The sequence below is a fragment of the Cryptomeria japonica genome, chromosome 9 (genome assembly GCF_030272615.1).
Source record: "Cryptomeria japonica chromosome 9, Sugi_1.0, whole genome shotgun sequence".
Taxonomy (NCBI): Eukaryota; Viridiplantae; Streptophyta; class Pinopsida; order Cupressales; family Cupressaceae; genus Cryptomeria; species Cryptomeria japonica.
The window spans coordinates 127,169,951-127,458,308 of NC_081413.1; the positions used below are offsets into that span (position 1 = coordinate 127,169,951).

The following is a 288,358-nucleotide window of genomic DNA, read 5'->3' on the forward strand; positions in this document are numbered from 1 at the left end:
GAAGCTAACATGATATTGCTAAATGATATGCAAAACTAAATGATCTAATTATTGATATATTTTAACAATGCTTGATGAAATGAGACTATAAGTTTGATACACAAAGACTTGGATATCTTAAAAATGAAGAATGAGAGCTCTATTTATAGGGAAAACAAGGCAATGAAGGGTTGAGATTGAATAATCTCAACAAGGGCTAGAATTGAAAGTTACTCAATCCATGTTTACAATTTTTACCAATGAAATGGTAACAATTGTCAACAAGAGGTTGCTTAAGAGGATATGCAAGAGACATTAAATGCCCGAGAAGACATGAAGATTACCTTAGGAGGTAAGGGTTAATGTTAAGTTATAGTTATCCATTGGATAAAGTTTTTATCCAAGAGGTAAACTCTTGTGCAAGGGTTAATAGAATAACTATGGTCAAAACCATAAGTGCTTGATGAGATCCTTGGGTTAGATGAGGGTTAAGCTAGAGGGAAAGTCTCTAACCATGTGGGAAGGGTTGAGTTAACCATTAATGGTTTGGAAGACTTTAAAGGTTAACTTGTCGAGGACATAAAACCTTTAATGTATTTCAAAGACTTTGAGACATTTTTGAGAAGTGACTTCTCTTAAGGAACGTGCAAATGTTTAAGAGATGGATTAGGTTAATTAAGATAGGATTAGAAGAATATAGAAAGCTCTAGAAGAGGTTTAAGAGGCAAGTGGGAGATGTAGGATTTTGCAAGTGGGTGAGGGAAAAAAATAATTTAATTAAAATACCATTAATTTATTTTAATTATTGGTTGCAACTTGCATGTGATTTTTAATTTTTGCAAGTGGGTGGTTTTAATTAAATGTAAATTTAACTATAAATGGCTAGAAGATGGATTTTAATTAAATGTAAATTTAATTAAAATGGCTAAAAGGGGGATTTAATTAAATGTGAATTTAATTAAAATGACTTAGATAGAAAAAAGGGAAATATTAATCAATTATTTGATTTGATTAATGGTTAAAATAGAAGAATAGGGATATAATTAAATCTTCGCTTAATTAAATGAAATAATTAACAATAATTAAATGAATAAAATTCACTTAATTTGTTGTGCAACTTTTAGTATCTACATTTTGCCCCTCTTTGAATTAACGTGTGACCACATGTTGATTCGAAGTAAAACGCTCAATTTGTCATCAAAATTTCACGATATGATATTGTCAAAGTTGTCGATTTGATTCTCTGGATATGAAAATTGATTTCGATATGAGAGCTATTGTGATTTTGTCGATATGAAGCTAATATGAGACTGATGATGATATGCCCCCTCGGGTGATAAACTGAGAAAAAATATGTTTTTCGAGGAGATTTTTATTTTTTTAAAATTTTTATTTTTGATATTTTTTTAGGGGATTTTTTAATTTTTATTTATTTTTTTGGATTTTTAAATTTATCGCCCAATAGAATTATTAAAAAGGATATAGATAAATGAAGTGAAGACTACGTGGGTGTAGCGCACACATGTCCCACATGTCCACTGAGGCATCACAACAGCCTGCGTTGGCATGGGCTATATAAGCCTCCAAGGACCCATTTCTAGCTCAATTGCACACTTGTCTTTGGAGCATTGGAGCTTGGAGGAGAGAGAGGAGATGGCACCCCTATCAACGTCACCGTTTTGAGCAAGTTCGTTGATTTGAGAGGCCAACAGAGTATGGCTCACCGATTAGTTCAATTTTCTAACCCAACTTGTAGATTTTTAGCTTGGTTTTTAGGCATTTTTGCAAGATTTTTTATTTTTTCGGGCTAGTTAGGGTTTTTTGCGCATTTTCTTTTTTTGCCACTGTTTTCATGCATATGATTTTTCTTTTAGCGCATGCGATAAATTTTATTGTGCATTTGATTTTTATTGTAGCGCATTTTATTTTTCTTTTTACGCATATGATTTTTTGATTAGCGCATAGGAGTTGCAGATTAGCGCATATGTGAAACAGTATGGCGCATATAACATGTATTTTAGTGCATTTGATGAGTTTATTCATGCATGTGATAGATCAAATAGCGCATATGAAATTGCGCATTTGATGATTATTTTGGCGCATATGAGACAATGAGCATTTTTTGTGATTTTTGAAAAAAAATTAACACGTGCAATTGGATTTTTAGTTTTGTTATGAAGTTTTGCACCCTGTCAAAGTGTCATTTTGGATCAAATGTGTTAATTTTAATCGTTAATTGATGTTTATCGTTATGAGTCTGTTGTGTCAATTCGATTGTTGGTCTAGATCAGTCTAAGGTCAAAGTCGATATGGTTTAAAGTCGATATAAGTCTGCTTGCGATATGGGTTCGATGAGTGTTGATGTCATTATGAGTCATTTTTTCATTATGGGTGAATTTTTCATTATGAGTCAACTTCTCGTTATGGGTCAACTAGTCGTTATGGGTATGATTTCGATATGGGTCTTGATTCGATATACGTCTGATTTTAATATGGATCATTTTTTGTTTGATATGGGTTTGATTTGATATGGGTCCTAATTCAATATGGGTCAGAGTTCGATATGGGTCTTGATTTGTTGTTTGATGTGATTCTAATTTTGATATGAGTCAATTGTTTGTTAGATATGAGACGAATTTGATTGATTTGTGACATGAGTCTGGAATGATTGGAACTTGATTGATTTGTTTTTTAGATCGATTATCGATATGGAACTTGTTCGTTTGTAAAATTGTATTTGATTTTCGATATGGGTCTGATTTCGATATGGGTCATGATTGATTGTTTGGATACTTGATTTGTTGATTGTTGGATCGCCTAGGATAGATGTATATGGTAGGACGATATCCATGTATTGATATAGGTCCATCGAGGAGTGCTCATGCTTCGGGAGAAATTCTCAAAGACTTTTGTGATGCAAGATCAATTGAGTGTCGATGATTTAGCAGTCATAGAGGCTTGCGGTCTTATCCACTTGTCACACATGTTGTCCTATCGGAAGAATAGGGCACTACTCACCGCGTTGGGTGAGAGATGGCACAATGAGCATAACACTTTCCATTTACCAACGGGTGAGATCACTGTGACGTCGGAGGACGTCTATGGGATTTTGTGGATTCTGATCACAGGTGAGCTTATGAAGTATGATGTGGAGGAGGCCGATAGGACCGATGCTCTATAGGAGGTGTTTGTCAATTCTCATATTGCAGGCTACTCAATGGCGCGACAGGACATGGTAGACAGTTATGTCGCACTCCCTTTAGTTTTGGCAGGTTTGATTGGCAGCTTCCTGACTCCGGACAAAAGGTCACATGGGTTGTCAGTTGGACAGGTTCAAGTGCTTCGATAGATGGTGCAGGTGTAGACACGATATGCATGGGGTATTTGTTTGCTTTCTCATTTATACCATGAGCTCCATTAGGTGGTTTACGATGATGCAGCTAGTCTAGTCTCTAAATGCACTTTACTGTAGATTTGGGCATGGGAGCACCTAGCTGTGACCCGTCCACTTGGGCCGAGGTTCAAACCAGCAGGGGCAACATTTGTGATGATGTACAACTAGGTTGTTTCCCAGTCGATGCTCCGAAAGTTAGAGTTGAAGAGGGAAAAATAGATTTGAAGGTCAAATGATCAAAACCTAGCAAAATAAACATGCAGAATGCTAAAATAGAATGAAAAGACCATTTCACCTTGCTATTTTACCTTCTCCTTCGGATTGAGCTTGATGAAGTTAAGGCACCCCTTGATAATGCTCCACTTGATATGCTCCTTTGATTGCTGGATGTGGATGGCTCTCCAATGTTGTGCACAAACAGAATGGATTTGAAAAATGATAAGGATGAGATGATCAAGTTGCCAAGATGATTTCCTGGGCTCCAAAGGGCAGCATAAACTTACTGGATTTCAAGATGTTTTGAATGAAGGGATGGAGCCCTATTTATAGGAAGAGGAAAGAAAAATAGATGGTTAGGATGGATTCGAGATGAAGGGCTAAGATTTACTTGTGAGCTCACACAAGCTCCAAGAGAGGGTGTGGAGACCAAGAAATATGCTTTAAAGGCATTTCGTATCTCCACACTCCACAAGATGCATTGGAGGAATTAAAAAATCTCCAAAAAAGGATATCATGGGGATTGGAGGAATAAAAAGGAATTAAAAATTCCTTGGGAAAGGGGATGCCTAGAGGAATGTATGATTTCGAAAATCTTACATTCACCTAGGAAAAGAGCATTTAAAGCTAGTGGCTGGATGAAAAGGACAAAGAGTTGACTTTGTGGCTAATCATGATGATTAACCATTAATGACTCATTAGGAGGGGGATTAGAGGAAATGTTAGGTGGGATTAATATTTGTAGGAGAATTTGACTAGGAGAGAGAATGAGTGGAGGGAATAAAAAATTAGAAGAATAATGTTAAGTGAGTTTAGGGAGTTTCTAGAAGAATTTATTAAGAAGATGATTTGTAGGAATCATGTAGGCTAACTAATTAATTGAAATTAATTAGCTAAGAGGAAGATTTGTGAGGATTTGATTTTTTTAGAAGAATAAAGAAAGGGATTGATTTATTAAATAAATCAATCATATGCTATAGTGACAATATTAATTATATTTAATTAATATTGAGAGGAATTTGGATTAACATAATTAATTAATTAATTATGCGAGGATTTAAAAGTGTCTACATTTTACCCCTCTTTGAAGCGAGGTGTGACGTCACATTGATTCAAAGAATAATCTTGTTTTGATGCTGATATTGGTTTGATAGGATGCCCCGACTCTTGATTGATAGATTATGGTATGGTGATGCCCCCTCGGGAGATCAATTGAGGTATTTGATCTTTGGAGTTTTGCGAAATTGATATCCTGATAGATTTGATTTGATTCGATTGATAAGATCTAGATTCAGTCTGGTTTCAAGAAGAATTCATCCTGTATAAGACAAATATGATCAAAGTGTATGGTTTCAAGAAGGATTCATCCTATATAAGACATGATTGAACACAATATATGGTTTCAGGAAGGATTCATCCTGTATAAGACATGATCGGAGTGTCTGGTTTCAGGAAGGATACATCCTGTATAAGACATGACTGATCACAACGTCTAGTTTCAGGAAGGATTCATCCTGTATAAGACATGATCAGAGCACGACGTCTGGTTTCAGGAAGGATTCATCCTGTATAAGACATGACTGATCACAACGTCTGGTTTCAGGAAGGATTCATCTTGTATAAGACATGATCAGAGTGTCTGGTTTCAGGAAGGATACATCCTGTATAAGACATGACTGATCACAACATCTGGTTTTAGGAAGGATTCATCCTGTATAAGACATGATCAGATCACAACGTCTGGTTTCAGGAAGGATTTATCCTGTATAAGACATGATTGATCACAACGTCTGGTTTTAGGAAGGATTCATCCTGTATAAGACATGATCAGATCACAACGTCTGGTTTTAGGAAGGATTCATCCTGTATAAGACATGATTGATCACAACGTCTGGTTTTAGGAAGGATTCATCTTGTATAAGACACGATCAGATCACAACGTCTGGTTTCAGGAAGGATTCATCCTGTATAAGACATGAATCAGAATCAGAATTGATTATGTGAGGGAAAAAAAAAATAGAGGAAGAAAAATTAAGGTGGAAGGGATAGATGAGGAACAAATATGAAGCAGTCGTGAGGTATTTGGAAAGAAGAATACGAGATGCGAGACCGCAGAGGAAAATGGGGGCAATTGAGAACTCCATGGGATTATTGAGTTTGGGATTTGATAGAATGATGGTGAGATTTTGTGCACAACAAATGTGGAGAGCCAACCTAGTTTGATGTTGCCCTGAGTGACTTGCACCATTGATTATAGAAATCAGGATGACATGAGAAACATAGGGCATGGACTGACTCTGTAGACAAACGAGAATTTCTTGCACACAACAATGCGAGTGTTAAGAAACACTAATACAGAGTTGTGGGTTCATGCAAGGAAACCCTCAAACACACCGATACCTCTTGTACACGAGAAGGTAAGTGTTGATAAACACTAGTACCAGGTCGCCGATTTATACAAGAAGGATCCAAAACATGTCATACTATGAAATATGCCCCAGTATGCACCTATCATAACGTACCTGGATATGGAAGAACCCAGACAGTCGTAAATAGTGGTAGTCGTAGGGCAAAAGATGCAAGCCTATATGAAAAGATCTAACAAGTCTCTTCCTCGCGACCACATGATACCTCTTGCCAAGAGTAGAACTAGGATGGACTTGGGATTGTTTCTCAAGACTTCTTGAAGCTTACACACAGAGGCATAAAATCGCAGTTTCAATGGGACATTCCTTGTTCATGACTCATGCAAAGACTTCATCATCATACACATGTTTTATTGGGAGGCGGAAAAGAAGGAATGTTGCGCATGGGTGGGCTGGATGGTAGATGACTTGTAGTGTAGATCTGATAGACAGTGGATCCGGTTATTTACCTTGGTGCCTGCACAGAGGTTTTCACCAAGATACTTGCCCATAGCGCCACGAATTGTTTTTCTTTCTTTTTCTGATTTTAAAAAAAAAAAAATTGTATCATAAGGTGCTTGTTTGCTAGGTTTGCACCAAAGTGACGATTTTTTCAAGTTCTTTTTTCTCATTTTTTTATTTTTTTGACAATTTAAGACTTTCTGAGGACTAAGCATAAAACCTTTTGAGGTGCATGATATTCATTGGATCATCCAAAGGATCGCCTTCAAGAGTAGCCAACTGATAAGCTCCTAATCCATATTTCACTGTGATTACATATGGTCCAAGCCAATTAGGCTCGAACTTGCCTTTCTTTTCTCTTTCTTGTAGATTTTTCTGATTCTTTATGAGGACAAGATCACCAACTTGGAATTCTCAGGTTCTGAATTTTTTATGATAACTCATGCGCAGATGGTTTTGATATACCCAGAGATGATTCAAGGCCTTGAGGCTCCTTTCATCTAACAATTATAGCTCTTGTAAGCGAGCAATTCTGTATTCTTCCTCTGGTAGGATGTTTTGCAGCGATACCCTTAAAGAGGGGATCTCGATCTCAAGGGGAAGGATAGCTTCAGAACCAAATACTAGGGAATAAGGAGTGGCACCTGTGGGGGTGCGGATGGAGGTGCGGTAGGCCCACAATGCATAATGGATTTGGAGGTGCCAATCACGACCTGCTTCATTGACTGTCTTTTTGAGGATTTTTATTAGGGTTTTATTAGAAGCCTTAGCTTCACCATTGCCTTGGGGATAATATGGAGTGGAGAAGCGGTGTTGGATGTTGAATTTTTAGCAGAGTTCTTTGACATCCTGGTTTTTAAATTGTTTACCATTATCTGTGATGATAACTTTTGGGATGCCATATCGGCAGATTAGGTAGTTCAGGATGAATTTGGATATTTGGTTGCCGGTGGTGAAAGTAAGAGGGATAGCCTCTACCCACTTGGTGAAGTATTCGGTGGTGGTGATAATGAATTTATGTCTGTTGGAAGATGAAGGATGGATTTTCCCAATGAGATCGAGCCCCCACTGCGAGAAGGGCCATGGTGTAATGAATGGCTGCAATTCTTGTGACGGTGCATGAATCTTGTCGCCATGCTGCTGGCAAGAGATGCATTTCTTCACATAATTGTATGCATCTTCTTCCATTTTAGGCCAATAGTATCTTGTTCTCAAAAGTTTTTTAGCCAATGTGAGTCCACTTGAGTGTGCCCAACAGATGCCCTCGCGTACTTTGCGTAATGCCCATTCGACTTCTTGTTTATCTAAACACCTTAGGAGAGAACCATCAAAATGCCTTATGAATAAGGTGTCTACAAGGATGGTGTAATGGGCAGATCGGCGGATGAAAGTTTGTTGTTGGGTTTTGGTGAGATGTGGGGGAATGGTGTTGTCTTTGAGGAAAGCGAAGGTTTCTTGGTACCAAGGGGACTCGGGACCAACGAGAACACACACCATTTCAGACTCTGGTAGGTCGTATGCCGGTATAAACAATTGCTCGACCAAGAACTCGCACTTCTGACTATGTGCTGGCATTTGAAGGAGGGAGCCAATGGTGGCCATTGCATCTGCAGCCCTGTTGTTTGTTTGTGGGATTTGGTCAAACTTGATTGCCGTAAAATATTGCCTAAGATCTTCAACCATGGTATGGTAGGGAAGGAGTTTATCATCTTTTGTCTGGTATTCATCATTAACTTGTTTTATGATGAGTTGGGAATCGCCATAGACTTGTAATTCCTTTATTTTCTAGTGGATAGCCAAGCGTAAACCTGTGATGAGGGCCTCGTATTCTGCTATGTTATTGGTACATGCAAAGGCTATCTTGTATGATTTGGGGATGCCATCTCCTTGAGGTGTGACCAATAATATTCCTGCCCCCGATCCATTTTGAGTGTAGGAGCCATCAAAATACAATTTTCATGTGGAGGATGTGGTAACAATCGTAATGAACTCATCAGGTAATTCTGTGAGAAGAGGATGGTCGCTTGGAAGTGGAGCTTCAGCCAATTGATCTGCAATGACTTGTCCCTTGATTGCCTTTCTGTCCACATATTCAATGTCAAACTCACTTAAGAGCATGACCCATTTGGCGGTTCTACCAGTGAGAGCAGCTTTGGACAAGAGATATTTAAGTGGATCAATTTTAGCAATTAATTTTGTCTTATTATTTAGCATATAGTGTCATAGTTTCTGTGTGTTGAACACTAATGTCAAACATGCTCTTTCAATGGGGGTGTAATTGAGTTCATATCCTACCAACGTTCGACTAATGTAGTAAATGGCGTATTCCTTCCCTTGATCATTTGTTTGTGCCAATAATGCCCCCAATGCCACTGCAGTAGCACATATATACAAAATAAGGGGCTTTCCAAGAGTAGGAGGCATCAATACAGGAGGTGATGCTAGATATTCTTTTAATTTCTCAAAGGCCTTTTGACATAGGCAATCCCATTTAAATTTTGTGTCTTTACGCAATAGGTGTGCAAATGGATGGCACTTGTCTGCTAGCTGTGAAATAAAACGCCTGACAGACTGGAGTTTTCCCTGGAGACTGTGCAGTTGTCTGAGAGTTTTTGGTGGAGGCATTTCCATGATAGCTTTTACTTTTGTAGGATCGACCTCGATGCCTCTGCGGGAAACAATGAATCCTATTAGTTTTCTCGATGTGACTCTAAACACACACTTTTTGGGATTAAGGCGCAGCTTGTATTTTTCCAATCTTTCAAAGATCTGTTTTAGAATGGGGATGTGTTCTTGTCTTGTCTTGGATTTTCCTAGCAGATCATCCATGTAGTCTTCCATAATTTTGTGCAAGAGGTCATGAAAAATTGTTGCCATTGCCCGTTGATACGTAGCTCCAACATTTTTAAGGCCAAAAGGCATGACCCGATAATAGAAGGTAACCCATGGTGTTGTGAATGCAGTTTTATGCTGATCCTCATCTGCTATCCTGATTTGGTTGTATCCAGAAAACCCATCCATTAGCGATAACATTTCATGTCCTGTTGTAAGGTCCATAATCATGTCTATATTGGGGAGCGGGAAATCATCTTTAGGACAAGTTATATTTAGATCTCGAAAATCTGTGCAGATGCGGATGCCCCCAGCAGGTTTGCCGACAGGTACAATGTTGGAGACCCATTCAACATAATCTATTGGTTTGATAAATTCTGCGTCTAACAACTTTTGAAGTTCTGCCTTGACCAGGAGTGCAATATGTGGGTGCATTTTGCGCAATTTCTGTTTTACAGGTTTTGCATCTGGGCGGATGGCAAGATTGTGAACCACCAAGGCAGGGTCCAACCCTGGCATATCAGAATAGGACCATGCAAAATTGATTTTTACCGTTGTAAGGAAGTTGATAAAGTCTTGTTTCTCGATTTCTGTGAGGGATTTGGCAATGAGCACATTTTTCAGAATGACTTCGGTGCCCATGTTGATGCTGTCTGTTTCTTCTATCAACAATTTTGATTTGTCCTGTGGAAGGTAACCAATGGTAGGGAGGTCAAATCCCTCATCGTCAAGTGCCTTTTCTAGGTTTTCACTTTCAGATACGCCCTTTGTTTTTATTTCTTGCTCATCCAAAGGTGCCTCGGGGAGGTTTTCACCTAGGGAATCATATCTTTTTCTTTTATTATCTTTTTTGGGCCTAAGGGCATTGACTTGACTACCAAAGTATCCATTTTCGTGTAGTTTAATACCCTCGATTCTACTACAATCTTCCATATTTTGCGTTGTTAGGAGAGCAATGAGAGCATTATCGTCGGTGCAGATATCTAAAGTGGGTTTGTCTCATTGGCCCCAGTCAATGAGTTCAGGATGAACAAGATGTAGCTCATGTGAAGTGGGAGGGGTTACGAGGGTGATGGTATTGATGTAAGCGTCCAAGAAGATATCTTTCTCATATTCATAAGGCATTTCGTGGAATTCCTCTTCGTCAACGCTTTCGATATCCGAAGAAGGACTAGAAGGGGCACCAGCGATAGTAATCTTAGGCACCGGGGTGTACCCCAAGCCTCTGTTGTATCTGTATGAGATATGATTTATGGGTGTTTTTCTTCCTTTCTCCTCTGGTCCCAGGCCGTGTCCTTTGTAACCCATTTTTTCAACTATGGCAGATGCTTTTGGGTACATTTCTTTGGATATTTTTGTTGGATCTTCATCTTCTTCCCGGTACAGCCATGAAGAGATATCTGCTTCGAGGCTCTCGTTATCAAGTGGGCCCCATTGTTGGAAGGTGGTGTTTTGGCATTGCATGATTGGTTTTGGGTCCTTTTTTTAATCTCTTTTGGTTTGCCAAATGACTTAGGAGAGAGAGGGAGGTTGCCTATTAATAAGACGTCCTCCAATTTGTATTCTCCATAGCCATTGTCCAAGATCTTGATTTGATTATCTGGTTGGGATGATGTGGAGGCAACATTTGATGTGTCAGATGGAGGCGTTGGCGAGGGTCTATTTAGTGGGCAATGATACTGATGCTTCCCCTCTAATAGTTTGCAATATTGAAAAGGTTGGGGATCACCTTTGATAGTGATCTCTCTTCCGTTATAGGGGAATTTGATGCATTGGTGATAGGTAGAGGGTACGGCCTGCAAGGAATGAATCCATGGCCTCCCAAGGAGAATGTTGCAGGGGAAATCAAGATCTAGTACTTGGCAAGGGGTTTCAATTGTAATGGGGCCCACTTGAAGAGGTAAGGTGATCATGCCCTTTGAAATTCTTTCTACATCATCATATGCCTTTATTGTGATCCTTCTTGATGTGTCTATTAGATCCTCAGAAAGTTCCAATTGTTTTATTAATTTGTATGTACATAGGTTGAGCCTGGACCCACCATCTATCAGGATACGTTTGACCTTGTGCTTGTGGATAAGAGCTTCGATGTGTAAAGGTTTGTTATGGTCTTCATCTGCGGGAGCATCTTTGGAGTTAAATACAATGTGTTGCTGGGCAGCAAGGTTTCCTATGAGGGCTTGGAATTGGGTGGCGTTGATGTTATTTCGAATGCGTGATTGGAGAAGGGCTTGTTCCAAAATTTCTTTATGGACCAGGTAGGTCTTGAGAAGTTCCAAAATGGAGATCTACGCAGGTGTCTTCCCAAGTTGATCAAGGAGGTCATATCGGTGGGTGGAAGACATGGGTGGGGGGTTTGGTGGGGGAGGGACTCCTTGGATGGTGACTCTTCCTCGGCGTGTAGTTGCATTGCAGTCATTCTGGAAATGGGAGGTGGAAGGCGTGGTGCCTTGAATGACTATCCTAGCAGGATTTGGTTTGCTTTGGGAAGAAGGAGGATTAACTCCTTGGATGGTTATGACATTGACATTATTGTCTACATGTTCAATGCGACCTACCGAAAAATCAAAATTGGTTACGTGATTAGCGTAGTCATAACCCATTGCGTTAGATGATGAGCCTTTTCCTTTATCATACTTCGGGAAGGGTTCCTGGTAGATTTTGATTTTGTCATTATTATTACCAGGTTTTGTATTCGCTATCTCAATCTCACCTCTATCAATAAGATCTTGTATGTAGATCTTTAGTTTCATACACTTTCGTGTATGATGTCCCTTGATACGATGGTATTCACAATACTCATTTTCATTATACCATCTTGGTTTAGGTTGATTGGGGTCAAACGAGCGAGTGATTGGAAAAACCACTATACCTACTTGGACAAGTTTTTGAAACACCACTTCAATAGGCTTAGCCAGAGGAGTGAAATCTCTTGGAGTCTTGTTATTCGATCGGGGTGGTCGTCCCTGGATTGAGACATTGTTGTGAGGTTTCTGTGATTGATTTTGGTTGTTGAATTGATGATTGTTGGTGGTGGATTTTGGGGGAGCGGCCATGATTTGGACCTGCTTTGCATCAGTTATGCCATCATTGACCACATTTTTGTTTTTGGACCAGAATTTTGGCTTGTCGTTATAATAAGAGGAAGAACTTTGTGGTGATTTCTAGTAATGTTTCAAGGTTCCTTCCTCCAACAAGACACGTTTGAGGGCAAGGCCCTTATCTGTCAATTTTTGGAAGGATTTGATACATTGAGATATTAAAGGTCTTGAAAGTTCAAGCACCAAGTTCTTTTGGAATAGCTCAATTTGATGTTGTTCTGGCATGTCCCACTGGAATTTTTTGATAAGATGTCACCATCTTTGTAGGAAATTGGCGAAGGTTTCTCCGGGCCTTTGTTTTGTATTACATAAGTCCATCATAGAAACATCATTACCCATGTTGTATGCCTAGTGGGCGACAAATTTTTCTGCCAAGTCTGGAAAAGAGACAATGGAACCTTGTGGTAGAGATGAGAACCATGCCAGGGCGTCTCCCGTGAGACTCTTGGGAAAGAGTCTGCGAAGATAAAGGTCACTATAGGAGACTTCTTGGCATAAGATGTGGAATTCTCGAACATGATCGCAAGGGGTGAATTTAGGCATCTCAAATCCTGGGGGATATGATGCAACTGATATAGACGGGTCGTAAGGACAAGGGCAAAACTCTTCGAATGAGTAAGTTTTCCTTTTTTTAATCCTTTGTTTCATGACCTTGATGAGGTCTTGTTGTGGACTTTGATATTGATGAATTGTATTTGCCCCAAGAATTGGATGAACCAAAGAAGGTGCACCACCACCAATATATTGATATGATGAGGAGATGGGAACGTGGGATGTGATGACTGATGTCGCTGGGGTTTGAGGGACAGTTGGTTGTGGTCCGCCAACTGTTGTGACGGGATTGAATACGGCCCAGATAAAATTTGCGACATTGTTGGGAGGAAGGGAAGTTTGTGGAATAGAAATTTGTGGTTGAATAGAAGGAGGTGGTATAGAAGTTTGTTGGAGAATGGATGAGATTGGATTTGATAGTGGTATGGATGGTAAGGAGGAAGAAGGTGGGATGGAGACCATGGTGGGAGGTACCGCAGGTGGCATTGATTGAGCTTGGATGATTGATGGGGCTGTAATTGATTGAGTTTGAATAGTAGGTGCAACACTTTGTGTGGGAGTGAGGTCTCCTTGTGGTTGTTGGGTGAGAGCGGATCTATTGAATTCAGATGGAAGTTGAGCTCCATGTTCAAGGAGAGTTTTCAGAAGTGCAGTAGGATTGTGTTTAATAAACTTTTCCATCATCTCTTGGTTATAAGAATCCGCTAGGAAAGTTTGCACTTCCAGACAAAGTTCATCTTGGTTAACCATATCAAGATTTTGACTTTGATCTTGATCGCTAGGTTGCCCACTTTGTGTATAATCTTGTGTGGGATCTTCATATAGGACATCAATGTCCGGCATGCCATATTGTTGTTCAGCCATCTTTTTCTTTTGGGATCGAGTTGCGACCATACACGATATTTGTGATGAAAAGACTTAGAAAAAATGTGATGAAAGGACTTAAGAAATTTGCGATGAAAGGATTTAAGAAATTTGTGATGAAAATATTCGAGAAATTTGTGATGAAAGGATTTAAGAAATTTGTGATGAAAAGGATTTAAGAAAATTGAGGATGAAAGGATTTAAGAAATTCGAAGATGATTGATGAAGAAGGTATGGTAGTGATGGTTTAGAAGAAACTTGATGACTAGGTTGTCTTTGGTATGAACATCAAGGATCAATTCGAATGGCAAGTTGTATGAAGGGATACGACCACCTTGATTTGGATGATATTTGGTGTTTCAAAGGATAAACTTGAATGTTGATGGAGATGACAGACTCTAAGCTTCTCTCTTAGGCTTATAAAAAATGGGACGGACAGAGTTTTGATGCAATTTTGGACTTTGTGTAGGTAATGACTTGGACAATTGTTTGTCTTGACAAATGTTTTTGCAAAGTGTTTGGGGATAGTGATGTGTTTTTAGTTTACTCTTGGCAAGTATGTATCAAACAAAGCAAACACAGTGATCAAATGCATATTATATCAAAGACACTCATGCTCATATACAACATTCTTAAGGCTGGCAAGGACAATAGTCATTGAATCCCAATTGGTTTCCCATCTACGCTTACCCAGAGCGGACACTTAGATGCTTGACCCCACTGGCTCCCCTCCAGGACACTCACTTCTCGGGGCAGCCAAGCATCAATTCCCATGAAAACTCCTCATGGCGAACTTTGTGTCTCTACTAAGGGCCGTAAGAATATGGGCCGCTTCAGAGGTCCGACCTCCTGCACCAATGACTAGAAGGTTTTTGGCCACTATGAACAAGGTGTTTAGTAAGTCTTCCCGTTAGGAGCTACCCTTCGAAGTTGCGCAAGCGCAATTGAGGCCTATAGCCCAATGAAGCACCAAGAACTTAGTAGTCACGCCAGCGTGATTGAGATCTCTAGAATCCTACTAAGCACCCAATGTGAGAATGAACTCTCATATAGCCCCAACCATTAACCCTTTCATAGTCAATGGCCTATTTATTATAGTGAGTTGGGAACTCCAGTTCCGGGTGTACTCACTTGGGTCGTTCCCCTCTTACCTTCTCAAAGAGCAAGTTGGGAGGGCAGGCCCGCTAGAGGTAAACACACAATCAAACAAGAAAAGGTTGGAGGGTCTGGATTTCTGATCGTCTAGTAAGACGAGAGTATACTTTCCTATCTTTACGCTTTTCTTAAAGACATATAAGACAATGGTTCATTCCATTTTAATTAATATCTAGGTGCCTAATTTAAATAAATGTACAATATTTGGTTGAATCAGCTAAGCAACCTGCAAAACCACTTGATTAGTAGTTTGAAAAATGGAGTCTTCAAAAAGCATCCTACAAAACAACTTGATTAGTAGTTTGGAAAAATAGAGTCTTCAATAAGCGTCCTTAAAATTATTTTTTTAAAATTTTTTTGGAATGAATAGAAAAACATGAATAAAAACTTTTTTACTAATGACAAATGTGGATTTGAAGAAAACTTTGATGGGTAAATGGGGTTTGACTAGGTTTTTGCCACTTTCCAATGGATAGGCATGCGAAAAATGGGGATTTTGGAGGAGAGATGAAGAAATGAGAAAATTTGTCCAAGAGGGACAAAAAAACAAAAGTTGGAGATGGATAATATGAGAAAAATTTGGAGGTGATTGGATAAAAGGGGAAGGAGTTATGACAAACCCTAAAAATAGATAAATATGAGATATTGGGCTTCAAAAAGTGGTTTTTTGGGATAAGGCCTCCAAAGAAGGAAATGTGGAAAATGGAAATGCGGAGAATCTAGTGAAGTTTGGAGGAAAATGGAGTCGAGATAAATAAGATATGGCGAAAAAACAAAGCAGAAACCCTAAATTTAACAGAATAAAAAAGTCAAAGGTTCGGATTTCTGGTTGTCTAAATAGACAAGAGCATAATCTCCTACTTTCACACTTTCCTGCAGTCAAACAGATTATATTTAAACAGAGCAGATAACAGGAAATGAAAAAAAAAATGCAGACTACAGTTAGCACCTAAAAATTTCAGACAGATTAACAGAGCAGACAGTAGCACTAAACAGATAGAAAAGTGTCAAAGGGCTGGATTTTCTGATTGTCTAGATAGACAAAAGCATACTCTCCTATTTTCACACTTTCCTACGGTCAGAGCATACAGTCGCGCTAAACAGAATAGAAAAGTGAAAGGTCTAGATTTCTGATTGTCTATATAGACAAGAGCATACTCTCCTACTTTCACACAGATTATAATTAAACAGTGCAGATAACAGAGCAAATAACAGATCGGATAACAGGAATTCAAATTCCCACAAAAACGCTCGTGCTAATCGCAGAGCTATCGTGCTGAAACTGAAACTGAAACAGAAAAAGAATAGAAACAAAAACGAAACAAAAACAAAAAAGAAGCTGTTGTGCAGAAATACAGAGCCGCTATTCTGGAACCTGCAAAAAAGATTATTTTTTTTTGCAGTCGCGCTATTCTGGAACCTGCATCTCACAACTCACAAAAACCTAAAAAAAAAAACATTAGTTCTTAGGGACGTGGGTCCCACCGGGCATGCCAAAATGAAGAGGGAAAAACATATTTGAATGTCAAATGATCAAAACCTAGCGAAATAAACATGCAAAATGCTAAAATAGAATGAAAAGACCATTTCACCTTGCTATTTTACCTTCTCCTTCAAATTGAGCTTGATGAAGTGAAGGCGCCCCTTGATAATGCTTCAATTGATATGCTCCTTTGATTGCTGGATGTGGATGGCTCTCCATTGTTGTGCACAAATGGAATAGATTTGAAAAATGATAAGAATGAGATAATCAAGTTGCCAAGATGATTTCCTGGGCTCAAAAGGGCAGCATAAACTTACTGGATTTCAAGATGTTTTGAATGAAGGGATGGAGCCCTATTTATAGGAAGAGGAAAGAAAAACGGATGGCTAGGATGGATTCAAGATGAAGGGCTAAGATTTACTTGTGAGCTCACACAAGCTCCAAGAGAGGGTGTGGAGACCAAAAAATATGCTTTAAAGACATTTCGTATCTCTACACTCCACAAGATGCATTGGAGGAATTAAAAATTCTCCAAAAAAGGATATCATGGGGATTGGAGGAATAAAAAGGAATTAAAAATTCCTTGGGAGAGAGGATGCCTAGAGGAATGTACGATTTCGAAAATCTTACATTCACCTAAGAAAAGAGCATTTAAAGCTAGTGGCTGGATGAAAAGGACAAAGAGTTGACTTTGTGGCTAATCATGATGAATAACCATTAACGACTCATTAGGAGGGGGATTAGAGGAAATGTTAGGTGGGATTAACATTTGTAGGAGAATTTGATTAGGAGAGAGAATGAGTGGAGGGAATAAAAAATTAGAAGAATAATGTTAAGTGAGTTTAGGGAGTTTCTAGAAATATGTATTAAGAAGATGATTTGTAGGAATCATGTAGGTTAACTAATTAATTGAAATTAATTAGCTAAGAGGAAGATTTGTGAGGATTTGATTTTTTTAGAAGAATAAAGAAAGGGATTGATTTATTCATATGCTATAGTGACAATATTAATTATATTTAATTAATATTGAGAGGAATTTGGATTAACATAATTAATTAATTAATTATGCGAGGAATTAAAAATAATTAAAATAATTATTTTTAAGTGTCTACAAGAGTATTTGAGGCGGGCCCTATATGATATGGATATAGTGGTGTGGAGGCCCTATTGAGTGTGTGAGCCATGGTTGGAGGATGCTTTGAGGTGCCCCACTTATTCACGAGTAGATTCCTTTTGGATCGCACCTCGTATGTGATAGAGCGGTTTATCCTTCCTCGGGTTTACCAACAGTTTGGACGCGTGCAGTCGATGCCGCTGGGGATGACTATGTACGCTCGGGTACACAAGGAGAGGATAGATTGGGTGCCTACTTTGGATTTTGTGACAACCCGAGTTGGGTTGTTTTCTTTGCCCTTTTGCATATGGAGCATGTATGAGGATATAGCGGATGCAGGGATGACTGCAGAGTATACGCAATACTTTCTGACACATAGGTTCCCTCGATTAACAGGGTCAGGAGAGCCAATTCCTACACTAGAGGAGGTTGATGATGATTGATGAGCCAAAATAATGGTTCTGTTTTGATAGATTTTTGTCATAGAATTTTTGCTTAGTTCTTGTGTCTGGGTAATATTTGGGTCAGAAGACTTTCCTAGTTGATGTCTTTTTAAGTATTTCTAGAATTGATTCATCATATACCTAGGGTTGTTATCTTATTATTTTTAATGGTTCATCTATGCAAATTATCTAAATCAATCTTAGAATGTGGTTTAATTTATGTTATGTTAACATCAATAGATACACATGCTTTTGTGCACATTAACGCCATGATGCAGGGTTAGCCAAGATGAAAGAAAGATTAAGCTGGTGGTTAAGAGGAACATCAACATGCTGCTACGATGCAAACCCAGTCAAAGTGGAGCAGCATTGAAGAAGATCATAACCACTTGATCGCTTCCTCAACAGAGCGGTTTGTGGGACATTCATAATTATACCTAATGTGAATATTTCTTGGCGATTAACAGGGGATATTCTACCTGCGGAATACAGGAACCCAAAATTATTGGTTCAGAGACCAAACTCCATGCTAAGACAGGATGGAGCAGGTCGGAGACCTGCTGCAATAACAACCAATCCTCCTCAGAAGGTAATGCTTTCCCATCCAGATTCTAATAGTGTTGATCCAAGCAGATGACTTCACCGAACGACAAGCCTACGAGTTCATCATTGACCAACTTCAAAAGAGCGTAGAGATGGGCAAGGGGATGTAGAAGACGCTCTACGTCCTTGGCTGAGACAAGGTCATTCAAGTTCTAGATGAAAGATCTATCTTGATGTAGGTTCTCAATTTGATTTGATAACTGTTCAACCCCTAATACAGAACCATCAGCAGAGAAAGGGGAAGGCAAGCCTAGTGAAACAAACCTTTCCATACGTTGCTTGATGTCCGAGACAACGATTTATAATGGCTCTAGTGTGGCTGATATATGCATGACCATTCAGTGGTGATTGATGAAAACATTCATCCTTTTGATCATCAGCTTACGATCGGTTATTCTCTTCTCTCTTAGTTCATCATCTTGAGCTGCATACAACATTTGGATCAAGTCCTGAGCCACAGGGATCTTGGGACCCAAGACAACCATCAAACTATTTATTAGAGCTTTCGCTTCCACACAAAGGGATTGTGCTTCTCAAATGAATCTCAACACAGGCTACAACGAGGGGCCATATTGCTTAATCTTCTCCTAGTGTGAAACATACAATTCTACTAGAATTGTCGAAAAGTCCTAAGAAACCTGCACCAGGGGTGGAATTCTCAGCAATCGCGAGACCTCATCACCTTTTGCAGTCACTTCTTGATGCAGCTCCCTACATTTATTCTGTTCAATAATCATCTGATTCTCTAGGGTGAGGATTCTGGCCTCTCCGTCTCGCACCATTTGTTGAAGCTGCGATGTTCGATCTTGTTCATGTCGCAAAATAGCCTCCACCTCTAGAAGGCGCTTATTAGATTGTCCAAGGCTAGCCTCTTTTGCTTTCATCTTTGCCTCAAATCTCATCGTTTCCTCTGACAACAACACTTGAGCCTCACTCAACTGTCGGGCATAACCCTCCTTTAAGTGAATCTCTTCACGCAATTGCACTTGCATCTGAGTAGCATCTCTAGAAGTCGCCTTTAATTGCTGAATCTCTGAGTCCTTCTCTTGCAACTCCTTCAGAGCCGTGTTTCTCGTCACCTCCTGGCCCTTCAACTGAGAGCTTACATTGTTAAAGGCTGACTACAACTTCCCTTTTTTTCGAATTGGCTTGGGCCAGCAGACTTTACAGGCGATTGATTTCTGAGCTCCGGGCCTTATCTTCTTTTCTCTATTGGGTCAGGGATTCTCGGAGATTGGAGTTTTCCACTTGGATCTTTTCTAGATGGCGGCTCTTTTTGATGAAATCCAAAGATACAGCTTTTGAGGTTTCCTCCATCATTTCTACCTTGTCTGAGGCTGTGACACTTTGAAGGCTAACGTCGATAGCATGTAATGTGTAGTCATTTGGTTTCATCTGAGACTTTGGCTTGTCAACTTTGGGGAAAAGATTTGCAAAGAAAAGAAAATCTTTCTCCTCACTAAAATGCGTCTGTAGATGAGGATGGGCTGGATGGACGCCCTCCATTTCTTTTCACTTGCTCTTCTTACCAAGGCGAGCAGTCTTAGAACAAACAACTTATTGTTGGAAAACATCTGGGTTGTTAATAACCCGACCTGCAAAAGCTACGCTGGGGGGGGCCATGAAGGGAAACTGTGAAATAGGCCCAGTGAAAGTAGTTTGGATGGGATGAGCCAGGGCCGACGGGGAAAATAATGGGATGAAGGGGGAGCTCCCGACGGAAAAGGGCTGTGGATGCTATTCCCATAACCGGAGGAGGGGACTCTCCAAAACCCAACCTATGCGACACAGAGGTTGCTTTAGACATCTGCGTGGGAAAAGTTGCGGGGATAAAAGCAGAGGCAGGGAAAGGAATGGAGGCCTGCGGGAATACATTTTGGGGTTTAATCGGTGTCCCAGCAAGGGCCTAGGTGAGGGCAGTAGGAACTGGGGCTTGCATTGTGGCGATGAGGACAGGTGAAGAAACAACCTGAGAGGAGACAAGGATAAAGGAGGACGTACCTGAGTCGTGGAAGGCACTGACTGTTGAAGATCTGAGGAAAGCTCTAGGATTTGATAAGGTGGACTCCTCCTTGCTGCACTAGGATGTTGCCTTTTCTTCAGAGGGGAGTCATGCGACTGCTTCTCAGACCGCCTTTAACCCACCTAGGAATGAGGCCTATGAGCTGAACTATCCAAGGGAAGGAGAATTTGAGGCTCTAGATCTTGCCCTTCAATGCTTATAACCTCTACCCTCTGTTGCAGGGCCACCTCGAGGGATGAATCTCCGCGTGAGGAGTTGTCACATGTCTCATCATTGGATTTATTTAACTGACACCATTTCCGCTCAAACCGCTCGTCCAAAGGGGCATTTCCAATGTTAGCTCTAGGGTGACTCACCTCTTGCCGGTAGACCCAAAAGTCTTCCCTCTTTTTCCTGGGTTAGGCTAAAGTTTTCATACTTTCTAGCATCGCCCGGGGGATAGGCTTTGTGGGATTGAATCTTTGCAAGGCGAATGAAAACTCAACCAAGGGGGGCATCTTAAGACAGGAAAATCATTAGGGCCCACATACACACTCGGGTCATAAACCCAGGGGTTTGTACGCTCCTCCCATGAGTTATGAGGCTCGTGCTTTACAACATTCTTTCTCTTGCTGAGGCAGCCATCAGGGTCATAACTCCAGGAGTCATCAATAACTACCAAATTGAGTTGCGCCATCTTAGACGTCGGGACCTCCTTCGCAATGTTTCTCTGTACTAGAGTGATTGGGCCAATGGTCTTAAGATCTTCAGTAATGGAGGTATCATGCTTGCCTGCGCCAATAGCCCTTTCAATCATCACCAACTGCCATGTGAGTTCGAGAGCCAGGGTTCACTCGGTAACATAGGTAGGCAGACGAAATGGCTCTTCAGAGAACCCATGCACTCGAACGAAGGAAAAGTTGTGACCTATGAACCAGTCGCAAGGGGGACACTCATTTTGCATCCAGTTCATCTTAACCCGGGAGAAGAAAGCTAATGGTTCATTGGGGATTGAACCGAGATCTTTGAGCGTGGGATTCAAGAAGAAGTCTAAAAACTGATATGTATCATAAGAGGCTAGCAAGAGGGGTGTCCAGATGGACACCGACATTCTATTCCCTGACTCATCACAAATAACTAACCACATGAACTGGCTGAAGAAAGCCTCATTTTGGTGCAGGAGCAGATGGACTAGAACCAAAGAAAACCTGAAGCGTCGCAACTATTGGAATTCTGATAATTGCTTAACTATGGACCTAGCCATGGTGATTGAGAAGTCAAAATGGAAAGGTTCCCTTTGTTTCCTACACTTAAAGAGAAATCCCATCATTGCGACTAAAATATCTCGGTCATTATCATAACCACACAACCAGGCAAGAATAGAAGAAATGTCCTTGAGATGTTCTTGCCTCGGGTCACTATATGACAGGGGAAACTTCGAAAGTCTGGAAGACAAACTTCAATTGAGCATGTTTTGATAGAAGGTCAATGTGTCTCGCCTAGTGCCTCATAATTCCTCCATTGAACTTCCTGAGAAAACCTTCGTTCCTTAAAAAATAGGGCAGCACATCATATCTCTAACAGCCTTTGGAGATATCACCACCTTCAAGAGGGAGTCATTGATAGAGCAAGTGGTGGGGTCGAAAACATCAACGCAAGCCGCTATGAGCTCAGGGCAATATGGGACCATGGGAACCACGAATTGGGGGGCGCCAATATTCCAGAAATGAACTGCCATGGATTGAGGCTCTGTTCTATGATTTAGCATTCTGCTGCATGAGGCCTCTCTGAGGCTTTTAGGCTACTTATGAACCTCGAGCTCGAAAACATTCTCCAAAGAGTTTAGAACAACGGACGCATTTCGAGTGGTTGTTTTGGTCTTGATCTTCGTTCTCGGATACTCTGCCTTTAGGGGAATGGCATGTGAAGAATATGAGAGTTCTTCGAAGACGTCCACATAGAAACCTCCATGGGTGGAGCTTGAAGGTGTTCCTTCGGTCTCCATTGTAGGCTGTGACTTTCCTTATGTCAAACTTTTCAACAATCTGAGGGGGAAAACACTTAGGTTACAAAAAGATGATGAAATAAAGAATAAGGAGTAACTTTGCTCTTTAAATGCACTGCACACCTAGATTTTCGTAAAAGCAAATGCTTAATGGCAAGCGTCCGCCTACATGCATGCCAGCTCATTTTGCAACTGCAATAAACTCCTGAGGAGGACGAGCGCTATCATTCCCTCTTCCCAAGATTGCATTTAGTTAATCTGCCATTGCTCGAGTCTGCTTGAGGGAAAAAGCATGTTCGGACATATCTTTTCTTTAATCTAGAGAATCGACAGGCAATGAAGCTTGCTCAAGCTGAGACAATCCTGCGGAGGTTGAGATTTAAAACGCAATGTATTTGTACATACGTGTGACATCCGCTTGCATCGGCTCCTTCTTCAAGGTACCTGGCAGGACATTGCCAACTCTGAATCCAGGCTCATTTGCTTGATGTGAATTAATGGAAACATGACAGGAGCATTAGAGTTTGGGAAGGTTGGCGCCTCAAGCATTCATCATCTTGAGCTACAATTTTGCTATAAATATGTCTTTTCAGACATTCCTTTTATACAGTGCAAGCTTCAATGACAGATTTTCTACAGTCATGGATACTCTAGTTAGGCTTGTCAGCAGCAAAATGCAGGTCGCTTTCTTAGGGAATATCTCTGATCGGAGATTGCAGTTGATGAAGAGGAGAAAAAATCCTCTGATGATTGCTGCCATTAAGTGGGTTCTCGGAGAGGATTTCATTGATAATGCAAACCGGTACCGAGTGAACATAGACATCTGCTCATGTTTTATAGCTTCACTACTGGATTGTGGTCAGCATGGGCTGCTAGATTCGCAGCTGACCAGGGCTCTCTTTTCCCGAGACTTCTTGGGCAGACAGGAGGATGTGGTTGCATATCGTGTCCCTTTCTGAGGGCTCCCACTACCATTTGACCTGGAAAGATTTATCACTCACAATGAGGAAGTAGCTTGGCATCCGCTTGTTAGTGGGCTGAAAACAATGACATTGTCTTCCCATCGACATCGCGTCGAGCTTGCTGCAAAATTCCTTTTGCGTGTCAATCTGATAGTCCCTGTCCCTGAAGATACCAAATGGTATATTGAATTCAGGGACTATATCTTCCCTCGAGTTTTGACACCGCATAAACGATTGAAATTTGTTGTTGTTTTCCTGCCTGGGGAGCCTAGAAGCGATTCTGACTCTGAGTGGTCCGAAGGAGGGGACTCTTCTAATGATGGTGAGGATTCAGACTTCCTCATGGATGAAGATGAGGATGCGGAAGGTAAATGAACCAGTGATGATCCACCGCTACTTGACTTTAGCTTTATCGCTTTGTAAAAAGGAGGGGCCAAGAGCCTGCTCTCTAATTGTAACATAAATACTAGAATGCTTAATATAACGAACTTTGTTTTTCTTTGCTCAACTTTGGCATTCTTTGCAATTTCTTTTACTTGGCACTAGCTTGGGGAATAAATGAAATAAATTAGGCACTCAAAAGAACTATTCACAATATATACAATATATACATTAAACGAGAAGAGAAAGCTTAGTGAAATGGCTTGAGGTGGAAACCATTAACCGAAATCCAGAGGGGGTCTCCATTCATGTCTTCGAGTTCGAATGTGTTGAAACCTTTGCAATTTAGAATACAAAAAGGCCCTTCCCATAGGCAATCAAACTTGGCATGTTGGTCGGGCTTCGCCACCCTTTCATCGTACTTCAGCACAAGGTCCCCAGGACTGAAAAACCAGATTGGAGCTCTTTTTACTGTCAAACCACCTTTTGATGGTTTCCTACCTGTCTTGGAGAACCGCAAAGGCTGTCTCCCTTGCCTCTTCTAGCTCCATAATCTCTACTAATCTTATAGCCATAGGGTCATTCTCCGCCACCTCCATGGACTTCAGTAGTTGTAGGGCTGGGATCTCTAGAGACGTGGGGAAAGGTGCATCTTTTCCATATACCAGCTTATATGGAGAGTTTTTTAGGATTTATTTAGGTGTTATGCGGTCTGCCCATAATGCGCTTCTCAAATGATGATGCCACTCCCTCTTATATTTAGAACCTATCCTTTTAATAAGTTTGATCAAGTTCTTGTTAGTGGACTCAACAAGTCCATTCCCCTGAGGATAGTAATTAGAAGAGGTTTTAAAATAGATAACTCTGTCGAGGGCGAATTGGGTAATCTGCGAGCCGATGAATGCGCGTGTATTGTCTAATATGATGCTTTTAGGAGAACTGTATTGACATGTTAAGTCCTCTAGGAAAGCCAACACTTCAATTTCTGATGAGTTCCTCAAAGGAACGACTTCAAACCATCTGGTGAAATAGTCGGTGGCGGTCAGGATCCACTTGTGTCCGGCCGAACTGGGGGGATTGATCATTTCGATAAAATCAAGACCCCACTGGGCAAAAGGCTCTTCTACTGACACATGCCTCAGGGGCATTGCAGCTCTTTTGCTCTTGCTAGTATAATACTGGCACTCCTTGCATTCCCTTACCAAATTGTGCATGTCCTTGAACATAGAAGGCCAAAAATATCTGGCTTGGGTAATTTTGATAGCAGTTGTAGGTGCAAAGAAATGGCCTCCCGAGGAGTCGTAGTGGAATTCATGTAAGATTTTATTCACTTGGCTCCGACCTACACAGCGGAGCAGAATTCAATCAAAATTTCTCTTGAAGAGAACTTCGTCTATCAAACAGAAATTGTTGTTTTGGAGTCTATAAAACCTTCTCTTTTCGGGAGGGAGATCCTCGAGAAAAATCCTGATCTTCATGAATTACTTCCTGGCCTCGATCCAACAAGCTTGTGGAGCATCAGGTGAAAACATAACAACCTCCTCTACAACCATTCCATCTTCACTAGGTTTGCATCCTTGAACTATATATTCGCAAATGCCCCTCCCGTGAACGAGCTTTGTTGGATTGACGTCGACATCATATTCTAGGATCTTGGTGATCCAATTTGCCCTTTTTTTAGTGATGTCACCCTCCATAATGTATTCCCACACTGTAGGATGAGCTACGTACACCGTAGTTTTATTACAGGCGATGAAATGCCTAAATTTCTTCAGTCCTTTCACTGCGGCTAAGGCCTGTTTTTCAACAAAGTTGTATTTGGTCTCATACTCTTTGAGGGTCTTTGCATGGAAAGCTATGGGATGTTCACCCCCCTTTTTGACATTTTTCTGGGTCAGGACCATGACGATGCTATACTGGCCAGAGAAGACATACATTATGAAGTCCTTTGACATGTCTGGGTTAGACAACATGGGGGCTGAATAGATAGCATCTTTGATTCTATCAAAAGCTCTTTTGGCTTCAGGAGTCCATTTGAAATGTATATCCTTTTTTAGCATTAGGGTGATGGGTCTTATAATTCCGGCAAAGTCCGAAATGAAACGACTAACAAAGTTGACTTTACCTAAAAAAGACTGGACTCCTTTTTTGTTGACCAAGAGGGGGAGGTATTTTATGGCTTTGAATCTGTCTGGGTCAATGGAAACACCTTCTTTTGATACTATATGCCCAAGTAACTTGCCTTGATGGACACCGAAGATGCACTTCTTTGGGTTCAGGGAAATCCCAAATTCAAGACATTTTTGGAACACTAGTTCGAGATGGTCAAAATGATCCTCTCGATGTTTAGAAAATACGGTTAGATCATCTAAGTATATCAAAATGATCCTTTTAAGGAGTTATTTGAAATCCAAATCCATGGCCCTTTGAAAAGTCGCTCCAGCATTTGACAACTCAAAAGGCATCTTTTGGTATGCGAACATCCCCCATTTGGTGGTGAACATTGTCTTTTGCTGGTCTTCTGGTTTTACCAGTACCTGGTTATACCCCGAGAAACCGTCGAGCATCGAGGATATTTCTGACCCTGCCACTGTGCTCAATAATTGCTCCATTGATAGCAAAGGGTAGAGGTCTTTGAGGGACACTTGATTCAAATCTTAGAAATCTACACAGAGTCAAATAACTCCATTCTTTTTCCTGACGGGCACTAGATTTGATACCCATGTGCTACGCTTTATGGGTTAAACGATCCTTGATTTGATCAGCTTCTTCAGCTCCTGAGCCATGAGGGACTCAATTTTTGGGTTGACTGACCTTCGCTTTTGTCAAACCGACTTAGGTACCTAGGTCGGTTGCGTGGTAGTTAGAAAAAGGATCAGAATCTATGAATTAATTTAGGAAAACTTCTTGCTCGGGTGGAATTGCCCCAGTCACTTCTTCATCTTCTAAGAGCTCTACCACTTTTCTTTCCTCGTTTGATATAAAAGTGTGAGTAGGCTTAAAATTAATCATGGCCTGGTGAGCTACATGCTCAACGTGGAGGGGTTCTGAGAGGATTTTTAGCTTGGCGTCGTGTTGGGTGTGGAGGATGAGATGGGACCAATCTAAGGACAGATAGCCTCCTATTTTAGCAGTGAAGTCTTGGGAAAGACAGAGCCCAAAAATAGGACATGTGAATAAGGTCAAAGGAAGACTTTTAATAAGACCTACGGTCTGGACCCCATTCCTGTCAAGTCGCATAACCCCCTTAGTCAAAGGTTTATACCTGATGTTCAACACCTCGGCGATTTGCTTAGGCATGACAGTGGTGCTAGCTTTGGAATCTATCATGGAATTATTTAATAGTTTATCTCCAACTATAAGGGTAAGGTAAAATGGGTTTGGTTTAGGCTTACCTTCTAGTTGAACTTTAGGGGGCGGGACCTAATTAGTCAACACAGGCGAAGAGTGTGACTTGCCTACTACGGGTTGGAAACCCGTTTCGTTGATCTGTGGAGATTTGGGGGCGCTCCCACTTGCATCTTTTTCGCCATTAGATAGGGCCTCTTTTAGCCGATTCTTTTGCTCAGGAATACTCAGGAGGTCCCACAAAGAGACATGAGCCGAAGCTTTCTTCAATTGTTCCACCACGTATACTATTTGAGGTGTGGGAATCTTTGGCTCCTTCGGCTTATAGGGGATGAACTCTTTTCTCGGATAGGGAGAGCTGATGACTGGTCATTTAGGAGATTCGTCCATGGGAGTTCCTCTTGAAATGTTGGCATTCTCATCGATGAAACGCCTTTTGGAGTGGAGGTTATAATCCGATTGCACGAAGGGGGCTCCATCCTTTGAAGTGGATGTGTTGTTGGTGAGCATGACATCCTCGTCCTCCATCCAGGAGAAAAGCGCATGGTCTGGGGCGATCTTTGTTTCTTGCTGCAACGACATTCCTTGCATTTGAGCAACAAAAGCCGCATAATCCATACCTGGAGATGTATACACAGACTCATTTGGCAACACGCCTAGACTTCTTTGTTCTACGACCTTCTGCTGCAAGTTCCCTCTTGGGCAATTTCTCGTAGCACGAGCATTGTTACATGGAAAGCACCAGGAATTGGTATCATCCACTAGGTTGTTTTGACCCACTATTAGCTCCTTACCAATGGTTGGATGGATAGTTTGCAATATATTTGGAACTGGGACTATTTGGCCATTCGGCTGGGGAGGTTTGTCAGTACGGTGATTCATATGTTGGTTATGTTGGTATGGAGGTCGATTCCCTTGGAAACTCTGCTGGAAGGGAGGTTTTGCAGGTGAGACCTAGGCTCTCTTTAGATTAACAATCTCATTGGAGAGTATCTCAGGAGATTCTTCATATCATTGACCTCGGCAGCCAAAGAGGATGGCGGGGGAGTGAGATATGAATATATAGACTGTGGAGCAGATGTACTAGGAGCGACTTCTTCCAAGACTTGAGGAGATATCTCAGGAAAAACTGGCATGATAGAGCGGGGAGCTAGCTTCCCGTCATCGTTAGGTTGTTTTTCACTTGGATTGCTATGTTGAATGCTTGCGAGAGCGTATTGCCTCCTAGGGACTGAATCATCATTGATATGTTAGAATTGAAAGCTTTCAAGTAGAATACAAAAGCCATATCCACCGGGGGCCGAGCAGACAAAGGTATCCTCTGCCAGATCAACTGAAACCTTAGATTCAAATCAGTTAGTGCTTCCTGAGGGGCCCTCTTTATTATGATCAATTAGTGCATCAAAGACGATCTGTCAACCTTATCAGAGAACCTCTGGAAAAAATAGTCTCCCAGCTGATCCCAATCTCCTATAGTGTTAGGGCTCAACAATCTGAACCATTCCAAAGCTCTTCCTTTGAAAGAAGCTACGAGCAATCTTAAGGCCACATTTTGTTTGGTAATTCCATGGACAGTGCAGACAGTGGGTACATCTTGTAAATGCTCCCCAGGTTTTTTATGATATTCTCTAGTGAACTTGGGTATGGATTTTAGTGCAGCTGTAGGGATAGCTCCCTAAACCACGGGTGGAGTTGGGGGAATGAGAGGGCTCCCGTTATCCCAGGTCACAAAATTTCAAGGGGAATGTGTGCCATTGCTGCGCGGGTGACTGCAAGAAAAGTGGGAAAGCTCTGTGAGGATGAAGATGCAGTTGAATGAACTGTCACTAGAGGTGGTAAGAGAAGGTGAGGATTTAAAGTTGTCTAACTCCTGGTGATAGGCCTATGACTCATAAACTAGCTCAGATTTATATTTGAACTTGAGGTCCCACCGAGCGTGCCAGAAAAAGAACTGTTAACTCTAAATTTTACTTTGAAAACAAACAACCTTATGGGAAATTCAGTGATGGGGGACCTCTTGCACAAAATTTACTGAATAACCTCTGGATTGAGAAGCCGACTCTTCCTTGGGGGGTTTGGGAAAAGGGAAAAGAAGGAAACTTAAAATAAAATGATCTATACTATGGAGTCAATGCGCCAGAACATCTCATAAAAAGAAGATAGCATATAAAAATAGGAAACACATGGTTTTAAAGCCCATTAAACAATCTACATGCCTGAACAGAACTGAAATTAATATACAATTAAGACTCCTTTGAAGAAACATATATCATGCATCCACCAGATAACAAGTGCGGAACATAGTTTAATCGATAGAGTATTAGATAGTTATCTCTAAAGTCATCAAAATACAGGAACAAAGCACAAAAAAACCTATTTAAGCATCCAAAAAGAGGTAATCACAAAGGTCGTAGGCACAATCTTGATTGACCTTCCTCTTGAGAAACTATAACAGTTGAAATTATCTAAGATCCTTAATTATTTTTCTTAAAAGTTCCGAACCCCTACAATAGGGAAAAAACAAGCATAAATAGAGCTCGCAGCTCTGCTAACAACTCCAAAATACGCCAAACATGCATAACCGCCCCTTAACGGAAAAACGAAGTTGTGTCATTCCGCGAGGTCACACCTAGAAAAATGGCCCCGAGTCTCTGATTCTTGCATGCGATGATCTTCATACCGACCCAAACAGAAAAGATTTTGCTAACCGTAGAAGAAAACACAACAAGCAAGGAGACCTCTTCTGAATAACCTCTTAAAAAAGAAACGCATCTGCCAACACGAAGATGCTAGGCGTCCCTTTCCTGTTTGTGCTACAAGGTGGGCCTTGAAAAAAGGCCCAGTCAAGGAAACCTTTCCATTTGTCATCATTGCGCTACTCCAATCCTCAAACGCAAAACACAGACCGCCAGGGGCAACGCCAAGCTGACAATTGTCCTATATGCCACGCATTGCTGGAAAGCTGAGGGGGAAAAAGAAGATACTCTGGCCGAAAACTTGCCCCGAGGATTTTAATGTGAACAAAAACTACATTCAATTGTTCCACATTCGGTTACAACTAAAATCTACACCCAAAGGCTAAATTTATAGAACGTCAAGAGATCCAAACCCACCAATAAAGGTTCCCAAATAATAATCTTCATTCCTCAGGACCAAAACCCTTGGAATGCCTCCACAAAACTCAAAAAGACATCGGTTTAGCTTCCATTACCTTCCCTCCAACATGGACACCTATACTTGCAAGATAAACATTGCATTAAATGTATCAATGACCAAAAACCAAGAGACATTTGTTGCCTCTTCCATATTCCCACGTGGAGAAGCCTATAGGTCACTCTTTTTCCACTTTCTTAAGTCATTAAATATCCTATTCTAAACATCCACAAGTGGGTAAAACAATATTAAATATGTGTTCACAACCCACTTTTACTGCTTCTAGTGTAACCTATCACCCCTTATGAATCTACTAAAGACTATGGTGAGGATTAAATATTATAAATTATTTTCCCAATACATCCTAAGTGCCTTAAGTCACTTTCCAAGGATTTTGGAATCATAGGATATACAAGGTGTATGACACCTTAGTCCTAACAAAATTCACATGCATTGTCTATGTTTATATGTTTTCATATATATTTACCATGAGAGTTGTAACTATAACATTTGAATAAATTCATCCATACTTTATACTTTAATGGATGCCTATGACTACTTCAACTTTAATTTGACTGTAGAGAAAGTAGTATGGATAAATCTCAATTAGAAAGGATTCATCTTTGCCCAAGAAAGGGCTTTGAATGTACTGATAATTTTTTTGATATATAATGTATGGGTGTGGCTCCAATAACGCTACATTTACCGATCAAGATGAAAAAACATTACATGTTTTCTAAAATTATAAATGCAACTACATGTGTTAAATTCTATTTTTAATTATGACCGTGTAATGCAATACAAGGTTGGGGGTTTTATCAAACAAACCATCTCAACAACTATTAAACACATGAACCTTCATTCCTCCAACAAGAGTTCAATTTAAATATACTTTTCAATAAAAATATGCTTAGATTTACAAATCCTTACAAGATTCCACAAAAGTTTGTAGGCAATTTATTGTATTTCACATAACAAAGGCTTTCCTTACAAAAATTACACCAATAAACTTATGAAATCCCTCTTCTTATGAACACATTATAAATCTGATGCAAAATAGTAAAATAACTAAAACATTGGTGCCTCAGACACCTTAAATCTTGTAGAGTGGCATTTGAAATTCTTTTCTCCACAAATGGTAAATAAAAACCCACCTTTTTTGCCACTTCCAACAACATTTATTTATGATTGTGTAGTTCTTTTAAGGATTGTGCCTATTGGGCTGGCCATTGCACATTGGTGTCATTGCTATTAAATAAATATTAAAAATGGCTGCAAAAAATCTATCCTAGTGTATAACTAAACATTGAAAATGGCTGTAAAAATAGGATAGTAATCTTCTCTTTCAAGTGCTTGGGCATTTGTTTTACTTATGCCTAGTCTTTTTTATTCCTAATCAAATCTACCTTAGTGAGGTGTTGAAAATCTCTAACAACCTCTACTTGCAAATCTTGCCAATCATACTCATGAATAATAACTCTGGGTGCTCAAAACTCCTCTTGCAAATGGATTCTTGTAACTCATCTACAAACCGAGTGCTAAGTATGAATCCACTAGGCAATTGGGTGTTGCATTTTTGTGATCACATAAAATATTTCAAAAAGTTATTAAGTTGGTTTTTCAATTTTCACAATTTTGCTAAATTTGTATATTAAATATGCATAAATCAACAATTGGATTTTTTATGAGTCATACAATAGATTAACTTTTACGTAAATTTAGATCTTGATATTTGACCAACAGAATTAACATCTTAGCACTATAATGCTTGGTCAAATTATATATTTAATTTGTTGGTTTAAAAGTGCATTGACCTACATGTTAAAGATCTTGCCTACAACAAGCCAAAAATCTAACAAAACAAGCATGAAAATTAACAAGTTTGTTGGGTGATGCAAGATTTCCACAACCCCTGAGTGCTCCTACATCACAATGGACATTCATAAATATGTAGGTCTATGGGGGACATCAAGTCAAAGTATGCAAAATCTAGTTTTACACATGCTTATTGCATTTGCTTTAGAGTTTTTTTACCACTTTCAATGAATTCATTGTGTCCATATATTTACCTAGCACATGTGGTGTTCCAAATTAAATCTTCAATGAGATCCATTCTTTGTCAGCTTTTAGGGATCCCATGCACATTTGCACACACCACTATCATACACACAAAATATGAAAGGCCATTGTCCAAAACTTTAATGGTTTTCTTGTTTGTAACACTTACACAAATGGCTTAAAAACCTAGATTCCTACTTCATTAATATTATTTGAGGTTTTTGAGTTTTGTGTGGGCTTGCAAATATTAAAAGATTGTTTGAATTTCTATATCCTTGTGTCTCTTGTAGTAGTTGTCTTTTTAAAATTTTTTTTTACTATTTTCAAAATTTGTAATGATGTACAAAAGCCTTGCATCTCCCATTCCCCACGGTTTTAAAATATACCCAAAAATACATATTAAGATGCACTTTCAAAGGGCAATAATATGATGTTTAAAAAATATCTTCAAATAAAAAAGTCTAAGACTATAATTTATTAATTGCTTTTTGTGACCATGTATATTTTCATATTTTCGATAGATGCTGGTAAATATGGCTCCAACAAATGTTTGCATTCTTGCATAGTTATTTTGTTTGATCTTTTCAATTATAGTTGCAAAAATAACACCCCCCTTGTAGATTTTTCTTGATATTTAACTCAAGAGTGTAAAAGAAACTCATTTCGAACTCATATGCGAGTTTCAATTTTGTATCAACAATGCTATTTCAAACTTGAATTTACTAAAAAAAACAAGGATTCATGCAAAAGCCCTAATTATACACTAGTGGAGACTTAAATATCATATTTTTAAATTTAGATCATGACATTTACAGTCTCTCCAAATTTAGTATGTACACTATGCAACTTGATTGTGTAAATGTGCCTAAAATTTCACTTCCCTCCATTCCATACCTATAGGATTTATAACCACTTTTATGAATAATGAATTTAGTTACAAAGTTTAGTTCTCTACCCACATCATTATTCAATCTTTTAAAATATTTTTGCAAGTGTGAATCAACACCATAACCTCATTTGCAAATTATAAATTTTTTGATACGTGAACAATTAAAATTCTTGAAATATGCCATACCGTCACATTTGGTGCTTAATTTCCATGATCTTCAAATAACCTTTTTTTTGGTCGGTAATAAATATATTTTATGAATATTATGAAAATATGATAACAATAAGCATTACACATCCACCCTGGCCATCCATAAAATAGATCACACACCTGATCGAAATCTGGAAGTACCACAAAATAACCCCCCCACAAAATTCTCCCCAAAAACATCACAACGAGCATGTTAGTTGCTCGATAACAGTCGTAGTTCAAACTTACATTGAAATACATATTCACAACCCTAGAGATCAAGACTACTAGCATATCTAAGAAACACTAAAATAAACATTGCATTCAACTATTTGAATCAAAACCTTCTTGAAACCTGGACAATGCAAGCATTGCGTCCATTGTTCTCTTCCTCGACCTCAGATCTCGACCCACCTCCATCCTGGTCATCTCATTCTTTGCCCTTAACACAACTTCCACTCTCATCAACGCTGCAAAAGTCTTTAAAGCCTCCCAGCCTCGTCTTGCCAAAGCCTTGAATCTTGCCTTCATTTCATCTTCTTGCCATCAAACAAAAGGTATGTAATTCACTGGCTCAGCCACACCTTCAGAGACATCAATTCCCACTCCAGGGGTAACCCATTCAAAAATAGAATCCATGCCCAAAAGATAGTTTTCTGATATTAGATCTCTCAAAACCCTCTTCACCATGTCCATTGAATCCTCAAACTCTAAACCCCATGTTGCAATTAGGGAGAATATCTCCATATTTGTCCTATACCTATAGCCTATACGTGCAATCTCCTCCCCAATAATTAACTTCATCACCTGTACCAATCTTTCATCCTTGAACAAAAAAAGACCATGCGGTCGTCTATCTATGACCCTACCCACAAAAGGCACTAGTTTCTTCTTTGTTTTCAATGTAAAGCTCGCCTCCATTGCTCCAAACACCATAGTATCATCACCTTTGCAATCTTACCTTGCTCACACTTCAACCCAACCTCTAAAGTAGACAATAAACACAAACACAACAGACAAACAATAAAATGGCAACAAAGAAAAATATAACCATCAACCCATCTCCACCAAGCCCAACACCCTCGTCCTTCACCACCGACAATTTCCATTTTCATTAACGAATTATCATAAATGCATTGTCCTTGCTTTTAAAATCATTCATTTCCACTCGATGCGACATTAACTCCACCACCATACCAAGCCAATTAGCTTGGCCAACTTCCACCTCTTCGTACTTGCATAAGATCTTCAAATAACTTTTACTTCATATAGCAACTCATCTTATGACTTATCAAATATCTTTGATAACTTAAAATTACTAGGTTCATTTTTGAAACATGAGTGATTTAGAGTAGTTGGCATTGTTAAAATTTGACTTTATCAAGTGAATGATACAAATAATCTTTATAGATGACTTGAAGTACTGTTATGATTTATGAGAAAGCAATTTGATAGGTGTATATAAACTTGTAGTGTAAAAGTTTAAAATTGCGATGGTAAAACATGGGATAAAATTGCCTTATTCTTCTAATATTTAGAATCCATGTAAGGGTTGGTGGTGTTTATGAGCACCTTTGAGAATCTATTGAATTTTGAGGGTTATGTTCTCCTTAGTCAAGTTCATTTTATGGCTTTGAGTAATTCTTTGAAGATTACAAGCAAACGTATGATACAAATAGAGTGATGTGTGCTAATAAAATACTTTGATAATGTTACTATATTCATTTTATTCCCCTTGCAAACTGAACTTTAGATGTGCTTAATAGATTTCAAGGTGATTTTAAAATGAGCAAATGGATATTCTTAAATACAACAATTAAGTACACAAATCAAAACAAAAAGTTTATTATATCAACTCACAATGATTAGTGGAAGGACGTCGACAATAACTATTTTCAATTTTAAATTTAAAAGTCTAGCATTGAGATTTATGATTGCAAAAGTAACATATTTCAATTGTACATTTGTAAATCCGATCCAAGGTGATAAATGGAGGACTTAAAGATCAATACCAAATCTTTAAGAATGTGTGATGATAGGATTGAGATCTAATAACGTTTTGAACTAAATTTATTAAAGAAAATGCCACTTGTACAATTATTATTACATTTAAAATACTCCAATCAAAGTAGCCTAAAACACATAGAAAAAGTGCCTAAACATATAGAAAAAGTGTGTGGGTATGCAATTTTCACAAGTACAATACTATATCTTAGATTAATTTTATTAATATTGATACTCAAAGTGGATAGATTTTTTTTCCATTGACTCCCTCTGGTGTGACCACCAACTATATTATAATCCTAATCGACCAAATCCACATATCTTAATCGACTAAATCCACATAAACACACAAGTAATGCATGTAAATGGAGAAAGAATACATATTACCTTGAGAAATTTACCCCCACTCTGAAATATAAATAAAAAACTCATTTAAAGGTTAAAATATCTGAAAGATTAAATTTTTTTATTGTCTAGTTGAGAATAAATTCACTTGTTTTAGTATGAAATAGGTAAATGAAAAACACCAACTGAAATATGATTAGAAAAAAAAGTGTTGCTAACAATTGAAAAAGAAAAAATATTTGTAAAAATTTCAAAGACATCTAAATCATATATGTAAATAATTTAATCAATAATTTTAAATTTAATTTGATGAAAAAATGATTGAAAGGAAAAAAATCATTATCAAATTGAATGACAAAAAAAAAATCTAACACTATAGAAAAACAAAAATAAGAAGATCTGCTACCTATCTTTGCCCTGGTAAACGATAAAAATCTTCAATTTCTGTTGTATTCAATTCATATGAGGTGAACCGTCAGACGATACCTTGTGGGCCACCGAATTGTGTAGGGATACCCTAGATATTTTTGCTTTTGGCCGGCCCAAGTTACTGGGGTCAGATATTTTGCTATTTGGTAGACAAATAATGTTGATCAGCATTAAGTATTAATGCAAACGTTAGTATATCCATTACGCTAACTACAATGAAGGACGGGAATTCATTTTCCTCAATTCATTCATGTTAGGGTTTCAAAAACATTTTTGTTTACTCTTTTTCTTTTCTTGTTTTGGGTTGAGATTCGCGGCGCCTTCCAACTAAAGTAGCAGAAGGCGATTCATATTTAAGAACCAAGAAATTGGTCGGTTCTGTTAAAAACTTTGGAGGGATATATTTCATAAATTGCCCTCAGAAGAGGTTTTCTCAATTATTTAAAAATTTTTTCTTGGGAGAGGAGGAAATGGGTGTCCCTGCATTTTACAGATGGCTGGCGGACAAATATCCGTTGATCGTGGTGGACGTTGTAGAAGAAGAGCAAATGGAAATCAATGGTGTCGCCGTTCCAGTTGATAGCAGTAAGGCAAACCCTAATAATATGGAGTTCGACAATCTATACTTGGACATGAATGGGATCATTCATCCCTGCTTTCACCCTGAAGATCGGGTATTTATTCTAAGGTCTTATTAATTTCTTCTCGTTCGTTTTATTTGATGGGTTTTCTTGAATGGATGAACATAGCTCACATTGTCAAAAAGGAAACATTTCTGAACGATATATTTGTTCTGGATCCGATGTCAAAAATATGTAGTTTTATCTGGCGAGTTTTGTGTTCTGATGCCACAAATATAGTAGGTATGTAATATTTATATATTCAACGATAGGATATAATACTTGTTCGAGAATCGAGTGTAGTGTGCAGAGAGTTGGGATTCGAAATATTAAACTTGTTTTATGTTCACTGGTTTATTTGGTAATTTATGTTGTTTTGAAATGATAGATTGTACAACTTCTTTATACGATTGCTACCAAAAGCTGAAGAGTTGGGTACAGGAGAAATTGGTCACTGAGAAATTGTGTAACTTGTGTAATGGACTACAATTTATTTACAGGATTCGTAGAGATTTTAAACATCAAATATGAGGGAATATAGGGCAAAGGATTTTGATGTTGCCGGTAAGTGCATAATAGGACTAACGACAAAAGAAATGAGCAGTCCCCGGAGACAGAGGATCTTTAATGCCCATATATTGCTGCTTTTAGAGGGCTGACGATTAAGTTTATTTTTTTGGTAGAGGTTCCATCTGCGCTCCTGCATATCGTTTCCTGCCTTTCACCTCTTTTATCTGTTGTTTTTATAGAAGTGTATCTTTAAACATCTATTTTTAAATCTCTTGCTCCTGGAGGTCAGAGGTACCTCTTTAATTTTTTATAAAATGAAAAATGGATATGGTGTTCAAAATATGTGTAAACAACATACAGTAGCATTGGCTACGCATGTGTACAAATGTTGCTACTGTATTCAAATCACTCCAAAGATTTTTTTTCTCATAGTGTAGCTCAATAGGCAAAGTGACCTTTTTACTCCCAAGCTTGGTAAATGAGGTGAAGCCCATGGAGTAAAATTCGAGCAATAATTTAAGTTAGATAAGGTCTTCCACCTTCCAAAATGTACTCTGCAGTTTATTGAAAAATCTGTGAAGTTTTTAAAATCAATGTTCCGTACCACTATGCAATCCATCACCAGGCTGAATCTTATTGTTGACTTTAAGACCTTATATAGACAGCTCCAGTAATATAAGATGTCCATTGGGTTTATATCATGAGAAAGAGGCGATTGCAAACAATTAATTTTCTATAAGTATTTAATTTTGCAGCGTACTAAGTAAAAAACATAAATACATAACTTGTAAAGCTAAGGGTCCTCCTCTAATTTAATGATAAGTGGTTGCCACTAGAAAGCCTTAATTCATGCTAAAATTTTTGAGGTTATATTCCAATCATCATAGTCTGCCTGAAGCCTTCACCCTTCAAATTATAGTATCCTTGGGTTTAGGAATAATACATTTGATGTATTTGAGTCATGTACAAAATTTAAATAATTATAATGGCTAAATTGTTTGTATTTATTTCTCTCCTGTAATATAAAACCAATGGACGTATTTATTTCAATTTAGTTATCTATATAAGGTGCTATAGTCCACACTGTGGACATATAAGTCATCTTAATGTACAATCCAAACAGACAATTTAAAAAATTTCAAATTTTTTCCTCCAAAAATTGCATTGTTCTAGCAAAGTTGAAAAGTTGGGTTTTGTGTTGTGCAGGCCTTGACCAAATATCACATACCTAAACTATTGCAATGTACATAGTCTACCAACAACTGGACAACTGCATGATTTCATTGAAGGAGTCCATTTAATTAAGGCCATTCTACTATTTCATAATGTTTTCTTTGTAAATGTGCTCTATTTTTTTTTTTCTTTCCCTATCTTTTGCAATCCCTGTTAGACATCTTTTTGTTTTCATAATTTATAAGTACCCATTTTATATTCCTTTTGAATTAGTTTCCCTATAATTAGACAATTTCTCAATTCCACCATAGCTTCTTTACCATTTGTTGCTTGAGGGGATATGGTCTTATGATTTTGGGTTACCATTTCCAACCATCATCTTGATATTTGGTACAACCTAAAGGCCTATAGAGGCACCACAAAGTAAGTCAAAGTGTGCTAGATGGATTTGGTTTTGATGAAAGTGTAAATGTATGTGCACCTACTATATTGTGGAAACTTTTTTCCATACATACATATCTGTATTATCAATTGGTAGCCACATTTATGAATAAAAGATATTTTTTCTTAACTTTTGAGTTTGTACCATTGAAGTTGAGGCTGCATTCCTTACAATCAACCTTTTGGCAATGTCATTGTTGTTTGCAGCCTTCACCAACAACTTATGATGAAGTCTTCAAGACCATGTTCGATTATATAGATCGGCTCTTTGTGATGGTACGGCCCAGGAAGCTTTTGTACATGGCAATTGGTGAGTATTTCAGTGATGTGGAACACTTTTGGCAATTTTTCTTTTGATATGATGAAGTTTTGGGTGATGATTATTAAAATTTAAGTAGAAATTGTTTCTTACTCTTGCAAATATTTAATGTTACTGATTATAATTGGAATTTTTTTAGGTTTAAGATGGTTTTGTTATTTATGCAATAGGGATTTCTGTTTGAAAAGGCATGGAGAAGCTAACTTGTTCTATAAAGATGGTTCAAATGCTCACAGGACTGGACAGATTTGTCCAGTTCAGTTCAGATATTTTTTATCACCGTTAATTTTTTTTCCAGATTATGGTTCCTTTTGAAAATTCTGCATTTCCAAGGTTTTTACCTGTCAAGCAAATTGAATTTGTCAAACTTAGTAACCATGCTCTGGATTATATAGTTCTAAAGGTGGTAGTTACTCAAATTGCTGGGCATGGTTTTGTTGATTATTTCTTAGCCAAAAGTTAGTTTCTCAGAATACATATGGTGTGAGACTATATTCTCTTATATTGATTGTTTTACTTTAGTACCATTTTACATTTTATATATTATTTTGCTTAGATGAACTTTTATCAAGAGAATGAAGACTTTATTTCTGTCGCAGATGGTGTTGCACCAAGAGCTAAGATGAATCAACAGCGTTCACGACGTTTCAGAGCTGCAAAAGATGCAGCTGATGCGGTGAGTGTGTTGGAAGTTGAAACTGATTCATGCAAAGCACCTCCTTCATGCATAGCATAAAATCATAATATATAGCACAAGAGTGATAATTCCAACTTTTTACTTGTATTGATCAGGCTGCAGAAGAGGAAAGATTAAGAAGAGAGTTTGAAGCGGAGGGTAAGATTATACCCCTGAAAGAGAAGTCTGATACATGTGACTCAAATGTTATCACTCCGGGGACACAATTTATGGCTACATTATCTGTTGCCCTTCAATATTATATACACTTGAGATTAAATTATGATCCTGGTTGGCGAAAAGTCAAGGTATGTCTAATAATGATCATTTAATTTATATTCACTAATTTTATAAATAGGCACAATATTTAATCTCTTAATATTTTTCTGGACCTTTTGAAGAGAACTTTGCAGTATATTGCTTTGTTTTGCTTGTGTTTGAACTTTTTTGTACATAATTTTTGAATGTTTCTTCATTCTAATCATCTCCGAGTCAACCATTGAAGGTCATCCTGTCTGATGCAAATGTTCCGGGTGAAGGTGAGCATAAAATCATGTCATACATTCGTGATCAAAGAAACCTGGCAGGTTTTGATCCAAATACTCGACATTGCCTGTATGGGTTGGTATGTCCTTTCTTATGATACCAAGTGATAAACATTTTAATGGCTAGTTTGGATTTCAAATCAAGTATTTTCATGTACCGACTTTTTTTATTGCTTTGGAATTTTTGAATGTTTTCATTTGGATTACTACAGGATGCTGACCTAATCATGTTAGGACTCGCTACTCATGAGATCCATTTCTCAATTTTAAGAGAGGTCAGTACTTGATTCTCTACATTTTTTTTCTAAGCTATTGCTATTCTTTACTGTTATGTACTTCTTATAACACTCGAATGACAATCGACAAATTAAAAATGCTTGACAATCAATTAATGACCAGGCGCCAAGCTATATTTGATAATATGATAAATAAGTTTAATTCAAGCGATTATGCCTATTTTGTATTTTGTTCGCTGTTATCTTTAATGGTTGTGCTGCCTAAGGGGGGTGTTTATCTCTTCATCTACAATCTTTACTGAAAAAGTGCTTCCATATTGCAATGACAATTATCCTTAAATGAATGTTGCAAATGACATCAAGTGACAGTTTTATTTTTTATGATTATGATATGATTCCTTTTTCTCTCCCTGGAAGCTCAGGTTGTGTTTATGCCTGGACAAGAAGACAAATGCTTTATATGTGGTCAGATGGGTCACTTGGCAGCTGCATGTGAAGGTAAGCCAAAAAGAAAGCATGGTGACTTTGATGAGAAGGGTGGTGAACAGAATATTATTCCTAAAAAGCCCTATCAGGTTAGTCAAACTCTTTGATATCAGATTGAGATTGAAGCTACCCTTTTATGCAAACACAGGTCCTTTTTTCACTTGTAAACATTAGTGCTCCTTTTATCGAGTATAACTTCTATATGAGTAATTAGTGTTGTTTTTAATGTTTACTATTCTGATGTTTATTTTGATGTCTTGAATGTTTGGCAGTTTCTTCACATATGGACTTTGCGTGAGTATTTAGAGTATGACATGAGGATTCCAAACCCTCCATTCCAGGTTGACTTTGAACGGCTTGTGGATGACTTTGTCTTCATGTGTTTCTTCGTTGGCAATGATTTCCTTCCACACATGCCTACATTGGAAATTCGTGAGGTTTGTAATGATTGTAATCTGAAAGATTTACTCTGTTATTCTGTTTAGCTTTTTTAAAACATTTTCCCTTCTATAACAAATAAGCTTTTACATTTTATTTTAGAAAGAATAGATGTTAGTTGCATGAATAACTGATCACTGTTTCAGGAAGATTCTGTTCATAAAAAGTAAAGTAACACAGATTCTCTGATTTTCGATAAGATGTAACAGAAAGCCAGCACAAACATGGCTTAATAAAGTGGCCCGGAGTAGATGAACTGGGGTATGATCTTACATGAAAGACATCTCCATACAAATATAGAAAGTATATAGATCGTAGAGGCAAAGGGGCTGCATTTACCAAGAAATAAGTTTTCCAGTTTTTACAAAAGACATCATACTGATTGTAGTCTGTGGCTATGCAAATAGTTAGGATGAATATGCTACCTGCTCTGGTGAAACTTACTGCAGGAATATGCTACCTGCTCTGGTGAAACTTACTGCAGGAATATGCTACCTGCTCTGGTGAAACTTACTGCAGCATTGAGAAGTGGCTAACTACAAGAATCTCAGTGTACTCTAGCACTGCCTGTTTACTCTTCTATTGACATTGCCCTCCACTTCTCTTCTAGTATCTTTCCTTAACTACTCACGCTATTCCTTCATAGGCAACCCCAGCTAATGCATGGGTCATAATTATTGAAAAAACATAATTGACATTTTTTGCTCATACATTGGTCATCCTTATTATTTCTGCGAACTTGTTAAAAATGCTGTTCACCTGATTCACTCTATGGGCCATCTCAAGTCTTTGGTTTACTTATGATTATTGATTTTGAATACCACACATCCCCATTAATAGTTGACCATTTATTGGATTTGGAAGTATAAAATCTGCTTTGTCGACTTCTATATCAATATCTTAGTTTCACTCATCCAGTTTCCCAAGCCTTGCAACGTTGCATCACAAACCTCCACCCTTGTTCTTAAATCATGACAGGTTATATTGCATTATTTCAGGCAATGTAACTGGACTTATTGAAGTAGGCCAGCCATAAAGTGTCAAGATTATGAAGCTCAATTGTAGCTTCATCCTCTGAGATAAACTTACCTTGATTTGCCAATATGATATCTCTTTATTGAGGTGGAGCAGGGTTTTAAATATACCCCCAGCCCCTACCCAGCTACCACTATCATCCCCCAAAAATGGATTCAAGTGCTTAGTTTTTACAAAATTTTCATGATTTTTCAGTTAAGAAGATTATTTTTGCTTTACAACATTTATGCATGCAAATGTACTGGTTCGTTATTTAGTTTTTGCTTACGTTTTATACATCATTATTCCTTTCAAACAGAAAAAAATGAAAACCTATCTAATTTATTAAAAGTTAAAACTCAATTTTGATATCTTATATTGTATAAACATAATTAGGTCCTTTTCTCTTCCTGATAACCTGAATTACGAAGTGCTTATAACTGTTTCTTGTGTGCAGGGTGCAATTAACTTGCTTATGGCTGTGTACAAGAAAGAGTTCTCGGCAATGGGTGGCTATTTGACAGATGCAGGCGAGGTAACTGTTTCATTGATTGCCTTTTTTCTAGTTTTCAATGTTTAATTTTTTTTTTAGCTATGTGAGTCTGTGAGTTTCTTCATAATTGCAATTTGAAAGTACTGCTGGACTTAATGGTGTGTCAGAATGGCTTTATTAATGATTTCTATTTATAGCATCTGAGTCTCAATCAACCTGGGACAAAGATAAAAACAATCATTATTTTAATGAACCTATAATTTTTGTGTTTTCATTAATATTATTTGATTCTTTATTGTACTACCACCACACTTTTGAGAGAGATGATGGCAACCCTACTTATAAGAACTTTGCATTTGACCCCAATTGTGGGAAACGGTAGTTCATATTTATTATGATGACTTGCTTGCCTTTAAGTATCGACTTCGGACATATCTGCAGTATGCTAAACTCGTGACAGGATTTTAGCAGACTATTTGCATACTTGAAATAAATCTAGTTAAGTTATACCATGAGGGGGAATTAATGTTTTGATCCACACATCATTCTTTTGTACTTAGCTTTAGTTCATGTATGTTTCGTAAATGCTTGACATTTGATCATATGTGAATGGTCATATGGTCTAAATAGAGAGTTATCTCTATTATCTATACATCAACACAGTGATTTTCAAAGAACTATTTAGGGTTTCCTTTGTTGTGTTTTATAAAGTTATTTCTTTTTTGTTTGATTGTAGTTTATACTATCCTAAAACACTTGCAACATTTCTATGCTCAGGTCAGTTTGGACAGGGTTGAGCATTTTATTCAGGCAGTTGGATCACATGAGGACAAGATATTCAAAAAACGATCTTATATACATCAGGTATCTGCAATCTTTTCTGCTGACTCTATGAAGTATTAATTTAGTCATGTTTTTTACCTTCATTTGCTGAAGACATATTTCTTTTTATTGTTAAGTATTCAGTCATAACTAATTGCACATAATGACAAGATACCTTATAGGAATTGCCATTCACAGACATGTTTAGTTGATAGCTTTCTGTGTACAAACTTGAGATAGAGAAACATTTTACATTTGTGTATCTATATACTGAAATTAACTGTGCCATATGTGATGATGCCATCTATATGCCATAATAGACTTCATTCTTAATTGAACTGTGGCTGCTGAGCATAGTAGTTTAAAGTGCTTTCTATTGATGATTGTGAGTTCTTGCATAAATTATTCTATGGACAAGATGATGAATAGGAGTTTATTTATTCAATAAACTAATCTGGACATGTTGGTTAGCTTTTCTTTGTTTGTGTTATTTCAAAATAAATTATACATTTTGAGAATGATATAGCTCTAGGGAGTTCATGTTGTGGTGCCCCGAAGACCAAAGAATATGTGATGGTGTCTAGATAGGATATATTATTTGTGTATAACCAATCAAATGAATTAATAATTATCATGTTATCAAATATCACAAAAAGGAGATGCTGGTATGCCATCATTTCTACTAGCACAACCACAATTTATTTAATCTTTGTTTCGTTATTCATGTAAATTTGATTTATTTTCTGAAGGGTTGGATCTCGGTCAAGGGTAGCACCTTAGATAGGATAATATATATACTGTGTTTATACTCAATGGAACTGTCTACTGTTTGATCTCTATTTATAATGTGTTGAAATACTTCTAAATAATGTTTTATAAATTATATGCACTAAAAAGTCCGATCTATTTTTGTTTTTTTTCAATTGCAGAAACAAATGGATAGACGAAAGCGCACAAAGGGTAAGATGAATAATGGAGATAATATGAGACCCAATGTTGATCCTGAGTCCATAATTCCAATCATTCCATATAAGGACTCTCGCCTAGCTGGCCCTTCTCAGCGTTCTCCATATCAGTCAGATGTATCTAAGAGGCCTGCAAAGCTTAGGAGAGTGAATGAACAAGATGCAAGTATTGCAGCAGCAATTGTCAATGTTGAAAAGGAAATTGCTGATGAAGCCGCAAAGGTTAGTGCTCAAATATTCTTCAAAATCCATGTCATTTGTAATGCAATTCTCAACCACTGTTTAATCATTTGTATTTTTGGACAGATGTACTTGAACTTCATCCCAAATGGTTCTAGGAATGAAGCTTATACCTAGGGATATACATTTAGAACTAAAAAACAAGAACTATTTGTTAATTGTTTTTCATAAATTGTCAGATAAATCCAGAGTTCCATTGATAATTGTAGTGGAGTTCAGTTTTTTGCAATACCATCTCATGTTAAAGTTATTTTGTGTTCTTATATTTGGCATTTTCTTTCAGGAACAACAGAAACAAGAGAATGAGGAAGAACTGAAATTTAAACTGAAAAATGTGATACGTGAGAAGTCAGACCTTTTTAATTGTGATAAAACAGAAGCTGACAAGGTTTGTAAAGAGAATTATTTGTTGTAGAAGCTTGCTTAGAATTTTCTGTAAGTTCTGTTATTTAATAATAAATTTTCTTGAATAAGTGAGATAATGAATAGTGAAGCCTGTGTGTTATATAGTCATCCGTTACTAAATTTAAGATTTATGATCTTAGATGTTGTGCTAAAACTATCGGTTCCCTAAGAGATTAGTAGATTACTTGAAATCACAATTTTTTATAATAATGTGCAAAAGATAATATTTTGGATTGGGACAGTGATGAAATCATATACGGATACATTGTGGAGCTGAGATCAGTATTGTCTGTTGCCTTTCTATCATGTGTTCGATCTTAATTTGAGTTGGCAGTATGTTATGTGCAGTCCACTCCTGTGTTCTGTCCTTATGTATTGGAGAGGGAAACTAAATCCATCAATAAATGCTGGGAGCACACATTGTCTGTTGCCTTTCTATCATGTCTTCGATCTTAATTTGAGTTGGCAGTACGTTATGTGCAGTCCACTCCTGCGTTCTGTCCTTATGTATTAGAAAGGGAAACTAAATCCATCATAAATGCTGGGAGCACACCTTTTGTTAGAGTTTCCTCTGATTTGAATTTCCAGACCTTACATTCTCATTCCAAATTTGCACTCTCCTTAATTTATGGAAATTATTAGCCTTGATGCCCTAGGAACTCTTGGTGATATGAACATCTTTATTGGTTCATCTTTTACTTTGCATTTCTCATTCTTCCTATTGTTGGCGTTTCTCAGATACTGATTTGCTATCTGCAATATGTTTTGCTTGGTATAACAACTTTCTCCTTATCATACTGATGGACACTTTTTTATTCTACTACAAGCTATATTCTTAAAGTTTAATAGGACTGCGTTGGGATCCAAACACTGAATTATCTACCGTTGCTATAGGATTCAAAATCAAATTATCAAAGGTTTGCCTTGAAGTAAAATGTTGCTGTTTCTGACTGCAAAGTCTCTTTTCCATTATCTGATGTTCTCATCAGTGATATGTGGAATAAGTGGTTAAACAGCAGTGGCATAAGCATTTAGTTTCTTGCCTTTTTTCCAGATATCCAGTTAATCTTTGTTCTGAGGAGTAGTAGCTTGGAATCCCTTTGAATTTCAGGCTCGTTTGTTGATGTAGGAAGTAGCTTTCAACTTTACTAGAACTCTTATTCCGTAAGAAATAATTGAAGAGTGTGTTTTCTGATTGTAGTGGTCTGGAGCATCTTTCATGCTATAAAACAAAATGATAGTGAGATAGTATATCTTACTAGAACAAAAGATTGATAATGAGATCAATAGTCTCTGGAAATAATAGAAATTCAAAATTACAGCTTTGCTTTTGTGCAGGTTAAACTAGGAGAGATTGGCTGGAAGGAAAGATACTATGCTGGAAAATTTGAAGTACATACAGAAGAAGCTCGAGAGCAACTTGTGAAAGATGTTGTGAGTTCCTTCTCTGCTTACAGATACTAAGAAAAGATTAGAGTGTTCTTACTGGGTATTTATGGCTAGTGGCATGCTGCACATTTATCATTGTTTTATCATTAGTTTCTGTTATACTTTTTGTTGGACTTTAATGACATGCATGTAGAGGTTTCTTTTTTGCATCAGGCTTTATTGCAATGTGAAGGTTTGTTTGACTATTTTTCCATGACAGGTTAGGAAATATACAGAAGGGCTTTGCTGGGTGATGCGATATTATTATCAAGGAGTGTGCTCATGGCAATGGTGAGTCTTAGTTTTGAGAAATACTAGTGTAACTTGATATGGCTCAACCTATGAAGACTCCTATACATCTGCTTTTTTAGAATGTCGATATGTTTATACATGGCCCCAAAAACATTCTCAAAAATAATTTTAGTTGGAGTTGCATTACACTTTTGTCATGGTAGAGTGTGCCTGTACAACTGTGATAGTTGTGTTTCTGCCTTTTCTCACCCAGGGTGACAATTAAGACCCTTACTACAATGTTTCTGTTTGAAACTTTATAAGCCAAGACTGCATTCTGCGAGGTTGATGAAAAGTTTGGGTGGTTGTTGTATAATTTTAAGCTTTTGTTTTGTGTCCTGCCTATGGCTTTTTTTAGATTTTTTCATTTCGTAGTTATGTACCTCTAATTATAAGTAAATTTTTTTATTTTTTGAAATAAGCTAATTTGGTTTATAAATTACGGATTTGTACTAATCTAAGTAATGGATTAATAGGAAATGAGAAGAGAATAACTGATGGGTAGATGTTTTGTGCATTTGTTCTGGAATTCTCGCACCAGTTAGTCTGAAAATGATATATTGAAAGTGCATCTGAGCCTAGTGCATGCTGAACTTGTGCAAAAACAAATAACTCTGCACTGTAAGCAAATTTTATATCTAAATGGATTTCTGTCTTTGTTTTATTAGGTATTATCCATACCACTATGCTCCCTTTGCCTCTGATCTCAAAGACCTCGATCAGTTAAAGATTGACTTTCATCTTGGAAACCCATTCAAGCCACTCAATCAGTTAATGGGAGTCCTTCCAGCTGCAAGGTAAAATTACTTTCAAAAGCAATTGCAATGTTTTCTTGTTTTTCTTTTCCTAAAATATAGTGCCTGACTCATTGTTGCTTCTGAAGCTCAAATGCACTTCCTCAGCAGTACAGGCAACTAATGACTGATCCAAAATCGCCTATAATCGACTTTTATCCTGTTGGTCAGAATTGCTTCTATGTTTCAAGTCTAGACTACTTTTTTTGTTCATTATTTAAACTTTTGCTTGCAGAGGTTTACAATCTTTGGTCATTGACAAACATAGTTTTTTTGGGTGACAGATTTTGAAGTCGACATGAATGGAAAGCGCTATGCATGGCAGGTATTCATTAAATTAATCTGCATGCTGTACATAGGCTAAGATTATCCTTTTGTGTTTGAGATCTTTTTGAATCGTCTGTTTGAATTATACCAATATAGATGCTTGTAGCCAGTATGTTTGGAGTTAAAATTAACATTTTTTGTACAGGGTGTTGCTAAATTGCCTTTCATTGATGAGGACCGTCTTCTTGCAGAAATCAGCAAGGTTGAAGGCACATTAACGGTATTGATTCTATTCCAGCTTCATAGTTAGTTTACACTAAAAAATGATATTTTCACCCATCCATGATTTGATATGATATTATGCTAAAATACTTATTGGTTTTTGGTGGCAGGAAGAAGAGAAACTAAGAAATATGGTTAGGTTTGACTTGCTTTTTGTGACTATAAGTCACCGTTTAGCCCCATCTATTTTTTCTTTTTATGACCGTTACAGGCATCTTATGGGCGAGGAGAGAGCTAACATCAAGGAAATGGTTGATCCTGATGCAAGGTATGTCAAAGTAGTGTGGCATTACTGTTCTATTTTTAGTAAGTTCCTACACATGCATGCAATACACTTTATTTCAAGCTCCAACTAGTCCCAGAGGTATTGCTGTATGGGTAATCTGCTTCGACACTATCTAGTAGCTTAGCCAAGTTCCATCAGTCTAAATTCAAAGCGCTATGACATGAAATGCTGATTTATTGCCAATAGAGTTGCAAACAGTTTTTTTGTACCAATAAATGAATACATTTGATGCATTTTTCAAAATTTTCTGTTTGTTTTCCTTGTTTTTGCTGTATCAGTTGAAAGATGGCACACATCTTGTTGTCTCAATGTGAGATGTTGGTATCAAATGAAATTAGATAGAAAATTTATTTTTGAGTTGTTACATTTCTCTAATCTGTGAAAGCCATTGCAGCGGTGGATTGAATGGATATTTTTCTCTGTGTAATGGGGATGCTTGTCCCCCAATTTTCACTTCGCCTATTCAGGAGATGGAAAATATCATAAACAATCAAGTGCTGTAAGTAATTTTTATTTAAAGGTCCATAACTGCTTGTTTGGAGATACAGCGTTATTTTGATTCTTTAAATAAAACATAATGCAGGTCAGTTATTTACAAGTGCCCTCAACCACACAAGCATATAACAAGACTACCTGATGGTGTTGTCATGCCCAAGAAGGTCAGTAGGATGGTTTAGATGCTTGGAAGAGTTTATCTCTGCAATTTCCTCTAGTAAACCACTAATTGATTGAATTAATAACATAAATTCTCTTTTAACATTTCCAAAATTAGTTGCTTCTCAATTTCATTATTAAATATATTTAATGTTTATTACATGTCTTTTTTTCTGTATCGTCTGGCAGACTGTGAATGAGCAGGATGTGAAGAGTCAATCAGGTTTGTGGCATGAAGAAAATTTTGACAGAAGTCGCTTCCAAGAAAGGTAATAATATGCTCTTTGGCTATATATCATGCTACAAGCTCTGTTGAATTATACTTATCCAATCTTCTGTTTTCTCAGGGCACCTGTTCGTGGAGCTATATCAGGGCCTCATCTTGGAGCGGCAGCTCATCGTCTTCTTGCCAACAGTCTACAGCTGCGGAATAATGACTCAGAAAGATCTTTCTCACCCCATGAGAGTTCAAGTCATTGGATGAATTCAAGGTCCACCCCAGCTGGTCCTCAAGGGTATGAACGAGGTTTTGCTTCTTCTCGTTCTCAGGTTTCTAATGGTCAAATGTATAATGGCAGCATGAATTTTCATCAGAATAGTTATAGGAATGGTCAACATGCAATACCTGCTGTACCAATGGATGATCATTTGAGCCCCAGGTCTGTCCCAAATAGTTATAGAAGTGGTCAGCATGTAATACCTGCTCTACCAATGGATAATCATTTGAGCCCCAGGTCTGTCCCAACTGTGCGAAATGGGAATTCAAGTTTCATCAATCAAGATGGTCACAGGACATATCATCAGAGTAATCAGAGAGCAGAACAGCTTTCAAGGCCTTTTGTACCAGTGAATAATTATTCTAGCTCACGGTTGGTTCCAGTTACTAACTATGGTGGGTCAAATGTCTCAGTTGGTGATGGTCATAGTCAAGCTAATTATCTGGCAACACATGGTAGAATAAATGCTTATCCAAATCAGAGAGGTCTGGTAGAAGATAATGGTCGCCAACAGTATCCAAACAGAAATGTTACTGCACAGCAATATTATCAGCAACCATATGCTAATGGGCTGGATCGGCACCCAGTGTCATTGGAGTCGCAGGGAATTGGAAGAGGGCATGGTCCTAGTCATGCATTTCAAGCCACTCGATATGCATCATCTAATAATGGACGATATGCACCCAATTCAGGAAGGGGAAGAGCTGATTCAACTCATTACATAAACCATGGTTATTATTAATACCAGTGTTTCTATGGCACTGTAGTTTTTTCAAAATTGTATTTTTTAGAAAATCTAAATTCTTTTCCAAGGCCCTATTGGGAATTCTTAATTACTGGCTAAGGCTGGTTTTGTACTATAATGGGTCATTTTGCATTTATTGATGTTCAAAAGAAGAATTCTTAGTGAGGTTTTATTATAAAAGTGTACGAGAGTATGTGTGGATTTGAGTTGAGGCCTTGAGCATCAAAGCAGTAGCAGGCTTCTGAGAATTCTAATTTTCTGAGTGAGGTTTTATAATGAAAAGTATTAGAAATTGTTTGCTTTGAGTTAGGGTCAAAAGCATCAACGCAGATAATCTCTTTTTTCTGTATTGTATTGTATTGTATTTGTTGATTTGCATGATTACAAGTCCATAAGAACATGTTGAATAGAATAGTCTGGTTAACAAAAAGCTTTATTAAGAAATCCAAGCTAATCCGCAATTGTGTGCATCTCACACACTTCATCTTTCAACAAAAGCGTTCATTCTCACAACCGAAGAAATAGAAAAGAAAATATAGTTTCATCCAACCAAAATTCCTATAGATTTAAGGATCAACTCTTAATATACCTTAAAGTTATTATGAGCTGCAAAGGCAAGAAGTATATCCTGATAGCCTCCATCCTTGCAAGCGAAGCAAATGTTTCTTTAAAATTTATACCTTACACTTGTGAATATTCTTTGCATACCAAATGAGAGCACAATTTTTAAGCAGCACGAACAATTTGCCAATTCCTAATCCAATGCAAGACTACTAACAAAATTTCTCCAAAAATCCACTCTAAAATCTCCTTTCCAAAAATCAAGTTTAGGCAAGGTTTTGAGAGCTCAAAAATTGTTATCAATATATCTATAGCAATTTGCTTCAGTGGTGAAACTATCTACCCCAGTTGGTTACAGATGGAGTTAATTTAGATTTCACACTTGTATTAAAAAATTAAGGGTTATGAAATTCTTGAAGTCTTATTCTACTAAGAATTTGTAGGGGTTTGAAGATTTTGTAAGTTACCTGGATAAGTTGGATGTCATTGATGAAAATATCTATGTATGGGAAATTTGGTATATATGATATTTTTGAGATTTTTGCATGTATAGGAAATTTGGTATATGATATTTTTGACTAAGTAGTGAAGTTTAGTAACATAAATAAGCTTGTCCTTTGACCAATTTGCAAAGTAAAGTGGTTGAGTCTTTTGGAGGACAAAAGATTAGTACACTACCTTTCTTTAAGCATGGAAATGATAGGGGACTAATTCTGAAGCATAGGTGCTTATCATATCTTGACCAGAATTGATGATACTTGAAGAGGCATCAAACAGGTTCTTAACATCTGCTTTTGGAACCATCTTGCTGCTGTCATCTATGAGCTCGCTTATGCTTTGGTACTCATGAGTTTCCTGAAGATGTTAAACTCTGGCAGAAAACCTTTTCCTAGCGATTCTTTTTCAATGACCATATTATTGTCTTCTCTTGGCCGTGTTTCATTGGGTGTTGGCGTGAATGGGGTGGGTTAAGGTATGTCTTTTGTAAAGATCTCGAGTTCTACAGATTTTAATTCTTCTATTTTATACCGTTACTGCCCAAACTGATAACAAAATATAAAGCAGTAAATATAAGGCTCATGATAATAATATCAGACTGTTATAGGTTCAGACAACAATCATTTCAATAGTTTCAGAATAACATCAGCATAGTGCTCATTAAAATTGCCATTCCAGAAGTCTGTTCAAGCACCTTAATCGAATCACACAAATAAATTATCTCAGACTATAGACGACTTACAGGCTCCAATCACGCAGATACAATAGTGTTTGTTCAGGATATCAAACCTGACTTTTATTAGATTCCAGAGGCTGCCGCTTAATGTGACCTGGAGGTCAACAAATGATGATGCACCTCGGAAAAAATGCATCCACGGGACTGCTATGGTGCTACAAATAGTCTTGCTGTTTACCCAGGTAGCAGAACTGAGTTATGCCCTATCTTTCCCGTGATGATGATGAGGATCACTCTTTATGAACTGCTTCACTTCTTCTGATCTAGGAACTGTGAAGTCATGCTGGGCAGTCCACTGACATACATTTGTAGGATGCCATGCTGATTACATAAGTGGATAGCAGGGGAATAAACTATCGCTATAAATAGATGATCAGGCAGGGGTATCATCCTACCTGTAGGATGCCACCTGAGGATTTTGTCCCAGGCAGAAAAATCGTGAAGTTAATTTCAGTAATTTCGTGATGATTAGATTTAGGCTCTAGCACATTCATCCACCAAGTTGGCCCAAGTCCCCAAAGGAAAGATAAAATTGTGTCATTCATTTTGGCCCCCAAAACAGAAAGATAAATTTGCATCATTCAAGTGGGCCATGTTGGTGTTTGTTTTATCATCTACCAAACATTAGATTAAAGTACCCAAAGATAATTTATTCTCTCTTGAATGCTGGTAATACACAAAGGGACTTAAGTTTGGATTGTTGTTCGATTCACAATGAAAGTTTAGACAATGAAACTCTATCATCAGGTCTTGGATCATGGAAAAACTGAAAAGGAGACTAGGGTTTAGAAGTTTTAGTCTATTCCTATGAATTCAAGAGATGGTATTGATTCACTTAGGACAACTACACAAAGTGGGTGCAATCTTCAAGGGATGTGCTTATGATCGGAAGTTAAACATACACAAAATGGAAAACGTAGACTAACTTTGCACAGTGAATGAAAATCATCCATTCACCAGAAGTATGAGCGGAGAAACACCACAAATCAATACTTATCAAATCTTGCATTCAATCTAACAACATGAAATAAAATCTAAACTATTGTGTTGAAAAAATTGAAAATCTTGCCAATCATTCAGATAAAAGAGATTACAAAGCCTCAAGAGAAAGCACACAAGTAATGCATTATCTAGAAATGACCTCGTAGCAATGTTTCAAAAACTTCACCACTCTTCAAATGAGAGGAGACAACCTTACATAGGAGTCCAAACTTTTTGAATGGCTGAGATCGAACATTGATCAAGGGCCTAGATTAAAAGATAAAACCCTAATTAGAGTTTCCTAAAATTAACTACCCTTCGACCAATGAGAAAATTACATTTGGGGACACTTGTCCTCCTTGCTAAATATGAACCAACAATGAAAATAGAAGGTTGTTGCATTGTGAAGTGTGCCCTCTAGAATCTTCTGTGGATAAGTCAGGTTCATTGAACCTGGACATGTTGACTTGGAACAATCTGATTGGCTGGAAGATGATGAGGCGCCACCTCAGTGTGTTGGATGTCCTCTCTGAATTCTCCAATTTGTGCGAAGAAATCATCCAAGTATGGAAATTTGTTTGTCATCATTTGATTATGATTGGGTGCTTAATTCTTCAGGAGATGAAATCCTTCAAGAAGTTGTCTTGATTGCTCCAATAGGTTTGGGATTGTAGATGAAATTTCCCAAGAAGTCTGAAATTCTTTTCATCAAGCCTGAGGACTTTCTTCTTGATATCTTGAATTTGGGGAAGAATTCTTCTATGCCTTCGCCATAATAGAGGAATTTGGAATTTTTCCTATGAAATAGTTTTTCCCATACATAGCCAAATTTTGACCATCTTTATGCTCGGACGAACCTCGCTTGTGGACTTGTCTTCAATTCTAAATTTGACTTGAAACTCCATTTGTGTTTTCTGCGATGATCCCACCTTTAGCTGCCGTTTATGATTTGCAAAACCAAAAGAAGTTAAGTTAAGGTTCAATATTTGAGTGTAAATTTTGAAGGTTTGATGGCAGAGTGCTCTGATTTTCCACTTCCTCAACACTTTTTAGCTTTCAACAAGCTGCAAACACTTAGGAATTTTAGAAATCCTTGAAAACTCAATCTGATTTGAAGGTTTGGGAGTGAAATTTGTCTTTGATTACTTTAAAAACGAACAACTTAATCCCAAAATCTATGAAATGAATGTTGAAATCAGATTCGAATCCTAGAAAATATGTGAAAATCAGGCTAAATCCCTGAAAACTCCATCCAAAACCTCAAAAAGTAGATTGAAAACTCAATAAATCTGCTTTGAATACCTCTGTCACCTTCAAAATTTAGGGAAGAAATGAATAGAAAGGATGTTTGGTGTGAAAATCTTCATTTCTCCCTCTTGTAAATGCCTTAGCAAAATCCCTGATATGTTCTTGAAGCTCTGAAATAATCTTCTCTTCAAGTGTCTTGCTTTCCAAACTCAAATTGTTGAAATGAAAGAAATGAATGAATGATTCATTCTTAAAGAGTTTGAACCTCGCAATTAGAAACCCAATCAATCCTTCCAAATTTGAACTAGATGTGTTTCTTAAGAAAGTTTCTAACCTAGACATGTCTTGTTTATTTTTTGAGTTCAGTCTCTTAAGAAAGTTTCTAATTTCATTTTTAGTTGAATTCAGTCACATGGGAAAGTTCTATTTTTGTTTCTAATTTGAGTTTAATTCCTTGAGAAAGTTTCCATTTTGATTTGAGTTCATGATTCAAACTCAATCTTCAATTTCTTCCAATTTTCTAAAAATGCTTTCCCTTTGTTTTTCCAAATTTTGGAACTTTCTAAAATTAATTCTTTGTTCAAACTTCAATACTTGATAGTTGGACGGGTTTCATGTGATTCTTTCCTCTTGCCCAACGGACTTCACCAAAATATTTCCTCACTATTTTTGAGCTTGGGCGGACTTCAGCCCTTTCTTTCCTCATTCTTCATGGTGGACTTGAAGAACTTCTTTCCTTGCTGATCAAATTTTCCAAGGCAATGCGGACTTCAGCAATTGTTTTCCCAATGAGTAGGGTAGACTTCATCAAGGTTGTGCACTCCATATACCTCTAGGCTGACTTCACTCATTCTTTGCACCTAGGTGAAGGTGGACTTGAAGGAATTCATGACCCATCACTTTGCAGATTAAGTGGACTTTGTCTATTTCATGCACCTCTGACTTGTTGTCTCCACACACTTCAAGGCGGACTTGAATTGCTTCTCTCCCTCTTCTCCTTGTACATGGCGGACTTTGTGAGTTTCTTTCTCCATCATGGGGCGAACTTCATCAAATTTAGGAACTGCTGGTTGCAAGGTAGGACAGACTTTGTTGATGTTATGCATCAAGTGTATGCCGATGTAGGGCGGACTTCTCCACACTTAGGCACCACGTGTTTTACTTTTTGATCTGATTCTTGACACTTCACTTATTACCTTGGGTGAACTTTCTTAACTTCATGCACCTTGTACTCAATCAAGGGCGGACTTGGGGAACCTTAGGAACCATAGAGAGTGGACTTCATCAGCTTCATGCCACATTGCTTGTTTGCTAGGCAAACTTTACTTGAAGTGTTTCTATCTTATCAAGCAATGAGGGCGGGCTTGGAAGAACCTCTTTCCTTTGATCAAAATTTCCAATGCAGGGTGAACTTCATTAAAGTTGTGCCCTCCTTACTTACCATCTCCTTTAACCTCTTTCTCTCTTTTCATACTTGCAGATTTCATTGGCTTTGTTTTCACTTGCAAGTGATGTAGGGCAAACTTCACTTGAGTTGTGTATCTTTCTTCATGTTTTGGGAAGACGTTATCAACTTGTTGCACTTCAACTTGTAGGGGAAGGACAAACTTTGTTGAAGTTGGGCACCATAGACCTGTAGGTTAGGCATACTTGATTGATGTCATGCACCTTGATTTGAAGGAGGGCGGACATGGGGAGACTTGAGAACCTTTCAACCTTGTTATTTCCCTCACTTCTTGGGCGGAGTTTGAGATACTTAGGCACCAAATGATATCCTCTTGAGCGGGCTTGGCTTGATCCATGCACCATTACTTATCACCTTGGGCAGACTTCCATGAGTTTGTGTAACATCATGTTAACTTTGCAACCATTCCTAGGACGAACTTTGAGAAGGTCATGACCATGCTTCCCTTCCATGAGGGCGGACTTTGCTCTTTTCATGCACCACTCAATGCATAGTGGGCAGACTTTACCAACCTTGTGCATCAAAACTTATGGCAGACTTTGTTCTTTATGTGAACAAGGAGGGCAGACTTTCTCAAACCTTTGCACTTCTCCCACATGCTGCTTCCTTCACCCTTAGGCGGACTTCACTATCATCATGACCCACTGCTTCATTTTCAAGGCAAACTTGACCAAAATCAAGAACCACAGGATCAAAACTTAAAATCTTCATAACTTGTGTAATTCTAGTCGGATTTGCTTGAAATTTGAAATTCGTACATCTTTCATCCTTTGAATTCCTCGGGATCCCTAAAATTTAGGAGATTGGCTTTTTTGATCAAAACTTGAATTTTGGAGGATTTGACGATTGTTTTCAATGCATCTTAGTGTAAATAGTGCAAACCCTAGATCCCCTTTCCAAAAATAGAAAAAACATGTATCCCTAAAAAATAGGAAAAACTTTCTAAAAATAGCCATTTTGGGGATCGTGCTCAAAATGCCAAAAACGAAACTTCCTAAAAAATAGGAAAAAAGCAAAAAAAACAAAACTTAACTTCCTAAAAAATAGGAAAAAAGCAAAAAAAGCAAAACTTTCCAAAATAGAAAGTTGTCAAAATTGATCCAAATCAATTGCAATTTTTTCATCCTTTGGGCTTTCTAGACACATTGGCGACGTCTAGACTCCATTCTAACCATGGCTTGCACAAACCGACTCATGACTTCAAAACTGACAAACTTTGGCAACACTGATGCAGGAAAGTCAAAAAACCCTAGAAAGCAGGAAAAAGGGAGGGTCCCCATTTGCAATAGGGCGATGTGTGAAAAAAGGTCACAACAGGCCCCAAAACAACAATGATACATTATTATTTTTAATATTTTTATTATTAAATTGAATTTATTGAATATTATTATTAATATTATTTATTAATAGACAATGTTTTAAAGAAAAACACTTTGGGGACCAAATCCCCTGTTTGTGGCCTCTCAGATTCATAGCTTCGGGTCAAAAGCGTGTCGTCTCGCATCACCGATCACATTAAAAAGTTCACCAGACATTTAAAAAAAAACTTTATTTACTGCTCCAAAATAGACAAACTTTTTTTTTCAGTTCGAAACATGACAATCCTTCCCTCCAACATGTTGATGGTCCTCAAACAATTTTAAGTTCGGATGCTCAAAAGGGGAGCCATGAAAAATCAAACACCATGCAATGCTTATCTAAGATAGACCAAGCATAGCCATCAAAAGGTGTCTCCTCTAAGGTGATGATGCTCCAGAAATCCCCTGGATCCCATATGCGAACATAATCTTGTACTTGAATTAAGCAGCACATATTCCTTATACTACGTGTTGTATTCCCTTTTCTAACATCTTGATGACAAGTAATTAATCATGACATAGGGAACAAGAATTCTAAAGTGTTTTCATACCTTAGACCATATAGACAAGATGCTGAACTTCTTTCTTTAAAAGAGAATTTATTGAGACATCCTCAACACCTTCAATCGCCATAATATTTTTCTCCAAGGCAAATTCATTGATCAATGGTCCACCATTTGGTATTTCGAAGGCTTGTGCATGATTCTTTTCCATCTTGACTTCATCAATCTTTTGCTTACACATGCAGTCATTAGATACCAATAAAACATCATCTTCTAATGAAGGATCTTGTATGTTGGATCTTTGGTGTTCCTGCCCAACAAATTTGCCTTGGATTAATGTCTTGTGGCTGCTCTTGATACCTTCTCCTCCGACGTCCATTTCTTGTTTTTATCTCATAATACTCAATGAAGGACATGTCACGTTGGATAGCCGGGTTTAAGGCATTCTATTCAACATGATACCTCGCCATTTCGTCCTCCTGTCATGGTGGTATGAGTTGTTCTCCCTCAAAGGGGCCTGCCTCTTCTCTTTGTAAAAAATTGGCTTTGAATGTCTTCTCAAGTGGGTTACTTGAAACTCTACCATTAGCTGAGTTACTTCTTTCTACAAAACGCTGATTGGATCTACCAACATTCCGTCGTTGAATCATCTTTCTTAAGATGCGAGCTATTTCTGCCATAGAATCTCTCATAAAGGATTGAAATTCTCTTCTTTCCCTAATAACTTCTTGCATATTTTCTTCTTTCCTATCCATGAATTTGTATTACGGCAGTTCCCAAAGGCTAGCAAGAACAATGGCTCTAATACCACTATAAAGATATTGAGTTCTATAGATTTTAATCCTTCCTTCTATTTTATACTGTTTCTGCCCAAAATGATTGCAAAAAATATAAACTCAGAAATAGAAGGCTCTTAATAATAATAACAACATCAGATAGTTATAGTATCAGACGATAATCAATTCATAGTTTCAGAATATCATCATCATAGTGTTCATAAAAATTGCAATTCTAGAAGTCTGTTCAAGCACTTTAATTGGATCATACAAATAAATTATCTGATTCCATAGACAACTTATAGGCTCCAATAATGCAGATACAATAGTGTTTATTCATGATATCATATTGACTTTTGTTAGACTCCAAAGGCTGCTGGTTCATTTAATCTGGAGGTTAATAGAAGATGATGCACCCCAGAAAAAGCACATCTACAACATTGCTATGGATCTGCAATGCTACAAATGGTCTTGTTCGCCCAGGTAGCAGACCTGAGTTATGCCCCTATCTTTCCAGTGATGATAATGAAAATCACCCTTTATGAACTGCTTCACTTCTCCCAACTTAGGAACTGTGTAGGCGTGCTGGGCAGTTGGCTAAAGGAAAGATAAAATTGTATCCTTCAGGTTGGCCCCCAAATAAAAAATATAAAATTCCATCATTCAGGTCGGCAGAAAAAAAAAAAAAAAAAAATTATTATTTTTAATAATTTAATATTAAATTAAATTTGTTTAATATTATGATTTTTTTAATTGGGGACATGACATCTTTTGTAGCTATGGCTAGCATTGGAGCCTCTACAGATTCCTGTTCGCCTCCTTTTGTGTGGTAAAGTTTGGCCCGTTGTTCACAACCTTCACCTGTTGTGGTTTGTGGATTGGAGGTAGTTGACAATGAGTCTTAATACATCCATCAAAGTCTAATCTGTAGATTTAATCCCCGCTGGTCTTATATTTTGAACTTGCATATGTGGGTTTGGAGTCTTCAAGACCTCCCATTGATGTTGCAATCGAGCCTTTTCCTTGAGCTAGAGGTTCCTTTGTACCAGGGTTTCCAACAATAGAGGAATTGGAGTTGGAGTTGGATTGCTAGTTGCAGATGTAGGCGAGCATTTCCCCTCTAAAATTATGTTTCCTTCTTTCAACCATCTGCTAAGTTTCAATATTATGCTAATTTGGGTGAGGTTGCCTAATCTCCCTCTCCAATTTTGGGAAGATTCTTGCTTTGAGGATATTGACAATGCTTAGGTTGTTTTCTAAAGGTGGATTTAACTATCTCCAACATTGGTTAGTCTACCTTTGCTTGTATTTTGTGGGACAAATATTTTTATTTCCTTGAGCTAGAGGCTCATTTGTACCAGGGTTTCAAACAATAGAGGAATTGGAGTTGGATTGCTAGTTGCAGATGTAGGCGAGCATTTCCCCTCTAAAATTATGTTTCCTTCTTTCAACCATATGCTAAGTTTCAATATTATGCTAATTTGGGCGAGGTTGCCTAATCTCCCTCTCCAATTTTAGGAAGATTCTTGCTTTGAGGATATTGACAATGCTAATGGTTGTTTTCTAAAGGTGGATTTAACTATCTCCAACATTGGTTAGTCTACCTTTGCTTGTATTTTGTGGGACAAATATTTTTAACATGTTTCATAGAGATTTATTAATGGATAGATGATGGATTTAACTGCTTGATTAAAAGAGCCCACCATTTTAGTATATGCAATGCTTTGCTATTGCATGTCTTGCTTTTTTGACAATAGGATTGCGGGCTTGAGCTACATAGTGGAGGAATGTCTTCCTTGATTTGTAGATTGTGGATGTTCCTACAATTCTCAACTCTCTAGTGGATGGATCTCATTGTCTAACCCCTTGATTGATCATGTTGTGATCTTGGAGGCTCCTCTTTAGGTTACTTTCCCTAGAGCTGGTGGGATTTAGGTGATTTCGTCACTCTTGGTTAGGACTTTGCTTTCTAAGCTTGTTCAAGCTTCTCAATCAATATGATCCCATTGCTTAGTAGGTTTTTTTGAGGGGTGGGGAGGGAAGGGGTGAGGTTGGGGATGCAGGTGTGCAGTGTGTAGTGGGTGTTAGAGTGGGATTCTCACTCTTGCTCAATATGTAGTTTTTGTGCAGTGTATGGCATCTTTGGATAGACATTCTTCCTCTTGAGCAAGGCTACCTTGGTTGAGGTGTTAGTTCAATAATGTATTGCATTGGACGATTTTTTAGTGAAGATAAGGTCTTCATACATCTATTTTGGATTCCCATCCTCGGATTAAGGGTGTGCAGATTACATGGAAGAGGTTAGATATGATTTAAGTTGGGTTAGGTGTTTCCCAATATCAAGTACATTGCAATTGTGTTGATGAGGTGCTTTTGTTTATGGTTTGAGGCATTGTTCTATTTTGTAGTTGAATTGCCTTTTTTTTTTCTAATTTATTGCTCTAAAAGGGCTTTAGGAGCCCGTTGAAACTTATTTGTCCTTTAGCAAAAAATGTAGAAGATCCATTAATGAAGAAGGGATTTTCATAAAACATGGTTATAAGCCCAGATTGTCTAGTAGTTGAGAACCATGTTTGAACCAACACGACTAACTAAGATTAATTGAAGTACAACTTACACAACATGCACCGAATTTTGGTAGATGACCAAATGTTTCTAATCATATGCTTCTAAAAAAATACAAGATGTGAAGATTATGCATCCATCTAGTTAGCATAGATGGTTCAATAGTGGTAATTTATGTGTTAATAGTTTGCATAGCAATAAGACATTTTTTTATTGTTAATTGTTACTTGATAAGGATTAGTAATTTTTATGTTTGTACCTAAAAAAAAGGATTAGTTATTTTTTTCTAGGATCCATTGCTTCTTTTGAAAGACCTAGGGCACACACTAAACTCAATGCACAAATATTTAAGCCTGCTCCTCCATCTATGAGAACATGTTTGATGTGCGTTTTGTGAATGAGAACTTCAATGTGTAATGGAGCGTTGTGGGGATGTTGCAATGACACATCATCATGTTCTATGAATGATAGGAAATGAGGAGCTATGAGGTGTCCCACCATGGTTTGGAACTAATCAACATCCAAATCTTTGGAGACTGTGGTTTCAACTAGAGCTTTTTCTAATATTTGCTTATCCATTGGTGAGATATTTAGGAGCTCTAGTATTGATATCTATGCAAGGGTTTTCTGCAATTGATCCACTATGTTATATTGCCTTGAGCTAGATGTTGCATTATTTGTCACACTAGGGAATGCTACCTTAGCCTTACTTCGAGTAATGGCATGTGCTGGTTCTACTGGCATTTTCTCTTTGACGATAATGACATTTGCTACATTATCGTAGGCGTGAGCATAGTTAACTTTTGCTTTCCCTTTGTCATTTTGAGTATTTGATGTTTCACCTTTTTCATAATTGGGCAGTGGAGTTTTTGAAGGTCGTATGCGATTCATTTGTTTTGTGCCCATCCACTATGATGACCTCATTGCCTATTAAATCTTGAATAACATGTTTAAGTCTCTGAAAATCATTGGTTTGATGCCCTTTGTTCCTATGAAATTCACATAAATGATTTTCATTCCACCAACTTGGTTTAATTTTGGGCTCAAAATCTCTTGCTTCTGGTAATGTGATTAATTTGTTCACAAGAAGAGTTTTTAAAGCTGATTGCAATGGTTCACCAATGTTGGTGAATTTTCTGCGTGTATTGGGAAAGCATGATTTTGGTTTAGTGTTGTTGTCTTGATTACTCACTGGTGCTCTACTTGATAGATTGAAAATAGGTTGTTGTGGTTTAATGTTATTGTCACCTACTCCATCTTTCACAACATTTATGTTTCTTGTCCAAAATTTTGGTTTATCATTATTGTTATTATTGTTGTTGTTATTGTGGAAGGAGTTTGAGGAATTATTTCCTTTTTTATAGAGTTTCAATTCTCCTTTCTTAACCATAGCATCCTCAATTTTAAGGCCATTTTCAATCATCTTTGCAAAACTAGGAGGACATGGTAATTTGAGCCTATAACTCATTTCACTTGTGAGATTATCGATGAATATGTCCATCTTTTCATGATCAAGTATTGGTTTAGGATATCTATTGAATAAACGTCTCCATTTCTATAAGGTCATGAAAGACTCTCCACTCTTTTGTTTAATATTCCACAAATCCAACATCGTTATCTCATGCTGTATGTTGTAAGAGTATTATGAAATGAATTTGTTTACCAACTCTTCAAATGATCTAATCCCATGTGATAATTTAGAAAACCATTCCATTGATTGTCCACTCAAACTTCTAGGGAATGGCCGCATGAGATATGTTTCATTGTGAGTGAATTCCATGCTCATTGTGCAAAATTATCTAATGTGATCTTGTGGATCAGTTTTCCCATCATATTTATCATATTTTGGTATCTCACAATGTTGTGGAAATGGTACCATGTTCAAACTCCTGTCAAAAGGATATGGACAAATGTCTTCTAAAGAATATCTTTTGGCACTTGTTCCATTTTGCATATCCTAAATCTGTTGTTGTAGAGTTTGTATTTGCTGAGTGAAATTTAAAAGGGGATCATCGACATGATTTCTCCTCATATAATCATGAGTTCTTCTTGTATCATCATGAGTCCTTATTTTGTCATCACTAGTTCTTTGTGTGTCCTCAAGAGTTCTTGTGTCGTCATGAGTTCTTCGTGTGTCCTCAAGAGTTCTCGTGTCATCCTTCCTGCGATTAAGAGTTTCCTCATTTTTCTCATTGTCATTGTAAGTGTCACTTGATACTTCCTTTTGTCTTAAGTTGTTTATGTCAAAATCTTGGGGAAGTTTAGCACCAAATTTTGCTAACATTAGGAATTATTTTTCTTTTTCGCCCTCCAATATTTTCTTCATGAATTTATCAAATTTATGATCTTGTTGGATTTCTCTAATGTGTTGATCAATTATCTCTTCTTCTATTTCATTTCCTTGTGTCATTTCCTCGTGATCTTCTACCATTTCAAGTGTTTCTATTTTCGTTTCTTTGGTTTTTCTTCTCCGAGCCCTGGTTAAAACAAGCATACACGTGTTTTGAATATTTTGTGAGGTTTCGATTTTCTGTAATGTGTCTCAATAAGTGATCAATTGTTGAGGTAAATATGATAAACTGATACAACCACTTCTATTGAGAGATTGGGATAATCCTGATCTTTGTTACAAGGTCTACGTTCTCAGAGGTTCGTTGTCAAACTCGTTTCCACGACCGCGTAGATAATAACAATAGCGGTGTAAGAATACATGATGTTTCAATGAGAGTTGGCGATTGATGTACATAAATCTTCTCCTTTTCAAGATTGCTTTTTGAATAAGCTTCCTCTTTTTCAGACGACACAAAATGGTCATTCAAGTATTTGCAAGTTTGCAAGTTTTTTGATCCTAGTTTGGAGTGCAAATTTTGGGGTTTTGATATGACCACATTCAATAGGAATGATATATCCTATGATAGAGAACGAGGTTAGTTTGATCAAGCATTGTAGTTTCATGATAAAGGATGATAGATCCTGATGAGAAACTATGTTTGAGAGATCAGTTTATTAAAGAAAATGTGATGATGCACTTTGAGATGCTCGATCTTGAACTTGTTAGAGATAAATACTTGAAAACCTTAGTGTATCTAGTTTTGAATCTCCTTTGATAGAAGATAACATGAGTGAGTACCTCGAGAAGATGACTTAATCACTATGTTTGACTGCCTAAGAAATGGGTTGTTTTTGTTTTCTGATTTTGGTGCACTTTACCGGGAACACTGACAAAATGACCAAAAACGTTGCTATACTGACCAGAAATGCTGCTATACTGACTAAAAACGCTGAGGAATAGACAAAAAACACCGAGGAATAAACTAGGAACTCTGAGACAGAGACCAAAAATGCTATCAGACATACCAGGAACTCTGAGACAAAGACTAGAAATGCTATCAGACATACCAAGAACTTTGAGACAGAGACCAAAAACACTATTATGTAATTCAGTGACTAAAAAATCTCAAATAGTTAAATTTAGACTTAGAAAATGGTTGTTTGAACTTAAAAGATTGTTGTTTTGACCCAAATATTTGATTTTCAGACTCAGAAAACTGATATTTAGACCTAGCAAGTGCAAATTGGGAGATCCAGTGTTTAAACATGAGCAAGTTGACATTCAAACCAAGAGAGCAGTAGTTTAGACCAAGAGAGCTGTAGTTTAGACCAAGAAAGCTAACATTTGGAGCATAAGAGCTAATGTTTGAACCAAGAGAGTTAACATTTGGACCAAAAGAGCTCAAGTTAAAACCAGGAACTTTGAAGTTTAAAATATTGATGTTGGATTTCAGACAATGGTTCTTTTGAATCCAAGAGTTGATGTGCAGACTTAGACAACTGATGCTTAGACTTAGAAAGATCAACCTTGGAGAGTTAATGTTGAAATATGAAAAAGCTAACATTCACACCAAGAGAGCTGAAGTTTAGACCAAAAGAGCTGATGTTTAGATTGAGAGAGCTACTGTTTGGATCGAGAGTGCTACTGTTTGGACCGAGAGAGCTATTATTTGGACTGAGAGTACTACTGTTTGGACTGAAAGAGCTATTGGTTGAACCAAGAGAGCTACTATTTGGATTGAGAGAGCTATTGTTTGGATTGAGAGAGCTACTGTTTGAACCAGGAGAGCTAATCTGCTATGAAAATTGTAAACTTTGACAGTTTGAAGTTTGAGTTTGCATTTTTTATCGAGTTTCAATGGGTGATATCTTGACGTGATTTACAAACACATAAGCCAGATTGTATTTTGTCCCAAAGGACACATAAAGTGTATGTTCAAGAAGCTTTAAAGAAAGTGCAAGTTTTCACGGGGTTTGAACAATTGAAAACACAACATTCAGTGTATCCTAAGGGGATTGGATTCATTATTGGTTCTCAGGCCACACTTAGTACCCTGTCAGCTCACACAACCTTGTCACCCCCTAAAGGGTGCTCATGTTTTTGCTTTTGTGAGAGCTAGTGGAGTCCCATTATGAGCCTAGAAATAAGGTCTCAAAAGGGGAGTTCGTACATATGCTCAAGAGGGACATATGGTGAGTGTCTTCGGGAGATATTCTTCCCCCTCCCTGTACTGAGAAGATAATAATGTTCGGAGGTAAACCAAGTAGCTTCTAATTTTAAATGGAACTAGTAAGGGATCCGTTCGACGTGTCAGGGTATAAACTCAATTAAGAGTGTAGACTTATAAATTTGACCATCCAGTTAAATAAATATTTAATATTTATTTAAACTACATTCCTTTATTAATTAAATCTTATTTAATTAATTCCCCACTTTCATCCATCTTATTAGATGAATTATTCAATTTATTTAATTAAATTTATCTAGCCACATCCAACTCTTTAATTAAATAAATCAATTTATTTAATTAAATATCCCTTTCCCCTTTAATTAAAATTACATTTTAATTAAAAACCCTCTCCAATTTAAATAAACTAATATTATTTAAATATCTTAAAATAGGCAAGTTGTCATCCACTTTTTGGAATAAATCACTTTATTTCAAAATTAAAATCCAAAAATACCTCCCACTTGTATTCTCCTAAAAAATCCACTTGCATGATTAATCTTCTTCTAGAGTCTTCTAGATTCTTCTAATCATCCTAAATTAGCCTAATTCATCTCTTAAACATTTGCACATTCCTTAAGAGAAGTCACTTCTCAAAAATCCCCCAAAGTCTTCAAAATGCATTAAAGGCTTTATGCCTTCAACAAGTTAACCCTCAAAGTCTCCCAAACCATTAATGGTTAACTCAACATTCACTCATTGTTAGAGACTTTCTCTCTAACTTAACCCTCATCTAACCCAGGGGTCTCATCAAGCACTCATTGCTTTGACCCTAGTTATCCTATTAACCCTTGCACAAGAGTTTACCCTTTGGGTAAAAGCTTTATCCACTGGTTAATTCTAATTAACTCTAACTAGACTCTCTTAGGGTGACCCTCATGTCTTCTCAGACATTTAATTCCTCTTACATCTCCTCTCAAGCCACCTCTTGTTGACAATTGTCACCATTTCATTGGTGAAAATTTTAAACATGGATTGAGTGACTTTCAATCCTAGCCATTGTTAAGATTATTCAATCTTAACCATCCATTGCCCTATTTCCTCTATAAATAGAGCTCACATTCTTCATTCTCCATATCCAAGTTTCATGTATCCACATTATAGTCTAATTATATCAAGCATTTTAGCCTCTCTTTGTTAGAATAACATTTTAATATTTAGAAGCATTTCATATCATAACATATCCATGTTAGTATATCATGTTAGGATAGTTTGTTAATATCTTTATCATATCATTATCTTCATCCTAGCTTAATGTCATAGTTTGAACATATCATATAGATCTTAAAATTCATTCATGCATGTAGATCACAATATCACTCATTCTTGGAGTTGTCATTCCTAAGTCATTTGCTCAATTATCTGAGAGAAAAACATTGAATTTTGGGATCCTATGAGATAGAGAACAATGAGACATATCTTGAAGAAGTTAAACTAGTTTAAGTTAGTTAATCTTTACACTCAAAAGTCTGATTGGTATGTTGGTCTTTTGATCTCAATGTTGATATTATGATCACCACATATTCCAACAGACATTTTTGCCGCCTACCGTGGGGCACGTCCCCAAATCTAATATTGTTTTTATTGCAGGTTGAACACAAAGATCGCTTCAAAATATCAGAATAGTGCGTCAGAGAGTTATTTTAGCGCATCCATATCTTATTTTAGCGCATCCATGGCATACTTTAGCGGATAAATACCATCTTTTAGCGCATTTGATTTGCTGTTTAGCGCTTAACCCTCTCTGATATTTTAGCACATAAGAACACCAGATTAGCGCATCCAGGCCTTAGAGTAGCGCATCTGCCTAATCTTATAGCGCGTAGGCATAATTTCTTAGCGCATCTATTCCACAGTTTAGCGCATAGAGCTGACATAGGAAAAAAATTGTAACAGAGCTAAAAATTAGTCTTGTGAAGCCCACCATTAGAATTAGATTTTGCCTAACTGGTTTGGTTGCAGGTTCTGACAGTATTTGCAGGAGGAGTTAGAATAGTTTTCTTTGCTTACTTTTGAAGTTGGTAAAAATAACTCACATTTCTTGGAAGAATTTAAAACAAACATCAGATTTTATTTGGAAGCTTAAAAAGAACCTCACATTGCTATCTTAAAAGCTTTCAAAGTTTGCAATCGTTGTTGATTCATTTGGCGAATTTATTTTGGTTGACCAGGATCTTATTTGTTCAAAGTTTCTTTTCTATCTTCACACATTTCTATCTTGGGATAAAAAGAACCACATGTCTTTTGGAGCAACATCTCCAAGATAGTCTTTTAGAAAACAATTGCGATATTGGATAAAAAGAAAGTGTGTATTCCGTGTTTACCATTTTTAAGCTTTCTTTTGATTTAAGCAATTAAGATACAACCTTTAGAGGGCCTGCCTTTTTGAAGCCTTGAGGGGGCTAGTGAGAAGGGTACGACCCAAGTGGGCAATGACTTTATCGCCAAGTTTACCAACCCACTATAATCAAATGTGGAGGCTGATGAAAATCCCCTCCAACGACAGTGTGTATTTGATAACCTTCCCCTAGTATCCTTGTGATGCAAAAAGCCCTTGTTCTAAAGGTTAGGAAGTCTCTTAATTGAGTTTATCATTTGTTGTGCCGAACGAAACATTTTATTACAAACCATAGAAGCAGAAACTTTGAGCTGAGTCAGTTTCCATACATTGGCAATATCATAGTGCAAGGGTGGGGAATAATTCGCCCCCAAGATTACTCACCATACATCTCCCAAGATAACTACTCAATTGAGGAACAATCCTCTTTGGGTTAATTTCTAGACAAAGGGAAAAAAACAAGCACTTTCTAGGGGGTGACACGATTGTTTGAGATGAAGGGGTATTGAGTGTGGGCTATGATATTGTCAATGACCCTTGAATAAAGAGTCTACTTGATATGTCTTATTTGTATCCAAAACAATGAAAACATCAAGGATTTGAACACATCCTCAAAATAACATACACTATTTGTTAGCATAGACAAACTGTTATTGCTTCTGTCTACCGTGTTTTCAAATCATCTCTCAGAAGATCATCCATAAAAAACACAAAGATCATTTTAAAAATTTCAACAAAATCATCAAACTGAGAAAATCAGGACACTTAGCGCATGAGAGTATAAGTGTAGTGCATCTCAACCATAAAATAGCTTATACAAACCAAATCCTAGTGCTTAAGCAGATCAAATTAGCGCATAACCAAAAGAACATTGGCAAAAATTAGATAACGCTTGTAAATATCAGAATAGTGCATCTCAACATCAGCATAGTGCATAGCAATCATCAAATAGCGCATACCAACCAAAACTTAGCGCTTGTGCATAAAAAAATAGTGCATTGCAAAATAAACATTTGTATTACCAGACAACACTAGATAGAGCATTTCAGGGGCAGTATAGTGTATCTGATCAACCTTTTAGTGCTTTGGAGTCATCCTTTAGCGTATCAGAGGTCTGTTTTAGTGCACGACCAAAATTTTCTAAAAACAAAGAGCAATCTATCAACCTTTTGGGAAATTTTATAACCAGTTCCAGATACCCTTTTGGGTCTTTTGACAAATCCAATGCAGACAAGAGAAATTGGATCAACACAATATCAGTTAGTGATCACGAGTTTCAGATCAAACAAATCCAAACATCAACATACCTAGTTAGCTTTCTAAAGTTGGTCATATTAGCTTAGTTTCCAATATCGGGGAACTATATCATATCATTTGACACACTTGGTCATATCAATAGAGGCATATCTAACTCTCTATTCAACTGAGTAGACTTAGAAATCAAAACAAAGTATTCATCCAACTAATCTATCAATTAAAACTTTGATCACTTGCATGAACACCTTTCAACATATCAAGAAGAAACATCCTTGTCTAAAAATAGGTTTGAAAAAGAAACAACCTAGTCCTAAATCGCTTATCAAGAGAATAAAGTTTCTCTACATCAACCGCCAACTCTTTATATCACACTATATTTACCTGCGTCATATGCAATTGTATCTTCAAGAAAAAACCAAGGAGTTTGATAAAGAGCCTTTAAGAAGTAGGTATTTTACATAGAAAACAACATTCAACCAACGTCTTAACAAAGGGGGAAAGATCAATCCCGCTTTCTTTCCAAGAATTTGCATCACTTACAATGAAGCTTGACCTGAGCCACCAACTCCACCAAGAACCCCGCTAGGAGAAGAGGAATTCACTACTTTAGAGGTATATTGATGTCCGCTGTCACTAGAGCTTAGAAAAAACAAAGAAAAGGATCCACAACCAAAATCAAGCATGAGTCGTAGGGAGTCCAATCCTTTTGATGAACATATGCATATGGGGGAAGAGGAGATCACCAAGGAGCTTATCCAATAATGTTAAGAGAATGCCGCTTTCCAAAAACTCATGGAAAGGCTTATAGAATCGGATAAACAAAATTACCTCCTCATGCTAAATAGTAAAGGAGTCGGGATTCCTGAGGATTTTGACATAATTTTTTTAAGGAATACCAATGAAAGGATCCTGAGAATAAGGGCAAGGAGCTACATATCCCATACTCAAAATCAAGAGCACTTGGGAGGAGATAACACCTATAATCAAGGTAACACCAGCAACCGAGATGATACTCAGAATCATGATAACATTATTGAACAAGGGGATGCCCATCATAAAAAATTCAACGAAGAAAATGCCCCTTTAGCTAACATAACACAACAGCTTCAAGCACTCCAATGACATATGCAAGATATGCAACAAGGGTCCACAACAAGGTACTCTTTGGAGGACATTTGTCCTTATCCTTTTGATAGAAGGTTAAACATGGTGCCTTTTCCTCCAAATTCAGACATACCAAAGTATGACAAATACAATGGTAATAGTGATCCCCGTGATCACGTTAGAGAATTTTGCACTATGAGCTTGGAGTTTTCCCATAACGACACTTACATGATGAGGTTATTCCCAAGAAGCTTGGGAGGACAAACAATGGAACGACTTTCAAGACTCACACATGCTATCAAATCATTTGATGAGTTAGTGAATAAATTCATTTCACATTACTCCTACAATATCCAACACGAGGTCACCATGCTAGACACCTATAATACAAAACAAAAGAACAATGAAACTTTCATGGTGTTCTTACAATAATGGAGACCCATGGTCTCAAGATACCCACGGGATGTGCCAGAGAAGGAAAAAATGGAAATTTTCATAGACAACTTGAATGATGAAATGAGTTATCAACTCAAAATGCAATGTCTACCTAATTTCCAAAAGCTAATCGAGAATGGCATATGTTGGTTCCCAAATCAACAGGTCCAAGTCGTAGAGGAATTGCCACTAACTCATGGTCAGACCTAGAAAAGGATTTTGCCAATGAACAAGACTCAATCACAATGACTGAGATCTCCTACACTTTTGGCTCCGCAAGACCGAGGCGGGTGAACCTATGCAATGTCCTAGTAACTTTCAGCTTCAACTACTCTTGATATTACACGCTACAAGGGATCATCTCAATGAAAATATACCAAGGAAAGATGGATTAACTACTGGTTATGGATTTAACCTTAGTTTCTAAGCACCTATGAACTTCATTGAGGGAAGGGGGAGGCTCTACACTAATCCTACTCCTAATGTAGAAATAAATGTAGAAAATAAAGAGATTTTGATACTGAAGAGATCCTGAAAAACTGAAAGCAACAACCATGACCAGTGCCTTGTATGGACATTAGAGTCAACCTTACAATATGCAGACTTAACATTCAAATAGGGAAACATGCAACCTTTGAGCTTTGAATGTTAATGCATTACATCAACATTCTCCCTTTTGGTTTCCTCAACAACCATACTGAAGAATCTCGGATATACACAATACTATTTCTGTATGTTGAAGTAGCAAATTAATCTCTTCCTTGAAGTGAAGCAAACAACAAGATATACACCTGACTTGCAAGGACAAAACAAAAGATCCTTGATCATTTTATTTCATAAAATAGAGCACACATAAGAGACAACTACAAATAAAACCTCTGAAACTATTTGTATTTAGGTTACAAACTATTTGAAACATTAAGAAACTACAGACTGAAAGAAAACTAAGCTATCATGAAAAAAGATGCACTATGCACATAGAAGCCTTACTTCCAGAAAAATTACAAGCAGAGTCATCTTTCTCACTGGCCCTGAATTCCCTTTTATAGACCAAGGGAGGAAAACAAGCTACAAGATAGGCGATACACACTTATCAAAATTTGATTGCATGTGATAAAATACACAATGAGGTGTCCCTCTTCCTACTATGCACACAATCCATCTAGATGCAATCAATGCAAGAAACAATGAGTATAGCCTCAAGGATCTGGGACCATGAGCCTCAGGACAATCAATAGGGGTAGGTGTCTCGAGCCACACAAAATTTTCCTTAAGTTCATCCCCTTTTGCACCTTGACTGATCCTTGAACCTGGATTACTACATTTAGTAATCCACACCTGCTCTGTGTCTTTTCACCTTCTTGGTCAATGATCCCTTGGCGCACCTGAAGCCGTGAAATCCCACTGAAAGATCTTCTGATTCATGGAGCCACTCAACCATATTTTGACTGATCCTCATTCAATGCAAGCTCCCACTTAGGCTTTGTCATTGTGATCCAATTTGATTTGGTCACAAAAATATACCTGCAGCGTCGACACAACAATTCTCCATCGGTAGCATCTCTCCCCTTGATAGTTAGAATCTGGCCAATCTGCATGTGCAATGTCCTCAAAATACTCCTCTCTATCCTTTGGTTAACCTTCGTCAACCCTCCATGTGGATAATTTGACCATTGGGCTGTGCTTTGCAAATCGCATAAATCACGTGTTATGTGCCCCCGTGGTTCCATCATTTGGTCTTCAGTGTCATGGGATAATGGGCTGCATCGTTCTCTCTTTGTGTTACTTATCCCGTGACCTTTTCCTTATCCTCGTGGGAATGTGCAGGATAAGGAAAACCTTCTTTCTCCCACTTCATCTTCTTATCCCGCAATCCCATTTGAACTGGTAAGAATGTTGGCAGGATAAGATTTCATTGGTCTCCTTTGTTATTTCTTATCCCGGAGCATCGAAGGATGCACCTCCTTGCCCCCCGGGATAAGCCTTCCTTTGTTTTATTTTTGTCTTTTTATCTCGGGCCTCTTTTCTTTGATGTTCGCGTCCCTCCAAGATAAAGATTTCATTGCTCCTTTACTAATTTCCTTATCTCAGAGCCCAAGTGTCTATATGCATATTCTCACAAAAACCCAAAGTATTGCTCCGTATACACCCTCTATTCCTTCGAGATAACTTTTTCTTTGTTCCATTGCGCTTCCTTATCCCAAGACTAGAAGAGATGCATTGCTAACCACTGTGGGATAATATCTTCTTTGTTTCTTTGTAAAATTATCTTGGGGCCTTTCAAGCTAACTGGAAACATCCTAGGGGAAACTTCTCTATGATGAATTTACTCTTCTTAAGTTACCCCGGGATAAAGCTTTATCCCCTTTGCAACTCTTTGCTAGGAGTTGTCCTGAGCGATCTTTAGATGCTGCCTTCTACTCCCTGGGATAACTTTTCTTGTCTTTGCTGCTTCACTTGCCTTATCTCGCGTGACTCTTTGGTTGGTCACCTTTCCCCATGGGATAAAAAATGGTCTTACTGCCAACCGGTAAGAATGAACCATGGAGACCGGCCCGCCAACGACATGGAACCCTCCAGCCAGTGAAACCTAAGTGAGTTGACTGGCTGGACCAGTCAACTCAAAAAAATAATTTTTGATTTGGAAAAGACTCCCTCCTGCGCTGCAAAATATATAGCCACCTATTGTTTCCTTAGCGGTCAATAACATGACATGTTATTGACGTGAGATGCTTATGTTAGGTACGGGGTCAATAACACATCATGTTATTGATACTTCATATAATCCTCATGTTATATGACCATTGTTGCTTGCTGCAGTACTATAACTTGTGTGTGATATGATACCTTTGGACCTTTGTCAATTCTTTGGCTCAAAACTGCAATCTCACAAAATGAGGTACTCAATCCTTCTCTGAAAGGCGATTCTAAATGCAATCTGCAAAATTTTGAGCTTAGGACTTCAAATTTAGACAAAATATTTGAAGTCCCAACAATGGCTCTAGCTCAGGGATGCATGCCCCCAGCGGGCATGACAAAATCCTAGATCTCTGTGGAGCATACTAGGTGCCTACTTCCTTGGAAACAAAGTAAAAAAAGGTCTTCTCTGCCCCAAACTTTTGTGGCTTGAATATCAAACCACATGTGATGGCCCAAGGCCACTTGAAAAGATCAACACATGCTTTCCTCTGTCATACACACTGTTCTCCTCAGACTGCATTGAAACCAATTTGAAAGTATAGCTGAGATGCCACTGATCGAACATGTTGGCATATCTTACCCAACTACCAAACTGAAGACTATCATTGCACCCACTGTCATTAAACATGTGAAACTTGTGCAATGATTGAAAATTTAAATTACTGTGTGACAAAAAGGTATTTTGTTCACTGAAAAACACACTTCCATGTTGAACATAACATTCATCATAATTCAAATCATTGTCACACCCAGGAAAGGCCCCTCCCAGCTGAAAAAATAAAGGCTCACATTCTGACATACAACTGGGAGTATAGGCCTTATTCAAATCAATAATTTCCCTAATCCGAAAGAAAGTTCTCAAAAGAACATACCTTCATATTGTCTACACGAAGCAAACCATTATCAAGAAAAGATAAAGGATCATTTATGATCCTCTTGTGTAACTGCAAATCATGAAGTTTATAATAAACTTCAGCCTTTGGCTCTAAGTCCCATTTGATGTCACTCAGATCAGAAACCTCCCCCCTATGTGCACCATCATCCTCACAAGGAGTGTCAACATTAACATCCATACACATGCTGTTAAAAGAAAAATCTGATTTTTTATTAGCATGCAAATCCTCATCAGCAACACATGTGTCATAATTGAATCCAAAGAATCCAATGTCCTCAATCTCTTTGTCCTCTTGCATATCAATTGGTTCAAACATGGGATAGGGATTAACGACAGGTACATTTTTGAAGCTTCATAAGAGACAACCTCACTGTCAAAATCCAAATCAGTAGGGTGCAAGAATTGATTACTCTTTCCTTGTGCATATCTCAGGTACTTCATTGTTAGCAAGTCTGAGATGCCTTCACTGCTGATAGAACAAGTGTCATATTGTTCATTTCTTTGTCCCATACTACTATCCTTTTCAAATAAAAGCCCACTAGATTCATAAGAGCATGTTTCAGTCATCTTATGTGAGATTGCATCTCCAATAACCTTTTCAAAGTCACCATCCAGGAAAGAGTGCCGAATTTCAATATGTTCATCTTCATCTTCACTCAAGCTATCATAACACTCATTCTCAGGTTACAACTCTTCAACCAGTTGCTGTTCACATATGTTGTCACCTTCACCATGTTGATCATATGATTTATCTTCTACAATGTAGGGAGAACTAATGTCATCTTGTGCATTCTCAACATGTTCTTGCTCAACCTTGACATTATCAGCATGCAAGCTTTCATTACCAAGATGCACCTTAGACTTGACACCCTCAAATAGGTCAATCCATGCAATCATTTGATTCATACTTGTTGGTTTTGATTTTCTTGGCCATTGAACAACACTAGGTTCAAAGACTTGCAAAAATAAGTCTATCCAATCGGACTCTTGAAGCATGATTATCATAGGAATGTTTTGTAATGCCTTCAAGAACCGTAACAATAGTGCATAAGGTTGCTCACCCTCTTGTTTCTTCATTTCGAGTTGAGTGCTAACATACATCATTGGGTTCTCAACATATAAGCTTTTTTCTTGTGTTATTTGGGGCTGATATAATTGCCCATATTGCTAAAAAAGTATAAGCTGGGACATCAGGGACATACATGATTTGAAATCCATATTCAACACTTGACATTTGATGCTCTTATGCATACAATGCATCTTCACATGGTGGAGTATTTTGAGAAATAAGAGGTTGCTCATAACTAATTGTATCATCACTGAATCTTTCCAAGAACAAGCTCCTAAAGCAATCCCACGAAGACACACTCTCTGTTTCCAGACTCTCATACCAGTCCTTTGCACCATCTTTCAATGACCTCACAAATAACTTCATGACTATATCTTCCTTGCAAAACTAAAAGTCTTCAACAAACTCACTGAATGTGTGAACATGGTGGACTAGTGATTCAGATTCTTGTGCATGAAACAAACACACTTGATCTTTAAACTCAATGGGGAAGGGATGCAGGTACCCCTCAATGTTGCTGAAACTTAAAGGCGTATATCTCTCAAGGATGAACACCTATCTAGGCATATCTTCAAGTTGCTGATTATTCGTTATGCCTGGGACAACACAATGACTATAAACCTTGCTTGTTGTTACAAGCTTCTCATACAAGTTTCATAGTCACACATGACTTGATACATTTTACAACAAGACTTTAGTTCTATAAGCGTATTAAACAAATGAGAATCAGACCTCAAGTCCTTGAATGGACATATTACAAAGATAACATAATTCTCTTGATATTAAAAAATGATTGAAACATACAACTGAGAAGTATGACAACTAGAACTATAAAACTTTCCCTTCTAACAAGTGCTACGACACTGAATAAGGGCATATTACAAAACTTTAAACTTTTTGGTTTTCAGAAAATTCTTCAAAAGAAGAATACCTGGAAAAGTTGCAGCAGCTAGTCTCTTGCATCTGACTGAGAACTCCTTCACAAGTGGAGCTCTTTTTGCTTCATTATCAGGTTCTTTTAAGACAAAGTCTCCACCTACTTGCAGAGGATCAAATTTTGAACAACAAAAAGCTATTCAAAGTATTTTATCATTTTGGGTCTTCTCTATCAACAGAATCACTTGAATTTCCCTTCACACAAGCTACTACAAGATATCTTCAAAGATGAAAACCATGCAACCAAAGACTCATGGGCAGCTCAATAAACTTTAGACAAGCTTGTCCCCAACAGAGTCACCAATCTGTTGGTTCCCAAATCAACAGGTCCAAGTCCTAGAGGAATTGCCACTAACTCATGATTAGACCTAGAAAAGGATTTGGCCAATGAACAAGACTCAATCACACTGACTGGGATCTCCAACACTTTTGGCTCAACAAGACCAAGGCGGGTGAACCTATGCAATGCCCCAGTAACTTTTAGCTTCAACTACTCTTGACATAACATGCTACAATAGATCATCTCAATGAAAATATACCAAGGAAAGAGGGATTAACTCTTGGTTATGGATTTAACCTTAGTTTCTATGCATCTATGAATTTCATTGAGGGAAGGGGGAGGCTCTACACTAATCCTGCTCCTAATGCAGAAAATAAAGAGATTTTGAAATTGAAGAGATTCTGAAAAATTGAAAGGAACAACCATGACCAATGCCTTGTATGGGCAGCAAAGTCAACCTTACAATATGCAGACTTAACATTCAAATAGGGAAACATGCAACCTTTGAGATTTGAATGTTAATGCATTACATCAACATTCTCCCTTTTGGTCTCACCAACAATCATACTGAAGAATCTCAGATATACACAATACTATTTCTATACCTTGAAGAAGCAAATTAATCTCTTCCTTGAAGAGAAGCAAACAACAAGACATACACCTGACTTGCAGGAACAAAACAAAACATCCTTAATCATTTCATTTCATTAAATAGAGCATACATAAGAGAGACAACTACATATAAAACCTTTGAAAATATTTGTATTCAGGTTGCAAACTATTTAAAACATTAAGAAACTACAGACTGAAAGAAAACTAAACTGTCATGAAAAAACATGTACTATGCACATGGAAGCCTTGCTTCCAGAAAAATTACAATCAAAGTCCTCCTTCTCACTGGCCCTAAATTCCCTTTTATAGACCAAGGGAGCAAAACAAGTTACAGGCCAGGCGATACACACTTGTCAAAATTTGATTGCTTGGGACAAAATACACAATGAGGTTTCCCTCTTCCTACTCTGTACACAATCCATCTAGAGGCAATCAATGCAAGAAACAATGAGAATAGCCTCTAGGGTCTGGGACCACAAGCCCCAAGACAATCAACAGGGGTAGGTGTCTCAAACCACACAAAATTTGCCTTACATTCATTCCCTACTGCACCTTGACTGATCTCTGAATCTGGATTACTGCAATTAGTAATCCACACCTACTCCGTGTCCTTTCATCTTCTCAGTCAATGATCCCCTGGTGCACCTGAAGCTATGAAATCTCGCTTACAGATCTTCTAATTTCATGGAGCCTCTCAACCATCTTCTGATTGATCATCATTCAATGTGAGCTCCCACTTAGGCTTTGTTGCTGTGATTTGATTTGATTTGGTCACAAAAATATACCTGTAGTGTCAACACAACAATTCTCCTCTAGTAGCGTTTCTCCCCTCGACACATGGAATCTGGCCAATCTGCACATGCCATGTCCTCAAAATACTCCCCTCTGTTCTTTGGTTAACCCTTGTCAACCCTCCACATGGACAATTTGACCATTGGGTTGTGCTTTGTAAATCGCATAACACGCATGTTATGTGCCCCTGTGGTTCCATCATTTGGTCTTTAGTGTAGCGGGATAATGGGATGTATCGTTCTCTCTTTGTCTTACTTATCCTGCGACCTTTTCCTTTTCCCTACGGGAACACGCAGGATAAGGAAAAACTTCTTTCTCTTCTTCATCTTCTTAACCCACAATCCCATTTGAACTGGTAATAAGCTTTCATTGGTCTCCTTTGTTATTTCTTATCCTAGAGCATCGAAGGATGCACCTCCCAACCCCCCGAGATAAGCCTTCCATTGTATTCTTTTTTGACAATTTATCTCGGGCCTCTTTTCTTTGACCTTTGCGACCCTCTCGTATAAAGATTTCATTGCTTCTTTACTAATTTCCTTATCCAGGAGCCCAAGTGTCTATATCCATATTCTCACTCAAAACCAAAGTATTGCTCTGTATACACCCTCTATTCCTCCGGGATAAATTTTTCTTTGTTCCATCCCACTTCCTTATCCCGTGACCACAAGAGATGCATTTCTAGCCATCGTGGGATAATATCTTCTCGGTTTCTTTGTAAAATTATCTCGGGGCCTTTCAAGCTAACTAGAAATATCCGAGGGGCAAATTTTCTATGATGAATTTACTCTTTGGAAGTTATCTTAGGATAAAACTTTATCCCCTTTGCAACTCTTTGCTAGGAGTTATCTCAGGCGATCTTTAGACACTGCCTTCTGCTCATTGGGATAACTTTTCTTCCCTTTGCTGCTTCGCTTTCCTTATCCCACATGACTCTTTGGTTGATCATGTTTCCTCATGGGATAACAAATGGTCTTACCACCAGCTGGTAAGAATGAACCATGGAGACCGGCCCGCCAACGACATGGAACCCTCCAGTTGGTGAAAGCTATGTGAGTTGACTGGTTGGACCGGTCAACTCAAGAATAGAATTTTGGAGCCTGAAAAGTCTCCCTCCTGCACTAAAAAATACATTGCCACCTATTGTTGCCTTAGCGGTCAATAACACATTGCCCAAATTCTCAAGGCGGTCAATAACACGATGTGTTATTGACGTGAGATGTTGATGTTAGGCATGGGGTCAATAACACATCATGTTAATGATACTTCATATAATCCTCATGTTATATGACCATTTTTTCCTGCTGTAGTACTATAACCTGCGTGTTATATGATACCTCTGAACCTTTGTCAATTCTCTGGCTCAAAACTACAAGCTCACAAAATGAGCTACTCAATCTTGCTCTGAAAGGCGATTCTAAATGCAATTTGCATAATTTTGAGCCTAGGACTTCAAATTTAGACAAAATATTTGAAGTCCTAACAACATCCAAGTGTAAGAAGCCTGAATCACGAAAGGAACTTTGAAGTTCTCTAAAGAGGGTGTTAGCTCATAAAACAACACCTATAACAACAATTGCTATAACAACTCAGACAAATCCAAGTTTTGGATAAAAAATAAGAATGTTGTTAATGATGGTGTGGTGGACAATGTTAAACCAAAACAACCCGTGTTAAACCTATCTGACATTACTCCACCAACCAATCGTCAAAGAAATAACAATCAAAGAACCAAAAATCTAGGAATGATCAATTAAGGAAACATCAACCAAGGGACTAACAATAACGCTAATCCAAAACCAACACCATATCGATGAAAGTTCACACCTTTAGGACAAACCCTTGAATCCGGCATTTCGAGAACCATTGGCAAATAAAGTCATTACTGTTGGTGTAAATAATTATTCATCATGGATATTATTACACTTACTTAAGTTTACTTAGGATAATGCATTTCATAGTAGTTTGGATATGAGACACTTGGGTGTTTGTGCCACATTGGGATAGTGTGTGTAGGAGAAATTCCACCTCTTTTGGTGTTGATCTTGTTATTACACTATCATATCCACTTATTGTGGAGTGATAATTCCACCTTCGGTGGGTGATCCACCTCATGTGGAATATTATATTATTTCTCCTACCTACCCACACCTATTTCCTACCTACCCTTGTTTCTTATTGAGCCACATGTCATGTTTGTGTGCTCATACATATCCCTAGCCTTGCCTATATAAGCAGGCTCATCTATATTGTATGTAACTATTGAACAAGATAATCCAGTTGATTATTGATCATTTTCTATTAATGAGAATACAGTTTATTCTTATCCCATATTATGTCTCTTTCATGTACATTTCAATGACTTCTTGATCTTGGCAAAATCCAACATGGTATCAGAGCTTTTGGAGTCTCATTGATTCGTCTTGAAGAGGCATTATTGTGACGTCAAGAGGCAGATCTAAGGAGCATCGTCATTTGGAGGCGTCCTAGACCAGATCCGACCTCTCCATTGCGTCCGGAAGGCCATTTCCATGAATTTTGGTTATAAAGTTGGCCTATTTTGGTGAGGAAAATTTTTTTCCCCAATTTTGCTATTCGTACGGATTTTCGAATTTTATATATATTTTTTCAAAAAAAAATTTCATTTTTCAGAAATTGTTTTGAAAAAATAAAAAATTTTGAAAAAAATTGAAAAAAATTCGAAAATATCAAAAAAAATTTGAAAAGAGAAATAAAAAAAAAAGAGAGATTTTTTGGTTTGGGGGTCCGCAGACCCCTGTACCCCCGTACTCCTGCCTGCAGGTCTGTCGCAGTGTACCCTCGGCTTCCGCTCCATCTGCTCCGTCCTCGCCGTACTCTGTGCGCGTAGTTGGACGAACGTACCGCCTGTCGTGCGCCGTCTGTCTGCGCCGCCTCGCTCCCTGCAGGTACTCCACGCTAGCTCCGCTCCCGGGCTCCCGCGCCCGCCGCTCCGCCAGCGACCGCGACCACCACACTCCAGCGCCCGCTGCGGCCTGCAGCGCCGCCGCTGCTTGGCTCCGCTGCCTCCTTCTTCCCTCAGACAGTCTCCGCCACATCTCCTCGGCCTCGGTCTCGGCTCCAGCCACCGTGCAGCGCCAGCTCCTCCGACACGTCAGCCACGTGGAAAATCGTGCCACATCATCGCCCACATCAGCTGCCACGTCAACTATTCCGTACAGTACGGCTTTATCCAGTCAGCTATCCACGCAGTCATCCGTACGGTACGGACGCCCAGTCAGCCAGACAGCGAAGTTTTTGCGACGGTCATATGGCCGTCAAATTTAACCTAGTGTTTTGCTGACGTCAGTGCCACATCAGCAGGGTTTGGAAATTTTTTGACCCCCTCTCATTTGCATTTTTGATTTTGCAGTTCAACTTCAAATGGCCATAACTTGCTCATTTTTGCTCCTTTTTGGGTGCAATTTTTTTTGAAATGGGCTAGAATTTCGTGCTCTCCGCAGTGGTGAAAGAATTTTTTTATTTTGATGCACGGATTTTTCAGAAAATGCAGTTTTTGGTGACTGTCCCTGAGTAATCCCAGTTTTTGCAACTTCAGAGGCTTCGTTTGGGGTCATCCGACCTCCTTTTCATGTGCCGTTTTTTTTGAAAGTGCGTATTTTTTCGTCTAATTTCACATGATGCTATCAGATTGATGTCATTGTAAGTAGAAATTGTACTTTCAGATTTAGGCCATTTTTGGCTCTCTTGGTACTTGCATATTTGCTTGAATCTCAGTTAGATTCATTGCACTATTGATTGAAGTCTCTTGTATCTCATTTGATAAGTTGTAAAATTTGCATCATAAGTCCACTTTGCCTTGTTTTGCAAGTGGCTCATTGTAATCGCACTAAGTATAAAGTGCCAAAATCATCACTTTTGGGGGGGTACTTTGATTGATTGAATTTGGGGGGTGTCTCTTGTGCTTTTGTGCTCTTGTGTTCTTTCCTTTTTTGCTGCTATGAGTTCTTCTAAGTTTCCTCTCTTAACTCCACATAACTATGCTACTTGGAAAATTGATGCATGGAGTAAACTTATGGAAAAAGGACTCACTCATTACATTGATGGAACTATTGTTGCTCCAGCTGATCCTAAGGCTGATCCAGTTGGTCACTTAGATTGGCTCACTAAAAATATCATGGCAATTGGTACCTTAAGAAAGTATGTATCAAAGGATCTCATTTTTCATATTGAGAAATGTACTCTAATCAAGGATGCTTGGCAAAAGTTTCAAGACTTGTATGGTCAAGTTGATGAGATTAGGGGATATCAAATTGATAGTGATCTCACCATGTTAGATCCCAAGAACTTTGATACTATACAAGATTATGTCACTAAGGCAAATGAGTTGAGGGCACAACTCAAAGATTGTGGCATTGATAAGAAGGATACTCAATTGATATTCAACTTGATAGGGAAGCTTCCACAAGAATATGCAACATTTGTTTCTAGTTTCCAAACTCATAGAATGACAATGGGTTCAAGCTACAAAATGCCTACATTTGATGCTTTCAATGAAATGTTGATGATGGAACAAACTAAGTTGATAAGCATGGGCATTCTTAAGACTTCTTCTAAGTCTCAAGCACTAGTGGCAAATCAAGGAAACAAAGGAAATCAAGGAAAGGACAACTCAAACAAGAAGAAATGGCAATCAAAGCCTAAGGAAAAAGCACAATCTTCTCCACAACAAGGAGATTCATCTTCTTCCAAGAAAGATAATTCACCAAAGAGAGAGAGACCTACTTGTGCTTATTGTAAAAAGATTGGTCATGAGGAACATCGTTGCCATACTAAGAAGATTGATGAGCTCACACATATCCTCAAAAAGCATAACATTGATTTGCCTAAAGTCTACAAGAAGGATGATTCATCAACTTCCACTTCCTCGCATTCAAAAGGAAAAGGGCAAGCATTCATGGCTTCTACAAGTGGAAAAAATCACTCTTTTGGAACAAGAAAAGGACAAGCTCTATGTGCTACAACAAATCATACTTCAGAGAGATGGCTTCTAGATTCAGGGGCTTCTCATCATATGGCATCTTCACAGTCTATGTTCTCTACATTTGAGCCTTGCACCATGCCACAGATTTTGATGGGCAATCATACATACATGGATGTGATTGGGAAAGGATCTATTGACATTGGGGATAACTCCTTCAATGATGTGTTGTGTGTACCCCACTTGACAAACAATCTCCTTTCTATCTATCAAATCACACATGGCGCAACTAAGAAAGTTGTGGAGTTCACACCTGACTCAGTTTTTATTAGAGACATGGAGACTAGAGCTATCATTGCAACTGGGGTGGTTGATCATGCATCTCGGTTATACTCCTTTTCAGATTTTGTTGATGATGATGATTACACATTTGATGATTCTACACATGTTGATCACAATTATTGTGATGGTTCAGATTTTGAGGAGAACTTTGGACACTTGAACTTGGGGATTCTCACATGTGACCCCGTTCTTGAGTCTTCTATTTCATCTCCTCATATTGATATCACATCACCTATTGTACCTGATGATTCAGATAGTGCGACAGTTTTGCCTACATGTGATTCAGTGCAGCGGGATATACATTGTCTTCCAGCTTCAGATTCATGGGATGATTACATGACAGATATTGCAGGTTTGTTTGTGGAATCCTAAATTGCAGATTTGGGAGACATCATTGATGACATACATCTTCTCTTTGATGAAGATGATCCTTCTTCGATTGTTGCGAGGGCACACTCTGACCCTCTTGTTCATTCTCTACATGATCATTCTTTCGAGGTTGACATGATTGTGGATACTTATGTACAGCAGTTGGAGGAGGTCTCTTTATTCTTTGAGGAGACACATGAGTCTTTGGACATTGTTCTACATCCATCTCCACTAGATGTTGGAGTTCCTTTTTCAGCAGTATGGCACAGTTTACCATCTTTGGAAGGGGTATCTTTTAGCATCGACATGGGGACACTTGAGCAGTTTTCAGAGATTCCTTTCATCATGAGTTTTCTTCATACATCTTCCCTTCATGATTGGGGAGACTTCATGGATACACCTTTGGTTTTGTTTCTTCCTAAGGGAAGGAATGTTGTTCGACGATCGTGGAGCAGTTTCTTCATACATCGAGCTTCTATCATTGGTGCAGATTCTTCATTGAGGGATGATCACAGTTTGACTTCTCTTCTTCTCTCATATGGGGGGGACTTTTTCCTCACATGGGGTTTTGTTCCTCACATTCTTCTATGAGAGTTTTCTTGTATAGCTTTCATCTCTTTTTTGGGGGAGGGTTTTTTCCCATTGGGTTTTTCTCTCTTTCCCCACTTTGTGAGAGATTTCATTGGTTTGCATGCATTTGCATTTGTGCATGGGTACCTAACATGGCCTCGTAGCCGGGACCCATCTTGCATTGCTTAGTTGCATTGTAGACTTAAGTGCATTCCCCTAAGTTGCACTTAAGGGGGGGTGTTGGTGTAAATAATTATTCATCATGGATATTATTACACTTACTTAAGTTTACTTAGGATAATGCATTTCATAGTAGTTTGGATATGAGACACTTGGGTGTTTGTGCCACATTGGGATAGTGTGTGTAGGAGAAATTCCACCTCTTTTGGTGTTGATCTTGTTATTACACTATCATATCCACTTATTGTGGAGTGATAATTCCACCTTCGGTGGGTGATCCACCTCATGTGGAATATTATATTATTTCTCCTACCTACCCACACCTATTTCCTACCTACCCTTGTTTCTTATTGAGCCACATGTCATGTTTGTGTGCTCATACATATCCCTAGCCTTGCCTATATAAGCAGGCTCATCTATATTGTATGTAACTATTGAACAAGATAATCCAGTTGATTATTGATCATTTTCTATTAATGAGAATACAGTTTATTCTTATCCCATATTATGTCTCTTTCATGTACATTTCAATGACTTCTTGATCTTGGCAAAATCCAACAATTACATTACCAAACATGAGGTATTTTGAGCCCCAAATAAAACCACCATGGTGGAACAACACACACTATTGTGAATATCATAGAAACAATGGGCATCACACAAATGATTGTCTAAGGTTGAAGAACTTGGTTCAAGATCTAATTGATAATGGTGACATAACAGTAGATGGTCATAAGACCAATGATGATCATGTAACCTTTAAGAATCCACTCCCAAATTATGACAAAGGTGCCTCATCATCCTCAAACAACAAAGGAGCCCATATGAATCACGTATTTAACAATGTTATCAATCACATATCGGCATCCGACGATAAGATTAACGTCATTACCATAAAAAAACAAGAGCATATCCCTGTCAATGTAACTACTTGACCATAAAAATATGTCTTGAAGGGAAGCATATATAAAGAAACAACATCCCCAAACAATAAATACAACTTTATAGACCAATTGAAGAAGACACCCACTCACATATCCATATTAGAACTTCTCAAGATCTCACCATCACACAAGGATATTTTGGAAAAGGCTCTCATGGACACTATAGGTTCGAATAACCTGGATATTGACTGATTCCAAGCCATGGTGGGACATTTAACTATGCCTCACAATCTATCATTTTCAGAACATGATGATGTCTCTCCTAATCATCCATATAATACCCCACTCCATATCGAAGTCCTAGTCTACAAACATGGAGTGAAAAGAGTACTAATAGATGGAGGAGCCGGTCTAAATATTTGCACTCTAAAACTTATCCGTGCATTGGGTTTCTTATAAATGGTGATTAATCCAAAGAAAAAGATAACAATCAAGGCAAATGACGATGAGGAAAGATCATCCAAAGGGCTCATGATATTACCCATTCAAGTAGGTCCAATTCAGAAAGATACTCTATGTCAAGTCTTGGACATGGACTTATCTTACAACATACTTTTGGGTCGACCTTGGATCCATGAAATGCAAGCAGTACCATCCACATATCATCAGTGCCTAAAATTTCCATATGATGAGGGAGAAATTACTATTACAACAGACACCAATCCTTTCTAATATTGCAATAATCTCAAAGAAGTTCAGAATGCTCTTGTACCACTTAACAGGGAATTTCCCGCTTCCACATTGACAAACAACAAGGATCAACTCAAAAATCCATCTATAGATTATGAGAAAGGTATGAAATTAAAATACAAAGGTATGGGGGAATACTCTTTTCAATCTCTATGTCTATGAAAGTTGAAGATTTCACCAAGGTCTCATGGACAACCATCAACTTCCAAACAACAATCTTCACAACCTATCAAAAAGTTTGATGGCATGTTCATTCAAGCAGGGACCCTAGCAGATGAAACCGAAGACAAAGATGTTTTGAATTGGCTCTACCAAGATGAAGAAAATGTAAGAGAAACAACTATTAACATCACTATTCCCATAAAATAATATGGAAAAGGATTTACAATCATGCAACAGATGGGATATGAAGGAACGGGTCCGTTTGGCAAGCGTTAAGAAGGCATCACAGAACCAATTGAACCCCATTCACAACTTACCAAAGATAAATCAGGACTGGGATATGATCAACATCTTCCACCTAAACAAAAACAAGATTATCATCAAAATCCTTGATGGAAAAGACAGGGAACATACCAAGAAGACTCATGGAAATAAGCACTACATCAAGCAACTGCAAGGATTATCAAAGAACAAAAAGATGAGGAATATGAAAGGCAACAAGAGGAACTTGCTATTCAAAGAGAAGAAGCTTCTTAAAAATAGATACATCATGTGCAAGCATTGACAAAACCCGATCAAGCCAGTACACAATCAGTCACAAAAGGAACAATTAGAACACATCGAGAAGATGAATCTGAACCACCTTAAGATGAGCCTGCTAGTCCAATAAGAGAAATTGTTTATGAAAAAATTCAAAGAATACAAGCAAGCACAAAACCCGAATCAATACAAGCCACACAACTTGTATCAATTATCAATGACCTCTTCTCGCCTTACAATATTTTTGTAAGATACATTGCTATAGCCTTGGAAAGTGATTCTGAGACAAACTCAAAATAATATGAATGGGATACTTTCTATGTGAAGATACAATCCACACATATACACCCATACCCTATGATGGAAAAAATTTAGGGGCTAGACCAATTGAAGCTGGATGACAACAAATCAATGTTTCCAGTGAGGACGATCAGGTTTCGAGCGAAATCGATTCTGAAGAGGGTATCATCATAGAATTTGGCCTAAATGATGCCAATTTTGACAATGTATCCATCATGACCTTGACTGCTATGGACCTTAACCCGCCAAACTATCCCTTACCCCTCATACATCCCGAACTCATAGACTGGGAACAACCTGAACAACTTAACATACCTATCTTCCTAGATGATGACACCATTGTCCAATACCTTTGTTCTGTAGACCCAACAACATGTTCCACCAGTGACACTCATAAAGAAGTTCTCAATGAGGAGAGTGCCAAGTCTCTTAGTCGCAAAAGTAAAATAAAAAATTGATCTAATGGTGAAAACCATTTAATGGTAGTATTAGATCATAAAAAAGTAAAAACAAAGGATGTGTCTGATGGTGAAAACCTCTTTGAGGTGCCTGAAGATGAGATACTTGACACTCTTCCTGAACATTATCAGGAAAGATCCCCAATTTTGATTGAGCCAACTCAATGAATCAATATCGACATTGAAGCAACAAAAAGAACCATACATTTGGCAGAATCATTAACAGAACAAGAAAGACCTGACTTTATAAAATTCTTCAAGGAAAAGACAATCAATTTTGCTTGGTCTTATGCAGATATGCCAGGGGTAGATCTAGATCTAATCATGCATCACTTATCTATAGCTCCTAGAGCTAAACCTGTCAAACAAAAACTAAGAAAGATGAACCCACATGTCGCTATATTAGTCAAAGTAGAGCTGCAAAACTTACTAGATGTAGGATTCATCCGACCTATGAACTATGCAGAATGGATCTCTAACATTGTGCCAGTATCTAAACCAAATAAAAGTAACAAAATTTGTACAGACTTCATGGATCTCAACAAGGCTTGTCCGAAGGATGAATTTCCTTTACCCAACATCGACACAATTATGGATCTAACAACATAACATGCTATGTTATCCCTTATGAATGGTTTTTCTGGCTAAAATCAAATCAAAATAGCACCAGAAGATCAAGATAAAACAACATTTACTTGTCCATGGGGTACTTATTGCTGGAATGTCATGCCTGTTGGCTTGAAAAATGCAGGAGCAACTTATCAAAGAGCAATGACCACAATATTTCATGACATGATGCACACATTCATGGAAGATTATGTAGATGACTTATTGCCTAATTCATTCACAAGAGAAGGACATCTGGAAATTCTGGATAAAATCTTTCAAAGATTGGAACAATTCAATGTATGACTAAATCCTAAGAAGTGTGTCTTCGGTGTAACATACAGAAAAATTTTGTGATACACAGTCTCAGAAAAAGGAATCAAGGTGGACCCCACAAAGGTATAGCGATCATGGAGATGCCACCTCCTAGAAATATCAACCAATTAAAATTTCTACAAGGATGACTACAATCCATAAGAATATTCATTTCTTATCTAGCCGACAAGTGTCTTCCATTTACTCATCTACTCCATAAGAATGTAGCTTTCAGATGGGAAGACAAGTGTGCGGAATCATTTCTTCAACTCAAGCAATATCTGATGAATCCACCAATCCTAGCCACACCAATAGCTAGCAAACCACTTATTCTTTACATATCAACAACATAACTGTCATTGGGGGCATTACTAGCACAAGAAGATCCAATAGGCAAAGAAAGGGCAATATACTACATCAAAATGACATTGAATGGATACGTGCTTAACTACACATTCATTGAAAAGGCTTGTTTGGCAGTGGTGTCCACTTCTCAAAAGTTTTGCCACTACATGCTAGCCCATACAATAAAATTGGTAGTAAAGATTGATCCTTTAAAATATCTACTCAGCAAAGCTTCTCTCACATGTAGGTTAGCTAATTGGGTCATGATTCTAAGTGAATTTGACATTCACTACACAAACATAAAGGGTATAAAAGGGCAAGATATAGCTGATCAACTAGCAGAGGCTCCCCTACAAGACAATCATCCAATCCATGTGGAATTCCAGATACAAATATTATCACAATATCAATAAAACCATGGATCTTATACTTTGATGGATCATACACACAACATGGATCAAGTGCCGGTGTCCTATTTATCACTCTAGAAGGCAACACTATCCCTAAATCTTACCGATTAATGTTTCCTTGTACAAATAACATTGCTGAGTATGAAGCTCTAGTCACAGGCATCAAGATGACCATAGAGTGGAAGATCACAAAATTGAAAGTCTTTGGAGACTCCCAATTGGTCATTAATCAAGTTAATGATGACTATCAAACAAAGTATGACAAGATGCCCTATAAATGCATGGTGGATGATTTCAAGAAGTATTTTGTGGACATCACATTTGAGAAGATTCCAAGGCTAGACAATAGAGCTGCTGATGCAATGACCACCATTGCCTCCCTCCTACAAATACCAAACAAACAAAATCGTTATGAGTTCTTAGTGGAACAATTGTTTTCTCCAGCCTACGATAATCCTGAACCCAATTCATATGGCACCTAGTCGGTTCTGACTCACCCCTCTATGGAAAGATCTACACCTACCTAAAAGACAATATCCTTCCATTAGACCTATCGCAAAACCAAAAGTGCAACTTTATACAACAAGCGACCCGCTATACCTTAACCACTGACATGCTTTACCACTGAGGTCTTGATGATACTCTTCTTCGATGTCTTGATCATAACGAATTTGAAACCACCTTGCAAGAACTTCATGAAGGTATTTGTGGAACACATGCAAGTGGTCCTACTCTTGCCAAGAAACTTCTAAGGATGGGTTATTATTAGCCAACCATGGAGAAAGAATCATATCAGTTTGCCAGAAAATGTTCAAAATGCCAAATTCATGGCAATCTTATTCATGCGCCAACCCAAGAGCTACAACCATTCACAACATCATGGCCTTTCTGTCAATGGGGACTCGACCTAGTAGGCAAGATTCATCCTTCCTCATCAAATGGACATAATTTTATCATATCATCCATTGAATACTTCACAAAGTGGGTAGAGGCAATTCCATTGACTACTGTTACTGATAAGCAAATATCCTGTTTTATCCTTAATTATCTCATTTGTTGGTATGACATTACTAGTTCTATTATCACTGATAATGGAAGACCTTTCAAGAATCAAGATGTACAAGAACTGTGTAAACGGTTTCATATCCAACATCGTTTCTCTACACCATATTATCCACAAGGGAATGGCCAAGCAGAGGCCTCAAACAAAAAAAATCCTCAAAATCCTCAAGAAAATAGTGAATGATGCTAGCAAGGATTGGCATGTCCAGCTTAATCCTGCACTTTGGGTATACAGAACAAGTATCCACACACCCACAAGAGATACACCATATTCATTGGTGTATGGATTAGAGGCTATCCTACCTATTGAGGTAGAAATTCCATCACTCAGGGTATCATTAAAAGGCCTCATTCCAGATGAGGAGTATTAGGTAAATAGACTACAAGAACTGGAACTGCTAGATGAGCACCAACAACGTGCTTTTGATCATCTCAAAGCATATCAACAATGCATGTGCCAGAGTTATAATCACAAGGTAAAACCAAGGGCATTTCAAATTGGTGACTTGGTACTCAAGGAAAATCCCCACAATCAACATGATCAGGAAAAGAAAGGCAATTTTGAACCCAATTAGCTAGCTCCTTTTGTCATCATATCTGCTTACGAATCAGAGGCATATCAGTTATTGTAATGGTGAAAAAGGTGAATGATGGAGAGATCAAGAGGAAAATTTTTCTTCCCTCCAAGGAGAGATGAAAGTTTCACTGCAAATTTCCCTTCAAACACTTTATCCACATTACATTAAAAGAGGGGGGAAATTCGCTAGATCCAATCCCTTAGGAAAGAGATTGAATACTAAATTAATTGATAATGGTATTAAAATGACAATCTAACCCCTCTTTTAGAATGGAAGATGATTTAATTATGTGTTGTGAGACTAAGTGTAAAAGTAGCAAAGAACTGATTATAACTTGAAATAGAAGCATGAGATGAAGCTGTGCACCTAGATCTGGCTATAATATGTCGAGACGAAACTGCCCTGCGAATTTGAGGAAAAGTTGCCGTGATTATGTTGAAAGTGCACACGGTCCTTCGAAAAAACCGCGAAACAAAAAGGGTTTTTCCGCCTCCGCAAATGGAGTCTGAATCTGCAAACACAGCTGTGCACCTGCAACCTACACATAGAAAAGAGATGAAAAGGGTTTGGGATTGGGGGTTTGTCTTCAGGTCAAACCCTAGTTTTGGAATTAACCAAACGATGAAAGAAAGTACTTGCAAGTAAATGTAAATGAAAGACTAAAATGTAATTCACCTCAAGGAAGGTTGTAGATAAAATGTAGGTAGATTTTCTTGTATTGAATTGAATGTTGAAAGAGATCTCCTCTTCAATGGTTGAATCCTTGACTTGAATGCAACACCTAGCCTTGAAGGGAGAATTGAGAATGCTCAATGTTGGAAAGGAATGCTTGAATACTTGAATGCTTGAACTTATGCCTACCTTATCGCTTATCCAACTGATTGAACTTTTGCAAATGGGAGGGAAAATGCGACTTATATACTTGTCAATTAGGGTTAATTGACTGATTTTTTGTCATAGGCTGACACAGGGAAAGTTTTCCCGCTTTAATTGCAAAGTCCAATCCAAAGATAGGACAGAGGGGGCCCCAAAATAGGGCAGGGAAAAGGGTGCCACACTCCTGTCCTATGGGGTATAGGGGCACCACATCCCTGTCCTGCCCTTGTCTCAGGACAAGAAGTAGGTTCAGTCAGTGCGAAGGGCATAAAAAGTGCAGTGCCTGAGGATGAGCAAGTCTCGGGTCTCCAATCGGGCTTGGGGATTCAAATCGCCAACGTGAAGACCCTAATGTGGTTGCAAATTGCAGGGGTCACAATTTTTGGACACTACATTTAGCCTCCACTTTAGCGAGAGTATAAGCGTACACCAATACTATCGATAAAGTAGAAGGAAAAAAAATTGAAAGACTTCTCCCACATCAAGGAGGCAAGATGCACCAAGCCCCCAGTGGACTAAGGATCTTACGACATCGATTGAGAAAGTAAAAAAGGAAGATCAAGAAGGGAAAACCATGATTGCAAGTAGTAAGGTTCCCCTCACTATGAGTCATGAAAAATGTACCAAAATTATAAAGCAAAGACGAGTTCACCAAATAACTCAAGTATCAAGAAGGAAAATATGATTGGAGTGTATGCCCCCACATTAAAGTGATCGCACACGTGTTATCAGGAGCACGTTATTGCAAAGATTTAGCCCCCAATTGAGGAATAAACCCAAGGATAATGAACACAAAACACAAGGTATTTTTTCTTTCCTCAGGGTTAGTATGCTATATGATAACTCGTGTATATCATATATGTATATGTGCATATAATAATTGTCATTCCCCAAGGAAAGGACACTACCTTGGAAGAAAGGGAATAGAGGATGTCTTTCAAGTCAACATGAAAGAGACCCAAAGTGATCTCAATGCTTTGTATCTTCCTCAAGTATATATTAAAGGAAAAATAGAAGAATAGGGATACACATAGAAGAATAGTCACAAAGATCAAGAATGGAGAGAGAGAGAAGATCTACAATGCTAATATTGGTAATCTAGCACGACATTTGTCTCCCGATCTTTCTGATCACTATTTTGGGAAGGCGAGAAACATGCCAGAGGAGAGACATTGAGCACAACAAATGGAGCTAACACAAGATCCAAACAAGGACTATGCTCATGGGATAAGTTGCTTTGTTCGATTCTAGGAGCTAGGATTAGTGTTTTTGAAAATTTAGTTGATAAATGCTTGTCCACATCAACATATTCATTGTCACTATCAGAAGCATTAGGAGTTGTATTTCTATCATGAATAAAATTTTCAATCATTTCTTCATCAATATTTATAGAAAGAGGAGCACGAACACGAATAGGAGTAAAACCATCACATGTTTTTTGCAACTTATTATTTAGAGATTTAGGTTCAACATCTTGATTAGGAGAAAAGGTAATCATGTCAACTATTGGAGTCTTGGTAGATTGAATGTTTTGAGGAAAAAATTCACGAGCTTGAGTAGGACGCCTTCGTCGGTGGTCTCTCGCACAATTATTTCGTCGAGACTTAGCAGAAGACTGAGAAGGATGAGGAATATTATGAAAGAAATAAATTTTGTTTAAGGAGGAATAGTCTCCTCTTTGATAGATGAAAGTTTAGGTTGAGGTCTTTTAGGTTGGACAAGAGTAAAGGAAAGACTCTTCTCTCTATAAGAGCAAGGAGGTGGAACTAAGCCATATAAAGGAGGAATATTAGGTGTAGGAAGGAGACCGGGTCCATCACGGGGAGGTGGTATGTGTCTAACCCTAGGAGGAATAATGTTGATCTTCTTAAGAGAAGTCATAGTCACATCCATAGGAATAGGTTGAGGAATATTAGTCCTATCTGTGAGGGGAAGGATTTCATCTTCAATAAGGATGGGGATATCAATTGTTGGGGATCTAGATTGATTGAAGAATGAGATCATATCTTTCTTCCATTTTTGATAATATTGGAAAAGAGCATCACTCCTTTGTGGAAGAGATTGAAGTTGCTTAGGCCAAAAGAGATCAATAGGAACACTTGGGCTTCTTTCAGATGGTCAAAATAAGCTATGGTTAATAGTTATGGTTTCTCCATTGTTGGGAAATTTGAAACACTTATGAATTGGAGAAGAGATAGCCTTCATGGAATCCAAGGATAGCCCAACTTCACACGGAATTGCTCGGAAGAAGGAATGATAACAAAGTTAACATCCATATATTTAGTGTGAAATTAAACATGAAGGGTGATAGAACCAATGGTAGGACAAGAGAATCAATTAAATATCTTCACAACCACATTAGTTTTGTTGGGTCTCAAATCAACAGATTGGATAGGTTCTAAGGAAATTCCAACTCTTATGATCAAACCCCCTAATTGACTTGGCCAACTTATAGAGTGAACCTATTTGGTTGTTAACTCTCTCACTTCAGGCTCTGCAAGACCTAGGCGCGGGGTATACCTGTTCACTAGTGGCTTTTGATGACTAGTGCCTTTTATAGTAGATTGAGTATCTTGATCTAACTTCCTCCTATCTCAGAATGGCATAAGTTCCTAGGATAGAGATATAGAAGATGAGTTCAAGATTGTTGTTTGTAAAGCGGAAAAATCGAACCCTAGTCGTTCTCCCCTCCCCAACTCCAAGGAGAGAGAAGGGAGAGTCACTAGGGTTGATGGTTTTCACTTAGGAGGGACTTTACATTCAAAAGAGGGGTTGAAACCCACAAGATCCAATCCCACGCAATGCAAGATTGGATTCTATATGAGTTTCAAGGGTTGTGATAGCAAGGATACCCTCTTTTGTAAAGAATGTAGATAGAAAGATTGAGCTAGGAATACATAGAAAGTGAGAAAGATTCGCTTATAAACAGAGATAGGAATATGATATGAAGTTGCGGACCTGGAATTAGCAGTAAAATGTCGAGACGACACTGTCCTGCAAATTTGAGCAAAAGTTGACGGGACGATGGCGCCCGACGTGCACACGGTCCTCTGAAAAATCCGCGAAACGAAGGGGGATCTATTCGTCCTTGCACAAGATTCCAGATCTTCAATTTCAGCCGCGTACCTGCAACCTACACACAAAAAAGTGAAGATGATTGGGGGGTTAGGGATTAGGGGTTTGCCCTTAGGTAAAAACCCCGGTTTTGGAATTAACCAAGAAATGAGAAATGTTGTAAATGTAAATGACTGTAATGTAAAACAAGTACTAGTACCTTGTTGTAAGGATGTTTGTATCCTTATATGCGAAGGTATAGATGTTGTTGTTTGTTGTATGTTGTATGTTGTAGTACGTGATCTCCTCTTCAATGGTTGAATCCTTGTCTTGAATGCAACACTTAGCCTTGAATGGAGACTTAGAATGATCAATTGCTTGAAGGAATGCTTGAATTCTTGAATGTCGTTTCCACCTTTTTCCATCCTCCCCAAAATGAGAGAGGAAAAGTAGTTTATATACTTGCCAATTAGGGTTAAAAGACTGATTTTCCCGACCTTAGGCCGACCAGGAAATGTTATTTTCCAAATTGCAAGCAAAAAGACCCGAAGTCCCATAGGAGACCGGGCCCAAAATAGGGCCAGGGACCAGGGCGCTGGGCGCCCTGGTCCTGAAGGACCAGGGCACTGGGCGCTCTGGTCCTACCTCCTGGGACAGCAGGGTGCAAGGAGGATCAGGCTAGGGTGCTGAGAAATGCAGTTTTTGATGTCATGAACAAGTTTTGGGGTCTCCATTCAGGTTTAGTGTTGCGTCGCCATCGTGAAGACCCAAATGCGACTGAAATTGCAAGTGTCGCAATTTCAGGACGCTACATTATTGTGGAAGCTATTCAATCTTTGTGCTTGAAATTTATGTGTATACACTATTGCTAATCTATTCTATATTTCCTACTCAGCTACTCCTATTGCTTTAAAGTAAAATATGAACTAATATGGTGATAAATTATATTTTATAGATGACCAGTGTCTTCTTCATTGTTTGGGCTACAAAGTCTTTATATTTCTTTAGGACTTATTGTGTAAACTTATGAGATAGTTTTTAAACCCACCACTTTTGGAAAGTCTATCAGTTATTGTTTCTTATGAGCTTTACTTTGATGTTTATATTGTAAACCACTTGAATGAATTTAACCCTAACTTGAAGAGACCATCCAAGGAAGAATTACATGGAACAATTACAATTCATAAGTAAATCCTTTTGATCCAAATGTACAATATGGAACACAAAATTTCACTGGAAGAACACAAATAACCTTATCTCCTTTAGATAATATCACAAGCAACTGCCTGCAGAAAATGTAGTAATCCACAACACATACGCAAAATAAAATGATTGATTATATTATATATTTTTCAAAATGGTACAATGGTGAGCCCGGGGCTATCATCTATCTCTGTCTTTTAAATATTATAAAAATTCCCTCATTTATATGAGAGTATACAATTTCACCAAGAGGTGTGACTGTTCAGTATGTAACTACTAACTAGTGCTTTTGTTAACAAAGTGAAAGATAAACAAATTTAATATCCCCACATGTTCTATGTATTTTTCATCTTTGTACGCTACAATATCATTATTCATTCTCCTCATGTCGGTTTCTATCAGGAAATAATTAGAGAGAATGTGATTCACATAAGGTGATACATCTTTGCCTTGGTCCAATCTTGCTACTGCTTGATCCTTGTCACTAATGAATTCTTGTCTCCACTGCTCCAGCGAAACCACTTCACCATCATTGTAAAAAGAGGGCACCCTAGGGGTATTCCCATGATCCAATCTTTGAAGCTTATTTCTTAATCGGTCTGTAAACTCATCATGTGACTTCAAGTAAGTCTCTACTTCAATCCTCTCACTAGGAGTCATTAAACTGTCATCATTCATCATCTCCTGCAACCGTGATATGAGCCTTTCATGTTCCCTCAAAGATTTGGTTGTCCCAGTGTATGTCTTCCAATAATTCTCTGCAACTAGCATCACACTCCTGAATCTATGCTCAATGATTTCATAAACAAAATTATCCATCTTCTACTGCATCTTTTCTATTTGCCGAGATGATTTTTCTGCCTTGCTCCTCCAATATATTGCATCCGTCCAGGCATCCATAGCATCTTGGTCAATACCATATGACATTCCTATTTTACTGGTGCCTGTCTCAATCTGTAGTAATCATGCTTGCAGTCCTTGTCTCTCTTCATCAGCCTTTTCATACAGGTTCTTATATGTAGAGTTTTCTCTGACAAGAAACTCTATCTAATCCTGATTTAGCTTGGCCACATCCAAGTTTAGTTTGGCAGTGATTCTGGGATCTGTCCTCCCAACTTGTTGTATCATCAAATTTTCGAAAGCTTCTTCTGTGTCAACCAATGTGGGCCTCTTATTTTTAGGATAGATAGCCCATTGTAAAAGAGCCTTTTGATCTGGATCATATCCTAATCCCCTGAAGAGCTTATCAATTTCATCTAGCATCATTTGCTTACTTGGATCCTATTTTTTGATAAAACCATCAAATAACAGGGCAGACTTCATATCCCATCTAGAATACAATAGCACACCTGCCTCCTTAAGCAACTATCTCCCTTTTTCAGGTGTCATTTCTTTCATTGCGAGGGCCATTTCCTCCTGTAGCTTTTCAACCTGCTGCTCTTCATTGCTATCTTTCATGATGTTTCTGATCTATAGTCCTTTATGTTGATACAGGAATGTGGTAAACTCTTGGAGGCAATAAAATCTCTATCATCAATGAAATCCTCATGTTCCTAGAATCTAATATCAGCAACCTTTTGGACATCGAACTATCCTTTTTTCAAATCTATATGTGTACCCTTTTCAAAACCAGGAGGGTAGTTTTCTCTAGGAGAAAATGGAATAGCACCATATGTAGAAGCATGGGGCATATGAGCTAATGGCTCTATACTTTTAATGGTATCAATATATTCCCCAAAGACATGAAGGGGAACTCCTTCAAGTATTTCCAAGTCATGCTCCATAAGTTTGTAGGCCAACTCCAAAGGGTCCTCAATCTTTTGCAATACATATTCATTCATTTTACCTCTGAAAAGCTTCCATCTGTAGGCTTGCATCACCTTCTCAAATCTTCCTATTTTTGCTTTAGCCTCTTCTCTATCAATGTTCTTAATGAGATCATCTGGCAAATATGACTTATATTCTCCAGCCTTTAGCTTCTGTGATGACCGGGCTGTCCTTATATATCCCTCAGGATCAAAATTTGGACTTGGATCTCCTATTGCCATCCCATAACAATTCAACTTTGTCTGCAGCAAGCCGTAACTTTTGGAACTTTTCACAATAAAGTCTGAAAAAACTAACAATCCAGGCACAATTGGCTATTTCCCATGGTTTGTCAGATGCTCTGCACTCACAATTGACAGTTGCCTCACAATTTCCAGGCAAGCCACTCTGTTAGGTACCATAAGTGGCAATTTATATGGTCTTCCTTCAAACCCATACACCCTTATTTGTGTGCAATTTGAAAAACAATACCAATCTCCCCAATTGTGGTCCATTGAGGAATCTTCACCAGAATCCTTAGGTCTCAAGAATCTCTGAGTTTCTGGTGCAAGGGCATGATCACATGGACAACCCAACAATCTGTAGAATGTTTTAACAAAGAACTCTTCAAAGTACCAATACTGATTATTGGCATATCTCTGGTCCCATTAGGAAACCCACAATTGAAATGGTTTTCTCACTCCAGCCTTGTCATAGGCTTTGACACATAAATTTTCTGGCCACAATCCTTCATCTTGTCCAACATATAATAGCATATGCATAAGAAGGGAATAATGCCTAAAGTGCACATTGATCACATCCCCTTTCAAATTCTACAATCCATTATTTAGGGCCTCAACGAGGTAAGCAGTAAAATCAAAGAAGCGGGGGTCTCTAGACTGCAAGTCAACACAAATGACCATGGCTGCAATATCCATTAAAGGATAGGATTTTATCCCTAGAACCTGAGCAACACAACAATAGGTATATTTTAAGTAAGGGTGGAAGGAGTTGACATCATAAGGGGCTTTGTCATCCTCACCTGATGGCACTAAAGACCCTGCATTTCTAGGCTTGTGTATGGGGAGTCTCCATCTTTTGTAAATGTGTTCTAGGTTAAAGTATTCACTCGTCAATTTCTTGAGGTCAATTGGTTCCTCAAACCCCCAATCTAACTCAAACACGGTGTCAATAACCTCCCTTGAAATTGAAAGAATTGGCTCACCCATATAATTATATATGGTTTGGATTTTAGGGTCATAGTTGTTTGCTAGGGCTTTCACGAGTTCTACATTTACAAAAACATTAGCCACAACCAGTTTGCCTAGGTATAATAACCATAAATTATTTATAGGCCGAGGAGCAACTCTTCTGGCATATCCATATACAAACAACTCATATCCCCTTAATTCAATCCATGTGTCTCAAAGATCCTCAAATCTATCCTCCAGACCTTCCTCATCTACCTTAACCTTTTTAGACCTTAAACTGGATGATGGCCACTAATCAATCAAATCTTGGGCCAAGGAACGCCCTTCCTTCTTCTGTCTTTTGGGTTTTTCTTCTATGGTAAGAGTTTCCTTTCCCTTTCTAGTTTTACTAGCTTTAGAAGATGACTCCATTTGAATTTAAGAAGAAGTTATGTATATGGATAACTTACTTGAAATTTGTGAGCCTTCTATGTGAATTCGTCCGATTTCTATTTCTGGTTTGTTGCCTGTGGATTCTTTAGTACTGTGTCCTTCGTTACCAATTTATCACTTATGGCGAGTTGAGTAGTTAGTAATGGCAATTAAACAATGGTCACTTAGATATACATTTGAATTAAATGGTGATGTGACCTAGCCGAGATTTGATTATAATCTTCGCGATAATTAATAATCACTTCGATGAAAACATGTTTTTCGATCACTAGTTTTTTTGGTCCATCGATCCCTTTATTTCCATCGAAAATGCTCTTGCCTCAAATATCGCATCGATGAGGTGTTTTCACCTTTTATCAAAATACTGTATTTGATGAGAACGTCTACCTTTTCATCGATACATATCCTATACCAATCGGCTTCCATGTCGAAGAAACTTCAGGCTTCGATAACTCCCTCTATCTTTCCATCAAAACATATTTCTTATCGATACCATTGTACCCTTTTGATGAATGAGTATATCATTTCGTTGAAGCCCTTCTTTATTTGATGACCTACTTTTATTAATATCTCTCATTGATGAATTCATTAATGGTTTCTTTGATAAAATTCCCATCGGTGAAACAACATGTATCGGTGACTCATCTTTTGGTCTCCTCGAAACTCATATCCTATCGATATATTTCATCGATGGAACTTTATTTTGTTTGATCGACATCACTCTTTCGATAAGACTGTTGTTTTCGGTGAGTCTCCTATGTGTTGAGCCGATATCATCACTTCCTCAAAAGCCTTTTCCCGTCGATGAGACCATTTCCACTTTCTTCGATATTCTTTTGTCAATGGAATCATTGCTTTCGGTGAGTTCCTTTTTAAGTTCATCGATACTCCTTTTTCTTTGATAGCCCTTTTATACCGATGAGACATCACTGGGTCTCATCGATACCGATTGAATTTGAATCTTTCGATAGGATGCCATCACATTTGTTCGACAACTTATAAGATACTTTGTTTTGGTAGGAAAATGATGGTTTTTTCTTAAAAATGGAGGATTTTAAGATTTAATTTCACAAATCAAGAAATTTTATTTAATTTAGATTTGGTACTTGTATATGGTGAAAATGGATAATAATAATAACAATATTGAAAGGCAAAATGAATTCAACCACAAAACCCTAGCCTAACAACAACAAAGATCCACCATAACATATGAAGATTACCTAAGACAATGCAAATCACATGAAATCACAAAGATTATACCATCACATGTGCAATAGGGTTTTGATCTCCATTCTTCCTATCTCCATTGATCTTGCTTGATATATTTGCTCTCAGATTTTATGTGCACAAGAGCTCAACAAAGAACGGAATGTGGTTGCAAGTAGAATCGTAGTGTAATCAAGATGATCATTAGGTCATTAGATCATTAGGGTTTGATAATGAAGGAAGCATCTCCTTAAATAGAAGACACAATATGAAATGGAGGGATAAGATTAAGAGGTGTAAAAAGGAGGTCGGCTAGGATTAGAGGGTAGGTAGAAGAAATAATAAAATAATGAAATGGGTAGGTAGTGTATGAATTAAGAGATGAATGACATATGTCATAGGTAGAAAAGGCTAATGAATTAATTAAATAAATAAAGATTTATTTAATTAATAGAAGAAGTGGGATCAATTAAATAAATAAAATATTTATTTAATTTAGGAAAAGGATAATTTAAATAAATAAATGTATTTATTTAAATGAGAAATAAGGCTAGAAGAGGATAAATGAATCAATTAAATAAATAAGGATTTATTTAATTAATAGAAGAATTAAGCTTAGATAATTAAATAAATAAAATATTTATTTAATTAGACTGGACAATTTTGGGTGTCTACATTTTGCCCCTCTTTGAGACAATGCGGCTTGTCGCGTTGTTTCAAAGAAGATAATATGAACTGATACAGAGTTGCCCCAGAATGGGAATGATATGCCCCCTCGAGAGATTGGATGAAAATGTCTGAAAAGATTGCAGACAATCTCTCAATAAGAAAGAAAGGCTAGAATGGACTGACCGGATAAAGTGACAAAGTCATGGGATAAAGAAGACTGACTCAGGAAATGAATGCGAGGGCCAGGGTAGGCTATAAGATAGACCATGGGCAAAAGACATCCTCATTGTCATCTACACCCTCACGAGATCAAAGTGCAGAGCGAGAAAAGAGCAGGAGCAGTCAGCAGCAATGGCTTTGGTTCACAGATTCGACCGCGTTCGCCGATTCCAGAGGCCAGCAGAGGCAGGAGAGCCGGTAAGTACCATCAAACCTCCTCGTATTTTGACGCATGTATTTTTGTCATTAATGCATGCTAGTTAGAGCAATAAATGTGCTTAGGAATAGGGTACAGAATAGTCTAAAATCGTGCAACTGCATCTGTGTCGGTGCGAGGCGCGTCTGTGTCCGACAGGCGCGTCTGTGTCGGTGCCAGGCACGTCTATGTCTGGAACCGTGTTTGTGTCGAATGCGGGTGCGTCTGCGTTGTGCAGGGGCGTCTGTGATGTGCAGGGTTGTTTGCAATGTATAGTCACGTTTATGCACCGCCTAGGCACGTCTGTGTTTTTCAGGAGGGCTTGTGCAGTCTGTAGGTGCGTTTGTGTCAGTCAAGCGCGTTTGTGTTGAAAAATGCAAGTTTTGGTCTTCGAGGTCTTCTGTGATGAACATACGCTGTCGATTGGATAAGCTGCTGAGAGGATACACTCAAGCAGGTCCTCTAGGAAGACTAGGATAGATCAAGGCACTTTGTGATGAAAAGTGAGTACCAAGATAGAGTACTTTGTTATGAACAGGGAGTACCCCAAAGTATGAGCAACACTTTGTGATGAACAGGGAGTGCAAAATGTGAGTAACACTTTGTGATGAACAGTGAGTGTCACACACGTAGTACTTTGTGATGAATAGGGAGTACTACTAGAATAGAAGTAACACTTTGTGATGAACAGTGAGTGTCATTAGGATAGATAACCATATGCATTTAGATAAAAGAGTAGCATTTTGTGATGAACAGTGAATGCCACCATGACTGACATGATTAATTTGCTTGACTGTAGGAGTACTTGCCTATGCTGGAGTCACGGGAGAGATTCCCGTCGACACAGAGATTGCGACCTGAGTTGTCATTTCAGGATAGAGCTGCCATCGAGGAGATGGGTTTGAGACATATATTGTATGTGCCTGAGTTTCGGGCAAACATGGGTTTGCTGACTGCGCTGGCTGAGAGATGGCACTCAGAGACGTGCACCTTCCATTTGCCGATGGGTGAGATGACAGTCACCCTTGAGGATGTCTACAGGATTCTGCGGATACCGATTGATGGAGAGTTGATTCCATATGATCGAGATGGTGACAGAGAGGCATTGAGACGAGTGTTTTAGGATCCCGGCCTAGAGATGAGGGTTGGTCATGTGGCATGGGACACCATGACAGCCACAGGGTTAGCGTTGCCAGCTGTGATCGGAGGAGTGATTAGTGGGTTCTTATGTCCGGATAGGGCGACATGAGGATTGGCAGTGGGCTGGGGTGGAGCATTGGAGACACTGGTGACACAACACACCAGATATGCTTGGAAACCATGTGTGTTGGCCCACCTGTACTATGAGCTTCACCAGTTTGTCTACCATGGGTCAGTTGGATTGGGCTGCGGGGTGACACTACTGCAGGTTTGGGCCTATGAGCATTTGCCAGTGACGAGGCCGATACACTTCCGAGGCAGGGGACATGGACGCAACTTTGTTCATTTGTACGACATGATCACCTCACAGCCTCGGATTAGCAGGTTAGAGCATTGGCAGCGAGTGCTGGATGATATTGATGTAGTCATCTGGAGACCATATCTAGGATGCGAGGAGTGGGAGGATGACGCAGTGGAGTTGCCATACACCTTCCGGAGCAGGTATCTGATTGGGCGGATGCCCTATTTGTTAGAGAGGTAGCTTGTGGACAGGGTTGGCCGACAGTTTGGCCGGATTCAGAGGATGCCATGAGGCTCGGGTATGTATGCCCATACAATCAGGGATCAGGCGCAGTTTGGGCCGCTACTGTCATATGATCAGACAGTGACACAGTTGATAGAGATGATACCTCTACCCTGGGACATGTGGCCAGAGGTCGACGATGCTGGGATGGATGCTGAGTATTTAGCATATTGGGCGGAGCATCCATTCCCATGACTGACAAATCCAGGGGAGCTATTGGATGGAGATGGAGGAGGAGATGATGATGATGATGGCGGAGGTGATGGGGGTAGAGGCCGACAAAGGCGAAGGGGAGTAGTGGGAGAGAGGTGAGTTGCACCTCGGAGAGAGGGTGGAGAGGAGCGGCAGGCTCGGGTGGTGAGGGGTCGTGGTGGATTACCCCTACAGGTACCAGCATCACAAGATCCCAGGCAGAGACAGGGACAGGGATAGGTGCAGGGACAGAGGCATGCACAGAGACAGGTACCCATATAGGCACCAGTACAGGTACCGATACAAGGGCAGGCACCTGCAGAGGGAGAGCCACAGGACGAGGCAGAGGGTGGGGATCCAGAGGAGGATGAGCTGATTGAGTTCAGGGAGATCTGCTAGGGTCAGGCAGATGAGATACAAGAGTTGGAGAGGGAGAGAGACCGACTCAGGACGAGGCTCAGGGATACTGAGCGGGAGAGAGATCAGGCGATTCAGCGCTACATAGAGGCTGAGACAACGCTGAGGGCAGGGAGGCAGGCGGCGGAGGACACAGGGGCAGGCTATGCATATGTCCTGTGGGCAGGATAGGAGATTGGATACTGGAGGGACCTCTACTATGGTGTAGTGCCAGCAGATCAGCGGGCGAGGAGCTTCCATAGACCGTCGCGCACAACGACAGCTACGGGAGGGAGTCGGAGGAGGCAGGCATCTAGCGGTGTGGTTATGGGTCCTCCACCACCACCAGATAGAGGGGGCAGGTGGGATGATCCTGGGGTGGGTCCTTCAAGGGCTCAGATTCCATCGAGGTCAGGCGGCTCCGAGGGAGGGAGTTCATCATAGCCTTAGAGGGCTCCCATTGTATCAGTGTTGTACCATTCTTTTGTATTGTAGACACCTGCGGGTGATTGTAGCCATATGATTTTGACATCATTGTATCATGACACTTTTGATTATATATATGAGATGATTCATCTTTGCGGCAGCTATATGCATGTGTACCTATGTGATGAGATGTTCTTATGTAATGCTTATGATATGGATGCAAATATGTATGTAATGTCATATTTTTGTTCTTTTATGTTTTAAAATTTTATGCCAATGCAAATGTAAATGTATGTAATGCAGATGAATATGATAATGCAAATGTAAATTGTGCTAACAGGTGTTGTGTGTAGGATGTGATGCAGTTGTGATATCTATATGTATGTATGAAATGCTTATATGTGGTAATGTAGGTGCAACTACATGAAATGCAAATATTTTTGGTGTGTCATTATACTCAGTCATGTGATAGCAGGCTACGCGGACTTGAGAAGGACAATGGAAGTCAATCAAGAAAGGGGAATGGAAGACAGAAGATATAAAAGTGAAAGAGCTTCTTGTGCGTTATCATCATTGAGCTTTATTATGGCAAGTAGGCTATGACAATCGAGGCATATGTTCGACCTAGAAAGTCATTGTACTTGTTTGCATGGAGATAAGACAGTCACAAACAAGGAATGCCCCAGTTCATACTAGACTCACAGTGTCCTCATATCCTTGGACAAGTCATAGCATTACTAAGAGACAATCCACAGACAGCAAAAGAAAATGGGTGACGATACCCCATCCTTGCCTTTCTAGTCAAAGACATCCTGGAGATAGAATCTCTAGTCAGAGACATCCCAGAAAAGCTAAAAGACATGTCACCAAAAGATAAAATCAAAAGAAAACCAAGACTCGACACCAACATCCACTGTAGTCCTCAAGTTTAGTGTCTCTTGTCACTTGTATAAGTCTTATTCGATTGTGGTCACAATGTTTACTTTCACAAAAAGGATAGATAGCACTGAACCATATGTTGTCTGAGTCTGTTGAAAGATTTGATTTGTTGAAGCCCATTGTTGCTGCTGTGTCTCATCTGAAACTGACTAAATCCATGAAACTGATACTTTATTGCGGAGAAGATGAAACTTTATTGTGGATCTATGATGCAGATGTTGCTTTATTGCGGATTGTGCGCGAATAGACTGAAGAAAGCTGGAAGAAACTTTACTCCTTGAAACATGTGATGTTCTCAGTTCCACACCCATCACTAGACGTAGGATTTGCCTTAGCCATAGATAGGGTCTGATTTGTTATGGATGGAAAGGGATGTGAAAAGGGAGGTTTATTATGAATGGCTAACTAATCTTAGGTAGATCAATTGACAAGCCATGATGGGAATGGGTAAGTTTATTATGAACGAATAGGTTGTGAGTGTGTGCAAAGTGAAATGATGAAGAGAATCCTGAAGGAGGGAGGAGCAATGTCTCTACACATGGTGCTGGTGACCCAGTTTTCACCATGGTACTTGCCCAGGGCGCCACCGAAGTGGTTTTCACCGTTGGACGAAATTATTTCTCTTTACTTTTTTCGATTTTTCAATGTTTTTTGTGTCACAAGGCGCCTGTTTGCCAGGTTTTCACCAAGTAACGATTTTTTTTGTTTTATAATTTTTTTTGTATTTTTGAATTTTTTTGATTTTTTTTGTATTTTTGAATTAGGATATTCCGACGAGCTATGTATAGAACCTGCGAAGGTGAATGCTGTTGATAGGATCCTCCAAAGGTTCACCTTCTATAGTTGAGAGCTGATATGCCCCAGAGCCATATACTGCTGTGATGATGTAAGGACCAAGCTAGTTTGGTTCAAACTTGCCCTTCTTCTCTCTGTCTTGCTGATTCTTGGGGTTTTCTCTGAGAACCAAGTCACCTACCTCAAATGTGCGAGGCTTGACCTTGTGATTGTAGCTGCAACTCATTCGTTGTTGGTAAGCCTTGAGATGATTAAAAGCAGTTTGTCTCCGTTCATCCAGCAGTTCTAGTTCTTGTAAGCGAGAGACCCTCTAGTCTTCATCAGTGATGATGTTTTGCAAAGAGACCCGTAAAGAGGGTAACTCGACCTCAATAGGCAAGATGGCTTCAGAACCATAGACTAGTGAATAGGGTGTAGCTCCTGTAGGTGTACGGACGCTTGTGCGGTAGGCCCAGAGTGCAGGATTGAGTTGGATATGCCAATTACGGCCAGCGTCGTCAACTGTCTTCTTGAGGATTTTAAGGATTGTTTTATTAGACGCCTCAACTTGGCCATTACCTTGGGGGTAATATGGTGTGGAGAAATGATGGGAAAAATGGAATCGGTCACAGAGTTCACGAACATCCTGATTTTTGAAGGGACGCCCGTTATCAGTGATAATGGAAACCGGAATACCGTATCGGCAAATGATATAGTTAAGGATGAATGTAGCAATTTGCTTTCCCATAACTTGTGTGAGAGGCACGACTTCAATCCATTTTGTAAAATACTCTGTGGCAGTGATAATGAATTTATGACCATTGGAAGAAGGAGGGTGAATCTTGCCTATGAGATCGAGTCCCCACTGACAAAAGGGCCAAGGAGACGCAAGTGGTTGAAGTTCTTGTGCTGGCGCATGTATGAGGTCTCCATGAATTTGACATTGCTTACATTTCTTGACAAACTGATATGAGTCTTTTTCCATATTGGGCCAGTAATATCTAGTCCTAATGAGTTTCTTGGCCAAGGTAGGACCACTAGCATGTGGACCACATATCCCTTCATGCACTTCACGTAACGCAATCTAAGCTTCGTCGCTTTCTAGACATATAAGAAGAGTGCCATCTAGACCTCGCCGGTATAGGATATCAGGTAAAATGACATATCGAGAGGATTGGCGAATGAAAGTGCGACGTTGGCTATTTGATAGATCAGGAGGTAAAGTATCGGCGCGTAGGTATGTGAAAATGGAACCATATAACTGGGATTCGGGACCGACAACACATATCATCTCAGTAGGCATTATCTCATATGAAGGGACTAAAAGGTTATCCACCAAGAACTCATAGCGGGTCTCGTTTGGAGGTAAATCAATCAATGAAGCGATTGTAGCCATGGCATCTGCGGCGCGATTCTGCTCTCTTGGTATCTGCTCAAAGTCTATCTTTGTAAAGTGCTGTTTCAGATCATCCACCATTTGTTTATAAGGCATTAATTTTTCATCTTTTGTTTGATAATCACCAGTTGCTTGACGGATAACAAGTTGGGAGTCTCCAAAAACACGAAGTTCTTGGATCTTCCATTGAACTGCAATTTGTAATCCTGTTGTTAATGCCTCATATTCCGCTATATTGTTAATGCAAGGAAATGATGAGCGGTAGGATTTTGGTATAGAATCCCCTTGAGGAGTTATAAAGAGGATGCCAGCTCCTGCCCCATGCTGTGTGTATGAGCCATTGAAGTACATTTGCCATGGCTTTGCATGTGACATTGTTAAAATGGATTCATCTGGAAATTTTGAATTTAAAGGAACATCATCTATCATGGGAGCATCTGCTAATTGATCTGCGATGGCTTGTCCTTTTATTGCTTTTCTGTCCACATACTCGATGTTGAATTCACTCAGTATCATTACCCATTTGGCCAGTCACCCAGTAAGTGTTGCTTTATTGAGAAGGTATTTTAATGGATCAATTCTTGCAACCAACTTAGTCTTATGAGTGAGCATGTAATGTCGTAATTTCTGTGAAGCAAAGACCACAGCGAGACATGCGCGCTCAATTGGTGTGTAGTTTAGCTCGTATCCCACCAATGTGCGACTGATATAGTATACTGCTTTTTCCTTGCCCCCAACAATTTGTTGTGCTAAGAGTGCCCCCAGTGCTGTTGGTGTAGCTGATATGTATAGTAGCAGTGGTTGATCTGGAATTGGTGGCATCAGAACTGGTGGATTTAGGAGATAGTCTTTGAGCGTCTGGAAAGCCCGTTGACAGTTGTCATCCCATTTGAATTTGATGTTTTTATGTAGCAGGTGCTGAAAAGGATTACACTTATCTGCCAGTTGTGCTATGAATCTTCGTATGGACTGGAGTCTACCTTGTAAGGATCGAAGTTGACTGATATTTCTTGGTGGTTGCATTTCCAAGATAGCTTTGACTTTTGCTGGATCCGCTTCAATTCCTCTTTTGGATACAATGAATCCTAGGAGCTTTCCAGAGGTTACTCCAAAGACACATTTCTTAGGATTTAATCTAACTTTGTATTTTTCCAACCGATCAAAGGCAATTGAAAGTATGTCCAAGTGTGTATTTCTGTCTATTGATTTGACCAAGAGGTCGTCAACATAATCTTCCACAGTTACATGCATGAGATCATGAAAGATAGTAGTCATAGCTCTTTGATATGTAGCACCTGCATTCTTTAACCCGAAAGGCATGACATTCCTGCAGAAAGTTCCCCACGGACAAGTAAATGCTGTTTTATGTTGATCCTCGGGTGCAATTCTTATCTGATTATAGCCAGAGAATCCATCCATTAATGATAGCATTTCATGACCTGCTGTGAGATCAACGATCAAGTCAATGTTTGGTAATGGGAAGTCATCCTTTGGACAAGCTTTGTTGATGTCTCTGAAATCTGTGCAAATTCTGATGCTGCGATCTGGTTTACTGACAGGTACCAAGTTAGAGATCCATTCCGAATAATCAATTGGGCGTATGAATCCGACATCCAATAACTTCTCCAGCTCTGCTTTGACTAGTAATGCCACTTGTGGATGCATTTTTCTTAATTTCTGTTTTACTGGTTTTGCCCTCGGTTTGATCGTCAGATGATGCATTACCAAATCTGGATCCAATCCAGGCATATCACCGTATGACTAGGCAAAGTTGATTTGTCGCTTTTTGAAGAAACTTATGAATTTTGACCTTTCAGACCCTGTCAATGATTGAGCTAGGAATATGTTGTGCGGAACCTCTTCTATATCGATGTTTGTTTTGATAGTTTCTTCTACCAACATGAATGATTTTTTCTCATATGATGATGGGAGAATGTCGAGCCTTCCATCTTCGGGCGCCTCAGAGAGGTTTTCAACCTTAGATACGTCCTTTCTTTTTACTTTTTTGGAATCAGATAGTGCCACAGTGTGGTTTTCGCCATAAGACCCTTGAGTTGTTCTTATTTTCACATTTTTGCGACTGGAAGGTCCGACACCCTCACCAAAATATGCCACGCTATTGAGTTCTATGATGTATCCCGCTTTATGGTCTCCAGGGGGAAGATCATTTCGTATGCCTAGATAATCAATAAAAGCTTCATCGTTTTGGAATGTATCCAACTGTGCAGGTCCTTCATTATCCCAGTCAATGAGTTGGTGATGAACAAGGGGAAGGCCGTTAATGTCTTTGAAGTTAGTGGGGCTAAGAGTGAAGATGTGGTTATATTCGGGTATGTCAAGGTAATTATCGAGGTCATTGATGGCACTCTCCTCATCAGTCTCGATCGCGAGCGAGTCCAAATTATCATTACTAGTAGCGTATTTTGGAACAGGTGTTCTCATCCTATGTGATTTCAACCTAGAACCTTGAGACAAGGACTGTATAGACTCTTCATGGGTTGTTTCTTGACCAACTCTGAATTTGTTATAAAATTCCTCCTCTTCTGTGGGTTCATCTGGTTCTCTGAATGTCTCGGTGAGCTCATAGTCATTGGAGGATTTGTCTGAACCCCATTCCCATTCGTTGGAGTCTGTGGAATAGCGATCCTCTTGTTGAATTTTGGCAATTTTGATTTGTGATACCTCTTCTGTCCTTTTAGTGTGGATCTTGGAAGTCAGAAAACCAAGTCCCTTCGAGCGTTCCCTTTTTACAGTCAATTCAGGTTGTAAGGGCTCCATAATGCCTTCTTTGCGTAACCCAAGAGGGCTTTTTCCATCATACCCAAATTTTTGTAGAATCTTGAAGCCTTTGCCATATTTCTCACAGGGTATATTGATCTGATCTTGTGTGTCCTCTTCAATGTCTTTGTAGAGAATTTTGTATAAGCCTTCCTCTTCCAGTTCGCCCCATCTTTGAAAGGTAGTAGGGTCCCATTTGAGCGTCATGATGAATGTTTGCTTGTTAGGATGCGGCCTTCCATATTCTTTTGGAGAGTTCATGACTTGTCGTAAATACATGGTCTGATTTAAAGTGTATTCTCCCATGCCTTTGTCCTAAAATTTGCCTTTAAGTTCACCTTGTTTTGATGTCGAAGGTTTTAATGACTCAGGATCAATGTATGCCGAAGAAGAAACAGCTTCACGATTACTGGAAATGATGGTCTCAGTATGTGATCTCAAGTTATTGCAATATATGAACGGATTAGGATCGCCGTTAACTGTTACCTCGACTCCATTGTGAGGAAACTTAATGCATTGATGATATGTCGATGGGACTGCCCTCATTTCATGAATCCAAGGACGTCCTAGCAATATATTATAAGTGAGATCTAAATCCAGGACTTGGCAAACCACATCCTTTGTAACTGGCCCAATTCTTAGAGGTAAGGTGACTGTGCCCTTGGATGAGCGCTCTTCATCATCATATGCCTTGATGGTGATTTGATTTTTTGAATTCACAGCTTTATCGGAATATCCCAATTGTTTAATGGTGCTCAATGTACAAATGTTTAGACCAGCTCCTCCATCTATCAGGACTCGCTTTATTCGATGTTTGTGTATAAAGGCTTCAATATGTAATGGTGCATTATGTGGCTGACTTACAGAGGTGTCATCAGCTTCCGTGAATGTGAGGGAGTGTGGAATGGAAAGGTATCCCACCATGGCTTGAAACTGGTCCACGTTCAGATCAGTAGGAACGACGGTGTCTCTCAAGATTTTATCAAGAATGGCTTTATGAGCAGGGGATATGCGTAAGAGCTCAAGGATGGAGATGAGAGAGGGTGTCTTCCCTAACTATTCTACAAGGTCATACTCAGGTTTGGTTGATGAAGAGTCGGTGTTTTTAACTGGAGCACCTTGCAAAGTAATTTTACCTCGACGGGTTGTAACGTGACATTCAGAGGTAGGTTCGGAAGAAGATCCAACACCTTTTAGGACAATCTTGGGTCGCTGAGGAGGATTCTCAGGGTTTTTGTTCTTGATGGTAATAGTAGAGATATGATTGATAGTTGAATCATAGTTGTAAGGTGCTCTAGTATAGTTGGCTTGATCATCTCTGACTTTAGCTTTTCTGTTGTCGTGCTTTGGGAATGGTTCCTTAAATATCTCATGTTCTTGATTGGATGAGTGTCCCTCAATCTCAATGTCACCTCTATCAATGAGATCTTGCACAATATTCTTCAGTCGATGACAATTACCTGTTTTATGACCCTTTCTTTTATGAAATTCACAATACTCATCATCATTCCACCAATTTGGTTTAACCTTTGGTTCATATGGAGGAAAATCTGGAACTGTGATTACCTTGTTTGCCACAAGCTTCTTGAAAACTGACTCAAGTGGTTCTCCCAATGGAGTGTACTTCCTTCATGATCTGGAAGTTGTTTGAGTATTTACTTGATTGTTTGTAGAACTTGATCCTAAAAAGATGACTTTGGGTCGCACTGTGTTGGCATCAACAACACCATCATTGACTGTGTTCTTGTTTTTATTCCAAAATCTTGGCTTGTCTTTTCCTTTAAAGTAATCTTTGTTTTCCTTGAATATCTTAATGACTCCTTGTTCAATTAGGACCTTCTCTGTTGCTAAGCTTTTTTCGATGACATCCTTGAAGGTGGACAAACAAGCTTTCCTTAGATCATAGCCAATGTCTTTATTAACATTCTGGGTGAACATCTCTACCATTTGTTTTTGTGGAATTTCACAAGAGCATCTGCTGGCTAGATTTCTCCATCTTTGTAAAAATGATGCAAAAGATTCTCCCTCTTTTTGCTTGGTGTTGCACAAAGTAGTGACTGATATGTCTGTCTCTATGTTGTAGGAGAAATGTTGAATAAATGCTTCTGCTAGGTCACCCCATGACTTAATTCCAGGTGGAAGTTGGGAGAACCATTCCATAGCTTGATCGCCTAAGCTTTGTGGGAATAATCTCATCAAATATGTCTCTTCTGAAGCCACTTCAATGCAAGTTGTGAAAAATTGTCTTATGTGTGCCTTAGGATCCCCTTTTCCTCTATACTTGTCAAATTTAGGCGTCACAAAGTGTGTAGGAAATGGAGGCATTGGAATGCTCTTGTCAAATGGATAAGGACATATGTCTCTCATTGTGTATGTTGGCTTCGGTGTATTTATGTCCTCCATTTTCTTTTGTAAGTCCCTGATTTGTTGCTCCAAATTGCTCTTAGGTGGAGATCGACTTCTTGGACCATATCCTATGTTTGAGGTACCCATTGGAGGAGGTGCATGTTGCATATATGGATGATATTGATCATACACATGTTCATATGGAGGAGGTCTATAGTGATGCTGCGTATATGGACCACTTGGTATAGATTCATGTTGAGGAACACCATATCTATTTTGTGCATGTATACCATACTCTACAGGCATGTCATGTTCTATTGTATTGCCCCCAAATTTGACATGAGGTTTCCTTGTGTCCAAATTTTGAGCATGCCTTGGAATATCCCATTGCTTTGGTGGTTGATCGTTAGCATTGATATGTGATTGAGCATATTTTTCCCCATAAGACTTCCATAATGGTCTGCAAATATGAGTATCATATGTTTGACCATGTGTATGTGGGACCTTTGGTTTTTGAAGCAAAGCTGATGGTGATTCAGGTACCATGTGTGGTCCTCTATTTCCTCCACTATTAGGTCTCCTTTGATCCATATTGGAGTGAGGTTGTTGCAAAGGTCTATGTTCCATTATTTGAGACATGTCAAATTCATGAGGTATCTTGGCTCCACTTTATGCCATCATGTGTAAGAAGTATTGTCTATCCCTCCTCATTATCTCCTCAATCAGTCGATTGAAATGGGGATTCATAATGGATTCTTCCACATCTGCTGAATGTATTGAAAAGTTGTCCAAATTGTCATTGTGTGTAGCATTGTTGTTTAGATTGTCCATGTTCTCAACATTTGGAATGTTTCTATAAGCCTCCATGTCAGGTAATGTAGTGTGATCAGTATTGAAAAATAAATCATTGTCATACTCATAAGAACTCATGTTTGCGGACTCTTGAGCCTCTTTAGTTTCTCTCCTAGATTTTTGAAGACGGGTTTCAACCATGAACTAGGTATTAACCAAGATGTGTGAGATTAGATGAAAAATGGAAAGAGTATGGAAGACCAAGAGTTGGATGGAATGTAAATGAGTTTGAAGTGTACTTGCAATGTCCAAAGTGTAAGACCAAGTATGTATGTAGTAGAGTAGGTGTGACTTCCAAAGAGAGGATAGTTTCTCTTGATGAGGTAAGCTGACTTTGACCCTAAGTAAGACCAAATGAGACCCAAAGGTAAGAAACCTTGATGAGGGACCACTTAGCAAAGTGTTGTTGTATGTAGTGTGTTGACAAAGTATGATGAGGACAAGCAAGTGACCTTTTGACTCAAGTTTAGACAAATGTGAATGTAATGTGAGATGTGAAGCAATGATGGACTTTGTGAGACCCAAAGACAGGTTGAATGCTAAATGAAACCTTAGAGAGATGACCTAGGAAGCTCAAGATTTCCGAAACTGACTGTGTTTGCTTGCTGGACTTGTAACAGTTTTTCAATTCTGGACACAGACGCGACTGTATACTTCACAGATGCGGTTTCCTGACACAGACGCTACTCTGTTTAACCCAGACACACTTCTGCAATTTTCTTGTTTATGTTTGCTGGACTGTAAAGATTTTTGCAATTCTGGACATAGACGCGACTGTATACTTCACAGACGCTGTTATCCGACACAGACGGGTTTATATTCAACACAGATGCTGTTATAAACATAGACGCTATTCTTCCCTTCACAGACGCGCTTATATGACTCAGACGCGGTTAAAACAGACACAGACGCATTTTTGTAAAATTTGTGCAATTTTTTCCAATCTGTGAAGTCGTTTTGTTGTGACCAAATCTAACTGTTTGACTATTTTTCGTGACAAGAGGACACAGTGTTGATGAGGACTCAATGTTTGCAAGTGTTTAGACTCCAAAATGACTGCAAGAAAAGCGTGTTGTTTGATGTAAAATTGTTTTGCATACACTTGAAGACACAAAAGACACAATGTTTTGTTGTTTGGTCTTGATTGTTTGAATGTTTAACATAAGTCAAGCACAATTCTTATGGCTGGCCAAGACAATAGTTGTTGATCCCACATGGGGTTTTACCCCCGAGGCTACGCTATTCAGAGTGGATACTTAGATGCTTGACCTCACTGGCTCCACCCTCGACACTCACTTCTCGGGTCAGCCAAGCATCAGTCCCCATGAAAACTCCCCATGGCGAACTTTGTATCTCTACTAAGAACCGTATGTGTGTGGGCCGCTACCAGAGGTCCGACCTCCTGCCCCAACAACTAGAAGGATTTGGGCCTCTAAAACAAAATGGTGCTAGTAAGGGCATCCACTCATGTGGCCATACATGCGGCACTTTCAGCTCTGTAAATACAGAAGGCTCCCAGCCGGTAGGGGTTACGCCCTACAAATGATCAAATAAATTTGATCAAACGGGTTTATGGGGAGACATAGTGTCGGTATGAACTAATCAGCACACGTTATCCATAGTTTTCACCATGAATACATTTGATTATAGTGGTTCAGATGAGGTGGGTTTTCCTCGCTACCACTTGGGTCGTCCTCTTCTCACTAGTAGTCCTAATGACCACACGGGAAGACAGGCCCTCTAAAGATTAAACAAAAAGAGCCTATTGCTCAAGACACAAAAGACAATGATTTAATTTTAGTGCACCAATGGAAGTGTTTGCTAGTCTATGAAAACAAGGCACACAATAAAAATTCAAAACCCTAGCCAAGAACCTGCAACAAAAGTTGTTAGTAGTTTGGGTTGTTTGAAATAATCACCCCTTCCTGCAAACACACAAGTTAGGTACATTTTAAAAACCCAAAAGACTTTGTGACATAGGGGCCTTCAACAAAACGTTTTTGCTTCCAAGACAAGCTGCACCAATTTAGTTAGCTAGATCTGAAAGTGTTAGTCCGAAAATAAACCAGATCTGAAACTTTAAGTACAAAATCCGAAAATCGAATCAATGAAAACTTCAAAATTCTGAAACAGTAAATACACAGACGCTGTTACCCTAAACACAGACGCGTCTGGATAACACAGACGCATCTGGATAACACAGACGCGGTTCTGTGATGCACAGACGCGCCTAAAAATCACAGACGCCCCTTTCCGACACAGACGTGGGTGAATGCAACACAGACGCGCTTATGTGTTACAGACGCGCTTCTGTAACACAGACGCGGATAGAAAAGACACAAACGCGCCTATCCCAGAACTTGCAAAATGAAATATTGACAAAACACAGACGCGGATAAAGTTGTCACAGACGCGCCTGAAAATAAAAAACACGATCCGAAAGTGCGCAAACGCGAAAATACCAAAAAATGCTACCGAAAATGTCTGATCTGCAACTTCAAAAACACAAGATCTGCAACAAGGAGGTTAAATGCAAAGGGACAAGAGTCCCACTGGGCGTGCCAAAATGTATATGGTGAAAATGGATAACAATAATAACAATATCGAAAGGCTAAATGAATTCAACCACAAAACCCTAGCCTAACAACAACAAAGATCCACCGTAACATATGAAGATTACCTAAGACAATGCAAATCACATGAAATCACAAAGATTATACCATCACATGTCCAATAGGGTTTTGATCTCCATTCTTCCTATCTCCATTGATCTTGCTTGATATATTTGCTCTCAGATTTTATGTGCAAAAGAGCTCAACAAAGAACAGAATGTGGTTGCAAGTAGAATCGTAGTGTAGTCAAGATGATCATTAGGTCATTAGGTCATTAGGGTTTGATAATGAAGGAAGCATCTCCTTAAATAGAAGACACAATATGAAATGGAGGGATAAGATTAAGAGGTGTAAAAAGGAGGTCGGCTAGGATTAGAGGGTAGGTAGAAGAAATAATAAAATAATGAAATGGGTAGGTAGTGTATGAATTAAGAGATGAATGACATGTGTCATAGGTAGAAAAGGCTAATGAATTAATTAAATAAATAAAGATTTATTTAATTAATAGAAGAAGTGGGATCAATTAAATAAATAAAATATTTATTTAATTTAGGAAAAGGATAATTTAAATAAATAAATGTATTTATTTAAATGAGAAATAAGGCTAGAAGAGGATAAATGAATCAATTAAATAAATAAGGATTTATTTAATTAATAGAAGAATTAAGCTTAGATAATTAAATAAATAAAATATTTATTTAATTAGACTGGACAATTTTGGGTGTCTACAGTACTCAACAAGTGTCATCATAGATCGGTTTATGCAATCGTAAAGTGAAAAGATACTCCTTAGTGATGACATTAACCATGCAAGAGGGATCAACAAGAGCACCACGACAAGGTATGTCCTTAACCTTCACAACTATGTATAAAGGGCCATCGGGTGCTTTAATGGTCTCACTAGGGTCAAATGTAATACAAGGATCCTTAGGTGTCTCTTGTTTCTCTACCATGTTCACCAAATTCAGAGCTATGGTAGTAAGATCAGAAGGAGAGAAAGAGGTTTGTTCAGTCTCAATCACGTTAGAGGTATGAGAAGGAAAATGATCAATAAAAATCTTAAGATTTTGATTAGGAGGAGCTACTGATTTGTTTCCCTTATCATTCACACATGCCACATATATAGTATTATTATCAATCAGAGCTTGAACCTTACATTTCATTGCAAAACATTTCTCAGTATCATGACCAGGCTGACAATGAAATTGACAAAAAGGAGTTGTTATCAAAATAAGGGGATGCAAGCTTAGATGGGTCAACTGGTTTGATAGGAGGAAGTTTGATAACACTTCTGTGTAACAGCTGAGACATAATACTATGTAAACATTCATTCAAAGTATTAAATTGTCTCTCTTTTAAAGAATTTAGATAAAGGAGGCACACTTGTTGTAACATTCACATTGTTGTTGTTGATTGTATTATTGAACTTAATGAAGCTTTTTGTTGGTTTGATCTTCGCAAATGGTTTTTGAACACTCTTCCCCTTATCACTTGGAGCCATAGGAGTAGATTTCTCCATTTGAATCACAACCAGCTGATAATTGTGGAGTGTTGTGCACAATTGCAGAAAGGAAGTATACTCAGACAAGATAAGCTTTTCCCTGATATCTTTTTGCAAATTAGAAATGAAAATTCTTTGAATATCATTATTAGGTACAAGAGAAGAAACTTTAGCACACAAATGCTTATATCTACCAATGAAATCAGTCACTTTTTCTTTAACACCTTGTTTACAATGCATTAAATCAGTCAAAGTGATTGTAGGACCAATGTTAATTTGAAATTGATGAATAGAAGTATTTGCTAATTTTTGAAAAGAAGTGATAAAATAAGAAGGCAAAGAGAAATACCATTGTAAATTCTTATCTCTTAGTGTTCTTGTAAACAATTTTGCAAGCAATGTTTGATCATAAGCAAAATCAGTTTACAAGGTTTGAAATGTTTTAACATGCGTGAGAGGATCACCTTTTCCATGATAGAGTTCCAATTAAGGGACTTCAACATGCTTAGGTTGGAAAATTTTAACAATATCAAGGGAAAATGGGCTCACAACATCAAATGTGGGCACACTAAACTTGGATTGACTCATGGAAGCAATTTGTTGTTGTAAGGAAGACATAGTTTGAGCAAGATTGTTAATGGTTGCTTCGGTAGAAGAATTGATGTTATAGAGGGTTGATTGAGAAGGTGGTGTGATGTTATTGAAGAAAGGAATGTATTGAGAATAATGGGGTGGGACATTATGATAAGTAGGCATAGGTGATGATTGAGTAGGAAAAGGGACACTTAAAGGAGGAATAAAATTGTTGAATGAATTTCCCCCTTGTGTCACATTGATTGGTTGAGGGATAGTAGGAATACTTATTGAAGACATAGGTAAAGATGTGGGATTAAATGAAGAAGAGGGATTGCCCCCATGACTAATTATTGTAGGAATGACATTTTGAGTTGATCTAGCCATGATGTTTGAAGTGAAATTAGGAATACTAGCCATTGGAGTGGTCAAAGAAATAGAAAAATTGATTTGATTTGAAGGTTGTGAATAACCTAAGTTCTCAACACAACTCTTTATAGGCATGAAATTAGAATCAACAATATGAGTAATGCCGCACAATATATCAATTCTATTCTTATCACTTCGAATCATGCATTTAAGGCCTTCAATTAATGGAAGAGCTTCAATATCAGGGTATTCTTGGGACATCAATTGTTGAAAGTTATCAAATTGATTGTCAAACTTTGAAAGTTGATCTATGGAAACTCTAGTCAAAGCTGCTTCATGTTCATCATGGGATTCATCAATTGGATAGATAGGGACATGATTAGGATGGGAAGAATTAGCATTATCCTCATTAAAGAAGTCATGCAAATTATGCTCCATCTCCTTGATAATTAAACCTTGGGAAGCCTTAATTCTAATGCTTCGTCTAATGAGGATAGTGTAGGTAGGACTAATAGTGGTGAAACTCATGCACTAGAGGGAAAATTTAAAATTTTGAATAATAGGAGCAAAGTGTACAAAAATTGAATAATGTAAAATTTGGAAAAATAATGATTAAACAATTTGAACTTTGTTGAAAGAAGAAAATGACACAATTTCTAAAAATAATTTTATGATAAATGAAAGGAAATTGGAACTTAAAATTAGGGCCAATGGGATACCACTTAATTTAAAAATTGATAAAATCAGAAATTTTAAAATCAAGACAAATTATAATTAACCACTTAATTAAATTTTTTTTCTTGAAATATGAAATGCTGAATTTTGAAGGTATTTTTGATTTTAGAGGGATCAAAAAAATTGACAAAATCAGCCAATTTTATGGATTCAAGCTATTAAATACGGTCATAACGGTCTCCCAAAATTTTGAGAAAAAAGTCGGGGACTGTGTTGAAAGTGGACACAGTCTGACCAACTTTTTTCAAAATTTTTAGGGATGAAAGTTACGATGATTTTAAAGCTAACCCCAAAAAATTGGCGGATTTTATGATCTCTAGATAGGTGAAATGAAAGTTTGAATGTGAAAATAGGACCCTATTAGGGTTTTGAGAAAACAGAGGAATTGAATTGCAAATTTGAAAAGGGTCAAACCTAATGGATAAGGACACCTTAAAAAATGTTTATAAAACTGAATTTGACTAGAATTGATTGAAATTTGCACAAAATCCAATTAAATTTTTAAATTAGGGTTTTAGGACCCAACCACTTAATTTTTGAATTTTGAAAAAGGAGGCAGATTGAAAATTTGAATTTTAGGATAGAAGATAAGTCTGAAAAATAATCACAAATCTGAAAATTAAATGGAAATTCAATTTTTGCACAATTTCAAGATGATTTTTAAAAATTAGGGTTTTGATAATTAACCTCTTAATTTTGTGAATTTGATTTGCAAATTGATTTGGTCAATGAAGAAATTGAATTTGACAAACAAAGCAATTTTCAGATCTAAGACAATAGCAAGCAATTTTTACAAAACACAAGTTCAATTTCAATTTTAAAAACTAGGGCTTTGATTGAATTAAGCACTAAGTTTGTAGAAAACTTAAACTTGTGAATGAAAATTATAAAATGATTTTCAGAATAAAGCATGTAAGATGTCGGGTTCACCAGAATGTAATGGTGAAAAAGGTGAATGATGGAGAGATCAAGAGGAAAACTTTTCTTCCCTCTGAGGAGAGATGAAAGTTTCATTGCGGATTTCCCTTCAAACACTTTATCTACATTACATTAAAAGAGGGGGGAAATTCACTAGATCCAATCCCTTAGGAAAGAGATTGAATACTAAATGAATTTCATAATGGTGTTAAAATGACAAGCTAACCCTTCTTTTAGAATGGAAGATGATTGAATTATGTGTTGTGAGACTAATTGTAAAAGTAGCAAAGAACTGATTATAACTTGAAATAGAAGCGTGAGATGAAGTTGTGCATCTGGATATGGCTATAATATGTCGAGAAAAAGCTGCCCTGCGAATTTGAGGAAAAGTTGCCAAGACCGTGTTGAAAGTGCACACGGTCCTCCAAAAAATCCGTGAAACGAAAAGAGTTTTTCTGCCTCTGCAAATGGAGTCTGAATATGCAAACACAACTGCACACCTACAACCTACACACATAAAAGAGAGGAAAAGGGGTTGGGATTGGGGGTTTGCCTTCAGGTCAAACCCCAGTGTTGGAATTAACCAAATGATGAAAGAAAGTACTTGCAAGTAAAAGTAAATGAAAGATTGAAACACAATTCATGTCAAGGGAGGTTGTAGATAGAATGTAGGTGGATTTTCTTGTATTGAATTGAATGTTGAAAGGGATCTCCTCTTCAATGGTTGAATCCTTGACTAGAATGCAACACCTAGACTTGAAGGGAGACTTGAGAATGCTCAATGCTGGAAATGAATGCTTTAATGCTTGAATGCTTGAACTTATGCCTACCTTATCTCTTATCCAACTTTTTGAACTTATTGAACTTCAACAAATGGGAGGGTAAATGTGACTTATATACTTGTCAATTAGGGTTAACTGATTGATTGTTTTGTCACAGGTGGATATAGGGAAAATTTTCCCGCTTTAATTGCAAAGTCCAATACAAAGATAGGATAGAGGGGGCCCTGAAATAGGGCAGGGACAAGGGTGCCACGCCCCTATCCTAGGGGGGACAGGGGTGCCATGCCCCTTTCCTACCCTTGTCTCAGGACAAGAAGTAGGTTCAGGCATTGTGGAGGGCAGAAAAAGTGCAGTTTCTAGGGATGAGCAAGTCTCGAGTCTCCGATCAGGCTTGGGGATTCAAATCGCCAATGTGAAGACCCTAATGTGGTTGCAAATTGCAGGGGTCACAATTTTATGACACTATAATTATCTACATCAAAAGGGGGCCTGTTTGATGAACCTATTAACAATGTGCATCTCAAAAATTTCTATACCTAAGTTATCCAATGCATGGATAAGGAAAAATACAAAAAAAAAAAAAAATCCAGAAAAATACAAAAATATCAAAAACAAATCAAAGAGTGCAATAAAAACAAGTATTGAAAACCTGGCAACAGGTGCTATTTGTTATAGATCGACTCTTCCATCTATATGTACTCATATCATATCTTGTTGCATTAAAGCCTATGACCATCACAACTTTGCTAAAACATATCCGAATCATGGACACACTTAGCATAGTCACTGTCCTTGATTATCCAAACAATCATCCTCATAAATATCTCACCATGGCTTGGTGATCACTGTATATATCCACATCAAAAAAATGTCCATAGCTGGGGGCAAAATCTTGAACTCAGTAGGCACCTTTCACTTTAGCTTTTATAACACATGCAACATCGTATCACAAACAAGGATCACATCATATCAAGAGGACCAGTGTCAAAACTACCCATCAGATTGAAAATCAGGATCATTATCAGAATCCACACAAAACACAATACGATGGATGATCTATTCTGAATTATGATTTGTTTACATTTAGCATGAATTTTTTTCTATTTGTATCTTGATTTTTGAACTATTAGATCTCCTGAGCTACTCAAGGATGCATTGAGCTAGAGAATCAATGAATGAATCTGATATTTTCTTTGGTTTTCTATCTGTGAGGAGATCATTCATATGATGCAAATTTTTCTCGACACATGATTGGAAACATTTCCCATTTTGTACATAAAAATGGTCAACTCTTGTCTATTTTACGCAAACAACACTCAGGTTGTCTTGGTTCAATTATACCTCGACGCTTGTGTCATTTTTTAATATCAAGAATCATGTATTATACTTAGGTCATCATGGTTTACTTATACAATTACTGTTTGTATTAACTTCCAACATTTCAAAAGATCAGTGATGATAAAAGGAGCACAACAAACTTGATCGACAAGATGACTATTATGCATTTAGTTGCATATCATTTAATCATTGCATTTAGGTGCATATCATTTAAATAATGTATTTAGTTGCATATCATTTAATCATTGCATTTAGTTGCATATCATTTAATCATGACATTTAGTTGCATATCATCATCATCATCATCATCATCATTTAGTCACATTCATCATTACATCCATCATATGCATATCTATCACATCATCATGGGATCATTCTTCACTTTCATTTCTTCATCATTCATCCACCTATTATCCATCATGTCTTATACATGATGTATCTTTCCTGAAACCAAACATTCTATCATCCATCATGTCTTATACAGGATGTATCTTTCCTGAAACTAGATGTTCTATCATCTATCATGTCTTATACAAGATGTATCTTTCCTGAAACCAAACATTTTGATCATGTCTTATACAGGATATATTGTTCTTGAAACCAGATGTTTTGATCATCTTTGTTTTATACAGGAGATGTCATTCCTGAAAATAGACTTGATCTCATTCCAATCAGTGCAATCTATCTGATCAATCTTATCAATCCAATAAAACCCATCCATGTCATCAACTATCCACTCTTCTATCTTTCATATAATATTATTCTTCCTTCGAGAGATCGTTCATGCCTTTAATGCACAAATGATCTCCCGAGGGGGCATCATCATCATATCGATTTCATATCAAGTATTAGTATTCATATATGGGGCATCATATCAATTTTTTTGGCAACATCAAAATCAAAAATTTTGGCGACATATCGAGCGAGTTTTATTTGAATCAACATGTGCACACACGTCACTTCAAAGTGGCAAAATGTAGACGTATAAATCTGCCATCCAGTTAAATAAATATTTAATATTTATTTAAAGCACGTTCCTCTATTATTAAATCTTATTTAATTAATTCCCCCACTTTCATCCATTTGATTAAATGAATTATTCAATTTATTTAATTAAATTTATGTAGCCACATCCAACCCTTTAGTTAAATAAATCAATTTATTTAATTAAATATCCCTTTCCCCTTTAATTAAAATTACATTTTAATTAAAAACCCTCTCCAATTTAAATAAATTAAATTTTATCTAAATATCTTCAAATTGGCAAGTTGTCATCCACTTTTTGGAATATATCACTTTATTTCAAAATTAAAATCCAAAAATACCTCCCACTTGAATTCTCCTAGCAAATCCACTTGCATGATTAATCTTCTTCTAGAGCCTTCTAGATTCTTCTAATCATCTTGAATTAGCCTAATTCATCTCTAAAACATTTGCACATTCCTTAAGAGAAGCCACTTCTCAAAAATCCCCCAAAGTCTTCAAAATACATTAAAGGCTTTATGCCTTCAACAAGTTAACCCTCAAAGTTTCCCAAACCATTAATGGTTAACTCAACCTTCCCTCATGGTTAGAGAATTTCTCTCTAGCTTAACCCTCATCTAACCCAAGGGTCTCATCAAGCACTCATTGCTTTGACCCTAGTTATCTTATTAACCCTTGCACAAGAGTTTACCCTTTGGGTAAAAGCTTTATCCATTGGTTTTTTCATTATTAACTCTAACCACACTCTCCTAGGATGACCCTCATGTCTTCTTAGGCATTTAATGCCTCTTACATCTCCTCTCAAGCCACCTCTTGTTGACAATTGTCACCATTTCATTGGTGAAAATTGTAAACATGGATTGAGTGACTTTCAATCCTAGCCATTGTTAAGATTATTCAATATTAACCATCCATTTCCCTATTTCCTCTATAAGAAGAGCTCATATTCTTCATTCTCCATATCCAAGTTTCATGCATCCGCATTATAGTCTAATTATATCAAGTATTTTAGCCTCTCTTTGTTAGAATAGCATTTTAATATTTAGAAGCATTTCATATCATAACATATCCATGTTAGTATATCATGTTAGGATAGTTTGTTAATATATTTATCATATCATTATCTTAATCCTAGCTTAATATCATAGTTTGAACATATCATATAGATCTTAAAATGCATTCATGCATGTAGATCATAATATCACTCATTCTTGGATTTGTCATTCCAAAGTCGTTTGCTCAATGATCTAAGAGAAAAACATTGACTTTTGGGATCATATGAGATAGAGAACAATGAGACATATATTGAAGAAGTTAAACTTGTTTAAGTTAGTTAATATTTACACTCAAAAGTCTGATTGGTATGTTGGTCTTTTGAACTCAATGTTGATATTCTGATCACCACATATTCCAGCACACAAAGAGGTCTCCCAGCCTTGAAAACCAAGGTTTGATATACCCGAAGGTATGGAGTAGAGATATTCTCGAGCACTACCGTTGACTTGATAAAATCACATTTATTTTATAGTGGGCTGGAGTACTTGGCGTTAACTATTCCCACTTGGGCCGTTCTCGTCTCACAATCCTTATTGGCTTCTCGAGAGGGCAGACATGCTAAAGATATGCACTATTGAAAAGAAAAAATGAGTCTGGCTTTCTGATCACCTAAGAAAGGTGAGAGAATACTCGCCTATCATAAAAAACACATAAGACATGTTTGTTTATTTCCATTGTAATTATTCTATGTGCCTAATTTAAAAAAAAAACAAGTGCAAAATCCTGCGGCTGCAAACAAAGTTAGTATTTTATATTGCATTCTTTCACAGTGAAATCATTTGTAACTCTGATCTTTTATAGTGAAATAGGTACCTGCAAAATCAACAAATTGCAAATCAGGTTTGGGAAAATGATAGTCCAGATGCAAAAATAAGAAATGTAGAATATGACATTGAAATTATTAATGAAAAATGAGAATGCTACCAAATTAACGAAAAACGCTGCCCTGTTGACTAAGAACGCTGCTCTGAACCCCAGGAATGCTGCCAAAATGACCATAAATGCTACCAAACAGACCAGGAACACTGCCAAAATGAACAGGAACATTGCCAAAATGACCAGGAAGACTGCTAAACAGACCAAGAACGCTAAGACAAAGACTAAAAAACACTAAAGTACAGAAAAACACAAAATTAGAGTTGAAAAATCCCCCATGAACTTCATTTGAGGTGTCGGGATGCTAAGATGGAGATTGTGAATGTGAATAAAAAACCTGAGAGAGCTAATCTGTGCGTCAAAAGAGATAATCAACTTGTCAATGAGATTTCCAACAAGCAAACTTGTTAAAGATCAAAGGGGATAGGCCCCATGGTGGGTGCCAATTAGTGTGCTATTAAAATTAGGTTAAATTGCAATAAACAAGCACATAGATGAGACAACAATAAGAGCTAGGAAGCACAAATTGAAAACTAAATGAAAGATGCAAACCAATGGCCTCCTTTAATATGTCTCATCTTCCTCTATGTTTGAGGACCTTGAAGGTGTTAGATTGTTTGCTCTCAACAAACAATGACCTCCAATGTGGAAACTCAAAAGTTGAGTAGCTATATGATCGCGATAATGAAAATGCACAAGGCTAAGATAATTTGATGCATGATTGTAACTAGGATGATTGATTAGCTAAAATGAGGATTTAAGCTACATGATTTGATAATTGAAACTAGATTAATATGATAAAAGATATTCTAAACATGTTAATATTTGATCTAAATAATAATTATGCTAGATGAATAGAATGTAAAATGCCTATAGTAATGATGCTAAAATATAGGATGCAAGGGATTTTTATTGCTTCAAAATGAGGGGTATTTATTTCCAAGGCCAAAGCTGAGGTGGCAAGAATCGACGGTCTAGATTCAATCTGAAGATATCAAGGGCCAGTATTGAGGAAGTTGGAGAAGAAGTTGGAGGAAGGGACACATGTCATCTCTGTGGTGAGAAGTGTCAAGGAACCTTTCTCATGAGAGGGCAAGTGTCCAAGGGACAAGACATGTGGCCAAAGTGCCATGTGTCTCAAGGAGGGGATATCCAACCCACAAGAGGTTAGAATAAAATAGGTTAGGATGTGCAAGATAAGATAGGGTTAGTTAAACCCAAGATGAGATAGAATAGGTTAGGTTAGGGGGTGGTTAGGCTAGGTGGTTAAAATTTAGGAGCCATGTGCTCATATTTGAATTTAGAAATTCAAATAATTAAGAAAATGGATAATTAATTTCAACAAACTTGGATTTGTTAATCTTAATTATGGGATTAGAAGAATTGATTTAAATCAGGGTGGATTAATCAATTTAGATTAATTAATCAAAGGGGATTATGATGAACTATATAAATAAACAATTTGGATTTTTTTATAAGTATATGAATAGGGAAATTAATCAAATTACTTGTGAATTCAATTAATTGGGAAGGGGGATTAATTAAATAACTACGTATTTAATTAATTATCTTCAGATCATTTTTAGGTGTATACACACAGATAATATTGTTCTACTTGCTAAGAAAATATTTCCCAAGCATTTCTTGGGCAGTTTAGATGAGGTTGTGCACACAATTGTAATAGGCCTTGGGATTCCCACTGCAACAGATCTTCGATGCTACAATGACCTTAGCGGAGTAGTAGCTTGGTTTTCTTTCCTTGGAGGCTTTTGCACAACTAAATTAGAACAACACAACTGAAGTCTTCGAGTGCCAACCACTTTCTGATGCGTCTTATGAATGTTGAACCAATCTACGACCTAGAGTGGTATACTAGCTTTTAGAACCTTGTTGCCCCTCTTGCTCCAATCACTACTCTCCCAACATTTCCACCCCTTGCTCCATTTCCTCTTGCCTCTACTATCACTTCCTCTAGTGAAGATGAAGGAGAAGAAATGGACTAGATTTCTCTTTTATATGCACTATATTATCCTCATCTATTGGCCTAAGAGCCAGTTTTGGATTGTATACTATATATATTACAAGTATAATGAAAATACAACTCTTTTGGGTTTACTATATGAAATATGTGTATCACAATTATGGGTCAATTTTCCTCTTTCAGGATTAGCTTAGATTTCAAAATTCTGCTATAATACAAGAATTCACATTTTTACAATATTTACAAAATGCTAATTAATGAACTACATTTAATAGAATGGTTTAAGATGAATCCCATTGACTAGGATTCCTAACAAATCACCATATAATGTTTCTAACTCAAAAGCGTTATGTTTCTTACATTTATTGATACGAAAAGGACCCTCCCACAAGGAGTCAAATTTGTGATGTTGTCCAGGTTTAGTAGGACGTTTGTTATACTTCAATACTAAATCTTTGCATTTAAACCTCAGATCAGAGCTCTTTTTATCAAACCATTTTTTGACTACTTGTCGAGTATCCATTACTTCATGTGCTTTCTCTGTAAATTCTTGTAGCTTGAGAAATTATGCCAATTTGACCTCCATAGACCCATTCTCCTTAACTTCTAAGGATTTGAACAATTGCAACACCAAGATTTCCATGGAGATGGGAAGCACAACCTATTTTCCATAAACTAGTTCATATTGTGAGGTCTTTAATATTTTATTTGGAGTGATTCTATTATCCAAGAGTGTTGTCCTCATGTTTTTACACCACTCTCTTTTGTGTTCTAATCCTATTCTTTTGATCGGCCTAATTAGGTTCTTATTTGTTGATTTTGCAAGACTGTTGCCTTCTAGGTAATAGTTTGAGGATGTTTTAGAAAATATTCCATTGTCCATTGCAAACTGACAGATTTCAGAGCTGAGGAAATCTCTATCGCTGTAAAAAATGATAGTTTTTGTTGGCCCTAATCTGGCAACTAGTTTCCCCAATAAGTTTAATTTTGTTGCCTTTGTTGCATTCTTGAAGGGTACGCCTCCACCCATCTGGTAAAGTATTTGGTCATTGTCATATCCATTTGTGCCCCACACTTTAAACTGGGTTGATATTGCCGAGGAAGTCCAATCTCCACTATGAGAAGGGTTCATCAATCACGACATGATTAAGAGGCATGACTACATTCTTCCTCTTTCCTACAAAAAATGACATTATTTGCATGATTTGACTAGTGAGTGTGCTTCATTGAACATATCAGCCCAAAAATAACCCACATTGATAAATTTAATGGTGGTAGTCTTTGTAGAGAAATGTCCACATGTAGGGTTGTTATGACATTGATGAAGAATCCTTTTTGCTTGCTCCTTATTCACGCATCTCAAGAGGACTCCATTAAAATATTTTAAACAACACTCCTTCAATCAATGCATAACCACTGTTCTGTATATAGAATCTTCATTTATGGAAAGGGAGGCTTGGTGGATACTTGCCTGTCTACATGAAGGTGATCCTATCCATTATCCAACAACCTTTAGGCTCCAATTGATTAACCAAAACTTGCTCTAACTAATTTCCTTCATCCACAGTTGCAAGTTCTTGTTCCATGTATTCACACAATCCTTTTGTGTGGACAATCTTGGTTGGCCTAAGCTCAATATCATACTCCAAAACTTTGGTGATCCAGTTAGCCTGCTTCTCTGTTATTTCTCCATCCATGACATATTCTTGCACACTGGGGTGCGTCACATAAATCATCATTTTATTGCAAGCGATCAGATGCTGAAACTTCTTTAATCATTTGACAATAGCAAAAACCTGTCTCTCCACGAAGTTATACTTAACTTCATAATTCTTAATTGTCCTAGAATGGAAAGCCACATGATGCTCACTCTTTCCTTTATCATCCTTTTGAGTTAAAACAATGTCTATACTATGTTCGCCACTATAAACATACATAATGAAATCTTTGGAGAGGTCTGGGTTGACTAATACGAAGGCCATTACTAGGGCAAAATAAATGGTCTCTTTAACTTTCTCAAAAGATTCCCTCACTTGAGTGGTCTATTTAAAAGGTTGATCTTTCTTTAACATGAGGGTGATGGGTCTAATCATCCTTGCAAAGTCTAATATAAACCCGCTAACAAAATATATCTTTTCCAAGAAGGATTGAACACCTTTCTTATTTACTAGGAGGGGAAATTCATTAATATGTGCTACCGAGTATGGATCAATTGCAACCCGCTCTTTGGACACTACATTCCCTAGTAATTTACCTTGCAAAACTCAAAAGATACATTTTTTGGGATATGGGGAGACCCTAAACTCTAAACAATTTTGGAACACTAGCTCCAGATGATAAAAATAATCTTCCTTAAAATTTAGAGAATATGGTGAGGTCATCTAGGTAAATCAATATGATTTTATTTATCAATTCCTTGAAAGTTGTCTATTGAGATCTCTGGAAGGTAGCTACCACATTGGAGAGACTGAAGGGCATTTTGGCATATGTGAATGTTCCTCACTTATTGGTGAACATTTTTTTGTGCTAGTCCTCTAACTTAACAAGAACTTGATTATACCCCAAAAAACCATCAAGCATAGAAAACATCTTGGATCCTACTATTATCTATAGGATTTGGTCCATGGAAAGCAAAGGGTAATGATCCCTCAGAGAGGCCTTGTTCAGATCTCTAAAGTCCACACAGAGGCAGATATCTCCATTTTTATTATGAACAAGAAATAAATTAGAAGCCCATGTGTTGTGCTTGATTGGTTATATAATCTATGTGTCAATTAATTTTTAGAGTTTTTGAGACATCAAGGTGTTAATCTTAGGGTTGTCTGGTCTATATTTTTGCCTGACAAGATTTACACCTTTAGCAAGCTCAATAGTATGTTGAATGATCTCAGGGTTGTACCCTTTCAATTCATCACAGGACCAAGCAATGACACCTTTTTACTTCTCATAAAAAGAGATAAACTTATCTTTATCATTCTGTGAAACATTCTTCCCTATCTATAGTTTCTTACCTTCACCAACTTGCAACTCAGTATAATCTCCCTTGTCTGCTATGATTATTTTTTATCATTTCGAGCATCATCACAATCGAACAAGTTTTCCAAGGTTATTAGCCATTTTGGAAGATAATTAGTTTTGAGCTAGATGATTTGATCTTCGTATGCCTTTGTTAATTTTGGTTGCAACTGCTCAAGAAACTCGCAAGACTATTGAATGAATATTGCAATAAGAGAATCACTCTCAAATACCTACCAATTTTGATCATTATTTGGGATGGCTGGTCTCACTATCACCCAAACAAAATGCTTATTTTCTAGTAGGTCAGAAACATGATCAAACTGGGATCTTATCGTAGCCAACCAATCTACAGTCACATTTTTACTTCCTAGGAATCCCTTGAATATTGAAAGCTTAAAAAATTTCAATCATGTCCCAGACTCTATGTCAATAGGAATGCAAGAGGATATGTTTTGCCACATATGTACCCCACACTTTCTTAACTACTAGCTCAAAATATCCTAGGACTCAGTTGCTTAATACCCATGCGCTTAACAAGACTTGATCCATGGACAAACCTTCATAGTTCGCCTCATTGTTTGAGCAGGAAGGATGGAAGTGAAAGGATCTAAGAGTTTTCTCACTTGAAGAATCTTCTTCATCCTTCTGTTTATATTGGGAATCCTTAGAAACTTTAGGGATTATTTGATTCTCATTATAAATCACATAAGTCCCAATGCGAGTAGCATGATAATTGCTGAATGGATCCATATATATGAACTCATTGAGGAAGACCTCTTGCTCAGAAGTCCAGTCACTAGTTACCTCCTCATCTTCTAATAATCCAACGCAATACATTTATCCTTGGTAATAGAGGTATGGGCTACCTCAAAATTCATCACGACTTCATCAATTATATGTTTTTAATGGAGGGGCTCATATACCATTTTCAATTTAGCCTCATATTTGGTTTTTAGAATAAGGTGTGACCAATCTAGAGAAAGATACCCACCTATTTTTGTAGTAAAATCTCTTGACAGGTAGAGGCCAAAAATGGGGGGAATATCAATTATCACCACCTCTTAGAGAAGTATAATGCTAGGGCAAGCACATAAGGTCAATGGAAGATTCCTAATCACACCTATAACCTAAACCTTGTTACCATCTAGTTGCATGAATCCTTTATCTAAGGGCTCATATTCAAGATTTAGGACTTTGGATATTTATTTGGGCATGACAATAGTACTAGCTCCAGAGTCAATCATTGAATTATGAAGTAACTTATCGCCTACAATGAGAGTTAAAAAGAAGGGAGTAGACTTTGGTTTATCTACATTTTCATTTGTGGGGGTCTCTTCTTCATTCGTGAGCACTGTAGTTTGATGTGATTGGATCCTAGACTCATGTCCTTTGTCTTTTGTGGTTATCGGTGTTGCAATTTCTCCAGTTTTGGTATTCTTAGAATCTCCCAATGCTTCCTGAAATAGAGACTTCTGCTCAGGGATAACAAGAATATCCCACAAAGATACATTTGCTGGAGCCTTCTTAAGTTGTTCTACCACGTTAAGTGATGTTAGGAGAGATAGTTATGGTTCCTTTTGATTATAAGGCATAGTCTCCTTAGGCTTTTGGAAGGACGATATTACTACAGGTTGGTTTTGAGTTTTATCTAGACTGACCTTAGGCTACTGAGTTACATGTTCTGCTGTGAATTTATGCTTCAAACGAAAGTTATAGTCAGATTGTACCTAAATAACTTGTGAGGTTGAAGCATCATTTGCAAACACCTCATCTTCACCTTCCATCCATGATAAGAGTTTGTGATCAGTGGAAATCTTTGATTCTTGTTGTAATGATGTTGGTAAATAGATTTGTCTTTCTTATCTAATTAAATTATAGCAGCGTGAAACACGAGAAAGCAGACAAAATCTTCTACCAATTAGTTGGAAAATCATTTAATTGATTAACCTTTGAATTTAGGTACAACTCCCTCTAGTAAATACTCATTCAACTCCAAATTACATACAATCAATAGAATGCTTTTCACCAGAAAGCACTTGAAGGCAATTGCATACACCAGTCAATACATAATGAATGCAAGTACTGATTCATATATAATCTTTTTTATAAAGCCAACAGACTTCATACGATCACTAAAACAAAATGAAAAAGCCTTCAGAGATGAACTTAGCCAATAGTTTTCTGCACATATAGAAAGTATAACAACCCCTTCCTCAAAATAGACTTGCACAGAAATCAAAATTTGAAATCAAACACACAGATTTGAGACTGAAAATAGCTGTTAAGTAGATTCACATTCACAGATGATCCTCGACTTCCTTCATACACAAAATGTATCTAGCTAGCTTTAAAAATAGTCTTTTTTCAAAAACTTAGCGAACCCCTTCAAAGTTATTACATCAGATACTTATAGGTCACCAGACCCAATACTCTTTTTAACCAAAGTAAAATTAACTCCTAAGAGTTAATGAAAATCAACCCTAACTACAATAACCAATTTTTAAAGAAAATAACTAGACTTGCTGGCAAACAACTGCCAACAGCGCTAGTCATGCAGTTTGCTCTGCTTCGATGTGATCGCTCGGGTTAGTGTCTTGAACAGACACCATCACCGCCTTGGCCGCGCTCCACTCTCGGTGTACTTTTTGTTGGGAAAATTGGTGTCTCAACCTTGCATTTATGCGAGGTTACTATTTATAGTAAGTTTTCATTTGAGCACGAAATGGTGCGAAACTCTCCCTGAAGCTTCTGGTTGGCTAGATAAGCATTCCGGTAAAGTTGCGTCGCAAGGTCACAGCTAGTTTTGAAGATATTAAAGTTTTCATCTTGGAGGGGTGCAATAAAATGTTTAAACTTAATTTTGGGGACTTTAGAGGCTCCGAAATGCCCTGAAAAGTTTCCGTAATCGGCGAAGCCGGTTACGAGGTGATAGAGCACTTCGCGAGCTTTTCGGCGCTTCAAACGGTTCGTCAATCGGACACCCGGTTCTCAAGTTATGGCCTCCGGAAGTTTGTACTCCTGAAATAGGAAAAATAATTTGTATCGAATACATAAATGAGCTGTAAAAGGGAGCGACACGTGTTGATGTGTGCTTTAACATGTCATAGGGCATCTAGAAGGGAGATAAGGTCGGCTACACCTTATTGGGTGTTTTTAGCCCATGGTTTTGTAATACCGTTTGACGGTTTCTTGTATTGTATCTCCTATTTATGAGGTGTGTGAGATAGAGGTTGTGTGTAAGAGTCTTATGGCTATTGAGTTGTCTCTGAATCTCTGATTAGTGCTACTCCTGCGAAGAGCTTGCTCTGCAAGTATTTTGTAATCTGTTTTTGATTGCTGAATAAAATATTGAGCTGCTTTTGGAGGGTGGGGTTTTTCTCCCGAAAGGGTTTTCCCCACGTAAATCATTGTGTTGTGGTATGAATGCTATTATATCTATTTCTATTTTCTGTAACTGTTGTAACAATCTGAAAAAGTTTTGCATTACCCTCCTCTCAAGGTTAGTGTAGGAAGTTGTTTCCGCTACTTTACTTCCTTACAAGTGGTATCAAAGCCTGATCACCTTTGGTTTCAATTGTGGGCAGTTGGGTTTTTTGAACTAATCCAGATTTGAGTGGGAGCTTGTACAGAAGACACTTTTTGATCTTGTTGCAGGAATATTCAGATGGCGAGTTCGTCAGGGAGAATAGAGGTGGAGAAATTTAATGGAAGTAATTTTGAGATGTGGAAGCTGAAGATGGAAGATCTGCTAATAGATCGAGATCTTTGGGATGCTGTTGATGCGAATGTCCAAAGGCCCTCAGATCCTACTGCGGCAGCTCAGTATGATGTTATAGACCGAAAAGCCAAGGGTCTAATCAGACTGTGCCTGGCAGACTCTGTTCTAATCAATGTCCATGAAGAGAACTCTGCAAAGAAGCTATGGACTAAGCTTGGTGAGATGTATCAAGTGAAATCTTTATTAAATCAAATTTTCTTAAGAAAGAAATTGTATTCCTTGAAGATGGAAGAGGGTGGATGAATTGCAGACCACCTAGAAGCATTCAATATGATTGTGGCTCAATTAGTATCCGTCGGTGTTAAGATGGACGAGGAGGAAAAATGTCAGATCTTGCTTTGTTCTTTGCCTGATTCGTGGGATTCTCTTGTTATGGCTATCGGTAGTACTTCTGTTGTTTTGAAATCTGAAGACGTGGTGGGTGCCCTACTCGGTGAAGAGATGCGAAGGAAGGTATCCATCAGTTCAAAGGAAGCCCTAACTGTTCGTGGAAGACCTAAGGAGAAAGGCAAGAAGAATGAGAAGCGCGACAAGTCCAAATCCAAAGGGAGATCGAAATCTCCTGGAAAGTCCAAAGTCATTTGCTGGAATTGCGGTAAACCGGGTCACATCCGTAAGGACTGCAAAGAAGAAAAGAAGAAGAAGAAAAAGAAAAGGTTCGATTATGATTCTGAGTCCGACAAGGAAGATGGTGATGCATTTATTGCGGCTTTGGTGACTCATGCAGGTAATGATGCCTGGCTAATTGACTCAGGTGCATCTTTTCATATGACTTCCAATAGAAATTGGTTTTCTGAATATGAAGGATTTAATGGAGGTAAGGTGTACTTGGGTGATGATTCACATCTAGACATTGTTGGTCGAGGTAAAGTTAGAATCAGGTTTTCTGATGGTAGAATAAAAAGGATTAATGGTGTGCTGCATATCCCTGGATTAAAATGAAACCTGTTATCTGTGAGCAAACTAATAGATGCAGGTGTGCAGGTAGTCTTTTCTGAAACAGGATGTAAGATGATTAAGGGTGCTATGGTAGTTGCTAGAGGTGTCAGGTTTGGCACTTTGTATAAGCTTGAAGCATACACTGTTGAGTGTAATAGCACTTCTGTAAAAAGTAAATCTGTGGATACCTCACTAGAAGATTTGAAGGTTTCACCTTCAGTAGATGGAAATGGTTTTTGGGTACCTAAGGGTGCTCTTTCGTCTGAAGCAAAGTTACCTGCAGAGAAGACTATGTTATGGCACCAGAGACTTGGCCACATTGGAGAAAAGGGTCTAAGGACCTTGAAAAATAAAAACCTTGTTGAAGGTTTGAATGACTGTAACCTTGACTTTGATTTCTGTGAGCATTGCATTTATGGAAAACAAAACCGCGTTCAGTTTTACTCGAGTTCTCATAAAACTTGTGGTGTTTTGGATCTTATCCATTCTGATGTGTTTGGTCCAGTAGATGTCTCTTCGATTGGAAAATCCACATATTATGTTTCATTTATTGATGATTTTAGTAGAAGGACATGGGTTTATTTTCTAAAGAGTAAATCTGAAGTTTTTAGTCGTTTTAAAGAATTTAAAGCAATGGTTGAGTTGCAGACTGGAAAGAAAATAAAATGTTTGAGAACTGATAATGGCGGTGAGTTTTGCTCTAATGATTTTGATAGATTCTGTAAAGACTGTGGAATTAACAGACAGAAGACAACTCCGTATTCTCCACAGCAGAATGGAGTTGCAGAAAGAATGAACAGGACATTGATGGAGAAGGCTAGGAGTATGTTGAGTGGTGCTGGTCTCGAACAAAAGTTTTGGGCTGAAGCTGTTGCCACTGCTTGCTACCTGATTAACAGGTCTCCTACATCAGCTCTTCTTGATAAAACACCTATGAAAGCATGGTCAGGTCACAAGCCTTCATTGAGACATCTTAGAGTTTTTGGTTGTGAGGCATATGCACATGTGCCAAAGGAGAAGCGAACAAAGTTGGAGAACAAGGCTGTGAAATGTATCTTCATCGAGTATAGTTATGGTGTGAAAGGATACAAGCTTTGGGACCCTGTTGCACAAAAGGTAATTCATAGTAGAAGTGTTATTTTTAGAGAAATTAAGTCTCCTTCTGTTACATTGCAACCAGAACAGACTAAAAAAGAAGATGTGATTCAACTTCCTTCTACACCTGAAAGAGTTGAATCGAGACCCCTAGATAGGCAAGAATTTGAGGAGAGCTCGTCTAGCTCTGAATCTTCAGAAGAGGAGGAAGAACCTCCAACTCAGCTTGTTCGAAGGTCTACAAGACATAGACAACCACCTGAAAGGTATTCACCTGATGATTGGAGATGTATTTTTGCTCTGAATACTAGTGTGGATGAACCAAAATCTGTAGAAGAGGCATTAGGTATGAATGATGCAGAATCCTGGAAGATTGCTATGGAGGAAGAAATGGCAGCTTTGAAAAAGAATGATACATGGGATCTTGTACCATTGCCTGAAGGACGAAAACCTGTTGGTTGTAAATGGGTGTTCAAGAAAAAGATTGGTTCAGATGGAAGCATTAAGAAGTATAAAGCAAGGTTGGTTGCAAAAGGCTACTCTCAGGTTGAGGGTGTTGATTACGGTGAGATATTTTCTCCTGTTGCAAAAATGACGTCCATTAAATTTTTGCTTTCTATTGCTACTGCTTATGATTTAGAGGTTGAGAAAATGGATGTGAAAACTGCTTTCCTTCATGGTGATTTGGAGGAAGATATTTATATGACACAGCCGGAGCACTATGTGGTGAAAGGCAAAAGTAATTTGGTCTGTAAATTGAAGAAATCTTTGTATGGCCTCAAACAAAGTCCTAGGATGTGGTACCAGAAATTTGATACATATGTGTTGAGTTTGGGATTTGAACGTTCTAAATCAGATCACTGTGTTTATTATAAATCTTATGGTGATCATTTCTTATTCATTGCATTGTATGTTGATGATATGTTATTCATTGGCAAAGGGAAATGTATGATTTCAGAACTGAAATCTCAGCTCGCTGCTAAATTTGAAATGAAAGATCTTGGTGCAGCAAAGCACATTCTTGGGATGGAAATTAGAAGAGATAGGGTGAACAGAAAGCTATGGCTAGGCCAGAGTAAGTATGTGAATTCAGTGTTACAGAGGTTCAACATGCAGAATTGTAGACCATTGAGTGTTCCTTTTACAGTTGGAATGAAACTATCCATTTCAGATTGTCCTACATCCCCATTGGAGATGGAAGACATGAGCAGAGTGCCTTACCAGAGTGCGGTTGGAAGCTTGATGTATGCTATGGTCTGTACTAGACCAGATATTGCCCAAGCAGTGGGAGTACTTTCTAGATATATGTCTAATCCTGGTAGAGTTCATTGGGATGCAGTCAAAAGAGTCTTCAGATATTTGAAGGGTACTTCAGAGTATTCTTTGTGTTATCATGGTAATTTAGTTGGAGACATGACTTCCCTTGATATCCATGGTTATGTAGATTCAGATTGGGCAGGTGATATTGATAGCAGAAGATCCACCAGTGCTTATGTGTTTACTTTGTTTGGTGGTGCAATTAGTTGGATGAGTAAGCGACAGGCTGTGGTTGCTTTATCCACTACTGAAGCAGAGTATATGGCAGCTACTCATGCTTGTAAAGAGGCCATTTGGCTTAAGAGACTGTGTTCGGATATTGGAATAAAACAAGGTACAGTGACAGTTTACTGTGACAGTCAGAGTGCAATTAGCCTAGCTAAGAACCCGACATTTCATGCCCGGACCAAACATATTGATGTTCAGTATCATTTTGTTAGAGATATGGTCGAAGATGGTAGGGTGAAGCTGGTTAAGGTGGACACTTTGATGAATGTTGCAGATGCTTTAACTAAGGCTGTGAGCACAGAGAAGTTCAGATGGTGTTCAGAGTCTATGGGCCTTATGGCCCCTAGCAATTGATTCATTGTGTTGACATTCCCTTCCGCTCATGCAAGGTGTTCGACAAGTGGGAGATTTGTTGGGAAAATTGGTGTCTCAACCTTGCATTTATGCGAGGTTACTATTTATAGTAAGTTTTCATTTGAACACGAAATGGTGCGAAACTCTCCTTGAAGCTTCTGGTTGGCTAGATAAGCATTTCGGTAAAGTTGTGTCGCAAGGTCACAGCTAGTTTTGAAGATATTAAAGTTTTCCTCTTGGAGGGGTGCAATAAAATGTTTAAACTTAATTTTGGGGACTTTAGAGGCTCCGAAATGCCCTGAAAAGTTTCTGTAACCGGCGAAGCGGGTTACGAGGTGATAGAGCACTTCGCGAGCTTTTCGGCGCTTCAAACGGTTCGTCAATCGGACACCCGGTTCTCAAGTTATGGCCTCCGGAAGTTTGTACTCCTGAAATAGGAAAAATAATTTGTATCGAATACATAAATGAGCTGTAAAAGGGAGCGACACGTGTTGATGTGTGCTTTAACATGTCATAGGGCATCTAGAAGGGAGATAAGGTTGGCTACACCTTATTGGGTGTTTTTAGCCCATGGTTTTGTAATACCGTTTGACGGTTTCTTGTATTGTATCTCCTATTTATGAGGTGTGTGAGATAGAGGTTGTGTGTAAGAGTCTTATGGCTATTGAGTTGTCTCTGAATCTCTGATTAGTGCTACTCCTGCGAAGAGCTTGCTCTGCAAGTATTTTGTAATCTGTTTTTGATTGCTGAATAAAATATTGAGCTGCTTTTGGAGGGTGGGGTTTTTCTCCCGAAAGGGTTTTCCCCACGTAAATCATTGTGTTGTGGTATGAATGCTATTATATCTATTTCTATTTTCTGTAACTGTTGTAACAATCTGAAAAAGTTTTGCATTACCCTCCTCTCAAGGTTAGTGTAGGAAGTTGTTTCCGCTACTTTACTTCCTTACACTTTTGAAAACTCCTGAATTACCGTTACATGCGGCAAACTGATATGAATAACCCTCTATTTCCAAAGCTCCTTCTTCCTCTTCACTATTTGCACTTTATCTCTGTGAGAGTCCAGATGATCAAGGCAAATGGTGAGCATTTATTCCACCTTAGAGATCCCTGTAAAATCTTCCATAGACAAAGATTTCTCCATCTTGATCTGTCTGATGTGGCTGCTAAACTGGTTAATCATCTCCGTGGTGTCCTCCAGAGTTTCACCATCTTCCCTAAGTAGTTGAACATCCACATAGTGTAAGTACTTCTGCATGGTCGCTCTCAAGGCTGTTAATTCTCCACGCAAGCTGGCTGAATCATTATAACCCTGCTCAAAAATCTGATTGCACCACTCAATACTCTCCTTGCAAATGAACATGACATCTTCATTCAAACCCGACACTTGGTTTTCAGCTAGAAAGTTCATTAGCCCATAACGTTGAATATCCCGCATCTGCTTTGAAATCACAACCCATTTAGATTTCTCCTTCTGCCATGAGACCAAGTCAGAATCTAAGGCTTTAGTAACCTCATTTGCATCCTTAAAGATCTGGACCAAGTTGGTTATGTAATTGGTTGCCTGGCACATGATTGTGGTGAGCCATTCTGAGAAGACTTCAGCGATCATCCTGTTCCGTTGAACCTCATCCAAGAATTTTTGATTGCTAGGGGACTTTGGACTAAAAGGAACTGAATGTTGGGATAATGGCAATGGGCTATTCTGCAAAGCGTGGATATATTGAGCCATTTGTGTTAAACTTTGTTTCAACTCAGCCTTGTCCCTCTCACCCTTCTAGGAATGGGAGATGATTCGTTTGGTGGAAGTCTCCAAGTGCTTAACATCCATGGCTCTGGTTTTGATTCCCAAATCTATTTGTTCAACAGCATAATCTATCTCTGAAGCCATAGCAACATCATTGTTAGGCTCAAGTCTAGCAATATCCACAGTCCAATGCTTCGTATTTTCATCAAAGTTAATCAATATTGCCTCTGTTTTTAACTTTTTGGGCTTTGTAGACCTTCCCAGACATTTACTTACGATGTCCTCCATTGATACTGAAATCAAAACTACATTCCTTTTCCTGGTGATAGAATCATTTAGCCATTTTGGTGCTAGGGTTAGCTCTTTTGAAGGCATGGATGGAAGCCCTACTGAGGAGGGAGACATGGTATGGTCAATGTGAGACTGAATCTCAAGAGTTCCTGAGTCCTGAAAAATAGTGTCTATGTCAATTGAAAACTTTTCCACTTCAGAAATAGGGGATGTCATGTTGCTCGGTGTTTCCTCTGGGTCCAAATCAAGAATGAAGTGAGAAACTGGCAGCTTGAAACCCTTCTTAGATCTCGATCTGGTAACTCGACCAGCAATAGAAAGCTCAACCCCGATATTAAGTTTCTCTTCCTTAATCCTTCCCTGTGCTTTTCCTTAATAAAAAATGGGAATGTTAGACACAACAAAATTTTTATTTGCAGTACTCTTCTTCCCATTTTTGCTTCTTGAGCTGGTGGCTCGTTCTAGGTGAAAACAGCGACTCTTAAGCCAATTTTCTGTTTTTCGGATTACACCCAAAGTGTGTGTCTGAATACTGTCGCTCATCTTCTTGTTCCAATCTATTTCCAGAAGAGGTTCATCATGCACCTGCTTCATAAACTCAGAGTCAAGTATGTCCTCATCATCACCGATGACATCTGAGGTATCCATGGGTAACTTCATATCATGAATTTTCTTCAAAGTTAGTCTTGACCAACTCCTTCTCCGTACTTCAAAATCATCCCGGTAACCCTCCCAATAATCTTCCAACTGAGGAACATGTTGATCAGGTACCATTTTCTTTACATACTGAGCAATAAAACCCCTACTATCAAAGTTATCCCTCTTTACAAAAGACTTCAAATGGAACCTTTTGAATTCAAGTTCAAGGTTCAATGCATTGGAAACTAATCTACAACTATAATGTTCTAAATCAATGGAGAAAATCCTGCTTGTGTCGGAGCCCTCACCATAATCTTTGGCAATGTAAGCAAGCTGTCTAGATTCTTCGATCAATATGCGAGAGTCTGAGATGTACCTAGGAAGTCTAAAGGGTTCACCCTTAAATCCTCCAACTCTCAAATAAGTGAAATGGCTGAACTGTATGAAGAAACTACCATATATGTTGACGAGTTCAACTGCTTCTACGGACATTCTTTTATGCAAATTTCCCTGTAACTCAAAGGTTAGCCTTCCAGCAAAAACATCATTCCAATGAAGATAATCATCAACATGCCCTTTCAAAGTTAAACTAGGATGATAATCATAAATCCTCATGCCTTGAACCCATTTTACATGTGACAACCCCGACCACTCTCTAACACAAGTAAGCATGTATAGAAGATATGATGACATATAAAAATTGGACATTTCAAGATAATTACTTAGACCCTCATGCAATCTCTCCGCAATTATAGTTCCCTAATCAATGAACCGATTTCTATCTAGTGTAACCTGGATGAAGAAATACATCCAGTCTTCCCAGTAAAAAGAGTGAGAGTTACCCTTCACCTTGCTCAGCATTATGACTAAATCTCGGATTGCTGGAATTAAATGTTCATGAGTTAAAGGTCTCGGAAGCCTCGAGCCCCCTTTTTAGAATTTTACAAGCCAATTCTGGGCAATCACTATTCTATAATATTGCTTCTTCTCATAGAAGATTCCATAAGATTTACCAATAGTCCAGTCTTCATAGGGTTCCTGGTGTGGAATACCCATAGCTGCCATTACCGTTTGTCTATCAATAGACAACAAGACTTCACCATCATTTCTCCTTATACACCTATTACCCTTGTCGTAATGATTCATGCATTCTAAAACTAACTCTGGGCAGGGAGCAGCAGTGTGGAAGGTGGCGATTTCTAATAATCTGCTCTGAGCCACATCTTTCATCATGTCTGTGGTTGAATTATTTACTCTCTGCAGAAAAACCTCTAAATCTAGTTGAACCAGGGCTGTGTCACCCAACTCCGGTAAAGAGCTTACTAGTGAAGATGAGCTCACCAATTTGGGTAAAACAGGCCTCATATTTTGATTCGTGATTTTCCCCAAATCATCTTAGGTGAAGAAGGAAATTGAAAACAAAAACAAGCAGCTAAAGAACACCTAGATCTTTTAAAACAAACTGCAGCAATTTAGAAAATTGTTGAACATACCTTCCTCTGCTCTCTGTAACCCTCTATCACTGCCTAATTTTCCCACTCCGTGAACTCCTCAAAATCTTCTCATGAAAATAATAACTCTGATGAGACAACTACTCAGTTTTAAAGTGGAGAAAATCTTACCCATCATTACTAAAGCCGCCTTCATTACTCCTTGTTTGTGCGAAGTTACTTTGAAATGATTATGCTGAGGTACACCTTAACCATTAAGTCACTTTTCTTCTGACATAGCTGATCTTCACACATACTTGCCATAAATGGCAGATTTCAAATTATTAGAAAAAGAATATTCCTTCCCTCAGCGGCCGTCTATCGTGTTCTGAAAGTCTGGGCCAGCACCATGTGGCAAGTCACACGTATTCCAAAAAAAACCTAAACATAAAACTTAGAGCCTTGCACAACCATCACAAAAAGACATTGACAAGATGAATGTTGAACTTGAACCTTGAACCAAAAAAGTTCAAGTTCAAGGTTCAAAGAATGCAAAATGCCGACAAGAATAACAAAGATTAAAGTTGTGCGGATAAGAAAGACACTTGAGACAATGCCCGTTGAACTTTGAACCTTGAACCAAAAAGGTTCAAGTTCAAGTTCAAGGTTCAAGTTCAACGCAATGAAACCTAACAAGGACCAAATGACAAGAGCAAAATTTAAGCAAGTTCTTGACTGATTGAACAAACAAGCACGACTTCTTACAGGGATGCATATGGAATGAAAATTGTATATCAGCCCAACAAATGACATGCCTTGTATTTAAGCGGTGAGCACAACATTATCCATTCCAGGGGAAGTGTATACTCCAACTTCAGGTGTAAGCCCTTGGCTTAGTTGTTCAACTACTTTTTGTTGTAAGTTTCCTCATAGACAATTCCGAGGCATATGTGCTTCATTATAGGGGAGGCACCATGAATTAGTATCATCTTCTAAGTTGTTTTGACTTGCTACCAACTCCTTGTTTTGGTTCGACAAAATAGTTTACAATGGGTTAGGAATAGGGATGATCTAGTTATTTGGCTACACTTGAGAAGTCATCTTTGCACCTCCTTGAAATTGATTTTATTGATAAGGGGGTCTCCTACTTTGATAATTTTGGAAAGGAGGTCTTGCATGAGTTTCTTGTTGCCTTTTAATATTTATTATCTCATTAGAGAAAGTCCATAGTAAGTTCTTCATATCATTCACCTTTGCTGCTAAAGACATTGAAGTAGAAACACCATTTGGTTGTGCGCTAGGATAGATATACATGGACTATGGAGGTGAGGATGTGATAGGAGGCATTTGATCTGGTGACAATTCATGGAAAATAGGCTTGGGTAGTCTTAGTGGAAGCGTCCCAACATCAATTAGATTGTTCTTAGCTCAAATTGCAATATTATATGCATCTGGCAAGGTATTTCTGCCAAGGGATTGAATCATGACAAACATATCTAAGTTGAAATCTTTGAGATAGAAAACAAATGCCATGTCTGGAGGGGGATGAGCCATTGTTAGGATTCTTTACTAGGTATTATGAAATCTTGTGTTGAAATTGGATAGGTCTCCTGAGGGGCTCTCTTGATCGTTATCAATTGCTACAATAGAGAAGATCTATCTGTTTTCTTAGTGAAACGCTCAAAGAATTGACCCCCAAGATGGTCCCAATTGACAATTGAATTTGGTTGTAAAGATAAGTACCAATCTTGTGTTGTCCCATTGAAAGAGGTTGCTAGTAGCCTTAGTGCAACATTTTGCTGTGTGACATTATGCATAGTACAAACTGTTGGGATTTGGCATAATTGATACAGATGAGGTGATACAATTGAAGATGGATGACGACACTGGTAAAGGATAGATGTCTATTTGTGGTGAAGAGATTAAGATTTTGTGATTAGATGACTTGATCAGTTATTTGTGTTGTCATTGATGGCAACTGATGTCAAATGGTGACTACTGATGTTCCTGATGTTTTATTTTGTCATGTAAGTGATTTGGTTTATCAGAAGACAAGGTTTACCAGTAAAGAAATGAAGTCTGTGAAATAGGACTTTAACTGGTAAAGAAAAGATGTTTTGATTGAATTCAATGATCGACAATGATTGGTGATTTTTGGTTTGGAATGTGAACTTGTACCATTTAAAGGAGTATTTGATTGGAACTGGAACTTGTGACGACTACCAGAAGGCTTGTTTCAAATTTCTGATGAAGTTTTGCTAAGGTTTTAGTAGGGTTTAAGACCGGTGAAGATATCATCAAACCGATAATGATTTTTGTTATGATAGTGATTGACAGTGAGTCTACATGAAGGTGGTAACATGACACAACCCGTGTGAATGATTTAATTGTTGTTTTGGCGTGATACAAGGAAGAATTTCTTGGGAAACTACGAAACGCTTAGTGGAGTGTTTTGAGGTTTTGACTTTGGTAGAAATCAAATTTTCATGATGGGTTATGATCAACCAACGGTTGATATTGCATTGTAATTTTTTGTAATGATCCGTGATGACCTCTTATGATATGTATTGTAATTTAAAGATGTAATTAGGGTTTAGTGGTCGACCTAGTTGAGATGGTTATTTAGGATGGTACATTTGATGTTTATGGTGTCGATGGTCTTAGAGAATGTGTTAAGACATCAAAGAGAAGTGTGATATCTTCTTGAGAGTTGTAGAGTGTTGAGAATAACTAGATCTGATCAAGCAAGCAGAGAAGTGCAAGTAACAGATCATTTTCTTACTATTGTTCCCTAACAGTTGCAGTAGGTTAAATCCCTTAACCGGGTAGGTCCTAACATGCCTTTAATATTTAAGTCCCCTAGCAGGGAAGCTCTCAAAAGACTATTAAATCTTCTCACGAGGTTGATCCTAATAGATCATCAAGCTCCTAAACGGGCTGCTAGGCAAATCCCTTAACCGAGTGACTCCTAATAGGGTCTGTTCCTAACATGGCTTATTGTAAGCTCCCAAGAGGGCTAAGATCCTAACATGGCATACTTCAAAAGAGTACAAATATTTTTGGGTACCAAATCCCACTATTATTTTTCCCTATTTGGGTTTCCACATCAAAAATTATGGTGTTCATGTGTGGAATGTTTTTCATGTGATGTTCTTGTTTATGTTACATTTCATATAGTATTTCTGCATACACCGGTTATGATGTTTTATCAAAGGTTTATCAAAGGTTACCAATACTGATAAGAGTTGTTAGAGAAAGTGTTTGATTTGATGGATGAGGTTAATGATTTGGTAAATGGTCAAATTTATATGACTACTTAATTAGTGAAATATTTGATAAATGTGGTAAATGATCTGATTGATGTATTAGCAGATTTGATAAAAGAAGTTGGGATATTTGATAAACGATTTCAGATCTGATATAAGTTTGTTTTTGGGTTTAAAGTTTTAATTGGTATTAATACTGATTCGACCCCCCTCTCAGTATTAACCAGATCCTCATAGGATTAACAATTGGTATCAGAGCTTTGGTCCTCTATGTGCAGAAAGCCTAACCACTTGAGGGAAATATTTTGAGGAAGTCAAGATGATGAAGAAAGAGGGTTCTAAGTTCAACAAGGGTAACTATAAGATCTGGAAAGACAGAATGAAGATCGACATCAAAGGTCTTGGTGCACAATATTGGAAGCAAGTTGAAACAACATATGTTGCTCCTACTTTTACTCCCTTGACATGAGATGAACTCAGAGAGTAGCAAGATAACATGCAAGCCCTAGAAGCTATTGTAAGTACTTTATCTGATTCTGAATATATTGATGTTCAAGGATTGGAAACTACAGGTGAGGTTTGGGAAAATTTAGATACAATCTATGGAGGAGATGAGCATGTCCAAAGAGCTAAAGAGGAAAAATTTAGAGGAAAGTTTGATGACATGAGAATGCTTGAAGGAGAGAATATTGCACAATATGGTCAGAGAATCAAAGAAGTTGTTGGCATCATAAGGAGTGCTGGAGGTAAAATGGAAGATGATGCAATAGTAAGTAAAATTCTTAGAACTCTTCAACCTCAGTATGCTATAAGAGTATCTGCAATCCAAGAACTTAGATCTATGTCAAAGGATAAGGTAACTGTTGATTCATTGATTGGTTAGCTTACAACTTTTGAGTTAAATAGTTTTGACAATAGTGTGACAAAATCTACTGAATCTGTCTTTAAAGCTTCGGTTACCGATTCATCCGCTAGAAAAGGAAAAGATATATGTCAAAATCATGAGTGTAGGTCAAGTCATGGAAGTAACCGGGAAATGAAGACAATGAAGATCAAGTGATGGAACTTGGAGGCACTGTTAGCAAAAAGATTTCCAAGACGCATTAGTAAGTATAAAGGAAAGCTACCTTTAAAGTGTTTCTCTTGTAGTGAAATTGGTCATATTGCTGCTAACTACCCTAACACTGATAAGAAACAGAAGTTTAGGAGATTCAAGGGAGAGGGCAAGAAACATTTTTATGTTGTAGTAGATGAAGGTGTGACCGATGAAGAGTCAGAAGATGAAGATGATAATGAGGAAATTGTGTTTGTAGCCATGACGAAGGAACTGATAGATAAAAAGGTACTACTATCTCATATGGAGAATAGCGATGAATGGATTATAGACAGTGGTTTCTCATACCACATGACCAGAGACAAAAGTAAGTTCATAACCCTTGATAAATTTGATAGTGGTGTTGTTAGATTTGGAAATAACTCTCCTTGCATGGTGAAAGGTAAAGGTTCAATTTCTCTAAATGGGAAGAGTGATGCTGATGATGTGTTTTGGATTGATGGTCTAAAGAATAATATTTTAAGTGTTTGTCAACTCAATCATAAAGGTTTTTGCTTGAGTTTAAAAGTGGAGTCTGCAGAATTCTTGGAGGTAATGGTGAAATGATTGCTACTAGGAAGCAAACTAGAGGTAACTTATTCCATTTAAATAGTAATATTAATAATCATCTGGTTGCGAGAATGAAAGACAATTGGTTGTGGCTTAAAAGATGTTGTCATGTTAATTTTGATAATTTAGTTAAGATAAGCAAGTCAAGCATTGTAAGAGGATTGCTACAAATTGTCAAACTGGATAGTGTGATATGCAAATATTGTCAAATTGTTAAGATGACCTCTATTTCTTTCAAGAGCAAGAATTGTATTTCTAAGAATATTTTAGATTTGGTACATACCGATCTCCGTGGCCCTATGAGAACAAAGATTTATTACGGTGATAGGTATTTCATGATTTTCACCGATGACTATTGTAAAATGATGTGGGTGACATTTTTGAAGGAAAAATCATAAGCATTTAGTAAATTTAAATCATTTAAAGCTCTGGTTGAGAATGAAACTGGTAAGAACTTGAAGTGTTTAAGATCAGACCAAGGAGTTCAATTCACATTTGATGAATTTGTTAAGTATTGTGATGAATAGGGTATCAAGAGACAAATGTCTGCTATGAGGACACCACAACATAATGGCATAGCAGAAAGGATGAAAAAACAATAGTTGAAGTTGCAAGAACCATGCTATTACAAGGTGATGTATCCAAAATGTTTTGGAGAGAAGCGGTCAGTACTGCTGTATACACTTTAAACCGAGTATTGGTGAAGAGAAGTAACAATAAGACACCCTTTGAGCTATGGTATGGAAAAATACCTTGTGTAAGTTATTTTAAAATTTTTGGAAGTCAATGTTTTATTAAGAGAGATAACTACATTGAGAAATTTGATGCAAAATCTGATGAGGGAATTTTTCATGGTTACTCTTCTAAGAGTAAGGCATATAAATGTTACAATAAGAGAACTAAGAAAATTGTTGAAAGTGCTAATGCAAAAGTTGATGATCTATCTGATAAGTTTGAAGGTACAAGCAGATCATTGAACACGAGGTAGAGAATAATGAACTAGAGGCAAAGAATAATGAAGAACCAACAAATGCATAATTAGATGCTCAACTGGTAAGAAATGACGGTGAGGAAGAAAATGAAGAACTTGATGCAGAATATGTAGAACCAAAATAGGCAATACCTGGATATGTCAGATTGAACCATTCACAAGAGCAGATAATTGGTGATAAGAATGTAGGTGTGCAAACCAAGAGAAAGATCCGAGAGAACTCATGTTTGATTTGTACAATTGAACCCAAGAGAGTTAAGGAAACACTAAAAGATGATGATTGGGTTAACGCAATGAATGAAGAATTAGATGAAATTGAGAAGAATCAGAAATGGTCACTTGTTCCTAGATCGGAGGATCAAAATATAATTGGAACAAAATGGGTCTTTAGGAATAAACTGGATGAAGAAGGAAGAACTATAAGAAACAAGGTGAGGTTGGTCTGCAAAGGGTATGCTCAAGAAGAAGGTGAGGATTATGGTGAAACATTTGCACCTGTTGCTAGATTAGAAGGAGTAAGGATGTTGCTGGCATTTGCTGCATATAAGGGATTCAAAGTTCACCAAATGGATGTCAAATCATCCTTTCTAAATGGAATTCTAGAAGAAGTATACATTAAACAACCAGATGGATTTTCCCTGACTGATGATAAGGACATGGTGTGTAAATTGCACAAAGCACTATATGGTCTAAAGTAGGCACCGCGAGTGTTACCCTCCTCATTTTCCTGAGCCATTTTTGTTCTCACATTATTTAAAATAAGGAGTGTTTATTTAGTCCGGGCTTGTGTAATTCTCGGTTTTTGTCTTTTTAAATTTTTTCTTGAACTAAACCTCTCAGTGGAACCTCATTTAAGTTCAAGGTTCAAGTTCAAATGGGTATGTTGTATTGCGGCTTTGTTTTTAAAAGAGTTAAAGGTCTTTGTAACAATTGTCATTGAACTTGAACTATTGAACCTTTTCAAAAAGTTCAAGGTTCACGGTTCAAAATTAAGAAAGTCGAAGTCTTGTCTGAGTCCTATTCTTGTAACACATAAGCCGTGACATTTTGGTGTCTTTGACTTGGTTTGTTCTTTTGAATTTGAACTTGTTCTATTCTTTTGAACTTGAACTTTTGAACTACTTCTAAGAAGGTTCAAAGTTCAAAGTTCAGGGATTGTTAGCTTTGGACATAAAAGTGGCGAAGCATCAACATGGAGAGAATATTTCAGATTTAAAAGGTGAAGCTCAAGGGAATGAGTCGTGATGAAGAGCCGTACTTGAGAATAATTATTTTAGGGAAGGATATGGAGGGAAAAGACTTGTAATTGATGAATTGTCAGAATTAAGTCTTTTAGGAGTAATTTGGCATGGATAAGCATGTAGTTCAAATCATATCAAATTACTTTATTTTTTGAAAACAAATTACTTTCTTTCTTCATTTGCCTAATTTGGTAAGTAAGGGATTTGCATAGATGGTATTTTCTGTTCTTGTCTCTTTGGATTCCAAGTTCTGTATGAAAGGTGAGTTAAAAATCTTCTTCTCATCCCTGTGATTTCTTAAATTGGAAGCTTTGTTCAGAAGTTCAGTTGGTTCAGTTCGTCTCCCTTACTGTGCTTTTTCTATCAGTAAATTTAAAATGAAACCTAAATTGCCCAAGATAGACCAAAGGTCTTGGTTAGTTTGTACCTTGGTTGAGTTAGGGGATACTTTTCTGCCATCAGTAGTAATATGCCCTGCATACCTAACCCCCATTAGTTTCCTTGTGTTGAAAATATGGATCCCTTTTTTGCTTTCTGTTGCTTTGTTTTAGGTTTTGTTCCTTTTACCTCAGAACTCTGGAACCCTGGAGTCCTGAGGTCTCTTTCTTTTTGTTTTTTGTTTTGTCCACCTTGGAACCCCGGAGTCCCGAGGTTGGTCTCTTTTGTTTGTTGGTGCACAGCCCCAGAACCCTGGATCCCCAAAGTTTTGAGGTTGTGCCTTGTCTTTTTTTTTTTGAAGCCTCGAGACTTCGGAGTCCTGAAATCCAGATTTCTTCACATGTCATTTTGTTTACCTCGGAACCTCAGAGTCCTGAGGTATGTTTTGTTTTGTTCACCTCGGAACCTCGGAGTCCCGATGTCATTGGTTTTCTTGCATATTTTGTGCATCCTAGAACCTCGGAGTTCCATTGTGAGTTTTCCTTCTTTGTTTTGCTTCGACCCCGGAACTCTAGAACCTCAGAGTCCCAAGGTCCTATTTAAGGCATTCGTACGGATGAGGTTCGAGGGGGGGGGGTATAAATAGGAAGAATGAACTTTTCAAAGCTCATTTGTGCATTCAACTTTCCAGAGCTCTTGCCTTTGACCTCTCAACTTCGCGCCTTTGTCCTCCTGAGTTCCTTCCGTGATCTTGGGCAATTTTCCTCACCAGGTTGGTTATTTTTCTTGCCTTTCTTGTTGTTTTCTAGTTTAGATCTTCTTGTTTTGTCATTTTTCTTGTTTGTCTTTGTCATTTTTGTGTCTTGTTTTTAGTCGCCTGTGTGTCCTAGTTTTTCACCCCATAACCTCAGACCCTTGGAGTTCCGGGTTAGGTTGTTCTTCTCATCGACCCCAGAACCCCGGAACCCAGGAGTCTCGAAGTTGGTCTTGTTCCTCATGCGCGTTGATCCCAGAACTCCAGAGTTCCAGATTGGATTTTTAAAGAGTAATGCCATGGACCCTGGAACCCCTGAACCCCAAAGTTCTGAGGTCCGTCCCTTTTTGAGCCCACTATGTTTAAATCCTGGAACCTCGGATCTCTGGAGTTCCAGAATGTCCTTTTAGTATCCTATGGATCTACTCCAAGACCCCAGAACCCTGAAGTTCTGAAGTTAGCCTCATATCTCAAGCCCAAAACCCTAGAGTCTCGGACCCTTTTGCACTATATCTACCCCAGAACCCCGAAACTCCAAATTTCTGGACTCCATCTAGTGTACCCATCCCGGAACCCTGAAACCTCAAAGTTCCAAATTTTTTTAAAAGCCTATTACCCCGAAACCCCAAAATTTTGAGGTCATTTGTCTAAAAGGGAGTTATCTACCTCGGAACCCCGGAGTCCCAAGGTGGATGAAGTTTTTAATGTTTTTATAAAATGGAATAATTCTTGGTTCCTTCTTGTAGATTGAAGCGATTAGATGGACCCAACTCCCAACAAGAGAGGCAAAGACATAGACAAAATTCCTGTAACAATGAAGTACCAGTACCAGGGGCAAGTATATGTATCAAAACTAGATGATTAGATCAAATGGTTCATGGACACTGAGGTAGGCCACATTGAAATCGAGCATATCAAAGCGCAATTAGAGAAGCTAAGGCTAGAGGCCCCATTGAGTTGGATTAAAAGATCAGGCCTAGTAGAGGCTACTATCTTCCCACAGTTGATACAGGCTCTTGAATTCATCATGATAATTGCTTAGTTTTATGATCCTGATACTAGGAAATGCATAGATGCATAGGGTAAGATAGTAATTGATTTGTCTCTAGACATGTTAGGATTTGTGTTTGGGATCCCCACAAGAGATGAAATATTTCTCTCTATAGGAGAAGAAGCCCTGGGAGTATGGAACAATAATGTGACCTCAAACAAGAGGCACATGAATGAAAATTAGCTAGAAGAAGAGAGGAAAACGGGCTTAAAGGCCACTGATATATTAAGGGCAGATTTCAAAGAGCCTCAGAGGGATTTGATCATCATGTTGAGAAAGGCCTTTGGTAAGCCTGACTGCGAGCACTTTCATCCCTGGATGTTCCAATTCATGACTACCATCCTCATAGGGAAGCAATATTTTGATTGGGCTTAGATCCTTTCAGATAACATATGTAGACAGATGAAGGAGGTCCACCATACAAATAAGTTGTTTTTCACCTGCTATGTCATCTGGGTAGCTGCTCAAGCAGGTAAGTTTCCAGGCTTACAGGTGGAAGGTCAACTTGGGGATGAAGAAGGCCGAAAGAAGGTCTGGGAATGTTATTCCCAACTTCCCCTCACTAACTCAAAGACACACTTTAAAGGAATTAATGATGCCTTCCTTTTTCCTATAACTATTAAACTAATAGGAGATACAGGGTACACAATAAGACCTGAAGCCATGGCCATCATTCAGGAATGAGCGTGTTGGTTCATTCAAAACCAACGCTCCACTTACATAAGGGTCAATGGGTTTACAGGAAACCTGATGCTACTGCCGAGGTATTGTAACAATCGCATCATTTTGATGGAATATGTGAGCCAACTACTCAGTCTTCAATCCCTCCTATCCTCAAAACATAAAGCAGGGATTGATTTTTTAGTTTTCATTAGGTACTTTTCTTGTTCAAAGATACAAGTGGTGAAGACGGCGGAGTAGGAGCTCCAAGTTTTGAACTTAGAAGAATTTGATTATTCTACGGAGTATTACGATCCCTATGGGAAACTCAAATTATCTATGCCTAAGGTATATGAGGGGCACAAGCCTAGACTTTAGGATTTTTGGGAAAACCTCCAAGACAGTTTTGAGGTAAGGGAGAAAAATTATAATAGATTGTCTGTACCCCAGATTAGGGATTTTGAGATAGAAAATAATCTCCCCAAAGACTTGAGGGATGATGGAGATTTGTTGGACGCTGCATACAAAGAGACGGAAATTGATAAAAAGGCTCTCTCCCCTATAAGATGGTCCGCACATGAAGATCTTAATATAGACAAAGTCTCCCAAGCAGTCATTAATAGGACCAAACAATGACTCAGTTTAAGGGTTAGGTAGAGTGCTTCAAAGGGGAAGCATAAATATTCCACCTCAGGGGTGCACCAATAAAGGGGTTATAAGGAATATGCTTGCAAGACAAGAGAGAGCTCAAGAAAAAATACATCCACTAACCCGGATGAAGTAGTTGGGCTTGAAGATAGCACTGATGACTTAATGGAAAAGTTTGATGTGCAGATGAGAAAATATGAATTATTGAAGAAGGCTGCAGACCTTGGTGTAATAGATGGACTAGGAGATGTGCCACATGTTGAAGTTATTCCACCAAGGACAACTATAGGACAGGCTGCAGGATGGTGCTTAGGAGGAAGAAGAAGAAACACAAACAAATGAAGATGTGCCCACTTACCCTCCTCCAACAGCTGCAACACAAGTTCCAATTATCAATGCCCCTATGCCACCACCAATTGATACAACCACATTGCCTCCTGGGACACAGAAATTTAGGCTTGCCATTGAGAATGTAATTATCATAAATATTAAATCAGACTCTAACCAAGAAGAGGAGCAACCAAGGGAAAAATAGTCACTTGGAGGGGAGAAAGAATGAAGTGAGGCTGAAGATTTGCTAAATGAAAGATTAGTCTTAACCCCTCAAGACCAAGAAGACCTCCTTAAGGATATAGCTTCCGACCAAGGAATGATAGAAATAGATAAGGAGGGAAAGACATTCAGAGAAGAGGTCAGTGATAAGTTGGGAGAGTTGCACAAGCAAGAATAGCTGAATGTTAACATTGCTTTCCAAACTAGTCTAGCCCATCAAGTGGCTTCGCCTCAAGATCCTAAACAAACAGAAGCAAAAGAAAAGGATGAAGCTGAAGAACATGCAGATGTCCATATTATAACTATTGATACAGTGTCACATCAAGGTGACAAGGATAAAGATGTACCACAGTGGCTCAAATTCACTTTTGAAAAGAAGAAAAGGAAAGTAGAGCTACCTAAAGTTACACTACAACAAGCAATCATGGAGGAACCAAGAAAGGTTAAGAAACCTAAGGTTCTACATCATTTGTTGAGAATAGGTTCTGGTGAAGTGGTTGCAGGTGTGGCAGTTCCACTTCACATAGAGGGTCAAGCCTCCCCAAAATACCAAGTATCTCAAGTAAAATTGGGCAAGCAAACAAAGTGGGGGAGAGTTGGATACTTTGGAACTAGCTACCAGCATCGTCAGGGGACGAATAGAGAAAGAACATACCTCCCACATAGAGCTTAAAGAACAGCTAGACCAGTAGAAGCAGCTACTGATACAGATATGAAAGCCTTTAGATAATTGTAGGAATAATAATTTACTGTCAACCTCATCACTCCCAGAGGGAGAGGTAAAAGCATTAATGGAGGTAAGACATGTAGCTGCTACAACAAAGTCATGTGCCCAAATAAATGCCTCAAAAATTAGATGGTTTTTACAAAATACTATGAAGGAGTATAAGGAGGCAGTACAGGTGGGAGGGGCATTAGCCTCTTCTTCTCAGCAATGGGAGAGAAAGCTCAAAATGTTTAGTAAATAGTTCCGGATATTAAGTAAAGTTTTGCACCGAAGAGAGGAGGTAATAATAGAGGATGACCTCTTGGGTGGTGATAGTTGTAAGAACTTGCAATCCTACACATACATTTTGGATCTAAAGATCGAGATGCTTCAATAGTATGTGAAGGATGTGGCAGACATCCGAGTTCCTCTCTTGAAGGAAGTTTTGAAATATGGGGATTTTTTAAAGCATTTACTAGGAGTTTTTGGATTAGGGATAACTGATACAGGGGTTATGGAGGAAGAGAAAGTATTGAGTTAGTGGGATGCATATGAGGCCCAACATTTGGGACCTCTAGCTCAGTTCGATGTCAGAATGATGGAAAAACATACTTACTTAATTACACAATGTCAAGAGGCAATAGAAACAAAAGGCGAATTTGAGAAGAAAAGAGAGAAGGCAGAGGAAATTTTGAAAAAGTATAAATTTAGAATCAAGCATGTTGGTGATCCTCCCACTGAAGAAGTTGCATGTATTATTAATAATTATAAATCTTATAAAAAGAAGTAGAAGATGAACCTACAGTTACTAAAGATAGAAGGATTTATGAGAGGAGATTTTGCAAGACTTCTCCACTGGCACTTTGACGATAGCTCTAACTCATGCTCTAGTTTTGAACAAAAATTTTGCATGACTACGAAAGTCTGGCTCACACAACATGCTATTCATATTGCTCACCGAACCTCTGTTTTGTAGTAGTTAACTCGAGTCTAGAGGCAGAAACTTGCAAGTTAACTACGACTCCTAGTTTTGAGTTCTTAATTTAGATTAGGTTTATTTCCTAGAAAGTAGGGTAGAAAACTCTATAAATTGAGGAGTTTGATTCATTTGTAAGGGTCCACAAATTGTTGATTTTAGGCCCACTTAGAAATTTTAGATTATTTTGCAGATTGTTATGAACTTGAGTTATTTTGGTTACACATTCTTTGAAATTAATATAAGAAGCAACTTATAGATTGCCTGATCTATGCATATGTTCTACGAGTTTGTTCTGTGTAATCCATTAATGTCTATTGTCTGAAATTGGCAACGTGTTTTAATCTTCCGTTTATTGCTTTATGACTCATGCTGTGCATGTAAGTGGTGTATAAGAAATATTGTGATAGGCAATTGTTGTGGTGATATTAGTTCCATAAGTTTTTGAGGTTGCTGACTTTGCAGGTTTACTGGAGGTCCATTATTGAATGCTGATTTGGATAATATTTGATGATCTTTGGGTTGCAAGGTACTAATTAAGTAGTTCATTAAGTTGTCATTGAGTTAGTTTTATTTTTATTTTCTTGTTTCCCCATCTCTTGTAGTTTATTTCCAGAAGAATCTTAAAATCATAAAATACCAAACAAAAGGAAGTGAAGTTATTAACGATTAGTGGGATTTAGTTTTAACCAGCAGGCCCCTTAACATGTATAACTACATCAACCATTGGGCTTCTCATCACCGTCAAGACCCAGCTATAGAGACCTTGGAGTGATTAGTTCCCCCAAACTTATTACTTTTCAGGAGAGGTGGTGAGTGTTCACATTGGCTACTTGACTGTTGGCGAGTGTGTCAAAACATACGTCAAAAAAATTGGTGCTATAAGGTGGGACACATACTAGTCCCCTCATTGGTTAACCATATATGGTGCTTCCAGGAGACAAACTTTTACCATTCACGCAACCTAACCTCAACTATGAGAAAGATGACATTGTCACTCACCTATACGATCTTGCTTGGGATAGTACCAGGGATTATAGTGATTGGTTGCAAGCACGACAAGTCCTCGACAACGAAAGACATAAGGTGATATGTATAGAAGAGGAGGCACAAAGGCAATTTCTTCCACAAGAAAGCCCACAACCACCTCCACAACTAGAAAATTGAGGTACTAAGATGGATCATATCTCATATATTTCTCTCCCGAGAGATTCTATAGAGTCCTTAGGAGTAGCTCTTCACCATCCGACTTAGTAGAGTTAGGACCTACAACTAGGAAAAAGAGAAATGAAGCTAAGAGACAACCTTCAACATCCTCACTAGTGCATTCATCCATACTGAATGTAGAAGATCAACTGATCCCCAGTCCTTAACCCATCGCTACACCTTTTGTGACTCAACATCCACCATCACCACCTTCAATGGCCTAATTTAACCAAGACCACACACCACTAGAAACTATACCAGGGGGTATACATGACCTACCTAGAAACCCAGATAAATTTTGTAGCAAATTCTATTATTTGGGAGGTAGGATGACTGATGAGCATATTGAAGCATTCAAAGATGCAATCGTTCATAACAACATTGAACACCAAGATGTAGTATGTAGACTTTTCCCATATTCACTCGGGGAGAATGAATATAATTGGTATTTAACCCTACTGGCAAATTCTATCACTGGCTAGGATGTCTTGGAGAAAGATTTCATTGATCAATTCTAGGTGTATGTAGACCCCAGAACGCTGTACCATCAATTGGCCTCTCTTAAGAAGTCACCAAATGAACCTTAAAAAAAATTTAATACTATCTTTCAAAGGGCATTTAAGAGGTTACAAGCTCCTTACTAGGTAGCACCCAACATAGAGATTGACTCGTATGTAAGAGCTATTGACCCATGGACAACTATGTTTATAAAAAAGAGTGTTCCTCAAGATCAAAGGGACACCTTGGCCAAGGTCTATGTGTTAGCAATTAGCATGAATCATGAGTTGAACCAAACACTAGGAGGGATGGATACAATTTACTTGTAGGAGTGAATCAAGGGAACTAAAACCAATTCTTTGGCATACCCTCGTCTTTACCTATAGGAGCGCTAATGATGAACCCAGTGCTAATCTATGCATCCAAACCTTAGGCTAATCAACAGTTTTCTACCCAACCTTTGACTTGGTAGAATAATACTAATGCTGCTCCCACTCAAACGCAATATGCTGGTCAAGTACAAGGGGGAAATCAACAATTTGGTAATTCTCACACAACAAGCCAACCTCCAACTATGATGCTTGAGAGTCAAGGATCTCATATATCCACTGAAGTAGAAGTGTTAAAAAAAATGATCTCACAAGTTACTTCAGATTTGTGTCAGTTAAAGATGAATCCTCTAGGAGGGTATAACCAATCCCAACCATACAATAATCAACAAAACTACAACAAACAGAACCAAAACCAAAAGTATAACAACAAACCATACAAACCAAAAGTATAACAACAAACCATACAATAGGATATGGAACACTAGTCCAAACAACGATAAGTTGAACCATGATCATCCTAACGCACGAGATAAACCAAATAACACACAAAGTGTTAACCTTTCTGATATGAATTTACTGAAAAATTGGTGTAGGTTGCATGATACAACTGCACATTCTGAGGTTAATTGTGCCCAGTTTGAAAAGATCATAAGGATCACTCAATCTGATTCTCAACCAAAGGATTTCTCTAATGACGAACCCGAGAAAGTTAATACTGCAGTGTTGGCTGACACGTTCCTGTGCAAAGAGTTTCAAGGTAAAGCTGAAGGTGAACCATGTGTCTATGATGCTCAGGCCTTTCAAACCAAAAGTAATTATAATCTTAGGAGTCAAGGTAAGGTTCCATTAATAGAGCCACCTCCCCCAAAGGGTGGATTTGTACGTCCCGATGTGAATGCAAGCAACAATCCTCACCCTCCTTAGGTTTTTCAAGGAGCACACCCTAGACAAACTCAAGGGCAAGAATATGTTTTGAAAGGATCATTTGATGTTACCAAGGAGATGGAGAGGACTGCCACCACTATGTCCCTAATGAAAGTACTGAGATATTCCCCTGAACAAAAGAAGGTTGTCCTTAGGAAGTTGGAAATGTTAGAGTCGCAGGGCAATGGGGTTAAGATGACTGACCTAAATGAATTCAACGTTAATGTCAGTAGTGATGCAATAGAGAACCCACCATTTTTACTTAGTTTGAGTATATTTGGAAATAATCTACACAACTATTTGGTATATTTAGGTGCTTCCAGAAACGTAATTCCCTACTCTATATGTCAGAAGTTTGGTCTCAACCTAGTATGTGCAAACAGTAAAGTGGTACAACTCAAAAAGGCTGAGGTCAATGTAATTGGAGAATTAAAAGATGTATACATCTAGTTGGGTGCTGATCCCCGCATATCCCATTATATCGACACTCAAGCGATGGATATTTGAGAGGTGTATGGGATGCTCCTCAGTGGGGATTGGTCAAAAAATTTGGGAGGATATTTCTCAACCTGGTTTACATACTTATGGCTTCCATGGAAGGGGGTGAGCAACCAGATCCGAATTGATAGTGAACCCAAGTTGAAGAAGTTGGTCACAGATTATGGAGCTCCTAATGAGGTAGCATATGCTGAAGTAAGTCCAAGAGTCTATAGAGTAAATGAAATCCTCACTTATTCCGCACTTGCCCTTCCCTAGTTACATCAAGCTGATATGACCACATATAGAGGGCGGGTCAAAGATTTTGTTACAATAGTAAAACAAGGGATGAATTTACTGGGGGATGCTATGAAAATATAAGATTTGCTGCTTCCAAAATGGTGTCGAATACATCATGAGGACTACTCAGAGATGTTATGTATCCCATGTCAAAATGAGATTACAAAGTTGATGAGCCTAGTCCCATGTGAGGACACCGATCCTGCCATCAACCTAGAAGAAATTCAAGTTCCAAGTTGTGAGGGAGTAATACCCCGAACAATAGATCTTATAAATGAAATTTCCTAGCCAGGACAATACAACAAGGATATATTCATGGTTGAGGTCGGTAGACAAGAGGATAAGAATATCCCACCTAAGTAGGAGAAGGAAGAAATCCAATCTCAAGCACAACCTCAAGTGAAACAAACCACTCCTAAGACCCTTGAAGTATTCTTACAACTGGTAATTGAACAACCTTAGGTGTTGCAAGACCTTGAACATGAGAGATAATAATTACCTCCAAAAGCTAATTTGACCACTCACCCTAAGATGAAGAATGTAAAGAAACTAAAAGATGAAATATGGTTTTAAAGTTTGATGGGTCAAGATCCAAGCAAGGTAGTGGAGATGGCGTAGAGTTAACGAGACCAAAAGGGAAAACCTTAATAGCCTCCTACCGACTCCAATTCCATTGCACTAATAATATGACAAATTTTGAGGCCCTAATAAGAGGACTACTCTTTGCTCATAAGAAGGGAGCCAAATGATTGAGAGTGCAGGGAGATTTTGAATTGGTAGTCAAAAAAATACGAAGCCAATATGCATGTCATGATAAAAGGTTAGAAGCATATATGAATAGAGTATGGGGTTTGGTTGAGTATATTTAATACTTTCTGTTTATGGTGAAAATGGAAACAACAATATTGAAAGACTAAATGGATTCAACCACAAAACCCTAGCCTAACAACAACAAAGATCCACCATAACATATGAAGATTACCTAAGACAATGCAAATCAAATGAAATCACAAAGATTATACCTTCACATGTCCAATAGGGTTTGGATCTCCATTCTTCCTATCTCCATTGATCTTGCTTGATATATTTGCTCTCAGATTTTATGTGTGCACAAGAGCTCAACAAAGAACGGAAATGTGGTTGCAAGTAGGATCACCTATGTTCAAAAGCGTAGTGTAGTCAAGTAGTCAACGGGGGGGTTTGATAATGAAGGAAGCATCTCCTTATATAGAAGACACTATATGAAATGGAGGGATAAGATTGAGAGGTGTAAAAGGAGGTCGGCTATGATTAGAGGGTAGGTAAAAGAAATAATAAAATAATGAAAGGGGTAGGTAGTGTATGAATTAAGAGGTGAATGACATGTGTCATGGGTAGAAAAGGTTAATGACTTAATTAAATAAATAAAGATTTATTTAATTAATAGAAGAAGTGGGATCAATTAAATAAATAAAATATTTATTTAATTTAAGAAAAGGATAATTTAAATAAATAAATGTATTTATTTAAATGAGAAATAAGGCTAGAAGAGGATAAATGAATTAATTAAATAACTAAAGATTTATTTAATTAATAGAAGAATTAGGCTTAGATAATTAAATAAATAAAATATTTATTTAATTAGACTAGACAATTTTGGGTGTCTACACTTTCAATATTCAACTGGTATCCAAGAAAGTAAACAAAATATTAGATGCATTGGTTGCAACAACAGGTACATTAGAACTAGTGAGGCAATCCCCTTTGAAGAAGTTTTCCATAGAGTTGGTCTCTACATCTCCTATGCCTAATAATATAAAACACTTTCAATTTTTATAGGATGATACGCACATTCTATCATTTCTAGCCAATTCAGGGGCTTTTGAAGAACAAATTATTGATGAGAAGGATAGGTCGCATGATCTTGATGAAGTGGGTGATGAAGAAATTATGAATTTACCAACTAATGCTATTCCTAAAGGTATGGTCACCCTAGAAAGGATTTTTGACTCTGATCCCAGAGTAAAAGAGATATTAACAATGGATTCAGATGCTAGGAAATACAAACCACATAATATTGGTCTAGAAGGCCAAGAGAAGATAGTGTATATTGGGAAGATTTGTACTCAAAGTGAAAGAGAGAAAATTTTACAAATCTTGAAAGAGTTCATTGATGTAATAGCATGGGGGTACGAAGATCTAAAAACTTTTGAGACATCGATCATAACCCATGTTATACCCTTGAAACCCAATATAAAGCCATTTAGGCAGAAGCAACGACTAGTTAATTCACTGATAGAACCCTTGATTTTCAAGGAGGTACAAAAGTTTCTCTTTGCTAAGATTATTTTTCGGGTACGTCACTCTACTTGGGTCACCGATTTGGTCCCTGTAAGGAAAAAGAACGGGGAAATTCAGTTATGTGTGGACTTTCGCAACCTCAATAAGGCGTCTGAAAAAGATAATTACCCGCTTCCTTCCTTGGATGAAGTACTGAAAATTATCAATGGTTCACAAATGATGTCATTCTTAGATGGTTATTTTAGATATAACCAAGTTTTGGTGAACTATGAGGATCGTATGAAAACAATGTTTACGACGAAGTGGGGAACATATGCATACTGAAGGATTCCATTTGGGTTAATTAATGTTGGGGCAATATTCCAAAGAGCAATGGATAGGACCTTCAAAGATCTGATTGGAAAATGTATTATTATATATGGACGACTTGACTATATTTTCCAAGGTCAGAGAAGATCACCCGAATCACCTTCAAAAATTTCTGGAGAGATATCAAAGATATGGGATTTCCCTTAACCCCAAGAAGTGTGTATTTGGAGTGGTTGAAGGAAAGCTCCTCGGTCATATGATCTTTGAAAGGGGGATATTTATAGACTGAGATCAAGTAGAAGTGTTTCTGAAATTACAAATGCTTGGCAGTAAAAAGGAGATGAGATCTTTCTTTGGGAAGATCAATTTTGTTAGAAAATTTACCATCGGGTTTGCAGAGATAGTCAAGCCGTTAAATGAAATGATGAAGAAGGATGCTAAGATCGAATGGACTACTGAAGCAAAAGAGGCTTTCACCCAGATCAAGAAATCCATCACCGAGGCTCTCGTATTAACTAGTCTCGACTATACTCTGCCATTATACATTTATTCTTTTGTTTCGTTACACTCAGGAGCAGCTGTTTTGACACAGAGGCAAGCAAGGGACAAGAAACCCATTGCATTTATGAGTTCCCCTTTCAAGAGTGCTGAGGTGAGATATTTTTCTCTTGAAAAAGGGCTTTCACATTCGTAAGAGCAGTCAAGAAATTCAGGCATTATATCCTGAGGAGTAAAATCTACGCGATTGTGCCTGATCAAGCAGTGAAGTCACTACTTATGCAATCTGATTTGGGAGAATGTTGAGGGAAATGGATGACAATTTTACAAGAGTTTGATATAGAGATGCATCCAATAAAGATATTTAGAGGCCAAGGCTTGTCTCAAGCTATGGTGACTGACATCCCTAAAATCCAGTGCTAACAGTATACGTTGCAGTCATTCACTCAAGACCCGTGGTACACAAATTTAGTTTTTATATTGCTGAATAACAGGTGTCTTGAAGGGTTGACAACAATGCAAAATGAGCTTTAAGGCTCAAAAGTGCCAATTATATGATCAAGGATTCGACACTTTATAGAAAGAATTACGAAGGTATTTACCTTCGATGTCTTGATCATCAAGAAGCCCATAACATGATCGAGGAGTTCCACGGGAAGTATGGTACAAGTCATGGGTTAGTGAATGCCACTACACATCAAATTCTGAAAGCTGGATATTACTGGCCTAGTATTTTTAAGGATACTCATGAGCATGTTTGTCATTGTCATATGTACCACAGTGAAGCTTCTAAAGAGAGAAATCTCTCCATGCATCTCCAAACAGTGCTCAAGGTAAGACCTTTTGCCCAATGGGCACTGGATTTTGTAGGTGTCATTAATCCTAACTCGTATGTAGGACATAAGTTCATTCTTACCAAAATGAATTATTGCACCCGATGGACGAAAGCTATTGCATGTCGAAATGCTACTATGAAGCTAGTCTTGAAATTCATTAAAGAACACATTGTCACCGGGTTTGGTATGTCGTTCACTTTGGTATGTGACAATGGCTCTGCTTTCACTTTTGCACAATTGATACAATGGTCATATGAATATACGGTGATACTAAAATTCTCATCCAACTAATATCCGCAAGGTAATGGAGTAGTTGAATGTATGAACAAGAACATCCTAGATGTTATTAAAAAGCTTCTTGAGAAGAATCCCAGGGACTGGCATAATCAGTTGAGATACACCTTATGGGCTGATCGAACTAGAGTAAAAGCTACCTTGGAAACTTCTTCGTATTACCTTGTTTATGGCCAAACTCCTGTCTTCCTGATCAATTTACAAATACCCGTCCTCTGGTTAATGAAAGAACTTGAAATTGAGGATCATATAGAGGTTCATCTCCTAAATCTGTTAAAACTTGATAAAAAAGGGATTAATACCCTACAACACTTTGCTAAGCACCAAGCCATTGTTAAGCGAAGGTTTGACAAAAGAGCCAAGGTGAAAGCCTTTCAGATCTCTGACCTAGTTTTGTTATGGGATAAGGCCAAGGAGAAGAAAGGTGATCACCACAAGTTTGAAAGGTTGTGGTTAGGTCCTTACCAAAGAGCCAAAATTTTAGGAGAAAACATCTTTAGGTTAAGCTCTTTGACTGGAGAACTTGTACCATTACCCATCAATGGTCAGTTCTTCAAGCAATATTTTGATTAATTCCCAGTGGAGCTTGACCTATTGTATATAGTAGATTAGTTGTTTTTATTTTGGTTGCTTTGTTGCTTGTTTGAGATTTGTGTGTTTGTTGTGTTTTTGCTTTGCTGCATGCTTGTTTCCCTTTCATTTTTGTTTGTCTTGTTTTGTTTCATTTGTTTTTATTTTGTTTTGTTGGGATATATATGTTGAAATGTGGCAACTGATCAACAAAGTACCCTAAAAAGGCCAACTTTGTTTGTTGCCCTAAAAATGCATGTTATAAGTGGCTGGGATGCTTAAGGCATGGTAATGTTGATGTACTATTTTTGTTGGATAATAAGAAAGATTGGATGACTGTGTATGGTGGACGTAACCCATTCTAGGTGAATCACGTTAAATCTCTATGTTATCTGTGTCCTATTTTATTCCTTTATCTTTTTTATTTAAATCTACATATAATTTTTAGTTCATATTTGCTTCGGATCTGCTCGAAACCCTAACAATTGGTATCAGAGCAAGGTTTTCTGTAAATTGGCAGGACTTTCAGATTTGAGTGGGAGCAATGGAGGATTCCAAATTCAAGGTCGAAAAGTTTAACGACCAGAATTATTAGTTATGGAAAATGCAGATGGAGGATTACCTGTATCAAAAGGATTTGTGGCGGCTATTAGAAGGAAAGGCAAAGAAAGCGACCATAATGTCAGATGAAGAATGAGACATTTTAGATAGAAAGGCACTGGGATCCATTCGATTGTGCCTTGCACCGTCTGTAGCTTTCAATATAAAAGAAGCAAAAATGATGTAGATTTGATGGCGACATTGGCTAAGCTATATGAGAAACCCTTGGCTTCGAATAAGGTATTTCTTATGAAGTGTTTGTTTAATTTGAAAATGAGTGAGGGAGGATCTGTAGCGGAGCACTTAAATGAATTTAATACAATTACTAGTCAATTGTCTTCAGTAAAAATTACTTTTGCAGAAGAGGTTAGGGCTCTCTTGATTTTATGTTCTTTGCCAGAAAGCTGGAATAGCTTGGTTATGGCTGTAAGTAACTCTATCTCTGGAAAAAATACTTTGGTATTTGATGATATTGTTGGTGTTATCCTAAGCGAGGAAATGTGAAGGAAAAGCATAGGTGAGACTCCAACATCATCAAGTAGTGTTTTGAATGTGGAGAACAGAGGAAGATCAAAGGAAAGAGGAAAAGGCCCTTGGAATGAGAAGTCATGAGGGAAGTCAAAGAAAGGACGCTCTCAATCTAGAGGAAAGAAAGATTGCTGGTACTGCAGAAAGCCTGGTCATCTAAAGAAAGACTGTTGGTCTCAGAAAAACAAAGAAGGAGACAAAAATGAAAATGACAGTAAGGAAGCTAATATTGCAAGTAATACTTTACAAGATGCTTTAATCTTATGTTTGGATAATGTTAATGATTCCTGGGTAATAGATTTTGGGGCTTCATTTCATGCTACACCCCATAGAAAATATTTTCTAGATTATGTTCAAGGTGATTTTGGACAGGTATATTTGGGTGATGATGAGCCTTGTGAAATTGTTGGAAAATGAAAGATAAAGATCAAGTTGCAGAATGGTAATGGCTGGTTTCTACAGGAGGTAAGACATGTTCCTAACTTAAGAAGAAATTTAATTTTTGCAGGACAACTAGGTAGTGAAGGTTGCATAGTTACCTTCTCAGACAGTACCTGGAAGGTCAACAAAGGATCATTAGTAGTAGCTAAAGGTGCGAAGGTAGGCACATTATATCTATGTACTGGTAACACTTACTCTACCTTAGCTGCTACAGATAAAGTTACTGCAGGGACAACAACAATAGATGTTGCAAGAACAAATTCGATAATGTGGCACCATAGGCTTGGGCACATGAGTGAGAAAGGGATGAAAATCCTTCACTCAAAAAATCTATTGCCAGGACTAAAGAAGATTGATTTAGAGTTCTGTGAAAACTGTGTTTATGGCAAACAGAAAAGAGTCAGATTTCTCAAGGTTGGGAAAGAGAAGAAGAGTGAGAAGTTAGAGCTTGTGTATTTAGATGTATGGGGACTGGCTCAGGTATCATCTCTTGGTGTCTCTTGTTATTATGTTATTTTTATTGATGAATCAACCAAAAAAACATGGGTATATTTCCTAAAACAAAAATCAGATGTTTTTGAAACTTTTAAGAAATGGAAAGCTTTGGTTGAGAATGAGACAGGAAAAAGGTTGAAGTGTCTCAGATCAGATAATGGAGGTGAGTATTGTAGCAAGGCATTTGAAGATTACTGATCCTTAAATGGGATTAGAAAGTAGAAGATAGTTCCAGGAACTCCACAGGAAAATGATGTGTCAGAGAGAATGAATAGGACTATCATGGAACGCGCGAGGAGCATGAGATTGTATGCTGGATTGCCCTTACATTTTTAGGCAGATGCTGTACATACTGCTGTCTATTTGATAAATAGAGGACCTTCAACCCCTTTGGATGGTGGTATTCCAGAGGAGGCATGGACTGGTAAAAAGGTAAATTATTCTTTTCTGAAAACCTTTGGTTGTGAAGCTTTTGTCCATGTTGATAAAGAAAACATAACCAAGCTTGATGCTAAATCTCAGAAATGTACCTTCATTGGATATGAGATAGATGAATATGGCTATCGGTTATGGGATTTTGAAAATAAGAAAATAAATAGAAGTAGAGATGTTATATTCAATGAAAAAGTTATGTATAAAGAATAGATGTAGGAAAAGAAGCATGAACAAGACAAGCAAGAATATGTGGTGTTGGATGAGATTCCCAAAAATGAAATGCCACAGGTACTTGATGCTCTACAACAACAGAATGTCCCACAAACTCCTTCAAGTGTTAGATGTTCTACGAGGTCAAGTAGACCCCTGAAAGATTTTCTCCTTCTTTGTATTCTATATTATTAACCGATTCTGGTGAACCAGAAGAATATGAAGAAGCAATGCAGGTGGATGCCAAACAACAGTGGGAGCTAGGCATGAAAGAAGAGATGGATTCCTTGATGAAAAATAAGACTTGGGACTTAGTCCCTTTACCTACAGAAAAAAGAGCCTTTCCTAACAAATGGGTTTATCAGCTGAAGGAGGAGGAAGGAGGTCAGTAAAGATATACGGCCAGACTTGTGGTAAAAGGTTTTGCACAGAAAAAGGGTATAGATTATGATGAAATATTTTCTCCAGTTGTAAAAAAGACTTCAATTAGAACTGTACTTAGTCTTGTGGCTGTAGATGATTTACATCTTGAACAATTAGATTTGAAAATAGCGTTTCTCCATGGAGATTTGGAGGAGGAAATTTACATGTTGCAACCATAGGGATATGAGGTCAAAGGTAAGGAGAACTTGGTGTGTAGGTTGAAGAAAAGTTTGTATGGCCTAAAGCAAGCACCTCGACAATGGTATTTAAAATTTGATAGCTTCATGGCTGAACACGGTTATCATAGATGTCATTCTAATCATTGTGTATATTTTAAGAGATTGGATAATGGCAGTTATATTATCTTGTTGCTTTATGTTGATGACATGCTTGTTGCTGGGTCTAACATGGAACACATGATCTTAAACATAAATTAGCCAGGTCATTTGCTATGAAGGATTTGGGTGCAGCTAAGCAAATTCTGGCTATGAGGATTACACGGGATAGAAAAAATAGAAGCTTGAATTTGTCCCAAAGTGAGTATATAAAGAAGGTGTTGAAAAGATTTAACATTCAGGATGCAAAAGCAGTTAGTACACCTTTGGCTAGTCATTTCAAATTGACTAAGGAGATGTCCCCTAAGGCACAAGAAGAGGTAAAGAAAATGTCTAACATCCCGTATTCTTCAGTTGTTGGCAGTCTGATGTATGTAATGGTATGCACAAGGCCAGATATTACACATGCAGTGGGAGTTGGGAGCAGGTTTATGAGTAATCTGGGTATGGAACATTGGAATGCTATGAAATGGATCCTTTGGTATTTGAAAGGAACCACTATGAAGGCATTATGTTTCAAAGGATCTAATGCTGCTCTGAGTGGATTTGTTGACTCTGATCTGACAGGTGACATTGATTCACGAAGGAGCACTACAGGGTATGTTTTTACTATAGGGGGAACTACAGTCAGTAGGATTTCTAGGCTGCAAAAGGTTGTTGCACTTTCAACCACTGAAGCTGAGTATATTGCTGCTACAGAAGCCAGCAAGGAGATGATTTGGTTACAATGTTTTCTAGAGGAATTGGGTCAGATACAAGAGGATCACCCATTGTATATTGATAGCTAGAGTGCCATTCATCTTGCGAAGAACTCTACTTTTCATTCAAGGACAAAGCACATTCAGCTCAGGTACCACTTCATCCGGACTGTTTTGGAGGAGGGTTAGTTACGGCTTGAGAAGATTCACACAAGTGAGAATCCTGCCGATATGTTCACAAAGGCATTCCCACAGGAGAAGTTGATTTCTTCATCAGTTTCTGTTGGTCTTCTTGATTGATAATTATGGAATTTATACTAGTCGAGTCCTAGTGTTTTATCCAGCAGATGTTGCATGTATAGTGGTGTTGTGTAGTATCAGTCTCCAAGTGGGAGATTGTTGAAATGTGGTGAGTGATCAGCAAAGTACTGTAAAAAGGCCGACTTTGTTTGTTGCCCTAAAAATGCATGTTATAAGCGGTTGGGATGCTTAAGGCATGGTAATGTTGATGTACTATTTTTGATGGATAATAAGAAAGATTGTACGACTATGTATGGTGGACGTAACCCATTCTGGGTGAACCGTGTTAAATCTCTGTGTTATCTGTGTCCTATTTTATTCCTTTATCTTTTGTATTTAAATCTGCATATAATTATTAGTTCATATTTGCTTCGGATCTGCTTGAAACCCTAACAATATATTTATTCTCAAAGATTCTAAAAGGAAGGTCTCTTTTGCATAACAAGTTGCCAAATTTTGAGAGACTTCAATTCTTTTCTATTTACAACTTCATTATCATTTGGGTAATTTTGAAACCTTTGTCTACACTCGTTCAAGGTGGTATATAATGGTTTAAATATGATTTGAGTTTTTTGACCCTCAATTGGAAAAAGGCTAGCTTGATAACTCAACACTACCATCACATTAAGATACATTAGAAAGTTTTGTAAGATATCAGGTGAACTTGTTTCCAAGTGAAAAATCAGAAGTCAGGATGTTTCACATTATCCACAGTGGTTCCCAACTAGGTATTCAGACTTTAATGTTTGAAAAGTTTCTTAAAAGGTTATTAAAGAAATAAGTCCTTCTATATTCCATGATGTTTTCAAAAGGAAAAAGGAAAAGAAAAAAGAAATGATCCTTTTAAAGCAATTGAACTTGGGTGTTTCAAGTAACCTCCACCGAGGCTATGGACGCCTGGCTGGTAGTGGAGCACTGCTTGATGAGAACTAGAGGTATCTCTATCGGGGCTATGAATGCCCGGCTGGCAGCAGAGCTATGCCTAGGATGACCTTGCATGAAACACATTGGTTGAATTCACCTACGTAGCTTGGGCTCAGTTTCCTCTGTTTATCTTCATTATTGAATACAATGGAGTAATAAATCATGCACACACACTTAAGAGTTAATCCTGTTCAGTTCTGGGCTTGGTTGGTTTGATCATTAATTCGATCATCCTTTTTGCTCTTATACACCCTCTTGAATGATAGTAGCCCTAGGCGTTGGGTTAACCAGAGATCCTGAAGTTCTAAATTGCCTAGTTATTTTCCTTAGATAGTCGCCATTTGTTATGCCCTGCATACCTAACCCCCATTAGTTTCCTTGTGTTGAAAATAATGGGTCCCTCTTTTACTTTCTGTTGCTTTGTTTTAGGTTTTGTTCCTTTTACCTCAAAACTCTGGAACCCCAGAGTCCCGAGGTCTCTTTCTTTTTGTTTTTTGCTTTGTTTACTTTGGAACCCTAAAGTCCCGAGGTTGGTCTCTTTTGTTTGTTGGTGCACAACCTCAAAACCCCGGATCCCCAAAGTTCTGAGGTTGTGCCTTGTCGTTTTTTTTTATGAAGCCTCAAGACTTCAGAGTCTTGAAATCTTGAGTTCTTTGCATGTCATTTTGTTTACCTTGGAACCCAGGAGTCCCAAGGTATATTTTATTTTGTTCACCTCGGAACCCTGGACCCCTGAAGTCCCGAGGTTGTTGGTTTGATTGCATGTTTTGTGCATCCCGAAACCCCAGAGTTTCATGGTGAGTTTTCGTTCTTTTTTTTGCTTTGACCTCGAAACCCCAGAGTCCTGAGGTCCTATTTAAGGCATTCATATGGACAAGGTTCACTGGGGGGGGGTATAAATAGGAAGAATGAACTTTTCAAAGCTCATTTATGCATTCAACTTTCCAGAGCTCTTGCCTTTGACCTCTCGACTTTGCGCCTTCGTCCTCCCAAGTTCCTTCCGTGATCTTGGTGATTTTCCTCACCAGGTTGGTGATTTTTCTTGCGTTTCTTGTTTTTTCTAGTTTATATCTTCTTGTTTTGTCATTTTTCTTGTTTGTCTTTGTCATTTTTGTGTCTTGTTTATAGTTTACCGCGTGCCCTAGTTTTTCACCCTAGAACCCCAGACCCCTGGAGTTCCAGGTTAGGTTCTTCTCATCGACCCCGGAACCCCGGAGTCCCGAGGTTGGTCTTATTCCTTGTGCATGTTGACCTCGAAACCCCAAAGTTCTAGATTGGATTTTTAAAGAGTAATGCCATGGACCCTAGAACCCCCAAACCCTAGAGGTCCGAGGTCCGTCCCTTTTTGAGCCCACTATATTTAAATCCTGGAACATCAGATCTCTGGAGTTCTGGAATGTCCTTTTGGTATCCTATGGATCTACCCCGGGACCCCAAAACCCCGTAGTCCTGAGGTTAGCCTCATATCTCCCACAACCCCAGAACCCCAGAGTTATGAACCCTTTTGCACTATATCTATCCTAGAACCCCGGAACTCTAGAGTTCTGGATTCCATCCAGTTTACCCATTCTGGAACCCCAGAACCCCAGAGTTGTAAAATTTTGTTTTAAATCCTAGCTACTCTAGAACCCCAAAATTCTGAGGTGATTTGTCTAAAAGGGAGTTATCTACCCTGGAACCCCAAAGTCCCAAAGTGGATGAAGTTTTTAATGTTTTTATACAATGGATTAATTCTTGGTTCCTTCTTGCAGATTGAAGCGATTAATGGACCCAACTCCCAACAAGAGAGGCAAGGACATAGACAAACATCCTGTAATAATACCAGGGGCAAGTCTATGTATCAAAACTAGATGATCAGATCAAATGGGTCACGAACACTGAGGTGGGCCACATTGAAATTGAGGATATCAGAGTGCAATTAGAGAAGCCAAGGTGAGAGGCCCAATTGATGAGGATTAAAAGATCAGACCTAGTGGAGGCTCCTATCTTCCCACAGTCGGTACAGGCTCCTAAATTGATCATGACAATTGCTTAGTTTTATGATCCTGATACTAGGAAATGCGTAGATGCACAGGGTAAGACAGTAATTGATTTGTCTCCGAACATGTTAACATTTTTGTTTGGGATCCCCACAAGAGATGAAATATTCCTCTACAAAAGAAGAAGCCCTGAGAGTATGGAACAATAATATGACCTCAAACAAGAGGCACACGAATGAAAATTGGCTGGAAGAAGAGAGGAAAACGGGTTTAAAGGCCACTGATATTTTGAGGGTAGATTTCAAAGAGCCTCAGAGGGATTTGATCATCATTTTGAGTAAGGCCTTTGGTAAGCCTGACTGCGAGCACTTTCATCCCTAGATGTTCCAAATCATGACTACCATCCTCATAGGGAAGCAATATTTTGATTGATCTCAGATCCTTTTTTAGATAACATATGCAGGCAGATGAAGGAGGTCCACCAAACAAAGAAGTTAAATTTCACCTCCTATTTCATCTGGGTGTTTTTTCGAGCAGGCAAGTTTCCAGGCTTACATGTGGAAGGTCAACTTGGGGATGAAGAAGGCCAGAAGAAGGTTTGGGAATATTATTCTCAAATTATCCTCACTAACGCAAAGGCACACTTTGAAAGAATCAATGATGTCTTCCTTTTTCCTGTAACTATTAAACTTACATGAGATATAAGGTACAAAATAAGCCCTGAAGCCATGGTCATCATTCAGGAATGGGCGTGTTGGTTCATTAAAAACCAACGCTCCACTTACATAAGGATCAGTGGGTTTATAGGGAACCCGATGCTATTGCTGAGGTATTGTAATGATCACATCATTTTGCTGGAATATGTCAGAGAGTTTGTCGGCCTTCAATCCCTCCTATCGTGAAAACATACAACAGGGATTGATTTTTCAGTTTCTGTTGGGTACTTTTCTTGTTCAAAGATACATGTGACAAAGACGGCAGAGCAGGAGCTCCAAGATTTGAACTTAAAAGAATTTGATTATGCTAGGGAGTATTATGAGCCCTACAGGAGACTCAAATTAGATATGCCTAAGGCATATGAGGGGCATAAGCCAAGACTGAAAGATTTTTGGGAAAATCTCCAAGACAGTTTTGAGGTAAGGGAGAAAAATATAGACTATTTGTACCCTAGATTAGGGATTTTGAGATAGAAACTAATCTCCCCAAAGACTTGAGGGATGATGGAGATTTGCTGGACACTGCATACAAAGAGCAAGAAATTGATAAAAAGGCTCTCTCCTCTATAAGGTGGTTCACACATGAAGATCTTAATATAGACAAAGTCTCCCAAGTAGTTATTAATAGGACCAAACAATGGCCCAGTTTAAGGGTTAGGCCGAGAGCTTCAAATGGGAAGCGGAAAGAGTCCACATTAGGGGTGCCCCAATCAAGGGTTTATAAGGAATATGCTCGCAAGAAAAGATCAAGCTGAAGGAAAAATACATCCATTGACCTAGATGAAGTAGTTGGGCCTGAAGATAGCACTGATGACTTAATGGAAAAGCTTGATGTGCATATGAGAAAATTTGAATTATTGAAGAAGGCTACAGACCTTGGCATAATAGATGGATTAGGAGCTATGTGACTCGCTGAAATTATTCCACCAAGGACATCTATAGGATTGGCTACAGGGGAAGGTTCTCAGGAGGAAGAAGAAGAAACAAAAACAGATGAAGATGTGCCCACTCAGTCTCCTCCAACAGCTGCAACACAAGTTCCAATTACCAATGCCCTTATGCCACCACCAATTGATACAACCACAATGCCACCCAGGACACATGCATTTAGGCTTACCATCGAGAATGTAATTATCAAAAATATTGAATCAGACTCTGACGAGGAAGAGAAGTAGCCTAGGGAACAACAGTCACTTGGAGGGGATAAAGATTGAAGTGAGGCAAAAGATTTGCTGAATGAAAGATTAGTCTTAACCCCTCAAGACCAAGAAGACCTCCTTAAGGATATAGCTATCGGGAAAGGAATGAAAAAAAAAGATAAGGAGGGAAGGACATTTGGAGAAGAGGTCAGTGATAAGCTGGGAGAGTTGCACCAGCAACAACAACTGAATGTTAACATTGCCCTCTAAACTAGTCTAGCCCTTCAAGTGGCTTAGCCTCAAGATCCTAAACAGACAGAAGCAAAAGAATATGCAGATGTCCATATTGTAACTACTGACATAGTGTCATATCAAGGTGATAAGGATAAAGATGTACCATAGTGGCTCGAATTCACTTTTGAGAAGAAGAAAAAGAAAGTAGAGCTACCTAAAGTTACACTACAACAAGCAATAATGGAGGAACCAAGAAAGGTCAAGAAACCTAAGGTTGCACATCATTTATCGAGAATAGGTTCCGGTGAAGTGGTTGTGGATGTGGCAGTTCCACATACAGAGGGTCAAGCCTCTCTAAAATATCAAGTATCTCAATTAAAATTCGGCAAGCAAACAAAGTGGGGAGAGTTGGATACTTTGGAACTAGCTACCAACATCATTAGGGGAAGAATAGAGAAAGAACATACCTCCCACATAGAGTTTAAAGCACATTTAGAGCAGTACAAGCAGCTGCTGATAGAGATGGGCAAGCCATTAGATACTTGTAGGAGTGATAATCTATCATTAACCTGATCACTCCCAGAGGGAGAGGTAAAAGCATTAATGGAGGTAAGATAGGTAGCTGCTACAAAAAATTCGTGGGACCAAATAAATGCCTCAAAAACTAGATTGTTTTTATAAAATACTATGAAGGAGTATAAGGAGGTAGTACAGGTGGGAGGAGCATTAGCCTCTTCTTCTCAACAATGGGAATGAAAGCTCAAATGTTTAGTAAACAGTTCCGGATATTAAGTAAAGTTTTGCACCTAGGAGAGGAGGTAGTAATAGAGGAAGCCCTCTTGGGTGGTGATAGTTGTAAGAACTTGCAATCCTATGCATGCATTTTGGAATTTTAGTTCAATATGATTCAACAGTATGTGAAGGATGTGGTAGACATCCGAGTTCCTCTCCTCAAGGAAGTTTTGAAATATGAGGATTTTGTAAGGCATTTATTTGGAGTTTTTGGATTAGGGATAACTGATACAGGGGTTATGGGGAAAGAGCAAGTATTGAGTCAGTGGGATGCATATGAGGCCCAACATTTGGGACCTCCAGCTCAATTTTATGTCACATTGATGGATAAATATAATTACATAATTACACAACGTCAAGAGGCAGTAGAAAAATAGGCAAATTGGAGAAGAAAAGAGACAAGGCAGAGGAAGTTTTGAAAAAGTATAAATTTAGAATCAAACATGTTGTGGATCCTCCTACTGAAGAAGTTGCATGTATTATTAATAATTATAAATCTTATAAAAATAAGTAGAAGATGAACCTATAGTTACTAAAGATAGAAGGATTTATGAGAGGAGATTTTGCAAGACTTCTCCACTAGCACTCCAACGACAACTCCAACTCATGCTCCAGTTTTGAACAAAAATTCTGCATGACTACGAAAGCCTAGCTCACACAGCATGCTCTTCATAGTGCTCACTGAACCTCTATTTCGTAGTAGTTAACTGGAGTCTAGAGGTAGAAACTCTCAAGTCAAATACGACTCCTAGTTTTGAGTTCTTAATTTAGATTAGGTTTATTTCTAGAAAGCTGGGTAGAAAAATCTATAAATTGAGGAGGTTGATTCATTTGTAAGGGTCCACAAATTGATGGTTTGAGGCCCCCTTAGAAATTTTAGATTATTTTGCAGATTGTTATGAACTTGAGTTATTTTTGTTACACATTCTTTGAAATTAATATAAGAAGTAGCTATAGATTTCCTGATCTATGCATATGTTCTACAAGTTTGTTCTCTTTAATCCATTAATGTCTATTGTCTGAAATTAGTAATTCTTTTTAATCTTGCATTTATTTCTTTATGATTCATGTTGCACATGTAAGTGGTGTATGAGAAATACTGCGATAGTTAATTATTGTGGTGATATTATTTCCATAAGTTTGCGAGGTTGCTGACTTTGCAGGTTTACTGGAGGTCCGTTGTTGAATGCTGATTTGGATAATATTTGATGATCTTTGGGTTGCTAGGTACTAATTAAGTAGTTCATTAAGTTGTCATTGAGTTAGTTTCATTTTAATTTTCTTGTTTCCTTATCTCTTGTAGTTTATTTCTAGAAGAATCTTAAAATCATAAAATTAAAAAAAAAAAGAGGAAGTGAAGTTATTAACGATTAGTGGGATTTAGTTTTAACTTGCAGGCCCCTTATCAGGTATAGCCACATCAACCATTGGGCTGCCCATAACCATTGAGACCCAACTATAGAGAACTTGGAGTGATTAGTTCCCTAGAAATTATTACTTTTTAGGAGAGGTGGTGAGTGTTCACATTGCCTACCTGATTGTTGGCGAGTGTGTCAAAATAGACATCAACAAGTAGACCAAGATGAACTTCATGAAAGGGCATGAAATCCCATTGGTTCTCCCTTAATGCAGAAGAATCTAGATAGTGGGTTAGTGGAAGCGATAACTTTCCCTCCAACAGTGTCATTTCCTGAGCTGGTTCTAGAATGCATGAATAGATATGACGCTGCTGAGAGATGTATAAGAGGCGTAGTTGGTGAGGTTTTTCTTAGGGTTAGTTAGGAGTTTGTTTCTGCCGTTATGAAAATACCTGAGAAGGAGAAATATGAGGATTGGATGGTGTGTAAGTCACAAGGTGTTTTCTCAGAAAATAAATCATTCTATAGGAATGTCATTGCTGAATTTGGCTGTTAAAATTTGAAAGAGGAGGTTCCCAAGTGCCAAGTCCATTGACCCATAAACATTTAATCAAATAAGTCAAGGAATAGTCATTCTGTTACATAGAGTGATTTGGATCCAAATTGCCTTTTATTGGGAAGATTGGATGTAATTTTTCATACAGGTTATTTTTGGTGAGAGAAGATATATTGATTGGGCAGAATTGATTGTAGATAGGCTGCATGAGGGTTTGATTTGCTTCGGTAACAAAAAATTCTATATGTCATCGTATCTACTATATTGCTTGGCATGCATTAGGCCGTGGCTTGTTTTATATGATTAAGCATGGGTGGATAATATGAAAATGTTTGAATATCACCCACATTTATAGTAACAAAGGTCCTGTGAAAATTATCATAAATTGCATGACATATTTCTAGGCAGAATGGTGTACAAACTAAAGGGAAACATTCATAAAAGGTTGTCAGATGAATCTATGCAATTGATTGGTACTTATGAAAGCTTCTTCATACAGTTTACCAAGTTTACTTACCTAAGGGTATGAGGTTTTGAAGGAGAACCATATAAGCTGCATAGATATGCATTTGAAAGGAAGATTTTAATTGAGATATGCAGGCAGCTGGCCTATATTGATACAAAGTACAGAGCTAGACATTAGTTAGGTGTATTATTTCCTATTGACTTAACTTATTTCATTTGTAATAGTGTCTTTGATGCCTTGAATTTGGAATTAGAATTTAAGAAATTGAATTTTCAATTATATGGTCCACAAGCAAATTTTGATGCCAAAGGATTTGCCTCCACCCATCTGATATTGAGAAAGGATTTTGTCCATGTGCCAAATATAGAGGATTTTTGGGCTGATTGTTGCAATGAGTTTGAAGTTAGGAAGATGACACACCAAAGGTTCACCTTATAGAAGGTCATGGCCTTTGAGTTGAAAATGAATATTGCTAAAATCAAGGATGATGAGAAGGAATTGATGGATCCCCAGTTTGTGGATGATAGGCATAACAGAGTCATTCCAAAAGTGGACTGGAAAAAAGATGAGGAGGACATGATTCAAACAAGGATATTCCCAATTATCACAAGAACAAAAAGATGGCTAAGAGAGTGAAGAATGGGAAAGGGCTCTAAGAAAGGTTCAACCTCATCCTCTGAAGTCCCATTGGCTAACTGCCATGTTACATCTTGTGTTGCAGGATCATCCAAAACACAAACTAAAGTTAATAAGAGTGCTAGGCGGGTGCAAATAAAAATGGAACCAACTCCTACTAGGATCACCAGGGTGAAAACCAAAAGCGGAACAAAGAAATCTCCTATGTATTCAGTGGTAGTTGATTTGGAAGCCTCTCCTAATATGGACGATCCTTTAACTCATCCAGACTTGGAGGTGCTAAATGTTGATAATGCAAATGACACTCAACAAGTGGATAATTTGGCAAATACTGCTACAACATTGGTAGTAAGGAATGAAAAAGAAACTGAAGCTGACTCTGATGAAACTCTTGTGTGCACTCGACCACTATGGTTAGAAAATACTCTGAATAGAAAGAAAATGAATGCAGTTCCAATTTCGGTCCTGCTGGAAGACATGGTGAGCAAGTGCTTGGGGAAAACTCCTAAAGTGAAGAAGCTGAAAACTATTTCAAAAATTGATTTTGATGCCGACAGTGGGAATTGGACTGTGAAGATAGCACACCCATTGACAGATGAGAAAATAGAGGATCCTACAACCCGAGATTTTACTGTTGAAAAGGTGAATATTGGCACTGCTTTTCGAGCCATGGATGTTCTTCATCTTGAAGGTTCAATGAAAAAGATCATAACTAGGACCTGGAAGGATGAAAAAGACAAAAAGGAACTAAAAGAAGCCTTAAGACAAATGGAAGAATACATTGACACAATCCATGGACCAGATCCCCAACCACTATCTGCACAACCAACACTCTTTGATCCTAAATCCCCTAGCAATCAGAATTTGCTTGCAAAAGTACAAAGGAATAAAATGGTGCATGGGGCATTCCTTGAATGATTGGATACAATAAGGAAAGAGGGAAAATAATACATTTGGCTTTTGAGCAAGGTGTATGATGATGCTGCTAAAGTCATCTGAGAGTTGGAAAAGGAAAACACAACCTGGAAGAACAAAGAAGCCGAATGGGCCCGGATAGTAGCTCACATGGAAGAAATACAAAGGCATGGCATAATGAAGTTCCTTGCAGAGAAGCCTTTACAGGGATTTGATGACAATGTTTTATACATCTGCAAGAAGAACATTGAATGGATAAATTTGGTAATAAAACAAGGCTACGAGGAATTTTTAAAACTTGGGCGAGAATCATTTGAATTGGTGCAAAACATGCTTAATGATTTGAAATGCATAGGGGTGAAATATATGAAGGAGGATGGACAAACTGTTGACAGTGCTAATGCCATAAGAAAATCCTTTGAAATACAAATTGATATGGTTAAGAGTGCAATGGTGGTTACCAAGAAAGATTTCTCCACCATTGCCAAAATTGGATCCTTACTATTTTTATGCTTAGATCATTTGAAAAATCATGTGAAGAAAGTAAATAGGTGTGTCATGATAAGGAGGTTTGGCAACAACGAATTTTACACGTAGGCATTACAAATGAACTTGTTATCCAACAATTCATGGAGGCATTCACAAAATAGAAGAAAGATCAAGCTGGTCGACTGTTGTCATGAAATGGATAGCTGTTCCCGTGTTTTCTTTGTTTTCTGCTATGTTTAGTCAAGAAACAGTTTTATAAGTTAGTTTTTAAAATAACCTGTTTAACTTACCCTCAGGAAGAGTGGTGTAACTCTGTGGTTAGCGAGTGGTTAAGGGGAGAAGTTTAACTATATATTTCTAGAGAAAGACTTAAAAAAGGTCCGAGAAATTTTGAGAAAAATTAACAGACTTTTGTTTTGGATATTGTGGATTTTCAATAAAGATATTTTATCAGTGAATAAAATTAGACATTTTCAAGAACTTTCAAATCTGTGTATTTGAATGCAGAAAGAAGAATCTCCATTGGGATATATCTATTTGTGTAGAATCTATTGTTTCTTTGATTATCCACTTTCATATGTCTATGAATGAATCTGATAAGTAATCCTTTCGTTAACTTTGTGTGTATGTTTTGATTTCCCTTGTCCTATGAGGCATGAGAGAGAATCAATCATAGTTCATGATTTTATTGTTTCTTTAATTAAAAATTCTGAGAAGTGAAGTTATTTTGAATGTAAATCTATGGGTTTACATATGGAATATTTATCTTCCTAGTATTCATGTGGTGTTGAATGATGAATGTGAAATGCCTTTCTTGCTTTTTGGTTAAAAGTGAAGTTAGTATTTGTGAATATTTAAAAATTTGTTGAATATCATATGGGAAGCTGCAACCTTATGCAGAGGGTAAACTATTCATTTGATTACCTAGCTGTTGGTTCAATTTTCCTTTCGCAAAACTAAGGACATACATGAGTCATTGATCATAAAATTAAGAAAGGCTAAATCTATTAACCAATAGATTTTTGGTGACTTTGCTGGAGAGTTGGATAATAAGACTAGAGGCTAAATTATAATATAAGTAAGGCTATCTTATGAATGGCTTGATTTCCTTTTCTGTTTGAAGTAAGTAGTGCATCATAGATAGGCTAGAGTCGATAAGATATACGAGGTCCCAGAGGCATGAAGGGGCGATTGATTATGTTTTTTAGGAACTCCAAGACTTCAACTTCTTAACCTCATTTACACCTAGAAGAAGAACTAAGAGTAGACCTCCAAATCCCTCTTATGTATCCCCTGTATCTCGTATTTGTCAAGCCCTAACATTACATGATGTTGCTTTCCCTAGTGTAATCAACCCTATACCTTTAAGTATCATTCTACCCATGTCTGCCAACAATCCTTGGGGCCCTGTTGTAGGACCACTTTCTATTGGTGCAAATCTTAATCCTTTGCCAAAAGGAGTGAGATCATTTGCCTAGATTTAGTGGTGATGGAAAGGTCTCAACATGAGAGCATTTGAATGCATTTAATGTTACTTGTGGCATTTTAGTTGTTCAACATGAAGATGTGGCTATGAGATTGTTTGTATAAACATTGACTGTGGTAGCAACATATTAGTTTTATTATTTACCAAAGGGTGCAATTACTGATTGGCAAGATCTTAAAACTAGGTTTGAGGCTAGGTTCAAATTAGCCGAAGATGAACATTCTCTTCTAGCCCAATTAGCCTAGTTAAAGAAAGAAATTCCTGAGTCCATGAGAGATTTTGTGGCTAAGTTTGATAAATTTTTTCATAAGATTCCAGCAAACCAAAGGCCTTCTGATGATAATTTGAAATGCTTTTTCATCAATTATATGCCCTCTGAGATTGGTTTCCTAATTTGTAGGCAAAGAGTAGCAGCCTTAGCTGATATGAAAACATTGGCAGTACAATTAGAAGATGATTTGATCACTGCAAGAAAGTGGAAGAGGGAAGTTCAAACTTCCATGACACATACATCAACTTCATCTGATCCTATGATTTAGTGACTAATGAATTACATGATAAATTTGAAGAGGCAATTACCCAAAACAGATACTTCTTATCCTCATCCCTACCAAGATATTTCAAGGAAGGTCCCTAATCAGTCAACAAGTGCTGGAAGTAGAGTTTTACAATTGCCTCCTACAAAAAAAAGACTAGCAATTGAGGCACCCCCATCTAAAGCCAACATGTGTATCTTTCATCTTCTGATGATCATGGTGGAAATTATTGCCTGAAAATGGTACATTATGCTCAACTGGTTGGCTCAAATGAGGCACTACTGGAATAAAGTGAAGAAGAATCTCCCAAGCAACCTGGCGACTATGAAATCCACTTCCTGGAGTATGAGTTTGATTTAGAAAGAGGAGGTGATAGTTTGGTTACCTTGGAGGATCCTTCCTGTGTTGTGCTGACTAGAAACCAGCAGAATGTCAAGCCTCAAGGTGCTTCTTCATCCTCTTTTGTGAACCCTCGAGGGTAAGGAAATCATTTCTCAGTTTCATAATAATGATTTCAGACCTCAAGAAACTCAGTTATTGAAGTTTGTAGACATTGACGGTTCATTTGATATTGTTGAATTTTGTAAATCTTCTCGGATTCAAATTATGCTAGTTGAATATCTTAAATTAAACCCTAAATAACTTGATAGGTTGGTTATGTTTGTGAAAGGAAATAATGCATATGTACATGACAATATGATACAACAATAAGCTAATGCTACTTTGTCCTCCCAAGGAGATGTGTCAACTTGTCTTGCTACTCATGAAGCTTCCCATGAAATAGTTGCTCATCAAGTTGATGACATGTTGTCTGTCCTTGAATCAAAACCTGAGCCTTTTTATATATCCTTGTTCATAAATGGTCATAAACTGAATAATTGTATTATAGACTCTGGTGCCTCAGATAACATCATGCCATTTGCTATAGCCAAGGCTCTGGGATTATCCTTGAAAAAAACCTTTGGTAGATGTTACTCCATGGAATCCAAATAGATACCCTTGTTAGGGCAGATTAAAGATGCTCAAGTGGCCCTTGCCGCTCATCCTGATAAAAGAGTTAGGTTAACTATTTTAATAGCTGATATTCCTGCAAGTTATGGCATGTTACCAAGTCATACATTTTGTAGAGACCTAGGAGGCAAAATTAAAATGGACTAGTCTCAGACCACTATTCCCATAGGGAAACAACAGGTTATTTTACAACCAAAGGCCAAATCTAAGTTCACTATTTTTCCTTATGATGATCCGAAGGCATAAATATTGTACCATGAATGTGAATTTGGGAATTATATGATCTTATCTGATAATGAAGTTGTAGGAAATCTATCTCAGCCTAAGGCACTTGAGGAGCTATGGATAATGGAGTTCTATGGAAGTTAATCAGCATCTAGTGCTAGAGTTGGAGTAGTTCTTATTCCTCCCTCTGGAAAAGATATTCCTTTATCCTTCAAGTTGGACTTTAAAAATACAAATAATACTACTGAGTATGAGGCTCTATTGTTGGGAATAGTTGAAGCAAAGAAATTGGGAGTGAAACTATTTTGGGTAAAAGGAGATGCCGAGTTAATTTTAAAACAAGTAAGAGGGTTATTCACTGTAAAGAATGAAAGATCAAAGCACTACCAGAACAAGGTATAGAATGAAATTGAAGGTTTTGATGCTTTTTCTATTGAAGCCATCCCATGTGAATTTAATTCTAAAGCTGATTCTTTGGCAGTGTCGGCTTCTCTCTTGATTCCTCATCCTAAATTCATAGTAGATACTTATTGGGTGGAGTTGATATATAGGCCAAGTGTCCCTGATAACTCAAAATTTTGGCAGGTCTTTGGAAATGATAAGCACATTAAAAACTTTCTACATTGTGCTGAAATATTCATAACTACATTTTATGAAGGATCTGAAACTGAATGTAAGGAATTCCCCCAGATTCAGGAGAAGAACCGGGATATGAAATTATCTAGTTGAAAGGAAATAAAATTCCTAGAGGGTTAGTGTCTTTAGAGCACCTTTTTAACCGTCAGGATGCTTTCATTAAGAGGAAGGATGAACGATTACCAACAAATCATAATTCTGGTGATTATGAGAGGATTAATATGGGTGATGAAAAGGATCCTAAGTTTGTCGATTTGGGAAAGTGTTTTACCCCTTAAGAGAAGAGAAGATTCATTAATCTTTTAATGTAATACATGGATGTGTTTGCCTAGTGCTATGATGATCTGAATTTTTTTAGAGATGGGCAGTTTCAACACCATATTCCTATGAAACTAGGAACAAGTCCATTCAGGCAGAAATTGAGAAACTTTAATCCCAAGGTTGCAGAGGCCATCTTCAAGGAGGTGGATAAAATGTTAAAGGAAAAACTTATATATCCTATTCATCATTTCACCTGGATAGAAAATATAGTTCTAGTTCATAAAAAGAATGGAGAAATAAGGATTTTTATGGATTTTAGAAATTTGAATCAAGCTAGTCTTAAGGATAATTATCCACTGCCTGCTATGGATCATATTTTGCAAACAGTCTTGGGTTTTGAGATGATGTCGATGTTAGATGGGATTTCAGGCTACAATTAGATTAGTCTCTCAGAAAAGGATCATCATAAAATAACTTTCATCACTCCCTAGGGTACCTTTGCATATAACAAGATGTCGTTTGGTCTGATAAATGCTGGAGAAACCTTCCAGAGGGCTACGAACTTGTCTCTTGGTCACTTGAAAGATAAAATAATTGTTGTGTATCTTGATGATTTAACTATTTTCTTGAAATGGAAAAAGCATCATTTGAGAGACTTAAGGAAAGTTTTGCAGAGGTGCAAAGAGCATGGAGTGTCTTTGAATCCGAAGAAGTCAATGTTCCATGTTACTGAAGGTAAATTGCTCAGTCACATCATTTCCAAAGAAGGCGTCAAGATAGATCCTGAGAGGGTGAAGAAAATGCAACAACTAAGTTTACCATCAAATAGAAATGGAGTTAGATCCTTCTTTGGTCAAGTGAATTTTTTGAGAAGATTTGTCCTTGATTTTGCATAGATTACCCAATAGATAGTGAATTTGATGAGTGAAAAATAGGTGTTCAGATGGAATGATGAAGGAAAAAAAGCATTCAAGATAGTAAAAGAAGCTATAGCACAAGCTCCTGTGCTCATTAATCCATATTTGAAGAAGTATTTCACCATCTACTGCTATGCCTCTGAGCATACCATGTCAGGAATTTAATTGCAAAAAATAAGGAAAATAAGGAAGTTCCAATTGCCTTCATGAGTGTACCACTCAAGAAACATGAACTAAAATATTCATTAATGGAGAAGCAAGCATTTGCAATGGTAAAAGCTATTAAACATTCCAGGTATTACATTATTCATTCTCATGCAATAGTGTATGTGCCACACTCTGCTGTTAAAAGTATTTTGACACAACAAGATATTGGTGAAACTAATATTGTAAGTAAGTTAAGTAGCGAAACAACTTCCTACACTAACCTTGAGAGAAGGGTAAAACAAAAAATTTTACATATTGTTATAACAGTTACATAAACTTAGCAGAAATAGACACAACATCATGCATACCACAACACAATGATTTATGTGGGAAAGACCCTTTCGGGAGAAAAACCCCACACTCCAAAAGCCACGCAATATATTATTCAATAATCAACAACATATTTTAATATACTTGTAGAGAAATATTTTCACAAGAGTGCCACTAATCAAAGATTCAGAGGTAACTCAATAGCCATAAGACTCTTACACATAATCTCTATCTCATGCACCTCATATATAGGAGATACAATACAAGAAACTGTCAAATGGTATTAAAAAACCATGGGCTAAAACCACCCAATAAAGTAGAGCCAAGCTTATCTTCTATCTAGATTCCCTATGTCAAAACACACATTAACACATGTCCCTCCCTTTTACAGCTCATTTATGTGTCTGATGCATTTTATATTTTCTATTTTAGGAGTACAAACTTCCAGAGGCTATAAGTTGTGAACCGTGTGTCCGATTGACAAATTGTTTGAAGTGCCAGAAAGCTCGCAAAGTGATCTATCACCTCATAAACTAGTACACTATTTATGACCACTTTTTAGGGTGTTTAAGAGCCTCTAAAGTCCTCAAAATTAAATTAAAACCTTGCATTGCACCCCTCCAAAACATAAACTTTCATATCTTCAAAAGTAGTTGTGATATTGCAACAAAACTTTACCAGAATGCTTATCTACCCAACCAGAAGCTTTGGGGAAAATTTTGCACCATTTAGTGCTCAAATGAAAACTTAATATAAATAGTAACATCATGTAAATGCAAGGTTGAGACACCATTTTTTTCCCAACATTCTACCACTTGTCGAACACCTTGCAAGAGAAAAGGGAGGACCAACACAATAAATTAATTTCTAGGGGCTATCACTAGTACATTCGGGGCTGATTTCCGATGGCCAATCGTTGGAATTGAGACTATATTTTGTTGGACTGTCGACAAATGAAGCCATCGAAAACTCATCATCAGACTTTCTGATGATGCCTTTGAATGTCAGAATTACGACAATACTGTGAACTCTGCCAACGACGACCATACTCACCTTTTTGGTCCAAAAATTTGTCGGACATACAACATCCTCATCGGAGGTTTGTTTAGTTTTCATCGGAATGTCAATGATAACATGAAACTTTGCCTCGACGGTTTGGTCGTTGGTCTAGTAATATGCATCAATGATCATCCGACAAGGAAGTGCCATCGAACATACAACACCCTTGTTGGATGTTTGTTTAGTTGGCATCGGAATTGCGATGGCAACTTGAAAGTTTGCATCGACGAGAATGCTGTTGGTTTGATGATTTCATCATTAGTGCAAAGTTTAGTTTCTGTCGTAATTTCGATGGATATTTATTTAAATTTTTTTTTTTTTAATGATTATCTAGATGTAAGGCACACCTCATTGATATGTACAATGAATGATATTCTATCCCCATCTGCTACCAATAGGGGGCATATGTTTAATTTCAAGCTAATATGAGGCACACTAGTTTCAAGCTAATATGAGGCGCACTGGTTTCAAGCTAATATGATCAGACGCACCATGGTTGAGATGGTCCAACTCCTAAGAGGACTGTATGAACCATTGAGTACTGGTAAACCTATTAAAAATAGTGCTGATAGGGAATTAGCTAACCCAAATGCAAGAGCCTTTAAAGCCAATTTTTTGGAAAAGGAAAGGACAACACCAATGGAACAAGAGCAACCCAATCAGGGAGATGAAATGACTTTATCTACTTTATCTAAGTTAGTTGTTCTTGGGAGCTACCAAAACCTATCTACTATATATATACATAAAATGAATTTATTTACTATATATACATATATTTCTTATAAGTATATCCCAAATTGATAATCTCATATAAAGTGTCATCCAAAGATGATAATCATGCATTTCAGACTACATGAATATCCTCTTTAATAAAATAAATCACATGTACAAGGTTATTGGGTTGATAGAGTCGAATAGAAAAGTACAATAGGTAAAGATAATACTAAAAATAAAGTTACTAGCATCTTTAAAGAAAACAAAAATGCATTATGACCACCCACAAAACACTTGATATAAAATAGTTCCAACCTTTCTTTTGTTCAAGTAACTAGGGTATTTGAATTTAAATTTTGGTATAAAAAAAAAATTTTAAAGGTCATCTCTCCCCCTGTATAGTTCAACATGTCCACATGTTTACTCCTAAAATTTTTCAACTCATTTAGATATCTTATTTTCTAGTTATTAAATTGATCTTGGGACCTATGGGTTATGGGCCCATAATATACTTAAAATTGACACATATAAGAAATCATGATCTCAAATTGAAAGACATACCAAACATAGTAAAGCCATTTTCTCAAAATAGACATAAAACCAATATTAATTAATTGACATGATACTAAGAGAAATTTTTAGTATAATAGGGTGATAGCTAACACTACTAAACTTATGCTCAAGTTTGTTTGAGATCTCATCATGGTAGAAACAAAGGGAATCAAAAAAATATTTTTTATTGTAATTTCTTATGTATTTTATATTATGTGTGATCAAGAATATTAAAATGTTTAATAGTGGTATTTATAATAAGCTTATCTTATCTTTTACCTTGACATCCTTTGACTTTGTAAAAGGAAGTAAACTTATTTTGTTCATTTTGATATGATGAGGATAGGATACTCTTTTGTTAAGAAATTGTATAAATCTTTTTGTTTAGTAAGATTAAAATACTTTTTAAAATATTTTATCCAATTATATAATCTCTTATATGTACCAAGTTGAAACTCTAAATTAACATTTCATTACATCTTAAGCACATTCTAGTGGTTTTCGATATAATATAATATATAAAATGAAATATTGTAAAGGCTCAATAGTCATCCCGAATTGATTTTAAGGAAACAAGTTTTGAAGAAAATCATCATTTCAAATATGGTGTGAATACTCTTCAAAAAATAAACAATAAAAATAATTTATATATTTCTCTTTCATTTCCACAGTCTTCTAACTTTATATTTCTTTCTTTTCATTCGATGTCATCACTTCATGAAAAAGGGTGGAAACAATGTCTTTTCAAGCGAAAGCAACAGGAATGCTTCGACAATTTAGTAATTTAAAGAGAAAATACTAGATACAAACCCCACTGTCTTGTCAAATATCTATTAAGAAAAGGGTAATCTAGAAGGACACAACTTCTTTGCTCAAAATGGAAGCATTTCAGGCAAGGTAATTTCTTCATTCATGAAAGAGGAGCAGTTATGAGACCTCAATCCATGGTAAAAGCCCTTGGTAGAACCATCAAGGATGTTGATGAAAGAGAGATCAAGAGTTCTAATTAAGGATTGAGTGCCAAATAAATTATAAGGCTGCAAATAGAAAAATGTTTTGGACAATATTTACAATTATAACAATTGCTGAAATAGAAGACATGAAGGCCTACATATTCTTTTGGTTGCCACAATCACAAGGGAGGTGTTATTTGGCGAGTGCCTCTTCACTGGAGACAAGATGATTAACTTTTCAGCCTGTGACCCATCTAATGGCATACTTAGGATGAGTTTCGACAACATAAACTAATGTTATAAATCAATTTTAGCTAAGAAGATCATTTTAGCTAAGAAGATCAAGTGTTATCATCAACACTTATATACATTGCTACTCCATTACTATCCTCATACACAAAGAGTGAATATAATTTTAATTTTAAGTTTCTACAACACTTATATAAGGTGCAAATCAGTCATAAATCGAATCCTATTGAAATAATTTGTTGATTGCAAAATCACCCGCAATCTGAATGTGGTTGCCCAAAATTTTGTCTAGCAAGTGCAATAATGCCTTAAATGTTTAGCACAAGGAAGGCAAATGAATTTATAATATATTATGTGATAGATCACTAATCAAATATGCATCAACGACCTCAAATTGTCCTACCATTTATTGGAGTTTAATGGGGAGATGCAACGTTTGGAAATTTTCTTTCTTTCTCCCTTAGATACCATCAAGTATTTGTTACACCAATATTATTGGCAGCATAAAAAATTATATGAGAACCTTGTATATATTCTTAGAGTTAACTTCTAAGCCAACATAGCTCTTCACCCATGGAGACATCAACTTTGTCGAATAATACGACCCACTTCTTTAGGAGCTTATTGCATTTAAAAGTGAAAAGAATCAGAGATGAGCTCACCATGTTGAGGATGACAAAATATCCAGAGCATCCAACTAATCATTATAAATGTATTAACAAGGGCCAATAAAATTTGATAGAGCTTTTAACTAAAACTAGTTCTTTTGGTTTCATGTTGAAATAAATTTGGAAATGTTGCATTACTATGAAATACAGGATTGCATCCTTGTTTGCTCTAGTTTGTAACTTTCTAACCAACATGAAACACATGATTGAGCGTTACCCAAAAAGGACATGATCTGATGGAAATGTTCTCAACCCTTAGAGATGAGACATGAGTTTCTTAAGTGAAGTTACCCATAAACTATGTACAACTGTTTGAATTCTTTAATGATAAACCACAATGAATCTACACCTACAGTCCAAAGTAATCTAGTGAGGCATTCTATCTAAAATCCAAAATCGTGAGTATTGGATCCAAGAGTATAGCACGAAAAATTGGTTATAGCAATATGGTATACATAATGTTAGGGTTTCTAGCAGATCCGAAGCAAATATGAACTAACAATTATATGCAGATTTAAATACAAAAGATAAAGGAATAAAATAGGACACAGATAACACAGAGATTTAATGTGGTTCACCCAGAATGGGTTACGTCCACCATACACAGTCATCCAATCTTTCTTATTATCCAGTAAAATAGTACATCAACTTTATAATGCCTTAAGCATCCCAGCCGCTTATAACATGCATTTTTAGGGCAACAAACAAAGTCGGCCTTTTTAGGGTTTTATTACAATGTCGGTTTTCATCAACAAAAATGACAATTTTTTTTTTCTCGGGGGCTGCCGCCCCTGAACCCCCATAGTGGGCTTCGCCCACTTTCTCGGGGCTCGGCCCAACCTCGGACCCCGACGAGGATACGTGCTGAGTGTACAGTACTTTGCTGATTAGTCGCCACATATCAACACATAATATATCAAAGCGATTTGCAACCATATCTATTTAAGAACGGTTCAACATATAAACTCTTACCTTTATTTTTTTTGGTAAGCATTATCAGTTATAATGAATATATAATACTGTAAAGAAGTCTTTATTGTTCATTATATAAATGGGGATATGTATAATATGGTATCGTTAAATATATTTAATTGTAATAGATAAGATTTGAAAAATATGTTTTATGTTTATATGTATTTATTCAAATAACTGATCGTTTGTCATTTAAATATAAGGATATATACCACTTTATTACTATTCAAAATTACTCACTGAGAATTAAAACAAAATAAATCTAGGATATGGAACAAAATTTTCTTAAGGTTTGACAATGGATGTATCCCTCAAATCAATCACAAAATTAACTATATAGATCAATATCTTACTTGAAATCACATAGAGAAAGCTTATTGATTGAGTATGAACATGTTACCTTAGGATGATATTAGATATGAATTTGGAGTTATCAAAGCAATGTTAACTTTTGGGTGGAATCTTAAACATAGATATGAAAACACATATAGGATTTTCAAAAAATTTAATGCCACTAAGAAAAGAGAGTAAAATTAGAATATGAAAAAAAGTTATAAGTTAGGTCTCGTAGAATAATTCTAATGAATCAAAGGTTACAAAAAATATATATTCTAGATATATATATTTTTAGGATTGATTAATAAAAAAAATTCAAACATAAAGAAAATTTCAAAAGTAGGAAGGCTTGATCGTTAGGCTCTGACTTTATCTACTTTATCTAAGTTAGTTGTTCTTGCTCTTATTTGTTCTTTTAATAAGAATACTTCTCTCTAAATTCCTCTAGCACTTTATTACAGCTACAACCTACAAAACAACTTGTCTAACCTCCTAGACTAGGCTCCAATTAACAAAATAAATAAAAGTGAAAACATGGGATGGTTTTGCAAAACATATTACAAGCCCAATTTCACATCTCACCAATGAAAAAGGTATGCATTTTATTTCACAGTATAGAATGGTTTCTCAACTTGTCTATTATGTTTGTCACTTGAGGATAGGCCAATGGGGAGATTGTTAAATTTATTTGTTGAAGGGTTTGGGGGAACTCTATGAATCAATAAACACTTTCTTATGAATAATGAGATTTGTGGTATTTTTTTCTTTATTGAGAGGTAGAAATATTTATATCTTCTCTCATTAAAACTTCCAAAACACATTTGTTTTTTATAATTCACATGGTTTGATGGTGCAGGAGCACCCTAGGGACCTAGGTTTGGCCAAAATGGTCAAAATTTGAGATTTTAGTTTTTATTGTGTTATTTCATGTAAATAAGGCCATTTGAGGCCATTATGATGTATTTGGACCTAATTGGGAAAGTTTGAGGTCCATTGGGCAAAAATTGTAAAAATTATAAAAAATGTAAAAAGTTATCATTATTGTCATGACAACTTTTAAAAATTTGGCTGGGAGGTTGGTTTGAGATTGTAACCCAATTGGATGGGCATAAATAGGCCTTTTTCACACCAACCCAAGTTTGTCTTGTTGAATTTTGAAAGTTTTACTAAATGAAGTTGGAGATTTTTGTTCATACAAAAATGTTTCAGTTTGATTGTCATTATTTTTAATTGTGAAATTCATCATATTTTCATTAGAAGTCGATTGGATATGGTAGAGAAGTGAATTAAATTCATTTCATATTTTGTAGCATTGAGATCCATTGAATTTTGAAGAAGATATCACTATTTTTCCAAAAACTATCAAAACACTCACTAGGGTTTCAAATGAGTGGGAAAAAATGTATTTTTGGCCTTTTCACTGTTAAAAACTCACACCACTGGTTGGAAAGGCTCTTGTAAATATTTATTTTCATTTCTCTTTCTTGCAGGTCTCCAAAACCTCTCAGACACACGCTAGATTTGATTGATTGGTCTGATATTCTTCATGTATCAGACCTCTAGGATAGCAACATAGAGAAAGTGGAATATAATATAGGTGAGAGTGAAGTGCCTTTGAATGGAATGTTGGAATAGATGTGTGGGACCCCTGCACACCCCATAGAATCATTTAGAAGCCATAAAAAGTGCCATAGACCAAATATTAATGACTATTCTAAGGGTACCAATTATGACAATCACAAGTTTACCAATGATACTGCCTACTCAAACAAGTTGTGTTTGGAAACCCCACTAGGTTTGTATATGCAATGGTAATGAAATGTCCTAAGAGTAGCCCTTACACCAATATGCACAAACCTTGGTGTCACAATGGTGTTGGTGTGGCCTTGGGCCAATGGTGGTTGACTGTTACAATTAGGACAATGATCTCAAATACAATTTATGATGTTTATAACTCTAATGTCCCAGTCTACTTGTATATATTTTCACAAAACAATGAACAACCCAACCATGGCTATTAATAATATTTCCCCATAAAATGCATGCAAAACATATCATCATTGATAGGTGGAAGCCATTCCTATATGATGCAAAACATATCATCATTGATAGGTGGAAGCCATTCTTGCTGGACATACACATATACTTACTGCAACAGATTAACTTACCAAATAGGTGGAAGCCATTTCTGTATGAAAGACTACATCTGAAGTGGTTTGTGATTTCTTAAAAGAAAACATTCTGGTTTGCTTTGGAGTTCCTTAGAAGATAGTGATTGTCAATGCTATGAATTTCTCTTCTACATAAATCTCTATGTTTTGTTATGATCATGGAATTTCTCTTGCCCACTCATCAGATTACTATTCGCAAGGAAATGGTCAAGCGGAGTCTAGCAATAAGAACTTGATAAACATTATGAAAAAGATGGTAAGTGAGAATTCAAAGGACTGGCACAAGAAGTTTTATGAGGCTCTCTGGGCGGATAGGACATCTCCTAAAAGGGAAATAGGGATGTCTCCATTTGAATTGGTGTATGGTGTGGGGGTACAGTTATCTTTGCCTCTAGAACTGGTAGCTTCAAAATTACAAATAGTTATTGAGGACGCATATTTTTAGGATTCCTTAGAGAAAAGAATCATGCATTTGATTAAGATAGAAGAGGAAAGGGATAAAATCATTGATTATATCAATGAACATTAGCTACACATCAAGATTTTTTTTGACAAAAGAGCCAGACCCATAAAATTTATTTAGGGAGATCAAGTTTTACTCTGGGATAGAAGAAGAGAACCTAAAGGGGCACATGGTAAATTTGAATCATTGTGGAAAGGTCCATTTTTGATTTATGAGGTTAAATGGCCTAATTCTTTCAAGCTTTCGTATATTGATGGTACTGTGCTTCCCCTGTCTTATAATGGACACGATCTTAAGCTTTATAAGTTGTAACCAAGAGTCCCCTGCATTTTTTGTAGGTTAGTTTTGTTTTCTTTTTGGTTGTGTCGGTTTTATTGTGTTTGTTTTGTTGGTCTTGGTCTTATTTTCTATTTTTGTGCAAAATCAGAGTTTCAGAATTCCTCCCTAGTCCTTTACAGTCCTAGTCCCCAATTAGAGCCGATGTTACCCTCCTCATTTTCCTGAGGCATTTTTTTTCTCACGTTATTTAAAATAAGGAGTATTTGTTTAGTATGGGCTTGTGTAGTTCTCGGTTTTTGTCTTGTTAAAAAATTACTTGAACTGAACCTCTCAGTTGAACCTCATCTAAGTTCAAGGCTTAAGTTCAAATGGGTATGTTGTATCGCAGTTTTGTTTTTAAAAGAGTTAAAGATCTTTATAAAAATTGTCATTGAACTTGAACTATTAAACTTTTTCAAAAATTTCAAGGTTCACGGTTCAAAATTGAGAAAGTCAAAGTCTTGTCTGAGTCCTGTTCTTTTGAATTTGAACTTGTTCTATTTTTTTGAACTTGAACTTTTGAACTACTTCACGGAAGGTTCAAACTTCAAACTTCAAGGATTGTTAGCTTTGGAAATAAAAGTGGTGAAGCATCAACATGGAGGGAATATTTTGGATTTAAAAGGTGAACCTCGATGGAATGAGTCGCGATGAAGAGCCATACTTGAGAATAATCATGTCAGAGAAGGATATGGAGGGAAAATACTTGTAATTAATGAATTGTCAGAATTAAGTCTTTTTAGAGTAATTTTGCATGGATAAGCATGCAGTTACAATCATATCAAATCGTGTGACCCATTTTTAAGCCTGTTCTCAAGATTTGCTTTATTTTACAAAATAAAAATACTTGCCTTCTTCATTTGCCTAATTTGGTAAGGAAGGGATTTGGATAGACGATATTTACCATTCTTGTCTCTTTGGATTCTGAACTCTGCATGAATGGTGAGTTCAAATTATTCATCTCATCCTTGTGATTTCTTAAATTGGAAGCTTTTTTTGGTAGTTCAATTGGTTCAGTTCATCTCCCTTGCTGTGATTTTTCTGTCGGTAATTCAAAATGAGACCTAAATTGCCCAAGATAGACAAAAGGTCTTGATTAGTTTGTACCTTGCCTGAGTTAGGGGACACTTTTCTGCCATCAATAGACCTAGATGAATTTTATGAAAGGGCACAAAATCCCACTGGTTCTCCCTTAATACAAAAGATTCTAGATAGTGGGTTAGTGGAAGTGACAAATTTCCCTCTAGTGGTATCATGTCCTGAGCTGGTTCTAGAATGCATGAATAGATATGACCTTGCTGAGAAATATATAAGAGGCATAGATGGTGAGGTTCTTCTTAGGGTTAGTCGGGAGGTTGTTACTGCCGTTATGAAAATACCTGCGAAGGAGCAATATGAGGATTTGATGGTGTGTAAGTCATAGGGACTTTTCTTAGAAAATAAATCATTCTATAGGAATGTCATTGCTAGAAACTGGCTGTTAAAATTTCAAAGAGGAGGTTCCCGACTACCAAGTCCATTGACCCGATAAAATCAAATCAAAGAAGTTAGGGATATAGTCATTTTGTTACATAGAGTGAGGGGGAACAAACTTGCCTTTTATTGGGAAGATTGGATGTACTTTTTCATACAGGTTATTTTTGGTGAGAGAAGATATATTGATTGGGCATAATTGATTGCAGACCGACTGCATGAGGGTTTCAGTTGCTTCGGTAAAAAAAAATTCTATATGTCATCGTATCTCATGTATTTCTTGGCATGTATTAGGATGTGGCCTAGTTTGTATCATGAAGCGTGGGTGGATAATATGAAAATATTTGAATATCACTCACATTTACAACAACAAAGGTCGTATGAAAATTATTGTAAATTGCATGACATATTTCTAGGCAGAATGGTGTACGAACTGAAGGGAAACATTCATTAAAGGTTGTTGGATGAAGCTATGCATTTGATTGGTACTTATGGTAGCTTCTTCATATAGCTTCCCAAGTTTACTTACTTAAGGGTAGGTTTTTTTTAAGGAGAACCGTACAAGCTGCCTATATATGTATTTGACAAGAAGATTTTAATGGAGATATGTAGGCAACTGGCCTATATTGATACAAAGTACAGAGCTAGACATCAGTCAGGTGTCTAATTTCCTATTGAATTAACTTATTTTTATTTGTAATAGTGTCTCTGATGTCTTGAATTTGGAATTAGAACTTAAGAAATTGAATTTTTAATTATATGGTCCACGAGCAAATTTTGATACCAAAGGATTTGCTGCCGCCCATCTGACATTGAGAAAGGATTTTGTCCATGTGCCAAATATAGAGGATTTTTGGGCTGATTGTTGCGATGAGTTTGAAGTTAGGAAGATGACACATCAAAGGTTCACCCTTAAGTAGGTCATGGCCTTTGAGTTAAAAATGAATATTGCTAATGTCAAGATGATGAGAGTGAACAGAAGGATCCCCAGTTTGTGGATGATAAGTAGAAGGGAGTCATTCCAGAAGTGGACTGGGAAAAAGATGAGGAGGACTAGATTCAAACAACGACATTCCCAGTTATCACAAGAACAAAAGGATGGCTAAGAGAGTGAATAATGGGAAAGGGCTCTAAGAAAGGTTCAACCTTGTCCTTTGAAGTCCCATTGGCTAGCTCCCATGTTACATCTTGTGCTTCAGGATCATATAGAAAATAGACTAAAGTTAATCAGAGTGTTAGGCCGGTGGAAATAAAAAAGGAACCAACTCCTACTAGGATCACCAGGGCCAAAACCAGAAGTGAAACTAAGAAATCTCCTATGTATTCAGTGGTAGTTGATTTGGAAGCCTCTCCTGATATGGACGATCCTTCAACTCATCCACACTTGGAGGTGCTAAATGTTGATGATGCAAACGACACTCAACAAGTGGATAATTTGGCAAACATTGCTACCACATTGGTAGTAAGGAATGAAAAAGAAACCAAAGCTGGCTTTGATGAAACTCCTATGCGCACTGGACCCCTATGGTTTGAAAATACTTTGAATAGCAAGAAAAGGAATGTAGTTCTAGTTTTGGTGTCGTTGGAAGACATGGTGAGCAAGTGCTTGGGGAAAAATCCCAAAGTGAAGAAGCTGAAAACTATTTTGAAAATTGATTTTGATGCCAACAGTGGGAATTGGATTTCGGAGATAGCATGCCCATTGACATATGAGAAAACAGAGGATCCTATAGCCCAAGATTTTACTGTTGAAAAGCTGAATATTGGTACTGCTTCTCGGGCTACAGATGTTCTTCATCTTGAAGTTTCAACGAAAAATATAATAAACAAGACTTGGAAGGATGAAAAAGACAAAAAGAAACTAAAAGAAGCCTTAAGATAAATGTCAAAATACATTGATGCAATCCATGGACCATATCCCCAACCACTGTCTGCACAACCGACACTCTTCGATCCTAAATCCCCTAGCAGTCAAAAGTACAAAGGAATAAAATGGTGCATGGGGTGTTCCTTGAATGGTTGGATATGATTAGGAAAGAGGGAAAAAAATACATTTGGCATTTGAGAAAGGTGTATGATGATGCTGCTAAAGTCATCCAAGAGTTGGGAAAGGAAAAAACAACCTGGAAGAACAAAGAAGCCAAATGAGATCAAACAATAGCTCACATGGAAGAAATTCAAAGGCATGGCATAATGAAGTTCCTTGCAAAGAAGCCTTTATAGGGATTTGATGAAATTGTTCTATATATCTTCAAAAATAACATTGAATGGAGAAATTTGGTAATAAAATAGGGCTATGAGGAATTTGTAAAACTTGGGCGAGAATTCTTTGAATTGGTGCAAAACATGCTTAATGATTTGAAATGCATAGGGGTGAAATATATGGAGGAGGATGGGAAAACTATTGACACTGCTAACGCCCGAAGAAATCCTTTGAAATGTAAATTGATATGGTTAAGAGTGCAATGATGGTCACCAAGGAAGATTTCTCCACCATTGCCAAAATTGAATCCTTACTATTTTTATGCAAAGATCATTTGAACAATCATGTGGAGAAAGTAAAATAGGTGCATCGTGATAAGGAGGTTTGGCAACAACGAATTTTACACGTAGGCATTCTGAATGAACTTGTCAGCCAACAATTCACAGAGTCATTCACAAAATGGGAGAAAGATCAAGTTGGTCATCCGTTGTCATGAAATGGATACTTGTTCCCATGTTTTCTTTGTTTTCTTCTATGTTTAGTCAAGAAATGGTTTTATAAGTTAGTTTTTAAAACAAACTATTTAACTTACCCCCAGGTAGAGTGGTGTAACTCTGTGGTTAGCGAGTGGTTAAGGGGAGAAGTTTAACTATATATTTCTGGAAAAAGACTTAAAAAAGGTCCAAGAAATCTGGAGAAAAATTAATAGACTTTTGTTTTGGATAATTTGGATTTTCAATGAAGACATTTTATCAGTGAATAAATTTAGACATTTTCAACAACTTTCAAATTTTTGTATTTGAATGCAGAAAGAAGAATCTCTGTTGGGATATATCTATTTGTGTAGAATCTGTTGCTTCTTTGATTATCCACTTTCATATGTCTTTGAATGAATTTGATAAGTAATCCTTTCTTTAACTTTATGTGGATGTTATGATTCCCCTTGTCTTATGAGGCACGAGAGAGACTCAATCAAAGTCCATAATTTTATTGTTTCTTTAATTAAATTTTTTGAGAAGTGAAGTTATTTTGATTGTAAATATGTGGGTTTACATATAGAATATTTATCTTCCTAGCATTCATGTGCTGTTGACTGATGAATATGAAATTCCTTTTCTCACTTTCTGGTTAAAAGTGAAGTTAATATTTTTGTATATTTAAAAATTTGTTGAATATCATACGGGAAGCTGGACCCTTATGCAGAGGGTAAACTATTCATTGGATTACCTAACTGTTGGTTCAATTTTCCTTTCGCAAAACTAAGGGCGTACATGAGTCATTCATCATAAAATTAAGAAAGGCTAAATCTGTTAACCAACAAAGAGCATGGTATGAGAGATTACATGCACATTTGATCAAAATTGGATTCCAACATACCAGTGAGGACAACAATATTTATTTGAAGACTGATGGAGACAAGATGCTGATAGCAAAATTGTTTGTAGATGGCATAATTTTTAGTGGAAATGATGATGTGTATGGATGTTTCTTATATAATGAAAAAGGAATTTGAAATGTCTCTAATTGGTGAAATAAAGTTCTTTATTGGCTTACAGGTCAAACAACTAAATGATGGTATTTTTATTTGTCAGACCAAGTATATCAAAGAGGTGTTGAAGACTTTTGGCATGGAAGACTGCAAATCGGTAGGAACACCAATGGTGACAGGCTGCAAGTTGTCAAAGCAAGATGATTCCCCTACTACTAGTGAAAAAGAGTACAAATCGATTGGAAAGCTACACTATATTGTTCATAGCAGACCAGACATTGCTCATGCTGTTGGATTAGTGGATAGATTTCAAAAAGAGCCTAAGGAGAGTCACATGGTGGCCATGAAGAAATTTTTTTGATATCTCAAAGGCACAGTAGACTATGGTTTATGGTATTCCTATAGAGGAGATTTTAATTTGGATGTCTTTACTGATGTAGATTGGGCAGGTAATGTGGATGATCGAAAAAGCACAACCAGAGGAGATTTTCTACTTGGTGGAAGATTAGTGGCGTGGACGAGTAAGAAACAAACTTGTGTTTCTTAGTCTATAGTTGAAGCAGAGTATGTAGCTGCATCCATGAATTGCACACATACAATATGGATGAGTCATGTGCTAGAAGGATTCAAGATAGACATGTCTGAACCAGTGACTATCTATTGTGATAATACAAGTGCAATAAATATTTCTAAGAATCTTGTACTTCATTCTAGAACCAAGGACATTGAATTGAAGTATCATTTCCTAAGGGAATGAGTTCAAGAAAAAATAGGTGAAGATGGAATATGTGAAGAGTAAAGATCAGTTAGTTGATATCTTTACTAAGCCCTTACCAAAGGTTACCTTTGAGTTTCTTAGAGGTAAACTAGGGGTTAGACCCCTACACTGAAAGAACTAGAATGATGGAGATTCATCAATCCTATGGATTTCATGTTTATCTTTCACTAAGGATTGATGAAGGTGTAGGCTACTCCTTTGGGGGAGCAAGTCTAAAGTAAAGAACTGATTTAATGCTCTTATATAATTTTTCTGAGATGATGGAAGAGGAAGCACCAAAATTGAAGACAAGTGATGAATTTATACCTTTGGCATTGTTGTCAAAGGGGGAGAAGAAAATAAATCAGATATGGGAGAATAAAATATATGAGGGAAGTTGAAGATCAAAAGATCAGATTGAGAGAAGCATTGGTTAAGGGGGAGAAAACAAAAGGAGGAGAACTGTCAGATAATGTGATACCAACAAGCAAGTTGCAGATGATGATGTTACTCTGATTGTATATCTGATTGGTGTTGCCATCAATGCCAAAGGGGGAGAATTTTGGCATTTGACATAACTGATACATATGAGGTGATGTAGTTGAAGATGGATGACTGCACGGGTAAATGATAAAAGTCTATTTGTGATGAAGAGATTGAGATTCTGTGACTAGATGACTTGATCAATAATTTGTGTTGTCATTGATGGTAACTAATGTCAAATGGTGATTATTGATGTTCCTGATGTTTTATTTTGTCATCTAAGTGATTTGGTTTACTGGAAGACAGGGTTTACTGACAGAGAACTGAAGTCTGTGAAATAGGACTTTAACTAGCAAAGCAAAGATGTTTTAATTGAATCCGATGATCAATAATGATTGGTGATTTGCAGTTTGGAATGTGAACTTGTATCATTGAAAGGAGTATCTGACCGAAAATGGAACTTGCGATGACTACCAGAAGACGTGTTTCAAATTTTTGATGAAGTTTTGCTAAGGTTTTAGTAGGGTTTAAGATCGGTGAAGATATCATCAAACCGGTAATGATTTTTGTTATGACGGTGATCGACGGTGAGTCTACATGAAGGTGGTAACATGACACAACCCGTGTGAATGATTTAATTAGTGTTTTGACATGATTCACGGAAGAATTTATTAGGAAACAACGAAATGCTTAATAGAGTGTTTTGAGGTTTTGACTTTGGTATAGATCGGATTTTTATGATGGGTTACGATCAACCAACGGTTGATATTGCATTGTAATTTGTTGTAATGATCTCTGATGATCTCTTATGATTTGTATTGTAGTTTCAAGATTAGGGTTTAGTGGCCGACCTAGTTGAGATGGCTATTTAGGATGACACAGTTGATGTTTATGGTGTCAGTGGTCTTAGAGAATGTGTTAAGCCATCCAAGAGAAGTGTGAGATATCCCTGAGAGTTGTAGAGTGTTGAGCATAACTGGATGTGATCAAGCAAGAAAAGAAGTGTAAGTAACATATCATTTTATTACTGTTGTTCCCTAATAGCTGCAACATGTTAAATCCCTTAACCGGGTAGGTTCTAACAGGCCTTAAACATTTAAGTCCCCTAATAGGGAAGCTCTCAAAAGAGTGTTAAATCCTCTCACGAGGTTGATCCTAACAGATCATCAAGCTCCTAACCAGGCTGCTACGCAAATCCCTTAACCGGGTGACTCCTAACAGGGTTTGCTCCTAACAGGGCATATTGTAAGCTCCTAATAGGGAGTACTTCAAAAGAGTACAAATATTTTATGGGTGCCAACTCCCACCGTGGTTTTTCCCTATTTAGGTTTCCATGTAAAAACTTATGGTGTTCATGTGTGGAATGTTTTTCATGTGACATTCTTGTTTATGTTACATTTCATGCACTATTTCTAAGTACACCGGTTATGATGTTTTATCAGAGGTTCATCAAAGGTTACTGGTACTGATAAGAGTTGTTAGAGAAAGTGTTTGATTTTATTGATGAGGTTAATGAGTTGTTAAATGATCAAATTTATATGACTGCTTAAGTGGTGAAAGAATTGATAGATGTGGTAAATGATATGATTAATGTGTTAGCAAAACTGATAAAAGAAGTTGAGATATTTGATAAATGATTTCAGATCTGATATAAGTTTGTTTTTGCATTTAAAGTTTTAATGGTATTAATACTGATTCAGCCCCCCTCTCAGTATTAACGAGATCCTCATAGGATTAACAACTGGTATCAGAGTTTTGGTCCTCTATGTGCAAAAAGCCTAACCACTTGAGGGAAGGATTTTGAGGAAGTCAATATGATGAAGAAAGAGGGTCCTAAGTTCAACAAGGATAACTACAAGATTTGGAAAGACATAATGAATATCTACATCAAAGGTCTTGGTGCACAATATTGGAAGCAAGTTGAAACAAAATATGTTGCTCGTACTACTACTCCCTTAACACTGGATGAACTTAGAGAGAAACAAGATAATGTGCAAGCCATAGAAGCTATTGTAAGTACTTTATCTAATTCTGAATATATTGATGTTCAAGGATTGGAAACTACAGGTGAGGTTTGGGAAAAGTTAGATACAATCTATGGAGGAGATTAGCATGTTCAAAGAGCCAAAGAGGAAAGATTTAGAGGAAAGTTCAATGACATGAGAATGCTTGAAGGAGAAAATATTGCACAATATGGTCAAAGAATCAAAGAAGTTGTTGGCGGCATAAAGAGTGTTGGAGATAAAATGGAAGATGATGCAATAGTAATTAAAATGCTTAGAAATCTTCAACCTCATTATGCAATAAGAGTATCTACAATCCAAGAAATTATATCTATTTAAAAGGATAAGGTAACTATTGATTCATTGATCGGTAAGCTTACAACTTTTGAGTTAAATAGTAATTGATAAGTTAAATACAAAAAGTTGAGGTCATTTAGGAGTAATTGATAAGTTAAAAAGTGTTGGATAAGTAATCTGATAGATTTAGGAGTAATTGATAAGTTAAATACAAAAAATTGAGGTCATTTCTACATTATGCAAACCAAAGAGTTTAAGGAGAAAAAGACCAATTGAAGAGAAAAAACTGAAATAGAGCAAGGGTTTACATCATATCTCGTGGAATCCAAGATGATCATCAGAGAATCTATTTACAAAGACTTTCAGATTCTAGCAAAGGTATGTTTGGATGAAATTGAATGTGATAAGATTAGGAAGATGGAAAGCACCTTGAAAGATACAAAATTACGAAAGATTAAAGAATCGAGGCAAAAAGGGTTAGACCTATGGAACGAATTTCCTTGGTTTGATGATAAAGAATCGATTAAGTTGATCTTGAGCTGAGTGCAAAATAATTGCATTGTGTAAGATAAACCCTATCCGATCACAAAAGAGGTCATTTCAGTGGTTACTAGGTTATGTAGTGAAGAAACTATTCTCGTAAAGAAGACTGTGAAAAACAAGGAGGTTGAAACCCTAACATGGGTTATAGGAGATCAAAGAGCACTGTTGATTGACACAATTGTCAATCCCATTGTGAGGTATGTTACATATAGAATCACTTACAAAATTTATTTTAGAAATACAGAAGGTTCTACCTCTGCTATTGCTGTGTATGTTGCACATAAGTTTGTCAAGGAAGATGCAATTTCTGATTTGTGTGAATTGTTGAGAAGTCAGCCGATTGATAATATTACCATGAAAAAGAATGATGGTTATCCCTTCTAGTTTGGATCTTTTCTTATATGTGTAAAAATGTATTTTCAAAGGTCTCTACTATTGAAAGAAAATATGATATGGAAGTCAAGTCCCTATTGTGAAGCAAATCTATCGATATCTAGAATGTTTGGCAAAGAAAGATGAAGCATGCAAGGGTTACTTTATGGCATTTCAAAAGGTCTGGTGCATTGGTCCGGTACCTCTTGTTACCAGTTCAACTAAGGAGAGTTCCTCCTCCAAAAAGAGAAGACCAAGGAATACAATACTTATTGTTCCCCTGAAACCAAAGAAGCAAAAGAAAGATCAGAAATAGAAAGAAGTTATCAAGATTGATGATCCATAATCTCCTGTGGCTAAGAAGTTGACCATTATAGAATAAGAAAAAGATGATTCAAGTATAGATGTGAATGAACTGTACAAGATTGAAAATTTACTAAATGTAGCGTCCTAAAATTGCGACACTTGCAATTTCGACTGCATTTCGGTCTTCACGATGGCGACGCAACACGCAACCTGAATGGAGACCCCAAAACTTGCTCACGACACTGAAAACTGCATTTTTCATGCACCCTGGCCTGAACCTCCTTGCACCCTGCTGCCCCGGGAGGTGGGACCAGAGCGCCCAGCGCCCTGGTCCTCCAGGACCATGGCGCCCAACGCCCTGGTCCCTGGGTCCTATTTTGGGCCCGGTCTCCTAAGAGGCTCGGGTCTTTTTGATTGCAATTTGGAAATTTACATTCCCTGGTCGGCCTAAGGTCGGGAAAATCAGTCTATCAGCCCTAATTGACAAGTATATAAATGACATTTTCCTCTTTCATTCGATATGAGGGGAAAAGGCGTGGAAACTATACTCAAGCATTCAGGCATTCAAGCATTCTTTCAAGCAATTGATCATTCCAAGTCTCCATTCAAGGCTAAGTGTTGCATTCAAGTCAAGGATTCAACCATTGAAGAGGAGATCACTTATTACATGCTACAACATACAACATACAACATCTAAACCTTCGCACATAAGGATACAAACATCCTTAGAACAAGGTATTAGTACTTGTTTTACAGTCATTTACATTTACAGCTCTTGCTCATTTCTTGGTTAATTCCAAAACCGGGGTTTGACCTAAAGGCAAACCCCTAATCCCTAACCCCCCAATCGTCTTCGCTTTTCTGTGTGTAGGTTGCAGGTACGCGGCTGAAATTGAAGATCTGGAATCCTTGTGCAGAGACGAACAGATCCCCCTTCGTTTCGCGGATTTTTCGGAGGACCGTGGCGCCGGGCGCCATCGTCCTGACAACTTTTGCTCAAATTTGCAGGACAGCGCCGTATCGACATTTTACTGCTAATTCCAGGTCTGCAGCTTCATCCTATAACCCGAACTTAGTTTATAAGCGAATCTTTATGACTTTCTATGCATCCTTAGCTTAATTTCCTTAATCAACATTCTTTACAAAAGAGGGTAGCCTTGCTTTCCAAACCCTTGAAATTCATTTAGCATCCAATCTTACATCGTATGGGATTGAATCTTATGAGTTTCAACCCCTCTTTTGAATGTAAAGTCTTCCCCCTAAGTGAAAACCCATCGAATCCTAGCGAACCTCCCATCTCTCTCCTTGGAGTTAGAAGAAGGGAGACCAACTAGGGTTCGACCGCGATTTTCTGCTTTACATTTTGGTGAACCCGACGTGAACATCCTTTCTGATTTTTCATGCTTAGATCTGAAAAAATTGATTACATTTCCATGTTTGATCTTTTGCAAAGTTTTAGAGGTGATTGCATTAAAACCCTAAAATTTCTTTTTAGTAATTAAACTTGTGAAATGTCTAAATGTTAATGCTTGTTTCAGATCTGTCCTTCTATTACAAATTATCAATTCATATTTGTGCTTTAATTCTGAAAATTAAGTGGTTAAAAGTCAAAACCCTAATTTTTGAAACCCTCTTGATTCAACCTTTGTCCGACAATTTGACCGATCAAAACATTTCCAAATCAGCTGTAACTTTGGATTCTGCAATAAAATCACAATATCTTTCATCCCTGAAAATTTGGAAAAAAGTTGCGAGGACCGTGTTGCACTCCGAGCGCCATCGTCCCCGACATTTTTTCCAAAATTTCGGGAGCGAGATCTTGCTGTATTTTCCTGCTAAAATCCAGAATTTTGACTGATTTTATCAATTATAACACTTTCAAAATTACAGTCAAAGTTGGTCTAGCGATTGCTTGGATTGAGGCTTCTAATCATTCAAAAAATTATCGAAACTGAAATTTTGTGTCAAAATTGTGTTCTTACTGTCTTAGATCTGAAAATTGTATTTGCATTCATTCGAAATTTCAGTGCTTTATTCAAATATTTGCATTTTGTGACTTTTGAAATTAAGTGCCTAATTACAATAACTTTGATTTCCGCTTTCAAAATTGAATTTAGCGTGAAATTGAGTCAATTTTCAAATTTCAAAATTTGCATTGCTCTTGATATTCCCTCTAAAATCATAAAATTCAAAATTTCAGTTTCCCTCTTTTTTTCAAAATTCAAATTTTGCATTTTTCGACAATCTTGGTAGGGTTCAATTTTGAATTTGCAACTTTAATTTGGCCTATCTACAGATCGTAAAATCCCTCAATTTTTTCAGATTAGCTCTAAAATCATCATACCTTTCATCCTTGCAAATTTCAAAAAAAGTTGCAAGGACCGTGTTGCACTCCGAGCGCCACGGTCCCGGACATTTTTTCCGAAATTTCGGGAGACTGTTGTGATTGCATTTAACAGCTTAAATCTGGAAGATTGGCTGGTTTTACTGAAAATTGCTACCTCTAAATTCAAAATCTTCTCTCTCTTTCTAGTGCATGAGTTTTACAACAACAAGTCCTACTTACACTATTCCCGTTAGATGAAGCCGTAGAATTAAGTCTTTTCGAGGTTTAACTACCAAGGAGATGGAACCTAATTTGAGTAGCCTTTTTAACGAGGACATGGGTAATTCCTCTAATCCTCCTAATGATGAAGAAGCTCCCCATGAAGTTTCTGTTGAACAACTTTCCAAATTGGATAACCAATTTGACGATTTTCACCAATGGATGTCTCATGAGTATCCCGATAGTCAAGCTCTTCCTTTAATTGAGGGTCTAAAACGTATGCTTCAAAGTGATAAGAATGGAATTGATGTTTTACGTGGTATCGCACACATTGTGGGTTCGAATGTGATGCCTATGAAGAGTTGTGCTGAAAATTTAGGTTATACACAACCTCCTACACAAGTCAATCATTCTATTCCTTTGACCACTTCTATTGCTAGTATACCTACCTTTACATCAAACATCATGGCTACCTCTATACAAGACATTTCTCCTGTGATTACCAGTCATGGGGGCAATCCTCCTTCTTCAATTAACCCTATTCCTTCATTCAATCCGACTTCTTCATTCATTCCTTCAATAAGTGTTCCTATTACATCTTCACAAATGAACATGACACAAGGGGGCAATTCATTTAACCATTCCATTCCTCCTTGTAGTGTTCCTCCTATCCAATCATCCCCTATGGTTGACTATCATAGGGTCCCACCACCTTACTCTTTACCTTCTTTCAATAACATAACACCTCCATCTCAATCTAACACACCTAATATGAACTCTTCGACTGAAGCTACCATTAATAATCTTGCACAAACTGTCTCTTCTTTACAGCAACAAATTGCCTCTATGAATCAATCTAAGTTTAGTTTGCCCACATTTGATGTTGCGAGCCCACTTTCTCTTGACATTGTTCGAGCTATTCCTCCTAAGCATGCTGAAATCCCGCATTTGGAACTTTATAATGGTAAAGGAGATCCTCTAACACATGTTAAGACTTTTCAAACAATATGTACTGATTTTGCTTATGACCAAAGGTTGCTTGCAAAACTATTTACTAGAACATTAAGAGACAAAGCCCTACAATGGTATTGCTCGTTGCCTTCTTATTCTATTACTTCTTTCGAACAACTTGCAAATGCTTTCATTCAACAATTTCAAAACAATATAAGTCCTAAAGTTACTTTGATTGATTTAATGCATTGTAAACAAGGTGTTAAAGAAAAAGTGACTGATTTCATTGGTAGATATAAGCATTTGTATGCTCAAATTTCTTTTCCAGTGCCTGATAATGATATTCAAAGAATCTTTATTTCTAATTTGCAAAAAGATATTCGAGACAAACTTCTGTTTTCTGAGTTTACTTCTTTTCAACAGTTGTGTGCCACTCTTCACAATTATCAACTGACTGTGAGTCAAATGGAACAATCACATCCTATGGCTCCGAGTGATAAGGGTGATAGCAGTCAACAACCATTTGGGAAGTTTAAACCGAACAGAGATTCCATCAAATTCAATGAAAACATCATCAACAACAATGTGAATGCAGCATCAGGTGTGCCTCCTATTTCTAAATTTTTCAGAAAAGAAAGAAAGTATACTCCTTTGAATGAATCATTGCATGATATTATGAATAAGTTATTGGGACAAAATGTGCTTATTCTTCCTCCTGTACGACAAATTGATCCTGCAAAGATTACTTCACCTTATTTTGATCATAAAGCTTTCTGTCATTTTCATCGTCAGCCTGGTCATGATACTGAAAAATGTTTTTCTCTAAAGGGTAAAATTCAGGATTTGATTGATAATAATACTATCTCTGTTTCTGGAGTGAATGATAAAGGCAACACATCTGTAGCTCCTCCTAACCAAAATCTTCAGATTTTCACTGATCCATTGCCTTCTCATACCTCTAATGCAATTGAGGCTAATGATTCCTCTCTCTCATCTGATGGTCTTGTGTCTATGACTCCGAATGTGATTAACTTTGTAGAGCAGCAAGAAAACCCTAAAGAACCTTCCATCACATTTGATTCTAGCGAAACCATTAGGGCACCTGATGGTCCTTTATACATAGTTGCAAAAGTCAAGAATATGCCTTGCCGTGGAGTGCTTATTGATCCTTCGTGCATGGTTAATGTTATTACTGAAGAATTTCTTTTTACTTTGCAATTGAATCAAGTGATCTATGACAAAACAAATGTGATTGTGAAACTATTTGATGCATTTTCTTCTCCTGCCATTGGTTCTATTACATTGCCTATTGAGGTCCATAACAAATCCCTTGATGTGAACTTTGCTATTATTCCTTCTTCCGAACAATTTCGTGTGAAGCTTGGCTATCCTTGGCTATCTTCCATGAAAGCTATTGCTTCTCCTATTCATAAGTGTTTGAAATTTCCCCATAATGGTGAAGTTGTTACTGTCAATCATAGTCTCTTTAAACCAGCTGAAAGAACCTCTAGTGTTCCTATTGATTACTTTTGGCCCAAACAATTCCAATCTCTTCCTCGGCGAAGTGATCATCTTTTCAAATCTTATCAAAAGTGGAAAACAGATATGATCCTATCTCTAAGTGAACCTAGAGCACCTAAACTTGACATTCCTATCATTCTTGAGAAGGAAATTCTTCCTTTGAAAGATAAAACTAATGTCTTTCCCCAAGAAGATTCCCAACCCGTCCCTATGGATGCGACTATGTCTATGCCTAATAAACTTTCTAAAAGTAGACCTATACCTCCTCGTCATGATGGATTTGGTCTTCTCCCTAAACGAAAAACTCCTCCTTTATATGGAGTAGTTCCTCCTCCTGCCTTCTATAGAGAGAAGAGACCTTCTTCTTCTCCTATTATCCAGCCTAAGAGACCACAACCTAAACACCCAAGTGATAAGGATGAGAACATTCCTCCTCCTCTATCCTCTCCACTTCCTACTAAGACTAGACGTAATCGTTCTGCACGTGAACGTCGACGAAAGCGTCGTCTTAGGGCTCAAGCAACTGCTTCTCAAACTTTGCAATCTCCAAAAACACCTTCAACAAGCATTATTCCATTTTCTCCTCAGCCGGATATTGAGCCTAAGTCTCCTAAACATAAGATGCATGATGATCTTGACCCTGTGCGAGTTAAAGATCCTATTTTTATAAATCTTGATGATGATATAGATGAAAATGTTACTCCTCTTTCTTCTAATAGTGAATATGAACTTGTTGATGTTGATAACCATTTATCTAATGAATTTTCTAAAGCACTTATCCTAGCTCCTAGACAAGAACAATGTGGCTTGGAACATGAACATAGCCCTTGTTTGGATCTTGTGATAGCTCCATCTGCTGTGTTGGATGTTCCTCCTCTAGCGTGTTCCCTACCTTCCTGAAACATTGATCAGCAAGATCGGGGGGTAGATGACATGCTAGACTAGATACATTAGCATAGCAGATTCTCTCCCCCTCCCTTTTGTTACTTCTTCTATATGTTATTCTCATTCTTCTATTTGTCGTCCTTAGTGTTGTCTACTTGAGGACGATGCAAAGCATTGAGATCTCTCGATCTCTCTCATGTTGACTCAAAAGACACATGTGTTCCCTTCTTCTAGGTGACCTTCCTTGATTGGGGAATGAAGAACAATTATGCATACATACATATGATATATATACATGAATTATCATACAGCATACTGACCCCGAGGAAAGCGAAGTCACCTCGTGCTTTGTGTTTTGTGTCTATTATCCTTGGGTTTATCTCACACTTGGGGGCTAAATCCTTGTGATAACGTGCTCCTTTTCCTTTCTCATTTCTTATGTGTATCACTACGTTAAAACAATCACCCCCGTTGAGGTGTGTGCGATCGCTTTAATGTAGGGGGGCATACACCCTGTCTATCCTTTCAAATATACTTGAAAACTTCTTGGCAAACTTAGCTTTATCTTGAAGATTTTTGGTATTTCTTTTGCATGACTCATAGTGAGGGAACCTTACTACTGACAGTCATGGTTCTTCCTCGTGATCTTCCCTTTTACTTTGTCAATCGAAGTTGTAAGATCCTTAGTCCACTGGGGGCTTGGTGTATCTTGCCTCCTTGACGTGGTGAAAGTCTTTCAACGTTGTTTCCTTGTACTTTACCGGAAGTATGAGCATACATACTCCCACTAAAGTGGGGGCTAAATGTAGCGTCCTAAAATTGCGACACTTGCAATTTTGACTGCATTTCGGTCTTCACGATGGCGACGCAACACGCAACCTGAATGGAGACCCCAAAACTTGCTCACGACACTGAAAACTGCATTTTTCATGCACCCTGGCCTGAACCTCCTTGCACCCTGCTGCCCCGGGAGGTGGGACCAGAGCGCCCAGCGCCCTGGTCCTCCAGGACCAGGGCGCCCAGCACCCTGGTCCTCCAGGACCAGGGCACCCAACGCCCTGGTCCTCCAGGACCAGGGCGCCTAGCACCCTGGTCCCTGGGTCCTATTTTGGGCCCGGTCTCCTAAGAGGCTCGGGTCTTTTTGATTGCAATTTGGAAATTTACATTCCCTGGTCGGCCTAAGGTCGGGAAAATCAGTCTATCAGCCCTAATTGACAAGTATATAAATGACATTTTCCTCTTTCATTCGATATGAGGGGAAAAGGCGTGGAAACTATACTCAAGCATTCAGGCATTCAAGCATTCTTTCAAGCAATTGATCATTCCAAGTCTCCATTCAAGGCTAAGTGTTGCATTCAAGTCAAGGATTCAACCATTGAAGAGGAGATCACTTATTACATGCTACAACATACAACATACAACATCTAAACCTTCGCACATAAGGATACAAACATCCTTAGAACAAGGTATTAGTACTTGTTTTACAGTCATTTACATTTACAGCTCTTGCTCATTTCTTGGTTAATTCCAAAACCGGGGTTTGACCTAAAGGCAAACCCCTAATCCCTAACCCCCCAATCGTCTTCGCTTTTCTATGTGTAGGTTGTAGGTATGCGGCTGAAATTGAAGATCTGGAATCCTTGTGCAGAGACGAACAGATCCCCCTTCGTTTCGCGGATTTTTCGGAGGACCGTGGCGTCGGGCGCCATCATCCTGACAACTTTTGCTCAAATTTGCAGGACAGCGCCGTATCGACATTTTACTGCTAATTCCAGGTCCGCAGCTTCATCCTATAACCCGAACTCAGTTTATAAGCGAATCTTTATGACTTTCTATGCATCCTTAGCTTAATTTCCTTAATCAACATTCTTTACAAAAGAGGGTAGCCTTGCTTTCCAAACCCTTGAAATTCATTTAGCATCCAATCTTACATCATATGGGATTGAATCTTATGAGTTTCAACCCCTCTTTTGAATGTAAAGTCTTCCCCCTAAGTGAAAACCCATCGAATCCTAGCGAACCTCCCTTCTCTCTCCTTGGAGTTAGAAGAAGGGAGACCAACTAGGGTTCGACCGCGATTTTCCGCTTTACACTAAAATTCCTTAATGAAGAAGATGTCATAAGGAAAATGTAGCTTGAGACATTTGAACAAGACAAAATTGAAAAAGTGCTAGTAAATAATATGCTCTAGAATAATATTACAAAGAAAGATGTTGTTGATGCTCTTCCAAAAGTGTTGATTGAGCTAATTAGAGAACACTTGTTGCCTCCACTAGAACAATCATTAAGACATATAACGTATAGAATGTGTTGGAGAAGAGATGATACAAAGCTCAAAAAAGATTGAATGAATGCATAAATGCAAACAAAGTGTACAAGTATTGTCTCCAGTGGTCGACTGCCATGGAAAAATAGAAGGTGAAAATTGAATCCATTGAAACTGAATTGAATGCTATTGGAAAAACATTTGATTTCCCTAGTGATAAAGATGGTAATTAGAGGAGAAAGATAGTTTCTTTGTAGATAGAGTTGTTATCATTTAAAAGACAAAAGGAAGATATTGTGAATATATTTTGGAAGGTGAAAGAAATTGTTGAGGTTAGACTGGAACACTTTTTTGGACTCCTTAGAGATGCAAAAGAATATGAAAAAAATCCTACCATATGAAATGATTTAACCCATGCTATTGATTTGTTGGTTGAAATCAAAAGTTTATTGGTGAGTATCAAATCTTCTATGAATTCTTGGAAAGTTCCCCTTCCGGAAATCAAAGAAAAACACAAGTGGATCTTTCAGAAGACGAGTGGTGAAGATGTGTTTTTTAAAGATACCCTTTGCCCTTGATGTCAAAGGGGGAGAAATGGAGAAAGGGGGAGAAAAGTGATAGAGAGGAATTTGGATCTAAGTTTTGAAAGGGGGAGAAGTATAGTGCAAATTTATATAAGGGAAATCGAGTTTATTTTTGAGCAACATGATCAATGACAAAGGTGGAGATTGTTAGGTTTGTGTGAATGTTTGTCATTGATGTCAAACCTAGTGATCTAGTTAGGACCAAATATAACTATGATCTGATAAGGTCCAGATGTAGTAGGTCAAGCAACAATGGAAGATAGGTATGTATGTGATGTTGAGCAATAGTGGAAGATATGTATGTATCAAGAATAAGGACAACTAAATGTGGTGAAGCTAATATTGTAAGTAAGTTAAGTAGTGAAACAACTTCCTACACTAACCTTGAGAGGAGGGTAAAATAAAAACTTTTACAAATTGTTATAATAGTTACATAAACTTAGTAGAAATAGATACAACATCATGCATACCACAACACAATTATTTATGTGGGAAAGACCCTTTCAGGAGAAAAACCCCACACTCCAAAAGCCACCCAATATATTATTCAATAATCAACAACATATTTTAATATACTTGTAGAGAAATATTTTCACAGGAGTGCCACTAATCAAAGATTCAGAGGTAACTCAATAGCCATAAGACTCTTACACACAACCTCTATCTCACGCACCTCATATATAGGAGATACAATACAAGAAACCATCAAATGGTATTAAAAAAACCATGGGCTAAAACCACCCAATAAAGTAGAGCCAACCTTATCTTCTATCTAGATTCCCTATGACATGTCAAAACACACATTAATACATGTCCCTCCCTTTTACAACTCATTTATGTGTCCGATGCATTTTATATTTTCTATTTTAGGAGTACAAACTTCTAGAGGCTATAAGTTGTGAATCGTGTGTCCGATTGATGAACTGTTTGAAGTACCAGAAAGCTCGCAAAGTGATCTATCACCTCATAAAATAGTACACTATTTATGCCCACTTTTTATGGTGTTTTAGAGCCTCTAAAGTCCTCAAAATTAAATTTAAACCTTTCATCGTACCCCTCCAAAACATAAACTTTCATATCTTCAAAAGTAGCTGTGATATTGCAACAAAAATTTACCAGAATGCTTATCTACCCAACCAGAAGCTTTGGGGAAAATTTTGCACCATTTAGTGCTCAAATGAAAACTTACTATAAATAGTAACATCATGTAAATGCAAGGTTGAGACACCATTTTTTCCCAATATTCTCCCTCTTGTCGAACACCTTGCAAGAGCAAAGGGAGTACCAACACAATAAATTAATTTCTAGGGGCTATCGATGGCTAATCGTCGGAATTGAGACTATATTTTGTTAGACTGCCGACAAATGAAGCCATCGAAAACTCATCGTCGGACTTTTGGACGATGCCTTTGAACGTCGGAATTATGACAACACTATAAACTTTGCTGATGACGGCCATAATCCCCTTTCTGGTCCAAAAATTGTCAGACATACAACATCCTTGTCAGAGGTTTGTTTAGTTTTCATCAGAATGTCGATGATAACATGAAACTTTGCCTCGACGGTTTGGTCATTGGTCCAGTAATATGCATCGATGACCATCTAACAAGGAAGTGCCATCGAACATACAACACCCTTGTCGGATGTTTGTTTAGTTGGTGTCGGAATTGCAACGACAACTAGAAACTTTGCATCGACGAGAATGCTGTTGGTATGACGATTTCATCATTGGTGCAAAGTTTAGTTCCCATCGTAATTTCGACGGATATTTATTTAAAAAACTAATTTTTTTTAATGATTATCTAGACGTAAGGCACACCTCATGTTGGCAATATTACAAGGATATTGAGAAGGTTGTTGATGATTATGGACATAACTGATTAAAGATGTTTTACTATCTTGATATTATTATTTTGTCATTGATGTCAAGAAATTGATTTTCTAATTCAGTATGATGTTGCCATATCTTAAGAAATATGATATGAAGATTATAAAGAAGTCGGTAAAGACATAGGAAAGAATATGATGAATAAGGGGATAAGTTATTCAATGGGCAACTCTACCGAGTCAGACAATGATGAGATCTTGATGTTTTAGATTGTTTTAACATCATACATATGTTGTAAAATGTAAAGGTTAATACTATACTATGTTATCAAGCAAAGAACCTAGTCGGTAAACCCTAAGGAACCTAGTTGGTAAACCCTAAGGTTATCGCAGTCGGTTAATGAAGACAGAATGTCTATCGAGTGAAGTTTAGTATTCACCGAGTTGTAACCGAGCTATAACAGAATGCATTAAATGTTTACATGAGATATTTAATGAAAGATGCTAATGAGCTGGAGCGGATCAATGATTGGCAAGCCGTAAAAGAAGTTTGTTAAATGAATCTAAGGCAATGGAAAGTCGGCAAGAAGATCTACAGCTCAGATTGAACCGCATTACCCTAACACAAGTTCCAAGGTGATTGTACAAGTTCCAAGGCGGGGTAAAACATTTTCAGATTGAAAGATATAATGAACCTGGACAAGATTGAAGATCTGATGGCTATGATTGATCATGGGAAATGTGATCAAGGAGATTAAGCGGTTAGAAGATTGTTTATAAATAAGGAACTATTGATAAACAATGTATGTGGGCAAGTGTATGCACATGGATGCTACATAGTGATTACCGAGCACAAAAGCTTGAAGACCTGTTAGAATAACAGAGTATTGATGCCCAGTAGATAGACAAGATTAGTTTTGTGTCTAGATTATATTGAACAAATAGGAATCTGCTTTAGCATTTCAGATGTGAAGTTGCAGATAGATTGTATTACTGTTATTTTGTGAAAGTGACAGGAAATCTCTTAACCGAATGGACTTAATAGTCTTATATGTAAATCCTCTAACAAGGTAACATTCTGATTGAGTGTTTGAAATCCTTTGACGAGGTCACTTCTAACAAAGTGAAGATCCTAACAGATCTGAGGGAAATCCCTTAACCGGGTCACATCTAGCAATGTGTTTGTAATCTTTAACAGGATTTGCTTTTAACAGAGCATACTCTAGAAGAGTATATTTCTTAGTGGGTCCGAAATCCCACAGTGGTTTTTCCCTATTTGGGTTTCCACGTTAAATCTGGTGTTATGAGGTTTATATTGTTCATATGCTTTTGAGTTTGCATGTTTGAAAGTTTTTGATTATATGACTGATATATGTTACCGAGGTTGAATATGATGTTTTTATGGATGATTAAGTTTGTATGATTCACCCCCCCCCTCTCATCTTGTTGGCTATTGGATCTGTACTTATATTAAGTATCAGAACTATCACCTCATTGATATGTACAATGGATGATATTCTATCCCCATCTGCTACCAATAGGGGGCATATTTTTAATTTCAAGCTAATATGAGACACATTGGTTTCAAGATAATATGAGGTGCATTGGTTTCAAGCTAATATGATCAGATGCACCATGGTTGAGATGGTCCAACTCCTAAGAGGACTGTATGAACCATTGAGTACTGGTAAACCTATAAAAAATGGTGCTGATAGGGAATTAGCTAACCCAAATACAAGAGCCTTTAAAGATATTTTATTGAAAAGGAAAGGACAACACCAATGGAACAAGAGCAACCCAATTAGGGAGATGAAATGACTTTATCTACTTTATCTAAGTTAGTTGTTCTTGGGAGCTACCAAAACTTATCTACTCTATATATACATGAAATGAATTTATCTACTATATATACATATATTTCTTATAAGTATATCCCAAATTGATAATCTCATATAAAGTGTCATCCAAAGACGATAATCATGCATTTCAGACTACATGAATATCCTCTTTAATAAAATAAATCACATGTACAAGGTTATTGGGTTGATAGAGTCGAATAGCAATGTACAATAGGTAAAGATAATACTAAAAATAAATTTACTAGCATCTTTAAAGAAAACAAAAATGCATTATGACCACCCATAAAACACTTGATATAAAATAGTTCCAACCTTTCTTTTGTTTAAGTAACTAGGGTATTTGAATTTAAATAGTTCATACAATTTTAGGACATATAAAGAGTTGAATTAGAAGTGAGGAAAAAAATGAAAAATTGTTGAAATATAATCTTCATAATTCTATCATCAAGAGTGCAAACAATCCAGTGAGGAGGACAAAGATGAATAGTGTGATGAGGATCAGAGCCATCCAATCTAGGAGGCATAATATGAGACTCTTTTTGAACCAATGCTAAAGGCTATTATGATTTGAAGCTTCTCTTAAATCCTCACATTTTGTTGTCACATAATGAGGTAGAAGAGGTAGATTGAAAGTCTTAGAATGAGGTTGATATATATATATATATATATATATATATATATATATATGGATGGTAATATATAAAAGAATATATGAAAGATATATGAAGGCCATGGTAGAGGAGAATAATTACTTCACACTAAGTGAAGTTATGTAGGTAGTTGCCATGGATGTAAAGTGGGGAGTGTAAAGGAGTCTTTGGATCCATGAAGAACATTAAGGAGAAAAGGTTAGTTATATCAAGGAAAAATAAAGAAAAAGGGAAGTGATAAAGAAGGGAGGAAGAAAATAGGGAAGAAAGTGAAGAAATAAAGAGGGAGATATAATTTATTTTGGTATGTAGCCTCTACTACTCTTTTTCTTGTTGAATGATTTCCAATATTTTGAGAAGACTGCAAGGCATGAAGGAGCTATGTAAAGCACAAACCATACATATGAATACATGGAAGGCATGAATCATACATGTAAACCATGAAGTAATACATAAATACACATAAGGTACAAGCATATATGAGAAAGGTTCTCATGGAGTGGACATGCTGAAGACACATCGATCATGAAGCATACAATAGAGAGGTATTCATGGAATAGACATCTGAAACCGTCTCATTCATGAAGTAACAAAATGCTAAAGAAAATGACAAGTAATAAAAACACTTACAAGGATGAGGCATATTCATAACTTTTGCAGTCCCACCATGGATATCAACACTAGAAGTAACTCATACTGTTAGTGTACATACAAGACAATATGGGAGTTCATTATACCCAACAACTTGTGGTGTTGTTGTTCGTGTTGGCTCTATTGGACCCTGCAATTAAGATTCAATATACATTATTCAATAAGATTAACTGTGCAACATAATGAAATATTGAAAAGTGTGTTATCTTGTTGAGCTTCGCTTGGTTTTGAGAATAGTTTAATATTCTCTACTTAACAGGGCCAACCATGTGAAGGTGGAAGCTCATCCCCCCCCTAACATCACTCTAAATTCCCCATTAACATCTTATAACATTCATTCATTCATTCTTTCTACCATTATTAAAATATAACATTCATTCATTAATATCACATAATATTAATTAACACATAACATTGATTAAAATTAATTAACATGTAACATTCATCAATATTAATTAACACATATCATTCATAACCATTCATTAGCACATAATTACATTTATTAACACATGAAAATCAGTCATCATCAAATAAGGTAGATTACAATCATTTTTTTTTTCTTTGAAGCTATGAAAAGACTAAGTGGAACATCGGTTTCTTCCTCATTTCCCCCCTCTGCAGTTGTTCCGCCCCCTGCTTGTGATCTTGATGTATGCCTAGTCCTATACTGAGGACAAGGACACTTAAGCGAAGGGGGGTCCTCTGCAATAACAAAGAAATGGGTTAAATTCAAAATATTTTTTTATTATTGTTGCAAGTATTTCATTAATTTAGAGAACATAACTATTGCGCTCTTTACCTGATGGGGCCACATCATTTTGTCTAGCCTCAACCTCAACATGCTGAACACCCTCTAGATCATCTGGAGTTGAAATACTAAAGGTTACATTAATGCTGAACACCAATTGAAATTGTATTTGTTTAAAGGAATAATAGTGGTCCTCTTTACTTGATTGGGGAACATCACGTTCCTGATGTTGTGTACCCAGATCATGCTCCACTTGGTCACCACCGACTACATGCTCTAAAATATTTACAAAAAGGGTTACATTAATTACTACTCTAATTACAAATTAAGATGTTTAATTTTATTAATAACTACATAAATAAATTTGAATAGAAAATGAATACCTCCACTACTGGGATGCACATCTGAACCTTCATGTGTAGGTGATGTTTCACGATTAGCAGGCTGCATTCCAATGTCATTCACATTGTTATCATTTCTTTCTTATTTAAAACAAATATACTCACTTTATGTTGGAACTCAACATCAATTAGATTATTGGTAAAGTATTCAATTTGAAAGAATTTCCATTTAGCATATTTACCTGTGTGACAGATGCACTCAAATATTGTGTATCCCCACTCAATTCTCGTAGTCGATCATCCACGACTGTATAGCCTTTCTAGTAGGCAATTCTCTTGTCATCTTTTGTGGGCACTCTATTGAATTCAAAGCCCTGCATTTTTTCTTGGTATCGTGAATTTTGATTGCATTGTTTGATAAAAAAAATCGTTTGCAATTTATTAATATTTTGATGCAATATTTCATTTATATGAGATACTTACAATTCGTGCAACAAGTTTCATATAACCACCAGAGTCGAGTTTGTGTTGCTCATGCTTTTCTTGTCTTGCCTTGGTTGCCTTTGACGTGTCACTCAATCTATAATTTTTTGAAATATGTTAGATTATATAAATATAAAGAGTAATTAATTAGTACATAATTACATTCTTAATAGTATCCCTTACCTTCTTTTGGCGTCTGGTGGTGTATTTCCTTTTTTCCTTTCAATTCTCTCCTTGGCATCCAAAATTAGGTCCTTCCACTCTGTCTTTGGAATCATGGGGGGATGCTCGTACTTTAGGTTCTTCTCTAAATGGGTCCTGTATTGGTCCCTCACATACTTTAGATACGTGCCCGCTTTTCAAGGAGCTTGGTTTTGTCAAAGGTGTCATTTCCAAACCACTCAACCATTTGGTTTGTCAATTCATCTTTTAACCTTTTTTCTTGGTCATTCCACGTTTTAAAGAAAAAACAAACCTGTTAGATTCATAAATGAACTAAAGCTACATTTATTATAGTTCAAGAAATGGATCAAAGGAAAACTATTCTAGCAATGATATGAAATCAAAATAGTGGATTAGGGTTAGTTCACATATGATGTACCACCTTTTACGTATGGTGGGCCCAAATATCTGCAATGCAATGTCACTAAGTTTATAGAAAATATCATTTCCTACAAAAAATTCATGGGATCATTAGTCCAAAATGAGTGATCATAAAGTAAATTACAATTAGATTATATATAATTATAATTTTAAAGTACCTGGAACCTTTTGTATCTTTAAGGGAATCATTTCTTCGTCACCCACCACCAATGTGGCCTGCAACGTTCCCGTACTAGCAATACGAGAAGATCTAGGAAATGATGCTATGTTATCAATAGTAGTCACCTCTGGTGCATCCTGATGTGCATTTCCTGCTGTAGAAAATGAATCCACTATGAAATTACCCCAAGAAATAATGCTTGAAGGGAAATAAACACATTACAGAAGATAGAGAAAAAGAGGGATCTACCAACAGTGGGTGGGCCAATATGACGTGTAGTAGAGGATGTCTGCATGCTATGTGTTGCCGACATTGCAGTCAACAATACAGGTGGTGCTAAACTCTGATGAGGTGACAATGAGATTTGCACAGGAACATTGACAACACTTGAAGAATAATACATTAAATATATCAAACATTAAATATATGAAAAGTGCAAGAATTGTAAACAAGGATGAACCTTTATTATGAATATTGACAATATCAAGTATGATGTGTTTTGGGTACTCAAAGTGATAAGCCAAGAAAGCAATAATCCAAGAAAATCGTCATCACCTGAAGTACCTGCAACACCTTGATCATGGCTACCAGTTTCACGAGGGTACATAAATTGCTGTAAAAACAACACGTACATATTTTAGTTAACGACATAAAAGAGAATAAAATATAAACCATTATTGAACTTTTGTTATAATTAAAGCTTTCATTACTGCTTACTTGCAAGTTTTCTGCTGTTCGAATCAATACTTGCACCCTCTCTCATATCTCATCAGCCATAGGATACACGGATGCCAAAGAAACAATCTCTTTACTAATTTTTCTAAGAGGATTTTTTATGAATTCCATAGGGTGTGTAGAATTTTCAGGGTCATCATCGATTAATCCTGTTGAGAACACATCCCTAGAGAGGTGCTCAGGTACTGCAACCCCCTTTCCCTTTCCTTGAACATCCGTCTGTGTCAAGAATATCATTAACAATTATAAAATTAGTCTAAAACACTCAAAAAAAGAACATAATAATGTAACAGTTTGCATCTATCTAATTTGTACAATTACAATGAGGTTTACCTGCTTGGTAGAAGTGTCGCGACCTACATCCCTGTCTGCGCTATGTGATGGATCCATGTCACCTTGTGACAAAGAAAAAATATAAAAAATGTTAGCTAAATTAAACCAATAGACTTAGGAAAAAAACTTCATAATAAAATGGTATAGTGGAGTCATTAATTGGAGGTTGGTTAATTTAAATGGTATATAGTATGTACCACCCCCAGGATATTAACTTTGTTTGTATCTATATGATTCAAACTGTAATCGATTAGAAGCTCTTTGCCTACACTTATTGATTTTATCGCACATACAAATACATGATTTCCCTCGCGCGCCTCAAATATTCAATTGGGTTATTTATTAGTTGACCCAGATCGCATACTATTTATAAAACCTGCAATATTCCCTATTGCTTTTGGCCGACCATCAATGTATATAGCCACTCATTTACTTTGATCATTATCTTTCTGTTGTTTATAATTTGCTGATAGTGCATACCTATGCATAATTTTTTTATATCAAACAATCTGCATCCAATTATTGTAATTGTAACAAGGTCTGACAAACTCCATCAATTCAACAACTTTGTTGTAATAGACCTTTATGCCATCCATGGAAAATAGGCTGAAACCATGTAACGATGAAGGTTCTATGCAATATATCCTATCATTAACACAAAAATCAGTGTTTATTGGAGGAAGTTCCTTGGGTACCCATTGTTTCTATAGATCTTTGTACCTCAATGGCACCTCAATGTCTCCTTTGGTCTCATCATCATACGAACATGACCCCCCTTGAGCAAGGAAAAAATTCACTCGTTTATTGAATTTTCTTCTAATCTTTTGACCTCTAGTTGATCTCCCTATTGTAGACCTACTACATGTCTCACTTTCATTTTCTATTCCTGCATTTCCCTCACTTGAGGAAGACACATCTGACAAATAACTATTTGGTGGTAGCACTCCATCAAATGAGAGAGTTAGTTCATAATGAGAGAGCAATTTTGCAAATAAGGGTAATGTTGATGAAGAAGTCGACCCTAAAGTTGATGTTGGGATTAAAATTTGAAAAAGTCCAAGTGGGGCCTCAAGTGTTGATAACTGTATTAGATTTGCTGCTAATGTTGAGGTTTGAAAAACTGAGGAAGTTTGTTTTCCAAGTAATTTTTTAAAAATAAACTGTTTCTATATGCTGTATTGACTAGTTATACCTGTCCATCCATGAGACTGTGCAAGATCCTCGTCAAAGGGGTTCAGGTTCCTGCACATGTAATTCAATTATCTTATGTTAGCTAAAAATTACATAGTACACAACATGAACAACATGAACTTTGTAGACAAAAAGAGTATTAAATAATAAAAAAGATGCTATAATCAAAATCATTGTAATTTTTTTAATTCCTTACCTTTACTTTATATAGACTATGCAGGATCCTCAACTAAATAGTTGATGATGTCTGTAGTCAATGAACTGTTCCCACCAAGGGTGACAACATCACACATGGACTATACATGAAATCAACACCATCAATTCAACATCATAAGCATTACATTTGTAAGTTGATAAACAATATGTAGGATTTTGCCAAGATCAAGGGCAATATGAAAAGCATAAAAAGAGAGACAATAGAATGACAAGAACAAACTATATTCTCATCAATATGCAAATGATCAATTGGATTAACCAATACAATGAATATAGGCCTACTTATATTGGCAAGGCCATATGGATGTACAAGCACACAATCATGACATGTGGCTCAATGAGAAACAAGGGTAGGTAAGAAATACTAGGGGTAGGTAGGAGAAATAATATAATATTCCACAAGAGGTGGATGACCCACCGAATGTGGAGTGTAACAACAAAACAAGACCACAAAAGGTGGAATTTCTCCTACAAGCTCTATCCCTATTGCACACTTCCCTAAGTGTCTCAAATCCAAACTACGAAGAGATGCATTATCCTAAGTTAACTTAAGTAAACTGTAATAATATCCATAATGAATATTTATTTACATCAACACCCCCCCTTAAGTGCAACTTAGGGGAATGAAGACTCGAGTCAATAATGCAAGATGGGTCCCGGCTACTAGGCCATGATGGCTACTCATGTACAATATGAAAATGCAAGCAAAACTATGCAAAGCAATCTCTCACAAATAGAGAAAGGGAGAAAACCCAGTGGGAAAAAACTCCCCCCCAAAAGAGATATGAATGTACAAAAGACTCTCAAAGAAGATGGACAAAACCTCAGAGGAAAAAGTGCCCCCCATAAGAGAGGAAGGAGAAATCAGCTGACCCCCCTAATGACACATCCCACACCCCCAAGAGAGCTCGCAACTGTTGGAACTTACTCTCGGCAAAAGGTTTGTTGAATATGTCAGCAACCCGCTCCGCTATAGGACAATACTGCAAATCAATGACCTACACCTGAATGAGCTCTCAGATATAGTGCATATGAATCTCGATGTGTTTGCTCTGCTGGTGCTGGATTGGGTTCTTCGAGATTGCAATAGCACTCTGATTGTCACAATGTAGAACTATCAGCCATGGAGTGGTGAACCCAAACTCTATGAGAATCTGCTGGAGCCAAATGGTCTCAGTCATTGCATTAACAATGCCTCGATACTCAACCGCAGTCGAAGAGAGAGCAATAGCATGTTGCTTCTTGCTCTGCCAACAAATGGAGCCTAAAACAAGGTGAAAACTGTAACTAGAAGTAGACTTACGATCATCAAGATTGCCAGCCCAATCGGAGTCTGTGTAACCAACCAGGCGAAGTCTTGTGCCTGCTGCATAGTGAATCCCATAGTGATGTGTACCCTGGATGTAATTAAGGATGCGTTTGATAGCTTTCCAATGAAGCTCATGTGGTTCCTGCATGAAGCAAGAAACCATGCCAACTGCAAATGAAATATCAGGGCGTGTATGGGTCAAGTAGATGAGACTACCCACAAGCTGACTATACAAAGTGGCATCAACTAGTGGAGAAGAACAATGAGCCTCAAGCTTGACTCTTGAAAGAAAGGGAGTCGGGGCAGGCTTACAATCAACCATATGAAAGTGTGCAAGTAGATCAAGAGCATACTTGGGCTGTGATAGTGTAATCCCAGAAGGCGACTGTGAAATCTCTATCCCGAGAAAGTAGTGCAAAAGACCCAAGTCAGTCATAGAAAATTTTTCATGTAAAGCAGATTTGACCCTGTTAATGATGGATGCAGTACTCCCTGTAATGATCAAGTCATCAACATAGAGCACAAGTATCAAGTGAGATTCATCCTATCGCAAAATGTAGACATTCGGATTGGAATGACACCTGGTGAACCCATCAGAGAGAAGAAAGGAATCCATCTTGGCATACCAAGCCCTGGGGGCCTGCTTAAGGCCATAGAGAGATTTCCTTAGTATGGAAACCAAGGAAGTATCCTGGATGAAACCCTATGGCTGCTCCATATAAATCTCCTCATCAAGATCACCATGAAGAAAAGCACTCTTCACATCCATCTGATGTACAACCCAACCAAGAGCTGCAACAATAGCAAGTGTCAAGTGAATGGAGTTCATCTTGGCTACAGGCACAAAGGTCTCAGTATAGTCAATACCTACTACCTGGGAGAAACCTTTCACAACAAGCTGAGCCTTGTACTTATCCACACTACCATCTTCTGCATACTTGGTTTGATAGATCCACTTACATCGAACCATCTTTCTCCCCTTAGGGAGATGGACTAAATCCCAGGTGTTGTTCCTCATCAAGGAACTATACTCCTCCATAGCTTGGTCCCACTCAGGAACCCCTGATGCTTCCCTAAATGTCTGTGGATCGGAAGTGGTAGCAATGAATGCATGTGGAAGATCCTAATGTTGTGATTAAGTTTTCCATGTATCTGAAGGATCCCCAACAAGAGAACCCACAGACTCAAGTGTTTGTCAAGCCCAATGAGTTCTTGGTGGAGGTGGAGAACGAGGCTCCTCAAGTACAAGTGGACCCTGTGAAGGTGTAACCTTGTGAGTCAGAGTTGAAGGAGTCTCATCATCTGAATCACTAGCATCACTATCCACAATTGAGGAAGGTGGAGGAGGTAGAGAGGCTAAGCTAGGAGAGCTTTCCTCAAAGTGAACACTCCTCTTAATGAACACCTCGTGTGTCTCAGGATCCATCAGTCTATATGCCTTAACACCCTAAGGATATCCAACAAATATGCAAGGCCGAATTTGAGGTTCCAATGCCTTGCATTTCTGTGGAGGTATGTGAGCCCATGCTGGACACCTAAAGACTCTGAAATGTCTCACAATCGATTTCCTACCAGCCGAAGCTTCAAAAGGAGTAACACCTTGCAAAGATTTGTGAGGAACCCAATTCTGGATGTGTGTGGCACAACTGATAGCCTTTGCCCAAAAAGTGGCATCAAGAGAATGTGCATGTATCATACAACTATCCATTTCTTTGAGAGTTCTATTCTTGGATTCTACAACTCCATTCTGCTATGGAGTGTATGCAATAGAATGCTGAAGATAAATTCCCTCAAGTGTACAAAAATCCTCAAGCCTCTTGTTCACATATTCCCTTCCATTATCTATACGAAGAATCTTGATCATTTTCTCAGATTGCTTCTCCACATGAGTCTTGAAGTCCTAAAACCTATCAAATATTTCACTTTTATGAATGAGAAAGTAGACCCAAGTGAAGCGGGAGTAGTCATCAATGAAGTTGAGGACATAGCGGGCCTTGCTAAATGAAGGTGTTGGAAATGGACTTGCTACATCGCTGTGAATAAGTTGAAGAATTTCCAAAGCTCTCCAAGCTTTCCCCTTATCAAAATTCTCCTCGGGATGCTTGCCCATGGAACAACTTGAACATACACCCTCTGAAAAACTAATTCAAGGTAGACCTGTGACCATGTCTTTAGTGCTGAGTTGCTGAAGATAGCGGTAGTTGAGGTGACCAAACCACTCATGCCATAGCTTACTTTCAGAATTTGAATGAGTAAGCAAGGCCCTAGAAGGTGAACTTGGTACAAAGTGGGAGAATGAATAAAGCCTTGAGTTGTCATTGACGTGTCCCCCTACTACCAAGGCATCATCATCAAGTTCCTTTACCACAACTGAATCTAGTGTAAACTTAACCTTTTTTGCCATTCCCATAGTGAGTGATTTGGTAGATAGAGAGAAGGTTGGTAGACAAGTTAGGAACATAGAGAATATTCTCAAAAGTTCCATTATCCATGTCAACTGAACCTTTCCCTTCAACCTCTACTTGTGTATCATCACCTATGTAAATGTGAGGCACCTTAGATGGCTCCAATGAAGAAAACTGCTCCTTTGTAGAACACATGTGATATGAGGGACCCTAGTCAAGTATCAATTGCTGTGAAGACTTTGTTGTAGCCACAAATGCTTGCCCTTTTCCCTTAGAATGTGTGGAAGAGGAAGGAGATGAATCCTTCTTTGTGTAGGCGGATGGCAAGTTGATGTTATTTTTCTTAAGAAGATTAGTTAACTCATCAACTTGTTTATGTGGTATCGATGCTCATCATGACCATACTTCTTGCAATATGCACAAGTTGGTTTATCCTTCTTAGGTGGTGTCCCTTTCTTGGAAGAGGATAAAAAATCATCTTGTGATGGAGAGGACGATTGTCCTTTTTCTTGTTGTGGCTTAGACTTGGAGTGCTTCTTCTTCTTGTTGGAATCTTTGCCTTGACTTCCTTGATTCCCTTGATTAGCCACCAAAGCCTTGGACTTTGAAGACTTGAGAAGTCCCATGTTCAACAACTTAGATTGTTCCAATATCAACATTTCTATGAAAGCATCAAATGAAGGCATAACATAGGAACTCCGCACTATCAAACGATGAGTTTGGAAGCTAGACACAAATGCTGCATATTCTAGTGCAAGCTTGTCCAACAAGTTGAATATCAATTGAGCATCCTTTTTGTCAATTCCACAATCCTTAAGCTTTGCTCTTAGCTCATTTGCTTTGGTGACATAATCTTGGATTGTATCAAAACTCTTGGGATCCAAGTTGGTGAGTTCATTGTCAATTTTGTAACCTCTGATTTCATCAACTTGACCATACAATTTCTGAAACATATCCCAAGCCTCTTTGATTGCTGTACACTTCTCAATGTGAAAAATGAGGTCATCTAATAGATACTTGCGCAAAGTTCCAAGAGCCATGCAATTCTTAGTAAGCCATTCTAACTGAGCATTAGGATCAGCCTTAAGATCAGGTGGTGCTGCTATTGTTCCATCTATGTAATGCGTGAGACCTTTTTCCATTAATTTGCTCCATACTTTAATTTTCCATGATGCATTATTAAGTGGAGTTAAAGGTGGATATTTATGAGGACTCATTGCAACAAAAAATGAAAAATCACAAGGAAAGAGAGGCACAATCACACAAGACACCCCCCCAAATTCACTCAATCAAAGAACCCCCCCAAAAGTGATGATTTGGCACTTTATACTTAGTGCCTATACAATGGGCCACTTGCAAAAAATGGCAAAGTGGGCTTCTGATTTCAATTTTACAACTGCCTCAATAAGGCCAAAAGAGACTCAAACTAATAATGCATGAGATCTAAACTAAGATCCAAACAATTTACAAGTACCAAATAGGCCAAATAAGACCAATATCTGAAAGTACAACTTTTACTCAACATATCTAAAATCTGATCATATATTATGAAAGTAGACAAAAAAATATGCACTTTAAAAAAAATGGCACTTGAAAAGGAAGTCGTATGAGCTCAAATGAGGCTTTTGAAGTTGCAGAATTGAAGATTGGACAGGTACAACTGAGAGAATCGAAAAATTCTGAAAAACCTGTGCACCAAAACTAGAAAATAACCACACCACTGCAAAGAGAATGAAAAATTAGCCCAAATGAAAAAAATTGCACCCAAAAAGGAGAAAAATTGAGCAAGGCTTGAGCCTCCAAAGTTGGCCCAAAAGACCAAACTGCTCAACGAAGAGGGGTCTGTGAATTTCCAAAAAATTGATTGGGCACTGACTGTGCAAAAAACCCAGGTGGCACTGATTGGGCGCTAACTGTGCAAAAAAAGCCAGGTGGTGCTGACTGGGCATTGACTGTGCAAAAAAAAAGGTGGCGCTAACTGGGCGTTGACTGTTGGCGGTTGCCAAAAATTTGCCAGTCGGTGCCGAAAAAGTTTGATGGCAGCCGGTAAATTTTGGCGATGACCACAAATATTTTGGCGTCGATCGGAAAGCGGTCGCCAGAGGACTGCCTGAGGGCTAGCAGTGGCTACCGGAGGGCCGACGGGAAGCGCCGGCGGTGAGGTGGAGAGGTCCTGGCGGCGGTCTAGGCAGTGGCCGACGGGGAGATCGAGAGGTCCTGGTTGCGGTCTAGGTAGCAACCAGTGGGTGGTGTGGGAGCTGGGCGGCACACAAAACTCCCGGGAGCTGGGCACGCAGTGGGCAGTGGCGGGCGGTGACTATGGGCAGTTCCGGGCAGTGGTTGTGGGCAGCTACGAGTGCTGCTGGTGGTGACCGTGGGTTGTTGGCAGTGGCCGTTGTGCGAGAGCTGCCTGTGGCCTGAGCTGGTGCTGCATGGCTTGCAAGAAAGGTATGGTGGGCAGGGGGGGTCTTCGGACCCCCAAAAACCAAAATTTTTTTTTTCTTTTTTTTTGAAGAAAAAATCCCCTTCGCCTTTTTTGTATGTATTTTATTTTTTCTTCAAAATAAACTTTTCAAAACTGGAAAAATTTTCAGAGATTTTTTATAGATCCGAAAATTCCATACCGTTCTGTCAAAATTGGGCAAAAGATTCCTCCACCCCCAAAAGTTGATTTTTGCCAAAAATGGTTGAGTTTATACTCAATTTTTATGGAAATAGCCTCTTAGATGCAATGGTGAGGTCGAAAATTCTCTAGGATACCTCCAAAAAATGCTTGTTCCTCAGATCCAAAAATAGAAGCCTTCCAAAATGTCTCCAAAAACCAATCAATGAAGCCCCAATGGCTCTGATACCATGTATGATTTTGCCAAGATCAAGGGCACAATGAAAAGCATAAAAAGAGAGACAATAGAATGACAAGAACAAACTGTATTCTCATCAATATGCAAATGATCAATTGGATTAACCAATACAATGAATATAGGCCTATTTATATAGGCAAGGCCATATGGATGTACGAGCACACAATCATGACATGTGGCTCAATGAGAAACAAGGGTAGGTAAGAAATACTAGGGGTAGGTAGGAGAAATAATATAATATTCCACAAGAGGTGGATGACCCACCGAATTGGGAGTGTAACAACAAAACAAGACCACAAAAGGTGGAATTTCTCCTACAAGCTCTATCCCTATGTGCACACTTCCCTAAGTGTCTCAAATCCAAACTACGAAGAGATGCATTATCCTAAGTTAACTTAAGTAAAGTGTAATAATATCCATAATGAATATTTATTTACACCAACACAATAAATACATACGTATTATAAGCATGATAAGCATCACATGATGTATCATCATATATGTAATTGAGAATCATAATTAGCATCACATATGTGTCATCATAAACATATAATCCATCACATATGTATTATAAATCACCATCCATCACATAGGTAATAAACAATCCACATTCTATAAATAAACACAAAGTTCAAAAAATGTCACATGTATCATCATAAACATGTAATCCATCACATATGTATTTTAAATCAACATCCATCACATAGCTAATAAACAATACAAATTCCATAAATAAACACAAAGTTTAAAAAATGTCACATAAATAGTCTCTCTCCCTATCTCCATCTCCATATTAAAAGGTGCATCATGAATTAATTATGTAATGGCATTAGAATTCAAAACATAATGAATTAATTATGTAACCATATAAATAAAAAAAATTTCTATCAAGAAATCAATATTAAATAGATAATATACTAATCGCATACCTCATACATTTCATTCATCATCATGAAATCACGATCATCATGATCATGATCATGATCATGATCACCACCACCACCACCACCACCACCACCACCACCACCATAATCATCTTCGTCATCGTCATCACAACCATCACCATCACCATCACCATCACCATCACCATCACCATCACCATCATCAACTTCTTCTTCTTCATCATCATCAAGAAACTATTGATTGTGATCATCATCTACTTCATCTTTACTTCTTCGATATCTTCTTCTTCCATCACACTATACTTTATCGGCCTTCCTCTTGGATCATGTCTAACAACAAATGACCAACCCGGTTTATATGGAACCTCTGAGTAAAATACCTTCTCACATTGGCTTGGAAGAACATAGGGCTCATCCCCAACTGGTTCAAATGACCTTGTATTAACCATTGTAAACCCATTATCATGTTCAATAACACTTCTATTAGAATCATTTTTATTCAATCATAGCTTGTATCATTTGATGATGAACAAAACTAATTTGAAGGAATTAAAGTCGCACTCAAGTATATCATCCAAAATTTCATAGTATCGATTTTGAGACTGTTGAGGATTTATGTCATTTCTCGATGAAATATTTGTCACCTCAAAGACTGCAACGATCCAAGAATCACAAGTTTTCTTCATGTCATCCAACTTTTTGATGCAAAATTTATGACCATTGCAGAACATACTGTTGTGGTGTTTGACCTATGATATGTTAAATATGTAAAATTTATTGCATTGTGAGTTGATAAACATATGGGTGATTAATAAATTTATACGTACATGTTTATCTTTTAAACCATATGCTAAATCAATTTCCCTTTATGTAACATTGGAATCTCCATTACGATGAGATTCTTTAATCAATGACGCCACACCTTCCCATGTTAATGTGCGACCAAAATATTGACAACGTTCAATCCATACCGTCATCCAATCAAGATTGTTTGCAATATACAAATGTAGTGCATCCCATTCTCGACCAACTATATAGAAAATAAATAGACGTCTTACAACCGATTTATTTTAAAGATTAAGAATTAATTAGCTACAATAACATCTTATAATTACCTCTCACTTTCCTCAATCTACCTTTCCCTATCAAGTACTCCCCTTCAAATTTGTTAATGGGGTTGGGATCCCAAATGCGATCCACATGGATCTTTGCTGCAAACTTAGGAAGATATTCAGAAATGTACACCATAGTCTGGTATACCATATATCCCTCTACCATAGAACCCTCAGGATGTGCTCTTGGTCGAACGAAAGACTTCAAAAATTTCAAGTGCCTCTCAACCATCGACATTGACCTAGTGTGTACAGGTCCACACAATTCAATCTCCTTAGCTTGGTGTATGAGGTATTGTTCTTGTGCATTGAAAAAAGTTGAAGGTAGACACTTTTGCATTTCACACATTAGATGAGGAATTTTTATCTTCCAATATTTTATATCTTCTTTATGGATTTCTTTACATGACAACCACCTACAAGATATTCAAGACATAAAAAAATATATTACATAACAAGTAAAATAAATCGCAAATATAATATCTATACAACGAACTGAACAAATATCACTACTTACCTCATGTATTTTCCAAGATCATATATGACTTGCTTGACATTATTGTCGAAGTTGTCTGGGAGTGATAGAGGTAGAATGTACTGCAACAATTAAAAAATTATCTTTTCATTTTTTTCTAACATAATATAATGAAAAGTACATGTGCAATACTTAAATATATAGTAAAAACACAAGAACATGAATTACCTTAATGAAGGTATGCCAATCATGCGTTTTCATCCTTGACCCAAATTCACTTTTCTTTGATATGAGATTGTTTATGTTTGCAACAAATCATATGGGAAATTAAATTTTTCGTATGACTTCTTTTATAGCATTGCTTTGCTGGTCTGTTAATAACCAAGGAAGATCACTCATATTAATCTGGTCTTTATGGCTATTTGATTGAATGACATTTATCATTGCATGATTGGAATCCTGAATGTCACTACATATTTTGACAAATTTTTCTTTGTCACGCCTTCCATCCAATATTTTCCATAATGTCTCTGTTATATTCTTTTTAATATGCATAGCATCAAATAAATGCACAAATTGTAACTGCTCGTAGTAGGGAAACCTACTAAATTATCGGGGATAACTTTTTAGTCCCTTAGGAAGGTGGTCATTTATGCCTTCACGACCTTCATGATCATCAATCACATCATCAGTAAACAAAACACAATAGAAAAGATGTTTTATGACATAAACCATTAGATGGAATGACATTACCTTGATGATTAATTCTATTATATTCCAACTTCCATAGGTGAGGTGTCATTCTTCGTGGCTTTGATGTATTCTCTTCTTTCCCATTGAAAAGATGTTTTTTAGTATTTCGATATGATTTTTGTGGAGAAAGTGCCTATACTCATCAAACACCTGCTTTCCTAAACTTTTTAAATGACGAGATTTTATCTTTGGACCACAAACTGGACATGCAAATTTTCCCTTTGTTTGAAGACCTACAAGATAATGTATAATTAGATTAAATATGTTAATTTTTTGAATTATAATGTTCATGCACAACTTGAATGCTAGAGTAATCGGGGCTTTACTTGATTAATTAAACGACATTTGTTTAATTAATTAAGTTCCCCTTTATCTCTTTTACACTTAAGCTAACATTAGGTGCATAATAATTAATTCTTTTATTAATTATTATGTGCAAGCCTAGGGTTTTCCCTTTTAGGATTTTTTGACCTATTAGAGGTTAAATTCTTTTCTTTTGTATCATTATTCCATTACACATTTTTGGTGAATACAAAGCTCTCATATTCTTGAGCATTTCCTATGTTTATTTTTTTTCTCTGTTGCTTCCTTGCTTCTCCTTGTAATAGGTTTATTTAGCTTGTAGAGATCATTTGGGCTCTTGTGGTGTTGTATTTATTAACTCTCACATGGTATCAAAGCTTCGGATCTGTAGCTATATGTTCTTGTTTTGAGTTTTTTTTTCCCTTGGAAGCAGATCTGGGGTTTCAGAAGATTTTTTGTGCACCTAGGGATAGGCATTTTTTTCTGAGCACTTTGGGCTTAAACGGACCTCACCATCGTGCTTAGAAGGCCCAAAAACCCCTATGGTCATATAAAGCCTGATCACTTTCTGTTGGCATATGTACAGAGCATGATGACATGTTAATACTGTATGTTGTCATTGATGTCAATATGTTGAGTGAACTGGTATATTGAAGTTAAGCAACTGACAAAGAGAACCGGTATGATGTTGTGAACCGGCATATGTGAAAAAGTGAAGCGGTATGCTTGTCCAAGTGAACTGGTATGTCGCAAAGAGAACAAGAGAACCGGTATGATGTTGTGAACCAGAACCGATATGTCAGAACTAGAACTGGTATATGGAATGTTTTGTATCAAGGGTTCATATGGCATGACTACCGGTTGGTAGTCTCAGTCTCAAGGTTTCTGGTTGAAGTGAGCATTGTAATGGAGGTCAGATCATGTCACCACGTTAGCCTAGTGCGCGTGAAGGATCTTGCATGAAGGAGATTGATCCTATCTACCTTGGGAATGTGCGAAGTCTCTGCAAACGGTGGAGAACGCATGATGGGTTATTGCCTCTAAGAAGTGGTGAAGAACGGACGATGGAGAATGTCTTGAGATTTGTTCAAGACAATTGTATTCAAATGCAAAGTATTCAATGGTTAGGATTGAACCGACTAAATTTCTCAACCTAAGTGTTTAGGGTTTAGGGTTTATGCTACAGACCTATCTGTTTCCTATAAGGTCGATGTGGTGTTTCATGCTAAGGTTGTTGGCAAATGTTGTGTGTGTATCTATGTGCAGAGATACATGATTCTTGCCAGACTAGTTGAGAGGATTGATACCTACATAGTGTGTGTGCAGAAGGAAGGAACTAAAGTGGATTTGCATTGGCATTAAGTGCTATTACCAGATCATTGTGATACCTGTTGATCTCTAACCACTTCAACAGTTGTAAAATCCCTTAACAGGTTAGCTTTAACCAACTTGCTGTAAATCCTTTAGAAAGGTGACTCAAAGCCATTGAGTTCATAAAATCCTCTAACAAGGTAACCTCTAACAGGGTTTAACCCTTAACCGGGTATTCTAGCCATCCCTTAACCGGGTGATCCCTAACAGGATCGGTTCCTAACAAAAACTAATGTAATATTCTTTAATAGGACCTGGCTCCTAACGGAGTGGACTTCTAAAGAGTTCAAAAACAACTTGTGTGTATTCATCCCCATCATGGTTTTTCTCACTTGGGTTTCCACGTGAAAAAAAAATGTGTGTCATGTGTGATGCCTCTTTCATGTGATGTTTTTTTATTTCTTGTTTAGTGGTAAACCATTGTATCTCTGATGATAGATTATCTGTTTATGCATAAGGAAAAAGTGGAAATGAGGGAGTAGGTTGTATGGAAAGCTAATAAGATTGACTGGTTCATGTCTTTCATAGTTGCACTGTGTTTAACTAGTAGTAATCTGGTTCGGACTAGTGTTAGGGATTTCTAGTAGTTTATAGTCTGCAATCAAACCAGTTCAGGAAAAGTTTTTGTGCCTGTACTGATTCACCCCCCCTTTCAGTACCGGTTTGGTACTCACTGTTCATCATTGAGTTAACAATTGGTATCAGAGCACCCTCCAGGTCCTCTGTGTTGTAAGCTTAACTGCTTGAGGGAAAGATCCTATTGTAATGATGAAGAGGGAAGGTCCAAATTTCAACAGAGACAATTTTAAAATATGGAAAGACAAAATGAAGATATACATTAGAAGCATGGGTGCTCAGTACTGGAGCTATGTTGAAAATGCCTATGCTATTCCTACTAGTACTCTCACCGATGATCAAAAGAGAGAGATGCAGGAGAATGGGCAAGTCATGGAAGCCCTAATCAACAACTTATTTGACATTGAGTTTATCAATATCCAGGATAAAGAAAATCCCAAAGAAGTATGGGATACTCTTGAGAATATCTATGGTGGTGATGAGCATGTAAAACAAGCTAAGGAAGAAAGCCTTAGAGGGAAGTTTGAAGACATGCAGATGGTTGAAGGTGAGACCATTCAACAATATGGAATAAGAATCAAGACTATTGTTGGAGACATCAAGAGTGCAGGAGGGGAAATGGAAGATTCTACTGTTATTAGTAAAGTCTCGAGATCCTTATTACCGGTCTATGCAATAAGGGTTGCTACTATTCAGGAGTTGAGATCAATAGACAAGACTAAGGTATCCCTAGACTCCATCATTGCAAAATTAATAGCCTATGAGCTAAATAGTTTTGATGGCAGTGTTCAGAAGATGGCAGTGTTCAGAAGACTGAATCAACTTTTAGAGCATCTGCTGCACCATCCAGAAAAGGAAAAGAAGCAAGCACTAGCGGTGAACCAAGACAGAGCAAAGAAATGGACAATGAGGAGATTCTGATAGAATTTGAAGCTCTTCTTGCCAAGAGACTTCTTAAGGGAATCGACAAATACAGAGGTAAGCTTCCTTTGAAATGCTTCTCTTGTAACTGGATAGGACACATCGCTATAAAGTGTCCTAATGGTGACAACAAGGACAAACTAGAAAGGTTCAAGAAATTCAAAGGAGGAAACCAGAAAAACTATTTTGTAGCAGTTGATGAAGGTGTCACAGATGAGGAATCAGAAGATGAAGAAAATGAAGATATTGTGTTTGTTGCAGTCAAGGAGGATGTGTCAGACAAGAAGGATCTTGTCTCCTACTTTGATAATTCCAATTAGTGGATTATTGACAGTGGTTGTTGTCACCATATGACTGGTGACCGGAGCAAGTTTATGTCTCTAGAAGAGTATGATGGTGGTGTGGTTCATTTTGGTAATGATGCACCATGTATGGTCAAAGGAAGAAGATCCATCTCTCTAAATGGAAAGAGCAGTGCTGACAATGTGTATTGGATGGAAGGTCTCAGACACAATCTATTGAGTGTTGCCCAGCTAAATGACAGTGGACTCACTGTGAAATTAAAAAATGGAGTGTCTAAAATCAAAGGAAAGAATGGTGAACTGATAGCCACCGGTATGCAGACCAAAGGTAACATATTTCAGCTAAATGCTAATATAAGTACATGTCTTAAGGCTAGGTTTGATGATAGCTGGATATGGCATAGGAGACTTTGCCATGTAAACTTTGATGACATAGTAAAGGCTAGTACGATCAAGGTAGTTAGAGGACTGCCGATGCTGAGCAAACTGGAAAATCCTTTGTGCAGAGAATGTAAACTAGGGAAAATGTCTTCCTCAACCTTCAAAGGTAAATCTTTCACTGCTGACAACTTACTTGATCTTGTGCTTACTGATTTGTGTGGTCCTATGAAAACTAGGAGTGTGCAAGGAGATAGGTATTTTATGATTCTTATAGATGATTTCTCAAGAATGATGTGGGTCACATTCTTGAAGGATGATTCTAAAGCCTTTGGAAAGTTCAAAGCTTTCAGAGCACTGGTAGAAAAGGAAAGTGGTAGAAGAATCAAATGCCTTAGAAATGATCAAGGAGGGGAATTCACTTCCGGTGAATTCAACAAATATTGTGAAGAAAATGGCATGAAGAGGCAATTGTCTACCCCCCAGACTCCACAATAGAATGGCCTAGCAGAGAGAAACAACTAGACTGTGGTTGAAGCAGCTAGAACCATGTTGATCCAAGGAAAGGTTGCTCACACCTTTTGGAGAGAAGCGGTGAGCATTGCAATCTACACAATGAATTGGGTACTCATCAAGAAAGGAAAGGATAAGAATCCTTATGAGTACTGGACTAGTAAGACACCTATGGTAAGCTACTTTAGAGTATTTGGTAGCAAATGCTATATCAAGAGGAGTGAACATCAGAGCAAGTTTGATGCAAAATGTGATGAAGGAATATTCCTAGGATATTCCACAAAAAGTAAAGCTCTCAAATGTTTCAATAATAGGACTCAGAGAATCATTGAAAGCATCAATGTTAGGGTTGATGAAAACTTTGAGAAATTGGAGGGAATCGATAGTAAGAAAGTAGGAGATGAAATGGTAGTAACTTTCTAGGAACCGGTTGCAAATTAGCCCAGTACCAGTAATTGTGCTCCTACACCGGTAGATGCTGATGCTGATGAAGATGAGGATGATGAAGAAAAGAAAAGGAAGCTGTCAAGAACATACCTAGGTATGTCAAACTCAATCATGTTCCAAAGTAGATCATAGGAGATAAAGATGGAGTAATTATCACAAGAAGAAAGGTCAGAGAAAGCTCATGCATGATCTCTGAATTTGAGCCTAAATCATTCAAAGAGGCACATAAAAATGAAGACTAGATCAAGGCAATGGAGGAGGAACTTGACCAGATAGAAAAGAATGGTACATGGTCTTTGGTACCTAGACCGGAGCATAAAAATATCATTGGAACCAAATAGGTTTTTAGAAATAAGCTAAATGAGGATGGCACAGTGGTAAGGAACAAAGCCAGACTAGTATATAAAGGATATGCCTAAGAAGAAGGAGAAGACTATGGAGAAACCTTTTCTCCAATAGCAAGATTGGAAGGAGTTCGTATGCTTCTTGCATATGCAACTTTTAAAGGATTCAAGGTAATACCAAATGGATGTAAAATCTGCATTTTTAAATGGAATCCTTGAAGATGAGGTGTATATAGAGCAACCAGATGGGTTTGCCCTATCAGAAGACAATGACATGGTGTGTAGGCTACATAAAGCCTTATATGGACTGAAGCAGGCACCAAGAGCATGGTATGAAGGCTTGCATTCCCATCTTGTGAAGATTGGATTTGAAAGAACAAGTGAAGATAGCAATATCTACTTGAAATCAGAAGGAGATCAGATTTTGATCTGTGAAGTATTTGTTGATGACATAATCTTTGGTGGAGATGACAAGATGAGTCATGACTTTGCAAATGAGATGAAAAAGGAGTTTGAAATGTCACTCATAGGGGAGATTAAGTTATTCAGTGGACTGCAGATCCAACAAATGAAAAATGGAATCTTTATTACTCAGTCCAAGTATGTCAAAGAGGTGTTGAAGACCTTTGGCATGGAAGATAGTAAACCGGTTGGTACACCAATGGTGACCGGTTGTAAACTATCAAAAGAAGATGACTTAGCATTGGTAAATGAGAAGGAATACTGATCAATGATTGGTAAGTTGCATTATGTAGTGCATAGCAGACTGGACATTACACATGCAGTGGGTATTTCTGCTCGATTTCAGAAAGCCCAAGAGAATCTCACCTGGTAGAAGTCAAGCGGATTCTTAGATATCTGAAGGGAACTATTGAGTATGGATTATGGTATCCATACAATAATGATTTCAAACTGAAAGTGTTCACAGATGCTGATTGGGCTGGTAATGTAGATGACCGGAAGAGCACAACCGGTGGTGCATTCTTTCTCGGTGATAGACTGGTCTCATGGATGAGTAAAAAGAAGAGTTGTATTTCTCAGTTTACAGCAAAAGCGGAGTATGTTGCAGCTTTTATGAACCGCACCCAGATTAGTTGGATGAAGCATGTATTGAATGGTTTCAAAGTTCCTGTATCTGAACCGGTAAGTATATTCTATGACAATACAAGTGCAATTAACATTTCCAAGAATCCGGTTTTACATGCTAGAACCAAGCACTTTGAACTCAAGTATCATTTCTTGAGGGAAAAGGTTCAGAATAAAGAGGTGGTATTGGAACATGTTTCCAGTAAGGAGCAGTTAGCAGACATATTCACCAAGCCTCTACCAAAGGTTACCTTTACCTATTTGAGAGGTGAATTAGGGGTGCTGCCCCTTCAAGAGGTAAATTAAAAGTCTATGCTCCACATCAGTTAGGTCTTCCATTGATATATTGTTTCAGGATTGATGTGTTGCAGGATGCTACTCCTCAGGGGGAGCAACATAGTGGAACAGGGCAGCTTGTGCCTCCACTTTGGCATTGTTGTCAAAGGGGGAGAAGATGTGAAGCAGGGAAGATATCTGCAACAATAGGGAGAAGATGTGATGCAGAAAGAGAGATATCTTTGTATATTGCCATCAATGCGAAAGGGGGAGATTGTTGGCATATGTACAGAGCATGATGACATGTTAATACTGTATGTTGTCATTGATGTCAATATGCTGAGTGAACTGATATATTGAAGTTAAGCAACTGACAAAGAGAACTGGTATGATGTTGTGAACTGGCATATGTGAAAAAGTGAAGCGGTATGCTTGTCCAAGTGAAACGGTATGTCGCAAAGAGAACAAGAGAACCGGTATGATGTTGTGAACCAGAACCGGTATGTCGGAATGAGAACCGATATATGGAATGTTTTATATCAAGGGTTCTAATGGCATGACTACCAATTGGTAGTCTTAGTCTCAGGGTTTCTGGTTGAAGTGAGCATTGTAATGGAGGTCAGATCATGTCACCACATCAGCCTTGTGTACATGAAGGATCTTGCATGAAGGAGATTGATCCTATCTACCTCGTGAATGTATGAAGTCTCTGCAAATGGTGGAGAACGTGTGATGGGTTATCGCCTCCAAGAAGCGGTGAAGAACGAATGATGGAGAATATCTTGAGATCTATTCAAGACTGTTGTATTCAAATGCAAAGTGTTCAATGGTCAGGATTGAACTGACTAAATTTCTCAACCTAAGTGTTTAGGGTTTAGGGTTTATGCTACCGACCTATCTATTTCCTATAAGGTCGATGTGGCGTTTCATGCTGAGGTTGTTGGCAAATTTTGTGTGTGTATCTATGTGCAGAGATATGTGATTCTTGCTAGACCAGCTGAGAGGATTGATACCTACATAGTGTGTGTGCAGAAGGAAGGAACTAAAGTGGATCTGCATTGGCATTACGTGCTATTACCAGATCATTGTGATACCTGTTGACCTCTAACCACTTCAACAGTTGGAAAATCCCTTAACAGGGTAGCTTTAACCAACTTGCTGTAAACCCTTTAATAGGGTGACTCAAAGCCATTGAGTTCATAAAATCCTCTAACAAGGTAACCTCTCATAGGGTTTAACCCTTAACCAGGTATTCTAGCCATCCCTTAACTGAGTGATCCCTAATAGGATCAATTCCTAACAGAACCTGATGTAACAGTCTTTAACAAGACCTGGCTCCTAACATAGCAGACTTATAAAGAGTTCAAAAATAGCTTGTGGGTATTCATCCCCATCGTGGTTTTTCCCAGTTGGGTTTCCATGTGAAAAAAATGTGTGTCATGTGTGATGCCTCTTTCATGTGATGTTTTGTTATTTCTTGTTTAGTGGTAAATCATTGTATCTCTAATGATAGATTATTTGTTTATGCGTAAGGATAAAGTGGAAATGAGGAAGTAGGTTGTATGGAAAGCTAAAAAGATTGACTGGTTCATGTCTTTCATAGTTGCACTGTGTTTAACTGGTAGTAATCTAGTTCAGACTGGTGTTAGGGTTGCCGGTAGTTTACAGTCTGCAATCAAACCAGTTCAGGAAAAGCTTTTGTGCCTGTACTGATTCACCCCCCCCCTCTCAGTACCAGTTTGGTACTCACTGTTCATCATTGAGTTATCACTTTCAACACCTGAGCCTATGGGGGGGTCTTTTTGTTGTTCTGTACTAGGCAATACGACCTTGACACGCAGTTCAAGATTTTTTTTTTTCAAAAAATTAATTTTTTGCATTTTTACGGTATGCAAGCCGATTTTTTTTTTTTTTTTTAAAATATCATTCAAAAAATTTTGCAAAAGTTTTTTAAAAAAAAAAAACAATTTTTTTTGGGGTTACAACCCATGGTACGCAGGGTACCATGGGCCCCTTGGCCCTACAACAGGCCCATACCACGTGTCGTCGGCCTCCACCCGCCCATCAACCTCCACCCGCCCACCGACCTCCACCCGCCTACCAGAAAACCCCACCCGCTGCCGCTTCTCGGCCGCCACCCCGTGTGCCGCCCACTCTGCCGCTCCACTACTCCGCCACTGGGCCACCTCCGCCTGATCCTGTCACCAGATAGCCTCCGTGTGCCCTCTCTCTTGCATTTGTAAGGGAGGTTGGTTTTTTCTTCCTATCTTGAGCATGCAGAGTTGTTTTTTTGAAAACAAATAGGCGTCGAAAAGCTAGTTCTGACCTGGACCTCATGGCATTGGAATTTTTTTTCAATTTTGCTGTTTGACTGTACTTTATTCCAATCAAAGTGGGGTCAATTTTCTGCACTTTTGGGGCCATATAATGTGAAAATGGACTCCATTTTTTGAAAATGAATAGGCGCTGGAAATCTCTTAGCATTCTTTATTCAGATATGTGATATTGTTTCTCAAATATTTCATCAGTCACATAATATTTTAGTTTGAATTTTTTTTGCTTATGCACTGCTTCATTCTCACCAGTATGTACTAGGGTTTGGGTTTATCTCTTGTGGGAGGGTGTTTTTTTTCTCTCTTTTTGTCATTTATATTAGAAATATAGAACACCAAAACTCTCAAATCAAATAAACCCTTCTACATCTTTTGTCTATTCTAAAATATCACATAATAATAAAAAACACAAGCAGGTATAGGTGCAGAGTTTCATGGCAAACTCTTCAGTTGAGTTGTTGACATCACACAACTATCACACCTGGAAGCCTCGCATCATGAGGCTTCTAAGGGCATGAGGGTTGTGGTCTTATTTGGATGAGGTTCAGCCTCTGTTGCAGCATCCTTTTGAGATTCTTCAGCACAGAAACAAGACAGATGAGGCCATGGGTTTGCTCTCATTAAATGTTTCCGATAGTTTTCTATTTTACCTTGATGCTTTGCTCACTCCTCGAGATATGTGGTTGAAGTTTGAGATTCTCTTTGAAAGAGTTAATGAGATCCAAACATTACAGATTGAGGTAGAGTTGGTTTCCTTGTTACCTGATTCCTTTCCCACCATTGAGGATTTTTTGAACAAATTCAAGACTACCAGATCTGTTCTCTAGGGGTGTGGAAAGACCAAGACAGACCTAGAGTGCATTCACTTGATCCTTTCGAAGCTTCGAGATCCTTTTCAATTTTTTTCCTCTACTTTATACTCCACCATGGATGGCTTGGGTGCTCATTTTACCATGCCTACCTTTGATGTGTTTTGTGAGTGTTTGTCTCGTGAGCAGTATCACCTTTCTTAGCTAGACATGCTCTCAGGGTCCAAGAACAAAGCATTGGTTGCTCAGTCATCTAAGGAGAAGCAAAAGTAGAAATTGAAGCCAAAGAAGAATTCTATAGGTAGTGAGCATTCCTCCAAGCTATCTCCTAAGTCTGATTCTAAACCAACATTTAATCCGAAACAAGGTAAATCTTCACCGTCTGGTGAGTCTTCCTCCAAGATTAAGAAGAAATTAAGAGATACTTGCAGTTTTTGTGGCAAGGAAGGAAATCCAGTTTCTAGGTGTTGGAAACGGTTAGAGGCTTTAGAGGAAGCCATGCAACAGCATCACATCTCCTCACCTCAGGCATCTTCTCCTTCCACAGGGAAAGGTCATGCTCTCACTGATCGAGCTTCGACCTATGGGTCCACTTGGATTTTAGATTCTGGTGCTTCTCACCATATGACTCACACTCAGCAGTTGGTTACTTCTCTTGCCTCTTGTGGTACTTCACATATTGCAGTGGGCGACTCTGTTCAATTTTCAATCTTAGGTTCAGGTTTTGTCTCTTTGGATGGGGGTACTCTACAAGATGTTCTGGTTGTACCTGATATCTCGACGAACCTCCTATCCATTTATCAGATTTGCCATTCTGGCTCTGGTAAGATAGTTGAGTTCTCACCACATGATGTGGTTATTCGGGACCTCCATGACTAATTTGGTTGTGGCTATTGGGAGTGTTGATACTGCATCTCATCTTTACAAATTTGATGGATTTGAGCCCTCTGTAGGTATAGGTTCATCTCTTATAGAACATGTAGATTCAGTGAGTAAGCTTTGGCATGAGCACTTGGGCCATGTCAATTACAAATATCTTCAATAGATGAGTACACAAGCACTTGTTCTTGGGCTCCCATAGATTTCCTACACTTATGGTGTTTGTCATGGTTGTGTGCTTGGCAAGCATCACGGGGATTCCTTTCCGAAGGGAAGAGTCTCTCATGCTTTGGAACCTTTGGAGTTGATTCATAGTGACATCATGTCATTCCCTACTTCTTTTTCTGGGGTCAAGTATGTACTCACATTTATTGATGACTTCTCCAGATGCACATGAGTGTACTTTCTTACGTACAAGTTTGATGTCTTTGATTCATTTTGAATCTTCAAGACATTTGTAGAGAAGCAGTCTGGTTGTTCTATTCGACAGATACGCACAAATAATTGGGGGGAGTATGTGATTCATGCTTTCAAATATTTTTGCATTGAGCATGGTTTACAACATCAGTTTACTGTTCCCTACACCCCTCAGCAAAATGGTGTCGCTGAGAGAAATAATTATGGGAGATGGCGAATTGTATGATTAAGTCTAGGTCCATGGATTTGTCTTTTTGGGCTGAGGTAGTCAATTGTGCCAACTACATTTAGAATCAGATGCCTCACAAGGCGGTTTGACATATGACTCTTGAGGAGGCTTGGTCTCATGACAAGCCCGATGTTTCTTTTTTCTGAGTATTTGGAAGTGAGGCATGGGCATTTAATCCTGATACTCAGAGGAGAGAAATGGAGCAGAAGAGACGACCCCTCATTTTTGTTGGCTAATGTGAGGATGTTAAGGTGTATAGGTTGTTTGATCTTGATTCTAGAGAGGTCCTATTTTGATGAGATGTTTAGTTTGATGAGCGCATTCCCACAGTGGATACCCTGTCTCTAGTGTCTACCCCTCTACCTAGTCCTCGCACTACATCTCTTCAGGATCATTTTGAGGATGATTCTGATGATTTTGCTAATGATCCACCATCTCCACCTCCACCTGCTCCACTTGAGATGCCCAAGTGGGCTCACTTTACTATTGAGGTGATAGGATCTATGGCCAGTGATCCTTCAGATATTCGTCACACTTGTTCTCATACTATGGGTTCTAGTCTTTTGAGTCATGTGATTTCAGATGATCCTCAAAAGTTTTCAAAGGCAACAAGACACCTTGAGTGGGATTGTGCTATGGAGGAGGATTATTCTTCTTTGAAGAGGAATAATACTTGGGATCTCTATCCTCTTCCTAAGGACAGAAAGATGGTTCAGTGCCGATGGTTGTATCGCACCAAGTATGCTGCTGATGGTTCGACTGATACATACAAAGCACGTCTTGTTATGAAGGGTTTCTCATAGGTTGAGGGTATTGATTACTTTGAGACATTTTCCCCTATTGCCAAGATGAACTCTATTCACTTTGTACTATCCCTTGTAACTTCTAGGGGATGGCCCATTTTTCAGATGGATGTGAAGAGTGCTTTCTTGCATGGAGACCTACAGGAGGAAATCTATATGGAGTAGCCTTAGGGATTTGTGCAGGATAGTTCTTTGGTTTGTAGACTTCAGCATTCATTGTATGGTGTCAAATAGGCCCCTTGGGCTTGGTATGAGAAGATGGACTCTTTCTTGCTCTCCACTAGTTTCACATGTTGTCATTCCGATCTCACAGAGTACATTCAACATCTTGAGGGTGCGATCCTGATTCTTGTGCTATATGTTGATGATCTCCTCATCACGGGTAGCTCATCTTCTATGATTCAGCATGTTCAACAAGCTTTGATGGACCAATTTGAGATGACAGATCTCAGTCTTCTGCACTATATTCTTGGTCTTCAGGTGATCCAGTCTTCTGATGGGATCTCCATTTACCAGCAAAATTATGCTCTTGACATGCTTCAATGCTTTGGCATGCTTGATTGCAAACCTACCCCCACTCCTTTTCAGTTAGGGGTTATTTTGATTACTACTTGCCCCACTCCTTCAATAGATTCTACACTTTACAGGCAGTTGGTTGGCAGTTTGTTGTACCTGACGCACACTTGTCTTGACCTTTCCTTTGTGGTTGGCCTTGTCTTTCAATTCTCCCATGATCCTCATGAGCGTCATTGGTAAGATACCAAACGTATTTTTTCATACATTCGGGGCTCTATTTCTCATGGAATTCACTACACATCAGGGGAACCTCACATTGTTGGCTACACTAACTTAGATTGAGATGGTGATGTCAATAATTGGAAGTCTACTTCTAGCTTTGTTTTCTATCTTGGCTCTGGTCTAATCACATGGTCTTGAAAGAAGCCGACTGCTCATGCATTATCATCTAGGGGGGCCGAGTATCGAGCTATTATGCTCGTAAGTCAGGAGATGTTATGGCTTTGATAGTTGATGACTGAGTTTGGTTTTCCTCCTGATAGTCCTACTATTCTTTGGTGTGACAATCAGAGTGCTATTCACATTTCTCACAACCTGGTGGAGTATTAGAGGATGAAACACTTTGAGCTTCACATGCATTTCATCTGCCAGTTGATTTAGGATGGTTCTCTCATTTTGGAGTACATTCCCACTACCGAGCAGGTTGCAGACATCTTCACAAAATATTTTGCATCGCCACACTATCTTTAGTTGTGCTCTATGCTTGGGGTGAAGGAAGTTGTCCTTGGGGGGTCTTTATGAGGCCTTCCTTCCTTCATATTTCTTTCAGCATGTTCTTTTATCTTTTTTTGGAGAGGATTTTTTTCCCATTGGGTTTTCTCCTTTTTCTCTGTTTCATAGTGATTTCCTTGTATTTGGGTACTTGATCAGGCCTTGTTGCCAGGACCCATCTTTTCTGCTTTTAGTAGCTATTCTAGGTTTTAGCTTCTCCCTAAGTCTAGCTTAAGGGGGGGTGTTAGAGTAATCGGGTCTTTCCCTGATTAAATAAGCAACATTTGTTTAATTAATTAAGTTCCCCTTTATCTCTTTTACACTTAAGCTAACATTAGCTGCATAATAATTTATTCTTTTATTAATTATTATGTGCAAGCCTAGGGTTTTTCTTTTTAGGGTTTTTTGACCTATTAGAGGTTGAATTCTTTTCTTTTGTATCATGATTCCATTACACATTTTTGGTGAATACAGAGTTCTCATATTCTTGAGAATTTCTTGTGTTTATGTTTTTTCGCTGTTGTTTCCTTGCTTCTCCTTGTAATAGGTTTATTCAGCTTGCAGAGATCATTTGGGCTCCTTTGGTGTTGTATTTATCAACTCTCACATTGAACACAATAACATACCACAAAAATGTGTTAGCCCTGGGGCATCGTGTATTGTCCATAGAAGCATCACATGGAACTGGAATTGTCTTTTTCCTATTGGTCTAGAGATGTCATACATAGTGACACCATTCCATAACTCCAACAACTCATCGATAAGAGGCTTGATATATACATTCATATCTTTAACTTGGTACTTACCTAATCGAATGAACAAAAACATTAGATAATTATTATTACCATTTTACTGCAATATTTATAATTAAATGTAGACGACTATATTTAAATGATAAAATACTTGGAACAATCATTGCCAACATTATGTGCTCCCTCTTTATTGAAATCCATGGAGGAATGTTATTGTTGATAACAAAAATAGGCCACACTAAGTAAACAGATCTCATCTCTCCAAATGGACTGACACCGTCTGCTGCCAATGAAAGCCTGAGATTACAAGATTCTTCTTTAAAGTGTGGCCACTTTTCCTCTATGTCCATAAATGATGAACCATTCGCATGCATTCAAATAATGTCATCTCGACTTCTATTGCATGCATGGTAATCCATAAATTGTGCCAAGCTAATGCACTTGAATAATTGTTGCATACATGAAATAATGGGAAAATAGCGAAGAACTTTGCGAGGAACCCTTTCTGTTATTTGATCTGTTCGATATCTACTGATATGACATTCATGGCATTTAGTTCAAAATTCATGTTATTTGTGATATATAATATGATCAATGGGATAACCATCTATTGCTTGATACTACATTCCAATATCTTTCACAATGGCAGATAATTCTTGGTATGAGCAAGGTAGAATATTTGATGGTGGTAACAAAAATACACCTATCAATCTACAACAAAAAAATATAATTTGTTAATGTAAAGAATATTAATGGTACAACATGTGTAATTCCTTGCCAGGAACTCTAAAGGAAAACAACACAACTAGGCAACTAAAGGGTGAAATCATTTTTTTTTAAAGATTAAGTGCATTAATTATAACAATAGCATGTTTAAAAACACAACGGAAGACGAACACATGATTTCCTAAGGGTTACCAACAATGATTAATTCACAAATTATATTAACACCATGGTTAATCCAATTGTCCATTTAAATAGGTAAATTAAATGCTTAAGATTAAAACTACACATACATATAAATTCCATAATGAAAGAATCAAAGTATTCCAATACATTTATTTATCCATATTTCATTTATACATAAGATCAAAGCAACTAAATTAACATACATTCCATTGACATAATATTACAATATCCATAAATACATGGCTTCCAAATATACCATGGAATCCAAAGGTTACAATATCAAGATTACATAAAAGTTTTGATACAACGACCACAAGGTTTCAATTGAACAATGATCACAAACAAGAGCTGGTACATGAACCACGAACCAAGAAACACCAACGAAGCCTTTCCTCGCCCAAAGATACAATCCAGAACATCTGATGGGAAGTGGCACTACCACCCGACCATGTGATCTCGAAATGGAACCACCCCACCGTGCTAGGGGATAGTAGAAAACCCTCAAGCAAGCAAAATAAGACAAGTACGAAAGAACTACACGACTCCACAAACATCCATGTGACTCAACTCACAAACACTAGTGACTCTAAGGAGAGAGTGTCATCGCATAGCTTATGGTGGTTGCCATGGTAGGCCTCCATAGGTCCCGGCCCCCATCCTGGGTTATCCTGGTAACCTCTCCCAAACCTCCAACTCCATCTAAGTCTCATGCAGATGCTACCAATCCTTTCGTGAAGACAAGTTGGTAAGTTTGCCATTCCAGGCCTTCTCGTAACATTATGAGCCCTATACTAGCACTCACCTATGCACGAGGTACATTATCTTAATTAATATTTAATCTACCCACCCCCTAATCAATTATTAGGTTATCACTTTTTAACTGACTTTCGAGGGGTTTTCCTACCATCCACTTCGGGTGCAACCCCCGCTCAAAAGCCACTCTCACATAGGACACTAACAGGAAAGGTCTCTCTACAAGAACTCTATGGTGAAACAGACAACCATAACTAATCCTGACAAACCACAGGTGAAGGATACACAATCACTAACCCAAGATTGACCATTTGGACAAAACACACAATGGTTCACATCAATAAGGTTATACAACAACACCTGACCAAGAAGATATAATAACATATGACACAATGACAACTCAACCAGAATTGCAATGAAATTAAGCTTGATTGCAAACACCATTTACACAAGATCCTAATACAGGCAATCTTTTCTTACAACAACCAAAAACATAAATAACTTGCAAATACAGATTTTCGAGATAATAAGAAATTACAACTATTATAATACAAAGAAATCAATCTTGTCATTTGTCCAATAAGGTTTAAATCAATCACAGAAAAATTAATCTCCTAATGTGTTTCCAAACATAAATATAAAATCTAACAATTACAAGCTTTTCTGAAAACACCCAAACTTTAAATTAAATATATATATATATATATATAGGTTTATTTTATTATGGGTATTATGTATATTATTTAATTTAAAAATCAACTTTTAACAACCCTGCATGGAAATCTGAAATATTAAATTTCGGTCTACACCAGAAAACCCAGGGAAGAAATTACACATGGTAGCCCATGCTACGCACGGTACCCTATGCTACCGTAAGTAGCATACTACCGTCGGTAGCACTGGTACCGTATGGTAGCCGTACTACCGTTGATAGTGACTACTGAGGTATTTTTTTTATATTATTATTATTATTATTTTTAAAATACATTAACCTATAACCAGTATATTCTAATTTTAACCAAAAATTTCATTTCTAATTACATTATTTATAGGGGATTAATTAATACATATTTTCTTTCCAAAATAATGTAATAAAACAATTTCCCTTAACTTTTAATATCCTAATAAATTTATTTAATGATTAAATTTATTTCTATGATAACTAAATAATTCCACAAAGACATATAATATTAAAAAGAACTGTCATAGCCAAGTATCAAAACAAAAATCAAACAATAGGGAATATTTTCTCTGGTAATATCATTTTTCTCCAAATCTTGCAATTTCCATGCACAATAAAAATCTTGGCAAAATTTGCCATAATAACTTTTCCCAATTTTCTCAAAATTTAATCTACAAACACCCAGGAAACAACTTCTTTCCATAAACTAGAAATTCACTTCAGGAATGGACTTTAGCCAAGAACAAGAAATAATCAGACAAGATTTTAGATTTGACAAACATCTTAACACACACATCATTCAGAAGGAAGAAAGAAATAAAATATCTTCTTTAAAACAAATAATCAAACGAAGCCACCCAACCTGGTATAGCTTTCCTAGAAGAAATTTGTAGAAGAGAACCAATCCTTCAACAAGCTTCCAAATAAATTTCTCTTCACCTAAATCTCTGACCTGTTTCCTATCTCCCAAAATAAAAGACCTATTCTCCTTTTAAACTAAAATTCTAGGTTGCATATATTTTTCCCAAAACCCTAATATTTAATTTTAGTAAATAAAATCAATTTTATTTTCTTTTCTAATTTTCTAACAAAGGATAAGTTAACATGCAATAATTAAAAATCATTTTTCTTTCTTTTCTTTTCTCATGCAAATTAATTAATTTTCTAAATAAAGAAATTAAAGCAATACTCTAATTCTAATTAATTCTTTTATTTATTTAAAATTCTAAGAAACAATAAATGCAATTAATCTAATTTATTTTTCCACTAAAATTTAAATAAAATATATTTCTAATATCATGCAACTTGCAACTTAATTTAATAACTTCTTTTAATTAACTAAATTTATAATCTCAATGCATAAAATACATAATTCAAAAATACCAACTATGAGATAACTCCATAAATTTAATTAATTAATTTAAAACCACTAAACACACAAACTAAGCAAACCTCAAGCAAATACTCATAAAAAGATCAAACGACAAAACACGAAGGCCGAACAAACTGACAGGACAACCAACTGACAACACTCACAAGAGTGTAACTGAGTAAAATAGGGTCAACTACTACCTCCTCCACTTCCATCGAAAAATATAAGGCACGCTCAGACCTGTGAAGCCAGGTGGAGACGATACCCCGTACCTACCCGGTACTTGTACCTACAAAATCCTATATCACTAAACCACACATGCATATATACAATATAGAAAACATGTCATACACACCGATGAAGGAGAATCATGATGTTCCCTGTCTCACCAGAATGAGTGAATCGTCCCCTTGCATCCAATACACTCGCAGACAAAACATAAAATTTCACATTGCATAGATAAAGTAAAGTGTCAGTACATAGAAATAATCCATAAAATGCCATAAATCACAAGTACTAAAATATTGCAAATAAATTATGCATCTCATATCCAGATAAAACATGAAATAATGTCATATAAGTTTAAATAACACATCATGGTAATGTATCCACTGAAAGTAAACAATAATAAAATATGAGTCTAATAAGTTCAAATGAGTAGGGGTACTACATTCTTCCCCCCAAAACTAGGCTTACTCCTGGAAGCCTAAAACAAATAAGAATACAACTCTCTCATCTTCACTGCATCCTCCCAAGTCGATGAGGTCTCATCATTTGGGTCCCATAGGACCCTTACCTGGTTGATGGTGCGACCCCTGAGGATCAAATACCGACGCTGAAGAATGTGCACGGGCTCCATGGAAAGCTACCCGTCCTCGACCTGGAAAGAGTTCCAATCAAGAACATGTGTCACATTAGGATGATAAGGTTGAAGAACTGAAACATGAAAGACATCGTGGATGCAGGATAGACTCGGTGGCAAGACAAGATGATAGGCAAGAGGTCCTATCCTCTCAAGGATCTCAAAAGGTCCAAAAAACTGAGGCGCCAACTTAGAACCCTTTCCATAACAGATCAGACTCTTCCGCGGATGCACTCTCAATAACACACAGTCGCCAATAGAAAACTGACGACTATCTTATGAGCATTTGCATACTTCTTTTGCCTATATTGTGTAGCTACCAAATGCTCACGAATCCACTCTACCTACTACTCCATCTCCCGAAGAATATCCGGTCCTATAAGCACCCTGTCCTCTAGCTGATCCCAACTCAAAGGAGTGCGGAAAGGATGATCATACAATGCCTGAAAGGGGGACATACATATGGAGCTATGATATCCATTGTTATAAGCAAACTACACTAGATAGATATAGTCCTCCTAGCATGACTGTTGGTCCATCACATACATGCGAAGCATGTCCTCTAACACCCAATTCACTCGCTCTATCTGACCATCTGTCTCTAGGTGATAAGCTAAACTAAAATTCAATTGAGTCCCCAAAGCATGTTGAAGTGAGGTCCACAATTCTAAGGTAAAGATAGGATCTCTATCAGATATGATCCGCCTCAGAATCCCATGCAATCTCACTACATCTTCCAAGAAGCACGGTGGGGTGGTTCCATTTCAGGATCACATGGACGGGTGGTAGTGCCACTTCCCATCAGATGTCCTAGATTGTATCTTCAGGCGAGGAAAGGCTTCGCTGGTGTTTCTTGGTTCGTGGTTCATGTACCATCTCTTGTTCGTGATCATTGTTCAGTTGAGACCTTGTGGTCATTGTATCAAACTTTTATGTAACCTTGATATTGTAACCTTTGGACTCCGTGGTATTTTTAGAAGCCATGTATTTATGGATATTGTAATATTATGTTAGTGGAATGTATGTTAATTCAGTTGCTTTGATTTTATGTATAAATGAAATATGGATTAATAAATGCTTTGGAATACTTTGATTCTTTCATTATGGAATTTAGATGTATGTGTATTTTTAATCTTAAGCATTTAATTTACCTATTTAAATAGACAATTGGATTAACCATGGTGTTAATATAATTTGTGAATTAATCATCATTGGTAACCCTTAGGAAATCATGTGTTAGTCTTCCGCTGTGTTTTTAAACGTGCTATTGTTATAATTAATGCACTTAATCTTAAAAAAAAAATTTCACCCTTTAGTTGCCTAGTTGTGTTGTTTTCCTTTAGGGTTCCTAGCGGGGCATTACAACATGATTCACCATTTATTATGACATATATGACATACCTTAACATACGTGAGATTGTTATGTTGGACAAACCATTCATAACCTTCAAGTTCACCAACAACAATACAACGGAGAGAACAGTTGTTTGGGAGCCTTCGTAGAGGGCCTCAGATGTCTTCTCAAGTAGAGGGACATCATGAACAACATCAAGGTCATCTTCATCATCATGATTAGCTGTGTGAGTACTAAATGTGTCATGGATCAATGTATTTGTACCATCATCTTCAATTGTGTTTTGTGGCTCATGATTGTAATCTTCCATGGGATCATTATCTTCAGCTTCGATATTCACACCTCCATGTTCGTCCACTTCGAAAACCATATTCTCCTGGTTGTGTTGATCCATATCATGTGCTCTGGGGTGCTTGACCTATATAAAATTGATAAACATAAATAAACCATGATCATGATCTCATCATCAAGTGATTTCTTATGCATATAAATTGTTAAAACTATATAATAAAAAACTTAGCAATGGATGATAATCATGTCCACCTTCAATGTGACCATGCAACCTACAATGTTTCTTAGTTGTTTTGATTAGAAGTCTTCTAGTCTTTAAGCCTTTACAAATTTTGCAGGGACAATAAAATTTTCCATCACCTTTTCTTTTCAAGTTAGACCACAATCTAGCAATTGTCTCCTTATTTTGTTGTTCACTGATATTGTCTAACATGGTCTTTCTTCATAGGCAAGAAAATCGGGCTATAGAACTAGTTATGTAGAAGTTGAAATGTTAGTTATAAAATCATGTTTCAGTATAATATACCAAATTAAATTACTTGAACATATAAATTATGCAAATTGAACCAAAACATTTAACTCTTCTTTTTCATCTCAAAACATATCTAATGGCTTTGTGGTATACAATCCTTGTATCATATCTTCAGTTGACTAATGTCTAATTGGGATAATCCATGAGTGTCTAATGTGAACTTATTATCAATGTTGTGAAGTCATCGAGAGTATAGTGATAGTCATCCTTATAAGATCCTCTCAATACTGTCCAAATTAGTCTAAAAGGAAAGAAACTATCCATTCCCATGCTCATGCATACTTACATGACTAATGCTGCCCTTGTGTATCCTAAACATTGGAGAGACCTTATCTGACTTGCCTAATCATTGTGGTTACTGTCCTAATATGAAATATTGAGTTCTACCCTTTCTTTTGCATCAAACTTCTCACATCATGTTTCTTCAACAAAACACACTAATATGAATTGAGCCAACACCATGAGGATAGGGTCAAGTATCATGACAACTAATCATAATACGTGAAGACAGGGTTCACACATAATTTTTGGCTCTCAATAATGCCACACTTCCAAAATTGTCAATCTTAAGACTTCTCCTATTGGGTCAACACTCATTGATGGCCACAAGGCAAAATCAATGTATCTAGGCTTCAAACTCCTTACTCTAGGCTTGGAGGACCCTATACAAGGTTTATGAACACTCATTTGGTATTACAATAGAAAGAGCCTTCCTCTAGAACTTTGTTTGCTACGCACACATCATTGGTAATCATTGTTATGATGGATGGTCTATTAGGACGGTAAATAAAATTCTTATCCTTTTTCCACCCTTTGAAACTAACACAAGGTATTTGACTTGGCAGGGTCCCCACACATCACTTCAACACCAAACATTAGGCAACCTTTTGCCTTCTCAATGCTTTTTTTTTTTGTCTTTCATTAGTTTTCTTAGTCTGATACATAGGGATATTAGACCTTTCATGGCATCATCACACGTGCCTTCCAATATGCAGTCCTTTCATATTTTATGTGCCTACACACTATGTTGTTGTTAAGTATTGATGTAGTATTAAGACATCTCATGAATCCATTACATGCCCACACTTGGGTTTACAAACACAACTCTGTCAAAACAAAAACAATATCACTAGTAAAACTATGACTGTGACAATTAATACCCTTAGGACAGTCATAAAAATTTAATCTATTTCATTTGGTTTTGATCCAAAAACCCTTCCGAAGGTTTCATAGGGTCCCCTCACCCCTCTCTCTATCATCAACCACTTCAAAATACCAATCGCTTGGTCTTCCCACCAAATTCTTCACTCTTACTACCTTTTACTCTCTGACACATAGAGATATCAAATTGTCCTCATTCCCAAACATGTACCAAATCTAATTTGGAGCCATGCACACAACATAATATGATACATAGAATGAACAAAGGTCTTCCCACACATTTGAGTGAATTTATATGCACGGGAGACCAAACTATACATTATTTACTCCTCTCGGTAAACATTAGGCAGGGTTTTGACATTTTTTGGAAAAACTATGATATCTTCTTTAAAACACTATAAAATTCAATGCCACAAAAAGACAAAATGAAGTTAACTCTATAAATTGCAATCTTGTATTTATTTTTAATCGATGCTTTCCTACATTTTTTGGTCTGCCATCTTGTTAGAAATCTCATCTGTATTATTCTTTGATGGATGTCTCATCTTGTTACAAACCTCACAGTTTGGTATTGGCAGAAAGGATTTTAGCAAAGGTTGTGGAATATGGATTTTACATATACCAAATCTCATTCCATCTTGTGCATATGGCTTTTACATGTAGAAGAAATAAATTTGATAAATAGGCCATATGGTGGATGATAAGTGAAGGATGTAAGTACTAAAGGTGTGACACTAGTGGCTTTGGTACATGAAGGTGACTAGAGGTTGTGAAAGGAGAAATGGTGGAAGTTGGATCTATGGTAGAGGTGGGAGTAGATGTTATTTACACATGAAAATGTTAAGCTAATACTCACAAAATAGCTAGGAATCCATCTTAAGGCATTCTATTTGTTAATAAATTTCTCTACCATTGAGCTACTACCCCCTTTCTTACCATTCCATTGTTGGCTTGAGTGTAGATTATTTTTAACACCCATTATAAGACACATTATAGGTTGTTGGGGCTCCTAACCTAACCTAGCTTTGATAACATTTTGAGCTACTACTCATGGACTAGTTAGGTTACCAAGATATGACCTTCTATTTGTTGTTAGAATGCAATCTATGACTAAGTATTAGAGGATCTTACTAACTTGGGTATCATGCTTTTATGTGTCTCTGTTATGACTCCTAGTAACTATATATGGATCTTACTAGTCCTAGATCTATGCCTTGTCTTTTTGATATGGTTCCTAGTGAGAATATATGAATCTTACTAGTTCTAAATGTCATAACTTTGTGTTTTGCATGCTCCATGTGTGTTACCAATGTTACTCATATTACTCACTTTGTACTTCCCTTTTATCTCAATATTGTAGATTGACAATATCATAAGTCTTGGGAGCTACCACCTTTCAAAACTTGTAGTCATCTTGACTCTTCAATATCTTGGTGAAAGAATATTTGGTTTCTCCATATTTTCCCAAGAGTACATGAGTATAATTTCATACTCTTTCTAAGAGGGGGCTAAATATTGCATCACAAGTTGTATCTCTTTATAAATATACACTAGGTTTGGACTCACCTTAGTGGTTGTGCCTTATTTATGCCTATTTGTACTTAGGTTTCAGAATGTTTCCATAAATTTGGTTCATTCCCTTATTCATGATGTTCCTCATGGCTCAATTTTCTAGGACTAGGGTCTTGGGAACCCTTATTCATAGAAATTAGACCTAAAATTTGAAAGATGAATGTTGGATTCGCGAATAGTAGGAATTTCCTCTCCAAATTTGGACTTTTCCAAAAGTTCAATTTGAAAAGGTGCAAGCTGCATATAGATACAAGTCTATTTCTCATTTCAGACCCCTATAAACTCCAACCCACATTTACCAATTTTTCAATCAAGCAATTCAAATCAATTGAGCATAGATCTATAATCAAGGAACACGAAATTCAAAGATACAACTTTGTTACATCAGTTATGATCAACTACATTATGTTTTTTCATGATGAAAGCATACACTAACATGTTCTAGAAATGTTAAAGCATTTCAAAATTGAGGTATATTTGTCAATTTTTTATTTACATTTATGTTTGGAACATATTAACTCAAACTGTAATGTTATGAAGCTTCCTCTGCTAGATACCTCCCTAGAACTGGTTCAAGATGACTCTCATGCACATTTGTAAATGTGCAAGGAAACACATATATTCCTAAGTTTGAGAGCATAGTATAACTGAGGTATGTAGATGACAATGAAAATGACAATGACAATGAGAAGCCTTATGTATAGGTCTAAGGAAAAGAATTGTGAGCATCACATCACTTTGAAGCACACATTAAAAGAAGACATAGAAAGGAATAACTACACCAACAAAATAGTGAATAAGAAGTAAACAAAGCCAATTTTCATTGAAAATATAGTAAAGATGTCCTAGGATAGTGCTAAGAGTAGACACAAAGCCTCCTGAAGAAGTCATGATAAGATGATACATAATAAGAACCAAATACACATGGCAAAGTACAAGTGATAACAGTCCTAGCCAAATTAATAATAGTGAGATAATGGGAAAATATTTGAAATGTAAATCTCAATGACAACCCAACCAAAGAGAAAAAGTTAGGACAAAGCCTATAAAAAAGAGATAGCCACAAAATAGTAACAAGTAGTCTATACACAATAAGATAGATCAATCCATGGTATAAATCATAGAACAACTAAAATCATGAACCTTAATACCATGAAGAGAAAACCCAAAAGTTGATTTTGATAGTGAGATAAGTCATGAAGAATCCTCAAGTATAGAGACTATATATTTGGGTGGTAAGAGGGAAACATATAGGCAAACACAATAAAAAAGAGCCATCACTAGCTATTGTGTTTGATAATATTTATTGTAGATTCAATGTTTGAAAAGAAATAAAAATGGCCCATCATTTTCATTGGAAACATAGTCAAAATGATAAAATCATTATCAAATTATATACATAAAAGACTCAGACCAAATCTAAGAATAGAGATAAAGTAGTAAAACACATGTTCACTATCAAATAGGAAACAAAGCAGTCTCAAAACACCAAAACACTTTAGGATAATTGAACATAAGACTTGGTCTACAACTCTATCTTGTCTTTTCAATGATGATGAAGGCTCTTGTAGAATTAATTGTGCACTGTATTTCCATCTTTTTTCTAATCCTTAGCTTGCAAGATCACCATGTTTTGGGTATGGGGTGATCATTGTTTTTTCTCTCACTACTGCTATGGTACTCATTGATGTTGATATTGAACCCAAATCACAAGCCTGGGTTGTACCTTTACTTCCTCTAGGACTATGTAGGTCTTCATTATCATTGTGATCTTTGATTGTAAATGAAATTTTTTGTGTTGTAATCCTAAATACAGTTTATACATACAATGAACTTCTTGTACTCCTCTCATGAGGACCTCTGTCTTGGCTATTCTATTTAATACTTCATGAATGTGTACTTTATGACAGTTAAAATAATTGTGACTCTCATCTGAAACTATTTTAAATGTGATCTAGCATGGTGACGATGTCATTGTTTTATTTCAAGTTAATGATAAATGACAATCATTTTCATTGATAAGACTATTGTGATAACATGCACTTCTTTTCAATATAAAATATGACTTAGACTATCGTTTAATCCTTTTAATTCTTATTCATAGGTATATATCCCTGTGCTTTTGACTATTGTAACTTATAGCTACTTTTTTTTGTCTTCTAGGCCTAGATACATCTTCATGAAACTAATTCTTTGGAAAGATGCATGTTGTGTTTGATCATGACTTTAATAATCAAGTCTCTTTAAATTAGACGCTTTATAGTATGCTCTCAGACTTAGGCATATATGCTTCCTTTGCTAGATACCTCCCTAGAACTAGTTAGCTCATTCTTCGCTGTGTATATGTCCTAGTGCCATTGTAGGGGAAGGGTAGAAAGAGAGGTAGATTTCCCTCTGGGGCATATAAAATTCATGGGGGCGAAAGGGGAAGAATGGACATTGACAATCAAGGCAAGGTGGCAACATTAAAAGACTTCCGATGATGTTGACCTAGTAACGACAAAGCACATGTAGTTGTGAAATGCAGTGGATAGCTCAAGCAATGGGTGGGACATAAGCAATTCCTCATATATGCAAATCAATGAATGAAGGTGAATATTCAGCTACCTTGAATGGTGAAGATTCTACCCAAGCAATTCCATAAATTATACAAATTGGAAGATTCAATGAATGAAGGTGAAGATTCATAAATTCCTCATATTATGCAAATCCGAAATGAAGGTGAAGATTCTACCTCGAATGGTGAGTGTGTTGTTTGATCTTGCCAGGGGTTGAGCTCGAAGCAGAAGCCTGCGTGAGATTGCAAATGCACAAATTACTTGCCCTCTTTTATTTTATTTTTTAAGTATAATGCCCATTATCATCACAATTTTGACGAACGCAGGCACTTTTTTGAAAAAAAACAAACAAATTTCATTTCTAATGCCTTCTCTGTCAAAACCAAATGTGAAATTATCGTCAAAATTCTGATGAATTTGTGCATTTCTTAAAAGAAAATCAAACTTGGTCATAATATACCTTCTCTATCGGAAACCTCCGTCAGAATTATAGACCAAATGTATTAGTGTATGAGGCCCATAGACTCTGAACACCATCTGAAATTTTCTATGCTCATATCCTTAGTTAAAGAATCTGCAACATTCATCAAAGTTTCTACCTTAACCAACTTCACCCTACCATCTTCAACCATATCTTTGACAAAATGATACTGAACATCAATGTGCTTGGTTTGCGCATGAAATGTCAAGTTCTTAGCTAGGCAGATCACACTCTGACATCCACAATAGACTGCCACTACATCTTTTTTTATTCCAATATTTGAACACGGTCTCTTAAGACAAACAACTTCTTTACAAGCATGAGTAGCTTCCATATACTTTTCTTCTGTAGTGGACAAAGTGACCACAACTTGTCGCTTACTTATCCAACTAATTGCAACACCAAATAAAGTAAACACATAAGCTCTGGTGGATCTTATGCTATCAATATCACCTGCCCAATTTCAATCCACATAACCATGAATATTAAGGGAGATCACATCTCCAACCAAATTACCATGATAACACAAAATACTTTGAGGTGGCCTTCAAATATCTGAAGACTCTTTTGACTGTTACCAAGATTAGACATATATCTGGAAAGAACTCCCACTGTTTGGGCAATGTCTGGCCTAGTACAGACCATAACATACATCAAACTTCCAATTGCACTCTGGTAAGGCACTCTGCTCATGTCTTCCATCTCCGATGGGGATGTAGGACAATCTGAAATATATAATTTCATTCCAACTGTAAAAGGACCACTCAATTGTCTACAATCCTACATGTTGAACCTCTATAAAACTGAATTCACATACTTACTTTGGCCTAGACATAGCTTTCTATTCACTCTATCTCTTTTAACTTCCATCCCAAGAATGTGTTTTGCTAGACCAAGATGTTTCATTTCAAATTCAGTATCAAGCTAAGACTTTAGTTTTGAAATCATAACTTTCCCTTTACCAATGAATAACATATCATCAACATATAATGCAATGTACAGGAAATGATCACCATCAAATTTATAATAAACACAATGATTTGATTTAGAACTTTCAAATCCCAAACTCAACACATATGTATCAAATTTTTGGTACCACATCCTAGGACTTTGTTTGAGGCCATACAAAGATTTCTTTAATTTACAGACCAAATTACTTTTACCTTTTACCACATAGTGCTCTAGCCGTGTCATAGAAATATCCTCCTTCAAATCACCATGAAGTAAAACAATTTTCACATCCATTTTCTCAACCTCTAAATCATAAGCAACAACAATAGAAAACAAAAATCTAATGGATATCATTTTTGCAATAGGAGAAAATATCTCACCATAATCAACACCCTCAACCCGAGAGTAACCTTTTGCAACCAACCTTGCTTTATACTTCTCAATGCTTCCATCGAAACCAATATTTTTCTTGAAAACCCATTTGCAACCAATAGGCTTCCATCCTTCAGGCAATGGTACAAGATCCCATGTATCATTCTTCGTCAAAGCTACCATTTCTTCTTCCATAGCAATCTTCCAGGATTCTGCATCATTCATACCTAATGCCTCTTCTATAGATCTAAGTTCATCCATATTAGTATTCAAAGAAAAAATACATCTCCAATCATTAGGTGAATACCTTTCAAGTGGTTGTCTATGTCTTGTAGACCTTCAAACAAGTTGAGTTGGAGGTTCTTCCTCCTCTTCTAAAGATTCAGAGCTAGATGATCTCTCCTCAACTTCTTGCCTATCACAGGGTCTCGATTCAACTCTCTTAGGCATAGAAGGGCATTGAATGACATCTTCCTTCTTAGTTTGTTCTATCTGCAATGTAATAGAAGTAGATTTAATTTCTCTAAAAATAACACTTCTACTATGAATTACCTTTTGTGCAACAGGGTCCCAAAGCTTGTATCTTTTCACACCATAACTGTAACCAATGAAGATACATTTTACAACCTTAAACTCCAACTTAGTTTGATTCTCCTTTGGCACATGTGCATATGCGTCACAACCAAAAAATCTAAGATGTCTCAATGAAGGCTTGTGACTTGACCATGCTTCCACAGGCATTCCATCAAGAAGAGTTGATGTAGGAGACTTGTTAATCAGGTAGCAAGCAGTGGATACGGCTTCAACCCAAAATTTTTGTTCTAGACAAGCATCACTTAGCATACTCCTAGCCTTCTCCATCAGTGTCTTGTTCATTCTTTTTGCAACCCCATTCTTCTATGGAGAATATGAAGTTGTGTCCTGTTTGTTAATATTGCAGTCTTTACAGAATCTATCAAAATCATTAGAGCAAAATTCACTAACATTATCAGTCCTCAAAAAATTTATTTTATTTCCATTCTACAATTGAAGCATTTCTTTAAACTCTTTAAATCGATTGAAAACTTCAGATTTACTCTTTAGAAAGTATACCCATGTCCTTCTACTAAAATCATCAATAAATGAAACATAATATGTGGATTTTCCAAGGGAAGGAACATCTATAGGACCAAACACATCGGAATGAATAAGATCCAAAACACCACAAGATTTATGAGAACTTGAGTAAAATTGAACGTGGTTTTTTTTCATAAATGCAATGCTCACAAAAATCAAAGTCAAGGTTACAATCATTCAAACCTTCAACAAGGTTTTTATTTTTCAAGGTCCTTAGACCCTTTTCTCCAATGTGGCCCAGTCTTTGGTGCCATAACATAGTCTTCTCTACATGTATTTTTTCTTCAAAAGAAAGAGCACCTTTAGGTACCAAAAATCCATATCCATCTGCTGAAGGCGAAACCCTCAAATATTTCAATGAAGTATCAATAAATTTACTTTTTACAGAAGTTCTATTACACTCAACCATGTATGCCTCTAGCTTATACAAAGTGTCAAACCTGAAATGTCTAGAAATCACCATAACATCCTTAATCATCTTACATCCTACATCAGAAAAGACTACTTGCACACCCACATCTATCAATTTGCTCACATATAACAAATTTTGTTTTAATCCAGGGATATACAACACACTGCTAATCCTTTTTATTCTACCATTAGGAAAATTGATTATAACTTTAACTCGACCAATAATGTCTAAATGTGAATCATCACCCAAGTACACCTTACCTCCATTAAATTATTCATATTCAGTAAACCAATCTTTATTGGAAGTCATATGAAAAGATGCACCTGAGTCAATTAACCATGCATCATTGCCTACATGAGTAGCCAAAGCTGCAATGAATGCATCACCATCTTCCTTCTTGGACTCAAAATCAAAATCGAACTTCTTCTTTTTCTTCTTCTTTTCTTCTTTGCAGTCCTTACATATGTGACTTGGTTGACCGCAATTCCAGCATATGACTTTGGACTTTCCAAGAGATTTCAATCTTGCTTTGGATTTGGAATTATTGTGCTTCTTATTCTTCTTGCCTTTTTCCTTAGATCTTACTTGAATAGTTAGGGCTTCCTTCAAACTGATGGATACCTTCCTTTGCATCTCTTCACCAAGTAGGGAAACCACCACATCTTTAGACTTCAAAACAATAAAAGTACTACTGATAGACATAACAAGAGAATCCCATGAATCAGGCAAAGACCAAAGAAAGACTTAGCATTTCTCTTCTTCATCCATATTAAGACCAACAGATACCAATTGAGCCACCAACATATTAAATGTTTCAAGGTGTTCTGCAATTCATCCACCCTCTTCTATCTTCAAGGAATACAATTTTTTCCTCAAGAAAATTTGATTCAAGAAGGATTTTGCTTGATACATTTCACCAAGCTTCGTCCATAACTTCTTTGCAGTGCTCTCTTCATGGACATTGATTAGAACAAAGTCTGCCAGACAAAATCTTATTCCCTTGTCTTTTTAGTCCATAACATCATACTGAGCAACCACAGTAGGATCTATGGGTCTTGAGAGATTCGCATCAACAACATCCCACAGATCTCGATCTATTAACAAATCTTCCATCTTCAGCTTCCACATCTAAAAATTACTTCCATTAAATTTATCCACCTCTATTCTCCTTGATGAACTTGCCATCTGAAAAATCCTGCAACAAGATCAAAAAGTGTCTTTTGCACAAGCTCCCACTCAAATTTGGATTAGTTCAAAAAACCCAACCCACAACTGAAACAAAATGTGATCAAGCTTTGGTACCACTTGTAAGGAAGTTAAGTAGGAAAACAACTTCCTACACTAAACTTGAGAGGAGGGTAATGCAAATTTTTTTACAGATCGTTACAACAGTTACAAAAACTTAATAAAAATAAACACAACAACATGCATACCATAACAATGATTTACGTGGGGAAAACCCTTTCAGGAGAAAAACCTGACACTCCAAAAGTTGCCCAATATATTATTCAACAATCAACAACAGATTATAATATAATTGTAGAGAAATATCTTCATAGGATTACCACTAATTAGAGATTCAGAGGCAACTCAATAGCCATAATACTCTTACACACAACCTCTATCTCACACACCTTATATATAGGAGACACAATACAAGAAACCATCAAACGGTATTACAAAACCATGGGCTAAAACTACCCAATAAAGTTAAGTCAACATTATCTCCTATCTAGATTCCCTATGACGTGTCAAAATACACATCAACATGTGTCCCTCCATTTTACAACTCATTTATCTGTCCGATGCATTTTATATTTCCTATTTCAGGAGTACAAACTTCTGGAGACCATAACTTGTGAACCGTGTGTCTGATTGATGAATTGTTTGAAGTGCCGGAAAGATCATGAAGTTATCTATCACCTAATGAATAAATGAACCATTTATTCCAAATTTTAAGGGAATTTAGGAGCCTCTAAATTCCCCAAAATCAAATTTAAACCTTTCATCGAACCCCTCCAAAATAAAAAATTTCATATCTTCAAAATTATTCATGATCTTGTGACAAAATTTTACCAGAATGCTTATCTAGCCAACCAAAAGATTTGGGGAGAATTTGGCACCATTTCATTCTCAAATGAAAACTTAATATAAATAGAAACCTCATGTAAATGTAAGGTTGAGACACCATTTTTTTCCCAATAGATATTACAAGATTACTTTTTGGAATATCCTTTAATCTTGAAAATAGTGTGTAGTAAGTGTGACAATATTGTAGTATGATCTATTATTGTTGTGCTCTATAATATGTGGTATTCATGTTTTGAAGACTATGTTCGACGTATGGTTATGGAAGATGGTATCCTTTCATTTTGGAAATTGGTATGCTTGGAAGTTTGTGCTTTGACAAACCTAGTTTTGCTCCGGTAGTTGAAGCACATGTTGCGATAGTTGGAAAGGAAGCGTGTAGAAAATCATTGAGGCCAACAAGGTTAATTTTGGTCCCCGTAATTATGTAGCATGTTGATCCAAGTGATGCATTGTTGTATAGTTCTTTTCAATGTCTAGTTGACTTATTGTCTTGGTGTATGTAGTTACTAGTGACACACACACACACACACACACATATAAGATGATTTATGTAAGTGTGTGTGTGTGAGGAAGATAATTTATGTAAGAGAGTGTGAGTAAGAGAGTCTATTAATGTAAGAGTGAAGGTGTGCGTATGTGAGTATGAAAGTGTTGCAGAGATTTCTTACCGGATCTTTAACAAGCAATTGTGTTGTTACCTGAGCTAACCTGCAATTAATCTCATGAATTTGTAGATGCAATTTTCTTAATTCTTTTATTACTTCTATAATAGTGAGCTTTTCGGCAGTGAACCTTTGTAAATATTATATAACTAGTTATATTATCTTGAGAGTTAACCCTCTCCATGGTTTTTCCCATTTGGGTTTTCTATGTACAAAAATATGGTGTCTATCTTGTGGATGTATCTTTCATTTGTTTTGGATATGCTGATTTATGTTGATGAGATTAATTGTCAAAGTTAATATCAAAAAAAGTTTTATTAATTGTGGGAATACTTGGTCACCCCCCTCTCAGTATTCCAGACCATTCAACCATTCAACAACCTCCTCAAAATATCTCTCAATTGCGTAGCTTACAAGGAAAGATTCAATCTATTCATATGTTTGTCTTGTGTAGCTTGCGGATCAAAATTTTCCTTTCACTTAGTTGCTTAGGAAAGATACCACTTTCAAATGGAATGAGGAATTCTTAGGAAGAGGATTTCTCCAACCTGGAAGATAGAAGTAATGAAAAATAAAATTTGAAGAAGCGCAATCCACAATCCAAGCAAGCCAATAAATCTCCAATCTCCAAATATTCAATCAAAAATCCAAACTTGCAAGAGAAAACCCAAAAATGCTCACCCAACAAAATACACAAGAAGGCCAGTAAATAGAAAATCAAAGCATAAAGTATAGAATATATCAGCCAATCAGAATATTACAAAATAATATATTTCTTACCAACCTTTCACATAAACCAAGGTAAGAATAATACAATACTATTTAATTAACTTACCCAATAATTCAACCAATAGAATAAGAGGGTAAGTAGAAAGAATATATTATTTATCCCAAAGTGTAAAAAGAGAAATAATAATTATAATACTCATGGCACAAATAACTATAAAGTCCCATTAGCAAAATAGCCAAGGGCGTATATACAAACACCCAAATTAATAGATAATATTTATAAATCAATAAATACTTAATGAATAATATAAAATCACTTATTAAATATAAACCCCAATAAATAAATAAACCAATGGCTATTAATTAAAGCCACAATAAAATATAATCAAATGCTATATAAATAATTAAATATCAAAACCATGTTATTACAAAACAATATTAATAATAATATCAATAATAATTACAAAAGTCATTATCTAATAAATAATAAACATCCAATGATTATAAAATCATTTAACAACGTTACTTCTCAACTATATTAAATATTATTACCAACTATTAATTTATTTTTATTATTGCCAACTATATATATATATTTATTTTGTTATTATAAACTATATGTCCATTAATTTAATTTAACATTATTAAATTATATAAATCATTTAATCAATTAATTAATAATTAACCAAATAATATTTACCAAACTACACAAAGCAAGCAACCATAAAATAATCCAAGAAAGTATTACTCACTAATCACGACTCGCGCCAAGACTCTAAACTAACAATGGTAATCAACTGAAACCTAGAGTATAGGGTGGGATATCATGTCAACTCTGATCAACTTACCATTGAAATAAGATACGCTTAGACTTGTGAAGCCAAGTGGAGTCAATGTCTGGTACCTGCAAATACCGCATCCATAATGCCACTATACAACATATACAATATATAATAACAAGAAAGCGATAGAGAATCACAATGGCACATCCGGCTCGCAATGAGTGATGTGACATTGTCCCTATCACGAAGACAATAGAAGACACTTGCACACAATCAAGCAATATCATAATCAATCTCACATCATGAAATAGGGTTAGTACATAATATAATATCCTCAAATCAATATTAAGTAGACTGCACTATATCAAAGAGATCTATTGTCATTCAAAAGAGCTAGATGACTTAAGGAGACGCACTACAATTTGGGTCTGTCACCTCCAGTCAATGATAGACTGGCATATGAAAACAATAGACATGCAAAGTAACTATGGGAGGAATTCAAAACTATGATTACAATAAATAAACAAAATTTACAAGATGTAAAAAACATACAACAACAAAGATTTAGTCAAGGTTTGACAAATTTAAGAGATGCAAACCCAAACATTGATGATTGCTGGTTACTTATGACAATAATTCCTTTTAGCATAGATGTTGCAAGTAATGTTGAGTTTAACAATACTATCCATTTGTTCTCCACAAATGAAATTTTTTCATAATTATAATAAGAAAATGTTATATTCATTGAAGCATGTCATTGCACGCAGTGTTGCAACAAAAGTAACAAGTGCACATCCATCAAAAGATTTCTCAAGTGATGAACTTAATCTAGAGACATTAATCAACATGAATTCAAGTGTCATGTTGACTTCAAATCTCTGGATAAAAGTAAGACATGTAAATGGATCTCTCAAATATATTTGAAATATTGTCTACAAACCAAGAAGTTCCCCACCTAAACCACACACATATGTGATGGTTGAGTTTGACAATTATTAAAGAATACCATTTGAAGATAACCATCCAAATATAATTCCAATAGAAACAATGAAAAGAGGCATACCATAGTAATTACCATTAAGATTGACATGGGCATTAACAATACATAAAACTCAAGGATTAACTCTTTCAAAAGCCACAGTTGATATAGAATTGAGAGAAAGAACAAGATTGATATTCATTGCAATATCTCATGTAAAGTATCTACAAGGTTTGAGAATAATGTTGACATTCACATATGACCATTATGAAAAAATGGAAAAGGGTAGACAACTTGCCAAGAGTAATGCTGAAGAAAACAGATTGAAATTTTTAGGACATAATATTTTTCTCCAAATTTCCTCCATGAATTTTAAGTTATTTAATATAAATATCATACCTAATAGCACTTTCTCAAAATATTATGTATATAAAAAATCATCCATTGCATTGTGTATAAATAAAATAACAATTCAAAAATCTCAAAAATTAATGTAATATCTTTTCTAAATAAAATTCATGTAACCTTGCATCATTTTTTTTCTATGATCAAGATAAATGCTACATATATGTTTGTGTATTATATTTCCTAATTAATTGCATACATTTACTTCAAATAAAAATTTATATAAATTTATCTAATTAACTCACCTTAATATATATTTCCTTTAAGTTTAAAATATTTATCTTCTACTATTCAATGTTGATTTAAAAGCTAAATTAAATTACCAAATATGTAGCATTTTCTAAACATACTTCATGTAACCTTGCATCATTTTTTTTTTTATGATAAAGAGAAATGCTACATATATGTTGCTCTATTCTATTTCCTATTTAAGCGCATACATTTACTTCAAATGAAGAAAAATCCTATAAATTTATCCAATTAACTCACCTTAACATGTATTTCCTTTAATTTTAAAATATTTATCTTCTACTATTCAATATTGATTCAAAAGATAAAAATAATTTCCGTGCAGGTGAGCAAGATGTCACGTAATGCACGTACATGGGTGTCAATTGGTTGACAAAGTACCACTATCATCTTTCATTCAATGTCATCCTTCGTATAGAGGAATTAAGTGTTTGCTACTAGTTGAGACAAAAAAAAGGTCAATAGAATTGGCAAAAATTGACCAAAGTTTAGTCAAAGAAAATTTGAAAATTATGCTTTATACTTTAACTTCCTCTATCATTCCAATGTCAAAATGAACTTAAATGTTGTAATGCCTGCCAAAATAGCCTAGAGAAAATAACTAATCTGACTAACAAATAAAGATAATTTTTTAAACATTCACTAATGCCACACATAATGCTACAAGTACTCATATGCATTAGTCATAATATTACATGAATGCATAAACATCTTAAACATAATCACATTCTTAACACCATAATACACAAGAGAAAATAACAATACAACAATTATCCATCCCTAGAGTACCTCAATGCCATTACTTAACTAACAATAACACATAAGCACATCCATAATCATGATACCATTAACATCCATTACATTTAGTTCCTAATCATTTACTTTCTTCGTAACATGAGTATTATGAACTATAAATGCAAATCCTACATATTCCCATTAACTCTTGAATTCATTTTTAAGCACCAAACCAACTGTTCCTATTTCCCTTTTCAAAACAATCTAACATGATATATGATATCATCTTTTCCATGCAAACATCATATAAAGTTAATCTAATTCTTTTCCTTTAATGTAACCATATGTGCCTACAAACCACTCATTCATATTCATACTCAAGAGGAAACCAATAGTAGGAAATAACATCATTTCTATTAAGAACATCTACCATAATGCTAATATGTCCATTTAACATTCTCTTTACATCCATAGATACACATAAGATAATCTAATAACCTTACTCATTCATTCAATTGTTTCCTTCCAATCCCAAATTACATACATAATGAGTATCCAATTGCAACATAAGTGTTACAATGATTAAACCAATCATAACCTACTACATTACATCATGATCACAATGTACTACAAGTCCTATCATATATGATTACAAGATACATAAACATGTTACATAGTCTCTTTACAATTACATCTTTCCTCATGACATAAGATATGTAACTACAATCTCAATTACATAGAATAAACTCCAAGAATCCATCCACATGAAGAGAAGATAAGAATGCACATCCACGCATGCTAGCTTCCAATGAAGGGCATCCCAATGGAAGAAGGCATCAAACCACCTGACCATGTAGAACCAATAAGGAACCACCCCCTATGCTAGAAGATGACACAAGGTTCCAACTAACACTCTAGACCTAGGCTGACACCTAACATCCAAAGGACAAGAACTCACAATCATAGAAAAGAAACCACATAAGATTACACAAAAACACAACACAAGGCTAAATCAAAATGTAATAAACTCCTAGAGGCGTACTGAACAATCATGGCATAAGGATCATGGACACATAGAAAAAGAGTGTCATCACATGTTATCCCGACAAAGAAGGGGCCAAGCCACACCTTGATAGACATGTGGAGCCATCTCAACCTTGGAACCAATCAAGGGAGTTTGGCATACCATCACAATGGTCTTCCCAAGCTCATCCCAAGTCTCTCTTTAAGGGCTATGAGTAGGGCACAACAACTATTCATTATCTTGATTAAGTGAATCCTAATTACCCAGCCCACTAATTAAATTATTATGGTTTTCACTTTCAAATTAAACATTAACTATCCATGTGGTTCCATGACAGGTCTAGACACCTCTTAGAATCATATTCCTCATGGCCCTGGTCCTACACATGCAAGAGATCACTCTCCCTAACCATCCCCAAGACCTTAGGCTGAAACATAGATCAAAATAACATCATGAAGGCTCCAATGAAATAAATCCATAGTCAGAACATCATAGATACACATCTGAAGCATAACAATGACCTATAATGCCAACATGCCAAAACAAGAGCCTCCACCATCAAAAGTATAACAATAAGAAAGAGTAAGGCATACACCATCTTACTCAACAATATACAAATACAATCCTAAACAACGAGGTACATCCATCCCACTGGAACTCATATACAATCAACCTCAATAGAAAGGCATTCTCCTTCTTGCTGGAGCTAATCATCTTGTCGGAGCACAAGTTAACAATAAAATGAATGATACTGAACCATAAACATCTTGGAGAAAACTCAAGACAATCACAAAAACCTCTGGTACAAGCAAAAATCCAAAAATGCATCACAGACTGACAAAATGATCAAAGACCCATATATAGAGCAGTTTAGCGCATCCACCAATCAAAATAGTGCATTCACAGAATATAACAACGCATCTACTGATCACAATGGCACACTGGCCTAACATAATAGGGCATTTTCCTTTTAGAGTGGCACATATACTAGATTAAATAGTACATACAATATATATTTTAGCGAATGCAACCAATTTTGTAGTGCATATACGACACACCCTAAGAACTCAAAAAAATAGAAATAAAGACTCACAATTGACTCAGAAGATTGACTAAGGCATAAATTATGATTCGAAACCAATCCAAGAGAGACACAATAATGAATATATCGCAAGGAATAAGTAAAAATCACAACAATCAACCAGAGTAAGGACATAAGAGAAATCATAGATTCAACACATAGGTAACTAAATAAAGGCTATGAACAGGGAAAACATTCATTCCAAACACATGAAAGAATGACAAACAAATTCACTCTTCTTAGACCAAGATGAGAATCCACAACAACCAAAGCATTCACAAAATAATCGCAGAGCCATTCATGACAAATTTACAAGCAGATAAATAAATAAATGAAACATACAATTTAATCCTCAATTTATATAGCATAATTATATAACATTCCATTTTATACATTATTTCTCCTATTCCCGCATTAGGCATTCAAACACGGAGAAGACATATCTTTTCTAGAAAATCAAATACGCAGAGACACAAAATCAACCGACCTGGTCAATAGAAGTTATGTCAAAAGAGAGATGACGATGAGAAATCCAATTCCCAAAAATCCAACAAGCTTCAACAATCCAACCAAACTCCAAATCGAAACCAAAATCTCCAACAACATTCAAAATTCTCCAAAGTCACAAAAAAACCAATCCAGAAGCTCACTATGGAAAATGCTCAAAAAGCCAATAAATAAAATCTCATTGAAAAACTATAGAAGAATCCCAACCAATCAAAATATTATAATAAACTATATTCTATACCAACCCCCTTCCAAAAATTGAGGTAAGAATATAAAATAATATTATTTACTTACCCCCAAATCTCAACCAATAAAATAATAGGATAGATATAAACATAAAATCTAATTACTCAATTATTAACAAGAGAATGCAATAATATAATAACCAATAATAATAAATCAAAGCCAATCAAATAAATCAAAGACAATATAAATAAATGCTCCAATTAAATATAAAACCACAAATAATATAAAAAAACAAACAAACAATTAAATAATAACATCCTCACAATCACAACTCCCAAGAGGGTAAATCATATCAAGGGGTAGGTACATATATAATAACAAATAAATAACCAATAAATAAAACAAGGCAAATAAATAAATAAATAATCAAAACAATAAATAACTAGATAAACAATAAATAACCCAACAATAAATATATAAATAAATAAACAATAAAGAAGATAAATAAATAAATAAACAATAGACAAATAAGAAAAATGGATAATAAATAAGTATATGTACAGACAAGCATAAATACTCAACCAATAATCAAACAATAAATAAATAAATAAATAAATAATAATTCAATAAATCAAAAGCTCAAATAATAAATATAAAATCATCAATTACATACAAATTCATGAAATAAACATCAATAAATAATAAATTTTCAATAATAATAATTCACACATTAATCTCAAATATTAATGTCATCCATTAATTTAAATTAATACTAAATAAATTATATAACCCAATTAATTATTAATTAATAAATAATCGCAAACACACAAGGTAACCCGACATAAGGTTGAACAACATACCACATGACACAAACCAACAACTCAAGCCAAGACACTAACTGACAAGGGTATCAACTTAAGCCTAGAGTGTGTAGAGGAACTCGTGCCATCTAAAATCAACTTGTCATTGGGATTAAGACATGCTCAGACCTATGAGGCTAGGTGGAGTCGATGTCTAGTACCTGCAAATCCTACAACCATAAATGATCAGGCAAGTGAGAGTGAATCACAACATCATATCATGCTCATAATGAGTGGTATGACATCATCTCTATCACGAATACAGTAGTAAGACAATCACAATCAACAAAGCATCATCTCGTCCATTACAATCATAAAGTGGGGTTAGCAATAATAAGATGTCATCGTATCTTCACAAGCAATATAATGAATACATGAATAATGAGTGCATCTAGATCACTACACATAAGTCTGATCATCATATTAGTCCAGGACATAATTTTGTCCACATAGATTATAATGAATCCACTAATGTCAAAGAGACTATTAGTATAAGAATGAGATAGAGATATCTGAAAACACACAAACCTAAAAGTGTTTATCACACCCTCTCAAAAGGACAAGTCACGGAGGGGCACTACAAATGTAAAATTTTATAATCTACAAATTGACATTATAAATTTATGTGATTGGTGAATTTCTTAATACCATGAGCTTCAAGACCTTTACCTTGCTAGATGTATCTAGGATGCCACTATTAGGCATGTAGTGACAATAAAAAAACATAACCTATTTGAACAAATCATTATGAATTTCATGAGATTTCTTAAGGGACAATCATAGATAAGTTATTACACAAGACCACTTGAAGAATGGTTTTGGATTAAGGCAAAAACAAGTTTTGAAGGGGCCCCAAAACCATTTACAAAATGATTCTAGGAGGGATAGAATCAGATATAAACATCCAAAACAAAATGTGCTGCACGGATAAGCATAAGAAACAACAACCAAAGAGATAGCAAAAGCCTAGTCGAGCACAAAAAGATAGCAAGGAGACCAAACCCAGACATAGACAGAGCCAGCAACCAGAAAATAGAAAACAACACAGACCCAGTTACATAAGGCTTTTGAGGGTCTCAATGACCTTAGCCTCAAGGGAATTCATTGTATCAGTAGTAGTCTTCATAGCTTTGTAATCAACATTCTGAATAGCCATCTTTTTCTTCATATTCCCACAGGTCCTTTTGCAGGGTCCTTCTCCACCTTGAGCCACTTTAGTATCATCCCCAATAATAACAACAGCTATATCCGGTTGTTCCAGACTATTCACCATAGTATTCATAACCACTGCAGACTGTTTGACAATTTTGTGACTGCTAACCATAATAGTTTTGAGGGTGTCCTGGATCTTGTTATAGCCTTCCTCAACATGGGTAATGCGATCCTCCAACCTTTTCTTTAGTTGATCAACCCCTTCACCTATCTTCTTGATGCGGTCTATAACTGACTTCTTCTTAGCCTCAGTCTAATTCCCTCCCTTCATTATTCTGATTACCTTGAGTAGAATCGAAAAGGATCGATTCCATTTTGCTTCCTAGGGATCTTTGGTTGATCCTTATCTCCTTAAGTTCATGGAACAACTATTTGAACACGCTGAAAGTGTCAATAGGATGTTCACAAGCCATGCCCAACACATTATCATAATCCTCCCTCTTATCATTAAGCTCGTCACTTTTGGGATGAAGGTCTTCAATACCAACCGCGCCCACATTACCAGTCTCCTTAGAGGAAGAAGGAGAGGCCCGAACATTAGGGCATTCAAGGTCCTTACCAACTTCTGCCTTCTCACTAGAAGAGGGGGAGCCATTCTTAGCAGAAGTAGAGGAGGAGGACATAACAATGTTCTTTTTCTCTTTGATACCCTTCCTCACCTTAGGTTTTGAACTCAAGGGTATTCCAATTTTATCTTTTTTCATGGTAGGGGAATTCTCTTCAGATCCAAACCTAGAGGCTTCATTATCAAAGTCGCCCGCACTTGTCTCATCATTCTCAGAAACAATGTGGATATAATCATTAGAAAGAATGGTTGCTTTCTTCTCTTAAGTTTAATTATTCAATCAAATTCTCAGTGCATTAGATCATTTCATCATTTAGGTTGTTACATGCACACTATGGGATACCTACATTATATGTTGTGAAGTCCAATGTAACAATCAAAGTTCAGGCTCTTCTTGATGATATTGAAAATGAACAGATATTACAAGTGCATAAATGGTTAACAAAGTGAAAATTTCTTACAAATTTTAAAAAACTATTTGTAACACATTATATCTATGACTAAATTCAATGCTTATAATATAGTATAGATGTTTAGCAGAATAGTTATTCTACTGCATGAATGATTAACCAAGTGATTTTTATTCCTTTTTAAAATATCATTTTGATAAATGATTTCAAATTTTTAATTTGCATAATATTTTACAGATGTTGTTGTCATAGCTCTAAAAAGCATCTCATTTTGATTATCAAAATTTAAATGTAACCAAAATTAAATAAAAAATATCATATATCATTGAATTTATTTGCACCTCATACTTTATCATTGAATATATAAATATTACATATTTACAAACTTGATATCTCTCAACGTACTTTACTTAGATTTTAAAAAATATATAGGTATGCTAGTATTTTAATATATTATAATATTATATAATAGGAAATTAAAAAAATCACATTCATGCATAGGTCATTCAATAATAAAGCTCTTGGAGTGTTACATTAAATTGGTGTACAAAAACTGTTTATGAAGAAGTCTAATAGCAAACATATTTTCATGTTAAATTGGTGTAATGTAGCATGCAAACTAATAATATTATTACAATATAATATAATATAATTATATATATTATATTATATATTAGATATATAAATATATAGATAATATATAATATTATCGATTTATATAAACATAATATAACATAAATAGACCATGTTCTTTATTTCTTGTGTCAATGTTTTTCTATAAGATGGTAATTTATAATATTAATATTCAAATTCGTATTAATAAAAAAATAAGAATTAAAAATAAGAATAAAAAATAATCACATTCATGATTAGCTCATTTAATTGAAAAAACACTTTTATTTAGAATAACAAGGTTGAAAAAAAAACTAATTTCTATAATTGAAATCAGCTATTATTATAGATCACTCGTTATATTAAACGTCGTATTTGAAGAAGTCTTACAATTAAAGAAATCAACTATTATCATAGATCAATTCTTATATTAAACAATGTATTTGAAGAAGTCTTATAGTTATCTATACTAAAGAAAACTGATAAGAAAGTTAAGTTTGCATAGAATGCAAACTAATTAAAACACAATTTGTAATGCACTACAATGCAAAAACAAAGGGAAAAAATTTAATTTATTGAACCATTGAGGACTATAAATATAATATAATTTTCTTATAAATAAATATTATATTATATATTTATTTTATATGTGTATAGATTATAATATAGGTGGCAAATTCACTTCATTTTCAGTCATATTCATTCCTGATTCTAATCACTTCTAAGTACACACAATCGTGTGGTATTTCCTTTGAATGGGTCTTGTATGAAAGTTCCCACAAATTACGTCCTTTCTAGTCATGTCGAATGTTGCATTTTCCCATCCTCTGGAAATCAGTGCAATGGTTTGTTCGTTGGCTCATGTGATTGATGCATATTCTTCTGAACCCAGATTAATTTGATCTTTGTGAATTCTTTAAGTATGGTATTGCTTGCCTTTTTCTTTGCCACCTATTTTCTCTTGCATTGTTGAGTTAAGGATTGTCAACTTTGCACACTAATATGTGTGGCTTCGGATCTCTTCAATTTTTTGCACATGCCCTTTGTGTGTTAAATGGTGATGGCAACTTTAGTTTATTTCAGTATTTGCTGCTTAGAGTTGATTTCCTTGACTCTATCATGGTGAACAGGGTGGTTCTTCAAGATAGGTTCCTGGTATTCCATCCTCAGGGTAACAATGTTCACCTCCAACTTCACTCTATTTTTGCTATCTCTTGTTTCAAAATTGAATGAGCTCTTCATTGCTTGATTGGGGAAGACTGTCTTGATGCAAACATCTTTGCCCCTCCTCTGGTGGCTTCTCACTTTGCTTCAATGGTCATCGATTTATCTTGGTCTGTAGAATTTACAAAAGTTCTGGTTGGTTATTTTGTGGATACTGGCTTATTCACTTGGGAGGAGTTGAATTGGCAACTAGAAAACTACAATGTTTTTTTGGGGGATCCTTGGATTGGAGTCTTTCTGGAAAGATGGGAGATCCTAGATGATTCATTGTCGAGAACAATTTTAATATCCTTTATTAATGGCCTATGGTATGATTCTCCAGTCTATTTTGTTAGTTGGCTTCATGAGAATGCTATTCTTTTTGGAGATGAATTAGTGCTCTTGGCTCAAGTAAAGTTTGAAGCTTTCTGGGAGCTTATTTCTCATGTTGATATCGATCCTCATTAATATCAAAACTCATTTCCTCTCCCTCTAGATATTGCATCATCCGAGGAGTCTTCTAATGGAGTTTAGCTCAGGAGGATCATGGTTAAATATGCTTTTGGTTTTGTTCATATGTATCTCAAGAGGGTTTTTTTCTACTTCTACCTAGTCTGTGGGTAATTCAATTCTCTCCTCATACTATAAATGAGTATGGCCTAGTAGTTGACCCTCTCAGTTTGGGTTTTGAATCTCACTATCATGGATAGCTTCCTAATCAATCTTGTCAGCTCTAGTTTTATGTTGGTTGAAGTTTCTCGACTAGTTTTGTAATCTTTGTACTCTTTGAGGGTGTTGTAATGCCTCGCCAAGAACCCCAAAGGAAAAACCACAACAAGGGTGAAACAATTTTTTTTTTAAAGTATAAACATCATAAGTGCATTTACACAACATGCATGATAACACAAGTGGAATACTTACACCAAAATTCCATAAGGGTTACCAACGAAGAATTAACTTCAAGAATAAATTCCACAAAATCATAAATCCACATATGCATCATTAACTCAATGATCACAAGAATCCATAAGTAAATAAAGATTCATCATAGAAAGGTTGAAAGGATACAACATAATTTCCACTTCAATAAGCATTTACTAACATCATCAAGGAAACTGATAAAAACATCCAAACATAGGATTACATTGCTCTTCCAATACATAGCTTCTCAATAAACATAAGGTATAGATCTCATCCAATAACAAGGTTACATAAGATCAATATTACAATGATACAATGACCATATAGGTCTACAAATACCAATAATCTCCAAAACATGAGATGAAACATGAGCCACGAACCACAGGAACACCTGAGAAGCCAATCCTCGCATGAAGGTACAAATTCGAACATCCGATGGGAAGTGGCACTACCACCCAGCCATGTAATTCCCAAATGGAATCACCCCACCATGCTAGGAGATAACTAAGGACCCTCAAACAACCATAAGCATGACATGGTCGACAAAACAATACGACTCCATGACAACACAAAAGACTCCACAAGAATCCAAGTGACTCAACTTCACAAACACAAGTGAACTGACATCACAAAACACAAGTGAACCAAATGAGAGAGTTTCATTGCATAGCTTAAGATGGATACCATGGTACAACCTCCATAGGTCTTGGCTCACTATTCTGGTAACCTTTCTTGACCTCCGGCTCCAACTAAGTCTTATGCAGACCCTACCAGCCTTTCGTGAAGACAAGGTGGTTGGTTTGCCATTCTAGGCCTTCTTGCCACATTATGAGCCCTGTACTAGCACTCACCTATGCACGCGGTACAATTATATTTATTAATGTTATGATACTACCCACCTAATCAATTCATTAGATTACCAGTTATTATATGACTTTCGCTGGGTCGTAATGCCTACCACTTTGGGTGCAACCCCCAAGCGAAAGCCACTCTCTCAAAGAACACTACACAAGCATGGTCACTCCCTGAGGACCCTATGGCAAAGCAGACAACCATAACACCACTACCAGAAACAAGTGGTCAAACAAGGACATATTGACTCTTGACTAACCATAAGGCAAAGACACTACATGGTTAAGACAACAAAGCCAACATATATCTCTTGATCAAAGGTACCAATTACACCACCACAGGATGACTGAACCATAGACCAAAGTATCACAATAAACACTTGCAAGGATAGCTAAATACATCAAGTCCGCACTTAGACAATCTTTGAGAATATCAACATCATAAGCACTTGCAACATCATTGACTGAAAAAAATGAAATAAAACACTCTTGCAGTAGTCACATTATTCAATTCCCAAATCAATGTTCCATCAGAAATGAAATCCACATTATACATTCAACCGGTTATAACATGAATTCCAACATGCATTTAAATCATTTTCAAAATATATCCAAAACTACCAATTTGAATCTCTAGTTCATGCCTTAATTTTCATTGATAAATTTATTACCACATAATAAAAATCACAAGAAACATCACCATTTATGCTTAACATAAAACAACCACATCAACATATTCACTTAATAAAATTTAAATTAATTTATAACACATACCGGTTTGCACTGGTAAGACACAGGGTCAAGCGGTGGCAAAAGCCAACCCGCAGTAGTGCTGCTATCGTGGCAACAGACACTACCTACCGGTAGTGCCGCTACCACTGGTAACAACCCTACCGACCGGTAGTGCCACTACCATTGGTAATGGTCACTACCGACCGGTAGCACTGCTACCAACCGATAGTGGTATTGCCGACTAGTAGTGTCGCTACCGCTAGTAGCAGCCGCTACCAACCGGTAGCACTGCTACTCACCGGTAGTAGTCCTACCGATCGGTAGTGCTGCTACCAACTAGTGGCAGTCCTACTGACCGGTAGCACTACTACTACGTAGCAGTGTTGCCGACTGGTAGTTCTGCTACCTACGGGTAGCAGACACTACCGACTCACGTGATGAGACAAGCCCATCATGAGAGCGGTAAAGTCTACGAACAAACCAAGAACACATGCCTCCAAGGCATTCTAAACCCAAGAGATCACAAAATCAATAACCACAAATAACATTCCATTTCCAGAATTATTTCACGAGCACACACATACAATGCCAATTTCCAAAATTTCAAGGAAAAGTTACCAGCAAGGTAAATGGTGAAATAAACACACTGGAAAGAATGGCTAGCAAATTCTTGACAGTAAGAAGCAAGGATGCAACCAACAACCCAATCTAAGATACTTTCTTTCCAAACAAGAGGCAAATCTAGAATTTGTTTGCAATGAACAATTACCACACAACAAGGAAGATATGAACAATTCCTTTCCTTAATGCAACCCTAAGCTAATAGCATCACAAAATCAACTATATCAGGCAAACTTTCTTCCATTTCAACATTCTAAAAAGAATCTACAGGCATATTTCATTTTCTAGTCACACAGGAAGAGAACTGAAATATATAAGATCAAATCAAAACATCACGATAGATTTCCAACCTGAAGCAAGGGCAAGCAAGGAAATGAAGGAACACCAGTCTTACAACCCAGGTCGAATCTCTAGCTCCTCTAGGAAGTTTTTCCAGAATTTTCTCTCCAAAAATTATCTTCTTCTCCTGCCGTGAATCCCTAGAATGGATGCCCAAAAATCTCTTTTTAACCTATGCTTCTAGGTTAAAGTTATTTCATCCAATCAAATTTAAATATTTTAAAACTAGAAAGCAATTAGATTTATTTCTTTCCCAAAAATAGTAATTCTTTCAAATGATTACATTAAAAAGCCAAAATGGAAAAATACAAAGGGAATCTTTTATTTATTTCTTTTTCCATAAATACTTCCTTCAACATAAGTATTTAACCTTTTTAAATGGCTAAGCAATTTATTTATTTCACAGAAATATCAATGCAACTTTACACAATAAATTAAGCCATTTAATCTAGCAATTCATCAATTTAATAAATTAATAATCACAGAGCATAATAATTAAATGATTACGCCAACACAAGATAGCATCATCCATTTAAATTAAACAACCATTTAAATAAATGGAAACACACAAAACCAAGACAGATCAAATGATGACTCTCAAATGACCAAACCAAGGCACCATGACATGCATAACAACCAGATGGGGAAACACAACCGACTGACGACACTCACACGAGTGTAACTGTGGTCAAGCTAGGGTACAACAACTATCTCCTCCACTCCCATTATATATATATATATATATATATATATATATATATATATATATATATATATATATATATATATATATATATATATATATATATATATATATATATATATATATATATAAGGCAAGCTCAGACCTGTGAGTCGATACCTCGTACCTACCTGGTACTTGTACCTGCAATGTCCTGCACCAAAGAACCACATATGCATATGAATGATATACATATAGACACGATAAACACACCGATGAAGGAGAATCATGAAATTCATTGTCTCATCGGAGTGAGTGAAGGAAAATCATCCCCTCACATCCCAATACACTTGCAAACACGCAACATATAAATAACACATCTCAATATAAGGGAAAAGTGTCAGTCTAGGATAATGATCCATAAAAAATAACATTACTCATAAGCACTAAAATACTGCATAAAATCATACACCATAAATCTAGATAAAGTATGAAATAACATCGCATAATATCTGAATCAAAATACAATAATATTCCACAGAACAGTCACTGAAGTAACTCAAAACATACAAAAGAGGCTGATCGAGGAGGGGTACTACATCCTCCCCCCAAGCCTAGGCTTACTCCTAGAAGCCTAAAATAGGAAAGAATAAAGCTCTCTCATCTTCACTGCATCTTCCCAAGTCGCAGAGGACTCATCACTAGGGTCCCATAGAACCCTTACACGCTTGATGGTATGACCCCTGAGGGTCAAATCCTGATGTTGAAGGATGCACATGGGCTCGATGGAAAGTTGCCCGTCCTCGACCTGCAAAGCGTTCCAATCAAGAATATGGGTCACATCACAATGATATGGACAAAGAACAGAAACATGAAAGACATCATGGATGCGGGATAGACTCGGCGACAAGGCAAGATGGTAGGCAATAGGTCTTATCCTCTCAAGGATCTCAAAAGGGCCTACAAAATGAGGCACCAACTTAGAACCCTTTCCATAATGGATTAGACTCTTCCGTGGACGCACTCTCAAGAACACATGGTCGCCAACAGAAAATTGGTGATCGACTCTATGAGCATCAACATACTTCTTCTACCTATCCTGGGTAGCAACCAGATGCCCACGAATCTTCTCAACCTGCTGCTCCATCTCACGAAGAAAATCTGGGCCTAAACACACCCTATCCTCCAACTGATCCCAACTCAAAGGAGTACAACAAGGACAACCATACAATGCCTGGAAGGGCGACATGCCTATAGAGCTATGATATCCGTTATTATAAGAAAACTCTACAAGGCAAAGATAATCCTCCCAACGCGACTGCTGATCCATAACATACATGCGAAGCATGTCCTCCAAGACCTGATTCACACGCTCAGTCTGACCATCGATCTCTAGGTGATAAGTTGAACTGAAGTTGAACTGGGTCCCCAAAGCATGTTGAAGTGAGGTCCACAAGGTCGATGTAAAGACAGGGTCTCTATCAGAAATGATCTGCCTTGGGATCCCATGCAACCTCACCACATCTTCCAAGAAGACTCGTGCCACCACTGCTGCATTGTAAGAAGATCAAATAGGAAAAAAATGAGAAACTTTGGTCAATCTATCAACAATGACCATGATGGCATCAAGACGCCGCGAAGAAACAAGCAACCCTACTATGAAATCCATGGAAATGATATCCCATTTCCAATCCGGTATCAAATTCGACTGTAAAAGCCTTGCAGGGTGCTGATGCTCCGCCTTCATCCGCTGACATTCCAAGCACTTGGACACAAAATCAACAATGTCACATTTCATACCAGCCCAATGATATATATGTCTAAGATCTGTGTGCATCTTCTTGACACCAGGGTGTGCCCAAAAAGGTGCACGATGGGCCTCAGTCAAGATCAAAATGTGAAGACCCTCCAAAGGAGGTACATAGATCCATCCAAGATGTCTAAGAAGACCATCTGACTCAGGAGTATATCCAGAATATCTACCCTCCAATGGTCTTCCAGACTCTGCCACGACTCTAACATCCTGATACCAGATGTCCTGAGGAAGAACTCCAAGAATTCTCTCACTCAAGTCCACACCAAAGGACAATGCTGCAACCTTAGGCCACCTATGGCTCAAAGCATCTACCAGTACATTCTCTTTCCCCTGAATATAACAAACCTCAAAATCATACTTGTCGAGGAATTCCATCCATCTTCATTTTCAAGCATTCAAGTTCGGTTGCATGAAAATATATTGCAAACTATGGTGATCACTATGCAGCTCAAACCGACGCCCCAATAGGAAATGTCTCCAGCGAACCAACGCATGCACTACAACTGCCAACTGCAAGTCATGAACTGGATTTTTCAACTCGTGATCCTTGAGTTTGCGAGACTCATAGGCAACCACACGTCCATCCTGCATAAGCACCACACCTATACCTTCTAAAGAGGCATCAATGCATACCATAAAATCTTTGGATGGGTTAGGAATTGCCAAAATTGGAGCACTAACAAGGAGTTTCTTCAAGGTATGAAAAGCCAATTTGCACTACTCTGACCAAATAAAATTCTTCCCTTTCCTCTGAAGAGAAGTAATCGGATGGCCTATCCAAGAAAAGCTCTGAACAAAGTAATGGTAATATGCAGCCAAACCCATGAAACTTTGAACTTTAGAAACATTGGTTGGCACTGGCCAATCAACATTGGCTTGAATCTTAGAAGGATCCATGGATACACCTTCTCCCAAAACTATATGACCAAGATAGCTCACCTCTGACTCGAAGAAAGCACACTTCGCCAAATTCACAAAAAGTTGATTCTCCCTCAAGCACTACAATACCTGACGCAAGTGACTCTCATGCTCTTCCATGGATCTAGAATAAATCAATATGTCATCCAAGAACACAAGGATAAAGTGGTCAAGGTAGGTGCAAAAAACCCCATTCATAAGACTCATGAACACTGAAGGAGCGTTCGTCAACCCAAATGGTGCCACTGTGAACTCATAGTGGCCATAACGAGTACGAAACGTCATCCTATGAATGTTTGCATCATGAATGTGCAATTGATGATACCCAGACTTCAGGTCTATCTTAGAGAACACCCTAGCTCCCTTCACCTGATCAAAGAGGTCATCAATCTGAGGCAATGGATATCGGTTCCAGATGGTTACCTTATTCAACTGTCGATAATCAATGCATAATCGAAGGGAACCAACCTTCTTCTTGATGAAGATAACTAGCGCACCCCAAGGAGAAACACTAGGACAAATGAATCTCTTGGCCAACAACTCCTCAACTTGCAACTTCAACTCACTTGACTCCTGAGTAGTCATTCGATATGGTTCTCTCAAAATAGGTTCCACACCAGGAACCAAGTCAATGTGAAAATCTATGTCTCATTTCGGAGGCATACCGGGTATGTCCAAAGGAAACACATCTGCATACTCTTGAAGAATAGGGTGACCATCAAGAGCGATTTTTCAACTCTCTCCCTCATCCACATCCTCAAGAGAAACTACAAAAAGATGACACCCTTGACACATGCACCACCTAAGTTGCATAGCGGAAATCATAAGTAAGGATATCGATCTCTAAACTCCAATGATCCCCACTCTTCTGCCATGGTCATCTACACACTCTACTATCTTCTGACGATAGTCTACATGAGTGTTGTGAGATGAAAACCAATCCATCCCCAATAGAACTCTATAGGACCCCAAAGGAATGACTCGAAGGTCAACTGAAGTGACAAAGGGTCCTAGGTCCAGCTCACAACTGGGAACGAAGGCATCAACAAACACTCGCACACCGATAGCCAACTCTACTTGCCACCTATCTGCTTGCTTAGCAGACACGAGCCTGCACCACTCCATAATGGATGAAGAAACAAAAGAATCTAAAGCACCGAAATCAAAAAGTACAGAGATAGGGGTACCACGCAACACACCTATGGTCTCAATCATAGTCTTCTGATGCTCAGCCTGGCGATCATCCACTGCTACAAAAACTCTATGGGATCTACCTGCATCCCCCATTATCGGCTCTAATGCGACTGGACTCTGACTGATCGACTGATGTGAATGTTGAGGACATTGAGCGGCCTTGTGGCCAAACTGACCACAAGTGAAGCAAGCTCCACTGCTAGGTCCTCTACTTCTAGATGACCCACTAGATTGCTGAAAGCTCTCCCCACTAGGGGCTTGAGATGCTCCCTAAGAAGACTGCCCTGGAAAGGTCTGCCTACCCTTTTGCCATCTCCTTCTCTTCCGAGACTGAGAGATGCCACCCTACTGGCCCTGAGACTGCTTCGGTCTCGACAGGTGCTGCTATCCACCCTTGGCGGGCGCCTCAGGACCCATAAAAGGTGCATAAATATGGGACTGATTCTCTCTACCTCTAGACCCACTGAAAGGATCACTCCCAATCTAAACTCTAGACTAGCCGCCATGAGCACGACTAAGGTTCTGCTCTACCAACCTGGCTTTCTCGATGGCTACCTCTACTGAAGTAGCCCCAAAAACTCTCACTCCTCCACTGATGTGGTCATTAAGACCCCTCAAGAAGTGCTGCACAAGCATAGCCTCATCATTGCCGATCCTGACATACTGTTTGAGCTCATATAAATTGTGCTCAAACTGATCCGCTGACAACCCAAACTGGCGCAGAGCATAGAACTCATCTAATCGCGACTGCCTCCACTAGGGTGAGAGGAATTGTGCCCTGAAGCTCTCCAAAAAGATCTCCCAAGATGTGGTGTTAATGCTCACACTGATCCTCTCCTCCTCTAATCTCCACAAGATAGATGCAAAGCTCTCGAGATGCATGATCATGCACCTTTCCTTGGTGTTGCTACTGTATGGATACATAGAAAAACATCAGTCTAAACTGATAAGCCAGGTCTCTGCCTCGAGATCGGTACCTTTTCCATCAAAGAAGGGAGGATTGGACCTCATCAAGTCCCTCTTGTGCCCTAAAAGATAGCTGGATCTAGGTCCACTAAGACCTCTCTCCTTCTAAAAGATCTCTCTCTCTCTCTGTGGAATCCACTGAAACGACTCCTCTACCTGGCCATGGATGGGCTGATCCACCTCGGGTTTGGGGCCTAGTCTAGCTAGCACCTCATGAAACATCTGACGCAGCTCCTCCCTTTTGGGAACCTGCTCTACTGAATGCGGTTCCTCCTGATGAACCGACTGATCCCTATCCACACTCACATGAGCGGGTGGTGGTGAAGGACTATGGCGATCGGAACCTCGATCCCTTCCTCCTCCTCTGCCTCTGGTGCGACCCCCAACACGACCACCTCCCTTGGCTTTCCTAGCCATGACCTAACACTGCATAAGACAAAAAGGTTTAGATCAAAGGCAAGAAAGACACAAGGAAGTCACACCACAAGACCTACACAAAAAGGTCAAGGCAAATGGGCTCACTACAAACCCAGAGTACCCAGTGTTGAAACATGGGCTCTGATACCAACTGTAATGCCCCGTCAGGAACCCCGAAGGAAAAACCACAACAAGGGTGAAACAATTTTTTTTTTTAAGTATACACATCATAAGTGCATTTACACAACATGCACGATAACATAAGCGAAAGACTTACACCAGAATTCCTTAAGGGTTACCAACGAAGAATTAACTTCAAGAATAAATTCCACAAAATCATAAATTCACATATGCATCATTAACTCAATGATCACAAGAAGCCATAAGCAAATAAAGATTCATCATAGAAAGGTTGAAAGGATACAACATAATTTCCACTTCAATAAGCATTTACTAACATCATCAAGGAAACTGATAAAAACATCCAAACATAAGATTACATTGCTCTTCCAATACATAGCTTCTCAATAAACATAAGGGATAGATCTCATCCAATAACAAGGTTACATAAGATCAATATTACAATGATACAATGATCACATAGGTCTACAAATACCAATAATCTCCAAAACATGAGATGAAGCATGAGCCACGAACCACGGGAACACTTGCGAAGCCAATCCTCACATGAAGGTACAAATCCGAACATCTGATGGGAAGTGACACTACCACTTGACCATGTAATTCCCAAATGGAATCACCCCACCGTGCTAAGAGATAGATGAGGACCCTCAAACAAGCATAAGCATGACATGGTCGACAAAACAATATGACTCCATGACAACACAAAAGACTCCACAAGAATCCAGGTGACTCAACTTCACAAACACAAGTGAGCTGAGATCACAAAACACAAGTGAACCAAATGAGAGAGTGTCATCGCATAGCTTAAGATGGATACCGTGGTACAACCTCCATAGGTCTTGGCCCACTGTCCTGGTAACCTTTCTTGATCTCCGGCTCCAACTAAGTCTTATGCGGACCCTACTAGCCTTTCGTGAAGACAAGGTGCTTGGTTTGCCATTCCAGGCCTTTTCGCCACATTATGAGCCCTGTACTAGCACTCACCTATGCATGAGGTACCATTATCTTTATGAATGTTATGATACTACCCACCTAATTAATTCATTAGATTACCAGTTATTATCTGACTTTCGTTAGGTCGTAATGCCTAGCACTTTGGGTGCAACCCCCAAGTGAAAGCCACTCTCTCAAAGGACACTACACAAGCATGGTCACTCCTCGAGGACCCTTTGGTGAAGCAGACATCCATAACACCACTATCAGAAACAAGTGGTTAAACAAGGACATACTAACTCTTGACTAACCATAAGGCAAAGACACTACATGGTTAATGTTAGGTCCTAGAGACAACTGAGAGGGGGGGTGAATCAGTTGTCTAATAAATTCAAACCAAAAACCATTTAACCAACTTAATGCTTAATACCGATAAACTAGTTAAGTATGCCAGTAGATAGTGTTAACAGTAAATTGCTATACCGATAAAGATTAATGCATGAAACATAAACATAAAGTTATCCACAACACATAACACCAATATTTGTATGTGGAAACCCTGTAAGGGGAAAAACCACGATGGAAAACCTTACCCACAATCAGATGATACTACTATAGATAGTAAGTGTACATAAATGGGGTCTACACATGCAGAAAGGCCAACAAGCTAGAGGTCATTGCTCAATCACAAAATGGGAGTCACACTGACTACAGTTGGATGGTTAAATCCAATAAGAATGTATTGCACAAAATAGCATCTTCATATGCTGGATTCAGTACCGGTGTAATGCTGATATGCTTGTACAAAAACCTAGCTTCACCTTCAAATGATGTCTTCGTGTATACCTCTGCTTAATCTCGCATATACCTTCACACAATTCTTTTTCGCATTCACACTTTCGATCTTACAAATAAGATCTTACATTTATACCATACCCTAAGACCAATTTTAGTAGGTCGGCTCTACAATATATTACAATAAAACATTTTAAAAATAATATAATATCCAATGCAATAACCGATTGAACATGTCGGCTTAATGCATTTACAACAATAATAAATCATCTCCATAGCGTGCCATGCTGATTTGGAAAAGATGAACCTATCGATGTAACCCTAGATAACCTTGGACCTATTTGCCGATAAAAGCAAATATGCAAATATGATTATACCAATGATTAATTCTTCAAAACAAAGTGTCCACACGATGTCTTTGACATTACAAGTGTCTTCCATATCATTCCAAGTGCCGGTGAACATTATATCCTACCGGTGAACCATATACCAGTAACTGTGCAATAGTTACTTGCTTGCCGGTAAATGTTGCTGGATCTCCAAAGTGCTAGTGTTTCAGTAGGTGTTGACATCAATGACAAAACCATACCAAAATACCAACAATCTCCCCTTTTAGCATTTAGGGCAACACAAGATGGAAAAACCATCAAAGTGTCAAATCAGAAATGCCAAATAACAAAACCCAACAATCTCCTCTAAACAATTTCTCCCCCTGGGAGCAACATGTGTTTATCCAAAGATTTATTTTCAATACCAATCTCTCCTCAATAGATAATGTGTTTTTCCATAGATATATCTCCCCCTTTGACATCAAATGCCAAAGTTATAATAAAACCAAGTTCATATACAAAATACCAATCAATTTAATATACCAACTACTCCCCCTGAGAAGTAGCTTTCTCATCAAAGACTGGAGTAAAAAATTTGTCTTTCAATTCTGCCGATTGATGACAATCATCAACTGTCTAAGTCTCTATCAGTGGTGGTATGACTCCAAGCTGATCTCCGAGACATTCAAAAGTCTCCTTAGGCAAAGGTTTTGTGAAAATATCTGCAAGTTGTTCTTTAGTATTCACATAAACTAGTTTTATCTCCTTTTCTTCAACTTTTTCTCTTAGAAAATTCAGTTTGATAGAAACATGTTTTGTTTTAGAATGTAATACTGGATTCTTAGATATATCGATTGCTGCAGTGTTATCGCAATATATAGTAATAGGTTCTTTGCATTTTACCTTTATGTCTTTCAACATTTGCTTAAGCCATAGTACCTGTGTACAGTTACTTGTTGCTGCAACATATTCTGATTCTACTGTTGATAAAGATGTACAACTCTGTTTCGTACTCAACCAAGAAACTAATCTCTTTCCAAGAAAGAATGCTCCTCCAGTGGTGCTTTTTCTATCATCCACGTCTCCTGCCCAATTTGCATCTGTGTATGCACATAGATCAAAATTTTCATCTCTAGGATACCATAATCCAAGATTTGCAGTGCCTTGTAAGTACCGGAAAATCCTTTTTACTGCCGATTCATGATTTTCCCTAGGATTACTTTGAAATATAGAAACAATACATATTGCATTCATAATATCAGGCCTGGTTTGTGTCAAATACAGTAGACCTCCTATCATAGATTTATATCTAGTTGGATTAACAGGTGTAGATTCATCCCTTTGAGATAATTTGTCATTTGTAGTCATAGGTGTGCTTACTGGTTTAGAGTTCTCCATCCCAAATTTCTTTAGTAATTTTTTCAAATACTTGGATTGACTCAAAAATATACCTTTATCAGTCTGTGAAATCTGCAATCCTAAAAAGAATTTTATTTCTCCAATCATAGACATTTCAAATTCTTGCTGCATTTTAATAGAAAATTCCTTACATAATCCATCTTCTCCTCCAAAGATTATATCATCAACAAATAATTCCATAATAAAGATGTCATCATTAGTTATTTTGTAATATAGATTTCTATCTGCATTTCCTTTAGTAAAACCAATCTTTAAAAGATGCTTATCCAACCTTGCATACCAAGCTCTTGGGGTTTGTTTCAATCCATACAGAGCTTTTCTTAACCTGCAAACCATATCATTGTCATATGTCAAAGAAAATCCATCAAGTTGTTCAATATATACTTCCTCTTCAAGATCTCCATTCAAAAATGCACGTTTAATATCCATTTGATAAACTTTGTAGTCCTTGTGAGCTGCAAAAGC

General features: G+C 37.3%; 1 protein-coding gene across 2 annotated transcripts; it reads left to right on the top strand.

Moving 5' to 3' along the window:
- The first annotated feature begins 36,450 nt into the window (after positions 1 to 36,450).
- Positions 36,451 to 51,300, top strand: LOC131031393 (5'-3' exoribonuclease 3). 2 transcript variants are annotated; one of them, XM_057962508.2, is made up of 23 exons: positions 36,451 to 37,042; positions 39,320 to 39,422; positions 40,031 to 40,107; positions 40,224 to 40,415; positions 40,613 to 40,732; positions 40,865 to 40,927; positions 41,311 to 41,463; positions 41,647 to 41,811; positions 43,284 to 43,361; positions 44,097 to 44,183; positions 45,071 to 45,328; positions 45,630 to 45,734; positions 47,090 to 47,185; positions 47,400 to 47,470; positions 48,139 to 48,267; positions 48,354 to 48,430; positions 48,549 to 48,589; positions 48,737 to 48,811; positions 48,924 to 49,081; positions 49,494 to 49,598; positions 49,683 to 49,758; positions 49,943 to 50,022; positions 50,101 to 51,300. In XM_057962508.2, exons 1-23 carry the CDS (start codon positions 36,839 to 36,841, stop codon positions 50,990 to 50,992), a joined length of 3,405 nt encoding a protein of 1,134 aa, XP_057818491.2. In that variant the 5' UTR covers positions 36,451 to 36,838; the 3' UTR covers positions 50,993 to 51,300. The 2 variants fall into 2 exon arrangements, with proteins under 2 accessions (XP_057818491.2, XP_057818492.2); XM_057962509.2 differs by having other exon boundaries at positions 36,918 to 37,056.
- The last annotated feature ends 237,058 nt before the right edge of the window (positions 51,301 to 288,358 follow it).

Coding starts and splice junctions, on each gene's coding strand:
- LOC131031393 (XM_057962508.2), top strand. CDS start 36,839: ATGGGTGTCCCTGCATTTTACAGATGGCTGGCGGACAAATATCCGTTG. Junction 40,108..40,223: donor CAAAAGATGCAGCTGATGCG/GTGAGTGTGTTG, acceptor TGTATTGATCAG/GCTGCAGAAGAGGAAAGATT. Junction 44,184..45,070: donor AACGATCTTATATACATCAG/GTATCTGCAATC, acceptor TTTCAATTGCAG/AAACAAATGGATAGACGAAA.